Source organism: Phoxinus phoxinus (genome assembly GCF_949152265.1).
Source record: "Phoxinus phoxinus genome assembly, chromosome: 25".
In the NCBI taxonomy this organism is placed as follows: Eukaryota; Metazoa; Chordata; class Actinopteri; order Cypriniformes; family Leuciscidae; genus Phoxinus; species Phoxinus phoxinus.
This window is the reverse complement of record NC_136900.1, coordinates 9,181,789-9,470,146: the sequence shown is the minus strand read 5'-3', so window position 1 is coordinate 9,470,146 and position 288,358 is coordinate 9,181,789. Positions and strand designations below refer to the sequence as shown.

The 288,358-nt window shown below is 38.1% G+C and overlaps 17 protein-coding genes, 2 long non-coding RNA genes and 1 pseudogene across 36 annotated transcripts in view; 8 read left to right on the top strand and 12 right to left on the bottom strand.

The window, feature by feature from the left end:
• The window catches only part of LOC306993880 (von Willebrand factor A domain-containing protein 5A-like), a 46,079-nt gene extending 43,106 nt beyond the window's left edge, over window positions 1-2,973 (bottom strand). For 2 of the 4 annotated variants that reach the window (XM_079604027.1, XM_079604029.1), the window contains exons 1-8: window positions 2,656-2,828; window positions 2,079-2,281; window positions 1,774-1,996; window positions 1,524-1,690; window positions 1,333-1,447; window positions 1,084-1,259; window positions 913-1,004; window positions 677-821 (exon numbers count right to left, since the gene is read on the bottom strand). In XM_079604027.1, the coding sequence (XP_079460153.1) occupies window positions 677-821; window positions 913-1,004; window positions 1,084-1,259; window positions 1,333-1,447; window positions 1,524-1,690; window positions 1,774-1,996; window positions 2,079-2,281; window positions 2,656-2,695 (1,161 nt within the window). In that variant the 5' untranslated portion in view covers window positions 2,696-2,828. Of the gene's footprint in view, window positions 1-676; window positions 822-912; window positions 1,005-1,083; window positions 1,260-1,332; window positions 1,448-1,523; window positions 1,691-1,773; window positions 1,997-2,078; window positions 2,282-2,655 lie in introns of all 4 variants that reach the window. The other 2 variants (XR_013796558.1, XM_079604030.1) reach the window with 2 other exon arrangements.
• Window positions 2,974-5,176: 2,203 nt separating this feature from the next.
• LOC306993741 (von Willebrand factor A domain-containing protein 5A-like) lies at window positions 5,177-20,505 on the bottom strand. Its single transcript, XM_079603739.1, is given in 21 exon segments — window positions 5,177-5,527; window positions 5,641-5,764; window positions 5,842-5,960; window positions 8,947-8,999; window positions 10,127-10,151; window positions 10,433-10,504; window positions 11,250-11,282; window positions 11,451-11,513; window positions 13,968-14,263; window positions 14,354-14,457; window positions 14,551-14,709; window positions 14,795-14,909; window positions 14,988-15,067; window positions 16,083-16,227; window positions 16,326-16,414; window positions 17,070-17,245; window positions 17,319-17,433; window positions 17,510-17,729; window positions 17,731-17,930; window positions 18,006-18,208; window positions 19,957-20,505. Coding segments are annotated over 21 exon segments (2,511 nt in total). The 5' UTR covers window positions 19,997-20,505; the 3' UTR covers window positions 5,177-5,447.
• A 1,742-nt stretch (window positions 20,506-22,247) lies between these two features.
• Window positions 22,248-37,707, bottom strand: LOC306993740 (von Willebrand factor A domain-containing protein 5A-like). The gene is made up of 20 exons (XM_079603738.1): window positions 37,442-37,707; window positions 36,872-37,074; window positions 36,567-36,789; window positions 36,291-36,457; window positions 36,100-36,214; window positions 35,851-36,026; window positions 35,680-35,771; window positions 35,444-35,588; window positions 30,524-30,603; window positions 30,331-30,445; window positions 30,086-30,244; window positions 28,240-28,343; window positions 27,929-28,146; window positions 27,752-27,813; window positions 25,452-25,475; window positions 25,289-25,298; window positions 24,391-24,417; window positions 22,936-23,054; window positions 22,735-22,858; window positions 22,248-22,599 (listed from the first exon to the last, which is right to left on the bottom strand). Exons 1-20 carry the CDS (start codon window positions 37,479-37,481, stop codon window positions 22,520-22,522), a joined length of 2,283 nt encoding a protein of 760 aa, XP_079459864.1. The 5' UTR covers window positions 37,482-37,707; the 3' UTR covers window positions 22,248-22,519.
• Window positions 37,708-39,976: 2,269 nt separating this feature from the next.
• LOC306993739 (von Willebrand factor A domain-containing protein 5A-like) lies at window positions 39,977-51,050 on the bottom strand (annotated as a pseudogene). The gene is made up of 17 exons (XR_013800733.1): window positions 50,802-51,050; window positions 50,313-50,515; window positions 49,818-50,237; window positions 49,628-49,742; window positions 49,379-49,554; window positions 49,075-49,163; window positions 48,837-48,981; window positions 47,781-47,860; window positions 47,588-47,702; window positions 47,344-47,502; window positions 47,147-47,250; window positions 45,874-46,169; window positions 42,377-42,401; window positions 42,208-42,260; window positions 40,609-40,727; window positions 40,408-40,531; window positions 39,977-40,294 (listed from the first exon to the last, which is right to left on the bottom strand). The product of XR_013800733.1 is annotated as a von Willebrand factor A domain-containing protein 5A-like (transcript).
• A 1,889-nt stretch (window positions 51,051-52,939) lies between these two features.
• On the top strand, window positions 52,940-55,357 carry LOC306994101 (serine/threonine-protein kinase pim-1-like). Of its 3 annotated transcripts, none has more exons than XR_013796615.1 (7): window positions 52,979-53,098; window positions 53,382-53,476; window positions 53,598-53,648; window positions 53,778-54,156; window positions 54,236-54,412; window positions 54,495-55,042; window positions 55,123-55,357. XR_013796615.1 is itself a non-coding variant. In XM_079604421.1 (7 exons), exons 1-7 carry the CDS (start codon window positions 52,990-52,992, stop codon window positions 54,682-54,684), a joined length of 912 nt encoding a protein of 303 aa, XP_079460547.1. In that variant the 5' UTR covers window positions 52,979-52,989; the 3' UTR covers window positions 54,685-55,355. The 3 variants fall into 3 exon arrangements, 2 of the variants coding, with proteins under 2 accessions (XP_079460548.1, XP_079460547.1); XM_079604421.1 differs by having other exon boundaries at window positions 54,495-54,583; window positions 54,673-55,355; XM_079604422.1 differs by having other exon boundaries at window positions 52,940-53,004; window positions 53,382-53,648; window positions 54,495-55,357.
• Window positions 53,292-58,013, bottom strand: LOC306994103. The gene is made up of 3 exons (XR_013796616.1): window positions 57,845-58,013; window positions 56,339-56,484; window positions 53,292-55,365 (listed from the first exon to the last, which is right to left on the bottom strand). It is a non-coding gene; the product is annotated as an uncharacterized lncRNA (long non-coding RNA).
• Window positions 58,014-59,954: 1,941 nt separating this feature from the next.
• On the top strand, window positions 59,955-82,159 carry myo5c (myosin VC). 2 transcript variants are annotated; one of them, XM_079604026.1, is made up of 41 exons: window positions 59,955-59,997; window positions 60,429-60,539; window positions 61,008-61,176; window positions 61,259-61,403; window positions 61,559-61,715; window positions 61,805-61,948; window positions 62,054-62,135; window positions 62,761-62,868; window positions 62,992-63,098; window positions 63,191-63,456; window positions 63,659-63,740; window positions 63,833-63,973; window positions 64,349-64,471; window positions 64,553-64,636; window positions 64,725-64,853; window positions 65,384-65,481; window positions 65,648-65,734; window positions 68,465-68,576; window positions 68,660-68,871; window positions 70,034-70,199; window positions 70,291-70,437; window positions 70,934-71,098; window positions 71,182-71,275; window positions 71,352-71,415; window positions 71,707-71,887; window positions 72,639-72,732; window positions 72,817-72,880; window positions 72,958-73,029; window positions 73,204-73,384; window positions 73,470-73,563; window positions 75,812-75,875; window positions 75,963-76,131; window positions 76,458-76,545; window positions 76,622-76,720; window positions 76,796-76,950; window positions 77,219-77,308; window positions 78,551-78,701; window positions 78,784-79,087; window positions 80,069-80,243; window positions 80,359-80,439; window positions 81,470-82,159. In XM_079604026.1, the coding sequence occupies exons 4-41, from the start codon at window positions 61,342-61,344 to the stop codon at window positions 81,620-81,622; spliced, it is 4,845 nt and encodes a 1,614-aa protein (XP_079460152.1). In that variant the 5' UTR covers window positions 59,955-59,997; window positions 60,429-60,539; window positions 61,008-61,176; window positions 61,259-61,341; the 3' UTR covers window positions 81,623-82,159. The 2 variants fall into 2 exon arrangements, with proteins under 2 accessions (XP_079460152.1, XP_079460151.1); XM_079604025.1 differs by having other exon boundaries at window positions 59,964-60,172.
• Window positions 82,160-82,799: 640 nt separating this feature from the next.
• On the top strand, window positions 82,800-89,238 carry gnb5a (guanine nucleotide binding protein (G protein), beta 5a). The gene is made up of 11 exons (XM_079603267.1): window positions 82,800-83,094; window positions 84,181-84,317; window positions 84,418-84,459; window positions 84,611-84,687; window positions 85,252-85,384; window positions 85,464-85,607; window positions 86,595-86,686; window positions 86,931-86,979; window positions 87,073-87,169; window positions 88,340-88,506; window positions 88,594-89,238. Exons 1-11 carry the CDS (start codon window positions 82,977-82,979, stop codon window positions 88,603-88,605), a joined length of 1,068 nt encoding a protein of 355 aa, XP_079459393.1. The 5' UTR covers window positions 82,800-82,976; the 3' UTR covers window positions 88,606-89,238.
• A 549-nt stretch (window positions 89,239-89,787) lies between these two features.
• On the top strand, window positions 89,788-104,122 carry ap4e1 (adaptor related protein complex 4 subunit epsilon 1). Of its 2 annotated transcripts, none has more exons than XM_079602808.1 (21): window positions 89,788-90,095; window positions 90,579-90,650; window positions 90,752-90,912; window positions 92,458-92,531; window positions 92,613-92,734; window positions 93,636-93,795; window positions 94,655-94,821; window positions 94,918-94,991; window positions 95,072-95,194; window positions 95,274-95,383; window positions 95,461-95,600; window positions 96,009-96,121; window positions 96,216-96,334; window positions 97,221-97,517; window positions 99,633-99,744; window positions 99,905-100,043; window positions 100,473-100,719; window positions 100,857-101,378; window positions 101,710-101,900; window positions 103,035-103,198; window positions 103,779-104,122. In XM_079602808.1, exons 3-21 carry the CDS (start codon window positions 90,828-90,830, stop codon window positions 103,937-103,939), a joined length of 3,120 nt encoding a protein of 1,039 aa, XP_079458934.1. In that variant the 5' UTR covers window positions 89,788-90,095; window positions 90,579-90,650; window positions 90,752-90,827; the 3' UTR covers window positions 103,940-104,122. The 2 variants fall into 2 exon arrangements, with proteins under 2 accessions (XP_079458934.1, XP_079458933.1); XM_079602807.1 differs by having other exon boundaries at window positions 89,797-90,095; window positions 90,752-90,875.
• A 1,086-nt stretch (window positions 104,123-105,208) lies between these two features.
• On the bottom strand, window positions 105,209-113,096 carry cyp19a1b (cytochrome P450, family 19, subfamily A, polypeptide 1b). Its single transcript, XM_079602806.1, has 10 exons — window positions 113,085-113,096; window positions 108,993-109,157; window positions 108,762-108,912; window positions 108,480-108,634; window positions 108,227-108,403; window positions 107,672-107,786; window positions 106,786-106,897; window positions 106,543-106,705; window positions 106,052-106,293; window positions 105,209-105,609 (listed from the first exon to the last, which is right to left on the bottom strand). Exons 2-10 carry the CDS (start codon window positions 109,135-109,137, stop codon window positions 105,343-105,345), a joined length of 1,527 nt encoding a protein of 508 aa, XP_079458932.1. The 5' UTR covers window positions 109,138-109,157; window positions 113,085-113,096; the 3' UTR covers window positions 105,209-105,342.
• Window positions 112,877-124,462, bottom strand: cdhr5b (cadherin-related family member 5b). 2 transcript variants are annotated; one of them, XM_079602782.1, is made up of 15 exons: window positions 124,281-124,462; window positions 122,965-123,140; window positions 121,247-121,309; window positions 121,058-121,147; window positions 120,814-120,903; window positions 120,471-120,572; window positions 120,206-120,388; window positions 119,905-119,995; window positions 119,714-119,811; window positions 119,193-119,399; window positions 118,474-118,587; window positions 118,318-118,384; window positions 117,904-118,041; window positions 115,476-115,651; window positions 112,877-114,223 (listed from the first exon to the last, which is right to left on the bottom strand). In XM_079602782.1, the coding sequence occupies exons 1-15, from the start codon at window positions 124,360-124,362 to the stop codon at window positions 113,759-113,761; spliced, it is 2,142 nt and encodes a 713-aa protein (XP_079458908.1). In that variant the 5' UTR covers window positions 124,363-124,462; the 3' UTR covers window positions 112,877-113,758. The 2 variants fall into 2 exon arrangements, with proteins under 2 accessions (XP_079458908.1, XP_079458909.1); XM_079602783.1 differs by lacking the exon at window positions 117,904-118,041 and having other exon boundaries at window positions 113,225-114,223.
• A 1,195-nt stretch (window positions 124,463-125,657) lies between these two features.
• On the bottom strand, window positions 125,658-129,848 carry LOC306993186 (uncharacterized protein). Its single transcript, XM_079602803.1, has 5 exons — window positions 128,915-129,848; window positions 126,893-127,976; window positions 126,472-126,576; window positions 126,152-126,283; window positions 125,658-125,933 (listed from the first exon to the last, which is right to left on the bottom strand). Exons 2-5 carry the CDS (start codon window positions 126,976-126,978, stop codon window positions 125,864-125,866), a joined length of 393 nt encoding a protein of 130 aa, XP_079458929.1. The 5' UTR covers window positions 126,979-127,976; window positions 128,915-129,848; the 3' UTR covers window positions 125,658-125,863.
• Window positions 129,849-136,080: 6,232 nt separating this feature from the next.
• LOC306993951 lies at window positions 136,081-141,581 on the top strand. Of its 2 annotated transcripts, none has more exons than XR_013796578.1 (4): window positions 136,081-136,501; window positions 137,540-137,867; window positions 138,180-138,280; window positions 141,209-141,581. It is a non-coding gene; the product is annotated as an uncharacterized lncRNA (long non-coding RNA). The 2 variants fall into 2 exon arrangements; XR_013796579.1 differs by having other exon boundaries at window positions 136,131-136,501; window positions 137,758-137,867.
• Window positions 141,582-144,545: 2,964 nt separating this feature from the next.
• drd4a (dopamine receptor D4a) lies at window positions 144,546-157,306 on the top strand. The gene is made up of 4 exons (XM_079602796.1): window positions 144,546-145,262; window positions 146,678-146,790; window positions 149,630-150,192; window positions 155,567-157,306. Exons 1-4 carry the CDS (start codon window positions 145,035-145,037, stop codon window positions 155,776-155,778), a joined length of 1,116 nt encoding a protein of 371 aa, XP_079458922.1. The 5' UTR covers window positions 144,546-145,034; the 3' UTR covers window positions 155,779-157,306.
• Window positions 157,307-160,617: 3,311 nt separating this feature from the next.
• On the bottom strand, window positions 160,618-180,058 carry deaf1 (DEAF1 transcription factor). 4 transcript variants are annotated; one of them, XM_079602790.1, is made up of 14 exons: window positions 179,609-180,022; window positions 178,659-178,756; window positions 176,382-176,511; window positions 176,139-176,285; window positions 175,086-175,225; window positions 174,860-174,937; window positions 174,135-174,176; window positions 173,933-174,056; window positions 173,378-173,506; window positions 169,120-169,361; window positions 168,568-168,633; window positions 165,584-165,673; window positions 165,361-165,508; window positions 160,618-160,696 (listed from the first exon to the last, which is right to left on the bottom strand). In XM_079602790.1, the coding sequence occupies exons 1-13, from the start codon at window positions 179,799-179,801 to the stop codon at window positions 165,401-165,403; spliced, it is 1,587 nt and encodes a 528-aa protein (XP_079458916.1). In that variant the 5' UTR covers window positions 179,802-180,022; the 3' UTR covers window positions 160,618-160,696; window positions 165,361-165,400. The 4 variants fall into 4 exon arrangements, with proteins under 4 accessions (XP_079458916.1, XP_079458915.1, XP_079458918.1 ...); XM_079602789.1 differs by lacking the exon at window positions 160,618-160,696 and having other exon boundaries at window positions 164,736-165,508; window positions 179,609-180,058; XM_079602792.1 differs by lacking the exon at window positions 160,618-160,696 and having other exon boundaries at window positions 164,741-165,508; window positions 174,872-174,937.
• A 494-nt stretch (window positions 180,059-180,552) lies between these two features.
• pgghg (protein-glucosylgalactosylhydroxylysine glucosidase) lies at window positions 180,553-192,201 on the bottom strand. Of its 3 annotated transcripts, XM_079604312.1 has the most exons (15): window positions 191,005-192,200; window positions 189,353-189,475; window positions 188,583-188,841; window positions 188,290-188,500; window positions 187,717-188,161; window positions 186,644-186,763; window positions 186,427-186,558; window positions 186,239-186,353; window positions 185,380-185,452; window positions 184,308-184,444; window positions 182,851-182,984; window positions 182,586-182,681; window positions 181,336-181,433; window positions 181,030-181,238; window positions 180,553-180,931 (listed from the first exon to the last, which is right to left on the bottom strand). In XM_079604312.1, exons 2-15 carry the CDS (start codon window positions 189,365-189,367, stop codon window positions 180,855-180,857), a joined length of 2,121 nt encoding a protein of 706 aa, XP_079460438.1. In that variant the 5' UTR covers window positions 189,368-189,475; window positions 191,005-192,200; the 3' UTR covers window positions 180,553-180,854. The 3 variants fall into 3 exon arrangements, with proteins under 3 accessions (XP_079460438.1, XP_079460437.1, XP_079460439.1); XM_079604311.1 differs by lacking the exon at window positions 189,353-189,475 and having other exon boundaries at window positions 191,005-192,201; XM_079604313.1 differs by lacking the exon at window positions 191,005-192,200 and having other exon boundaries at window positions 189,353-189,486.
• A 456-nt stretch (window positions 192,202-192,657) lies between these two features.
• On the bottom strand, window positions 192,658-215,333 carry LOC306993173 (protein phosphatase 1 regulatory subunit 12A). 2 transcript variants are annotated; one of them, XM_079602780.1, is made up of 24 exons: window positions 214,975-215,333; window positions 209,084-209,214; window positions 208,759-208,877; window positions 206,614-206,770; window positions 205,137-205,281; window positions 204,266-204,340; window positions 203,836-203,918; window positions 202,425-202,618; window positions 202,240-202,343; window positions 201,266-201,463; window positions 200,540-200,634; window positions 200,262-200,447; window positions 200,085-200,180; window positions 199,641-199,731; window positions 198,565-198,681; window positions 197,762-197,855; window positions 197,567-197,655; window positions 197,422-197,478; window positions 196,939-196,961; window positions 196,785-196,848; window positions 196,584-196,688; window positions 195,573-195,623; window positions 195,399-195,449; window positions 192,658-193,587 (listed from the first exon to the last, which is right to left on the bottom strand). In XM_079602780.1, the coding sequence occupies exons 1-24, from the start codon at window positions 215,248-215,250 to the stop codon at window positions 193,501-193,503; spliced, it is 2,688 nt and encodes an 895-aa protein (XP_079458906.1). In that variant the 5' UTR covers window positions 215,251-215,333; the 3' UTR covers window positions 192,658-193,500. The 2 variants fall into 2 exon arrangements, with proteins under 2 accessions (XP_079458906.1, XP_079458907.1); XM_079602781.1 differs by having other exon boundaries at window positions 197,567-197,649; window positions 214,975-215,314.
• A 1,418-nt stretch (window positions 215,334-216,751) lies between these two features.
• pnpla2 (patatin-like phospholipase domain containing 2) lies at window positions 216,752-228,837 on the bottom strand. The gene is made up of 9 exons (XM_079602793.1): window positions 228,329-228,837; window positions 227,306-227,538; window positions 227,007-227,072; window positions 223,216-223,428; window positions 223,010-223,070; window positions 221,678-221,860; window positions 219,931-220,063; window positions 218,635-218,757; window positions 216,752-217,903 (listed from the first exon to the last, which is right to left on the bottom strand). The coding sequence occupies exons 1-9, from the start codon at window positions 228,513-228,515 to the stop codon at window positions 217,603-217,605; spliced, it is 1,500 nt and encodes a 499-aa protein (XP_079458919.1). The 5' UTR covers window positions 228,516-228,837; the 3' UTR covers window positions 216,752-217,602.
• A 3,425-nt stretch (window positions 228,838-232,262) lies between these two features.
• Window positions 232,263-253,053, top strand: pidd1 (p53-induced death domain protein 1). Of its 2 annotated transcripts, XM_079602779.1 has the most exons (16): window positions 232,263-232,330; window positions 235,510-236,163; window positions 236,835-237,248; window positions 238,865-239,023; window positions 239,654-239,705; window positions 240,606-240,807; window positions 241,829-241,978; window positions 243,982-244,155; window positions 244,775-244,922; window positions 245,860-245,995; window positions 246,735-246,885; window positions 247,189-247,312; window positions 247,777-247,892; window positions 249,574-249,681; window positions 249,860-250,038; window positions 252,312-253,053. In XM_079602779.1, the coding sequence occupies exons 2-16, from the start codon at window positions 235,665-235,667 to the stop codon at window positions 252,544-252,546; spliced, it is 2,847 nt and encodes a 948-aa protein (XP_079458905.1). In that variant the 5' UTR covers window positions 232,263-232,330; window positions 235,510-235,664; the 3' UTR covers window positions 252,547-253,053. The 2 variants fall into 2 exon arrangements, with proteins under 2 accessions (XP_079458905.1, XP_079458904.1); XM_079602778.1 differs by lacking the exon at window positions 232,263-232,330 and having other exon boundaries at window positions 240,606-240,810.
• Window positions 253,054-253,785: 732 nt separating this feature from the next.
• slc25a22a (solute carrier family 25 member 22a) lies at window positions 253,786-275,732 on the top strand. The gene is made up of 11 exons (XM_079602798.1): window positions 253,786-253,995; window positions 262,989-263,141; window positions 263,867-263,992; window positions 264,078-264,133; window positions 265,097-265,187; window positions 265,689-265,746; window positions 268,790-268,850; window positions 270,254-270,401; window positions 270,485-270,639; window positions 271,727-271,802; window positions 271,890-275,732. The coding sequence occupies exons 2-11, from the start codon at window positions 263,122-263,124 to the stop codon at window positions 272,041-272,043; spliced, it is 945 nt and encodes a 314-aa protein (XP_079458924.1). The 5' UTR covers window positions 253,786-253,995; window positions 262,989-263,121; the 3' UTR covers window positions 272,044-275,732.
• Window positions 275,733-288,358: the final 12,626 nt, after the last annotated feature.

The window sequence follows — 288,358 nt, the reverse complement described above, 5'->3', positions numbered from 1 at the left end:
TTCCATGCTACTACTTTCTTCAAATCTCACCGAAGATTTAAAGAAATTGATATCTGGAGACTGCGCAGGCCACTCAAAAACATTCACCGCACTGAAATGTTTTTTCCTCCAATCATCAGGCCATTTAGCAAGTCTTTGGCACTAAATTGATGTTTTTTCTCAGCTGCTCTGATCAAAAATCTTATAACATTTATTTAAATATATTCTAACTGTCTGAGCCGATACCCTTGTATAGGAAGGCTTTTGAGGTGTAATGCGGTTGTGCTTCGAGCGACCTGAGTTCGAGTCCCAGCTTGAGGACCTTTTGTGATTAAAAAGTTAAACAGCAAAACAGTAAAAATAGATGTTCAAAAAGTTGAAAGAAAAAAGAAAAAGAAAAAAAACGTATTATACAAATGCAATGCAAATATAAACAAATTAAAAGAATAAACCTGCATAAATGCCATCTCCGAGAGGGAGTGAGACTATGTAGCCTATCATATCACACAAAGTTTAAAATATTTAAATAGACATCAATTAGTAGATGTATGCATCTTAGTTGATTATTAGGCTAATCTTACAGAGCTGGTTTGGTTTCTGAGAGACGGAAATTGCAGGATAGTGTAAAACATAGATTCACACAATGTCACATCACGTACTTGAAGCGCTTCTGATGCATGCTGAGGTGTTGTTGTACCTGTCTGGGGTGGTTGGGCTTACAGCGCTGACTATAGATGTATTTTAGAGGCTCTAAAATCTCTGTGCCGCACAGGTCTGCTTGCATTCTCTTCACACTCTTCAGAGCCTCATCCAATGTGTCCTGATTGTACTCGACACTCTCACTGCAGTGAAACACACAAACACATCTCCTCATCTCCTCTCACAGATTTAAAAATCGAATATCTGAATATATATGAATGGAGATATAGTTACTAGGAAGAGAAGGCCTCAAAACGAGAGCCAAATCCAAAGATATTGAAGTAGCATCCCATGGGCAGACTCTTCAACAGTAACAGCAGAGTGTCCTGTAGAGAGACATGAAAAGGTATAGCACGTCTCATCTGAATATGTGATAACAGACCCAAATGCACATTTAAATCGTACCTTTGCACTTTCTATGCGCGTCTGTGCCCCTATCCCATGATGCATCACTTCACCCATACTGCCCGATCTGTCCATCAAGAAAATAAACTCTCCTTGTGTTGCCAGTGATGACATCACTTCCTCTGGGAATTCTGGGTACAAACTTATCATGACCACTGGGTCCCTCATCAGAGAGCCTGAAATAGAGAGAGAGAGTCAGTGAAACCTTGATCACTCAATCCCATAATGCCAGTGATCTGCAGGTCCGACCTGATGGGGCAGTGGCCACTCCTGCCTCCACTATAGCAGAGGGCTGATGGGGATCCTGATAGTACAGAAACAGCTCGACGTCCTTATCAAACATGTGACCAGGACTCAGATTCACCTACACACATAAAAACACATGCATAACACTGCTGTCCTCACACATCCAGATAAACACATGAAGACACACACAGTACCGTAGCCTGAGTGTGATCCGAGTGCAGGAACACTAGAGGATCCAGAGTGCAGTTGGACTCTAGTTTGGAGATGGGCTTTGGAGAGCTCACATGGACACTGAGAGTCAGCGTGTAGGGAACAGCTCCACATACTGATGAAATCTCTGAGACTATACCAGCTCCTGAACCTGACACACACACACACACACAGAGAAAGTGTGTTAGAATCAGCTTCTCTCCGCTAATAAAGTGTGTGTAGCAGCTGCTGTACCTGCTGGTGTGTATCGGGGGTTGAGTACAGCCGGCAGACAGAAGCGCAGCGAGTGGTCGGCCTGCACATCGAGCTCGGTGACGTAGATGATGGTGACGGCAGCGTTCTGACCCGGCGACAGACACCCGACACTTAGTCCGAACACATCAGGACTCTCTGCGCTCTCTTCCAGCAGAAACGCCTGCTGACCCGAACTCACAGCGTCATCATACCGATCCCTCGCCTGCAAGACACAATTATATTACGTGGTGCAAAGTAAAAATTATATGCAAATACGCTTCCTACAGACTTATATTTGGACTCACGGTTTCTCTGTTTTGCAGCTCAGCCACAATCTCCTGCTCTCCGATCTTGGCACTGAAGTGGCAGACAGCAGCATCAGCGGGCAGAGGGAACACGAACAAGGCCTCCAGGGGGCGCTCTTCCTCATTCACATACAGCAGAGTGGAGGAGACTGTGGAGACATGATCCTGAACACGAACCTCCACTGAGATGCTCTTCAGAGGCACTGAGTCACACAAACCAACATCACAAATACACATTATATATAGCTCTTTGATAGATAAATAAAGGGTTTTATTTAATCTATTCAACATTAATACGTAGTTGAATAAATTAGAACGTAACATGTGACAACAGGCCGCAGTTACCATTTTGAAAATGTGACAACCTGTCCCAATTGACCTATGAAAAATAAAAAATATCATCCTTTGAGAACAATCTGTCGGTTAAAATCTACATTCATCCAATATTATAGTAATAATTAAAATAAAACCCTCGCGACAAACGTCCCTGTGTGGAAAAACACCTCAGCTGTCGAACATATCAAAAACTAAAGTTTAAATACAGGTAACGTTAACAGTAAACAGTAAAAATTCATACCTGGCACATTTTTCTGAGTCACAAGACCGCGGTTCACCATTTTGACGCTCCGTTAAACGAAATTACGATTTTACTTCAAATCGAAAGAGAAGCTCAAACACCGAAACTACCTTTAAATGTGCCTCAAATCTTCAAAGATGTACTCATTTAATGAGTAAATCTGTGATTCTGAACGTTTCTAAAGCGGAAAAACGTCTGGGGAAGGTGAATTGATTTCACCGAGTAACCGCCGCTTTGCTCATGAATATTAATTACGCTAACGTTACGTCTTAGGCAGGCAGAAGTGACATCACGTGCCCGTTCAACTCTCCTCGGGTCATTTTGACCCGGCCAAAACTCATCTTTTATTTTATCTTTAAAATGAGTTAATCGGAGTACTTAACACTTTTGGCGCACTTGAACTTGAAATTCACAAAAGGAAATTGACTGGATTCGAGGAGTTTATGTTTTTGTTCTTTTTTAAAGTCAGTCAGTTACAAACAATGCAGACCACACAGATATGAAATGGTTAGACTTGAACACATCTACAATCCAGAACAACCACCCCCACCGCCCACATAAATGCTAAATAAATGGTGAAGTCATAACAGCATTTTTTTATTCTGAATTAAAATCAGCATTTTCAAATAAATATTATTCAAGGCTGTTTTGTTTTTGTTGTTGTTTTGTTTGGGTAACTTGAATTGTTACAATATCTGTATACGCTTCATTATAAGCAGAAAAAAAAACTAAAAATTGCTCAAAATTAAAACTAAAAATGCTAAAACTTTTCCCAAAAAATATTTTAGAATGTCTAAATATAGAAATACTGAAGAGAACAACTCTTTAAAGTCAGTTAAAGTAACTGACTTTAGGCCCCAAAGGAACAGTTAATTATGTTGCTCCATATAGAGCTACTGTATAAGGCCATCTAGTGGCAAGAGTCATGAAATATCATGTTATATATTGTTTTTTCCATAAGAGGTCAGCAGAGATTAGATAAGATATTTTGAGCTGATATAACAGTGGAATGCATGTATTGGGGACTTAAGAAAGAATGTGAACAATTTGCTTAAATTGTATTATTTAAAATTTAGTAAATTTTAAGGTAAACAAAATAAAAAAAATAAAAAATTGCATTAAAATATAAAAAAATAATATCAAAATGAAATAAGCTTTCTGGACAAAAAAAGAAGTATAATTTCAGGGCTTCAGGTCATTTTGATTCGTACGGGAGGAGAAGATGAGGTTTAAACTAAGTCATAAGTTTGGCTCATGAATATTATTTAGGTTATATTAAAAAAGTGAAAATTCCAGGCAACTTCAATACGGGTGATTTATCAGTTATTTGTACCTTACAAACAGAATTCGTCCTTTAGAGACTTTTTTTAATTGTAGCTCTTTCATTTTTCATAATTTTAAGGGTGTTGAAATTGTATATACACATACTTTTGGTTATAGAATGCAATTTGTGACTATTTGTCTTACCAATTTGTGTTTAAACATAATAAGAACTCAAAACATTAGTCTGCTGCTGTGTGAAAGTAGTCTTAGTGATTGAGGTCCGGTCTAACAGCTTTAGTAAATCACTGACAGACAATGTCCATTTAAATGATTATATCTTGGAAACAAACTTATATTATTAAAAACCTGAGGCTTTATGTTGCATTAACTCAAAATGTGTTTCTAAGGTCAAAATGAATCAAAAATATAGCACAGGTCACATGATCAGTTTGTTTAGTAAGCGTGCAGGGCAACCACCCAGTAGAGCATTACAATAATCTAGCTTTGAGCTCATGAACGGATGAAATAACTTTTCTGCATTTGTCATTGAGAGCTTGTCGTAGTTTAGATATGTTTTTAAGATGGAAAAATGGGGTAAGCACAGGTGAGGCATACCTGGCTAATTTATCTCAGACACAAGATCAACATTCTCAAGCTCTTTTAGAGGAAATTACATTTTACTGTGAGGGTTTGTGCTGCTTAATGATTTTAATCTGTTTATTAAAAACAAAGATTTAAGTTCTATCAGTGTATACAAGGCAACAACACTAGCCTAAATAAATTGACCGTTCTGATGTCAGAGCTCCATTTGTTTCATTCTGTGTCCATCCAGCCAGTGAAAGCAAATCGGAATAAAAAAAAAGTAATTTATCAGATGCTTTAATCCAAAGCTAGAGGTGAAAATGCAGGTGTTTTGATAGAATTGATTTACAGGAAGTGCCTTGTGACTTTGTACATTATTGTGAAGAAACCACCAGATGCTGCTCGCTCATGAAGCATTGAGGAATGGAGAGAACATGATATCATATTTGTACTCAACAAGTTGTGAAATGAAATGTATGTTGAAATGAAGGCTTCCTGTGTGTGAAATTCAAACATAGTAAGGTATTAAATGGCTTCAATGTACTGTATGGACTATTTTATGGTGTGTGTTTTTTACTTTCATTGCATGTAAAAGAATGACAAAGATTATTTAAATATTTTTATTACTTTAATAGTAGTCTTTGCTGCCATAATTCAACATTAACATGTTTGTGTGAACATAATCATTTTAGCATCTAAACTGGATTCTGTTGCTGTGTAAAAGTATCCTCAGTGATTGAGGACTCGTCCAATGAATCTGATTAAAATTATTTTCAATTTCAAAACAGCAAAAACATTATCATGATTCTTAAAATATTTAATATAAAAATATGGTGTTGATTTAAGATAAGAACTAAATTCTAATGAAACACTAACATATACAGTAAATGAAACTGTAACAGTTCTTTTGTCTTCTGACGGCACAGGAAGTAGAAACACTGACGTCTTCAGATTCCCAGAGTCTCTTTGGTCACCTGACATCCGAGCAGGACATTACCTACACACACACACTCGGACAGATCGCCCACTGAAACACACACACACTCAAATCATCAGTGTGTGTCAGAACTGAAGAGATTTGCTGAAGCGTCTCTTGATGTACGCTGAGTGAGTGAATGTTGTCTGGAATGGAGATCTCACCTTTCTGAGAGCGGATCCATGACGCTGCCTTCATGGCCACAAACTGCCACTCGACCCGCTGGTCTATTTTACAGCCGTATAACCAGATCAGAGCCAGGAGAGTGGCCCATACTGACCCCTCCACCTGTGTACAGACCATCATACACTGCATTAGTTACTGGACACAATCATCACTGTCTTATTATTCATCACATCTCTCACCTGTGCTGGTTTCTGATTGGTCAGCTCATCCTCTGTCTTCCCAAACGCATCAGCCAATGTGACGTCCAGATCCCAGCAGCCCGACGCCTTTTGGAGAGAAACCAGCTGGAGTAACGGGTCTGCAGTTGAACACACATATAGAGTTATTTGTGCATTCATGGAAAAAAAATCCAGAAATGTCTTGCCTCTTTGTCCTTGTTGGTTATTTTGACTTTAATATTGAACTATGTTAGGAATGACACAATAGCATAACATTCTTGATCGGTTCTTTGACTCATTTAATCGTACTATCAAAAGTTGAGGCAATTATAGACAAATTTGAAGAAGAAGAGAAAAAAAGAGGAGATAAAATTGTATTTTCAAGATAATAAAAAGACTCATCTCTTGTTTCATCTATATGCATTGAAATCTTCATTTCAATGCTATATTTTCTAAATGTCATATTTTGTTAAAGGAGAACTCCGGTCAATTTTAACATTGAGCTCAATTTTTTGTAAATTTGGAGTGCTGTCAATACAGAGAACAACGACAAAAATCGGTGTTGCCTACACCCAGAGCCATAGAGAGAAAGAGTTGCGACACTCCCATAGACCTCCGTTGTAAAAAATGGCGGCGCTTTTAACCGCCTACTTCCGGGATGTGGAGATCGGATTAGTTCCAAAACACTGTCATTTGAGCGTTGAACCCCATTCACTTACATTGCAGCGCGTCGAGTTGTTCCAGAGGTAACTTGCTGAAATATCGCCCTCTTTTGAATTGTCAACTGTGAACTGTCTATATTGTTTCAGAGGCCCTTTGCGATGCTTATACTGGTCTTCATTTGTATATGCACTGCGTAATTATTTATATTTTATCTTGGTTATTTCAACCAATTTTCTAGCATTTGCCAGCGTGACTTCGCCAGCTGTGAAGGTAGCATATCTGATTAGTTCGGTAATTCATCGCTACCACCTTTATAGCAACTTTTATTTAATTGATTTTTTGGGATATACTAACTTTTCATTTATTGTCTTTCTTGAGTGAAGCGGCGTGTGAACAATGCTGGACCTCTAGGATTGTTATGGCCATCACCAATCCTGTCTGTTTCATGGATCACCAGCCCCTGGTTTTTGTTTTTCTTGTTCACACAAGCACACATTTTTGTTGTCTGTCATTGTTTAATAAAAATATATTTTATTTGAAAACCTTCATTTGTATCAGCCATGCGAATTCTGAACGGACCGCCACGGCAGACCTCTGCGTGATCACGAAGGTAACGTTAGGCTAATGGCTGAATCAGAATTTATAAGCAAAATCACGGGAATCAATAGCCTAATACAGCCCAGTTGTGCTAAAATAAATATCATGAGACGTCCATCATCAGATGAATGATATGGAAAAGTTAAGTTAGAGCCGCTAAAGCCAGTGCTACTACCCATGCGACCATGAACACTAAGCTTTTCCCTCCAAAAATATAGCCTAAAACTTATCTAAGTAATATACAGTACCTCGTTGCCCCTCCAAATGCAAAACTGATATTAACAAAATGCAATAACAGCTGAAAAAGTACTTGGGTATGTGTTTTATTTTATATTTACCGTTCAATAATGCAATCGCTGCTGTCTGTCCCATAGAATAACATGACAGCCAGCGTATGTTTTGGAACTATTAGGGCGTACATGAACCACGTGACAGCCACAGCGGCGACATCAAAGAGTGTCGCAACTCTTTCTCTCTATGGCTCTGCCTACACCGTGTTATCCTATCCTATAGTCGATTGTCGAGTTCACACGCGTGATCATAGGTAACTAAACCTATGCGGGTGAACTCGACAATCGACTACTTTGGACTTCGACCGAAAACAGGAAGTAAATACAGGTATGTGCGCTGGCTGATATAACATCATTTTTATTAATATCTTTCACATCTACTGCAGTCAGATTCACTCGTGTTCACTCTGAAGGAATCACTCAACATGGCTGGGCACTTGTATGACACATCAAGGATGATAAGAGAAATAAAAGCAGGTTTAAAATTTGCCCCATTCAAGTCAATAGGGTGCCAATTTTAAAAAGAGGATAACACGCTGTAGGCAACACCGATTTTTGTCGTTGTTCTCTGTATTGACAGCACTCCAAATGTACCAAAAATTGAGCTCAATGTTAAAATTGACCGGAGTTCTCCTTTAACAAACAAGTATTCATTACTTCAATGAGCACATTGTTTCTGCATTAAATTATTACATTGTTTAAATTAATACATTTTTCGCTAACTTATACCGGTATGTACATTTCTGAAATACTTAACTTAGTTACCTCTGATAACAGATCACTCTAAATTGTAATGTGGACTCGTGCACTTTCTGTAAAGCTGCTTTGAAATGATGTGTATTGTGAAAAGGGCTGTACAAATAAACGGTTAGTTTATAATAAAGCAGTTAGTGTGTGGTAAACCCGTAAAGGGGACTAAATGTCCCAGTAATAACCTTTTCTTTTCTTTTTTTATAGACATTTTTAGGTCCCCATGAGGAAAAGAGCTTATAAATCATTGTAAATTAAGTTTTAGAAAATGTAAAATTGCAGAATTTTTTCTGTTATGGTTGCGATTAGGGGATAGAATATACCGTCTTTTACAGTATAAACATCATTATGTCTATGGAAAGTCCCCATAAAAGTCCCTGTGTGTGTGTGTGTGTGTGTGTGTGTGTGTGTGTGTGTGTGTGTGTGTGTGTGTGTGTGTGTGTGTGTGTGTGTGTGTGTGTGTGTGTGTGTGTGTGTGTGTGTGTGGCTTGGTTTATTATGCATTGTGGGAACCGAATGTCCCCACAAGGATAGTAAAACCTGAGATTCACCTCCATTGTGGGGACCAGCCAGCGGTCCCCATGAGGGGAATGGGTTAATAAACATACTAAATTATATATTTTTGAAAATGTAAAAATGCAGAATGTCTCCTGTGATGGGTAGGTTTAGGGATAGGGGCAGTGTAAGGGGATAGAATATACAGTTTGTACAGTATAAAAACCATTACGCCTATGGAATGTCCCCACAAGGATAGAAATGAAAAACTGTGTGTGTGTGTGTGTGTGTGTGTGTGTGTGTGTGTGTGTGTGTGTGTGTGTGTTTATACCCCTTTGTTCGCCTAGAGATTTTGCTTGATGAGACTCTCTAGAATCTCTGCAACTGACAACAACAATCATTAAGGTGACTTAGAGGTTCACATAGAGTTTGAAAGGTAACACTTTAAAATACGGATCCTTCGTTAATGAATAACTACACATGAACAAATGAGTAACACAATGTTAACAATCTAGTAACTACAGTTAACTAACAAGAAACTCTGATTAACGAATTAGTCATTAATAGCACACAGATTTAAGTGGTAGTTTATTAACTAATCAATAACTACAATTTTTTTAATACTTCCCAGAGAACTACTGAATTTTTTACAGATTTAAGTGGTAGTTCACTAATAACTAATCAATAACTACTATTTTTCAATACTTCCCATGATTCCATGCTGTAGTTACTAATGAAGAGCCAACCCGAAAGGGTAGAATCATCTAATCATTCACAGGATATATATACACACACATATATATATATATATATATATATATATATATATATATACATATGAGCAAAGAGACATACATAAAACACTTTTGAGAAGTAGGTTAAATAATAAAATAACTGGTATTTGGATGGCTGATGACTCAGTATGTTCCAGTACTCACCATGATGAGTCTAGTTATTCAAAGCCAGTCCAGAGGAATGCCGGAAAATCGGCCACAGGGTAAGTGTTCCAGACAAGTGCATTTATAAAAACAATTCTTAAAAATTATTTAGTTTATGAATAGTTCTCTAAAAGACAGCAGTGCATAGGCTAATTATTGACAGCTTTCCCAAATCATAATTCTGCTACACTATTACATATTTATAATTAGTGTACAGTATCTAGCAGTAATGTTAATCTAGTGCTAGTGATTTTTCCTGCATTAGTTATTAAGTTTTGCATGAATTGTGAATTTTTTTCATTATTTCTCTGGGAAGTATTGAAAAATAGTAGTTATTGATTAGTTAATAGTGAACTACCACTTACATATGTGTGCTATTAATTACTAATTCGTTAATCAGAGTTACTTGTTAGTTAACTGTAGTTACTAGATTGTTAACATTGTGTTACTCATTTGTTCCTGTGTAGTTATTCATTAACGAAGGATCCGTATTTTAAAGTGTTACCGTTTGAAATAAAACTCACACACACACATCACAAAAACATGTCAATCACTTTGGATTCATTGTCTTACTTTCCAATAGGCCAAGGTTTTCTCCCTGAAAAGACAGAAAACAAGAGAATTCATGTCTTTAGTAAATTTGAAGAAATATATTTTCACTAACAATCAACGAGTTCTCTAAAATGAATGTACGTTTCTCTTGTTTCAGTAGAAAAATTCAAAGTAACAGAAAAAAATGAGGCATGAACACATTTATGATCAGCACAAATGAAACACATTTGTTTAGTAATCTCTGAATGATAAATGATGATGTGCATCACAATGTCAGAGCCCTGACAGAAGTTTGTGAAATGGCCTTCGGTGTGTATGTTCACTTACTCTCCATAGAAAGTGTTGAATAACAAAAGCCCATCCTTTGCTGTTGAATCTGGTGGGAATATGCTTCAACTGCTAATATGCCAGCACATTCAGATGAGAAATAAAAGTGAACAATATATAAACGTTTATTTTTCTTGCAGAACCACATTAGGATCTTGCCATCTCTAAAGTAAAATAAACATGCACAAACACCTTATGTGAAGCTTTATATTTGAATGAATGCAAAACTAATTTCTTGGTCTAACACACATGCACCACAACAACTCAAAAAACTTTTTTTTTTTTTAATTAAATTAAATATTATTGCTGATTATTGAATCAGCAATAATACAAAATCTTTCCTCAGATGCAGTCTTATGTACAAACATTTGGCCTCTAACTGTGTTTGCATTAACAAATGTTAAACAGTTAAATCACATGCATTAATAGGTTTAATTTGATAGCACAAATATTTATTTACTACTAGTCAAGTTTGAACATCTCCTCATTCTTTATTATGACTATTTTACACAATTGAGTGTTTTAAACGCACTGGTGTCGTATCTCTCACGGAGGAGCGGAAGCATAAAAGGAGGAGTGACGAAAGTGAAGGACAACAGAGAAATAAGTATAAAAATATGTTATAAATGTTATAAATGTATAAAATGTTGAAGTGTGTATGTGTGTTTGTGTGTGTGTGTCTTATATAGCACCATTCTTACCATAAAACATACATATGATATATATTTATTTTAAATGTTCACATGCAAAGCTGCATAACAAATACAAATAAACACCTAAACCACAAGAGAAGATTAGTCAATATGATTTATCTTACCATGTTTTTTAAACGGGGCTTGAAATAGTCTCCCTGGAAAACAAATACATTTTTACATGTTGTTAATTGTTATGTGACAGGGAATAATTTAGTGCTGTGGTTTGGTGAGGCTTATAAACCAATAATTGAATGCAACAGTTTCTTCAAACATTGCATACTCCACTCTTTCATTAAAATAATATTACATTGAAGTGTATTTACCCAGCAGTGACTTAGACTTAGTAGCCCTACGTTCAAAGTTCAGTGACTGAGCAGGTTGTTGACCTACAGGCAGAGAAATCAAAGGTCAGAACAGATTCAGATCTGGAGAAACATCTAAGAACAGAAGAACAGACGCATCCAAAATAACTAACAAACAAGAAAAGCTTTTTGAATAGGGATGGATTGATATGGACATTTCTGGCCCAAAACAATCTTGCAATGACCCTTTGTATTGTTTTGTTTGTCAATGAACCCATAAAAACAGGTACAAGAGCCATTTTTAGCACTCTGTCATTTCCAGTGAACGTGAATTGTTCTAAATTGATGTTATGTTGGGAAGTTTGTACCACAAACACATTCTTGTAAACTCAAGAAACCCACACAGATTAAAAAGAACCACTGACCACATCCTCCCTAAACCTGAATATTTTATATCTTAATGAGGTCAACTCAACTGCTCAAATGTATTGAACTGTGAAGGGACAAGAAAAGCATATGCAATCCTTGCTGTCAGGGAAACACAACACACACACACACACACACATCCATACAGAAAAAATCAGAGCTTTTAAAGGGAAACTTCACCCATTTGCATTAAGCTTTGTGTCGTTAGAAACCCAGTCATATTTTTGAATGGTCGTGCATTATTCCCTCATTTTCCCCTGAGACGGGAGAAATACGGATTTCAGTGTTGCAGTTCCTGCTTATAATGATGTGAAAATCGTCATTTTGTGTCATTCTAAGTAGGAAGTCCCATATCTTTGTAGAGGGGTTGAGACTACAAACACTCGTTCCTCATTTTTCCAGGGCGTGGGACCCACTCATGCTACAGACCTATTACAGATCAGTGGGTGGGACTTCACTAGCAGAAACTAAAAACAATATCCGCCATCTTGTTTGGAAGCTAAGCTAACAGGCGCTGTGGAGCCAGATGTGAAGTTACGACAATGGCGGAAGGTACTCAATATAATATGGAAGAAGAGGATATCGAAAGTCTGATGCTCGAATCAGATGTTCGTGGCTACCTTTACGAGCTGCAATATAGCGAAGAGCAGCTGAGGCTGAAGGAGGGACAGGAGGCGAGAAGACCTGTGGCGAACGAGGAGCCCGGACTGGCTCGAGCTGGTAGTGCCTGTGCTCTCACTGTGCGCCTACGGACACTTGTTCGTTCTTTGTGTGACATTTCGACTACATATATGACCCACTTTTTTTTAAATAAAGATTAATGTTCCCACGGGTGAAATGCTCCTTTAAACAGCACTGATATGAGACTGAAAAGAAGAGTCAATATATTATCTTACCAGTCAAGGCTCCAAAAGATTTAGGGCCCTATTTTAACGATCTGAAACGCAAGTGTCAAAGCGCAAAGCGCAAGTAACTTTGTGAGCGGGTCTTGGGCACTGTTGCTATTTTCCCGGCAGGATAAATGACTCTTGCGCCCGGCGCAAATCTAAAAGGGGTTGGTCTGAAGTAGCTTCATTATTCATAGGTGTGGTTTGGGCGTAACGTGAAATAAACCAATCAGAGCGTCCTCTTACATTCCCTTTAAAAGCAAACGCGCTATTCCATGGCGAATTGCTATTATAACGGCGGATTTGCCACCGCGCGCCAGGAGCGATTCACAGCCGAGGAGTTCTCGTTCTCGTCAGGGCCGTGAAAGACAGAGAAGTGACATTGTATGGGGATGGGAGAAACCCACCCAAATTAGCTTCGGTTAAACAGGCGTATAATAATTTGGGTAAATGTGTAAGCTAGATTTATGCCTATTTTTTCACATCTTCATGGACACAACATTTCCCTCGTGTGTTAATATTTTTCCTTGTAATAATGTATGATTTGCAAAAATGAAAACTGCTGCGTCCGTTTAGATTAGAGAATCAAGGTGTATGCGCGTTTTTCACACGCTACATAATGGCCAAGCATGCGCCCTTAAAATAGCATATGACTATTGCGCAATGCGCCACTGTCTTTAGACACGTTTTTTTCTGGTCAGTGGCGGAATTGTTTTTTTATACTCCAAAATAGCACCAGTGAGCGTTTGCGCCAGAACACGCCTCCTCTTTGCGCTAAACCGCCCCCGCGAGCGCAAGTTCATTCCCTAATTTACAGACGTGTGTCTGTGGAGGGAAAAGTCCGCTGTGCGCGGGTGCAAAATAGGAATGGTACATGTGTCGGTGTACAAAGTCAATTGCGCTGGGTGCAAGATAGGGCCCTTAGACTTGCCTAAAACACAAATTAATTTCACATTAAAATGAGTTGCACTCACCACATGTCTGTTAAGTGACAAAGAACTATAGCATGTTGAAATCATAATTTTAACTTGAAAAATGTGAGTGGACCTTGTCATTTAAAAAGCTGCGATTTTCGATATCTGTTCTTTGACTAATTCATTCGTACTGTCAAAGGATGAGACATTTTTACATTAAAAAGCCAAACTAATGTTTTTGTTTCCGATATGGTAACTAGACGGCCTTCACATGCAACATGATGAGGTCATATGGACAGGGCCGTACTCACCATTGAGGACTGAAGAAAATATGATTGGTGCTTGCCATGCAGAAGCCAATGGCAGACACTGTCCTAACATTCTGCGACCGTGTGTCGGCACTCTTCTGTGCAGCAGGGGTCCTTTCACAGTCTGTCTGCTGTCTTTATTAATGGCAATGAAGGCTGTATGAACACTGCTCACTCCTGCCTGAACACTGAGCTCCACAATCTTGCTCCTGATGCTCTCAACATCTGCACCACATGACCTCTCCTCCTGCTCCAGAGAACGGATCCGGGTCCGAGCCGCCAGCCGGTGGACGGACAACCTGCAAAAACATAAAGGAAATTTGTTGGATTTGAAAAGCAAAGAGTTGATGTCATCCAATTCAATGTGTTTCTGCGTGTTTGTCTGTTACCCAGTTTCCTCAGTTGGTTTGAGGCAGAAGTGGAGCTGGTTTGTTACCGGTTTATCTTTAAGCCTGTATTTGACCGTCACTTTTCCCTCAAAACCTCCTGAACTCTATAAGAGAGGGGCAGATTTTTTATCATCTAAACAAATGAGAGACACTGGTCTCTTATTCTCATTAAAGATACACATGCTAAATCATCCCACCTCTCCTTTAAGTCGGCCGTAAATGAGTTCCCTTTGACCCTGGAAGAGCACATTGATGGGTTGAGAAAGTGTGTCAACAGTAACGCCATCTGGAAGGGTCCAATCCACAGAGATATTAAACACAGGAGGCTGCAGCGCAAACCTGAGGGACTGCATCACCTGATATAGTTTAAGAGAAAGAGAAACCATTGAGACATTTGACTAGGAAACATTTGAGCCTGTGAAATCCAGTGGAGAGCTTTACTTTGGGCTGCATGCGGTCGGTGCCTGTGATGAACTGAGCGTGACCAGATCCTTCCCTGGCCATTCCTGTGATGAGGGCGGTACTTGCACCCTCACCAATCCCGAATGAGAAACACCTGAACACACAATAAACTCTGTTACTGTAAGTGACGAAGAGATGAATGATGGGAAGATCAAACCCAGCAGACCTTTACCTGTGAGAGTGAACATGATGTTTCACCAGATCCAGCACCTCTTTAGTGTTTCCCACCTCTCCATCAGTGAAGATGAACAGCTGAAGAGAGAAAAGCATCTTAGTCTTAAAGGGATAGTTCACCCAAAAATGAAAATTCTGTAATTTCATTCCAAATCTGTAATCCTTTTGTTTATCTTTGATGGACAAATGAAAATATTTTTTATGAAACCTGAGATTTCTGTCCCGGCATTGAAATTAGATTTACCCAAAACTTTGACACTTAAAAAAGTTCATTAAACATAAGTATAAGTAATCCATATGAATCGAGCAGTTTAATCCAAGTCTTCTGAGGAGACACGATTGCTGTATATTATAAACAGATTCAATTTAGGCTTTTATTCACATCTAAACTTGGTAAACACAGAGATTCAAAGGTGTGTGCTTAATACACGAGAACCAATGAGGTTTGTTCTGGCGCGTCATGCATGAACATCATTAGACATCAACTACAGATCCACTGCCCAGGGCTGCATTTATCATCGTGAGCCTAAGTAGATCGTAAACACTTAGACATTAAGTGTTATTCAGTAAAGGAAAAGATGACATTTAGAGGAGTTTCTGTTATTGAATGTTGTGGTTACCATTGTGGCGAAGAGTAGCACACACAAAAAATGCAACAAGTTAAAGCAACAACTGCACATGTTCACTTTTAGAGTGTATGTTTGTGTGTTTATCAGTGTTTATAAGTGAATAAAAGCCTAAATGAAATATGTTCATCTTTTGAAGACTTGGATTAAACTGCTTGATTCATATGGTTTACGTTCACTTGCGTTTTATAAACTTTATGAAGCATCAAAGAAAGTATTGGGTGAATGGACTTTAAATGGAGGAACAGAAACCTCTCAGATTTCATAAAAAATATCTTCAGTTGTGTTTTGAAGATGAACAAAAGTCTTATGGTTTTGGAACGACATGAGGGTGAGAAAATAATGGCAGAATTTATATTTTTTGGTGAACAAACTCTTTTAGCCTAGTTGATACTTTCACATGAATGTCAGTGTGTTGTCATGAATGTCAGTGTGTCGTTCAGATGCATGCTGAGGTGTTGTTGTACCTGTCTGGGATGGTCAGGCTTACAGGGCTGACTGTAGATGTGTTTTAGAGGCTGTAAAATCTCTGTGCCGCCCAGGTCTGCACGCATTTCCTTCACTCTCTTCAGAGCCTTATCCATTGTCTTCTGTTTGTACTCGACACTCTCACTGCAGTGAAACACACAAACACATCTCCTCATCTCCTGCTCTGACAGATTTAAAAACTGAATATCTGATCATCTATGAATGAAGATCTAGTTACTAACGGGAAGAAGGACTCAAAACGAGAGCCAAATCCAAAGATATTGAAGTAGCATCCCATGGGCAGACTCTTCAACAGTAACAGCAGAGTGTCCTGTAGAGAGACATGGCCAGGTATTTAAACTCAACATGACATCAAAACTGACTCTATTTGTGATGCGCTCCATCAGAATGAGCATAAATCACAATGAGCAGTTTTTGGAAAAATATGAATTTTGGTCAAAAAATTTAAGTTTTCCATTTTTTGTTGTTTTTGATGTTTTCAAAATTCCAACAAAAAATTCGGCCAAAAAAAGTCCGGAAATTCAACAAATCAATGTTTTTTGAACAAATCGTTCTTGTTCACTTTCATACACTGACTGTTATTTCTTGTACACTGAAGTCTACAATTTTTTCAAAATAGTGAACTATATTTTTAACCGTATAGCCTATAGCATTCGAGTGGGTTGTGAAGGAGCATTCGACCTACTGAACGAAAAACCCCTTTACTGGACGAGAGTCAGTGATTTGAGTCTGAACAAGAGACAATCTGTTCATTAATCTAATTCATGAACAAAATGAGCGATCGTTCATCTCAATGAGGATCGACTGAAGAGCTTATAAGGCAAGTTATTCTTTCAGTTCAACAAGGAGAGAAAGTGGCTGCAATGAAAAATAAGTTTTATAAATATACACAAAATGTATGAATGTGTAAAAATCAATGTGTTTAACCTCCACTTAAAAAGCATGTTTTGAATCTTAAATCTTGCCTTTGCACTTTCAATGCGCATCTGTACTCCTTTCCCATGATGCTTCACTTCACCCATACTGCCCGATCTGTCCATCACGAAAATAAACTCTCCTTGTGTTGCCAGTGATGACATCACTTCCTCTGGGAATTCTGGGTACAAACTTATCATGACCACTGGGTCCCTCATCAGAGAGCCTGAAATAGAGAGAGAGAGTCAGTGAAACCTTGATCACTCAATCCCATAATGCCAGTGATCTGCAGGTCCGACCTGATGGGGCAGTGGCCACTCCTGCCTCCACTATAGCAGAGGGCTGATGGGGATCCTGATAGTACAGAAACAGCTCAACGTCCTTATCAAACATGTGACCAGGACTCAGATTCACCTACACACAAAAAAACACATGCATAACACTGCTGTGCTCACACATCCAGATAAACACATGAAGACACACACAGTACCGTAGCCTGAGTGTGATCCGAGTGCAGGAACACTAGAGGATCCAGAGTGCAGTTGGACTCTAGTTTGGAGATGGGCTTTGGAGAGCTCACATGGACACTGAGAGTCAGCGTGTAGGGAACAGCTCCACATACTGATGAAATCTCTGATGAGACTATACCAGCTCCTGAACCTGACACACACACACACAGAGAAAGTGTGTTAGAATCAGCTTCTCTCTGCTAATACAGCCGGCAGACAGAAGCGCAGCGAGTGGTCGGCCTGCACATCGAGCTCGGTGACGTAGATGATGGTGACGGCAGCGTTCTGACCCGGCGACAGACACCCGACACTTAGTCTGAACACATCAGGACTCTCTGCGCTCTCTTCCAGCAGAAACGCCTGCTGACCCGAACTCACAGCGTCATCATACCGATCCCTCGCCTGCAAGACACAATTTTGTTATGTGGTGCAAAAAATATGCAAATGAATGTCCAGCAGACTTATATTTGGACTCACGGTTTCTCTGTCTTGCACCTCTGCCACAATCTCCTGCTCTCCGATCTTGGCACTGAAGTGGCAGACAGCAGCATCAGCGGGCAGAGGGAACACGAACAAGGCCTCCAGGGGGCGCTCTTCCTCATTCACATACAGCAGAGTGGAGGAGACTGTGGAGACATGATCCTGAACACGAACCTCCACTGAGATGCTCTTCAGAGGCACTGAGTCACACAAACCAGCAGAACAACATCACAAATAAACCTTTACAGCAGAACATAAACCTCAAATAAAACAGAGCATCTTAAATACACCTAAAATACAGCAGAACAACATCACATCTCTCTGAGAGATAAATAAAGGGTTTAATAGACTCCATCCCCATAAATAACAGAATAAAAATACTTGATAAAATAGAAATACCTAAATTCGGTTAAAATCGACGGTTATTCACTGTAAAGATAGTTTGCCGTTTCAAATTCAGATTTCTATTGGCAACAAATCCGCAGTGCGCTGTTGTAGACATGTATGCACATAATTCTTCATTATTTGTGAATTCTGGTGACGCGGTTGCCTGGTCACTAGTTAGATTAGAAGACTGAAACCAGTGTCATCTTGACCTGTACAGTGTGATTTGTGGTTGTTTTTTCCCACAGCTTTTGTCCGTCAACGCCTTAAATCCACTAGTCAGGATTCAGGAATGTGAAAAAGGCGTTATTCATTTTTATAATTTCCAATAAACACACAAAAACAATCAGAGCAACATATAAGTGTTAAGTTAGGAAACGGGTAACTTAACCCGTTTAATCCCAAATTTTTTCTTGCAATTTGAATACATGCATTTTACTCCTTAGACCTCCCTAACACACAAACTTTATGCCCTTATTGATTTTATTTTGGTTAAGTTAGTGAAATATTAGGTTTTATACTCGGTCACAATAGTGACCGGTGGGAAACACCATAGTCAGAATTCATACAAATTCTTCAATTAGGCCTATTTACGCAACACATTCCAAGACATCCATAACCTCGCTTTGTCATTTCACGAAGGAGGTTTAGTGAGATGAAAAGGTTTTCAGGGACAAAGTTACACCCTGGATGAACTTCCGCTTGTTCGGCTAAACCTCTATGGGCTAGCGTAGACCAAGGACTACACTTGGGCCCTGCCTATAGGCCAGTTTCAGGGAGATGTGTGTGCACTCATTCAGTGCACTAAAGATGGGCTGTACATTGTAGAAAGGGTTGTTTGTGGTGATGTGTGGCGCACACCAATTGGTTCTCATGAACATCTGCCTCATCCTCCAGATGTTTCACCTCTGCATCGCCATTCAATAATCTACCTGGCAAATAGGCCGTTTCACCCTGGTACTCCCTATCTGATCCATCACTATCAAGCACTTTTAAATGCCTCTGTTTGCTGCACACAGCACTTGGGGGGGTCACGTACGTCTAGAAGGTCCAACACATCTGATAGTTTTAAACTGTGTAATAATAAACAATTGATAACTAGGATTAACAGCCAAAACCTGTGTTTTCAACTGAAACACTGTGTTATACTACCGGTCACAATTGTGACCGTTAACAAATTTTAACGGTCACAATAAAGTCTTACGAGCAAAATATATATGCAGGAGTATAATTCTCAAAATATATCAGTAGTAGACCCTTTAAAGAATATATGTACAAAATTTGATAGTTCTATCTGTTAATTAAGATATATACTACTTTTTGTAGTAGTGTGAGGAAGACATCTTCTTCTAGATGTGCAAGCAGGAAATAAACTGATCTAGTCATGTGACCTTTCACACCAGTCACATGACATTTATAAATTTTAATCAAAACAATCAATTTTTTCTTTTAAACGTTGAATTTCTTGCCCAAAGCCAATAACAACACTTTAAGAGCTTCCAGAAATAAGAAAAAATATGCGGTCACGCGGGTTAACAGTCAAAGTAAACAGGTGAATTCATACCTAGCTCGTTTTTCTCAGTCACAAGACCGCAGTTCATCATTCTCACGCTGCGTTAGAGGAAATGACGGTTTTACTTCCAATCGAAAGTGAAACAAACAACGAACCTAAATCTTCACAGACCGACTTATTTATGCGAGTAAATCTTACGTTTTTTAACGTTTCTAATTTTCGGCAAGTATACGTCTCTGCGGAACAACAAGAAGGTGTTTCCCAATTATTGGGCGTTTTCAAACCGGTCTAGGCATTTTCCAACCATCCAATCAAAACCGTACGTATTCGGAAGCCCTTTCAGAAGCGGAAATGCGTTATTATTTCTCGTTTTTTCTTGATTTTTACTATTAGCCTGTCGCGACAACATTTATGTCAAAATATGTGTATAAAATACAGGCTACAGTACCTATTTTCTTAAAAAAGGAATTCTTTCATAAACCAAATTTCCCGTTCGTATGTCAGATATAGCCGATGACCGATCTTGATAAATTTATGACATAAAAACACATTAATAATACAGTATATCAAGTTTCATTGCATGAAGATATGACAACTAAAAGTCACACTAACTGTGAAAGAAAGAAAGAAAGAAAGAAAGAAAGAAAGAAAGAAAGAAAGAAAGAAAGAAAGAAAGAAAGAAAGAAAGAAAGAAAGAAAGAAAGAAAGAAAGAAAGAAAGAACACCTTGGTGGGAATTTCTCCAGCAAAAGGACAGGCCACCATCTTCTTATACTTGGGTATGTCTGACTATAGTTGGAAAAAGCACAAGTTTATCAAAACAATTCTTAAACGTACAGAATGTTTTTTAATGAGCTTGGAAAACCCACCTCTGAAAAGTCAAATGTTCCCCCCAAGATGACAGAGTATTACTGCAACATGAATTATGTATTAATAGCTGCACATGGGTTTAATTCTGACATGGCACCTGCAGAATCAATAGTAGCCATTGATCATTAGAATGAAGACTCCACAGCTGCAAGACATCTCTTGTCGAGTTATATCCTAGATAGAAGTAAATTACATATGATATCATTTTTAACTAGTACCACTAAATTCCTAATCCATTAAATTTTTCAATCACATTTGGTGTAAAATGAAACATACCCCAAGGTCCTCAGAATATAATTCTGTCCATGTCTGCAAGGTAGCGCTGTGGTTGAGGCTCTTGTCCTCTCCATTGAATTGTGATGTGCTGAATAGACAACAAATTCATCCATTTTAATTTTTAAAAAGTTTCCTCCTCTGTACATAATCATTTTACATTTTATCATTCATCCATTATGTTAGTCTATAGGTTTGACTACACATGTGAGGTATTAATGCCTGCACTGATATAATGAAGAGTGTTGAACATTGACTAGTGAGCTGATCTCACTGCTAAAAAAGGTCAAATCATGTTTCTATTTAAATCTAGTGGTCTGCAGAGGTTTCTGGAGTTTCGTGTTAAAGCGCCACTGAAAATATTAGTGCACGCTCCTCGGATCACAGAAACTGTTTTCGGTAATGTAATTGTGTTTCAGCGTCGAATGAAGTTGAGCTTCTTCTCTGGTTTATGTATGCTCAATAGTGTCGTAATTTAACGATTACAGCCACTGATTTGTCAGTGGCCTCGCTAGTAAATGAGCCAACAGCCATAGAGTTTGTTTTAATTATTCTTCTGTTTTGCTTTGATCTTTTAAAATTTAATTTTATCGTTTTCTTGAATGTTTCTGTGGTGGTTCTCATTTGGTAGCCGGAGTATCTTCAACCAGACATTAGTATTAAATCCCAATGAGAAATGTTTGTCTTTGACATGCATCAATTAATGCATGTAAACCTTCATCTTTTTCCACAAAACACACAATTCTCTATATGGGGATTTGATGAAATTAGCAACCCTGCAGCACCTTCACACGCTTACCACAACACCTCAAATGTTAAAATTGAAATTACAAGTGGTTAAATTGAACAACATGCAAACGAGTAAAACTGAAAATATTAGTGCCTGCTCCTCAAATCACAACTGTTTAATGGATTATTTTGAAATGGTAATAAAAGTGTCAATGTTTAAGCATAAACTGCAACCGTTTACATGTTTAAAACAATGCATAGTTTGTGTTATATGATAAATTGTCTCTTTTCTGATACCAGGCATTCAGATAAATAAATAACGGCAGACCAAACATGAGCAAATAACCTATGCTATTACTACTATTACTTGGCTAATACACTAAGAGTGTTGAAATGTTGAAAATAATACAGAACCAACAGGACTCGTCTTTTTAAAACACTTTTTTTTTTTATCTCAAAACCGCAAAAACAGAACAGAACAGTTTTTATGTGTGACCTGATCCAGTTAAATGAGTATATCTTGGGGGAGAATTATATAAGAAGAAAGCCAAAACTATTTTTACTTTGGTACATAAAACTCAAATGATCTTGCAGGTCACTCACATATATTTTTACAAATTGGTGTTGATTTGAACAAATTAAATGGATTAAACCTTAAGGAAACAAGTAACGGAAAAACAGTGAATGAAACTGTATCAGTTCTTTTGTCTTCTGACGCACAGGAAGTAGAAACACTGACGTCTTCAGATTCCCAGAGTGTCTTTGGTCACCTGACATCCGTGCAGGACGTTACCCACACACACACACTCGGACAGATCGCCCACTGAAACACACACACACACACACACACATCATCACACACACACATCATCAGTGTGTGTCAGAACTGAAGAGATTTGCTGAAGCGTCTCTTGATGAACGCTGAGTGAGTGAATGTTGTCTGGAATGGAGATCTCACCTTTCTGAGAGCGGATCCATGACGCTGCCTTCATGGCCACAAACTGCCACTCGACCCGCTGGTCTATTTTACAGCCGTATAACCAGATCAGAGCCAGGAGAGTGGCCCATACTGACCCCTCCACCTGTGTACAGACCATCACACACTGCATTAGTTACTGGACACAATCATCACTGTCTTATTATTCATCACATCTCTCACCTGTGCTGGTTTCTGATTGGTCAGCTCATCCTCCGTCTTCCCGAACGCATCAGCCAGTGTGACGTCCAGATCCCAGCAGCCCGACGCCTTTTGGAGAGAAACCAGCTGGAGTAACGGGTCTGCAGTTGAACACACATATAGAGAAAGATAAGTTATATGTGCATTCAGTAACAAGTCCTTCTGGGGATCAGGTTCTAATATATTAAAGGGCACCTATTATGGAATTTTGAAATTTACCTTTCATGTAGTGTGTAACATAGATCCTGTAAAAAACATCCTGCAAAGTTTGAAATATGAAAGTGCACCGTATATAAAGTTATTGTGTTTCAAAAGTAAGAGTCGACTCGGAGTCATTTTTATGAATCGTTAGAAGACCGAAGCTTTTTCTCTGACTAGATGACGTCAACTTGTCAAGTTATTTGAATACGATACGCGCACTTATTGAGCTCCAAGGCCAGGGAAAATATCATGGCGACGAGACGCTGTGTTCTGAAGTGCGACTCAAAAGCCAACTTTTTTCATCTGCCCAAGGAGGAGCATTTGAAGACTAAGTGGCTACAATTCATATAACTATACCACAGAAGTATAGTCCGAGCCGTGTGCTTTGTTCGCGCCATTTTGAAGACGATTGCTTTACCAACTTAAATGCAATCAAACTTGGATTCGCGAGCCGACTGATATTGAAGGAAGGTTCATGTGTATTTGCATCAGCTTCCTCCTCCGTATCACAACCTGTAAGTGTTATTAATAATTGTTGCTTTTATGTTTTATGTAGCATGCTTAATAATTATTTTGTTTGTTTGGTAAGCACTGTTTAGCTTCTCTTCAATGACAATTGTATTGAGATATGTGAAGTGTTTGTCGTTGTTTTCGGAGTTGTCTTAAAGAATAGAGTAATACCTCGTAGTAACGTAACTGCATTTTTTTTGTATTTTTTTTTGTAAAAACGTTATGTTTATGCATCGGGCTAACGCAAACAAAGACTGATTGTGCTTTTACAATATGAACTCTGGGCTATGCTCGCTAACATAACATTAAATTCTTCATCTAATTTTTAGTTTTTTACTACAAACTAAAGCAGTGGACTATAATCATTATTATAACAAAATTAAATTGATAAAAGCATCATTGTACTCCGTGTTAAACAATAAGTATTATCTCTGTAAACACTGCTGGGTCATCTGACCAATCAACGCAGATTAGCGTCACGCAAAGGAGGGGTTTGGAAAAATGAGTCGTTGAACGAATCATTTGGGAGTCGGTGAGCAAATCAGGTAAAAATAAATGCATATTCTACGACAACAAAAGTGTTTTTTGACATTGCATGCATGTAAAACTGTTGTTGGGGACTCCCAAAACAACATTAGGAACATTTTAAATGTCATAATAGGTGCCCTTTAATATAATAAATATAAAAAAATTATACAAATATATTTTACACACACACGTTCTTACCCAAGTTGTGAGACCAACGTCGCTTACCTAAAAGACAAACTCATTTCAAGATGCATATACTGAATATATACCGTTATGCGATGGAAACATTCTAACAATATAATTTTATACGTTCTGAACAAATGTAATTGCTGCTTGGCATGAAAGTGTGTAGCGACAATGCTAACATACTGTGGGTGGTTTCTTACCAGCTCCCAGACGAACACCCTACATCTGATAGCTTAGAAAATAACAGCACACCTCACCTCAACAAGCCACATGAGTTTAAGGGATTTGTTCATGTCTGTGGCACAAATGGTTCGACACAAGCATTCTGTGCTCTTGCTGAGTGTGGTGTGGTTCTGTAGTAGCAGCTGGACTGCGCTTCAATCTCGTTCTTCTATTCACTGTGTCTCATTAGGTATTTTTTTTATAAATAAACACATTAAATGTACAGTCTTGATAATATGAAGAACTAAATTAAATAAAGCAATAATTAAATGTACAAATTTCACAAAACTAATACTACATTGGGGTGCCATTTACCCAGCCGTGACGTAGACTTGACCCGTGACTGTGCGTCTACAGGAAGAGAAACCAAAGGTCAGGACAGATTCAGATCTGGAGAAACATCTAAGAACAGACACATCCAAAAGAACTAACAAACAAGAAAAGCTTTGCAATAGGGATGGATTGATATGGTCATTTTTGACTAAAATGTTTTTTAGTATAATCCTAAATGCAGAGGCCAGTATTTGTTTTTCAAATGTCAATGAATCCATAAAAAAAGCTGTTTTCACCATTCCATCATTTCCAGTCAATGTTACAGAATGGACGCAAGTAGAAAGTTGTGACTTGTTTTAGCAAACAACACAAATACATTCTCACAGGCACAAAGAGATTGAAGAGAATCACTTACCACATCCATCCTAAAACAGAAAAAAAAAAAAAAAAAAAATTACATTGCAAACTGAGAATTGATATGAAAAGCCTTTAAAATCCTTGCTGTCATTTAAACACAAAAAAACACTGATCCATACACATTCAGAGCACAAAAACACATGAGATATGATTTCTCTTACCCCGGAAGGCTCCTCATCACTTTCCTAAAAAACACATTTATTTCACATGTTAAAGGCAACATGGAACTTTCTAAACACATTTCCAAAACTTAATTTGAAATGTATAAGGAGAAAACATCACATGTCCTGTAGTAAATAGTCAACAGGCAGTCAAAATTATTCATACTCACAAGGGCTGCAACAACGAATCGATAAAAATCGAATCGAATTTCATTATCGATTCGTTGTGTCGTGCGAAGTGGAGATATTTGAGTATATAAAAAAAAAATGTAGTTGAGCGCGGAGCAGAGCTATGAGGCGCCGGACTGGACAAAAGCGAAGCAACTCTGCGAGCGAGCCACACACTGCGCGAGAGAGGCCAAGTGTGTTTGCGAGCGACAGTGCACGCAGAGAGGCCGAGTGTGTCCGCGCGCGAGAGGGGGGCCGAGTGTGTCCGCGCGCGAGAGGGGGGCCGAGTGTGTCCGCGCGCGAGAGGGGGGCCGAGTGTGTCCGCGCGCGAGAGGGGGGCCGAGTGTGTCCGCGCGCGAGAGGGGGGCCGAGTGTGTCCGCGCGCGAGAGGGGGGCCGAGTGTGTCCGCGCGCGAGAGGGGGGCCGAGTGTGTCCGCGCGCGAGAGGGGGGCCGAGTGTGTCCGCGCGCGAGAGGGGGGCCGAGTGTGTCCGCGCGCGAGAGGGGGGCCGAGTGTGTCCGCGCGCGAGAGGGGGGCCGAGTGTGTCCGCGCGCGAGAGGGGGGCCGAGTGTGTCCGCGCGCGAGAGGGGGGCCGAGTGTGTCCGCGCGCGAGAGGGGGGCCGAGTGTGTCCGCGCGCGAGAGGGGGGCCGAGTGTGTCCGCGCGCGAGAGGGGGGCCGAGTGTGTCCGCGCGCGAGAGGGGGGCCGAGTGTGTCCGCGCGCGAGAGGGGGGCCGAGTGTGTCCGCGCGCGAGAGGGGGGCCGAGTGTGTCCGCGCGCGAGAGGGGGGCCGAGTGTGTCCGCGCGCGAGAGGGGGGCCGAGTGTGTCCGCGCGCGAGAGGGGGGCCGAGTGTGTCCGCGCGCGAGAGGGGGGCCGAGTGTGTCCGCGCGCGAGAGGGGGGCCGAGTGTGTCCGCGCGCGAGAGGGGGGCCGAGTGTGTCCGCGCGCGAGAGGGGGGCCGAGTGTGTCCGCGCGCGAGAGGGGGGCCGAGTGTGTCCGCGCGCGAGAGGGGGGCCGAGTGTGTCCGCGCGCGAGAGGGGGGCCGAGTGTGTCCGCGCGCGAGAGGGGGGCCGAGTGTGTCCGCGCGCGAGAGGGGGGCCGAGTGTGTCCGCGCGCGAGAGGGGGGCCGAGTGTGTCCGCGCGCGAGAGGGGGGCCGAGTGTGTCCGCGCGCGAGAGGGGGGCCGAGTGTGTCCGCGCGCGAGAGGGGGGCCGAGTGTGTCCGCGCGCGAGAGGGGGGCCGAGTGTGTCCGCGCGCGAGAGGGGGGCCGAGTGTGTCCGCGCGCGAGAGGGGGGCCGAGTGTGTCCGCGCGCGAGAGGGGGGCCGAGTGTGTCCGCGCGCGAGAGAGAGGCCGAGTGTAAATTGGTACATAGTAATATATAATTACTATATAAGAGACATGGAAGTTTGATAAATGGACAACAATATAAAAAAATATATAAAAAATCCTACCACTAAATTAGCAGACTGATTTGAATCAGATAGACAGAAGATGCAAACACTTTCTTGTCTGTCCCAAGTACCATTACAAGGGGAATATTTTTTCCACAATTTGCAGCACTGAATTTTTCATTCTTTACTCTAAATGACTCAGAGAAACTTCACTATATGCTCGGAAAGGATGAGCTGCAAAATACACACCATACGGGGGTGGTCAATCCATTGTATTTTTTTGTGAATGTGTGCGTCTATGAGTGTAGTGTAGAGAACAACGTTCTGACGTTTAAACAAATCCTGTTAAGTTTTAGGATTTGTATTTTTCTTTATTTTTTAAAAATGATTTATTGTTCTGATAGCTCAGGTCCCTTAAACAAAAATATACATCTTTTTGTGCACTTAAAAAAAAAAAAAACCTATATATTTGGCAGATGTAAAGCATACATGTGTATGTTTTTTGTGTTAGTCAATTTAAAAAAAATATATATTACTTTAACAGCTCAGGGATGTTCAAGGCCTGTTTGTGCACTTTCTGAAGATTTTTTTGCACTGTGAATTTGCACTGTCAGTTCTGTTTTTGAATAAAGGGTTGGAAATTAATGCTTTTTTAAATGTATTTTTTTATCCGATTAATCGGAAAAATAATCAACAGATTAATCGATTATTAAAATAATCGTTAGTTGCAGCCCTAATACTCACACAATCAGAGCTCCACCGCCCACCGCCTCTTAACATTGGCCTGTTTGGAAAATGTCGAAACCCTAAAACAGAAATAGATTGCGATTATTGTATGAAATGTATAAGGGAACATTGGTTTTGAATTTATAATATGAACAGACACAGACATCCTCACAAGTTCACAATCGTCCCACTAACCGCGTGTCGGCACTCTTCTCTGCAGCAGGGGTCCTTCCACAGTCTGTCTGCTGTCTTTATTAATGGCAATGAAGGCTGTATGAACACTGCTCACTCCTGCCTGAACACTGAGCTCCACTATCTTTCTCCTGACGCTCTTCAGCCTCGCACTACTAGCCCTTTCTTTCTGCTCCAGAAAACGGATCCGGGTCCGAGCCGCCAGCCGGTGGACGGCCAACCTGCAAAAACATGGAGGAAAATTGTTGGATTTGAAAAGCAAACAGTGAATGTCAGTCCAATTGAATGTCTTTCTATGTATGTTTGTGTGTTACCCAGTTTCCTCAGTTGGTTTGAGGCAGAAGTGGAGCTGGTTTTTAACCAGTTGATCTTTAAGCCTGTATTTGACTGTCACCGTTCCCTCAGAGCCTCCTGAACTCTATGAGACAGTAAAAGATGACAGAATGAGGATTAATAGCAAATAAAAAGCTAAAATATATGAGCTACAAGGAGTTTTCTGGCCTCTTTTCTAAGCATTTAAATATAATAGGTTGTTAAATCCGATTCTGCTTATGGATTTTCCTCATTTCGATTCCAAAAAGGTAAAAAATATTTTAAAAACTTGGATGTCATTCATATTAATTCTAAGTCTTATTGCAAAACATTTAATTGTAGCTGAATAACATGAACAAAAATGAACAGGCTAACACTAACACAAGTAACTATTGCCTATAGTTTAAAAATACCACAGCAAAAACAACTGGAACAACTGTTGACACTTGTTGACAAGAAAGGAGGAAAGAGCCGTTCACATAGTGCGTTTTTTGCACGTGCAACTTCGTTTTCCAGGCGCGCCTCTGTTCATGGTTGCATAGCAACGGCAGACGCAACGGGAGAGCACGCGCTTGTTGAGAGGAGAAAGCGGTGCAAACTGCGCTCTCCATGATGACGAGGAAGTATCATCAAATAATTAATTGATTTCTAGCCCTTGCATTAGCTTTACTACTAGATATATTCATTGAGATGAGGAATAAAAAGCCGCGCTGTACAGCTATGATCAGCTGTTCGGCCGAGCTTTCCATGTTGTTACGGAAAGGCCGCTGGTTTTTGTCACATCATGACCTGTTGAGATGCTTCTATTATAAGCCGCGCGCCTACATTTGAAGTAAAGAATTTGCACGCGCATAAAACGCGATATGTGAATGGCCCCTAAAGTGGTATCGTGTGCGGTTGTATCTAGTTTAAAAGGCCTTTTAAAATTAAATATGAACGCATTTTGGATAAAATAAAAGGTCAGTCAAGTCAAATAAAACACGTTTTATCTCCCGTTTAGTTGGTAACACTACAATAAGACACCATTCATTAACATTACTTAAATGCCTTATCTAACATCAACACATTGAGTGAACAATATATTTTTACAACATTAATGTATGTTTGTGAATGTTATTTAATACAAACACTTGATTGTTCATGAACAGATACAACTTTTGATTTTAAAAATGTATTAGGCTACATTTTTAAATTACCCCAAGGAGAATAATTGCTTCAGTGTATATAACTATTGTTAGGTCATTTGATCTAATGTTATCTAACAAATTGATATACACTTCCTATGCAAATTTTATCTAAATTAGCTTTGGTACCGAAATTGGTACCGAGAACCGTGGATATTCACAGGTATCGGTACCGAATACTGAAATTTTGGTACCGTGCGTGACAACACTAATATACTGATACACGTTTAACTTACGAGGATATATTTAAATATTGTATGTATTTGTCCATTCAAATTCAAAAAGACGTGGATGAGTACTCGTGCAACATTCAGTAAGAGAGGCGGCTTCTGTGCGCACACTTTGGATAAACAGTGTCTTCTTGCACTTCTTCAATCACATTAAAATGCGCACAGAGGAGCGGATAAGCGAAATCGAAATGCGTTTCTTATCGAATCACCGGTTCTTGGAAATTTAAAATGGTTCTCGATACCCATCCCTGTAGTCTCCTCATGACAAAAAATAGCTTTGTGTGTGAAAAAGACAAAAATTTAAGTTCTTATTCTTGTTAATCCACCACAACGCCAATTAATCAGTTTTAAAAAAAAGCATATGATTAATTCAGAAATTATTCTAATTCATGCATCTAATTAACACATGAAAAATACATGCTATATCATCCTACCTCTCCTTTAAGTCGGCCGTAAATGAGTGCCCTTTGACCCTGGAAGAGCACTTTGATGGGTTGAGATAGTTTTTCTACCCTAATGCCACCTGGAAGGGTCCAGCGCATAGAGATATTAAACACAGGAGGCTGCAGCGCAAACCTGAGGGACTGCATCACCTGATATAGTTTGAAGAGAAAGAGAAACCATTGAGACATTTGACTAGGAAACATTTGAGCCTGTGAAATCCAGTGGAGAGCTTTACTTTGGGCTGCATGCGGTCGGTGCCTGTGATGAACTGAGCGTGACCAGATCCTTCCCTGGCCATTCCTGTGATGAGGGCGGTACTTGCACCCTCACCAATCCCGAATGAGAAACACCTGAACACACAATAAACTCTGTTACTGTAAGTGACGAAGAGATGAATGATGGGAACATCAAACCCAGCAGACCTTTACCTGTGAGAGTGAACATGATGTTTCACCAGATCCAGCACCTCTTTAGTGTTTCCCACCTCTCCATCAGTGAAGATGAACAGCTGAAGAGAGAACAATTTATATCAGACATGGGAAATCCTTTGGCAGCACGTTTAGACAAAATTGGAAAATCTGAAAAAACTGTAACCAATATCTTGCAATGGCAGCTCATCAGGCGAGGTAAGGAAGGCACAGCTTAAATAAAATTTAGGGCAAAAATCAAACAATTGACTTAATAAAATTCACAGTAATTAATTTCATGACTTCAGAACTCCATTATATTTTCACCATTGTACTCAAATAAATACTACAGAAGTCAGAACGCAGTTCATCCGTGTATGCGTGCCGAATGTGTAATGTATATGTGTAATGTCATCTAATTTTCAGTCTAAAAGTGACCAGACAACTGTTCCTCCCCTAATTTAAAACCCATGAACCATAGAACTTGTGTACAAGAGTAACTGCTGCATTTCTGCTGTTCCATAAGCGCCACCTACTGTCCAACCTACCATTATACTGTAACATATTACAAAATTCCAGAATGTCTAGAGACCAAAAGGCATCAAATTAGCTCTAAACACCCATGTGCAAAATTCAACCCCCCCCAAGTCAAATTTTGTTGCTAATCCTTTATTGTTTATGACTTTAAATAAATGTTGACTAAGTTCTTACAAGCTTCCGAAACTCTCTACTGGGATTCCTTGTGTGCAAAAGCTTGTAGTTCACTGATATTCTTTGTTTCCATGCTACTACTTTCTTCAAATCTCACCGAAGATTTAAAGAAATTTATATCTGGAGACTGCGCAGGCCACTCAAGAACATTCACTGCACTGAAATGTTTTTTCCTCCAATCATCAGGGGCCTCATTTATAAGAGTGTGCGTAGGATCCTTACTAAAAGTGTACGTGCGCCCGAAAGCCATAAATGGCGTGCGCAAAAAAATATTGAGACTTATAAAAGCTTGCGTACGCCAGAACCTGCGCAGGATTCACTTTATAAATCCCAGTCAGCGGAAGATTGTGCGCACATGCGTCTCCTCCCCGAAATAACCATATATGGAGCTTACAACGCCTAGTTTTACTATGCATATCCTCATCTGCATATTATTTGCATATGATTATTCATCCACGTGATAACATGTTTAACGGTACAAGACATTTGGAAAATATGAAATATGGATGTGCCGTCACATTATATTAATTAAAACCATTTAGTAGCCTATCATTGCCTTGTTTTTGAATAAATAAATCAAATAGTAAAATACATTTCAGAGAAAGTTTTTCTCAATCTTTTCCACTGACCAAATAGTATTTTAATTGATTTATATTTTTAATGGAAACAGGTAGACCTTGTTGTGCATTATATTTGCACAATCTGATATTATCATAAGCAATTATCTCTGATGTTAAAACATTAAAACACAGCATGCCAAAGGAAAAGTGTTCAAAAGCATTGCATCCACAACAAATATTTATAGGCTATTTATTGAATATACCAGAAAATATATATTTTTTTTTTACTTTTCAGTAGCCTAAATGTAATGTAGGTTAGGCTAAGTGTTTAACTCCATTAATGAAAATGGCATATTTAATCTAAATGTTTATATCAGAAATAAAACATAGTTTAAAAAAATCATTATTTTATTTAAACTAACATGCACTGTAGCCTATTTATGATTCGGACTCATAATGAAAATTTACAGTTTCATCTGCCGTTACGCGTCAGTTTCACTAACGGCCCGACGCGCTCGCTGGCGCGGACATTTAAGGTGTGGATTTTTGCTTCAAGTGATAGGCTAGGCTTGGTGAGTGAAATTATATTTGTATTATCTTTCTGTATATGTATAATTTTATTTCGATTTTCTGTCTAAAAGTAACCAAAAAGACATTAACTCCAGCTCACCATCGGGGTCGCCAAACTGCTCTATCTCCAAAACTTTCGTACGCATGGGTCAGAGTTTGCGTGCAGGTGCGCACATTTTCCCGTCAAGTTTGTTTTTATAAATCACATCTTATGCGTCGGAAGTGGCGTACGCCTCTTTCAGTGCCTGTTTTGTGCGTACGCAACGGTTATAAATGAGGCCCCAGGCCATTTAGCAAGTCTTTGGCACTAAATTGATGTTTTTTCTCAGCTGCTCTGATCAAAAATCTTATAACATTTATTTAAATCAGGGCTCTACGCTAACTTTTTTCCCAAGGAGTACATGTGCTCCTAAATGAAAAAATTTAGGAGCACACAAAGAAATTTAGGAGCACAGTACAAAAAAGTTTTGTTTTTTTAATTCATTTATTAAACAAATGAACAAATTTCATGCATATACTGTGTGTGCAAAATTGGTATATCAGATGCAATATATCTTCTCCTCCTCAGATAGCAGCACTTGCCTTTTCAAGCCTGCTATCTCCGTGCTCGATGGTTTCTCCTGTCTCAACAGGTACAGGTCTCTACACTGAATATGCCGCCGCAAGATGTTATGTTTCGTTACGCCATCTTTTTTCAAATGTGGATTTCCTGACACGAACGACGAGTTGCCAGCCTGTTTCTGCCCTCTACAATATTTACAGAACATGAGGTTGTTCTCGAAATCCAGCCATGGGAAAATGTTAAACCAATTGACATTAAATGTATATGATCTCTCTCTGCCGGCTCCAGTGGACGCTGAAGTGACAGCGCTAGTCACCGTAGGTTTCGCTAAAGTTGTTCTCAGCTTCAGGTAAATCTGGTGAAGAAACCTCGTTAAAGTTAGTTGAACCTTCCATATCCCCCTCACCAGATTCCTCTTTCTCCTTATCTCTTTTTCGCTTAAAATAAAAACTTATGTTCTTCATTTTTAACTATTGTACCCAAGGGCGTAGGTTTGGTCTCAGCTTTGGTGGGGACATCCCACCCCCACACCACCCCCTTATTTTTTCAGCCAATCTAATGACGCCGTTCCTTCGTCCTGGCCGTCGGAATCGATCCAATAGCTGCAGCAGGGTTTTTTCCTGGCTCAAAACTAGGCGGAGTTGGTAAAATTCTGATGATGTATTTTATTAAAAAGAAAATGTAACTTGTATTTTTCATATACCAACATATAGCCTACTGTGTTTTCCACAGTACTTTTGTGGGTGGACCTCGGTACCTGGGTCTGGGTGCATGTCCACCCGTAAGAAAATGTACACTTTAAAAGATTACATTTTAAAGATAAATTCATTAATCTGGTGCACTTTGAGTCACCAGAATCCGCTGTTAAAAATAAATAATCCACCCGCCCAAACCTATGATATTCTGATTTAGATATCTGATCATCACATTACAATTATTCAAATGATCAGTGTCAAGCATGATAATATGGTAAAATGTCACACTGTAGTAGGGTGATTTAAAAATAACATTTATTTAAAATAAAAGTTTTTCTTTTGGCAAAATTACATTTCTTTAATAGCCTACGAGGCTTTACTCTCTTCAAACTTAAATTGTCAATGTTTCATTACGTCACTGTTGGAAAACAATCTTATCAGAATAAAAATGTTTTACCTTTATGAAGGGCATTTTCCCCCTAATTTTATTAAATGTATGCTCAGCGCCACCGCTCCCATCACACGCATCACACGCTGTGCGTAGGGCACCAAGAGCTGAGGGGGCACCAAAAAAATTGCCTAATGAAAATCAATAATTATAATGCCGATATTATTTCAGTATAGAAATACAGACATCCCGGGAGTCTCCCGCATTTTGATAGCGGCTCACTGATGCCCGCGAATTAGTTAAAATCTCACGGAATCTAGAGCGAGCGCGCCCGCGAGACAGAGACTCTGCTCCAAACCACGTAGCGCGTGCACGGCAGAGAGGGAGAGAGAGCAAGATACCGCGCGCGTGTGCCTCAGCCCTCAGGAAGCGCATGTAATATCACAGCGGCTGCCTCGTAATTCTCTATGCAGGAAAAAGGAGTAAATATTGGTGGGGACAATTTTGTCATTATGAAATATTGATTGGGACTAGTACCTAGCGTCCCCCCCTAAACCTACGCCCATGATTGTACCAATATTTTCTTTCCAGTTTTTACCTCACTTGACTCTCTCACTTAAAATCCAGCAGTTCCCACACATTCCCACACTATTTCAGTGATTGGCTCATTGGTTGCGAATCGTCGCTCTCATTTGCATAAAGTTAAGCGCGTCATCATGCTATTTTCACACATACTGTCTATGTGTTCACATCGCGCAGTCGCGACGCTGTCACGTCCTCTTGCTCTTTTATATACTGTCTATGTTGCTCAGTTCCATGTGAAATCAATGGGATGCTTTGCTTCATCACGCTGTTGTTCAGTGTATTGAGAACAGCCCGTCACTCGCACACTGTGCTCGTAAATTATTTTTCAAGTTCGCACATAACTATTTTTAGGCGCAAATGCGAGTGAAACACTCGCACTGTAGAGCTCTGTAAATATATTCTAACTGTCTGAGCCGATACCCTTGTATAGGAAGGCTTTTGAGGTGTAATGCGGTTGTGCTTCGAGCGACCTGAGTTCAAGTCCCAGCTTGAGGACCTTTTGTGATTAAAAAGTTAAACAGCAAAACAGTAAAAATAGATGTTCAAAAAGTTGAAAGAAAAAAGAAAAAGAGAAAAAACGTATTATACAAATGCAATGCAAATATAAACAAATTAAAAGAATAAACCTGCATAAATGCCATCTCCGAGAGGGAGTGAGACTATGTAGCCTATCATATCACACAAAGTTAAAAATATTTAAATAGACATCAATTAGTAGATGTATGCATCTTAGTTGATTATTAGGCTAATCTTGCAGAGCTGGTTTGGTTTCTGAGAGACGGAAATTGCAGGATAGTGTAAAACATAGATTCACACAATGTCACATCCCTACTTGAAGCGCTTCTGATGCATGCTGAGGTGTTGTTGTACCTGTCTGGGGTGGTTGGGCTTACAGCGCTGACTATAGATGTATTTTAGAGGCTCTAAAATCTCTGTGCCGCACAGGTCTGCTTGCATTCTCTTCACACTCTTCAGAGCCTCATCCAATGTGTCCTGATTGTACTCGACACTCTCACTGCAGTGAAACACACAAACACATCTCCTCATCTCCTCTCACAGATTTAAAAATCGAATATCTGAATATATATGAATGGAGATATAGTTACTAGAAAGAGAAGGCCTCAAAACGAGAGCCAAATCCAAAGATATTGAAGTAGCATCCCATGGGCAGACTCTTCAACAGTAACAGCAGAGTGTCCTGTAGAGGGACATGGAAAGGTATAGCACGTCTCATCTGAATATGTGATAACAGAACCAAATGCACATTTAAATCGTACCTTTGCACTTTCTATGCGCGTCTGTGCCCCTATCCCATGATGCATCACTTCACCCATACTGCCCGATCTGTCCATCAAGAAAATAAACTCTCCTTGTGTTGCCAGTGATGACATCACTTCCTCTAGGAATTCTGGGTACAAACTTATCATGACCACTGGGTCCCTCATCAGAGAGCCTGAAATAGAGAGAGAGAGTCAGTGAAACCTTGATCACTCAATCCCATAATGCCAGTGATCTGCAGGTCCGACCTGATGGGGCAGTGGCCACTCCTGCCTCCACTATAGCAGAGGGCTGATGGGGATCCTGATAGTACAGAAACAGCTCAACGTCCTTATCAAACATGTGACCAGGACTCAGATTCACCTACACACATAAAAACACATGCATAACACTGCTGTGCTCACACATCCAGAAAAACACATGAAGACACACACAGTACCGTAGCCTGAGTGTGATCCGAGTGCAGGAACACTAGAGGATCCAGAGTGCAGTTGGACTCTAGTTTGGAGATGGGCTTTGGAGAGCTCACATGGACACTGAGAGTCAGCGTGTAGGGAACAGCTCCACATACTGATGAAATCTCTGAGACTATACCAGCTCCTGAACCTGACACACACACACACACACACACACACACACACACACACACACACACACAGAGTGTGTTAGAATCAGCTTCTCTCCGCTAATAAAGTGTGTGTAGCAGCTGCTGTACCTGCTGGTGTGTATCGGGGGTTGAGTACAGCCGGCAGACAGAAGCGCAGCGAGTGGTCGGCCTGCACATCGAGCTCGGTGACGTAGATGATGGTGACGGCAGCGTTCTGACCCGGCGACAGACACCCGACACTTAGTCCGAACACATCAGGACTCTCTGCGCTCTCTTCCAGCAGAAACGCCTGCTGACCCGAACTCACAGCGTCATCATACCGATCCCTCGCCTGCAAGACACAATTATATTACGTGGTGCAAAGAAAAAATTATATGCAAATACGCTTCCTACGGACTTATATTTGGACTCACGGTTTCTCTGTTTTGCAACTCAGCCACAATCTCCTGCTCTCCGATCTTGGCACTGAAGTGGCAGACAGCAGCATCAGCGGGCAGAGGGAACACAAACAAGGCCTCCAGGGGGCGCTCTTCCTCATTCACATACAGCAGAGTGGAGGAGACTGTGGAGACATGATCCTGAACACGAACCTCCACTGAGATGCTCTTCAGAGGCACTGAGTCACACAAACCAACATCACAAATACACATTATATATAGCTCTTTGATAGATAAATAAAGGGTTTTATTTAATCTATTCAACATTAATACGTAGTTGAATAAATTAGAACGTAACATGTGACAACAGGCCGCAGTTACCATTTTGAAAATGTGACAACCTGTCCCAATTGACCTTTGAAAAATAAAAAATATCATCCTTTGAGAACAATCTGTCGGTTAAAATCTACATTCATCCAATATTATAGTAATAATTAAAATAAAACCCTCGCGACAAACGTCCCTGTGTGGAAAAACACCTCAGCTGTCGAACATATCAAAAACTAAAGTTTAAATACAGGTAACGTTAACAGTAAAAATTCATACCTGGCACATTTTTCTGAGTCACAAGACCGCAGTTCACCATTTTGACGCTCCGTTAAACGAAATTACGATTTTACTTCAAATCGAAAGAGAAGCTCAAACACCGAAACTACCTTTAAATGTGCCTCAAATCTTCAAAGATGTACTCATTTAATGAGTAAATCTGTGATTCTGAACGTTTCTAAAGCGGACAAACGTTTGGGGAAAGTGAATTGATTTCACCGAGTAACCGCCGCTTTGCTCATGAATATTAATTACGCTACGTCCTAGGCCATGCAGGCACAAGTGACATCACGTGCCCGTTCAACTCTCCTCGGGTCATTTTGACCCGGCCGAAACTCATCTTTTATTTTATCTTTAAAATGAGTTAATCGGAGTACTTAGCACTTTTGGCGCACTTGAACTTGAAATTCACAAAAGGAAATTGACTGGATTCGAGGAGTTTATGTTTTTGTTCTTTTTTAAAGTCAGTCAGTTACAAACAATGCAGACCACACAGATATGAAATGGTTAGACTTGAACACATCTACAATCCAGAACAACCACCCCCACCCCCCACATAAATGCTAAATAAATGGTGAAGTCATAACAGCATTTTTTGATTCTGAATTAAAATCAGCATTTTCAAATAAATATTATTCAAGGCTGTTTTGTTTTTGTTGTTGTTTTGTTTGGGTAACTTGAATTGTTACAATATCTGTATAAGACACTTCATTATAAGCAGAAAAAAAACCTAAAAATTGCTCAAAATTAAAACTAAAAATGCTAAAACTTTACCCAAAAAATATTTTAGAATGTCTAAATATAGAAATACTGAAGAGAACAACTGAAGAAACTGACTTTAGGCCCCAAAGGAACAGTTAATTATGTTGCTCCATATAGAGCTACTGTATAAGGCCATCTAGTGGCAAGAGTCATGAAATATCATGTTATATATTGTTTTTTCCATAAGAGGTCAGCAGAGATTAGATAAGATATTTTGAGCTGATATAACAGTGGAATGCATGTATTGGGGACTTAAGAAAGAATGTGAACAATTTGCTTAAATTGTATTATTTAAAATTTAGTACATTTTAAGGTAAACAAAATAAAACAAAAAAAAATTGCATTAAAATATAAAAAAATAATATCAAAATGAAATAAGCTTTCTGGACAAAAAAAGAAGTATAATTTCAGGGCTTCAGGTCATTTTGATTCGTACGGGAGGAGAAGATGAGGTTTAAACCAAGTCATAAGTTTGGCTCATGAATATTATTTAGGTTATATTAAAAAAGTGAAAATTCCAGGCAACTTCAATACGGGTGATTTATCAGTTATTTGTACCTTACAAACAGAATTCGTCCTTTTTTTAATTGTAGCTCTTTCATTTTTCATAATTTTAAGGGTGTTGAAATTGTATATACACATACTTTTGGTTATAGAATGCAATTTGTGACTATTTGTCTTACCAATTTGTGTTTAAACATAATAAGAACTCAAAACATTAGTCTGCTGCTGTGTGAAAGTAGTCTTAGTGATTGAGGTCCGGTCTAACAGCTTTAGTAAATCACTGACAGACAATGTCCATTTAAATGATTATATCTTGGAAACATACTTATATTATTAAAAACCTGAGGCTTTATGTTGCATTAACTCAAAATGTGTTTCTAAGGTCAAAATGAATCAAAAATATAGCACAGGTCACATGATCAGTTTGTTTATTAAGCGTGCAGGGCAACCACCCAGTAGAGCATTACAATAATCTAGCTTTGAGCTCATGAACGCATGAAATAACTTTTCTGCATTTGTCATTGAGAGCTTGTCGTAGTTTAGATATGTTTTTAAGATGGAAAAATGGGGTAAGCACAGGTGAGGCATACCTGGCTAATTTATCTCAGACACAAGATCAACATTCTCAAGCTCTTTTAGAGGAAATTACATTTTACTGTGAGGGTTTGTGCTGCTTAATGATTTTAATCTGTTTATTAAAAACAAAGATTTAAGTTCTATCAGTGTATACAAGGCAACAACACTAGCCTAAATAAATTGACCGTTCTGATGTCAGAGCTCCATTTGTTTCATTCTGTGTCCATCCAGCCAGTGAAAGCAAATCGGAATTAAAAAAAAGTAATTTATCAGATGCTTTGATCCAAAGCTAGAGGTGAAAATGCAGGTGTTTTGATAGAATTGATTTACAGGAAGTGCCTTGTGACTTTGTACATTATTGTGAAGAAACCACCAGATGCTGCTCGCTCATGAAGCATTGAGGAATGGAGAGAACATGATATCATATTTGTACTCAACAAGTTGTGAAATGAAATGTATGTTGAAATGAAGGCTTCCTGTGTGTGAAATTCAAACATAGTAAGGTATTAAATGGCTTCAATGTACTGTATGGACTATTTTATGGTGTGTGTTTTTTTTTTACTTTCATTGCATGTAAAAGAATCACAAAGATTATTTAAATATTTTATCACTTTAATAGTAGTCTTTGCTGCCATAATTCAACATTAACATGTTTGTGTGAACATAATCATTTTAGCATCTAAACAGGATTCTGTTGCTGTGTAAAAGTATCCTCAGTGATTGAGGACTCGTCCAATGAATCTGATTAAAATTATTTTCAATTTCAAAACAGCAAAAACATTATCATGAGTCTTAAAATATTTAATATAAAAATATGGTGTTGATTTAAGATAAGAACTAAATTCTAATGAAACACTAACATATACAGTAAATGAAACTGTAACAGTTCTTTTGTCTTCTGACGGCACAGGAAGTAGAAACACTGACGTCTTCAGATTCCCAGAGTGTCTTTGGTCACCTGACATCCGAGCAGGACATTACCTACACACACACACTCGGACAGATCGCCCACTGAAACACACACACACTCAAATCATCAGTGTGTGTCAGAACTGAAGAGATTTGCTGAAGCGTCTCTTGATGAACGCTGAGTGAGTGAATGTTGTCTAGAATGGAGATCTCACCTTTCTGAGAGCGGATCCATGACGCTGCCTTCATGGCCACAAACTGCCACTCGACCCGCTGGTCTATTTTACAGCCGTATAACCAGATCAGAGCCAGGAGAGTGGCCCATACTGACCCCTCCACCTGTGTACAGACCATCACACACTGCATTAGTTACTGGACACAATCATCACTGTCTTATTATTCATCACATCTCTCACCTGTGCTGGTTTCTGATTGGTCAGCTCATCCTCCGTCTTCCCAAACGCATCAGCCAGTGTGACGTCCAGATCCCAGCAGCCCGACGCCTTTTGGAGAGAAACCAGCTGGAGTAACGGGTCTGCAGTTAAACACACATATAGAGTTATTTGTGCATTCATGGAAAAAAAATCCAGAAATGTCTTGCCTCTTTGTCCTTGTTGGTTATTTTGACCTTAATATTGAACTATGTTAGGAATGACACAATAGCATAACATTCTTGATCGGTTCTTTGACTCATTTAATCGTACTATCAAAAGTTGAGGCAATTATAGACAAATTTGAAAAAGAAGAAAAAAAAAGAAGAGATAAAATTGTATTTTCAAGATAATAAAAAGACTCATCTCTTGTTTCGTCTATATGCATTGAAATCTTCATTTCAATGCTATATTTTCTAAATGTCATATTTTGTTAAAGGAGAACTCCGGTCAATTTTAACATTGAGCTCAATTTTTTGTAAATTTGGAGTGCTGTCAATACAGAGAACAACGACAAAAATCGGTGTTGCCTACACCGTGTTATCCTATCCTATAGTCGATTGTCGAGTTCACACGCGTGATCATAGGTAACTAAACCTATGCGGGTGAACTCGACAATCGACTACTTTGGACTTCCACCGAAAACAGGAACTAAATACAGGTATTTGCGCTGGCTGATATAACATCATTTTTATTCATATCTTTCACATCTACTGCAGTCAGATTCACTCGTGTTCACTCTGAAGGAATCACTCAACATGGCTGGGCACTTGTATGACACATCAAGGATGATAAGAGAAATAAAAGCAGGTTTAAAACTTGCCCCATTCAAGTCAACAGGGTGCAAATTTTAAAAAGAGGATAACACGCTGTAGGCAACACCGATTTTTGTCGTTGTTCTCTGTATTGACAGCACTCCAAATGTACAAAAAATTGAACTCAATGTTAAAATTGACCGGAGTTCTCCTTTAACAAACAAGTATTCATTACTTCAATGAGCACATTGTTTCTGCATTAAATTATTACATTGTTTAAATTAATAAATTTTTCTCTAACTTATACCGGTATGTACATTTCTGAAATACTTAACTTAGTTACCTCTGATGATAACAGATCACTCTAAATTGTAATGTGGACTCGCGCACTTTCTGTAAAGCTGCTTTGAAATGATGTGTATTGTGAAAAGTGCTGTACAAATAAACGTGAATTGAATTGTTTAGCAGTTAGTGTGTGGTAAACCCGTAAAGGGGACCAAATGTCCCAGTAATAACCTTCTTTTCTTTTCTTTTCTTTTTTTATAGACATTTTTAGGTCCCCATGAGGAAAAGAGCTTATAAATCATGGTAAATTAAGTTTTAGAAAATGTAAAGTTGCAGATTTTTTTCTGTTATGGTTGCATTCAGGGGATAGAATATACCGTTTTTACAGTATAAATATCATTATGTCTATGGAAAGTCCCCATAAAACCCAGTCTGTGTGTGTGTGTGTGTGTGTGTGTGTGTGTGTGTGTGTGTGTGTGTGTGTGTGTGTGTGTGTGTGTGTGTGTGTGTGTGTGTGTGTGTGTGTGTGTGTGTGTTAGTATACCCCTTTGTTCGCCTAGAGATTTTGCTTGATGAGACTCTCTAGAATCTCTGCAACTGACAACAACAATCATTAACTACATAAGGTGACTTAGAGGTTCACAGAGTTTGAAATAAAACTCACACACACACATCACAAAAACAGGTCAATCACTTTGGATTCATTGTCTTACTTTCCAATAGGCCAAGGTTTTCTCCCTGAAAAGACAGAAAACAAGAGAATTCATGTCTTTAGTAAATCTGAAGAAATATATTTTCACTAACAATCAACGAGTTCTCTAAAATGAATGTACGTTTCTCTTGTTTCAGTAGAAAAATTCAAAGTAACAGAAAAAAATGAGGCATGAACACATTTATGATCAGCACAAATGAAACACATTTGTTTAGTAATCTCTGAATGATAAATGATGATGTGCATCACAATGTCAGAGCCCTGACAGAAGTTTGTGAAATGGCCTTCGGTGTGTAAACATTTATTTTTCTTGCAGAACCACATTAGGATCTTGCCATCTCTAAAGAAAAATAAACATGCACAAACACCTTATGTGAAGCTTTATATTTGAATGAATGCAAAACTAATTTCTTGGTCTTCACCGCCATGGCCGCCCGAAGGGTCTTCACCGCCATGGCCGCCCGAAGGGTCCTCACCGCCATGGCCGCCCGAAGGGTCCTCACCGCCATGGCCGCCCGAAGGGTCCTCACCGCCATGGCCGCCCGAAGGGTCCTCACCGCCATGGCCGCCCGAAGGGTCCTCACCGTCATGGCCGCCCGAAGGGTCCTCACCGCCATGGCCGCCCGAGGGTCCGTCTGCTCCGCCATGGCCACGCCCTCATCCTGCTCCGCCCTGGCCACCTGAACGTCCTGCTCCGCCCTGGAGGCTTCCTGCTCCAGATCGGCCACCTGTTCATCAGCCTCCAGGGCGCCCACCCTCCCACCCCTTTGGATGTTTTACGGCGCGAGGACGCGCCTGGGGGGAGGGGGGGGTTCTGTCACATTGTTAATGTGTTTTCTGTTGTTTATCATGGACTTTTAGTTTGTTTTCCATCTTCAGTGTTTTCATCATCTCTGTCGTCATTTTCATTAGTTCATTTTCGTCACCTGTTTAGTTAATCAGTTAATCACCCTTCATTGTCTTCACCTGTTGTACCCTCGTCATCCTCTGTATTTAAGTTACTGTCTTTCTCCCTTCAGTTGTCGGTCAATATTTGCTTATGCTTATGTTTGTGTTTGATTATGTTACAGTGTATCGTGAGTGTTTCCGTTTTGTGTAAGCTTTATTATAGTAAAAGTTTGAATTGGAGCTTTGTGCCTTTGCCTTTGTCTTCATCCGCACCATACCCGTGACACCCAGTCATATTTTTGAATGGTCGTGCATTATTCCCTCATTTTCCCCTGAGACGGGAGAAATACGGATTTCAGTGTTGCAGTTCCTGCTTATACACGGGTTTCTGTGCAACGTCATCACGTAGATGCGCGCGCATCTAAGAGGCAGAAAGCAACAGTCTTTACGGCTATATCTAGCAGAAGCAGAGATGACGCGGAGCTGTTGTGCTGTAAACTAACCTAAATGCATAGGGTATGTCATGTTTTTATGATTCGCAAACTTAGTTGGACAATTTCATACTAGTCAACTAACTAACTTTTTACATAATGTTATATTAATATGCAAATGAAACACAAGCAAACAGATTCAACTCTGAAATTGCAGTTTATTATTGAGTCAACAAGAATTTACAAACAATGCGAAATCTACGTTAATTACAATGTTCTTTTACAGAACTCGGCATAACATATAGCGGTCTTGCCTCTTGGATGCGCGCGCATCCGGTATTGTTTGTATACAAGAAACCTGTGTATAATGATGTGAAAATCGTCATTTTGTGTCATTCTAAGTAGGAAGTCCCATATCTTTGTAGAGGGGTTGAGACTACAAACACTCGTTCCTCATTTTTCCAGGGGGTGGGAACCACTCATGCTACAGACCTATTACAGATCAGTGGGTGTGGGACTTCACTAGCAGAAACTAAAAGCAATATCCGCCATCTTGTTTGGAAGCTAAGCTAACAGGCGCTGTGGAGCCAGATGTGAAGTTACGACATTGGCGGAAGGTACTCAATATGATATGGAAGAAGAAGATTTCGAAAGTCTGATGCTCGAATCAGATGTTCGTGGCTACCTTTACAAGCTGCAATATAGCGAAGAGCAGCTGAGGCTGAAGGAGGGACAGGAGGCGAGAAGACCTGTGGCGAACGAGGAGCCCGGACTGGCTCGAGCTGGTAGTGCCTGTGCTCTCACTGTGCGCCTACGGACACTTGTTCGTTCTTTGTGTGACATTTCGACTACATATATGACCCACTTTTTTTTAAATAAAGATTAATGTTCCCACGGGTGAAATGCTCCTTTAAACAGCACTGATATGAGACTGAAAAGAAGAGTCAATATATTATCTTACCAGTCAAGGCTCCAAAAGATTTAGGGCCCTATTTTAACGATCTGAAACGCAAGTGTCAAAGCGCAAAGCGCAAAGCGCAAGTAACTTTGTGAGCGGGTCTTGGGCACTGTTGCTATTTTCCTGGCGGGATAAATGACTCTTGCGCCCGGCGCAAATCTAAAAGGGGTTGGTCTGAAGTAGCTTCATTATTCATAGGTGTGGTTTGGGCATAACGTGAAATAAACCAATCAGAGCGCCATCTCACATTCCCTTTAAAAGCAAACGCGCTATTCCATGGCGTATTGCTATTATAACGGCGGATTTGCCAGCGCGCGCCAGGAGCGATTCACAGCCGAGGAGTTCTCGTTCTCGTCAGGGCCGTGAAAGACAGAGAAGTGACATTGTATGGGGATGGGAGAAACCCACCCAAATTAGCTTCGGTTAAACAGGCGTATAATAATTTGGGTAAATGTGTAAGCTAGATTTATGCCTATTTTTTCACATCTTCATGGACACAACAATGATTTCCCTCGTGTGTTAATATTTTTCCATGTAATAATGTATGATTTGCAAAAATGAAAACTGCTGCGTCCGTTTAGATTAGATAATCAAAGTGTATGCGCGTTTTTCACACGCTACATAATGGCCAAGCATGCGCCCTTAAAATAGCATATGATTATTGCGCAACGCGCCACTGTCTTCAGACACGTTTTTTTCTGGTCAGTGTTTTTTTATACTCCAAAATAGCACCAGTGAGCATTTGCGCCAGAACACGCCTCCTCTTTGCGCTAAACCGCCCCCGCGAGCGCAAGTTAATTCCCTAATTTACAGACGTGTGTCTGTGGAGGGAAAAGTCCGCTGTGCGCGGGTGCAAAATAGGAATGGTACATGTGTCGGTGTACAAAGTCAATTGCGCTGGGTGCAAGATAGGGCCCTTAGACTTGCCTAAAACACAAATTAATTTCACATTAAAATGAGTTGCACTCACCACATGTCTGTTAAGTGACAAAGAACTATAGCATGTTGAAATTATAATTTTAACTTGAAAAATGTGAGTGGACCTTGTCATTTAAAAAGCTGCGATTTTCGATATCTGTTCTTTGACTAATTCATTCGTACTGTCAAAGGATGAGACATTTTTACATTAAAAAGTCAAACTAATGTTTTTGTTTCCGATATGGTAACTAGACGGCCTTCACATGCAACATGATGAGGTCATATGGACAGGGCCGTACTCACCATTGAGGACTGAAGAAAATATGATTGGTGCTTGCCATGCAGAAGCCAATGGCAGACACTGTCCTAACATTCTGCGACCGTGTGTCGGCACTCTTCTGTGCAGCAGGGGTCCTTTCACAGTCTGTCTGCTGTCTTTATTAATGGCAATGAAGGCTGTATGAACACTGCTCACTCCTGCCTGAACACTGAGCTCCACTATCCTGGTCCTGATGCTCTCAACATCTGCACCACATGACCTCTCCTCCTGCTCCAGAGAACGGATCCGGGTCCGAGCCGCCAGCCGGTGGACGGACAACCTGCAAAAACATGAAGGAAATTTGTTGGATTTGAAAAGCAAAGGGCCCTATTTTAACGACCTGAAACGCAAGTGCTTTGTGGGCGGATCCCGGCGCTGTTGCTATTTTCCCGGCGGATAAACGACTCTTGCGCCTGGTGCAAATCTAACAGGGGTTGGTCTGAAGTCGCTTCATTATTCATAGGTGTGGTTTTGGCGTAACGTGAAATAAACCAATCAGAGCGTCCTCTCACATTCCCTTTAAGAGCCGGCGCGCTTGTTCCACGGCGGATTGCTATTATAACGGCGGATTTGCCAGTGCACGCCAGGAGCAGTTCACAGCCGAGGAGACCGACGTTCTCGTCAGGGCCGTAAAACACAGAGAAGTGACATTGGGGATGATGGGAGAAACACACACATTAGCTTCGGTTAAACAGGCGTATAATTTGGGTAAATGTGTAGCCTAATCTAGATTTTTTTTTTTTTATCTAGATAGATCTTTTTCACATCTTCACGGACACAAAAAAATTATTTCCCTCGTGTGTTAATATTTTTCCTTGTAATAATGTATGATTTGCAAAGATGAAAACTGCTGCGTCTGTTTATATTAGAGAATCAAAGTGGATGCGCGTTAACACGTTACATTATGGCCAAGCACGCGCCCTTAAAATACCACATCACTAACGCGCAACGCGCCACTGTCTTTAGACTGTTTTTTTCTTGGTCAGTGGCGCAATTGCTTTCTAAAACTGGAAAATAGCACCATGGAAGTTTTGCGCCGGAACACGCCTCCTCTTTGCGCTGAACCGCCCCCGCGAGCGCAAGTTCATTTCCTAATTTACCGACGTGCGTCTGTGGAGGGAAAAGTCCGCTGTGCGCGGGTGCAGAATAGGAATGATACATGCGTCGGTGTTCAAAGTCAATTGCGCTGGGTGCAAGATAGGGCCCAAAGAGTTGATGTCATCCAATTCAATGTGTTTCTGCGTGTTTGTCTGTTACCCAGTTTCCTCAGTTGGTTTGAGGCAGAAGTGGAGCTGGTTTGTTACCGGTTTATCTTTAAGCCTGTATTTGACCGTCACTTTTCCCTCAAAACCTCCTGAACTCTATAAGAGAGGGGCAGATTTTTTATCATCTAAACAAATGAGAGACACTGGTCTCTTATTCTCATTAAAGATACACATGCTAAATCATCCCACCTCTCCTTTAAGTTGGCCGTAAATGAGTGCCCTTTGACCCTGGAAGAGCACATTGATGGGTTGAGACAGTGTGTCAACAGTAACGCCATCTGGAAGGGTCCAATCCACAGAGATATTAAACACAGGAGGCTGCAGCGCAAACCTGAGGGACTGCATCACCTGATATAGTTTAAGAGAAAGAGAAACCATTGAGACATTTGACTAGGAAACATTTGAGCCTGTGAAATCCAGTGGAGAGCTTTACTTTGGGCTGCATGCGGTCGGTGCCTGTGATGAACTGAGCGTGACCAGATCCTTCCCTGGCCATTCCTGTGATGAGGGCGGTACTTGCACCCTCACCAATCCCGAATGAGAAACACCTGAACACACAATAAACTCTGTTACTGTAAGTGATGAAGAGATGAATGATGGGAAGATCAAACCCAGCAGACCTTTACCTGTGAGAGTGAACATGATGTTTCACCAGATCCAGCACCTCTTTAGTGTTTCCCACCTCTCCATCAGTGAAGATGAACAGCTGAAGAGAGAAAGGCATCTTAGTCTTAAAGGGATAGTTCACCCAAAAAAGAAAATAATGTAATTTTGTTCCAAATCTGTAAACCTTTTGTTTATCTTAGATGGACAAATGAAAATATTTTTTAATGAAACCTGATATTTCTGTCCCGGCATTGAAATTAGATTTACCCAAAACTTTGACACTTAAAAAAAGTTCATAAAACATAAGTATAAGTAATCCATATGAATCGAGCAGTTTAATCCAAGTCTTCTGAAGAGACACGATTGCTGTATATTATAAACAGATTCAATTTAGGCTTTTATTCACATCTAAACTTGGTAAACACAGACAGAGATTCAAAGGTGTGTGCTTAATACACGAGAACCAATGAGGTTTCTTCTGGCGCGTCATGCATGAACATCATTGAACATCAACTACAGATCCATTGCCCAGGGCTGCATTTAACATTGTGAGCCTAAGTAGACCATAGAGCCTTTGCTTTGTTTTTCAGTAACGGGAAAGATGACATTTAGAGGAGTTTCTATCATTGAATGTTGTGGTTACCATTGTGGCGAAGAGTAGTAGCACACACAAAAAACCGACAAGTTAAAACACCAACTGCACATGTTCACACATTTAGAGTGTATGTATGTGTGTTTATCAGTGTTTATAAGTTCATCTTTTGAAGACTTGGATTAAACTGCTTGATTCATATGGTTTACGCTCACTTGAGTTTTATAAACTTTATGAAGCATCAAAGAAAGTATTAATTGAATGGACTTTAAATGGAGGAACAGAAACCTCTCAGATTTCATAAAAAATATCTTCAGTTGTGTTTTGAAGTTGAACAAAAGTCTTATGGTTTTGGAACAACATGAGGGTGAGAAAATAATGGCTAAAATTTATATTTTTTGGTGAACAAACTCTTTTAGCCTAGTTGATACTTTCACATGAATGTCAGTGTGTCGTTCAGATGCATGCTGAGGTGTTGTTATACCTGTCTGGGATGGTCAGGCTTACAGGGCTGACTGTAGATGTGTTTTAGAGGCTCTAAAATCTCTGTGCCGCCCAGGTCTGCTCGTATATCCTTCACTCTCTTCAGAGCCTCATCCATTGTGTCCTGATTGTACACGACACTCTCACTGCAGTGAAACACACAAACATCTCCTCATCTCCTATGACAGATTTAAAAACTGAATATCTGATCATCTATGAATGAAGATCTAGTTACTAACGGGAAGAAGGATTCAAAACGAGAGCCAAATCCATAGATATTGAAGTAGCATCCCATGGGCAGACTCTTCAACAGTAACAGCAGAGTGTCCTGTAGAGAGACATGGCCAGGTATTTAAACTCAACATGACATCAAAACTGACTCTATTTGTGATACAGTCCATCAAGTCCATTCTTTAAGATCAACAAGGAGAGAAAGTGTAGCAATGTTATAAATATGCACAACGTTTATGAATGTGTAAAAATCAAAATCAATGTGTTTAACCTCCACTTAAAAAGCATAATGTTTTGAATCTTAAATCGTACCTTTGCACTTTCTATGCGCATCTGTGCTCCTTTCCCATGATGCATCACTTCACCCATACTGCCCGATCTGTCCATCACGAAAATAAACTCGCCTTGTGTTGCCAGTGATGACATCACTTCCTCTGGGAATTCTGGGTACAAACTTATCATGACCACTGGGTCCCTCATCAGAGAGCCTGAAATAGAGAGAGAGAGTCAGTGAAACCTTGATCACTCAATCCCATAATGCCAGTGATCTGCAGGTCCGACCTGATGGGGCAGTGGCCACTCCTGCCTCCACTATAGCAGAGGGCTGATGGGGATCCTGATAGTACAGAAACAGCTCGACGTCCTTATCAAACATGTGACCAGGACTCAGATTCACCTACACACAAAAAACACATGCATAACACTGCTGTGCTCACACATCCAGATAAACACATGAAGACACACACAGTACCGTAGCCTGAGTGTGATCCGAGTGCAGGAACACTAGAGGATCCAGAGTGCAGTTGGACTCTAGTTTGGAGATGGGCTTTGGAGAGCTCACATGGACGCTGAGAGTCAGCGTGTAGGGAACAGCTCCACATACTGATGAAATCTCTGAGACTATACCAGCTCCTGAACCTGACACACACACACACACACACAGAGTGTGTTAGAATCAGCTTCTCTCCGCTAATACAGCCGGCAGACAGAAGCGCAGCGAGTGGTCGGCCTGCACATCGAGCTCGGTGACGTAGATGATGGTGACGGCAGCGTTCTGACCCGGCGACAGACACCCGACACTTAGTCCGAACACATCAGGACTCTCTGCACTCTCTTCCAGCAGAAACGCCTGCTGACCCGAACTCACAGCGTCATCATACCGATCCCTCGCCTGCAAGACACAATTTTGTTATGTGGTGCAAAAAATATGCAAATGAATGTCCAGCAGACTTATATTTGGACTCACGGTTTCTCTGTCTTGCAGCTCTGCCACAATCTCCTGCTCTCCGATCTTGGCACTGAAGTGGCAGACAGCAGCATCAGCGGGCAGAGGGAACACGAACAAGGCCTCCAGGGGGCGCTCTTCCTCATTCACATACAGCAGAGTGGAGGAGACTGTGGAGACATGATCCTGAACACGAACCTCCACTGAGATGCTCTTCAGAGGCACTGAGTCACACAAACCAGCAGAACAAGAACAACATCACATCACAAAACGTCTATTTGACTCTCTATATTAGCATAAAAACAAGAACGTTTTGATAAATAATAAAAATGATAACATATGGTATTTGTGAAACAATATTTCTGTTAAAATCTACCTTCACTATAAAATAATACTGAGATAAAGCCCTCCTCGCGACAAACTTCACTGTTTGAACAACACTCAAGCTCTCCCACATATTAATAAATAAATACATTTAGAAACAGTAAAAGTGAACAGGTGAATTCATACCCGGATAATTGTTCTCAGTCACAAGACCGCAGTTCATCATTCTCACGCAGCGTTACTGACTATGACCTACTTTAAAAGTGAGCGAAAGAGAAAATCAAAAAACGAAAATACACCTTTAAAATGTGCCTTAAATCTTCATAGAAGACTCAATTAATGAGTAAATAAGTGTTTCTGAGAGTTTCTGGCGCGACCGAATGTTTGGAGAAAAGAAGAGATGATTTCTGGAAGTATTTGAAAGAAACGCTCCGCAGTTTCAGAGTCAGAAGAGCGTTAAACTCAAGATCACGGATCCTGCTATTTAAACTGAGGCGCAGGTTTGGCTCATGAATATTAATTAACTGCAGAAGGGACGTAACGCTGAGATTTTTCTTCCAAACTATTTTTTTATACAGCAGTTTATAAATATATGGCTGATTCTTACATCAGAAGTGATAATTCCAGATACTTAAAAAACGTTTAATTGTATATTTAATAACTTTTCCTAATTTAAGAGTTTCTTCCGCACGCGAAGTGGAGGTTTACGCCCTCTTCAACTTCCAAGAAACTGCCATCAAATCTGAACATATTACACGTTAATTAGACGTCATCTACGTTGACCAGAGATTTGGTAACAACCACATGTAGGAATATCACTGCAAACATATTTATTGAATTAGCCTATTAGTTTCAACATACAAAAACAACATCAATAATGAAAATGTCACATACAGCAATTCATGAAAAATAGTCTATATTAGGGAGATATTTAGAAAATGTAAAAATTTGCTTATGTTTTAAAATTATTGGAAAAAAAGTTTAAACATTGAGATAAATCAGATTATGTGTGTGTGTGTGTGTGTGTGTGTGTGTGTGTGTGTGTGTGTGTGTGTGTGTGTGTGTGTGTGACCCTGATGATGTCATAAAGAACGAATTGGAATCGAACGCGCGGGTTTACTGTATAAGCGCGTCACAGTCTTACAAACTTTGTGGGTTTGTTGTAGTGGTCGAGAGTAGCAGTGGTTTTTCAGCGATGGGACAGCGAGGTTGTAAAGTGAGTCCGATGATTGGCGAGGTGTGCGATCAACATCAAAGTGCACCCCCAAAACCCAGCATCAACACGGCGGTGCAACATCCTCATCCTCGCGATGAGACTGAGACCCCTGTTGATGCTGCTGGTGTGGGAAACAGCCAAGAGAGGAGGGTGATAGAGAGAGGAGGAGGAGGAGGAGATGAAGAAAGTGAGGAGGAGTTGAGGAGGTTGATGGAGAGAGGAGGAGGTGAGGAGAGGAGTGTGATGGAGCAAGGAGGAGAGGAAGAAAGTGAGGAGGAGTTGAGGAGGTTGATGGAGAGAGGAGGAGGCGAGGAGAGGAGTGTGATGGAGAGAGGAGAGGAGGAAGAAATTGATGAGGAGTTGAGGAGGTTGATGGAGAGAGGAGGAGGCGAGGAGAGGAGTGTGATGGAGAGAGGAGAGGAGGAAGAAATTGATGAGGAGTTGAGGAGGTTGATGGACAGAGTAGAAGAAAGTGGTGGAGGAGGAGAGGAGGAGGAGGAGAGGAAGGAGTCAGGGAGAGTGCAGAGGAGAAGAAAGAGGAAGAAGACGTGGTGGCGGAGGCTGGTCTCTTTCTTCAGGGCTGACAGAGAACAGGCTCCAGAGAGCAGCTCAGGTCAGGCAGAGGAGAAGCAGAAGGATAAGGGAGAGAAGAGGAAGGCAGCATGGGGAGGAAGAAGTAGTGATGGTAAATTACACCAGACCATCTAATGAGAATCTTGTTTATACTGTACATTTAAAGGTAATCAATCACCTATATATAAATATCCATTAATTAAAAATAATAATAAAAAAAGTCTCTGATGTCCTAGCCTATTATGTAAGCAATACGACGCGAAGCGGAGTGACTTATTCACGATACAGCACTAGCCTCGAGTAACGTTACCTTATTGCTTTTATAAAACGGTTAACGTTACCACACAATGCAAATATTAAAGCCGAAAAATATTTATCTATGCAACTTTCATGACGTAAAATCCCTAAAAGCCTTCCTTCCGCTGGGGAAAAAAAATAGTCCCTGACCGTAAACAGCAACAGAAGTGTTTACATTATTTCGCCAATAGATGGCGGCAAAGACTGTCTTTATGAGTGAGTCAGTCAGTAGAGAAGACTTTTACATTGAGACTCAAACCTGTGATCACGGAGAAGAAACTGACAGATATGACTGTTAAAAAGGCAAGATTTCGCAGCGGACATTCAAACGGATTTTTTTATTATTATGAATATAGGACTGACCTGAAGGAAAATGCTATGTCTTCTGTAAATGCAGGTACACTCGCTGACTCGATCTCTCACATGTGTTTAAGTTGCTAACGGTTGCTAGGGGTGTTGTGTAGTGATACATAAAACCGTTGAGTGAAGCGGGAGAATAAAACAGCTATTGACCAATCAGAATCAAAGATTGGAACTAACCGTTTTATAAAGTCTCTAAAACAAACTAAAGATTATATGAAAGTTAGTTTAAATGAGTTTTAGAATAAATACAGCATGTCACGTTACAAAAAACACTGCTGTCACAGTTTGAAACATCATGTTATTTTGTCTTTTAATAGACTACATCTTCAGTCACTATACTATTGGTGATCAGCTGGGGAAAGGTGGTTTTGGTGTGGTGTACGAAGGGAGACGTCTGGAGGATGATCTTAAAGTAAGTCAAAAATAAATTAAACATGATCTAGCTAATTATCTTCTGATATATCACTCACTATAAGCCTCTAGTGTAAATCATGGCTTCTACACACAAATTAATTGTTTGTTTGGTTCATCAGGTGGCCGTGAAATACGTCACAAAGACGAAAGACACTGAATGTATATTGATTGTAAGTACGCTGAACAATATAAAACATCTCATATTAACATTTATCACAGACAAATATTTGATTGTTTATTCAATTAACAAACTGGTCCAAGACTGAGCTAAATCTTTATTTGCAAACAAATTCTTCTAGCCTGATCATCCAAAGCCTCTTCCGAAAGAGATCGCCCTCACCATCCTGGCGACTAAAGGTCCCAGTGTGCCAGAGATCATCCGGCTGCTGGACTGGCAGGACCACCCTGACCACTTCGTAATGGTCCTCGAATGTCCCTCTCCCTGTGAGGATCTGGCCCAGTACATGAGCCGTCACGGTGGAAGACTCTGTGAGGAGAAGGTCCGGCACATCATGAGGCAGACGGCTCACGCTGCCAACGTGTGCTGCCATCGCAGAGTTCTCCACCGTGACATTAAACTGGAAAATCTCCTGATCAACGGCGAGACATCCGAAGTCAAGCTGATAGACTTCGGGTGTGGGGACATTCTGAGGAGTTCGGCGTACAGGTCATACTCCGGTATGTATCGTGACTCAAAGCTAAAGTTATGCGGTAATGCACTGCAAACTTACTCATCGGACAAAACCTCTTTCCTCAGGCACACCAGCGTACTGTCCTCCCGAGTACTACGTCAGGGGGAAGTACTACGGCGAGCAGGCGACGGCATGGTCACTAGGGATTCTGATGTTCGTGATGTTGTGTGGACATTTCCCTAGTGACCATGACCTGATGCTGCTGAAACAGAAGCTCTGGTCCAAACCCAACCTGTCAGCAGGTGAGATCTAGAATTAATAATTCACAATCATACAAAACATGATGTAAAGTTTAAGGTAATAACCAGACGTCTTCCTGCACAGAATGCTGTCGCCTCCTCAGGGCTCTGCTGAAGGAGAAGCCAAGCCGGCGACTTAGTCTGGGGCTGATCCTGTCTCACAACTGGTTTAAGGTGAATCCAAGTTCGGCTAAAAATCACTCTATTTTCTCATAGGAAGAATTTGCTAAGTCAAATCTGTTCTTTTTTCTGTTTTGTTTCAGGTTGTCACATAAGCCCACTCCAGTTTGTGTCGTCCATCATGGCCTCTGAATGCCAGAGCTTTCTGCCTCCACCTGTGCCTCTCCGATGATGACAGAGCTCCCTTTCACGGTCACAGTCGGTAACAACAAGGGTCCTGATATGACTGATATATGATATATGACTGCCCAGACCCGTCTGTCTCTGCCTCCTCAATACCAGTGCTCCCAGTCATGGCTGCCCCAGTGATTCCTGCCAAAGGCACACCAGAGATTCCTGTTCTTGCCACAAAGCCAGCACTCAAGACCATCTCAGCCACAACGGTATCCAAGCTCCTAGTTATTTCTGTCTGGTCCACCCTGTCCCAGAAGTTCCCATCATTACCGCCTCACAGTGAGTTAATAATTCTTGCCACTGCCGGCCCAGATGCTTATGTCTCTCTGTTTCTGTTTCAAGCTACCCTGTCTGTCCAGGACCAGGGGTTCCCGTCATGGCTGTTTGGTCCGAGAAGTTCTTGTCATGGACGCCTCAGAGGTTCAAATGCCAGAACTCATCCTCCGGTGCCTGAGATGCCCTGGACTGGTCTTCAGGCTTCCCGTCATGTCTCAGAGGTTCCTGCCACAGCTGTCCGGAAATCAGAGCTTCGTCTCGACCATCCTGATGTCAGAGCTCAATTTGTTTCATTATGGATGTCCATCCAGCTATTAAAAGCAATTCTGAAATAAATAAAAAAAAGTCTGAAATTAATATATGCATTTAGTCATTTATCAGATGCTTTAAACCAAAACAACTCACTGTACAAATTGGGAACATCACAAGCAATTTATCATACAACTCTCAACAATACTCTCCAAAAGTATCACACAATTTCAAACTTTCGATAATTAGAGTAGATCATCATCATCATTCATCATCATCATCAATATAATCATCATCATTAATCAGAAATCAGAATCTTTTTAAGGAAAGAAAACTACAATGGGCAAGTCAATGTCAAATTTTTGTAAGGATCAGCAATGTAATATGTGAAATAATGTCATCTCGTTTTTATTTAGTTTTTTACAATTTGTAATATTTGTTTGTTTGTACAGTTGTAATTAGTTTAGATTTACAAATATATTTACAAATCACCTTGTGGTGTGTAATCAACGTAATAATCATCCATCAAACTGAAAAAACAACAGACATTATATTTTTAAAACTGCACAGAAAATGTAAATAAAACAACTTTCCTCACACATTTGGACACATTATGTAAAGATGAAGTCCTCCGCTTGTGCTTGTATTAACATTTCTGTGAATATTTCTCCAGGTTACATCACTGGTTTCTGATCTTATTAAAGAAACACATGCTATATCATCCTACCTCACAATGGCTCAACAGGTCGACTAGACTGTTTGACATTTAAATGTAAGATTGATTCTTCTGATTCTGATAATTGTGCTTCAAATTTAGTTGTGAGAAAGTGGTAAAACACTTTAATGTACGGTAAGTTCTTAATTCATTCCCTTTAAAAACAAACACACTTTTAGACAGATTTCTTTGGCCATTATGTGGCATATCACTCTGTTTTGGGGCATCTCTCGTCAAGATGGTTGCATTTGATCAAGTTAAAAATACTTGAGGCTCCTGCTTCTTAACCAAAACATAAATACAACGCTTCATTGAGAATGATTCAGGCAACCCACTGTAATTCTGTACATCCCAGGCACTTAGACATCTAACCAGATGCATGTTGAGGTGTTGTACCAGTCTGGGATGGTCAGGGTAACAGGGCTGACTGTAGATGTAGACAATTTCTTCAAGCTCCTTCTCGGGAGGAGTTAAAGAGGACCTATAATTATAAAATAAATAAATAAAAAACAAAGAATGTGACTTCTGAAATCTATCTTCATTATATAGGCTAGTAATACTGAGATAAAGCCCACGCGACAAATTCCATGTGTGAAAAACACTACAGCTCTCCTACATTTGAAAAACGTTAAGTAAGGAAACAGTAAAGAGGTAAATTCATACCTGGCTCATTTTTCTCAGACACAAGACTGCAGTTCACCATTCTGTTAATGAGTTATTTTGATCAGTGGTTTCTAATGCGGCCAAATAGGGAAGTGGTGAGATGGTTTACCCGAGGGTGCTGTATCACCACTGCTAAAAGAGTCTGAGTGTTGAAGTTATGTCTCATGAATATTAATTACATTGTGTCCAGAAGCGCACTGCCCATTTAAACTGAGGCGCAACTTTGGCTTATGAATATTAATTCGATTAAATGCAGTGCCCCTTAGTATTATGAGCAAAAGGGAGTTTCCAAGCAGCTTCCATATTGGTGATTCTTCAGTTAGGGGATTTTCCTCCTGATGTTAAAACCAAAAATATTTTTTGTAGTCAATAATTTTATCCCTTAACTCATCTTTGATCACCAAAATGACACATTTAAACAGTTTTTTCCTGTGACTTTATTTATTTATTTATGCCTTAAAATAGCTTGAATGTTACTCTACGCTCTTGTTTCATTTAGTAGGCTATATGCGGAACGGATCCATAGCTTCAAGCAGCAAATAACGGGGTTGAAATAAGGCGCTTTATTTAGCAAGCCTGTAGGCCTACCACCTCCTAGATAATGATGGAAAAGACAACTGACAGCCAAAACATGCAATTTACTATGAAAATATATGTTTTAAAGGGGTGGTTGATTATAATTTATGATTTCTCTTTTCTAACTTAAGTTAGTGTGTAATGTTGCTGTTTGAGCATAAACAACATCTGCAAAGTTATGGCTTGAAGTTCAAAGCAAAGGGAATATATTTGAAATATTAAATATAAATAATGTTAAATAATATAAAAAGAAAATAAAAGTTTTTTAAGAACTACAACAAACGCTGGTTGGGACTACACGAGATTCCTCCCGGTAGTGACATCACTAACCCTAAAATTTACGTAAACCCCGCCCCGCCCCTGTGAACACGCAGTCCATGTTGAGAAGAGGAAGAGTTCTTAGAGCACATTTGAGTTTGCTCAAGCTGTCGCATCCATCTTTTCACATGCAATTCAGTACGTAACACAAATGCAATAGCATGTCACTCTGTGTGCATCTCACAACAGTTCCCACACGAGCGATTTTATAGATTATCATGACAGAATATGCTACTTGAAGATAGTTAACTCTCCACATCAACAACATTCATTCATCAACTAACCATTCTGAAACGTCCTGTTTCATTCTACATGTTGTCACTTCTTCGATCTCTGTCGTTGTCTGTCTCCAGTTTAAACATAAAAGGCAGAACAGTTTTCTGACATTGCAGTTTGCTCTGCCTGAGGTAATCGGAGCTGCTAACACACAATAGCTGTTGAAGCTCCGCCCTCTTTGCCGCAGATCATTTGCATTTAAAGGGCCACACACAAAACGACGCGTTTTTGCTCACCCTCAAAAAGGGACAATTTAAACATGCAGAAAAAAATTATATGTGGGATATTTTGAGCTAAAACTTCACATACACACTCTGGGGACATCAGAGACTTATTTAACATCTCGTAAAAAGGGCCATTATATCACCACTTTAAAGTTTTTTAACAGTTACTGTATCGAGGTTGAGCCAAAAAACGCTAGGACTAGTTCACAAAAGTTCACGAAAACCTAGGTCGAGAGGTTTTTGAAATATCTCCAATATTTAACGAACGATTGACAGCGGTGGTCCTAGAGGCAAAGGATTTCTAACATATGTTATGAATTTTGTGGTCATGTTAAAAAAATTGCCCGATGGCTGATTTCTTTTTGAATTTGTCACTGGCCTCTAGGGTCGAGAGTCAAATAGGGCCAGTGAGATTCGTTCAGATTCGGCCTCCATTAACCTTGTCTGACACAGCTGCTCGAATTTCATTGGCCTACGGCAGCTGTGTTTTTCGAGATACACAAAATGTCCTCGTAGACAATAGCGTCACATTGGACAAAGACACCGCATGCCAGTTTTCAAGTCAATTGGACTGACTGTCGCGTAGCTATAGGTGTTTTCGTGTTGTTGTTGTTGTTTTTTTTATAGCGCCACCAAGTGGCCGGTCGCTCCATTCTTTTTCACGCGCCCACAGACCGAGCCCATACATAGGTCATATTCATAAATTATCTCATTCCGTTCAAGAGTTATAGCTGTTTTAGTAAAAGTGGCCACACCCACTTCATAAATATTAGCATCCCATCTCAGGTATGAATCCAAATTTTGATAAAAAAACAAAACAAAACAAAACATTGACAATCAGACTCCACAGAATCTTTCTGCACTGGTTTGGTTCCGATCGGGCGAAAGACCTAGCACTAGTTTTTTCGAAAAATCCAAAATACTAAAAAAAACTTGCCAGGGTGAACCAAGGATTACAACGATATAAGACACTTCAGCCTGCTGCAAACAATTTAGGAGTTATGATGAGCCATTACATAGTTTTGATCTCTGTAGCGCCACCATCAGGTCGATTGGGGCGAGGCGAGCCTTGGTGACAGTGTAGACGTCATGAGTACTACCATCCCTCAAAGTTTCAAGTCTGCAAGAGACTTACAGTTTGGTCTGCCCGATCAATTTTAGGGGAGATTACTGATCCTTGGAAATTCTAATAGGTTTTCTACCACTTGAACCCCTGAATTTGGAGTCTCAGGGTAACTGCATTGTTATTGTTTGCAGATTTCCACTGGACAGTATTTTTCTAGCACTACAGAGTCTTGAACTGGTATTACCTGATCTTGCTCATACTACTGATCTCGATGATCTAGCATACGATTAATCTTCTTTGTGCTTCCACAAAAATGCAAAAAAATTATATTAAATAAACATGGATTAAGGATTTTAAAGGATTTTAAAATCCTGATCATTTAGTTTAGCTGTCTCGCTTTTATATATTTCAATCTGTCTGCACTAAGCCAAGAGAAAACTTGTCTTCGTGTCCAAACATCTGATCATATGTCTGCATACTTGTGCAGTCACTGAATGAGTAAGTGCAGTATCCTGTTCCTTTGGTGTCAAATCCTTGTTCAAATGAACACACCCCTACGGTAAGCAAAGCGTCACGAGACTCGCTCGCGCGCGATGGGAAGTTCGCGAAACCCGAACCGCACTATGGAGAAGGATTATCTCATGAATATTAAATAGGTCATATGTGGACCTTATTATAATTTGATATAATTTATTTTATATATATTATATTTACATGTTATATTAAGGGCCGTGCGCCACTGTGGTTTAACAACATTTCATTTCGAATGAACATTTATGAATATTATAATTGGTCCGTGAATCTCATGAATATTAAGCAGCAGCACAAGCCTTCGCTGTAGTAGGACTTGTAGTTTCGCCGGCGATCGCAGGTGAGCGAGGAAGTTCCCACCGTCATTTCCAAACTTTTAGCAGGTGTCATGACTAAAAAGTTATCCGTATGAATATTAGTTTCATTTTTAATTTTAATCATGAGATAGTGTTTTAATGTGAAATAAATCGGAAGAGACTCCTGTTACCATGGCTCTGTCGGAGTTGTATACAAAGGTATGAGGAACAAATCACTTTTCAGAAGTGTTTAGCAAGTTTAGTAACATGATATTTAAGTCTAGCATGTGTGCAATTGGGAATAAAATGATCTAGTCAAAGACTTTATTTACGAAATGATTGAGTAAAACTTTACAAGTTGTGACATATGGTCAGTTTTGTTATTGTTGAAAGCGCAGTGCAAGCACAAAAACACAAGCCAAACAAAATCTCTTCCAAAGCACAATCTTATAAAATCGCGAGTTTTCTGTTGTAGTATAACAGGGTGTGGATCCCCGACTCCGAACATGTTTGGAAATCTGCGGAGATTCTGGCAGATTTCAATCCTGGAGAAACTGAGCTGGAAATACAGCTGGAGGATGGGACGGTAAAACAAAACCTGTATTAAAGCTTTAAATCCGAAAACTGAATAAATTAGCACTCTCACGAATTATAGTTTGCACTACAAAGGTTCTTAATGGGTTATTTGCAGCACCTTTAATGTTCAAGAACCTTCTTATTGAGTTTTTGAGTTTTCCTTATGGTTTTATGGATTTTGTTTTTTATTATGCTAAAGAAAGGGTTAGTTCACCCCAAAAATTAAAATGATCCCATAATTTACTCACCCTCAAGCCATCTTAGATATGACTTTCTTCTTTCAGCCAAACACAATCAGAGTTATATTAAATAATATCCTGGTTCTTCCAAGCTTTATAATGGGAGTGATTGGTTCCTGAGGGTAAAAATTCTCATTGGTGTTCATAATGAAAGTCATTATAAATGTAACAGTTTAATCACCCTATTAGAAACTTTGACTTTAATAGAACCTGACGTGAGTTGTGAATCTCTCTCGCAGGAGTTACTGTATCCTCTGGAAGGGGGTGAGAAGTTGCCACCCCTCCGTAACCCAGATATCCTGGTGGGAGAGAATGACCTCACGGCCCTCAGCTACCTTCACGAGCCGGCCGTGCTACACAACCTCAAAGTCCGATTCGTCGAGTCCAAGATCATCTATACATACTGTGGTAGGTTGGCTGTAGAATGGCTTTCTTGATGTGAACCCCTTTCTTTAACGTGAGAACATCACCATGATTTTTACCATCTCAGGAATTATCCTGGTGGCAGTCAATCCATATAAACAGCTTCCCATCTATGGAGATGCAGTCATCCATGCGTACTCTGGTCAAAACATGGGCGACCTGGACCCTCATATATTTGCTGTGGCTGAAGAGGCCTACAAACAAATGGCCAGGTGAAGCACCATGTCCGACCTAAACTATCCCTTTAAACCGTGGTTGATTCAGGAAGACTTTGTGTTTTGGATTAACACAAACATATGCTGAATAACCAACTGTGCAGGTTTTACAGGCTGAGATCAAAATGAGATCTTTTATCTTCAAACTGCAGGAATAACAAGAATCAGTCCATCATTGTGAGCGGTGAGTCCGGGGCCGGAAAGACCGTATCTGCTCGGTACGCTATGAGATACTTTGCTATGGTCAGCAAATCTGGTAGTAAAACTCGGGTGGAGGACAAAGTTTTGGCATCCAACCCGATCACTGAGGTAAATCTGTGTTTTTTAACCAAACCAACACTTTTCTACGAGCAGGAATCAGATCTTCATCATGCAAAAATAATCTGATGTGTTTGCAGGCCATTGGAAATGCAAAAACAACCAGAAATGACAACAGCAGTCGATTCGGGAAGTACACTGAGATCAGCTTCGACAAAAGATACCAGATCATTGGTGCCAACATGAGGACGTACCTTCTGGAAAAGTCAAGGGTTGTGTTTCAGGTGAAAGGAGCTTTTCACTTTTTGTTGACTTTTTAGCAACAGATTAACTAAATGATAAAGGCGCCAAACTCATAAGTCATAATGTCTCATTTGTTCCCCCTGCAGTCAGAGAACGAGAGAAATTATCACATCTTCTACCAAATGTGTGCTTGTGCAAACCAGCCAGAGTTCAAAGGCTTGAGACTCTGTGAGTGTTTCTGTACATGTCGTATGATTTTATTACTACGTAGTACGCACAGAAATAGGAATAGCTACAAAAGATGAAATTATATTATAAGATAATTGTGTTGAGTCCAGGAAGCGATAAAGACTTTAATCATAATTGTACTATTTATAATTGCACTATTTTTGCAGTTTGTATACTTTACACAAATAGCATCTTATATACTCTAGACTTCAATGTCTGATTTTACTGCCAAAAAGTAAGATTTTTTTTTCCTGTTGAACACAAAAGAAGGTATTTTTTAAGAATATGTTAATAATATATCATATGTCTAGAATATATAATCTGTCATCAAACAGTTGACTTCCACACAAAAAAAATACTATGAAAGTCAATGGGGTCCATCAACTGTTTGGTTACCGACATTCTTCAAAATATCTTTTTTTGTGTTCAACAGAAGAAAGAAATGTACACAGGTTTGTAACTTGAGGGCGAGAATGACAGAATTTAAATTTTTGGGTGAACTATCCCTTTAAGTTAATATTTTACTCTTTAAAATATATAAAGGACAGCTTTCAGTTCATATAATTAATAATGTAGAGTGGAAATTGTGTCTGTGATGCTGGCATGTTCTTCGTCTGTTGATTAGTGTGTGCAGAGAAGTTTAATTACACTCGTTTGGGTGGTGAGACGGAGATCGAGGGTGTGGACGACCGGGCTGACATGGCAGAAACACTCAGAACCTTCAATCTACTGGGTATTTACTGAGACATCTAACATCTGATTCATTTTAGCAAGATTTAGAATAATTTATCAAGAACGTGGTTGTCAATCCATGTACTTCATCTGGTGTTCCTCTGGCTGCCTTGTTTCTCTCCAGGTCTTAAGGACAGTTTTCAGGCTGATGTGTTTAAGGTGCTCGCTGCAATTCTGCATTTAGGAAACGTAGTCATCAAGGCGAACAGCCCCGAGAGATCATCCATCGGTGTAAGAATTATTTTTTCTGAGTGGTTTTAGACCATCTTTGTTTTTTTCAATTGATAATTGCCATTTTGAAATACTTTCTGCTTTCTCTCCAGTCCAGAGACCCTCACTTGGCCATATTCTGTGACCTGATGAGCGTCAACATGGACAATATGAGCCGCTGGCTGTGTCACAGACGGATAGTCTTGTCAGCGGAGACGGTGGTGAAACCGCAGCCCAAGGAACGTGCCGTCAACGCCCGCGATGCCCTGGCCAAACACATCTACGCCCATCTTTTCGACTGGGTCATCCACAAGATCAACCAGGCCCTAATGGTCCCTGGGAAACAACATTCATTTATTGGGGTGTTGGATATTTATGGGTACGTTGAATTCACGATACCAGCTGCTCTTTCTCTCATCTCTCCGTCAGCGAGCGACACAAACCCGCCTTCTTTCACTCACTCGTTTCATTTCTCTTGATATTCTCTGGACGAATATCGTTGGTGTTACATGGCTTGAAAAATGAAGGGTCCATTAGTGTAGCTTTTTTCTAATGTTGTTCTGTCTTTCGGCCTCCTCTAGATTTGAGACCTTTGAAGTGAACAGTTTCGAGCAGTTCTGCATCAACTACGCCAACGAGAAGCTGCAACAGCAGTTCAACCTGGTGCGTTCCTTTTTATTTTATTTAGCAAGAAATCAATTAGATTTGAAGTGGAACTATTGATAAACACACATCTCTGATCATCGTCCCATCAGCACGTGTTTAAACTGGAGCAGGAGGAGTACATGAAAGAGGACATCCCGTGGACGCTGATTGATTTCTACGACAATCAGCCCGTTATTGATCTCATCGAGTCTAAGATGGGCATCCTGGACCTTTTGGATGAGGAGTGTCTGGTGAGAAGAACACGGATGTGGAAGTTTTCTGTCCTAACCAGCTTAAATCACGTCATACTACAAATTAGCCATTTATTTTTCTTATGCGACTTGCTGTGGAGCTCCGCCCACACTGAAATCTCATTGGTTGCACACAGCTGAATATTAAGCATGTGATGTGTTCTGATTGGCTGTTATTTTTTACAGTATCAAGAACAGAAAAATTAGCTGGTTAAGACTAAATTTGTTATACGTGTATGACTTCATAATGAAATTCCAATTCCAAACTCGATTTTGATCCGAAGTTTCCACTTGTTCTCTATTTAATGTCATTAATTTCTTGGAGAAGCATATGAAATGTTTTTTTCTCTCCACTAACTGAATGATCTCCCACAGTTCCCACAGGGCACTGATAAAAACTGGCTGCAAAAGCTGTACAATTTTCTAGGTTCAAAGCCGCTGTTTGAGAAACCTCGTATGTCTAATGACTCTTTTATGATCCAGCATTTTGCTGATAAGGTAAGAGACTATTACTTCTCTATATTGTCTTAAAAAATACAGTGAAAATTATACATAAAGAGCTGAAACTGTTTTCCTTAGGTAGAATACCAGTGTAAAGGTTTTTTGGAGAAGAACAGAGACACGCTTTATGAAGAGCTAGTCGACATCCTGCGCACTAGTCAGGTATCAACCTAATGTTTTCCTTTATGATTTTTGTGTCTGTGAGTTTAATGTCATTATAATGTTGTTTATCTCATTTCTATGCTGTTAGTTTGCTCTCTTGGCAGACTTTTTTAAAGAGGAGGAACCAAATTCTGGCCACAAAATGATCAAAGTTAAACCAGCACAACCCAGAGTTAAAGCTTCAAACAAGCAGCTGAGAACCACCGTAGGAGACAAGGTACAATACTAGTCTAGTGGTAATAATAAAGACCGCTTGGCTGATTAACTTGTTTTCAAAGATTTTAATTTATTGAAAAAGATATATATTTTTTTACATACACTTTACATTATTACACCAGTAGGTGGCGACAAGTGACTGTCTTTATGACTTTTATACTTTATTAGTGAGTATAAATTTCATAAAGACAGTTACTTGTCACCACCTACTGGTGTAATAATGTAACTTGCGCAAAGAGTCCTGTGCTCAGCCATGTTTGTTTACATTGAAATACAGCATGTGAAAGCAGCAAAGATCTTTCCAAAAAACCAGACCATCTGCTGTGTTTAGATCCAATCTATAAACTTTTATCCTATTGATTATTTGAATGCTTGTAACACACAAATAATGATATTGAGTGGTTTAAAAGGACTTTGTGGAGCTCTTTCATGCATATGACAACACCCCAAAACTCGGTGTGACAAAAAACAATGGCGTTCTCTACAGGATATGTATCATCTTTAACATCTTTATCTCCTGTCTGATCACAGTTTCGAAGTTCCTTGTCCCTGTTAATGGAGACGCTGAACGCTACTACACCTCATTATGTGCGCTGTATTAAACCCAATGAGGAGAAACTGCCATTTGAGTAAGTGACAAGCCTGAATTATTTTATTTGGGACTTTCTGTTGGTTGTATACAGTAAAGAAACTGTGTGTGTGTGTGTGTGTGTGTGTGTGTGTGTGTGTGTGTGTGTGTGTGTGTGTGTGTGTGTGTGTGTGTGTGTGTGTGTGTGTGTGTGTTTGCTTGCTCAGGTACGACTCAAAGCGTGTGGTGCAGCAGCTGAGGGCCTGTGGTGTGCTGGAGACCATCCGCATCAGTGCCCAGAGTTACCCATCCAGGTGACCAGCATTAACTTAAGTTCAGGCCAGTTCACACCGCGTCGACAGGCGGCAACAGACTCTTCGTCGGGTTTTGTCGGATCGGTGTGTTACTCCTGTGAGAAGTGACGTGCTGTAATCTGGTGACTGTCGGCGTTGGTCTGCGTCTGTCTGCCAGTGTGAATTGGCAGAACTTATATTTTAACTTCATTTTGAACGCTTCTGTGATCTTCATACTGTATGTGTATATATCACGTGAGTCGTGACTGAATGACACAAAACAGAAATATTTAGGAAGGCATATGTATAGTGATATATACAGTGCCTTGCGAAAGTATTCGCCCCCCTTAAACTTTTTGACCTTTTGCCACATTTCAGGCTTCAAACATAAAGATATAAAACTGTAATTTTTTGTGAAGAATCAACAAGTGGGACACAATCATGAAGTGGAACGAAATTTATTGGATATTTCAAAAAAATTTAACAAATAAAAAACTGAAAAATTGGGCGTGCAAAATTATTCAGCCTCTTTACTTTCAGTGCAGCAAACTCTCTCCAGAAGTTCAGTGAGGATCTTTGAATGATCAAATGTTGGTCTAAATAACTAATGATGATAAATAGAATCCACCTGTGTGTAATCAAGTCTCCGTATAAATGCACCTGCTCTGTGATAGTCTCAGAGGTCTGTTTAAAGCACAGAGAGCATCATGAAGAACAAGGAACACACCAGGCAGGTCTGAGATACTGTTGTGGAGAAGTTTAAAGCTGGATTTGGATGAGGAAAGATTTCCCAAGCCTTAAACATCCCAAGGAGCACTGTGCAAGCGATAATATTGAAATAGGAGTATCAGACCACTGCAAATCTACCAAGACCCGGCCGTCCCTCTAAACTTTCAGCTCATACAAGGAGAAGACTGATCAGAGATGCAGCCAAGAGGCCCATGATCTCTCTGGATGAACTGCAAGATATCCATAAAAAGTGTCGTTTAAAGTTTGCCACAAGCCACCTGGGAGACACACCAAACATGTGGAAGAAGGTGCTCTGGTCAGATGAAACCAAAATGGAACTTTTTGGCAATAATGCAAAACGTTATGTTTGGCGTAAAAGCAACACAGCTCATCACCCTGAACACACCATCCCCACTGTCAAACATGGTGGTGGCAGCATCATGGTTTGGGCCTGCTTTTCTTCAGCAGGGACAGGGAAGATGGTTAAAATTGATGGGAAGATGGATGGAGCCAAATACAGGACCATTCTGGAAGAAAACCTGATGGAGTCGCAAAAGACCTGAGACTGGGACGGAGATTTGTCTTCCAGCAAGACAATGATCCAAAACATAAAGCAAAATCTACAATGGAATGGTTCACAAATAAACATATCCAGGTGTTAGAATGGCCAAGTCAAAGTCCAGACCTGAATCCAATCGAGAATCTGTGGAAAGAACTGAAAACTGCTGTTCACAAACGCTCTCCATCCAACCTCACTGAGCTCGAGCTGCCTTGCAAGGAGGAATGGGCAAAAATTTCAGTCTCTCGATGTGCAAAACTGATAGAGACATACCCCAAGCGACTTACTGTAATCGCAGCAAAAGGTGGCGCTACAAAGTATTAACTTAAGGGGGCCGAATAATTTTGCACGCCCAATTTTTCCGTTTTTTATTTGTTAAAAAAGTTTTAAATATACAATAAATTGCGTTCCACTTCATGATTGTGTCCCACTTGTTGTTGATTCTTCACAAAAAATTACAGTTTTATATCTTTATGTTTGAAGCCTGAAATGGGGCAAAAGGTCGAAAAGTTCAAGGGGGCCGAATACTTTCGCAAGGCACTGTATTTAGGACAGAATATCAGTGTTTTCATTTTCATCATTTAGTAAAACTATAAAAGTATAAAAATGTAATTGTAAATAAAGCTAAAATTAAATAAAATGTTTCCTTGGCAGCTAACTAAAATTAAATAGTTTTAGGTTCAAGTACTAAAAATGACTCGAACTCAAGCTGAAATAAAATATTTTATATATATATATATATATATATATATATATATATATATATATATTTAGTTTTTTATATTTATATCTAAATATACCGGTAAATATGAAAAACTAATAAAAATGACGAGCACATAACAAAATGACTAAATTAAATCTAAATAGAAATTATACTTAAACTGAAATAAAAAATACATTAAAACTACATACAAATATAAAAAACTAATAATGACAAAAGGACATAACAAAATTACTAAAACTTGAACTAAAATTAAAATGAAAACAAAAATAAAATATAGATCAAAACAATAATAAATACTATAATATTTATTTGTTTGTTTATAAAAAAAATGTATCCTATAATTTAAAAAACAATTACTGTAATGTGAAAGAAATATTCATGTAGTATTTTTAAAATGTATATATTCTGAATATATATAATATGTGTTTATATATGTTTTTATAATTAAACAAATGTCATCATTAGAATAAGTTTCCTTAAAAACATTTTTTTTTCTTTTTCTTATGATCTTTGTGTGAAATGTGACCTGGATGTTTTTGTGAGAGTTGTGCATTTTTTAATACAAAAAAATGTAAAAGTGAAAAATCCAACTAAATCTCAAGACACACTAGAGTCATCAAAAACACATAGGAAGATCCAACCAAGCAAGGTTAAAACGCCACAGAGCAACATCTTGCTACAGATTAGCAATGTTTGACTGGTCTCTCTCTTTTCTGTAAACTCTCATCGTCTCTGTCAGGTGGACGTATATCGAGTTTTACAGCCGTTACAGTATCTTGATGAGCGAGTCTGAGCTGAAGCTGGGAGAGAAGAAGCAGACGTGCAGGACGGTTCTGCAGAAACTCATTCCTGTAAGAGAACCGCACTGTGGTAGACCTGAGAGCTCGTGATCTTCAACCATGTTCTGAAAAGTGTCATCTTTGGTGCATTACAGGATTCCAACCAGTACAAGTTTGGTCGGACGAAGATCTTCTTCCGGGCGGGACAGGTGGCGTACCTGGAGAAGCTGCGTTTGGATCATCTGCGTGCGGCTTGCGTGACCATTCAGAAGCACGTGAGGGGCTGGAGGCAGAGACACAGGTTCCTGCACATGAGACAAGCCGCCATCACTATACAACAGTACGTGCGTGGACAGAAACAGATCAGGTGAGTGTTTCCAGAGCACTTGCGATCCAAAACAGTGCTTTAAAGGGTAACTGTCGCCAAAATTGAACCTAGGCTCTTTTTGTTAATCTACCCGTGTCAAACATACGTGTAAAAGCATAATTAGAATGGAAACGCCACTTTTAAGATTGACCGTATTTTCGTTTTCGGTCAAAATGCCTTTTGAATGGGAGTGCTTGGGGCACTTCTATGATAGCATCAAAATCACTATTTTTAAAACACTAATGCGGCTCGACACAACATAAAAGTATCACCAGGGGCTCTACTCATGAACTCGAGCATTGACTACATTGTTTGTGTACACAAAGTTTACTAAAAAGAAAGGTTTTGTGCTACTCACTTTATCAGTTAAGTGTTTCCGGTGGCTGGAATTTTGTCAGTCAAAAGTAGTCGATCTCTGAATGCAACGTAATGAACTGACTCCATATGAGGAAATGTCAGGAACTTGTAATTCCACTGAAAAGCATGATAACTTAGACACTTAGAATTTATATGGAAACAAGCTTTAGGAGCTTTCCACCTCTCCTCTCCTCATGTTAAGTTGCATTCGGAGATCGACACCAACACCTTTAACCCCCTAAAGGTTTTCCAACACCCCTAACCCTAACCCCCTACGGCTCACTCTCTCTCCTCCCCCATCATGAGTAGACACGCCCCCTACAGCTGATTGGCTCACTCTCTCCTCCCCTATCATGAGTAGACACGCCCCCTAAAGCTGATTGGCTCACTCTCTCTCCTCCCCCATCATGAGTAGACACGCCCCCTACAGCTGATTGGCTCACTCTCTCCTCCCCCATCATGAGTAGACACGCCCCCTACTGCTGATTGGTCACAAGTGTGTTGTGCAGAGCGAATCACTTTCAACAGCATTTCTCAGAAATCACTTCCTGCTCCTTTAAACTGTTATTCACTTGTTCACACTTATTTTCAGTTCAAAAGGCGCTTCTAGACGTGTCAAGCTGATGAGATATATCGCTGATGTGACGCAACTGACATTGATCTGTTATATTGTTTAATTTTCTATACATAGACAACTAAAATATTGAACAGAACTTTCTGTTATATGCTACTTTTGTAGAACATTATATTTAGGATGATCACAGAAATGAATTTATCCTGAAAAACCTTGCTTTTTCTGTTGCAGACGCACGGTGACAGCTCTGGCGCTGAAGCAGGGCTGGGCCGCTGTGGTGATTCAGAGACACTGTCGTGGGTATCTGGTGCGGAAGATTTACCAGCTCGTCCTGAGGGCTGCAGTCATCATACAGGCCCACACCAGAGGATGGATGGCCCGCAAACGCTACAAAAAGGCAAAGCAACCAGTCTCAGCGTTTTTGACCATGCAGCTCACAAATTTGATCATGTCAATTCAATTCAATTCCTTTTGTGTCCTTATTATAGATGGTGGAGGAGCAAAAGGCTCTGGTTCTGCAGAAGTACACTCGAGCTTGGCTGGTGCGCCGGCGATTTCAAACAATGCGGCGGCTGGTCATCAACGTGCAGCTTTCCTACAGAGTCCAGCAGCTGCGCAAGAAAGTGGAAGAGCAGGTACGATCAGACAACCTGGAAAAGGTTATTGGTCAAGGATGCTTGTTCATCATATCTCAGGGAGAATTAATTAAGTATGAACTTTGTCTCAGATGTTTCTCATAAACTTATTTTTGTATGAATGAAAATAGATTGAAACGGGTCAGTAGTTAACGTACACAAAGTAATGTGGAGAGCAGCTCAGATCACTTGTTGAGAAGTGTTCATATTGAGATCTCCAACTTTGATATTTTGGCAAATCTGAGAAAAGATTTCTACACTGTTGAGATCTTTTTTTTAAACCTAGAAGAGACATGCGAGAACACTGGGCTCTTTTTTCTGGAGACTTAAACCAAAATTTCTATTTGATCTCCATTTAATCTTATTGCTATTTGTGTCACAGGCTCAGCTAGTTGTGTTTATTTGTATTTAGAGACTTGAAATTACCCGGAATCTTTAAATATGTCATTTTCTGCAGTGTCTCTGAAATACAAGCCCTTTCTCTCTTTTCCTCTAGAATAAAGAGAACCGTGGCCTCATGGAGAGAGTCGCCAGTTTGTCTAATGCACGAGCTCACGGACTAGAAAAGATTCATGCTCTGGAGGTGGAGCTTGGAAAGCTAACCAATGAGATGGCAGCTTTAGAGGAGAGGGCGAGGACACACTCAGAAGAGACCAATCAGGTAATAGACACACTGATTGTACAATATCTTTGTAGTATTGATACAGTGTTGAATATAATCATGAGTTTGTTCTCTTCTCTAAGGCAATCGCTCTGCTTCAGAATGATAAAGAGAAACTGGTTCAGGTGAATAAAGCTTTGGAGCAGAAACTGAAAGACACGATCCTGCAGATGAAAGGTGAGGAGTGAACTGATTTTAAAACCGTGATAATGAAGAGTATGTGACTGTAACTAATGAAATACTTGTTTTCCAGATCAATTTGAGGATGTAAAGAGAAAGCTGATGGAAGATCTGGAAAGAGAGGAGAGGTTTAGAAAGTAAGAGCGCTTTTTTAGGGGATAGTTCCCCCAAAATCATTTACTCACTCTCGTCTCGTTCAAAAACACGTTTGAGTTCATTTCCTCAGTGAATGTCAAAAGTTGCTCATGCTCAAGCTCAAAAAACACCATAAAAATTGTCCAGAAGTGGGCAGTCTGAAGCTACTTGATAACTTTGTGAGGAACAGACCCAACTTTGAGTCGTCGGACATTTCCCGTTTCCTTTTGTTTGGCTGTCAAGCAGACCTTTGTCTAAACGTGCTTGTCCAAATCCGTCCTCTGTTCTGTCAGGGTGGCGGAGCACAACGGTGAACTCCAGAAGGAAGACTCGGATAAAGAGATCGTAGCACTGAAAGAGGAAAGCCGTAGACTGAGAGAGGAGCGAATCAGACTCCAGACGCAAGTGGAGGACGACATGAAGGTCAACGCAGAACTGCAAGAACAGCTGCTGCAGCTCACCAAACACGTCAAGGTCAATCACAACTCCAACTCTGCCTTTCGCTTTTTTCTTACATTCCCCCCCCCCCCCCACTTTTTAAAGAACAGGTACAAATGGCTGTTTTATTACAGTGCTTCTCAAGGCATTTACAGTAAACCGGAGCCTAATGTTGTCGAATGAGGATGTAACCTGCAAAAATAAAACATGAGTGAATAATCAAATGTGCGTGGAAATATACAAATAATTGATTCAATGCCCATCAATGCTAAAATAATACAATATAAATGAAATTTTGGGGAAATGTTCATGTAAATGTTGCGAAAAATGTTAAAGGAAATTCAAAATTGAAAGCTTTAACTATGTTTTTTTTTTTTTTTTCAATAATTATCTTTGATTTTTAATCTGTTTTGTTTTTCATAGTAATTCTCCAATTTATTTTCTTATTTATTTATTTAATTAATTGTATATCTCCTTATATTTTTTTATCACAAATATTATTTATTATATATATAGTTTTATTATATACATTTATTATACAGTATACATTATTTACATTTGATTATTTATATATTTAAATATGTGCTTTATTCACATCTCAGCCAATCAGAATCCACCGATATCGATATAGTTTAAAGAGATAATATAGTTATAGTTATAATTGTCTTTATAGTTACTGTTCTTGTTGTAAACAGGCCTTTTTACATTGGTTATTAATATGGACCTTAATGTATAGGGTTTTTCTCTCTCAGTCACACACACAATTACTTTTTTGTGACATTTGAAGGTCATACCAGATTTACGGAAAGAGATCAACAGCCTGCAGATGCAACGAGCTGAAGCTGATAAAACCAAGAGAGCTCAAAGTCTTCAAGCCAGAGGTATAAAACATACTATAAAACAATGAGCAATACATGTAAAACTATAAACCGCTGATCTGTCTTCATCCATGTTTATGCCCTCAGCTAAGATGAGTTTAATCATGAGGCAGCTGCTCGGTAACACTGCAGAGGAAGATCTCATCCAGAGGTGCGTCAGAGTATTGAGGTTGTCAGTGCAGATTGTTATCTGGATTAGCTTGATTCAGATTGTCTCTTTTACTCCAGGCTGAATAAAGAAGATAATGATGATGGAGCTGATCTTCTCACTGCTTTTGACGGCGTGGAGAAAGCTGCAAAGTATGACCTCTAAATGTTGTCAGTTTAATCCATAAGCGTTTGTTTTCTCATCAAAAAATGTAATAAAAATATTTAGCTTAAAGAAAAGTAAACATGTTTTTTTTTACATTTTTACAACCATTTCATATATATAAAATACATCACACTAGTAAATTTACTGTCCTTCTTTCTCAGGGTGATGGAAACTCAGCAGCGGGAGCAGAAAGAGGCTTATGAGAGTCAACTGGAAGCTCTGTTCTTCAAAAACGAACATTTAAACCGAGAGAACGAGCAGCATAAAGCTCTCTTTCAGGAGAAAAGTAACGTCAACCAAAGCATCGGGCAGGAAGTGGCCCGCCTCGCTGCTGAGAACATGGTAGAGTGTGTTTATGTCGCTTCTATGTTTGTTTAGAGTCATAGTTTAAAGTCACCTGGTGATGATGGTGACTTCCTGTGTGCAGGTGATTCCAGAACTGAAGCAGCAGGTGTCGGAACTGAACCGTCACAAACACGAACTTGAGACCCAGTTACACGATCAGAGCGCTGAGATGAGCGGTGAGCCAACCACATTTTAAAGGAACACTCCGACTTTTTGGGACTTTAGCTTATTCACCGTATCCCCCAGAGTTAGATAAGTCCATACATACCTTTTTCATCTCCGTGCGTGCTATAAGTCTGTTTGACGCACCCACCGCTAGCCTAGCTTAGCACAAAGACTGGATGTGAATGGTTGCAGCTAGCATACTAATCCAAATAAGTGACAAAATAACGCAAACATTTTCCTATTTACATGTTGTGATTTGTATAGTCACAGAGTGTGCAAAAAACAAAGTCACATGAAACACAGACATATTTTAACCGTATAAATACTGGGAACTATATTCCCTGAATATAGGGCGGAGTGATAACCGCAGCGCACCTGAGACGCGCTCTGAACGAACTCTCTGCTCCTCACCACGTCGCGTCTCAGGTGCTGCGGTTATCACTCCGCCCAAGTAGCAGTGCTTCGCCTTCAGAGAATATAGTTCCCAGTATTTATACGGTTAAAATATGTCTGTGTCTCATTTGACTTTGTTTTTTGTACACTCTGTGACTATACAAATCACAACATGTAAATAGGAAAATGTTTGCGTTATTTTGTCACTTATTTGGATTAGTATGCTAGCTGCAACCATTTACATCCAGTCTTTGTGCTAAGCTAGGCTAGCGGTGGGTGCGTCAAACAGACTCATAGCACACACGGATATGAAAAAGGTATGTATGGATTTATCTAACTCTGGGGGATAAGTTGAATAGGATAAAGTCCCAAAAAGTCGGAGTGTTCCTTTAAATACACTAGGTTTTATGCATGCAAAAAAAATATTTTGAACAGATCTGGGCAGCAGGATATAATTTTTTTAAAGTGCCCCTATTATGCTTTTTCGGATAAAGCGGTTTGTGAATGTAAAAAGTCTGAAAAGTTCCAAAGATCAAAGTGCAGATAAATGGAGTTATTGTGTCCTCGAACAAAGAACCGATTCTGAACTGCCTGAAATGAGTCGTCAGTGGTTCCAGTCTTACTCCTGCACAAACCTAAGTAGCTTTTTAACAAATTTGCATAATGCCTGCGAACAACGTCTACTTTGACCCAGCCTCAAACACTGTAGTTGTAGATGAGGACTGGAAGAGTTTTTGTTGTGAGACCAATCACAACAGACAGGACCATCTGAACAATCAGAGCAGAGTAGACCAATCACAACAGACAGGACCATTTGACCAATCAGAGCAGAGTAGACCAATCAGAGCAGAGTAGACCAATCACAACAGACAGGACCATCTGACCAATCAGAGCAGAGTAGACCAATCACAACAGACAGGACCATCTGACCAATCAGAGCAGAGTAGACCAATCAGAGCAGAGTAGACCAATCACAACAGACAGGACCATCTGACCAATCAGAGCAGAGTAGACCAATCACAACAGACAGGACCATCTGACCAATCAGAGCAGAGTAGACCAATCACAACAGACAGGACCATCTGACCAATCAGAGCAGAGTAGACCAATCACAACAGACAGGACCATCTGACCAATCAGAGCAGAGTAAACCAATCACAACAGACAGGATTATCTGACCAATCAGAGCAGAGTAGACCAATCCCAAAAGACATGACCATCTGACCAATCAGAGCAGAGTAGACCAATCACAACAGACTGGGCCATCTGACCAATCAGAGCAGAGTAGACCAATCCCAAAAGACATGACCATCTGACCAATCAGAGCAGAGTAGACCAATCACAACAGACAGGACCATCTGACCAATCAGAGTAGAGTAAACCAATCACAACAGACTGGGACATCTGACCAATCAGAGCACAGTAGAGCAAATGTTGACTCAATAGCTACAACTGTTATTTTTCAATAAACTCTTTATTGTTCCATCACGTTCAACACAGCCGCTCTTCCTTTCATAGGACGCCAGACTGAACAACCAAAAAGAAAAATGCGCTAACCCATAAAAGGTGCTCTTCGCACATGCACAGTAAAAGAAACATAACTTAACACAATCACAAGCGACTGGGCCATCTGACCAATCAGAGCACAGTAGAGCAATCACAACAGACTGTACAGTAAATCTATTGTAGGAGACCTCCAAAACAGAATTTAACATTTAAAATAGCATAATTGGGGCACTGTAAATATATAAATAAATAATGTTACATTCAAAATGATATCGGTTTAGGTTTATTCATTTGTGGTAACCCCCAATATGAATGTTTCATCTGTTGGCACTTCTTTACAACTTAAATTTTATGTGGCAGCAAAAATAAAGGAGTTATCAAAAGAGATTCAGCACACTGTTGAAGAGGAGCAATCACAACGCAGGTGAGGCGTTTATTACCTCAAACTATATTTACACTACAGACTGTGGCACAAGGCTGAAGGAGCAGGTGTTGTTGGATATGTTCATAGGCACCTGGAGGAGAAGATTACAGAGAGCGAGAGAAGAAGAGAGGAGATGGAGGGACAGGTGGCTGACCTCCAGGAGGAGAACCAGCAGCTACAGAGAGCTCAGCTCTCAGAGAGCGAAGCCAAGAGCAAACTCAGACAGGAGACGTCACGCCTCACAGCTGAGAATATGGTGTGTGTGTGTGAAAGGTCACGCTCATGATTGCATTTGTGCTTACATGCATTCACTTAGCTTTTTTTCCCAAAGCATACATGCATAATAAATAAATGCACTCCCTCATAGCAAAAACAGTACAATAATACAATATACACTGTATATATTTTATTAATGCATGAATGTGTCGATTTATTGATTTATTTATGGATATATTTAAAAATTCAGACTCTTAGTGCCACAAAAATCTGTCTTCCTGAAGGACATTTAGGTATTTGGTGAACCAAAAAGTACATTTGTTAATCTTAATCTAATGTGTTAAAGTGATTGTCTTCTTGTTCCAGGACTTCGAGGAGCAGTCAGACATGAAGGACAGATTGATAAAACGACTTCAAGACCAAATCAAAGCTCTTCAAACACATGTCGTGACCGGTAAAACTCTTCATTTACCTGCTTTCACATTTAGTCAATCCGGTCTCATCCTCTGCATGTTTCATATTCTCATCAGCCAATCAGAGAGCAGTGCCGGCCGTGCCCAAAGAGTACTTGGGCATGTTGGAGTACAAGAAGGAGGATGAAAGCAGGCTGATCCGGACGCTCATACTCGGTAAATCTATATTGTTGAAGCCTGTGCATGTTCGAATCATAACTCATAACTTAATCAGTGGTTTGTAATCTGCAGAGCTGAAACCTCGCGGTGTGGGTGTGCAGATGATCCCTGGTCTGGCTGCACATCTCCTCTTCATGTGTGTGAGACACTCCGATTACCTCAACGATGGAAACAAGCTCAAGTCCCTCATGCACGGCATCATTACAGCCATAAAAGAGATCATCTCGGTAAGGGACTTTTTTTTTCTTTTTACTTGAAATATGAAATATGAACTACTTCTAACACACGCTGCATTATGTTTTAATTTCAAGCAAACTAATGCAATTCAAACAAAACTGGCATGACCTAAATAATGACTATATCATCAAACTAGCAGCTTGCATGTACTTGCTCTTTCAAACACACTCTTCAGAATCCTCTGACATGGGGCTTTGCTGATGCATGTCGCTAGAGTTTCCTTAATGATTATGATTATGATGATGACTATGATTTCAGGGCCACCAGGAGAATTTTGAAGTTCTGTCCTTCTGGCTCTCCAACACATATCACTTCCTCAACTGTCTCAAACAGTACAGCGGGGACGAGGTAAAGCCCCTTTCTGTGTCTTTCTCCTTCACTATTAAAGACCCAATCAAATGGGTCTAAAATACAAATTCATTACAAATAGATACAATACAAATAAAAATAAATTCAATAGATACATTTAACTCTTCAATAGAGTATTGAGTTGTTTAATTTCTGTTTCACTGCATTTATTGTATTGTATTATGTCTGTAGTTTCTGTATTTTACTTCCATTTCTTGTTTTGTAGCACTTTGGGTGTGAGAAAAGCACATTATAAATACAATCAGGGCTTCACATTAACACCCACCAACCCTCCAAACGTGTGTGTATTTCAGCAGTGGTGTGTAACGCAGTCACTCCTTCTAGCCACTTTGACGGGTTGAATTTTATATATAATATATAAGTTTTTTTAATTGTAGTCTTTTAAAAAGGCATCTGAAATAATTGTAAACTAGGTGCAATGTAGTTTTGTCAAAAATATAGTTTTTTCGATACATAGCGATACTGAAATATCTGAAACGCTTCCAATACTCATTTTCCTCAGAATAGATACAGGATACGAGCTGCTCTTTCTCTCTCTCTCATCTCTCGAGTGACACACAAACCCGCCTCTCCTCACTCACTCGTTTCATTTGCTCCGGATGAATATTGTTGCTGTTACAGGGCTTGAATTTCGATGTGGAATTGCGCGTATTGCAAATAATTTGACTCATTCCCGCAGATTCTGTGCTCCCACACCTAATGTCGCCTCTCAGCACTACATTTATTTATTTATTTCGCTGCTTATTGTGCTGAAACAATCAAATACACACAAAATAATGTCAGAAATGCTGGTCTTGGCGAGTATTCATGTAAACAGTCGGTTACTATATGTATGCATACTGTATGTTTTAAGTGAACATAAGCAGTTGAGAAAGAAAATGCATGTGTAACAGTATAATGGATCAGTGTGTCTGGTCTTAAAGTGACAGCAGCCTAATAAATCTGCTGGCAAATAATACGAGAATATTAAAAATATCTAAATGGCAGCTTTTCCCCATGGTATCAATGTCAAAATAGTGGCTAGTGAAAATGCTGAGTGGCTAGTAACTTTGGAAAACCACTAGCCACAGTGGCTGGTGAGCAAAAAAGTCCATGTCAAGCCCTAACTACAATGTATTATTATTAATACTTCAACACATAATTTCAAAGGGTCTAAGATATCTTATTCATATAATGCCTGAAACCAACCAATGAGATTCCTTGATTTCCCTCCATCAACAGGAGTTCATAAAGCACAACACGCCTCGCCAGAACAAGAACTGCCTGAAGAACTTCGACCTGTCGGAGCACCGGCAGATTCTCAGCGACCTCGCCATCAACATCTACCATCAGTTCATCAGCGTGATGGAGGACGCGCTCTTTCCCATGATCAGTATGGAAATGAAGTTGATACATTGGCGTTTACATGATGCATTTTGGTCCTTCTTATAAAACAATCCCCTCTCTCCATTCAGTCACCGGGATGCTGGAGCACGAAAGCCTCCAGGGAATCTCCAGCATGAAGCCCACCGGTGTCCGCAAGCGCTCGAATAGCGTGTACGAGGACGGCGGGGACCTCAGCGGGACGGAGGCGTTCAGCGTGAGCTCGATCCTGCAGCAGCTCGGCTCGTTCCACACCAGCATGGCTCAGCAGGGCATGGAGACGCAGCTGCAGGGTCAGGTCATAAGACAGCTCTTCTACCTCATCGGATCCACCTCGGTGAACAGCATTCTGCTCCGGAAGGACCTGTGCTCCTGCCGTAAGGGCATGCAGATCAGGTGCGTGTGTGCGCGCTACTTTTATTCAGCGAGGATGCATTCAATTGATCAAAAAGACATTTAGAATGTTCTAAAAGATTCATATTCAGAGTTTCAAATAAATGTTGTTCTTTTGAACTTTGTTCATCAAAGAATCCTGAAAAAAAATGTATCATGGTTTCCACAAACATGAAGCAGCACAACTTTTTTTTTTTAATAAGGAAAATAAGGATATTATTGTAGTTATCTAAAACAATAAAAAAAAACATAAAAAATAAATACATAAATGTAAAAAAAAAAAATCTAATTGTCAAGGTAACATTTCTCATTTTAATGTAGTTTAACTTGATGTACTAAAATAACTCAAACTAAAACTGAATAAACTGTATAAAAAAACAATATAAAAACATATTTATAAAAAACTTAACCATGACGAAAACACACAACAAGACTAAAATTTTAACTAAAATGAAAGTGGAAAATATGAAAAAACGAATTAAATTATATATATATATATATATATACTATATATATATACTAAAATATCACTGCTGAAAATGCAGCTTTGTTATTTTAAATTGTTTTTACTCTATTTTTTACAAAATAAATGCAGCCTCAGTCTTTTATTTTATCTTTTAAAAATCTTACCAACCCCAAATGTTTGAACAGTAGTGAATACCGTATATTGCATACTGCTTTTTTTAAACTGCACATGACCTCAATATGCTGCATGTTATTATTATTTTTAAAATTAGTTTCCAAGATGTTGCATGTTATTTTGTTTTTAATTTGGTCTGCAAAGTAAAAAAAAAAAATGTATGCAAAGTTAAAAAAAAATGTATGCAAACTCTATCAAACAGTGAGTAAAGAAAGATATCTTTTTCTGTTTGACTTTTCATCACACAGGAAATGAAGTTGAGATCTACTGCATAAATAATATGGTAGTTTGCCTTTCTGAGCGTCCTCAGAAACGGAGTTTAATGGAGCATCTTTCTTTTACAGGTGTAACATCAGTTACCTGGAGGAGTGGCTGCGAGAGAAGGGTCTGCAGAGCAGCTGTGCCATGGAAACGCTGGGGCCGCTGTCTCAGGTCGCCTGGCTTCTTCAGGTCAACAAGACCACCGATGAAGACGCGGCCGAGATCAAGCAGAGATGCTCCGAGCTCTCGTCCGTGCAGGTGCCGCTTCACATATGCCGTCTGGCCACTGATTAGTTTTAGCGGAACTTAAATTGTGCCGACATGTCTTGATTTATAAAAACCTTCAGAATCTGGTTGTTTTGTGCTTTTGTAGATTGTGAAAATCCTAAACTCCTACACACCCATTGATGATTTCGAAAAGCGAGTGGCTCCGTCCTTTGTCCGAAAAGTGCAGGTAAGATTTTTTTCTTTTTTTTTTCTTTACCTCTTCAAACTTTGGGATCTGTATAATTTTTTTAAAGGATTAAAAATAGTCAAAATTGCGCAATAATATTTCAGTTTTAAATAACTGTTTTCTATTTGAATATATGTTCAAATCTAATTTATTCCTGTGATGCAAAGCTGAATTTGCTCCAGTCTTCAGTGTCACATGATCCTTCAGAAATCATTCTAATCTGCTGATTGGCTAGAAACATTTCTAATTGTTATCAATGTTGAAAACAGTTGTGATGCTTCATATTTTTGTGGAAACTATGATGCATGCTTTCTTCGATGAATAGAAAGCTGCATTTATTTAAAATATAAATATTTTGTAACATTACGAATGTCTTTAGTGTCAATTTTAATCAATTTAATGCATCTTTGCTGAATAAAAGTATTAATTTCTTTTAAAAGACTTTTTGAACAGTAGTATAAAAGTAAATGATCACAAATCAATAGCAGTCAGGTTCAGGTAGTAAAAAAAACAAGCAAATTGATTTTGAAAGATGACTTATAAACTTATAAAATATACAGTATATAGGTGTGTATATATATATATATATATTGCAATAAACTTAAAGTATATTGTTTTTATATAGATAATCAACATTTGTGCATTATAAGTTTAATATTTCTCCATTGTTTTAAATTAGATAATGCTGTTTGCAATGCTTCATGGGATTGTAGTTCTTTCCCTCACTAAAGCCGTTAAGTACACAGTCTTTTCCTTTGTCATTTTGTCCGCTTTTTCAAATACGCTTTAGCTTCAAATCAAAGTTTGTAATGTTGTGATTCACCTCGTAGCTGATTGGCTTGGTTCATGGCTTATAACACTTTGATAGACTTTTTTATTTTATTTTTTTATTATCCCTATGGGGGAAAAATACTTCCGGAACCAGCGCTGCTGAAAAAGGGACGGGAACTAATGCACTCTATTGTAGAATTGAGCATCAAGCATCACCTAGACCTCTGATTGGCCTTTGTTTTTGTCTCCATGGCAACAGGCATTGCTTCAGGAGCGCGAGGGCTCGTCTCAGCTCATGATGGATTCACAGTATCGTTTCCAGGTCACCTTTCCCTTTTGCTCCTCGCCACAAGCACTGGAACTCCTACAGGTGCCCAGCAGCCTCCGTCTGGGCTTCGCCACTCGTATTTGACCTTTAACCTCTGACCTTAGTGATATCACAACCAGGGGCCAGTTGCATAAAATGTTCAGACATCTACATTTTTTTTAACTGTTAGACTAGTCATAACTTTAATGAAATAGTAAATTACATAAAAATGTAGATTGGTATCATTTGAACCTGAAAAGTAAGACTAATTACCGTTTGTCAAACTGCTAGTTGGTCAGACTAGATCTTAAGACTTTGTTTATGGAACTGACACCAGTACTTATGATCAGGATGTGTCTATGCTGACCTGAATGCACTATGAAATAACTGCTAACATTTGTATATTTTAGATTTATTTATAAATATTTTAATCACATGTTCTCTAAATAGTATATTTTAGAATAGTTTTTTTACAAGATCAACCATGAATAAACACTGTAACATAGATTTTAATAAGCCAAACCAACCTCAAATGTTCAGCTCCATTATGTAAATTTATCCTAAATAATTACGGTCACAAATTGCTCTTCCGTTGAATTTTTTATACACCAGAAATAAATCAATAAACACAACTGCCAAATGAGTCCTTCTTTCTTCTCTCTTCACCATCCACCATAGCTCTCACAATATGCAGTGGAAATGCAATATTTATGATGATTAACTCTTTGAGGACTAGAGAAGGAAACCCTAAGAACTTATCTAGCAATTAGTAAACCTCACAGGGTGCTTTTCACTAATAAATATATTACAAAACATTAAGACTCATCATATTTGTTATGGTGTGTGTGTGTGTATGCATATTTTCCATACTCTAATAAGGAAATAAAAATCATCAGGACACTTTTTTTTTTTTTAAATCAATGCATTAAAGAGTACAACATATACTACCACCAGGAATACATTTTTTTAAAATATATATTAGTGTTGTTTAATTGTCATAAAAAATGTCACAAAAATATGGCCCTACACATAGGTTTCACTATTGTAAACAAAAATGTTAAGAATATAATCAAATATTGAAATTATATAGCCTATAACTTAATGTAAAATTAGTTCATTTAAGTTTAACATTGTTTTTTTATGTTGAGGTAAATCCTGAGATTGCAAAAAATGAGGTAATGAATTGATAGAGAATATATTTTCCAGTGAGACAGTGATTTGAAGTTCTTCCAGATGTAGAAAGCGCAAATATTGATCATCATCATAAGGCACATCCGAGTGACTCTCTGGGGGTTCAGGCGGATGCGCGAGAGCGTGCGCGCGCGCCCCCCATGACGTCACGCCAGCTGCATCATCCGTCGTCCGTGCGCTCCGTCTCCAGGCTCTCCTCCGTGTCCCTGCTCTCCTCTCCCCGACAAAACACTCCTCACCTCCGCGAAACTTGTGTTTTCTCGTGGCAATGGCCGCGCAGGAGGTGGCAGAGCAGCCTAGCGACACTCTGTCGACGCTCAAAACCGAATCTGAGACGCTGAAGACGAAGCTGGAGGATGAGAGAGCCAAACTGCACGATGTCGAGCGTAAGGACCGTTAACGTTAAACCGCCGTATGTGTGTTTAATGAAGACGTATGTCAGGAGCTTAATGATCATAATAATAATCAGAGCTGCCGTTATGTGTCTGGATGTGTTCCGTGAATCAGACGTAAGAGGAAATCCGAGCAATCAGTCATTTAGATAAAGTGATTAGTGTTCAGAAAGGTGATGAGGATGATAATGGTGGAGGTGGCGAGGGAGCGCTTCATTTTCCGCTCAGCATCACATTAGGATGTTCTGAGAAAAACAGGGCAGTCATTACTAAGAAGCGTGTTATTTTAGTTATATACTAGTATTCATATTTTGAATTAGCTTTTATTTATATGGTTTTAGTTTAAGTTTGATTCATTTTATTATGTGCTTTTTTTCTGTTTTCTGTTTAAATATTCTAGCTTTAATTTTCAGTAGTATTATTTCGTATTGATTTAACACGTATAAAAACCCTAAATAGTAGCAACATTTCTAGTTCTTAGTTTAAGCTTTTCATTTAATATTTTCTTTTATTTCAGCTTCATTTCAATGGCCGCAAACGGTTTTTAATAGTTTGTTTGTTACACAATAACAACACTGCTAAGAATGACTTCATACTGAGATTTTTCATTCAGCTTTTAAAATGTATTTATTTGTTTGTTTTTATTTAGTTATTTTGTGTTTTATATTTATTATTTTTTCTTTTATTTATAATTTTTATTGATGTATTACTTTTAGTGCTGTCAAATCGATTAATCACAATTAATCACATCTAACATAAGTTTGTAAATATATACATATGTGTGTGTGTACACGCACACACACACATACACACATATTTATATAAAATATAAAATACACATATATAAACTTTTATGTTAGATTAATCGATTTGCCAGTACTAATTACTCTTTATTTGTTTGTTCATTTATTATTTATCTTCTTCTTTTTTTTTTTGAAAGGCTTGGTCACTAATGGTTTGATAAGAGGCAATTATTACTGCCAGCTAATTGTTGTGATGTCTGAATATGCAGGCATGTTCATTAATAACAAAAACAGGAAATAAACAAAATGGCTTTAATATTGTGACTTTTTCAATCAGTACATCAAGTGGCGGAGAAGATTGAGGCTTTGGGCCAGTTTGTCATGAAGACCAGACGAACGCTGAAAGGCCATGGAAATAAAGTCTTGTGCATGGACTGGTGTAAAGACAGGAGGAGAATCGTCAGCTCGTCTCAGGTCAGTCTATAAACATAACAAATACATCAAGGAGGGCTTTTTTTTACATGCAGTTATATTTTATTATATTATCATTATTTCATTTTCTCCTGCATTTTAGGACGGAAAGGTGATTGTATGGGATGCGTTTACAACAAATAAGGTGAAAAGAGACTGCTAATGAATGACTAATTTTGATTAAAAGGGTGGTTCAATTTTTTAATATAATATTATTCAACTTCGGTTATAAGCCTTATTGTTTTTTAATTATATATTTTACAGCTCCATTCTCATTATTTCAAATGTTTTGACAGGAGCATGCAGTGACTATGCCCTGTACGTGGGTCATGGCCTGCGCTTACGCCCCGTCTGGATGTGCAGTGGCTTGTGGGTGAGTCTCTGGCTCCTTTCTAAACCAAACAGTAGAGCCATTGCGCATCTCCGAGCAACACTTTTTCAGTTTTGTTACTGAATTAATCTGTGTTTTTGAACGAATCATTCTAATGAATGACTCACTCACTTCTGCTTTGTCCTTGAATGAATCAGCCGTTTTGAACAAATCGCTTGACTGTGAACGATTCACTGACTAACTCGATAAGACAATGATTTTCTGCCACTTACTGACGGTTTTGAGGTATCATTTTATTTTAGCTGGGGGGCGAGGATTGAATACTGTTTTTTGTTTTTTGCTGTGATCATAACAATAGTTCTGGTTACAGAGATAGAATGTGTTTATAAATTGACTATTCCAACATTGTAAATATGATAATACTAAATCATTTAATACTAAATTTAATACTAAAACAGTGGCAAAAGAGGCTTTTAGGAAACATGTTTGGAAACAATATTTTATGCAGTTCCATTCAGTGCCACTGTTTCACTGTTCAATTTGCTTGGTATCTTCAGCAGAAGAATGGTTGAGTATTTTTAGTAACTTATCTGGGTTTTTTTTCAGTGGGTTGGACAATAAGTGCTCTGTGTACCCTCTATCCCTGGACAAGAACGAAAACCTCGCCGCCAAGAAGAAATCAGTGGCCATGCACACCAACTACCTGTCTGCATGCTGCTTTACAAACTCAGATATGCAGGTATGCTTCAGTGAAGAAGGAAATAATGAAACGGTGTCTTGCGTTGTGTTGACTGCCGTGTGTTTTGTGTTTGCGGTAGATCCTGACGTCCAGCGGCGACGGCACGTGTGCTCTTTGGGACGTAGAGAGCGGTCAGATGCTGCAGAGTTTCCATGGACACGCGGCTGATGTGCTGTGTCTGGACCTTGCCCCCTCTGAGACCGGAAACACGTTCGTGTCAGGGGTGGGAACAGCTCTGCTCATGGCAAACACTGGCCCTCGCCATGAATGTCACACGTTACCTTACATAATCTTGAAGACATGAGATCAAGGCTTAAGTGCCTCACAAACCCGCCTCTCCTCACTCACTCACTCATTTCATTTGCTCCGGATGAATATTGTTGCTGTTACAGGGCTTGAATTTCAGTGAGGATTGCGTATATTGTGCATGATTTGACTCATTCCTTCAGATTTTGTGCTCACACCCAAAGTGCAAAACAGCTTCTCAGCACTAAATTGAGTTCTTTTTCACTGATTATTGCACTTAAACAGTCAAATACACACAAAATAATGTCAAAATGCCGGTCTTGGTGAGTATTCTCATAAACACAGTCAGCTATTTTTTAAGTGAACGTAAACAGTTGAGAAAGAAAACGCTTGTGTAACTGTATAATGGATCTGTGCGTCAGGTCTTAAAGTGACAGCAGCCTAGTAATTTACCTCCTGCCATATTATGAGATAATATTAAAAATATCTATATTGCTCAAAATTGTGGCCAGTGAAAATGCTGAGTGGCTAGTAACTTTGAAAAACCACTAGCCACTGTGGCTGGTGAGCTAGAAAGTCCATGTCAAGCCCTGTACACCAGTAATGTTTTTTCTAAGTCATGTTTATAAAAGTTACTTAAATGTCCTCATTGTAAAGGCCTAATCCTGGCTTAATCTAAGCCCTGTCTGTGAAATCAGGCATGTGTCTTTTAGATGATGAATTATTGGGCTAGATGATGGGTATTTTTAAACATGAACCAGAGCTAAATTTAGTCACTGTATTAACCTTTTTTCTGGTCATCCCCTCGAGAAGGTTTTGCTGTTCATCTGGGGACATTCTGGTACCCAGAAGAGTAGCAGAACAAGCCCACACACAGCATTCATTCACACACACACAGACACATGAGCACAATGGAGCTGTTAACATGCCTGTGCAGTGACCTGTATGTTCTCGCCTCTCTCAGGGCTGCGATAAGAAGGCTTGCGTGTGGGACTTGCGCACGGGACAGTGTGTCCAGTCTTTTGAGACTCATGAATCAGACATCAACAGTGTGCGGTAAGTGTCCTCAGGCCTGGTTTTCCCGCTTCAGGTTTTGTCATAGACCATAAAAAACAATGCAGACTCATGCCCTTACGATGCTGGTCAATATTTATAGTCTGTAAACGCTCAAAATGTTATGACCATGTAAAGGCAATGGCCGGCGACTGATCTGATTTGTCTTTGGCTGCACATTCGAGTATTGTTGAATGTTTACCGAGCGAGACAGTCACATGACAGCTCATATTTTATATCACTGCAGGTACTATCCGAGCGGAGATGCTTTCGCTTCAGGCTCAGATGACGCTACTGTGAGTCTGTTCTTTCCTTTTGTTTTTTCATACTTCCTGTGTTGAAATAATGAAAAATGCATTCAATCTTGTCTTTATTGTATGTGTTTATAGTGTCGTCTCTATGACTTGAGAGCAGACAGAGAGGTGGCCATTTATTCCAAAGAGAGCATCATATTTGGAGCTTCTAGTGTGGATTTCTCTCTCAGCGGTGAGCAGTGACACTGTTTAGAATATCATAAATCCATATCACTGGTAATATTTTATGTAACCTGTATACTCACAGAACCTATTGCTTTTGCAAAATGTGCAGTGCTTATCCAGAACACACTGTAATGTACTGTATCCCCCAATTCAGTGCACTTGACCTCCCTTTTTCAGTGTGATGTGATCAATGAAAGTAATATCAACCACAATTTATGATATCTCCTTCTCAACTCACTATTTGATTGGTCTGATAACAGTATTGATATATATATATATATATATAAAACATCTGCATTGTTAAAATATTCATTATTATTAATATTTATGATCTATTATATTGTATAGTATATTGGCCATATTTTTCTGCCATAGATTACTTTTAGATGTAATGTATAAACTTAAAGAGAAAAATATAACTATAAAATAATTGTAATTAATCTCATTATTCCTCAGAAAGAAAAATGTATTCGCTTCACTGAGTCTTTAGAAACCAGAATGAATGGAATGGAGTACTAGCATACATACACACACACACACACACACACACACACACATATATATATATATATTTATTCAATATAAATATTTTTTAATATAAAATATGTAAATGTGACATTTATAAATATATTAATATTATATATTTACTTTTACATATTTTTTTCTGACTTTCTTTTTGTAATATATATATATATATATGCACACACACACACATATATAAATTATGCATACATTGAATAAGTAAAAAAAATATGACAAATGTATATGTAAAAAGAAATATATTAATATTATATATAAAATTTGATATTTTTGAATGCCTTGTTATTCGATAAATTGTTTGTTTATTTATTTGCTCCAGTTTGAAAACCCCCAGCATGTTGCATGCTTGTTCAGATTACCGTATATATTTTTTAAAATTGTATGCAGAATAATTACTGTGAAGTGCAAATATGCTTTTTTTCCATTCCAAAAATGCCAAAATTCCATTTAGAAAAAAGTTTTCTTTCTTCACACATAGTTGATCTTCTGGAGCAGCGGTCCACAAAAATATCATATTGTAAAGCACATTGTATAAAGCAAACACATATATGTATTAATGTCTCCAGCAAAAATGACCAAGATTCATTTTCTTTTTGAAGGAGTTTGTTGTTTATGCTGTGCTAATATCTTTGTGCAGGGAGACTGCTGTTTGGTGGTTACAATGACTACACCATCAATGTATGGGACGTTTTAAAGGGCACCCGCGTGTCCATCCTGTTCGGACATGAAAACAGAGTTAGCACCCTCCGCGTCTCTCCGGACGGAACATCGTTCTGTTCGGGATCTTGGGATCACACATTACGGGTCAGTGGAAAACATTTCAGTCTAAGTGTATTAAGCATTGTGATGAAAGTCTCAGAGTTTGTCTTTCTTTCTTTCTTTCTTTTTTAGATCTGGGCCTGAATGTTGCCTGAACCTCAGACTGGTTGTGTTTTACGTTTCTCACTTTTATCAGGAATCAAGGATTACCGCAGACTCTAATAGTGTGTTGAGTGCAGTAGAGTAAATAACACAGACAGACTGTAGTGCATCCACGTCCAACTCTAATCAACACAGTTACTCCATTCACACCACGCTTGATATTATGGGATGGCCTTGGATGGTTTCTATGGCAGCAACTCCCCCTCTATAATGCTGTACTAGTTTGTGTGTATGAGCGTGTGTGAACACATTCCAACTTTGATCCGAGAAATAATTTATCTTAAACATTAATCCAAAAAATACAAATGTAATCCATGTTGTTTAGGTCTGTGCATGAGGTTGAGGCTCAACAAAGATAATTTACCAGATTGACGACTTGAATCATTGTTAATGAATGAAACGGGAAATATTGTTTAGCGGACACTATATCTGATATGCAAGATAACAGATTTAGTTATGATCTCTTACTCATAATGGTCTGATAGTCAATTAATTATTATGTCACTATAGTTGTTCTTTCTTACTGTAGCAAAGTGTATATACCATAATATATAGGTTGTCATATCGACACAGTTATCAATATACATAAACAAAATAAATGGATTTTAAACACTGAAAGCCGTGTGGTGTCTCTTTATTTCATGTGTAATGTTCGTTTAATGAAGTGCCTGTTCTTGATATTAGATTAGTTTTATAAAAAAAAAAATATATATATATATATATATATTGATATGGAATGTTAACATAACTGTTCAGTAAAACCTAATGGTTAAAACTTGTTGGTTTGTTATACTGAGTTTTGTAGAGTTAATAGAAAGAGGCATTTCTACAAATGAAAAGTCTGTCATCAAAACTCCATAATTTTTCCTTCCGTGGGACCCTAATTAGTTTGCTTATTCATTTTCCATTATTTAGCTTTAATAAATGAATATGAATTTTTTTACAATCACCAGATTTCATTATATTGCTATGTCATTCTGCTTAAAAAATCTGCATATAGTTTTGTAAAGCAAAACATTTAAGTTTATTAACAGTGAAAGTATTAAAAAAAATTAATTGCATTCATAATTTAATTTAAAAAGAACCACACGTTATTATTATTATGGTGAAATATCCCTTTAACAGTAAAATCACTCGTGGGACTTTTATTATGAAAACAGCAGCGCACTTCCTGTAGGCGGCGAGAAAGTCTAGTCATGATGGTTTGTGTTTTCATGCAGTGTGTTATGACTGTAGTATAGGTATTGTATGGGTATTTCTCCTGCTGTAGTGCACTTATCTTTATGTAGGGTCTCGGATGTGTGTTATAATCTGATTGTCTGTTTTGTCGTGCTGAAATGAGTGATGTTGTGGAGAAAACTCTCTCTGCTCTGCCGGGTTTATTTGATAACGTTACTCAAACTGGAGCCGCAAAAATCACCAGCGGATTAAAACAATTAATCAGGAGCATCACAGAACTGACATCTAAACATGTGAGTAAAATAAATACTTATAACAGACATGAGCATGAATATAGATACTGACATGTCATTTATGTCAGGGTATTTGACATGTTAAGCAGCGACTAGTGTCTTGCAGTGTGACGTTATTATATCTAAACAGTATAAACATTTTATAACTCTTTTACAATTATTTAATGATAAGGTTAATTGATTTTACGGAATATTTGTATTTTTACTGGCGCGTGTGTGTGTATGTAACATTTATTCATATTTTTGCTAGTTAAAAAATTATATACTAAATAATAATATTATAGTAAATAATGAATAGTTAAAAGAAATCAATAGTAAAATATTTACTTAACAAATATTGTAAAACGTATTTTTTTAAATTGCAGGTTCAAAAAGATGTAATACTACATACAATATAATATTATCAATGTTGTAGCAACCACATATTAAAATGCACTGCAGTGTTTATCCTTGTAAAGCGTGTTATTTGATGTACATTTGTAGGAGGAGGAGAAGCTCATGAAACAGGAGCTGTCTGCCATGAAAGAGCAGGTTTCGTCTCCCAACACCAGCATGGTGAGCCGTACAGACATCAGCGCCATCATCGCTGTCCCTCAGAAGCTGGTTATTCGAGCTGTGTGTGTGTGTGTGTGTGTGTGTGTGTGTGGTGTTTACAGAAGCAGATGAGAGAGGTCATGGTGCGAGCCATGTACTGTGAGATGCTGGGCTACGACGCCTCCTTCACGTACATTCATGCCATCAAGCTGGCCCAGCAGGGCAGCGTCCTGGAGAAGAGAGTGGGTACGTCCCCATCGCCTTCAGTTCAAGCACAGGACAGGTTATACTGGGTCCAGAATTTGTCTTTGTGGAGTATTTACCAATTATAACAAAATATAATAATAATATATGACCCTGGACCATAAAACCAGTCACAGGTCAATTATTTTTCATGGGTCAATTTAAAAAAAAAAAAAAAAGCTTTCCATTGATGTATGATTTTTTAGGATATGACAATATTTGGCCGAGATACGACTATTAGAAGATCTGGAATCTGAGGATGCAAAAAAATCTAAACAGAGAAAATCTCCTTTAAAGTTGTTCACGATTGTGCTGCATTCACTCACAAAAATACATGTTTAATAATTAATTTTGACCCATACAATGTATTGACGGCTATTGCCACAAATATACCCGTGCGACATGTGACTGGTTTTGTGATCCAAGTTCACATATTATATTATTAATAATATTATTAATAATAATAATATTTATGTATACAGTAATAATTCGTTACATTTTATATAGCGCTTTTTCTGAGACCTCAAATATTACATATATATACAGTATATAAAATACAATATATACAGTAAAAACAGTAATATTGTGAAATATTATTACAATTTAAAATAAAAACAACTGTTTTCTATTTGAATATATTTTAAATGTAATTTATATAGACTTTTCAGCATCATTACTCCAGTCTTCAGTGTCACATGATCCTTCAGAAATCACTCTAATATGATGATTTGCTGCTCAAAAAACATTTGTTATTATTAATGTTGAAAGCTGATGTTGCTGCTTCATATTTTTGTGGAAACCGTGATACACTAACATTCAAAAGTTTGCGGTAAGAAAGATCTTTTTTAAAATGAACACTTTTATTCAAGGATGCATTAAATTGAAGACATTTATAATATTACAAAAGATTAATATTTCAAATAATTTTTTTACTTTCTATGAATCAAAGGATCCTCAACAAAATGTATCAGCTTCCACAAAAACATTAAGCAGCACAACTGTTTTCAACATTGATAATAACAATAAGAACTATTATAGATAATTGAGCACCAATAATAATTGAGCAGCAAATAATCATCATATTAGAATGATTTCTGAAGGATCATGTGACACTGGAGTAATGATGCTGAAAATTCAACTTTGCATCAAAGGAATAAATTAAAATTTTAAAACATATTCAAATAGAAAAGTTATTTTAATTTGCAATAATATTTCACAATATTACTGTTTTTTATGATTAAATAAATTCAGCCTAAGTGAGCAGAAGAGACTTCTTTTAAAAACATTTAAGAATCTTAATTATTCTAAACTTTTGACTGGTAGTGTATTAGAATATATATATATATGTTTTGAATATTTATTTTTTAATATCTTATCTTTTTAACAGTTATTTCTTTCTATATTAAAACAAATAAAGTATACAAATCTACTACTACTATTATAATAATTCCAGATCTCCATGTGGAGATTCTTTATGGAATTATTTTTTTATTTTGGTCCCTGAATGTGTATGATTTGAACCCTATAATCATACTTTATAATCATGATTTGAATCTATATTTTGTTGTATCTTTTGTGGCCTCAGGGTACCTCGCGGTGTCTCTGTTCCTCACTGAGGGCCATGAGTTGCTGCTGCTGCTGGTAAACACAGTATTAAAGGTGAGCTTGTGTCTTATTACTTTTGATTGAACATATCACTTGAAGAAGTGTATGACTGAACGTGTCATGCATCTGCGGCAGGATCTTCAGAGCACTAACCTCATTGAAGTGTGCATGGTGTTGACTGTTGTAGCTCAGGTTTTCCCTAAAGACATGATCCCTGCCGTCCTTCCTCTGGTGGAAGACAAGCTGTCACATCCGAAGTAAGCCAGCGAGAGTCACTCCTCTCCGAAAATACATGCAAATCATACAGTTATTTCTTACTTGAACACTGGAAAATATCGAAAAGCCATCGATAAGACTTTTAGATTATAATATCAAATATGGCTGATGTGGTTAATTTAAAACTAGTGTAATTTTAGTATTTTTATACACTTAAAATAGTTATTAATGTTTTCAACTTGCTTTCATTTGATATTTTTTGTTTTGATTTTAATGTTAGTAATTGATGTGCTTTTTTGTCATTTAAAAACGAATATTTTTACATAGCTTTAATTTATTTTTATTTCTGTTTTAGTTTAACTTTTATTTTAATTGTTTAATTTTTCACTTTAATTGTAGTAAATTTATGTGCTGCTTTTTTGTCATCTTTGTTATTTTTTTAAATATATTTCTATGTAGCTTTAATTTAGTTTTATTTCAGTTTTAGGTTCGCTTTTATATTTTTAGGTTTCATTTTAATTTTAGTATTTTGTATGTCATGTTATTGTATTTTTTAATATTTCTATATAGCTTTAATTTATTTGTATTTCAGTTTTAGTTTAGCTTTTTAAAAATATATTTTTAGCTCTCATTTTAATTTTGGTTATTTTTTATGTGTTCCTTTTTTGTCATCTTTTTTTATTTTCGGCAAAATATATTTCTATGTAGCTTTATTTTTATTAAAATTTTAGTGTAGCTTTTATTTTTATATTTTTCATTTTAGTAATTTTTGACATTTTTATTGTCATCTGGGTTTTTTAATTTTTTTATATATTTTTTTATATATAGCTTTAATTTATTTTTATTTCAGTTTTAGTAATTTAGTACTTAAGCTTAAACTTGCCAAGGCAACATTACTAATTTAATAATAACTCATATTCTGGTCTTTCTTTCCTATCCAAGGGAGATCATTCGGAGGAAAGCCGTCCTGGCGTTGTACAAGTTTTATCTTATCGCTCCAAATCAAGTCCAGCACATTCACTCCAAGTTTCGTAAGGCCCTGTGCGACAAAGATCCGGGCGTCATGACATCATCACTACACATTTACCTACAGCTGATCAGGGTTGGTCTTTCAATTGCAGTATTTATGAAACCAAGCAAACATCTTTATCCATTATAATACTGTCAATTCAAAGTAACATCCAATTCATAGTTAAATATTATTTATTCCGTATTAATCGGAGGTTTTTCATAACCCAACCAGCTACAACCTCATATTTATGGAAGTTTGTTTCCGTCACAGAATAATTAAATAATAAAGTGATTGCAACTTTATATCTCACAGCTCTGACTTTTATATCTTAAAAATGGCAATTTTCGCTATTGCGAAGTCAGAATTGTGAGATATAAAACGTTGTTTTAACCGCGGAAAGACGTCAGTACACTCGGCTTTTCAACGTTAATCTACTAACTCTCCTGACTGCTTTGTCGGACAAAAATGGCGGATTCGTGATTGGTCAGATCGCCTGTCAATCAAACTCCCTGTGAAGGGTCAATTGCGAGATATAAATGTATATCTCGCAATTCTGACTATTTTTCGCAATTGTTTATATCTTGCAGTTCTCACTTTATTTCTTGCAATTCTGTCTATTTCTGGACAAATTGTGAATTTATATCTCACAATTCTCAATTTATTTCTCAATATTGTGAGGTTATATCTCGCAATTCTGACTTTATTTCTCGCAATTGTGAGTTATAAAATCCGGATTGTGAGATCAAATGTCACAATTACTTTTTTTTCTTCTTTTTTTTTATTCCATGATGGAAACAAGCTTCTGTATGTTTAATTGGCATGCAAATAGTATTTTGGGTTGTTACATCATTATATTAAACAATAAATAAGTTCAAATTGGCTGTATTTTTTGTCCCGTCATGCAGTATTCCGCTTGTCGCTCACATCTGATGTTTTTTCTCTTTATCAGGAGAGTCCAGACGGCTATAAAGATCTGACAGGCAGTTTCGTCGCCATCATGAAGCAGGTGGTGGGTGGGAAACTCCCGATGGACTTTTACTACCACAACGTTCCTGCGCCGTGGCTGCAGATCCAGCTGCTCAGGATCCTCTCGCTGCTCGGGAGAGAAGACCAAAGGTACTCGCGTTATGCACTAAAAGTGTGTATTAAACAGGGTAACGATAGCGCCGTATCTGAAATTCGAATGTAAAATGTGTACTATTAATTTTCCAGCACCAGTGAGCAGATGTATGAAGTTCTGGATGAGTCTCTGCGCAGAGCGGAAATGAACCACAACATCACTTACGGTAAAAATCATCTTTTCTAATGGACCGAACAGTAATTCGTCAGCAAAATGAATGCAACTAACACATAATGTGTGTTTCAGCAATCCTGTATGAGTGTGTGAAGGCCATCTACACCATACACCCCAAAGCTGAGCTGCTGGAAAAAGCAGCGAGATGCATCGGGAATTTTGTTCTGTCTCCAAAGATCAACCTCAAATATCTTGGTAAAATTCCTTCTCTTGATCTTCACTAGTTGGTTAACCTCTCCTCGCTTTAACCGCTCACATACTGGTGTCTTTTCAGGTTTGAAAGCCTTGACCTACGTCGTCCAGCATGATGCCAAACTGGCCCTGCAGCATCAGATGACCATTATTGAGTGTTTGGATCACTCTGATTTCACTATTAAGAGAGAGGTAACAAACAGACCATTCTCGGGACCCCAAAACATCAACCGTTTTGTTCATCTCTTCCACTCTCTGCTCTCTCTCAGACTCTTGAGTTGCTGTTCAGGATCACAAACGCTCAGAACGTGACCGTGATCGTTGAGAAGATGCTGGACTTCCTGCGCGGCTGCGGCGACGAGCACACCGTCATCCATCTGGTTGGAAAAGTTGCAGAGCTCGCTGAAAAATATCCTTTTAATCAAACCATGAAATCAAAATGAACAGTCATTGGTTCGTTTAATGGAATATTGCAGTATTTATTATAAATGATTTTTCCGTGCACATCGTTTTTTTTTTTCATGTGCCACATAATCTTTAATCAAACCTGAGTGGCCTTTAATCAAGCTGTCACTCACATGAAATTGACAAATAGCGAACCACAACCATCCAATCAATTCCAGATGGACCAAATCAAAGCCCGCCCCACATTAGTTCTAGTTTGAGAAGCCGTTTCACTCGGATATGCGTCACAATAGGGAAGAAAAGACTATTTAACTAGAGTTTATAAAAAGTATACTCGTTTCTATGAAATTGTCACACATTTGTTGCATGTCAGCTTTTATATCTCGTCTTATGTTCCTATAAAAGCCCTTACGTTTGCTCCGGATAACTCGTGGTTCATTCAGACTATGAGTGATGTTTTCTCCATCGGTGGAGATTCGCTGCAACAGGACGTCCCAAACAACTTCCTGCGACTGCTGGCGGAGGGTAAACGAGAAGTGTAGGCAATCTGAAGAGCTGAACTGTGGTAGAAGGTGTCTTGTTTTACACCCCTGCTGTTTTTTTTGTGTTTTTGCTTCAGGCTCAGAGTGTAAAGAGGAAGATGACGAGTTGCGGATGTTTGCTGTCGACTCGTATCTGACGGTGCTGAAGGGGGACGCTTCTCATCTGCCCCAACACTTCCTTCAGGTCATGAGCTGGGTGTGTACAAATTAAGATAGAAGGTTACTCTTTATTTTAAGGTGTCCATGTTATACATTGAAGTACTGAGTAACAATTAGTTGCATGTAATTATGCATAATTTATAGTTATTACTATAGTTACTACATGTTACATGTGTAACAAGCACACTGTAAAATAATAAGGCGTTACCAGAAAGAATATTCCAAAAATAAATTGACTTATTAAATCAATACATTTATGTATAAAATGTAAAAAAAGAATAATAATTAAATCCTCATATTTGGAGGATGAAAAAAGATTAGAATTAAACATCTGAAGGTGAAATTTCTGATGAAGTAAAAGACGTCCAAGTTACGACAGATAGATTATACAATATGCTGTTTTATTTACCCTCAAAATCCTGCTTGCACTATTATTTGGTGCTTAGTACCAGTAAGTGTTATTTGTGGACACTTTTCTCACTTATTTAATATTAAACAATTAGGACACATTTTTTATCAAGTCAAATCACATTTATTTTAGTGCTGTCAAATCGCATGTAGCATAACAGTTTGTGTTTATATAATATGTCATGTGATTAATTGATTTGACATCAGTAATTTATTTATATTGCACCTTATTAGGCAATTTAATTAATTTAGCTATTTAATTAATATTATTAAATAATTAAGAAAAAATTATAAATAATAAAGAAATTACTAAAATGTAACAATATGAATTGATACTAAATTGTAAAAATGTTAATAAATTCATTAACTAAATAATTTAATGTTGCAAACATAATATATAAGATAATTATTTTTATGCTATTATATATATATATAGGAACTTCAGATGTCAGTTTCCTTTGAAATGAATGTGTGTGTGTGTGTGTGTGTTTGTGTGCGTGCGTGTGTGTATTCAGGTTCTTGGAGAATACTCTCACCTCCAAGAGTGTGTGGACCAGCGCGAGGTCATCCGACTCCTGGTGAAGCTGCTGGATCAGAGAAGCGTGAGCTCAGAGACGCGGGTCTGGATTCTCTCGGCCCTGACCAAGATCTCCGAGGGCCAGACGGACCTGATCCTGGAGCTGGCCGAGAGCCTTTCGTCCTCGCAGGACACGGTTCTCCGTCAGCAGGCGCAGGAGCTGCGTCACCTCAGCCGGGACTCACAGCTCCAGGAGTGTGTACTTCCCCGAGGAGCGCCCTGGGACAGCATGGAGGTAACAGGCATGATGACAGGTTCCTCTTGTTAAGAGTGTTTTCACACTTAAAACCGCCAGATTTAGAGCACTCTAAGTTCAGTTCAATTCAAGTTTATTTGTATAGCGCTTTTCACAATACACATCATTTCAAAGCAGCTTTACAGAAAGTGCACGAGTCCACATTACAATTTAGAGTGATCTGTTATCAGAGGAAACTGTCTAAGTTTGTATTTCAGAAATGTACATATACAATATCACAGTTAGCGAAAAATGTATTTATTTAAACAATGTAGTAATGTAATGCAGAAACAATGAGCTCATTGAAGTAATGAATACTTGTTTGTTAAGAAATGACAAGTGAAGATTAAAGGGCATATTGCAGGTTTTTTTTTTTTCAGAATTAATATATAACCTTGTATGAAAATACCATATGAAGAGTAAATGCATGATTAAAAATTGTTTTGCCAGACATAAGGGCACAAATTCAGTGGAAAACGTGACCGTTTCCTTGACCGTGTTGAAAAAGCGCTTTTTTTTCACCACCGCGTCATATTACGTCAGAATGGGGAGTCGTTTGCCGGGCGCTGCGTTCGCTCAGTGCAGAATAGGCTGGTATTATGTTGAAGCGGTCGTGATTCAGTGTGTTTTCGGTGGTTATTGTATTTCAATTAATAATTATCGTGATAAATGACTGTGAATTATGGCCTGTCAGAACATCGAGTCCACAGGTTTCCGAACAAGAAAAAGGATGGTGCTTTCTTCCGTGTTTGTGTGCGTTTTGTGCAGGGTAAGAGATGGGACTTCGCTTCTGCGTCTGCTTTGAAAAACGCGGTAGTGTGTAGCGTTCACTATAGACTGCATGATTATAATCCCGGCGATATGATGAGTTAACGTTACGTTATATGATGACGGCGATATGTGCACACTGTCCCGGCTCCTTCATCGGGTGGCCCGGTCCGCCGTCAGCATGTGGGTCGGCCACCGGTGGGAAACATGACGGTCACGGATCCGTCAGAGATCACTTATTGTACATTTGTTTTACAAAATGTGCCTTGTCTTAATTTAATTCATTAACGTATCCTCCATAAACTTGTAATGTCTTGCAAGTCTGCAGCCGACACTTATTATTATTATAATATAATATAATGTTCATTTTCAATCTGTACTCCGAATTTTAATGTTTGTGTTGGCTGTTTCTACATATAAAAATTTTATACAGTAAGAAAGTTGTGATTGTGATTATTTTTTTATTCATTATCACCAAGTGGGGCCATTCAAAACCTTTATAATGTCCCTCTTTCTCTGGAAACTGTCTCCTAATGGCTGACATACACGTGCAGGTAAGGGTCTAAATACTAGCTTTGCTATTGCCTGACACATAATTACAATATTGTGATCTGAGCATAGTGTTATACATATCGTCGGCTAACGTGAATACATCTATAAGCTAACTGTTCTCTCATCGAGACCCGACTCCTGCCCTGTTCTCCTCACACCACAGCTCAATGCGTCTCCTCTGACCGTTGTTTTGTCTAATCCTGACCGGTCTACTCTCTTGGCTTCATATCAGGCTCATAATTATATGGCTGAGGTCTGTCATACGAGTAAACATTTAGGCTACAATTTCCTCAGCGTCCGAACTGTCATTGCGATCCATTGCTTTCCTATTGTTTACTTTGACCGCGCTCCCCCATGCTACGTCAGTTCCGGTTTGGCGGTTTTCAAATGCGGAAGTAAAATTTTCTCACAAAAACGACTCCAGAAGCCTAAATAGCGTTTTATAAGTATATGTTTATATTTAAATCTAGTTCCTACATTATTGTTCTATACATTGGCGCACTGGGTACTCTAACCTGCAATATGCCCTTTAAGTGAACATTAAGACACTAAACCAAGACCATTTCTAACTGCGTGTCCTTATTTTAAATTGATTGTACATAGCACTGTTGTTGTGGACATTTATTGGAAATAGAAATCTTTTGTAACATTATAAAATGTCTTTACTGTCACTTTTGATCAATTTAATGCATCCTTGTTAAATAAAAGTTTTAATAAAAAATGTCATACTGACCCCCAACTTTTGAAGCGCAGTTTTTCAGACGGCACGTTTTGAGCATTCACATTTCCACACAGGTCGACTCTTCTCTGTCATTTCTGGATGGGTTCGTGTCGGAGGCTTTGGCCGCAGGAGCCGCACCGTATAAACCTCCTCATCAGAGACAAGAAGAGCTTTCTGAGGAGAGAGGTACCGCCATTATTAACCCTTGTGGATATTCATACTATAGTAAACTCTGTAGTTTACCACATGTTTGTTTATCCTGCCCTTAAAGGGATATTCACCCAAGAATTCACCCTTTACTCATCCTTATGTCATCCCAAACTTGTATGACTGACCTTTTTTTCAGCACTGAATCTGGAGCCGTACAGTTTTTCTCTGCCTGTAAGTTTATCATCATGTAGCATCACTGATAGACAGTCTCCACCACTACTGTCCGTCAGTTCAGGACTTTCGGGCAACAGCACTGAACTCTCTCAGAAGGAAGGGTGGGTACCTGAGTGGCACGCGGTCTTTGGTTGTTCACAACTGCTAAAAAGCAATTGTTTTTTGTTGAAAGAGAAACTTTTATTCAGCAAGGATGCATGAAATAGATCAAAAGTGACAGTAAAGACATTTATAATATTGCTAAAGACTTCTATTTCAAATAAATGTTGTTCTTTTGAACTAACTATGCATCAAAGAATCCTGAAATATCAGTTTCCCACAAAAATATGAAGCAGGAACTGTTTTGATAATAATAGACATTCATCATATTAGAATGATTTCTGAAGGATCATGTGACACTGAAGACTGGAGTAATGATGCTGAAAATTCAGCTTTGATCACAGGAATAAATTACGTTTTACAATATATTCAAATAGAAAATGGTTATTTTAAATTGTAATAATATCTCATAATATTACGGTTTGATTCAGTTCCAGCACTCTGATTCTTGAGGGTGTGAGGAGAGTTTGGGGGAAAGATGGGTATCTTCCACAAAAAGAAACCGCAGCAACAGCACCTCCAGTGGACGAGCCCAGCATTGCAGTTCATCCCTCTGGCCAGCAGGAGGCGGCAGAGCGAATAGAGACGCAACCAGAGCCATCAACGCGAAACCAGGACAAACAACAGCTGGCTTCCTCTTTGTTTGTTGGTTTGGGAACCCAAAGCTCCATATCTCTGGTGAGAAAATGATTTTATGACAGATTTTATATTGTAATACAAGTACACAGATCTAATTCAACTCAAACCACATTCAGAAGTAGTCAGAAATGCTTTGCATTTGTAGTTTAAATGCTAATTGTTCCGTTTCCTCTCAGCTGGGAAAATCTGAAGCCCCGCCCCCTCGCTTTCGGAAAAAGCCCCGCCCACATGAGTCGTCATCTTCATCATCAGGCACCAGCGAGAGATCCTCAGACTCCTCCTCCCGCTCCTCGCGTACCACAACCGACAGCTTTCTGTATGGCAGTTTGCTGGAGGAGGAGCCTGTCACATCCACATCCACAACAACCAATGGCCTGAGTCAGAACAAACACACGGAAGGAGACCGGCGCGCAAACACGTCTCAGATACTGGGCAGCGATATGGTTATAGTGCGCCCCAACACGATACAGGACAGACATCCTCCGTCTGCGTCTTCAGATCTGACCGCGCTGTTACCCTCTGAAATCAAAGACCTACCTCACTCTGATGTCATCAGCCTGACCTCTGACCCCAGCCTGTCTCTGGCCTCCTGCCGTATGTTCAGAGATGAAGCTTTGCTGCTCGTCATCTTCATATGTAACTGCACGGACACTGTAATAAAAGATGTTGCAGTGCAGCTGACCTGTGAGGAGCTGGAGGTGTGTAGTGTGTGTGTGTGTGTATATGTATATATTAGGGCTGTGCAACGATTAATCGCATCCAAAATGAAAGTTTGTGTTTACATAATATATGTGTGTGCACCGTGTATACTTATTTTGTATATATAAGTAATACACACATATGCATCTATATATTTTAGAAATATTTGCACTGTGTGTATTTATATATACAAAATAATTATACACGGTACACACACATATATTATGTAAACACAAACTTTTATTTTGGATGTGTTTAATTATTGCACAGCCCTTATATATATATATATATATATATATAATGACAGCAAATGTCAATCTTCTGTCCTAGACGGCGAGTTTGCGAGGGAATGTCGTAGACTGTCTGGAGGGCAAGAGTACGTCTGTGTGTCATTACGCTCTGCTGATGGACGAGCCGCACACAAACGTGTCCTTTACCGGGACCGTCTCTTATCAAACACAGCCAGGACACACAAACACACTCCCTTTCTCTGGGACACTGTCCACTGTGGACTTTATCAGGTAACGTATGTCTGAAAATACAAACCTTACTGTAGTCTTCTCACTTATTTATTATTAAACAATTAAGACACATTGGTTATTTTTTTATTAAATCATTTAGAAATGATTACTAACGAAAAAATGGAGTAAGTGATTTGATTACCTTTTTAGAATTCAAGTGGCATAAATAAATGTAATTTAGGGCCAATACTAATACTAGATAATGATTAAGCCAAGAGCTAAAAATGACCTTTGTAGAATTGAATTTAGCTTATAAATATATTAAAAGCTTATAAATGTTATTTTTATTTTTTATTTTTATGGCATCCATGGTCTAAATGCTAAATGGCACTTAAATAAAAAATATGTAATTATAATTAAAAAAAATATATGTAATTATAATTAATACATTAATTAAAAAAAAAAATACTTAATGAATAAGGAACTATTATAATTTTTGTTAATACTTTGCATTAGTTACTTTTATTTTAAAATATATTTTACATATATAGACAAGAACACACAACAAAATTACTAAATCTTTATCTAATTTTTAATACCATCAGTTTTAGTAATTTTAGCACATCTAGTTAAACTAAATGAAAATAAGAAATGGTTTTAGTTATCTATAATAATCTTAATACCGGTATATACACAATTGTACCTGTCTGAAAAACATATCTATAGTGATTATCCCCTTATATGTTTGTTTGGTTGCTTCATGTAAAATGTAAAAGAAATATTTGTCAACCTTCATAAACTTCTGTAGGTGATGTTCTTTCTGTCAAAACTCTTTATCATTGAAGCATGTTTTATTAGATTGGTTTTATAAAATTTTACTCTGTTGAAGAAATTTCTAACCAAAGTTAAACCTAATATAGTTTGTGTTTTTTAGCGATCAATACATTTTAAAACCTGATATAGTTTTTCCATAAATTTTCCCCGCCATAAAAATAGCCACAGAAGCTGGCATGGCGTTGATAACAAAAAAAATAAACGTGCAAATTGCGACAGGTTGCCGTTTTTAATCGAAGTTTTTTTTTCTCCACTAAATATAAAATGAAAGTGAAACACAAATTACATCAAATCACCCCAGAGTATTTAGTTTTATTTAGAGCTTGTTTTAATGAACTCATTTCTATCTGCCACGCACAGGCCTTTGGTTGTAACCACAGAGGAATATGGGAAACTCTGGCTGTCTCTGTCTCATGACGTCAAACAGAATCTGAAACTGCTGACAGATGCTGGTGGAGACCCGCTCAAAACCACCCTGAACGCTCTCAAAGACGCCCTACAGCTGCATGTAGTGGACATCATCGGTAAACACAACAATAGCTTCCATTCTACAGTTATTTGATCACCTTTAACATGCACCACAATTGACTGTAATTTACACTCTCTTTAAAGGTACACTGTGTAGTTTAAGTATTTTATTAGCTAAAATCAATGTCTTTATTCATAAATATGTTGGTGTAAAACTACCTCTGCCAATGATCTGAGTTATCCTCGTAAGCGAAGAATTTCTTATCTTTATTTACATGGGACGGGTAAGTTCATGGAGGCTTCCATGTCGTTCCGCCATTTTGAAAAACTATAATAGCAGAGAGGGACAAAAAGCACTAGCCTACCTCAACGCGTTTTCACCCGTTTTCTACCTCAACGAACCTCATCACCCAAAAGAAAACTCTATGAAGTGCTATTGGAAGACATGTTGTCAGAGCTTCTTGGTACATCACGGCTACCTTAGTTGCAACACGCGTTTGAAAAAGCGAGGCGCTAGAGAGCACTATTCGTTTGAATGCAAAATACAATTTCAGCTCTAGATGGGAGAAACTCCTACACAGTGTACCTTTAAACACGCAGCCGATCAACCGTGTAATTGCGTGCGGTTCTTTTCAGGCTCCGAGGGCATCGTAGCGTGCCGTCTGCTCAGTGGCGCCCCCTGTCTCCTGCACTGCAGAGTGAACGGCTCGGCTCTGGCCATGTGGCTGCGCTCTCCTCATCCTTCTCTCCCAGACTGCATCTTGTACCACTGCCAGAGAGCTCTCGCAGAACACTAGCACAGAAACACCCGCCCAAACGTCCAGGACTAAATGTGTTCAGGTGTCGTGCAACGACTGTTTGAAAGCAATACCTGTGTATTGCGTGTCTTATGCTCTGACTAATCATTTTAATGATATATATATTTTTTGTACACACTTACAAGTACATATAGTAAAAAGTATTTATTGATTTTAAACGTTTCCTGCCTGTGGTTTCTTCATTCTTCAGTGTTTATTTGTTCGAGGGGGAAAAAAAGAAAGAAAAAATGGCTTTAAATTTGTTTTCAAAGTGTCATTTTTATTGACTTGACAATTTATTACAGCAGAAAAAGTAGCTTTGCATATTCTAAAAAAGCAGTGCATACATGGCCATCAAATACTTTTGTTATTATCTTTATAATAATGGAAATATTGCATGTCTATTAAATATTTATACTATTTGTTCTATTAAATATGTTCTTAATATTTAATAAAATCTCCTCAGAGATGCGTAATATAATCAACCTCAAACAATGATTACTGTAGGTTATTTTTATAAAACAGCATGAAATAAAAATGGACCTCATTTACTTTCTCAACTCATGACGCTTTTCGTATTTTAAATGGTTAATTGAACATTATTCGAAAGGAAAATGTTTGTCATCATAATCTTTCATAAAAATGTACATCCTTCATCTTTAGAGCAACTTCCTTTTTGATTGGCGTTACCAAGCCTTCATTTTCAGCCCCTTCCTCCGTTCTTTTATCTAACGTCCACTTTTCACCATCCAATCAATTGCTTTTCTCATTGAATCTACTATTTAACTCAGAAATACATCATATTATGGAAGTAAAATTGATGTGATTGCCATTTCATGTTGACCTTTTACATGGTTAGCTTGGATGCTGCACTACGGATGTATACAGACTAACTACAGTAAAAAATAAGGTACAAGAACTATTTCTATAATCACTTAACACATGTGTTAAAGTTCTGTACAGTAGATTAGTAGGCTACACTGTAAAGATCAGTACACATGATTAACCAGATCATTCAAATGGTTTTGTTGTCTTTACCATTGCCTGTCAACAAACTACTTTTCTTGTGTTTGCTTTTTTTAAACTAGCTAGAACACTTTAAAGGTGCACAAAGTCATTATGTCTATGTTGACACCCATATAATACCTGTGTGTGATGTTACCGCGTGTTTGCGACATTAAGTTTGAGGTAAGTTCAACTGTAGTTTGTGTTTATTAAGTCAAATTGCCTAAAAAAATAGTAACGTAATCTTAATGTGATGACCCAGTGTAAAGCTTTTAGGTAAAAGGACATTACTCCGTGCACCTATAAACGTTTATTCATGTGTTTTTTCTTCTGTATATCAAAATAGTATAAAAATAGTGGAAAAAATAACACCGGGATGTGATTTGCGTCTGTCGCTCTCAGGTTTGGCTGTCCGTCGTTTCTCCGCTGATGTTCAGAGCTCGCGGGATGAAGCGCATGGCCAGGCAGTCGGGATCCTCTTCTACGGGCTGCATGGAGAGGTTGTTGGTCTGTTTGATGGTGCTGATGGTGCAGCCGTGACGAGGACAAACCGTGAACCTCGACAACAGAGTCACCAGGATGGCCTTCGTCATAACCATGGCTATGTGCTTCCCAACGCAGGCCCGCGGGCCACAGCCGAACGGCTGGAAGTAACGACTGGGAACCTGAGAGAGAAGTAGAGAGTAATGAATTTACCATAGTAAAGTAATGCTATTATATGGTAATACCCATTTTCATATATAAAGCAACTTAAACTTGTTTTGTTTGAGCTAGTTCCCAAGACCAAAAAAAAAAAAAGATAGATAGATAGTCAAAAAAACATGTAATAGGCTACTTTTTTATTATACCATGGTACTTTTTTGAAGGATATTTGAGATTTCACTTATATTTTCACTTTCCCTCCAGAATATGCTTATTTTCTAGTTTCACAGATCAGTATTGTTCACTCTGTTATTGGAAAAATGTACAACTTATTTGGATATTTGTGAAAGAGTATGAATAATTGGTCTAAAGTCTAGAAATGCACCAATTTATGCAGAAAAAAACCTTTATATCCATGTTTGTATGATTGTTTAATCTTAAACATCTGATTCTCCCAGTACTTACGCTGTTCTCAAAGTTCTCCAAGTTGAATTCATTAGGGTTTTTGAAGAACTCGGACTTGTGCATGCGTCCGATGTTCAGGATGAGGTTTGTCCCCTTTGCCACCCGGTAGCCATCGATGTGGTCATCCTCCAGAGCCCGCCTCATGATGAAGTCCACCACCGGATGGAACCTCAGAGACTCCTTGATGAAGCGCTCTAGTACGTTCAGGTTCTGCAGGTCGGCCGACTGTACGTCCCGCTCACCTGAGAGGACAAGAAAGATGAGTGATAGTGATGTACATCTTTTAGCATACACAAAGTATCACTTCTTATGGAAAATTCAGTTAAAACCAGTTTCTGATGGCTTCTAGCTGGTCTAGATTGGACTACTAGCTGTTGAGGCCAAGACTGACCTGGTAGACCATCTTGGGCCTAGCTACCATGTTCCAATCACCATGTTGACCACCTTAAACCTGCATTAGATTGAATGGTCTTGTGAAAGGTTTACTGTACCTATCTGAGACCGTATCTCCTGTACTATCTGCTCTTCCACGGCGGAGTTCTGCTTCAGTAGCAGAAGCATGAAGAACAGACTGATGGAGAGCGTGTCTGGAGCGGCGATCACCATCTCCAGCACACACTGCCTCACGTCATCCGCACACAGCTCGCCGTGATTCTACAGACACAGTTAACACGTTCTGTTGCTTTAATGTTGGAGAGGGTACACAAATGAAGAGTACGTGTTTGTGAACACACCTGAGCAAATATAAGGTCCGTTGCGAAGTCCGTCTCATCCAGCTTCTCCGTGTTATTGATGGCCTGTCGCTTCTGCTCCACAAGCTTTTCCATTTCATCCTGCAGCTCTTTTCTGCAAGAAAATACTTCTTAAAGGGGATGCATGAAAAAAAAGAGATTAATCTAGATATTTTTTTTAAATAAAAGTACTACGTAAAGATTTCATGGTGCTTTTAGTGATTTCTGAATTTCTGCCACCAAATGAAACCACCCAATCCTTTCAACCACATGCCCTTTTTCAAAATGGCCTCCAAATCATGTTCAAATGTGCAAAATTCTTGATAAAATTACTTTTTTCTTTTTTTGCTGTTACCAGAATACATGCAAAAAATTGCTCACAGGGCCTTTAACTGTAAACATTCACTTGCCAAAAATGACCATTCCTTCAAACTACGATCTACATCATCAGGGGTTCTCGAATCTCCTGGTCCTCGAGGTCCAGAGTTTAGCACTAACTTTGATCAAACTCTTCTACCTGTAACTTTCTAGTAATCCTGAATACCTTGATTAGCTTGTTAAGGTATATGATTCGGGTTGGAGCAAAACTCGGCAGGAAAGTGGATCTCGAGGGCCAGAGTTGAGAACCCCTGATCTACAAAAATCTGAGCAGTGCCAATATGGCAACGGCAAACCCACAAGCTGTAAGTAATTGTTCTTGCTCATTTCACATAGAAAAATGTCCACCAATCAAAGTAGAGAACATTTGCATAATCCTTAAAGGTGCAGTAGCAAAAATTGCAAAAGGTCACTTCTACAGGTCAGAGAGTGTGTAAAATGGTTGTTTTGGTTAAACTTTTTTTTTTTCATATACAAAGGATAAATTCAGTTAAGTCTGAGGTGGACTCACGCTGCCAGGTGGTGTTTTTTGTACACAAAGTCCAGTCTGAAGAAAACATCTGGCTGTATGAGAACTGTCTGCCAGGTACTGAAATACCGATGGATCTTTATCAGCAAGTCTTTCTCTGCATTGAACACGTATAAAGAGAGAAGTTAGTGATCTTACATTCTATAAATAATGGTTCCAAAATTATAAAAAAAATCTTCAGTGATGCCATAAAATAACCATTTTTGTTTCCCCAAAGAACCTTTCAATGGACATTCTTAAAAGAACCATCTTTCCTTATTGTGAAGAACATTTTAATACTCTATTTTTTCCACTATAAAGAACCTTTTGAGGAATGGAAAGATTTGATGGTTGTTAAAGGTTGTTAATTGAACCATAGATGCTAATAAAGAACATTTATTTGAACATTTATCTATAACTTTCTAAGGTCATCCATATTGATCTTAAGTATCAAGGTTATATAATTTCACAGCATTCTCAAGGGTTTTACAGCCTTCTCCTTTGGTAACCAATATAATCAGACTGAAAGAATAATAATAATCAAATGCTTGTATTGACCATTCAGTGGGATTTTTAGGAAGAGTTTATTGGAAACGTCCACCACGATACAGCGCAGAAGATTGAGCACGTCCACGTGTCCTGAGCAGTCCGTGAACTCCTGCAGGACGTCAAGCTGTTTGTTGGTGGCGCTGACGCACACATCTACTGACTTCTGGAGACCTGGACCTGTAAGAGCTACACAAACACATAAACAATAGATTCTGCATGATTCTCTGTAGGAACTAATCTGAGACCAGTGAATAACACCCACCTTTGGTGAAATATGTTCTCACTTTCTTCCACAGTGTGATGTTGCTGTTGAAGATGATGCCTTGTTCAAACATGCCAATGCACTGCAGACCTTTTGTGCTGGCAAACCTCCCGATGTAATTATTGCTCTTCAGAACATGATACACGGCGGAGGACCTGAAACAGTTTTAGCTTTTTTACACTAAATTTTGACCCCATCCAAAATAGACTATATATTATATGAATATAAAGAGAGTCTAAATCTGCAATAATTTCTTAGACAGATGAGATTTTGAGAACTTGCTTGCTGAGTATAACGGTCTCTTCTCCGTTGATCCAAACCCGAGCAATGCTGCCATATTTTTCGTTGTAGTAGTTGCATGCAGTGCCAATCCCCATCCACAGGAACCTACTATAGCTCAGAACCGGGCCGAGACCCAACCACCAGCCGGGACCTGACAAACACCAAGCACATCACACCTAGTGGAACCAGTTGGTAGGTTGCTCCCAGTGAATCTGATTGGTTTTAACTCACCCGGGACTGCTGATTGGTTCTTCCAGTTGTTTTCTCTAAATATTCTGTGCAGCAGAATCAGCAGTAACGTTCCCGTCAGCACCAGTAGCGTTCCCTGCACCGCAGCGGCGATGTTTACCGTACCCTCAATGACCTGCTCCATCATCAAGTCATCTACAGATGCACCTAAATATATATTGAAGTATTTTAAAATATTGGAAACTGCACTGTATACACTGCAATAGTTTGCTTTTAGCATGTTGCTAAGCTGATGATGTAATAGTCTTAACTGTAAAAGTAAATGGCATGATTTTTGTGTAAAATATGCTTTTTTAACTATATTAATTTATACTTTGCATTGAAAAATATCAACATTCCTCTAAGTTTTATCCGCCCTCTTGGATATATTTTGTCCACAGAGCTTGTTGTGATGTATTCTGAAGATCTTCTCTCTACTAAGGATACATGCTACTCTAGAACTTTGCCAAAACAAGGTATTCTGGGTATTTTAGTTGTGAATCACTGACATGACGCTGACGTCATGTATGTGGGTCAGTGAAGTGTCTAGGCAGACGTCACTCGTCATTCAAGTGTTGCAATGGAGTGATTAGTGTTAGCACTATTCACTTAGCACTGAATAGACTTCCCCTTTGTTTTCTTTAAATGTTAAAGCTGTGGGTAAAATTGCAGACAGCATTTTTACAGGAAGAAGAGTCAGTGTTGTTCCACTCCATGTTAATGGCTTCAAACAGTTAATGAGTAGCTGAAGAATGTCTCCCCATTTGTTTGAGTTTAATGTGAGACCATTCTGTCTTTCTCTACCTTTCTCACACAGAACAACCTCCTGGACAAAAAGCGGCCACTCAACTGAGACTGCCATGTTCTCGGTTATTGAAGCTCTGAGACTGGCAAGAGCAGCTTTCAAATCCTCAGTACTTTTTTTTTTTTTTTTTTTTTTTTTTTTGACAGTTAACCACCAGATCCTCCTGTCAATCCTCATGACAAAGGGCATCTTCAAAACCACACTCAATTGGTTCAAGTCTTACCTCTCATGTCCTTTAGGGTATCGTGGAGGGGTGAGGTGTCTAAGTCGTAATATTTAGCTACTGGGGTGCCTCAGGGCTCAGTGCTTGGACCACTTCTCTTCTCCATCTGCATGTCATCACTAGGATCTTTCATTCTCAAACATGTTTTTTTTCCATCACTGTTATGCTGTCGACACACGACTCAACCTTTCATTCTAGCCAGAGGATCTGACAGTAGCTGCTCGCATCTAGGCCTGACTGACAGACATTTCTTGCTGGATGGAGGACCACCACCTTCAACTCAACCTTGCGAAAACAGAGTGGGTTGTGGTCTCGGCCAATCCAACACTTCATCACAACTTCTCCATTCAGCTAGGTTCATCACCCATAACTCCATCAAGGACAGTCAGAAACCTTAAATTTCACAGACCACATTGCTAGAGTTGCCCGGTTCTATTGCTTGAGTCTTGCATTGTCAATATCTTGACCAAAAAGATCTTGTATTGATAATGCAAGAGTCCAGCACTCTGTAGAGTCTCCTCCAGCACATCCCAAAGACTTTCAGTGAATTTAAGATCTGGACTCACAACCATTCTTTCACAGTTTGAGCCTGATTAATCTTGACATCCTGGAATATGGCCATGATGTGTCTTCCTACATGGTTGTTTAAGAAATTAAAAGCTACACACTCCATCAATTAGGGTTAGAACAACTGTTCCCAAACATATAACATCCTAGAAACATAATGATCCAATCTTAAGCATTTGCCTATTTAAATCCAAACAGCGACTTTTTTTTTTGGACGGGCAGAGAAGAAACATCAAAGTACACAATCAAATTTCATAAGCTGAAAAACCTCATAAAACATTATTCATGCCCTTGAATTGGTTTCAAAAGTCATTATGCCAGAGCTTTGATGTGTCCTGTACTTCAATAAACCATATGAAAACTTAATTTGATTTCAGAGAAACCATCAGTCCAGCAGAGAAATTCCAGCTCAACCTATTGAATTAGCATCATCTGAATAAATGGACTTCCATTGGAGTAATATTACAAACACACTCACCTCTTTAGATCTGCATCCGTTTCATTTCTAAATGTACCGTTCAGTATAACTCAGTCTTGCCGTTTGCATGCTCCCATCATGCCGAAGTTCAGTAGCTTTACCCCAATATATATTCTTTCCCCAAGTTTTAAAGCTGTTTAAAATCCCCAGTTGCCAGGATACACCCTTGATTTTGCTTGTAAAGTGCCATTGAAAGCCCAAAGCAGTCCACCGGACATGTCCAGACCGAACAATGAAACAATTACGGAGCCTTTCTTACTCTCCAGAATAAAACCGCATCAAATGGGCAATGTTAGGTCTTTCATGCCAAACACACATCTTTTCCCCCACTTGTTGTTTTTTTCAGAGGTTTATTGACCTTTTGTCTTGGTTCCAAATCCGCTGTCATTCATTCTCTGAAGGGCCTTTAATAAAAGCAGGTCAGATTGACCCAGAACTGCAGGAGTGAATGAGCTTTTATCTACCAAAGATGTGAGACAATGTTGCCTAAGATATGCGAGCGCTCATTGTAAGAATACATTTTATGCCGTGAACCTTACGAACTTGCTTCCATTTAAACTGGAATCTAATCAAGGTGTTTTTTGCAAGTGGAGTCCAAGATTGAGTTCACAATAAGACATGCTGTCTCACTTAAAGTGACATGTTCATTGAAATCTCTTATGTAATGATCGGAATAATTAAATGGCTCTCTGTTATACCAATTTTGATTGGTCACCATTATATTTTTGTTTATTTCACTGGTGTTTGTGGAAACACACATTCTCAGCAGTCTATTCTTGTAATTTGTGGCTTCTCACTTTTCATAGAAACACAAGAAAAACCTTCAGTGAGAAAAATTACCTCAGGAAGTTTTATCACAAACGAATACCAAAATCCTCTGTCACTCAGGAGTCCTTGCAACATTGATCCGGTAAGAGAATATATAAATTAAAATTGTTCATTGCATTTGACTGGATTTTTTTACACTGGATTCATGTGTAAATGACTTTTTCATAAGCAAAAAAACGAAATTATATATTCTCAAATCAATATTTATTATTTATTTATTTGATTCACTGCATCATAAGAAGCATATTTTATTAAGGATTGCACATTATCGGATCCACCACAGAAGAAAACTATGTTGTTTTGAAATAAATTTTACGTTTTTAATATTTGTTTTATTTCAGTTAACAAAACTATTTACGGTTTTACTTAACTATAATATGCGTATAGCCTACGTCCACGCCATGTCGGAATTACGAGATTCCGACTTGTTAAAAGCGTTCTCGTTGTAGGACTCGTAACTACAAATTGTAAACTCTGAATTTTCTGAGATCTCCGACTTGTACTACCTGACTGCAGTTAGTGTTGCCATAGAAATGCATAATTCAGCTCAGAAAAGAACGTTACGTGTTGTCATCTCGTTAATTAGGCTATGACATGCGGTCAACATAACCCTTTAATTAGTGGGCTATTAATTAAACCCTAGTGCATTCTTACTGTCAATGCAATTCAATTAGTGCACTTCGCTTCCAGAAGGATTTTCTTTGTCATCACTTTTTTTATTAGATGAGGTCTAGGCTATGTTTTGAGGCAGTTGTCCCTGAAGATGGATCTGTTCCTTGCAAATACGGACTTGAAACCATAGTACTTCAAACTATACTACTGTATCTGGTAGGCCTACATCCAAAACAAGGCTAATTTTGGGATATAACTGAGCCTCTTAAGATTAACTTTCATTGGTCTGAGATCTAATCAACCAGTGCAACACGAAAACTTGGACTTAATGGTTCCCCCAAAAAAGAACAAGATCTGTGTCGGTGTGTTTGTTTGACGTATAGATTATATAACGGCATGCAAACTAACAATACAGCATTTACATCACATGTGACAGTTCTCAGGTTAATCATTAAAGCTTATCTAAGTTATTATAAAATAATTTATGATCAGTGTTATGGTAAAGGGCAGAAGTCCACTGCAACGTCACAAACACACAAATAAACAGTTTACGTCAAAAGGTTGTTATAGCAAATGTCTCACCATACAGGCCAGAGATTTGATTATCAGTGTAGTGAATTCATAAATGCTTTCGCCTGTGTAGTCAACTAACGATAAACCATGATAACCAATCATTATTTGGCATTTGGTAATGCCCGTGGTGTAAAAATGACTCTAGCTATAAGTAAATATTGTAGAGTTTATTCTGTTTTTTTTTTCTCATGTTTTGCAGTTGATTGATTTCTACAAAGAACTAAAATCAAACAATTTACAGTGAAAGAAAAAAAAAACTAGTCCTGAAGTGGACTTTATATATATAAAGTAACCTTATTTTTTGTACATGGCACTAAGTCAACATGAAACGGTTCACAGCCCATTTTACTTCCATAATTCAATGTATTTCTGAGTGATATTAAGTTATTATATTCATAAAATACTCTCTCTTTTTTTTCTTCAGAATACTGTGCACTGATGAATCATTCACACAAAAACAAGAACATATAGTGCTGTCAAAGAGATTAATCGCATCTAACATAAACGTGTGTGTGTGTGTGTGTGTGTGTGTGTGTGTGTGTGTGTGTGTGTGTGTAAGAAAACAGGGTCTTTGATTTCATGTTGACTTCGTTTTGCTAGATACTGAAAATTAAGTTCATTTTGTGAAGCATTATTTACAGACTTATTAACAGAAAGGAATATGAAAAAGGAAATCATCCATGTCAAATTTCCTCATCTTCCGAATCCATGTCAGTTCTTAGGTTGTCCTCGTCCTCGCTGTCCTCATCCTCCTCCTGGTCTCCGTCCGCTTCCCCAGTGTCGGGAATGATGACCACGTCCTCTTTGGTGTTGGGGTCGATGTCTGTCTTAAACCACACCGCTTTGTAGCCCTCCTCAGCGCGCCGCTCTTTGGTCAGGATTGGTTTGACTTCCTTCTCGCCGTCGATGGTCTCTGAATCAGCCAGGCTGCTGGTGTCGGGTGGAGGACTGGTGCTGCTGGTGTGGGGAACGGGGGCGGCGCTGCGGGTCGTGTTCTCCTGCGGTGGCCCGCGTCTCATCCCAGACTCCAGTTTATTCTCCAGGTGTGCCGCTAACTTCGAGTTCACACTCCCAGAATCCTCATCATGCTGGAAGCCATCATTGCTGTACTGCATTCCCTCCTTAGGACCACCCGAACCCCCACCAAGCTGTGAAAACAAAACATACTATAATATTGTATATATAATATAGTACTATCATTAACTTTTAGACTCTAGAACAAATTACAAACATATTTACATTTGAATGTGCGGTTCGTATTGGAATTTAAGCCGGTTCAAACTGGTCTAAACCAGTTCTCATAAAAATTGTCTTTATTAAGTTTGATGTAGCGCAATTGCAGTTTTATGACCAATTGAATGTAACCAATTATGTTAGAATTTGATTCAGTTTGTATTTACATCAATACATTTATTTACTATTTTTGCAATTCAATATGAAAATTTAATTTAATTTGACAATTGACGTGAAAATGCTTCTACGAACTATTCAAATCTGCTTTTATAAGCTATTCAATTAAATTCAACAATTAACATGAGCGTTTTTATTAACATTTTAAATAACATTTTGTGTTAAAAGGGTTTTAAAACAGATTTGATTTGTAGCAATTTACGAAGAATACTTTTATGAACTATTCAACTCAATCAGAAAAGTAGTTTTAGAAACATTGAATGTGACAGTTTATGTGAGAATACCTTTAGGAACGGTTCAGATTTATCCAATATTTTACACAAGAATGGTTTTATGAACATTGAATGTAACCAATTATGTTAGAATTTGATTCAGTTTGTATTTACATCAATACATTAATGGACAACTTTTGCAATTCAATCTGAAAATTTAAGCATGGTTTTAAGAAATCAAACCGAATATTTACTTACAGTTCCTTGAGAGCAATTTTACGAACATTTGAAAATGTCAGTTTATGTTTAAAAGGGTTTTACAACTGATGTGATTCAGTTGTAAGACAAATGTGGCAGGAAAAAAAGTTGAATCTTGTATGACTTATCAAAATAAGTTGTTTAAAGATTTTTTTTTTTTTTTACGAGTTAAAGCAATGTAAAACATAACTTATTGATTATATTTTGTTTTACAGTGTAGAATGCTTTTATGACCTATTCAATTCGCTCAGAAAAATTCATGTTAGAATATATTTATGAATGTTTTGCTTGTTCCAGTGTGACAGTTCATGCTCTTACCAACTAACTAATCAGTACGACTTTTTACGTAAGATGGGTTTTACAGATGTTTCAATTGAATGCGAATACATTCAATTTTACTATTCAATGTGAAAATTTTAATTAATGGAATGACATTATTCAACGATCATTCTAAATGGAGCGTAACCAAGAACATTCCTAAACTGTCTCTGTGTTTTGATGAAAGAGAATGGAGACTCACTGAGCTACGGAAGATGCTAGCCTCGGAAAGCTTCTTCCAGTCTGCGTTATGGCCCTTGATGCGGCGCGCCATCACTCCAATGCCAATCAAGCAGAGAACGAGAAGCACAGCCAAACTCGCCCCTACAGCCGCCATTTCCCCAGCACTGTACTCTCCTGCTCTCCCCTGCAGTCCTCCTGAGCACACGAGCACAGAAACACTGCCTTTCCATGATTACGGTAAACATTCATTTGGTTTTCAAGAATGGTACACAAACTGCTCTGGCTTAATTTTGCTGGAATTTCACAATTTCAATCATTTTGAATTGCATGCTTTATGTGTGTGTGTGTTTTTTACAAGTATTATCGCACACCCTTAATAGCCAGCATCCAAAAAGTGTCCAACAGCATAAAACATGCAACCTTGATTCAGTAAATTTCATTCGGGATACATTCATGAATATTTTAAATCGGTTTTATTATACGCACCAGTGGATAAAATGCTTCTAGAATTCTTACAAGTTAGTCATCACATTTTTTTTTCTTTAATAAGATTGTAATTGTTCTTACTAAGAACAATAAGATTGTTCTTATTTAATATTTTTAAGTTAGTCACATAAAAAAAGTAAATAGCCTGGGTCTAATTTGAATTTGAAAAATAAGACTAGTTCGAACTAATGCTGCTTTCACGCCATGTCGTAATTACATCTACTGAGTAGATGACGTTCTCAGCGCTGTTCACATCCTCAGGCCCGGCTGTTTACAGCTGGTATTGAGGTGTGTTTTGGTCGATCGGATCACAAATAGACGAGGGAGACGCATTCCCATTTACACCTGATGTTTTAATCCGTCTCTTTTGTCCACTTTTAACCACTTCTGTCCTGATTTCTTCGAGGGCAGGGTCTATGTGTGAGTAAATGTATGGGCTTTTTCAGATCTTTCGATCTAATGGATAATAAGCTCGTGTAATTTACATATGAACATGACCGACGGAAACACACACAGAACATCAGCTTTATAGTTTCTGCTCTGACAGACACAAGACCAGCCGAACGCTGTGAGTGTGTCTAAGAAATCAGGAATGGAGAGAGAACATTGTGCTTGGTATGTTTTTAGTCTTCAAACCAAACTTGGGTTTTCAGCTGATAAAGTTTAAACACCGTCTGGCTCGAGCTCTTCCTATAATGTCACTCATTAGATCAGTAGACGGAGAGAAGACGGTCTTTTATGGCTGTTTAGAACTCCCTCAGGAAGTGTCGAAAGTGGACAAGCTCAAAACGTTTTATACCTCTTTTACTCCTGTATTTAGCGTCATCTACTTGTGATCTGATCGACCAAAACGCTTCTTCATACCAGGAGTAAACAGCAGTCATGTGGTACAAGTCGCAACTTTCAGAATGCAAACATTTTAATTTTAATAGTCCACTTTAGACATTCTACTAAGTAACTTTGCATCTACGACGTGTCAACTAGCAGTCATTAGAGTATTAGCAGACTCTGTTTAATATTTGCTAACACTTTATTTTGATGCTCCACCAGCAGACCTTCTACTGACTGTAAGTAACTTTCCAAGAACATATCAACTTATTACTACTAACCCTAAACCTAACCTAACCGTCTACTAATACTCTAATGAAAGTTAGTTGACAGGTACTGTATAGTGGAATGTCTAAAGTGGATTATCAAAATAAAGTGTAACTCTACAAGTTGCAATTACGAGTTGTAAGAGGACGTGAACGCTTGTATTTAAGGTAAGTCCGACATGGAGTGAATTCTCCTTAAAGGACAATTCAGGCGAAAAATTAACCTAGGGGTAATTAACACATGGTTACCGAGTAAATCGTTCTCTGGGATGTGTTTTCGAATGTAAAGAGTTTTATCTCTAAAATCTGATTAGCTTATAACGCTAGTACATGGGGCATCGAATACAAGTACAAATAAATCGCTAGTTAATACCACTAACAAGGCCAGTCGGGCCACGAACGCCATGCTACGTGAGCTGAACTGTGACTTAAACCTATCGACCAGCTCACTTAGCACGGCGTTCGTGGCTCGACTGGTCGAGTCTGTTTCCCAAGATGGCTCCTGCCTGTATACGCGACGTGTACTGTCTTTATAAAGTATCTTCTCAATGATTCGGTTTGCATGTAGGGACCCTCATTATGCTACCGTGTTAGAGTGAGGCTATTTTGAGCCTTGTTAGTGGTATTAACTAGCAATTTATTTTTACTTGTATTCTATGCCCCATATACTAGCGTTATAAGCTAATCAGTTTTTAGAGATAAAACTCTTTACATTCGATTATCATGAAAACACATTGAACGATTGACTCGGTAACCATGTGTTATTAACCCCTAGGTTCATTTTTCGCCGGAATTGTCCTTTAAGTTTATGCAACTGGCCATACAGTAGAAGATTTAGCAAAGCTAGTTAGATTAGCATAAGTGTACCTGTGCTGGGGGGTAAAGTTGTGAGGGCACCAGGGCGAGAGGTGGAGGTGCTGGCTGTTAGCTGTGTGTTAGTGGTCTGATCTGTTGTTATGATGGACGAAGTCATGATAGTAGTGACCGGTGTGGTAGTGGGAACCCCTGTAGAAAAAAGGGTGTCACTAGTTTTGCGGATTCAAATTTCTATTTAATTTATGGACCAAATCAATCGCATTGTACTATTTATGAATGTTTCTCTTCAATGGATTGAAATGAAAATGGATTGAGCTGAACTCTAGATAGAGACATCCACACATGCTTCAACACAATTGTTTGCTGAAAGCCAGGACCTCCAAGAAGCACCACGATTAGCCCACACCCTGCTAGAGTTATCCCTTATTATAATGAAGTTTTGTCTTGATAACATGCTGGTCTTACCTGGCGTGACCTCCACCGCAAGAGAAGCGGTGCTGGATTCATCATTGTTTGTGTCAAACACCCTCATCTGAGTCACATTGAATCATAGTCATAAATATTCCAAATCTCACACAAACGATTAGCAAATGTCAATTATATAAAATATTAAGTTCCTACTTGTAAATTCACAGTGCCAGGGGAAACCGTCTTCGCCATGAGTATGAAACCCTCTGGTGTAATTGAGAAATCAGTACCGTCTACAACCTCAAATTTGATGTCAGGATTATAGCCCTACAAAGACAGCGGTTTACACCAGAAATATGACGACACTGGGCATCGTTTATAAAGCCTGAGCAGAAAACATGTGGAAATCAATCGAAAACCATTCTTTTGTAAATTGTAACATCGAATTGAACGCAACAATTTAGCCTTAATTTTTTCAATTCAATTTCAATTCAATCAAGAGTTTATGTAAGAATTGTTTTACAAACATTTAAATGAATGCAACAGTAATGAGACATTTTTGCAAACAATGCAATAGTCAGTGCGACAATTTGTTAGAATTGTTTTAGAAACTATTCAGTTTATTCAGAATTTAGAACGGTTTTATGAAAACTGAACTGAATGAGACGATTCAATAAAATGCTTTTTTTCCTTCTTCTTTTTTTTTTTTACAGACAATTAAGGTCAACATGACAATGATTCAAGGAAATGTGTTTTTACAAACAATTCAATGCAATCCAAGAATTTTCGCATGTATGAATGATTTTCGAATGATTTACAAAAATTCATTATTCTCATGTTTTACTATTGATGCTCTATGTGTTTTCTATTATCTAGACTAACTTCCCAATCACATGCACAGAGCAGAATGCGGTTTGTTTTTGAGTTCTTACATTAGTAAAGTCTTCATCGGTAGCCTGGACTCGGAGGGGTCTGTTGGACGTTTTGCTCTCCAGCACGAGGCTGTCCACACCTGCGTCCTCTGAGATAAAGCCTTCGTAACTTGGGTTCACAAATTTCGGAGGGTGATTGCTGGATATCACCACCTTCAGGATGACTGTGGTGGTGGCAAGCTGATCAGCGTTCTCCTTCTGATATGCCTAAGGAAACCAGGGAAATTTGGTTTGGGACGCAACTGCAATCTTAAAAATGTTTTTTTTTTTTTCAGTGATTCAATAGAAGAACCATTTTTTTCCCCACAATTCACTGAACTTTGAATCTTTTTTCTCTCTCTCTCTCTCTTAGTGTGAAGAACATTTTATTAATCTAAAGAAACGTTTTCCACTATGGAAAAAGGTTAAAGGTTCTTAATGGAACCAATAAAGAGCTGAGTGTACAGAAGATATACTATGGTTCCCAAAAGAAGCTTTAGATTGCATGTAACATTTAAAACACCATTTTTTTTAAATCTCACCATGACCGTAAGAACAATCGGTTCTGCATTTCCAACTGGTTTCAGCATTGTGATGCTCCCGGTGTCAATGTTGATTTGAAATGTGGGATCTTCAGTTTCTGAACACGTAAAATTCACTAATTAAAAACCTGCCGACTCTTCTCGGAGGGACATCAATTCTTTATTTCAACCCATGAGGACTTTAAACTCACTTTCAAGAAATGTGTAACCAATGGCATCGTTCCTGCCTTTGTCTCCATCTATGGCCATGACTGGTCCTGGCTTCAAGGACAGAGGACCTGTCTGTGGTGTACAAAAACATTCATATGCTCATCTGACACTGTAACTCAAGATCAGTCCACCACTTTAGGCTAAATCACACTGCCCCAATGAATATTGACTTTTGGTGTTTCCTAATATTTCTAAATCCACAAGCCAACTTTATAATGTGTGAAGTGTTGGTGTTTGTTGGGGCAGTTTGAATTGGCCTTGGGGAAACTCACCGATACCCACCTCTTGCTCATTTAATTTGACCGTCCCTTCATAACCAGAGTTCAAGCACACTTTGCTTGTGGCAAACTCAATTTCTGTACAGGGCTGGAACCACGGTGGGCGGTTGTCAATGTCTACGATGTTGACCTCAATGGTGGTTGAGGCGGTGTGGGAGACTTCTGCTGTAGATCCAATCTGCGTGTCCTGAAATGTCATCAAATGAAAGTTGTTTGTATATACGAAAACAAGCATCTTTGGAAATGAAACCTAGGTCAAACCAACTCACCTGTGCATATAGCGTCATTGTGATTTTTTTAACTTTGTCGTAATCCAGAAGTTTTTTCACCACGATGCTAGCATTGAAATCAGCCAGGAGGCCGAATTCTCCCTGAGAGAGAACAGAGGCCTTGTTTCAGAGAGAATTGCTCGTTTTTGACTAGACAGATTTGACAATGAAAAGGATTCCTATGGAATTTCAATAATAATTTGTAACCAACATTAAAGGGAAATTTTCTAAGAGAATTTTTAAATGTAGATATTTCAGAACACATACAGTAGTTAGGGTTGATTACAATGAAATACAATCTATACAAACTCTATACACATTGTTTGGGATTTTTGTTGCGTACCTCAGGAGAATCCAGACGGTAGTAAAGTACATCACTTTTATCAGGATCAGTTGCTGTGATTAGGCCAACACTGGTTTCCAATTTTGTTAGCTACAAAAATCATTAAAAGCTTTCAGATTTTGAAAATGGTCATGAGATAAATTAAAGCAGATAAATAAACATGATTAAAGTAAATTGTACAACAAAGGCAGCATTAAAAGTTCATCAGCAAAGGATGTATAACAGCAGGATGTTGACATTGTACCTCATCGACGTTTAGTGTGTACTGACTCTTTGCAAACGCTGGTGGATTATCATTCACATCATCAACGATTATTCTCAGAGTCAGTGTAGTCTACAAGACACAGATTTGACATGCAGGAGTTTACCTCAAGAGCAAACATTTGAAAGAATTAATTTTCTAGGTTAATTTAAATAAAACACCATTACTTACGGAAAAAGAACCAACTTTTGTACACTCAACATGCACCTCATGTGGTTTCTCCTCGTCAAATGTCTACGAAAATCACATAACATAAGGTCTGTTAATTTGAGTATTTTAAGCAAATTGGTTCCTTAAAATGTTATACATAAATGAGGACACAGGTAGGGGTGTGAAAGTACTGAGAAATAATTAAGCTAAACTTTTTTGTACTATTTGGCGGTTGTCAATGTCTACATACATTTTCACATTTAAAAACGTCTATAGATATATAGGCTACTCTCGTTCTGCGGTATACCGTTGCTCTGGAACAGATTATAACATGTTTATGTGCCGTCAGATGAAATCCTGCAGGTGTCTGTGTTTCTCCGTCCATTCAATAAATGCACATCCTTGAATGAGCGCGGATTTCTAGCGCATTTACTTGAACTTCATAGGTAATATCTATGTTTTGACCCATTTGAGATGCGGCCAAAATCAGAATTTAAAATGGACTGAATAATAAATCTCTCTACGAACTTGACGAGCGATGCCGCGCTGACAGACCATAGACTGTAATAAAAGAGTGACTGACATGTATGCACATAGTCACGGTCACACACACACACTCAGAGTAATATTGTAAAGTTACTGCATAATACATTTTCAACTAGCAGAATAGCTGTACAGAATCACAATACACAGTCCCACTTGTAGCTATGTCTTTTAACTAAATAATATTTCGAAGGGCATAAACAGGACCTTTTAATTGGCTTTCTGATTTTAAATCATCAACTGTCACTAGCGCGAGGCCCTGTGCAGTCGCAGACTTGGTAAGTTACTGCTACTGTGAGTAGTATATAGCATTAGCTCCCAAGCCTGAGCTAACTCCATAACGTTGCGCTAGGTGGGCGTGGTTTCAGATAGCCAGGCTCCTCAGCTCCTCCTCTTTGCCCATATTCTGTTCTCTGGGAGTGACGAGCGATGACGCGAGGCCAAGATGGCGATGGCCGGCTCCGCCCACTTTAGGCTTCAAAAGTGAATGCTTCAAATGCTTTAAAGACGCTGTATGAAGCAGTACATAAAGTATTGAATGAAAATGTCTCTAATGCATCTGTGTATTTGGCAAATATTGCATTTATTTCACTTCAGCTGTGGTAAAGTATGCAAACACAGCACGAGTGTCACTACTACGGGAACCAGAAAGTGTTCTACTTCATGTCTCCATTTGCAGCTCCTCCCCGACTGCACGCGGCAACTCTCGCCGTTATAGTTCCTAGTCATTTTGGCCTAGAAAAGCGCAACTTTTCATTTTCTGTCAGTCTTAGTACACGATTGAACTACAGAAGTCAATTTTTAAATAGGAGAAATGTATGTCATTTTTTTGAGAGAGATGCTAAATCAGTCTAATCAGATTCAATGATCTATGCTAAGCTATGCTAAAAGTGCTACCGCCAGACCCGGAGATCGACTGAATGGATTCGAAAAGGGTAAAACTCAACTGTTTAACTCTAGGGGAGTTGGAAAATTTGCGTATTTCCAAAAAAGTGGAGTGTTCCTTTAGTACGAAGACATTTCATTATGAGAATTACGTACATTTTTCAATGAAAAGTGTTTTGTTAAAAAGGTATAAATGGTGATTTGAGAAGTAGCTTACGTACTTTTGTACTTTACACCCCTGAAAACAAGCATTGTAAATGATACATTTAGAGTGTAATGGTTGAACACAACAACAGACTCTTCATATTAACCTCATAGTCCAGCACAGTAACAGCAATGAGATTGTATCCGTCAAGGCTGAAGAGACCCTCTGGAACTTGACTAGTGATTCTGGCCGTAACACCGTCCTCAGCGCTGATTGTTGTAACTACGGCATTAATTGCGTTGTTTTCCTTAATAACACTTGCGAAAGTTGCAGAGCAAATGCCTGTCCCATTCAGAGAAAAGGAAATTCAGAATTAATAGTCATGAATACCCTAGTGAAAAATAAATAAACCAAAATGTTTTTGATACATTTACATTTACAGTACTTTGTGACGTATACTACAAATATATATTTATGTACTTAATATAAATAACGTACTACCTGCAGTTGTACTTTTGGTAAACTAAATTGGTATACTTATATTCTGCTAAATTGGAACAAATAATTTAGTACTTAATGCACTTTAGTTATCCAGAAATAGTCCTGAGGTCCAACTAAAGAGATACTTAAGTATATTTCATTTTGCTAAAATGGAACTAGTATACTTTAGGTTCACTTTAAATATCTTGCATTTAAAGACTAATATTATACAAAAATCATACTATCCTTAATAATAGTGATATTTAAAACACATTTTAGGCTTAATATTAAAATGTGCATTGTGCAATAAATAATCCAAATAAAGTTTAATTATAATATTTATAAGTCTCAAGCAATGAAAGTCTCAAGCAATGTCAGTAAATATGTTATTGGATTTGTAGTATATTAAATAAATGTGTTTTAAATACATTTTGGTATTTTTTTCACTATATAATTGCTACATTTAGTTAGCTTCGTGATACTGTTTGAATTAAGAACACAATTTTAGTTTAAGAATTTGCAAAGCATTTTTAAATGTATCCATAGTAAAACATATGCAGATAAAACATCATTAATATTATTAAAATGTGTAAAAGATTTATGATTGATGCTAGAATTGATAACTCATGATTGTAGAGTGTCGGTGTTATAATAAAATCGACAAATTTCCTGAATCAACTATTTCTTGTTCTTAAAAAAATAAATTACCTTGATGTTAAATTAGCCATAACTAGCACAGCTTGAAACTAATTCTTACAACTTGAAATATTAGCCTAACATTTTCAAGATTAATAAGATAAAAAAAATAAAAAAAAGATTGGTCTTCCTTCCTGTTTTGGAAATATATCTTCATATCTGATCCTAGGCCTTGCCTACATGTTTTTCCCCAGTGTAACGTGTCATCTCTCAAATCACTGCGGATTCTTATATTTCTAACTGTTTTATCCTATACAAAAGATCTGATTATGCCATATTTTTCAGTTAAAAAAGTTCATCACTTACTTTGCGCTTCACTAAACTTGCTGAGTGTGAAAATCACCAGGAGAAAGAAAACAGCAGAAGATTCTCTAGGCCTCAAATCCATTTTTTTTGTTAGATGATGGATCAATAAAGGAATATCGAAGACGACTCCCTTTGTTCTGACTGAATCAAATTCCCATCAGGCATTTGTGAGCGATAGCTAATGTGTGAGAATAGACTTCAATCTTAACCTTTGAGACGGACGCTTATCTCATGCAGTTTTATTGGCTATAAAGATGAGTACAGGTGGACTTTTGTCTCATAGAAATTCACACAGCTGCTTCATGAATGTTCTTAATAGATCATTCTATTCCACAGAATGACCACATTCTGCTCCATGACCACAATGAGGAATGATGTTTGTTTACAAAATAATATTTGTTAGTTGTAGGCCTACGTGCTGATGGTTAGCCTACCATCAGCGCTGTTTACAAAATGTTATACAATTTCAAATGTGAAGTTATCACATCCATTGTAAAATACAACTTAAATTAAAAGTATGAAGAATTGTATTGGACTTTTTTGGCGATAAATATAAATGTTGAAGATGTTTTTAACTCTAATGTAGCTTCTATGTTATTCAGGAACTACTCCTCAATGAAAAAGCGCCATAAATAATTGGAAACGTTGTCAACAGAGGGATGTTGATCATCCGCACTAGAAAACAAATTCAAGTGCGCATGAGCGAATAAGCTAGCTAGTTTCAGCTAGTTTCACTTACGTAACGGTAAACTTCAAGCAAGCAACTTATTGAAGCAATCTCGCTCTCACATTTACTGTAATACGTAGTCGTAGGCTATCTTGTTATATTATTGCGCTCGACAGACACGATAAGGAAGATAAATTATTTTCTTGACATACTTATATTTCTTCTTTCAAAAACACATGTCCACAGCACATTAGCATACTCTGTTCGTAGCAACTCTGTGCGTAGGCTAAACCATAAACAATAAGAAAAGTTTGAGGGTAATTAAACACAATATGCTTTGAAAGGTAGGTTTTCCCTCACAAATTTGCTTGCAATAATTGTGATTGTCTCAGATGATACCATGATACTTCACTTCGATAGCACCATATTCATAGGCTACCATTAACAGCTTATTGATATATAAGATTAAATGCTTTTTTTAAAACTACGAACAGTTAAATATCACCACACCTCATTCAATCTCCAGCCTGTGATTGGTGGTAGGCCTTTATTAAATTATGATCTTGTGAGTCACATTAGTGATGTGAAAGCTTCACATAAAGCTCTTATGAAGGGTCATTAAGTTATTGTCTAGTGTTAAATTCATAAACCAGCATGTGCCTATGAAAAGCTAAAGGTGTGGTTTAATAAACAAGACATGAAGCGGTTCTCAAATCCAGAGTTTAATTTGTAATCTGAAAAGTCATTGGGTTTAATGACTACATTTCAATCTGTAGTTTTTGTGACACATTTGGAGAGGGGAAAAGTTATTATTTATTCAAATATATACAAACAGTTTGTTTCAAACATTTGAAAACTAATTCAGACATGGTGAAGTTTTTGTCTTCAGGTTTCGTTGGACATGAAGCCAGAATCTTCACTGGTACACGTTTGGACATGAATACTGTCTCATCAGGAAAATCAATCTGTCTGAATCTCCACCGCCGCTGCAAAGACAGAGAACATGCAACATGAACACTATACGGTCAAGCTTGAAACGCTAGGATATTTCATTTGAGTGCATTCATAGCTTAATCTTAAAAGAAAAATATAGATGTTATGTATTGAATGTGTAAAGTGCATAGATATATCTATGAATTTTGCATCAACAGAAAAAATGAGTTTTGTTTGTTAAATGTTAAGAGAAAATTGTGCATATTTATACCTTTTCTTGCTGTTCTCCATGCGTTTCAGGAAGGCGCAGATGGATGTGATTTTAGCTTTAGATTTTAAGAGTTCAGCGTATCTGTTTGTGAACTCAATGTCGCCCAACTGCCTCGTCTGAAGCCCAGATCTCCTGGAGATACAGGCCAGATTCAATGCCAAAGTGTTGACAAATGACTTCATTTAAAATGTGTTTATCAATTGATACTCCATTTCTAAAGAAGCTGTCTGAGAAGAACTCCACTAGAGGGCGGTCTGCACTTACATGACAAGACCACAAAATTGACTTATTTATTAACAATCAAAGTTTATGACACCCACCCGCCTTGGAGTGCAACAAACATATCTGCATCATCCCTGGGAAACAACACCTTTCTGGGAGAAAAGATGTCTGCACTCGAGATGCTGTCCTCTTCTCCGAGATACCTGCGATGATAAAAGCCCAAACAGAAATGAGTCGATACATCACCTGAATCTCCAGCAGTTTTATCAACACACACACGTTTATTTGGTGTGTTTCGGGAAAGACACAAGGTAAGAAAATTGGAAATCTTATCATCTCCAGACAGAATTGGAGAGAGTGGGACGAAGAAGATCAAGCAAGGACAAAGAGATACACATCTAACAAGAGTTGACGGGTCTAAAAATACAGTTATGAACCTGGCTTTCATTTTTATTTCACAAGCACAAAAGATCAGATTTAGGTTGAATATTAAGTTTTTGAAGATGAATGTAACCCGACCTGCCCAGAACTGGAAGGCTGGTCGCGCACTGAAAGAGAAATATGGCAAGGATGGACACCTGCGTCAGACTTGCGAGAACAGACATTTCCACACCTTAAAAAGACAAAAATGAGGACTTTTAGGGTGAAAGACAAACCAGTTTTCCCAATCAAACACGGGCTAGAAATTTAAATGAGCCTAAATCTGGCACATTTACATGACGGATTTGAATCCTCATGTTAATTAATATGCATTCTCCCTATTAAAATCAAATAAAGAATAAAGTTCAGTCAAAAAGTTGACTCACCCTTGGTTTGAAGCTCTGGTGGCGGTCTAGTGGTTGTCCAACGGTTCTTGTCTGGTTTTTTTTATTCCCATCCTTTTTGTACCCCCAAAATCATTGATCATGAAACGTCACCACTCATAAAGTGAGTTTTATTGGCCTCACTATTTGCTTTTTCATTAGCTATTTGCCCAGGTTTCCTACACTTGATGTGACACATGTGCACTCATGCTAAAATAAATAAATATGATTAACAGTGTTGACTTCCTAAATTGGTGGTGAACCGGTTGATGAGGCAAAGGAATTGGTTTACTCACTTGTTTGATATTGTTGCGATTGCTAATAAATCAATGAGGAAGGAAAGACTGCGTGTTAAAAAGAAAGGAGATTATGGGTGGTCATACAAACACAAGCATTAGTGAATGAATGACAGTAGTAAATATCATGATTATGGTTTCAATGGACTATTCAGTAACTAAGAATCAGCCAGACACATTTCTAACACATGGCAAACATCGCTTTTGCTCACACTTATTAAGGATTTAAACAACCCCAGAATTAAACACTAGCACAAAACCAATCCAACCATTTGTGCTACAAATATGCTTTAAATCAAGAGGTCTACTAACTCAAAGCAAGTATAATTTTCGCCTGGCGGTTGATAAGAGTCATAAAGTAAAGTCATATAGAGACCAGAATATGAGAGACGTAGCTACCACATTGTACCACATTAAAAATAATGCTCAGAAAAGCAACAAACATCTGAAAAGTTAGTGTATAACTAGGTAAAGTTCACCCAAGAAATAAAGTTCTGGCATAATCTACTCAATCTTATATTGTTTCAAACATGTTATGTTACTTTGTCTGGAAAACAAAAGGATGAGGAAGTTAACTTGGCAAAGCTGATGTTTTATGCAATGAAAGTGGCACTGTCATGTAGTGTCGTGGTTTAAGTGTCATAAAAAGTGATCCATATAACTCTTGCAGCATTCAAAGTCTTCTGAAGTCGGTATAGCTTTTTGTGAGAAACCGACTATAACAGGAAAGTAGTTTCCCACTGAAAATCGTTGTTTTCCTCTTTAGCTCCAGCAGTGCTCATGCTTGTTCATCTGTCGTGTTCACAATACACACAAAATATTAACAAAAAAAGTCGAGAATATTTTCTACATATAATATTCTGGGGGGGGTCCAATTTTCTACATCCAGTATCTTTATTTCACCAGTAGCGGGCGCTGTGATGTCATATATTGAGGAAGTGCAGAACTTTGAATTGATCAAGAATCAAGAACCAAATCCTGTTTCTCTGCACTTGACAAAAGCATTGGTGAGCATCATGAAAACCCAAACGCTCGCAACTCATTTATAAGTTTGGATTTCGTACGTTTCCACATTAAGCCGGGTCCTGGTTCCTACGGGGGGTTTCAATCTTTTAGATGCCATGGACCCCCAAATATGATCGTCCTGGTGCAAGGGTGCTAAACTGTAAAAGGTAGCTATATATTTTCATGTAAAAAATAAAATAAAAAAATATCACATAGCCTATACTGTTAAAATTCATATTGTAGGCTAATATAGGCCTATATAAATATATATGGAAAATATTTAGTTGTTACATTATTAATTTTTTTATACTGACTGCTGTTCTGCATTATTTATTTAGATATACTAAAATGTTGTAATCTATTTATTATAATCAATGTATTATTCTTTATTTTATTTTATTTAGTTAGTTAGTTAGTTGGTTTAATCTTATTTAGGCCTATTTATTTATTATTATTTTTCTTTAGGCTTTTCCATGGACCCCTAGGACTCCCGCGGACACCAGTTTGAAAAACATTGCATATGTGACCCAATAAAACCTCTCAATAAAGCCTGTAATGCCAAAGTTTATGCCTAATAACACGTATGTATGCACGTTTAAAAAGTGTCTTTTTAATTGTCCTTCAGCAGTTTAACGTGAAGATGAGGACATTCGGGACAACAGATTATTCAAATCATGCTCTCGTTTCTCATTTACAGTGAACTGTGAATCACAGCCACATGCGTTCTTAAGCATCACTATTGATATTTGAGGGTTTATAAGTTTACTCTGTTTCTTTTATGAGGGCATAATGAGAGCTAAAGCTTTCTCAGAGGTTATTGAACACATTAGTTTCTGTTAAGAATGAGATGGTGAAGAGCAGAGACAGATCTTTAGACATATTTTATAATAATACACAATTAGGTGGAGATAAAATGCGGTCGGTGAACCGGGGAAGACTTCGGTAATTACAACACTGGCATGATTGAAATTGCCACGTAGGGCTACTGTATATCCGCGCGGGTTTAAATGACACGCGGGTTGATAATAACTGATGTGTTGATGATGAGTGGCATGAGAGATGGAAATGGAAAGGGCAGCTTGAAAGGACATATTTAGAGCCTATGTGATAGATAAGCAGAATCATTGTTTAATGTAATTTTGGGCTGGTGTCTTTTTGAAATAGTATTCCCTACCAGCTGAGCTCAGTTCAGATTAGTTTAGATTAAATGAAGATTTTGATGAAGTTACATAGAAAATGAAACTCATGAACCCTCATGTCGTTCCAAACTCGTAAGGCGTTCATCGTCAAAACAACAATGTACTTTATGCAGAGCTGCACTACTTCCTGAACTTTAGCCAGCTCGTTTCCTGTCTGCCATTATTGGACAAACTGATTCATCCAGGTGTGTCTGATTATTGTTGTTGGTCAGGCACACCTGGATTAATCAGTTTGTCCAATAATGGAAGACAGGAAACAAAGGAGCTGGCTAAAGTTCAGGAAGTAGTGCAGCTGTGCATAAAGTCCATTGATGATATTTTTGATGAAATATGAAAGGTTTCTGTCCCTCCATTGACAGCTACGCAACAATTAGGCTACCACTTTGACTCTTCAAAGTTCATAAATATATTTAAGTATAAGCCATAAGAATTGAGTGGTTTAGTCCAAACCACTTTATGATGGTCGCTTTATGATGAAGAGATTGAATTTAGGCTTTAATTCATATATAAACATTAATCATCTCTCTCATCAGTTGTGGTAAACAGAAGCTCGCTTGACATGTGAGAACCAATGAGGTTCAATATTGTGTTACGCAACAAACTTTTAATCGATTTGACAGAACTATGTAAATGACTTAAGAGTTATGATCAGTCTTAACTTGCATAATGTCTTAAAACCAGCCATAGATGTTTCTCCTGAGAAAAAGACCCCAGTTATCACACATGCGTCTCCTCTCCTGGAGATCTCAACAATGTCTCAAACTTTGCTCAGATTTGCCAAAATAGCGAGTAATACTTAACTATTTTCAGATCATATTTTTGTGTTCAGACTCAAAGAATCCCAAAATACTTTTCTTGATCATATTGTTAAAGCTGAAGACCTTCAAATCAAGTGCTGCCAATAGAGGGAGTCAAGTGCCTTTGAAACAATTACCCAGGAAAGTGTGAAAGTAGCCAAACTTTCCTTTTTATAATAAATAGCCTAAAATTAGGCAAAAAAATCTGTAATATTAAACTTTGCACTTTTCATAAAATTAAAAGTATTACAAATTATCAACGTTTCAATCAAAAAATGTATTGTGTAAATTAGAAATGACTCTGCTAGATCAACAGTTTTCAGTGAGTTTCAATGCTTCTGTGTGTGTGTGTGTGTGTGTCTGTGTGTGTGTGTGTGTGTGTGTGTGTGTGTGTGTGTGTGTGTGTGTGTGTGTGTGTGTGTGTACGTGTACGTGCGTGCGTGCGTGTGTGTGTGTGAACCTGTAATTAAAATCTACACCATGACACAGAGGTAAACAAACACCCTCACTGTGAAAGATGTTCATGTAACAGATCACACCACATGACCATTTACCCATAATGCCCTCCTGCTGTCGTATAACTGCCCCGGCTGAGCCAAAACCAATCTCCGTAAGAGTAGACATGGCAGACGCGCGCAGCAGCTGCACCGGTCCCGTCAGCCATCTGTGATCAAACACACAAAAACCCACTTCACAATGTATTGCTTATTCACAGCTGGAGGGTTTGATGTTATTTTCACAGTGTTTTCATCCATGGCATAACACTAACCTCAACAATACGCAAAACTGTCCGATATAATATCACAAAGGGGATTATGATCATTTTTTTAATGGATAAATGTCAGCAGAAGTTACAAGCCTAACACATCAAACTAACACTAAGCCTAATATTGTATTATTAGCAATATTAACAGTGACAGAAAAATATGCCTTTACGCTAACAAGAAAAAATATATAGGCCTATGGGAATCATTTTAGTTGAAATTTTTTATTTTCAGACCTTCAACCCACCACAGATTTAGGGAACCGGATCTGTTGCTTTTATATTCAGTTTTCCTCTGACTTTTAGATTTACTGTTACCGTCTCTTCACTTTAACCAAAGCTTACACATTAGAGTAAATTACTGTCTAACACTTCCACACAAATTGGATTTAATAACGTTTAATGGTGACAGTAAGTGTTTTTATTAGAATACTATTTAAGGTTTATTCTGACAATAATGACAAGGGAATGGGATGAGACACGCACAAGTGATAAAAATGGTTTTATATGTCACTTAATAACAACACAGCAATTTATGCTGCAGTTTCTTAAATTAAAAGCACAAATCAAAATGAAAACGCCAGGTGTTTACTTTTACTCTTCTGTCTAGCGAATGAAAGATAACTCAAAATATCAAAGGGTTTGTGTGTAACAGCAACTGAACTTTCTCAGATAAGGATACTTCCCTTTTTCCTCGAAAACTGACTAGATCGATACTTTAATCAGGACAAAATCACACAGAACTGTTTAACTTCCATAAACTGCAAATGATTGATCTATTCTCTATACCGGAGCTAAAATAGGTGCAGTATGTGCAAAAATATTTTAACTTAAGAAAAACACAAAACTGTCCATAGTACTGTAATTACAATCACTGTAAAAAAAATAAAAAATTGCTGCCTCAAATTTTTAAGTACAATCAACTTGAATGTTCAAGTCATTTCAACTTATATTACATTAAATTGAGTTAAATATTGTATAAATTAAGTTGAAAATTGCTTAAAGCAACACAAAGTAGTTTTTCAACCTTCATAATATATTTCCAAGACTCTTGTGATGGTACATCGACTTACAATAGGTTGAATCAACAAATGCACGTATGTCCCCTGGTGTAACCATGACAGATTTCGCGACAGTAGTAGAAGACAATACTGTTTCCCAACTGTAAAAAAACATTTTTTTAAATAAATAAATAAATATATATATTAGACCACTTTGCAGCACAAGCTAAAAAAATATTATAAACACCAAAATACAAATACAAGCTGCATTTCTGCGCTTCTAAATTTAAACCTTCCAGATAGACTTCCATTGTGAGCGCATTCAATTACCAAAACTGTTTTGTTTGTTCATACAAACTGGGTAGTGAGATCGAATCATTTTCTGTGGTAATAATCAACCGTCACTGATGCTGTCCATAGAAACTAACTTGTTTTTTTGTTTTGCTTTGTTGTTGTTTTTAATTCGGGACATTCCTGTTGGTCACAGTTGAAATAAAGTTGTTCACCTTACCAGTTTGATGTATAGCTGACTGAAAGTCCGGTCTCCTCCAACATATGCACCTCTAAAATTATTAATAATAAATCATTCAGAAAAGGTCATACATGTACCCAGCCAACACGTATATGTTGGCCCCACATGGTTTATGCTTGGGCTACTTGGGTACCAAGTGGGCATGGTCCCAAAATGGGCATCTTATCTGGGGCCCACTTGGGTCATCTAAGTAGGTCCCACATGGGCAAAAACAGGTGGGCTCCCTATATGGGTCCTAGTTGGGTCACTAATGGGAACTGAGTGCATGGGCTGAAAATGGGTAACACAAATGGGGCCCATTTGGGTTTATCAAATAGGTCAGACATTGGCAAACACAATCAATCCCATATAGGCTGCCCACATGGGCCCAAGGTAGTACCCACATAGGTAATCTCTGTATGGGTTATGAATGGGAAAAACATATAGGGCCAGCTTGACCAAACCACATGGGTCAGACATGGGCAAACACAACCAGTCCCATATAGGCTGCCAACATGAGCCCAAGGTAGTACCCACATAGGCAATCTCTATATGGGTTATGAATGGGAAAAACATATGGGGCCCGCTTGGCCAAACCATATGGGTCAGACATGGGCAAACACAATCAGTCCCATATAGGCTGCCAACCTGAGCCCAAGGTAGTACCCACATAGGTAATCTCTATATGGGTTATGAATGGGAAAAACATATGGGGCCCGCTTGGCCAAACCATATGGGTAAGACATGGGCAAACACAATCAGTCCCATATAGGCTGCCAACCTGAGCCCATGGTAGTACCCACATAGGCAATCTCTATATGGGTTATGAATGGGGAAAATATATGGGGCCCACTTGGCCAAACCATATGGGTCAGACATGGGCAAACACAATCAGTCCCATATAGGCTGCCAACCTGAGCCCATGGTAGTACCCACATAGGTAATCACTAAATGGGTTATGAATGGGAAAAACATATGGGGCCCGCTTGGCCAAACCACATGGGTCAGACATGGGCAAACACAATCAGTCCCATATAGGCTGCCAACCTGAGCCCAAGGTAGTAGCCACATAGGCAATCTCTATATGGGTTATGAATGGGAAAAACATATGGGGCCCGCTTGGCCAAACCATATGGGTCAGACATGGGCAAACACAATCAATCCCATATAGGCTGCCAACCTGAGCCCAAGGTAGTACCCGCATAGGTAATCTCTATATGGGTTATGAATGGGAAAAACATATGGGGCCCGCTTGGCCAAACCATATGGGTCAGACATGGGCAAACACAATCAATCCCATATAGGCTGCCAACCTGAGCCCAAGGTAGTACCCGCATAGGTAATCTCTATATGGGTTATGAATGGGAAAAACATATGGGGCCCGCTTGACCAAACCACATGGGTCAGACAGGGGCAAACACAATCAGTCCCATATAGGCTGCCAACCTGAGCCCAAGGTAGTAGCCACATAGGTAATCTCTATATGGATTATGAATGGGAAAAACATATGGGGCCCGCTTGACCAAACCATATGGGTCAGACATGGGCAAACACAATCAATCCCATATAGGCTGCCAACCTGAGCCCAAGGTAGTACCCGCATAGGTAATCTCTATATGGGTTATGAATGGGAAAAACATATGGGGCCCGCTTGGCCAAACCACATGGGTCAGACATGGGCAAACACAATCAATCCCATATAGGCTGACAACCTGAGCCCAAGGTAGTACCCACATAGGTAATCACTATATGGGTTATGAATGGGAAAAACATATGGGGCCCGCTTTGATAAACTATATGGGTCAGACATGGGCAAACACAATCAATCGCATATAGGCTGCCTACATGGGCCCATGGTAGTACCGACATAGGTAATCTCTATATGGGTTATGAATGGGGAAATACGAGTATAATTTTGAAATAATGAATTATATAATAAAAATAAATTGTGAATCTGTAAATTACATCATAATCTATATACTTGTAAATAACATATCTGTACAATCATTAAAACAATTATATACAGTATATTTATAATTTATAATCTTTGTTATAATGCCACTAACAGTTGACCGTGGAATATTTGGTAGTGAGGAAATTTCACAAATGGACTTACACGGGTGGAAACCTATCACGGTACCATGCTTGAATTCACTGAGCTCCTGAAAGCGACCTATTCTTTCACAAATGTGTGTAGATGTAGAAGCGTGTGTGTATACAGCTCAGCTGTGGCCATGGAAGTGATTGAAATACCCGAATTCAATTATTTAGAGGGGTGTCCCAACACTTTTGGCAATTGTGGGTACAGTACTATAGGCCATGGCTCTTCAAATCCAGTCCTGGAGTGTTGGTGTTCAGCAGACATTAGTTCCAACCCTAATCATTGACATTAAATTCAAAGTGTCAACTTTTAGTGGTCTGATTTTGTGAGTTACTGCAAAATGCTTATCTCCATAGTTATTTTAAAATGTATACAAATGGTTCAAAATATCCAGAAAATGGTCACTGTACAATATGAAGAACGGGTTACAGAAGCTATAATTATCTATCAAAATAATGTCTTAGAGATGGGTAAAAGAAATCAAACCCCTAGCACCAGCCATGTGCCCTCATTCAATGGAGATAGGCTACTCAGTGTTTTCTGGTCAGTCGGTTAGTGACAATATAATTCTAGAGATGTTTTAATATTGGGCTTAGGGTTAGGGTTTTGATTATTGAAAGGGGAACATCAGTTCAGATGATGAAATAGTCCAAGCAAAGAAAGATAGAATGGAAATTCATGGTTCGAAGGGAAAATATAAATTCAGAAATCATATTTGCAGCATATACAGGAGTACAGAATAAAGTGCAGTTTCATTAATTTAGCATATTGTGGTTTGTGTTCAGTTTTCTTTTGAGGCCAACAGTTCAGACTTTTATTTTCAGTCGTAGTTGGCACGACATGACTGACCCTCAAAGTTGAAATATAGGTGAAAAAGTTTTTTTTTTCTTTTTCAAAATCTGTATGTGAATCAATGTCATGTCTTCAAGAAATACTTAACCTTTGAATTATTATTATTTCTAATTATTATTTTAGCATTGTATATTTTGATCAAAACACCACTTCAAAAAGCTAAATTTATGTTAAAATATAATAATTTTATTATTAACAATAATAAAAATAATAATGGATATTTCAATCTCAAGAGAGAAGTGCAGCAGAAAATGTTTTGCTTTGTGTGATTTTGTTTGGATTTACAATTTTGTGTGTGTGTGCCTAAAATAGCTACCATGCAGGATTGCATTTTTATTCACACACTGTCATAAAAACACTATTTGACCAACTAATCAAATAATATAGTCTACAAATAAAACTAAACACACACATTTCTTTAAAAAAAGAAAGAATAGATGAAAAGTAATCTTTTCCATTACCAGGCTGAAACAATCGCTATTGGTTGTTTGTTTCACCTACTTTGATCATGATTGGTTAATCTGACTGTCATCTACGTAACTGGCCAATGACAACTGTGCGCGCCTTTTTACTGGTCATGTTTGAAAATACGTCAGTTTGAGTTGATGACTGCGTGTGTGTGTGTGTGCTGCTAGTGCTACTGCTCGGAAAGATTACTCAGTCTTTACTTATGGCAGTTAAATTCTTATTTTGAACTAATTTGCGTTGTGACATGTAAACGGAGGAGAACAGAAGCTGATATGTGAACACAGAGGAAGGTCGGACTGGATGAGGTCCTGCAAACATATTGGCGATATCAGGTAAGAGAACATTTTTCAGTCTCTGTTACGTAAAGTTATGTTTCGTGTTCATGTCCTATATATCCACTATAATTTTAGAAAAACAGATCTATTAATAAATATGTCATGTTTAGGTATTCCATTAAAATAAGGTGAGAGTGCTATATAGTTAATGGTAGAATAATGCAGATAAACAAATCTTGTGTTAATGGAGTTCATTAACTTCCCAGATGTTCTGTGTAAGTTACACACGAGAGTTTAATAAACGGATAACGGACGTAACGTACAACCTGCAGCTGTGTGTAACGTTACCATTGACTGTGAAGGTGTGCTTCATCAATCGCGATTAGCATGTGTTTAATATTGTAAGCCTCTGATGTCAATGTTGTCAGCTAGTTTAAAACTCAAACACAAGAAAACCCTAGTGAAGAACATATTTATGTACTTAATATTTACCCTGCAATTGTACTTTGGTATCCTAAATGATATACAAGAACAACACATTATGTACTTAATGCACTTTAGTTATCTGGAAGTGCTGAGGTTAAGTGTATTTGATTGTGGAACTATTGCAAACGTTAGGTACACTTTATTAATAGTGATGTATATATATATATATATATATATATATATATATATATATATATATATATATATAAAATTCAATTTTTGTTTTTTTTCCAAATTGTTGTAATATAAAAAAAGTTACATTGTGCACTATAGAAATGCTCCAAATATAGTTTTATTATATATTAAATATAAGTCTTAGGTGATTGTGTCAATAAATATGTTAATGGATTTGAAGGATAATAAGTAGGCCTATGTTTTTGTATAGGTTTTTTATTTATTTATTATTTACTAGGGAAGGAGCATCCAAATAAGTAAAGTGACTGATAAAACAGTCATTTACACTCTGAAACACTAGAATCTACTGAAGATTTGAGAAATATTATTGGTCTAAATCTCTTTTTCTAGATAGCCGTTTCGGAGTATTTTTACATCACCTCTTCAAAAACTGGTAACTGCTAATGATAAGAGATTTGTTTACTTCTATTCAAGCACTGGAAGAAGATTTTTTGGGGAGAACAGGCACCCAACAGAGAGACAACTCCACCACGATTATCAACTTCAGTAAATTTTAACCATTGCTTCTAAACCTTACATTTGGGATTAATATATTATATAGTAAAAGTATTAGTATCATCGTCAAAAGTCATTTCCTCTACCAGTGACAAATCTGAGTAACTTTTTATCCTTTTGTCTTTCTTCCTCTAAAGTGACAAAGAAAGGAGAACATGTCACCATCATCAGTCCTTTATTTAGTTCACTGAAGAACATCAAGGGAAAGACCCTCAGACGTGTCATAACAGGATAAATTTGGCTACAGGTAAAATTATTAGATTGTTTGATTTTGGTGTACCAATTTGCTTTTTTTAAGCTACAATTGTGTGATGTGACGTGACATGTAGCCAAGTATGGTGTCCCCATACTCGGAATTTGTGCTCTTCATTTCACCCATTCAAGTGCACACACAAACACACACACCCGGAGAAGTGGGCAGCCGTTTTTGCTGCGGCACCCAGGGAGCTATTTGTTCATGTTGTCTGAATGTTTTATAATGGCAAATGTTGGTACAATTTAAATACGTTTTGTTTAATATTGTTTAAAGGAATGGTAATGAAAATCTTTCTTTTTAAAGGACTTATCAGCCCACTACACCCCACCCAAGACTGAGCAAGGATCCAGATGAGTACTGGCAATTTGGTGGAGGATTGTTACTACACTGCACTGTCACTTCTGGTATGGATCCATTAACCTTTTGTTATGTGTGAGGTGCTTTGATTTTACTTAATTTAATAAAATTTACAAAATTAGATTTTACATACTTTACTTAGAGTAGTTCACTTTAAAATGAAAATTACCCCATGATTTACTCACCCTCAAGCCATCCTAAGTGTATATGACTTTCTTCTTTCAGACAAATACAATCTGAGTTATATTAATAAACACCCTGACGCTTCCAAGCTTCATAATGGCAGTGGATTGCAACCATCAGTTTGAAGCTCAAAAAAGTGCAGCTATCCATCATAAACAAACTCCACGCGGCTCTGGGGGGTTAATAAAGGCCCTCTAAAGCAAAATCATGAGTTTGTGTAAGAAAAATATCCATATTTAAAACTTTATAAAGTAAAATAACTAGCTTATGGCCATACGCAGTCTATTTGCGTATAAAGCACAACTTACGCAACTTGTGACGTCAGAAGTAGCGTAGTGCATAATGGCGTAGCGTAAATATCAGCAGTGCGTCGCATTACTCGCATAAGTTGCGCTTTACCCTTTAAGTGCAATCCGTATGTTCGTTTGGCCGGAAGCTAGTTATTTTGCTTTATAAAGTTTTAAATTTGAATATTTTTCTTACACAAACACATGGATTTGCTTCAGAAGGCCTTTATTAACCCCCCGGAGCCGCGTGGAGTTCTTATATAATGCATGGAAGCACTTTTTTGTGTTTCAATCTGATTGTTGCAATCCACTGCCATTATGAAGCTCGGAAGTGTCAGGGTGTTTATTAATATAACTTCGATCGTATTTGTCTGAAAGAAGAAAGTCATATACACCTAGGATGGCTTGAGGGTGAGTAAATCGTGGGCTAATTTTAATTTTAAAGTGAACTACTGCTTTAATACTATGTAGTTAGGATTCTGAATTAGGCTAAGTGTAATGTTTGCCTACTTATCAGAAATATACAGAGCCACATATATTATCAGAGATTAGAGCTGCAATTGTTGAATGATTTTGATCTCGATTCAAATACTACGCAATATTTTCCTAAATGACAACGATTTGTCTTAAACCTTTGTCAAGTAAGATCACAGTGAACATTTATATCTGCGTTGATGCTGTCAGTAGCCACATTAGACGTTTTTTGTTTCGGTCAGAATGAAATCATTCTGATTGATGAATCTGAACATTGTTTGAACATTGTTTTTACATGAATGCTAAGTCATCGGGTTGATGTGCATTTATAAGTCACAAGCATCAAATCTGATTTAATCTTTTGATGTGCACGCACTGCACGAATACCGGTATGCAGTTTCATGTTGTTGTCACAAACTTACCATCCTCCATTGTTTTAAAAAGCAGACTTATATTTACCTATTTCAGGTCCTTATTAGGAGACAAAGAGCACACAAAGCTTTGCCGTGCTGCTTATATTAATTAAGCAGTTTAAAAAACGATGTCCAGATGCCCAAAACAAGGCATCTGCAGATGAGAGTCCGAAACAAGCACTTGTTGGACAACGTTGTCCTGCACCACTTCAGGGAAGATTGAGTGGGAAGATAATTTTAGATTGACACAAAAGTAATTTATTATATTCTTATATAATATTACAACAACATCAGCTCGTAATTCAAATGATCACAGAAGTACTGAGATAAAAGTTTATAGTTCATAATCAGTTATAAACACTGTCTACAGTTACAATCAAAATAAATCAAAAAGTGACAAGTAAATCAACTTTTGCAAGACACTTAAAGATAAAGATTTCACATTGTTAACAAACAGGTGGTGACGAGACTGGTAAACAAATGTATTTGTCATTTTTTAATCATTAAATAAATGGGAATAGGAGCAGGCTTCACTCAATGATTAAACTTAAACTTTAAGAGTGCAGGCCTGAATACTTAGAATATATAGAACAGGAGAGTGGCCGCACTATGCATAAATAGTTTTATTTGCACAAACGCGTTTCGGCGCGTGCCTTCAGTGTGCTAAAGAAGGCTGAAGAAGGCACACTGAAGCACACTGAAGAAGGCACGCGTTGAAACGCGTTTGTGCAAATAAAACTATTTATGCATATTGCGGCCTCTCTCCTGTTCTATATCATTTTTTAAACATTCATTCTAGAGATTTGTTCAAAAACGCTGATTCATCCAGTAATGAAACAAGTATTTTAGTCATTAAATCATTCATTCAAACTTTTTATTTATTTAGATAAAACATTTTAAATCGACTGTAGAAATTAACATTTTGTCAGAACCTCTAGTAACTGACATGTTATGTTGTTAAGTTGTCTGTTCAGAATCGTGATCTCTGTTTGAAACGCTAAAATAATCGGGATTCTCATTTTAACTTAATTCTAACTTTAAGTTATTAAAACTGTGACTCTTAAGTCAAGCCATCCTGGAAATGTAAGAATAGTCCACACCTGTGATCACCTCAATTATTTTCCAAAGACAAAAATAATTATATTTTTACTTTAAAAGTTACAATTAAAATACTTTATTATGCATCATGTTGTCGGCCCATTCTATCATGGACTGAGAATCTGATTGTGAGAAACTACCTAATATTAAAATGACAAAAAATTCTTGAGACAAATTATTATTATTAATGTTTATAATTTTTTTTCAATGGCTAACTTGTATCAATGAATGAATTGATGCTTTCAAACACATCGCATATTCATACTTTATAAACTGGTTTTATTAATACAAAATATAATCAGAATAGTCTGAATAAATAAACAGTAATTCTCTATTCATTTCCCAAATGCCCTTCCATTGACATTCCAATACCATGACCATTCCAATTGAAGTTTTATGCTGTTTTTGTTTTTTATCCTGAGTAAAAGTTGTTCTTCTTTCATAATGTATTGTGACATGTGTAAGTAACATGATTTCTCTAAAATCATAATCTCTAAAAAAAAACAAATTTGTTTTGCAGAGGCTCTTAAGAAGACTGCACACAGATCAACTGGCAAGAAACTGAGAGGGAACTCTCAAAATAGTTTGGGACAAGAGATGGAGGAGGACAGTGTCTAGAATGCGCAAATGACTGTCTGCAGTATAAGCTGTACTGATAAATGTATAGTTGCTGCTTCTTCTAACTGTCCCCAATTTATTTCCTGTTCAAATGTTCAAAGCTTTCAGTAAAGACTGGGTCAAATACAGGTTAAAAATATGTATTTTAACTATTAGGTATATAACTTTAAAGAGATACTCTTTAATCTGACAAAAATCTGCTTCTTTAAATATTGTCTCTGGAATTTCAGAATATAGCATAATATGATGGGTAATTTCAATAAAGTTTAAATTTGAAAAGATTTCAATCTCACTGTGTGCTCTAATGTTTTAAAACTTGTTTGTGTGGTGTTGCTACTCATTTAGATGGAACCCAGATGATCCCTAGTTGGGCCACATGCCTATGATTCCTGGTTGGGCCCCACCTAAAGCCCTGTGAAATCCTGCATAAAACCTAAATGAGTAAGTTGCTGGGGCCAACATGGAACCCGTGGACAAACCCACTTACAGCCCGTATTTCAGCCCATGTAGTAACCTTGTACCCACAAAAAAACTAAAGCTGGGACCAAGATGGGTCTTGTGCATGTAGCCCAGTTGGGGCCCACCTGTTTATAATTGCCATCCTATATGCAATCCATGTGGGCAATGAACATGGGGCCATAATGTAACCCGCGGACAATCCCATACAGAGCCCATTTTTCAGCCCATTTCAAACCCACATGGGCCTCACATACAAATGTCGTGGGGTTAAGCTGGGACCGAGATGGGTCTTGTGCATGCTGCCCACTTGGGTCACACCTAGTACCGAGTGCAATCCTACATGAAATCCATCTGGGCAATTAACATGGGGCCATAATGTAACCCGCGGACAATCCCATACAGAGCCCATTTTTCTGCCCATATCAAACCCACATGGGCCTCACATACAAATGTCCGTTGGGTTAAGCTGGGACCGAGATGGGTCTTGTGCATGTTGCCCACTTGGGTCCCACCTAGTACCAAGTGCAATCCTACATGAAATTCATCTGGGCAATTAACATGGGGCCATAATGTAACCTGCGGACAATCCTACATGTGGCCCATTTTTTCAGCCCATTTCATACCCATATGGGCCCCACATACAAATGTTGGCTGGGTAGGTGCAGATATTTCTCTTTAAAAAGTAACTGACGGTTAGCAAAAATATATTTGAGACAAAATCTATGAAAGAGAAAACGAATTAATTCACCTTCAAATATTTCAATCAATATACATAAATATACACGTCATATTACATATACCGAATTAATGAGTTTTACTTACAATTTGGCGGAACAAATCAGCAGGCTTTTTCCATCTAAAAGGTCAACACTCCTGCATTCGTCTTTACAACCTGGAAAGGTCAAATCATTACTCATTATAATGCAGAGGAAACCTACACAGATAATCCATATAGCAAAACAGATTATGGCACACAGGCCGGTCACTCTCACTGGCCGCGGACTGGACGAATGTCGCTCACCATATGAGCTACAAACACTTTTTGAAAACAGCAAACTTGAATTAGCAAACATGACAACAAATGAACATCATTTAGTTGTTTGTGGGTGAGATTTGTCCAACAACAACCCACGTCTGAATCTGCAGATCAAAGCAGCTTAGACCCAATCAAACGTTTCTGCTCACCACGGTGTCATCAGTGACTAGCCTACTAAGGATTATAGAGGCATGCCAATCATAATAAAGAGGACTAGAAAAGTATTAATATTATTTTATTGACATGTATTATTATTATCACAAACTGTTATTTCATTATTTGTAAGCAAAGCATTGTTGATTTACTGTAGCTACCGTGAGGTGAGCCATGCACTGTGACTAATGAATGGATCTCGGACACAAAGAGACACCTGCGTGAACTTCTACACACAACAGCCCGAACGAAAGCAGCACTAATTTGTTTTGACAAATGCTTAACTGGCCATTTTGCAAACCACAAACACACAATCCATTGTTTAAACCCTGTTCTGCTGGCATACGATATGTATCCTGCAGTGCGACATGCAAAACTCTGTCAAAAATTATTTTAAACTACATATTTCCATATATTCTATTATTATTATTACGATTATGGCTATTATTATTTACGCACGAGAACTCATATTAAAGGGACCATTAAAGTGCCTTAAAATGCGCAGCATTATTCAATGTGTTGACGTAATTTCCACTGAAACAGGAAGACAGGGCGGGACATATCGAACAGCTCCTCCCCTTTTTAAAACAGCCAATAGCGTTTAGTTTATAGCACGGCTGGGCCAGAGCTGTTGAGCTCGATAAAGCCGCAGTTTCCTCCTAATCTCGATCGTTTCTCCTCCTAGTCACTTTAAAATACTGTATTCTGTGTAGAATTCAAATGGGTCCGATCTGGTCAGCGATGACTCGCACATGTGATCTGCTCTGTGCCGGAGCTGCGGCGGTTTGCGTGACACTAATGAAACCAGACTTCATTCGCATATTTACACTGTCTGAATCGTACCCTATATAGCGCACTATGTGCCATTCACCATGTAGAAAACAGTAAATGTGTGAACAAATGATTGATTTCAGCTGCAGCTTCAGCGTCTATTATAATGTAGGGGCGGAGATTCTAGAGAGCATTTAAAGAGCAGAGTGATGTCATCAAAATACTTGATCCATATTGGTGAAAGTGAGAGATTGTAAGTTTTAAACGCTTACATCTTCTAAATGAACATTTTGTCATTGTTTTGGAGCACACTAGCCTATAGATAACAATAACGTTACATATTCATAGGCTACTAAAAGCTAAAAAAACTTTCATTTTGATTTCATGGGGACTTTAACTTGTCCTCATACATACAACAATGATATAGCCTACTTAATTAAAATGTTGAAAAAAATAAGATAATACAAGGACAGAAAAAATATATACTGAAAACAAATTAGAACCAATGGACCCTTTTCACAGACTGTGATGATGACTATTTTTAACGGTCATCAGCATCGTAAATCCTGCAGTTTTTTTTTAAATTTTTATTTTTATTTTTTATGTATGTATGCATGTAAATTTATAACACTATAGGCTACTTAATATGATACTATCTTTGCATCAAATTACAAAAAAAAAACCTAAAAAGCAACGACAACTTAAGTTACGCTCGTCGAAAAAACATACTATCTAGCCTAGTCTAATATAAATTATGACTTAGACGCAAGATTTAGCCTAAACCTCCATCCTTAAGCCACTCGGGGGAAATGTCACACCCACCCGTCACAGATGACGAGATTATCACTCCCGTGGATCGTTACGGTCAAACTAAAGCGGAGGGACACCGGACGGTCAACCGGTGAAACGCTGAGAGGCTTTATTTACAACCCTATTCACTAACTTTAACAAGTGATGTTATTATAAAGATAAGCGTTTTCAATAACCTCGCGTCAAATATAACGAACCGCCTCAGATATTAACAACGCGACGCTAAGCCGCTTTAAGTCGCGCGCGCAGGTGGATGGAAATAGAAGCGCGAGCTCGGCTGTGTGAACCTGACAGAAAACTTTTGCGTCAAACAACGAAGAATGCACAGCGATGATCTTAGAGCTTACTGGGACTCTCAGCGTCTTTTTTCCTAGACACAAAATAATGGGACGAAGGTCGGAGTTTTCAGGAGCGCTCAAATAATGGCTAAAAAGAAACGGGTTTTAACGGTCAGTTTTATCAAAGGATTCCCAGATGACAGGTTATTATAGAGGCAGACATGCCAGCCAACCTCACCATCTCCAGCCACACCACGAACTACAACTTCCCAGCGCTCATATTCGGGTTATTATTGATCATTATCATCATATGTGGGAACGTGCTGGTGTGTATGAGCGTTTACACGGAGAAAGCGCTGAAAACCACAACTAACTACTTCATAGTCAGTTTGGCTGTTGCTGATTTGCTGTTGGCTGTTCTGGTATTACCGCTGTTCGTGTATACAGAGGTGAGTTAAGATACTTCATTACCTTGATATTGTAATCACAATATTGTGCATTTGCAAGGTGACCAGAAAACAAACAGGTTTGTAAAACCCCGCTAAGCTGGTTTACCATGGTGATCATCTTAAATGACCGGGTAAAACCCACTGTAAGTATTGGCCACTTTCATGCTGGTTTTATCATGTCTGTACTTGTAAACCAAGTTTATTTTAATGTAGAAATGTATATAAATAAAATGTGTAAAGAATTGCTTTATTAAAATAGGTTAAGTTAAATAAATGTCATGCTATATTTATACAATATATTATATTTTAATATTTAATATTGAGTGTGTGTGTGTGTATGTATATATGTGTGTGTGTGTGTGTGTACGTAAACTTAGTAGTTGATACGTGCTATTTTTATGCAATAATATTGTTTTTATATTTAATATTAATATATTTAATGTGTGTTTACAATGTAAAACTTATAGCTAAAACGGTTTTCTCTTAGCAACAGTAACTGTAGTAGCTTGCCGCTAACAATGGTAACAGTAACCTTTCATCTATTGACTATCAAGCACCTGTCACTTAATCAATCTGATCACCTGACACTGTTCCATAAAAGCGCAAGATGAACTTAGCATCAATGCTCAATTGTTACCCTTGCGTGAAAAACTTTGCAGACTTGCATTCATCCGTCCTGCAACGCCCCCCCGCTGTTGAGATTGTCTGTCTCTGCCAGAGCGGACATCATGAACACACATCACACAACACACATTGTCTGTCACCCCGGGATGCGGGCGCGAGGTCCGAGACGCTTCCACTAAAGAGGCCTCCAAAATAACTACCGGTCGGACATGCCATTCGGGGCCATGCTAGTTACCGTGTCCCCTAGACTGGATTCTGAGGAACCCAGACAGTGGAGACAAGGTCACCGGAGGGAGCGAAGCAAACGACTCTGTTTGGCTGGCTCTTCAGTACAAGGACACGGAGAAAATAAGCTCCAGTGAGTCAGCCGTGGCTTAATTACAATTTTACATGAGTCCCCTCACCACGATCTCATGGCTTCCACTTGTAGGGGGAACGGTGCTCGTTGGCATGGGAGAGAGGCCATTACCAAAAAGCAATTAGGAATCTGTCCTCATCTCCTGGCCAATAATTAAAATGCCATTAAATCCTCCTCTCTGTTGTTTTATCTTTTTTTTTTTTGAACACATGATGCACATCAGGTACTAAATTACCATCAGCCTGAGAGCATGTGGTGTGTGTGTGTGTGTGTGTTGTGACAACGCCAAGCGGATAATAGGGAAATGAAGGTTTCACAGTCGCTCCGCTGTGAACAGGAGGTCAGGGGAAGGTGAAAGAGGTCAGAGAGCATGTATGAGAGAAGCAACAAATTGGTTGAGTCAAAGACAGTGATGATTTTCTCTCTCTCTCAGTTCCAGGATGGAGTTTGGTCCCTTAATATGACCCTTTGTGATGGACTGATGACGATGGACGTGATGCTTTGCACCGCCTCCATATTTAACCTCTGTGCCATCAGCATAGACAGGTGGGTCTGACATCAAGCTGTGTCGCATGGTGCAACGCCTATTACGCCTATTTAATGATATTAACCGACACAGTTAATATCATTGAAGCTACACTGTGTAGGAATTACTCCCATCTAGCGGTGAATTGTATATGACTACCAACTGAATATTACTTTCTAGCCCCTCCCATTCCGAGGGCGTTTTAACTCCTACGGTGGCCGTATTATTTCAAATCTGCCGGCAGTCGCGAGTAATCTCCCCCTCGCATTCGTCACGGTGCCACTGAGTGTAAAAACGCGAAAGGCGAAGCTTGAATTTCCAGGTATGTCCCTCTTTGGCTAATGTATTTTCAAGATGGAGGCGCAACATGGCTTTTGCCATTCGAGCAGCTCACCCGTATGTATTATAAATGGCAGATTCTACGCTTACGAGAATACTTGATTAGTTGGTAGAAGTAGCCTAATTATACATTAATGAGCACATATAATTTTGAAAGAACAAAGTGTTTTTTGCTAAGAATCAACTTAAAAAATTACAGTGTAGCTTTAATTAAAATTAAAACTGAAACCATTAAAACAATTGACCCTTCGCAGGGAGTTTGATTGCCAGGCGATCTGACCAATCATAATCCGCCGAATCCGCCATTTTTCTGTCCGACAAAGCAGTCAGGAGAGTTAGTAGATTAGTGTACATTCCTTCTTATGTTCATTCATGTTTATTTGATGCTATAATGAACTAGAAGGAAGAGATGATCGGTTTACGAGCAGCTTTAACTGATGCTCTACAGCGATCTGTCAGACACATTAAAGAGCCACAAAACGGTATTTACTGTTTACATTTCTTTAAAAAATGACCAAATATGAAAGTTGAGACTTTGTTTCATATCAAAAGTAACCTGGTCTGTGTCTGTCAGTGTGTTGTCAGTGTCCTCTCTGCTCCACGATGTATTTTCCACTGCGTGAGAACATGGTGTGTGTGTGAGAGCGGCGTGGCTTGTCGGACATAGGGGGGCGGGTCTTTCCGAACGGTCAATTGTAATTCAGTTTGGACTGAATCTGGATGCTTTAAGTAGATAATAGCGACACTTTAGGCCCTGCTTACATCTGGTATTAAAATGCGTTTTGAGCTTGTCCACTTTCGACACCTCCAGAGGGAGTTGAAAACACATTTGACCGGATTGCTTTCGTAGTGTAAACGCTCATGTGATCGAATGTGTTCAAACCGCCACAAAAGACCGTCTTCTCTCCGTCTACTGATCTAATGAGTAACATTATAGGAAGAGCTCGAGCCAGACGGGGTTTAAACTTCATCGGCTGAAAACCTAAGTTAGGTTTGAAGATGAAAACGCACCAAACACAATGTTCTCTCTCCATTCCTGATTTCTAACACACACTCACAGAGTTCGGCTGGTCTTGTGTCTGTCAGAGCAGAAACTGAAGCTGATGCTCCATGTGTTTTTCCGTCGTCTTCGGTCGCGTTCATATGTAAACTGCGTGAGATTATTTCATTCATTAGATCGAAAGCCCATACATTTACTCACCCATAGACCCTCCCCTCAAAGAAATCAGGACAGAAGTGGTTGAAAGCGGACAAAAGAGACGGATTAAAACACCAGGTGTAAACGGGAATGTCTCCCTCGTCTACTTGTGATCCGATCGACCAAAACGCATCTTAATACCAGCTGTAAACAGAAACTTAGAGAAAATGTATTACCATTTGTATGCAAGCATGTTTTCCATCCTAATGCCATTAGATGTCATGCTGAAAAACTTTCAAAAAACATTTTTTTTATTTAGTCGTTATCAAAGGAAAAACTCACTGTGTAATCCAGAAGACACTTTATTTGGGGTATAGAGTTGTAGAAATGCTGTGTGAAAGCTTAAAGTATGTGCGGCAGACACGAAATGGGTAAAACATGCCTCTAAAGTCTGACGCCTGAACTAGGGCGAGGATCGATGAATCAAATTCATGCAGTGCACTGATTTTGCACAGCCAGTTTTATATTTTGGAGAGCGATAAGGGTCACAGCAGGTTACCTTCCTAATTGTGGTTCTGTTTGAAGACACGATGAAATAGCATTTATAATAAAAGTTCATAGCTTCCTGCTATGATTAAAAGAAGAGAGACTGGTAGAGATACAGGCAGAAAAAATGTGTTCAGAATAACTAAATGGCATTAAGTTGCCAAGTACTTTGAAATTACACCGGATTCATCATTAGACCGTCCCGCCGTCGCTGGCCTGGTGATTCGAGTCAACCGGAGGGTCATTATCGCCCCTCCTGCCATTCGCTGTGGCTCAGCAGACGGTGTTTTGAGAGATTAATGAGATATATACTCAGGGTTGCACTCTGGAGAGATACAACAGCATGAAACTTGTTATGCAAGGAAAGGCTGCAAACACACCACTTGGCAGAAGTCGCCGCAGAATCAGCGTGAAAAAGCAATGTGTTGAGAACAGATACGTTGGGTTTGTGTAACAGCCACATGCGTCCAGAGCCGTGAGATGCCTCAGGGTCCACACTCCTGTTTAGAAATGTACTCGCTCAATAATAGAGGCTCGTGGCTTCTTCTATCACTGATATGGAGATGCAGCTTTGAGATTCATAGAGAATAGTTATTCATGAATCTGAGACCACTACACCCCCCAATATATATATATATATTTTTTTTTAGCATAAAATACACATTATTAGAAAACGTTGGATATGAGTGATATTATCTGTAGCAGATGAGGGTTCAGGGAAATATCAGGTCAACACACAATTGGGTCAACTCAATTAGCCAATAAGAGATTCGACACATTTAATGATGAAAGGAAGGTGTTGATTGAATTATAATACCTCATATGGTTTGCAACAGGTTCATCGCAGTCTTTGTCCCTCTTAACTACAACCGCCAACATGTGGACCAGCGACAGATTGTCCTGCTTTCCGCCACATGGATCCTGGCCTTAGCCGTGGCCTCCCCCGTGATGTTCGGCATCAACAACGTCCCCAACCGGGACAACAGCGAATGCAAGCTGGAGGACAACAACTACGTGGTCTATTCCTCCGTCTGTTCGTTTTTCGTGCCGTGCCCCATCATGCTGTTGCTGTACTGCGGGATGTTCCGGGGCCTGAGGAATTGGGAAGAGGCGCGCAAGGCCCGGCTGAGGAACAGCATGCAGACCTGCCGAAAGCTTCAGGAGGCCGCCGCGTCTCTCCCGCCCCTGTCTGGCCTGCCCCCCCCTCTGCCGCCTGTGATCGAGAAAGACCTCACTGACACAGAGGAGCTGGACCACGATCACGACAGCCCAGATCCGGTGTCCATGCTCGCCTACCCTGCTGGGAACTACAAAGATCAAAACCAGAACCGGCAAAGGAAGGGGGCGAAAATAAACAGGAGGGAGAGGAAAGCAATGAGGGTGCTTCCCGTTGTAGTTGGTAAGTTAGTTGAAGTTGACACATCTTGCTATACTCTAGTTTTTATGACTCTGTATTATTTCAGAGACTACCGTATTTTCCGGACTATAAGTCGTTTCGGAGTATAAGTCACATCAGTAAAAAAATGCGTCATGAAGAGGAAAAAAACATATATAAGTCGCACTGGACTATAAGTCGCATTTATTTCTAAATTTATTTCACAAAATGCAAGACCAAGAACAGACATTTAATCTGGAAAGGTTATTCAACTCCACAATAGCACACAGAACAACAGGCTGAATAGGTGTCCGGTATGTTAACGTAACATATTAACAGTTATTCAGCTACACAATAGCATAAAGAACATATACCTGGGAGGCTGAATAGGCTAAATTAACATAAGCCAGCGAGTCCAACAAGTTACCGGTAAGCAAGTTCATCAAGCTTCCGCGATCTCATTCCACATCACTGTACTTTTCATCCTCGGTGTCGCTTCTGAACAACTCTGCTAACTAGAGCGCCCTCTCGCTGCTGTTGACAGTAATGTTTTCTCTTGGTTCATCTCAGTCAGTATGAATTCATTTCGATATAAAAGTCGCACCTGACTATAAGTCGCAGGACCAGCCAAACTATGAAAAAAAGAGTGACTTATATTCCAGAAAATACGGTAGTTGAAGTTGACACGTTTTGCTATACTCTAGTTTTTATGACACTGTATTATTTCAGAGACTACATTAATTAATTTATGAGCCTTAAAACGCATACCTCGGGTCTTTATCGATCAGGGACGTTATTCACTGCCTCCCACTCATTAATTTTTTTAAGTAAGACCCTAAAGGTCCTTGCACACTGTCCTAAATTCGCGTCCAAAATTTTCACACGTTAAAAAATAAATACGACCTCTTGTTTTGTCAATCACGCTTACAACACTGCTTCCGAAACTTTTGTCCGTCATAAAAAAATTTGGGTTCGATTTTCTGCGTTTTTCGCATCCGTAGCAAATATTTTGAATGGTGGTTTGACCATTCAGAGCCACCGAATCACGATTACGAAAAAATGCATACGAAAATTTCAGACAAAGACCTTAACCCTAAAAAATAATAATTGGCTGATCATTTATTATTATTAAACTAGCCATTATTTTTAAATACTGTTTACATTTTTAATTTCAGCAATTTTGAGCACTTCACAGTTATAATCAATAAATTAGGTGGAGCCGTTGCCTGGCAGTTAGCAAAAAAACAACGTTTCTGCCTAATTTATTTATTTAGGGAATTCAAAAATATATGTTTTCTTTATACGGAATGAGGAATGTCTTAGATTTCTTTTCAAATAGCTTTGATTCAACCATAAAATGCACCAAAATGCACCATAAGTTGCATCTCACTTTCAAAATGGGCATTGAGTGATTAAAAACACTGTCCACATTTGCTAAAACCAGAGGAACTCCTTTGGCCCTCATTGGCTAATCATTCCTCAGCAATCCTCCAATCCGATTATGATGTAAGCCTCACTTTAGTCCAGCAGGCAGAGTGGGGGCAGCCGTCGTCACATTAAGACATGCACTTATCCTCTTCACGGGTTCATGGGACGTGCCAGTGCTGTACCTGCGCCCTGCTCAGTACAGTACTGACAGTACTTGGCAATCCCTTTCGCTCCTTGTCAACCTGAGTACAGGCGAGAAAGAGGAGGTAAAAGAGTGAGAGAGAGACTGTTAGGTCAGGGTAGGGTCGCACCAGCTGTTCATAAGTCCACAGTAGAAGCTTAATAACTGCTAGCTAGTTTAGAACTGACTGTGCTTTATTTAGTTGCACCATTTGTTCTTAATGCAGAAAGTAGGTTGTGAGCTCTCTGTAAAGATCAAGAAAAACGTAGTTGAATAACATGACGTTTACCCCTCAATGATCCAATAGTTGTGAGCAGAAGTTGTTGGAATGCATGAATGTTAGTTATAAAAATGTTTCCACTGAAATACGTTACTTAATCATTAATAGCATAATAGGGATTTTTAAATTGCATTTATTTATTATGATTATTTTATTTGATATGTATAACACGTGCTGTTTAGCTCTGGGTTGAAAAGGCGCTAACAAAGTAATATAAAGTAACATTATCATACACTGTATGTCTAAAGGATTTAAGGTTATTGATGCAATTTTATTTCAACCGTTACTCTTGAATGGAGGCTTCCGTAAATATTTATTTTATATGTATGTATCAAATAAGTTTAATGGTTTTATTTGCAATGCAAAAATATGTAGTATTGTACTTCATTCCCGTTTACTTTAAAACTAGGCTAAGTTGTAAGTTGCACAATGTCAGAGGAGCCACAATGCACATGGCCAGTCATGTTCAAAAGATAATAAAAAATAAATAAAATAAAAACATGTAAAAAAACATAAAACGAAGCACTCCAGGGATAAACTTAACGTCCTTTACAGTGACTTTCAGCCATCCTACCTGTCCTCTCCGTCCTCTCACTTCTGACGGATGATAGATCTGTGGTTCCTAGTGGGAGCAGGAAAGACAGACCGGAAGGTCATATTTCATATCCCTCTGATGAGAGCGACCCTCTGTTAGTCCTGTGTTTCTGTCTGGAACCTCAGAGTAGAAGGGAATAAAATAACTTTGATTCTGATTTCTGCTCAGTTGAGAAATTAATTTGAGTGAAGTCTTCTTGCAGTGGTTCACTGCCTCCAAAGTGCAATTAAAAAGCATGGAAAATTAAGAGGACCGGGTTAGATGTTCAATGTGCTGCATCATCAAAGTGATTATGTAGATTTCTTTGGCTTTTTACATTTTTAATCCAGTTTATTATGAATATTATGGACTTTTTTGTATACGGTGTGCTGTTTGATTTTTATTTTCAAGTCTAATAAACGTATAAATCTTAGCGCCTGTTTACACTAAGAATGATAAATACAAAGTTCTGTAATGAAAATCTAGATGGCGCTGGCTGATTGGTTCTTAACTCAAACGTTCGCAATCACATCATTCTCTATAGGGCACAGCTGATTGGTTCCTGCTGGATCAGTAGCCAATGAGCTCGCTGCTCAACCTTCAAATACTTGGTTAGCATTTGCCTTAGCAGTGCAGCTTGCTTTCAAAAACCCTCCACCTTCCCCAGCTCCACCTGTATAGATCTGCTACGGGTAATTTGTGTATGCTATAACGTACAGCAGCAGCATGTCTTACTTGTGTATGTTGGCAAGAGCAGATTTATTCCGCCAAGACCAGACATATCAACCTTGTCATGTCCATTACCATGGCATACACTCAGAGAGTTGTCATGACAGAACTATAACTATATTAGTGCCCACACCAATTGATTTCATGCTTGTTTATTAGAAGCATGTGCTGTAATTTTTTCGTCTCTCACTTTAAATGCTCGAGTCTTTAACGTTGAGTGGACTCTGATTGGCTGTTAGTGTTTTTATCGTTCAGGGGAAAAAATCGTTCTGAAAGTGATTCCAACAATATTGTTCCTCTGTGTCGTAAACTTAATAGTTGTGATGTGAACTTTCCTATTCGCGTAGAATAAGAACAATTATTAAAGTTAAAGTTATCGTCCTTGGTTTGAACGGGCCTTAATCAGCAGTATTACGAACAATATGAGGAAAACTTGCAAATAAGTTAGCTAGAGCTCAAACAACTGTAATTATCCTAATAGTTGTGGTGAGGACAAACTTATTCTCACAGAATTAGAACGATTATGAAAACTTTAGTTATTGTCCATAGTGTGAATGGGCCTTATCACACTTAATCAGTAGGATTACAGCAAAAATAACAATATCATTCCTCTGTATTGTTATTAGTGGTGTCAACAATAATCGATTCAGCGATGCATCGCAATGCGGGATATGCACGATTCAGCATCGATGCGGCAAAGTGCCATAATCGATTATGTCACTGTTTATTTTCTGGCCTTGAGTTGGACAATAAAGTTACTTTCGTGGGCATAACAACAACAATAATCAAGATGGCTGAGGCAGAGGGAGATGACCGCGATAGACGGGTGATTAAAAACGCACCCATAGTTGGAAAAAAGAGACCATCTGGGCACATTTCGGATTCTACGAAGTTAATGAGAAACTAAACAAGACGAGGCTGAACACAGGAGCGCAGCTTCACGGCTGAGACACGAATAGACTAACATAAAGCGTTTAGGCCTACTCCTAAACACAAAAGGCACGTCCATTTGAATAAAAAAATTATATTTATCAAACAAACCAGATCAAGAGCAAAAACTAAATAAAGTGCATAACTGAAAAATAGCTCAAAACTAATACAAACAGTGGCACTGCGCATTGGGCTCCAATAATTTTTTTCCGTCTTCTAAAAAAAAAAAAATGCTGCCACACTGCCGTCCATGTTGACATGATAGAAGAGGACTGACTGTGAATTAAACGGCCTCTCAATTAAATAAATAATATTCAGCAAACCTTCTAGTAGCCGTCTCTCTTCTCCGGTGGGTTGGGCTAATCCAAAAGAAGTGAAAACAAGGGTGGTGTTCTGAAGACAGACTGTTACCTGTGACACAGAGGTGCTCTGAAAACACCCCCATTAGCAATTAGTGCTTTCCACCTGATGAAATGAACGCGCAAAACTGATGAAATGAACGCGCAAAACTGATGAAATGAACGCGCAAAACGAATTAAATGAACGCGGCATAGTCATAGTTGTGGTGTGGACTTGTGGCATTTCTTTCCAGTGTTAAAGGAACATGCCGACTTTTTGGGACTTTATTCACCGTATCCCCCAGAGTTAGATAAGTCCATACATACCCTTTACATCTCTGTGCGTGCCGTAATTCTGTCTATCCGCTAGCCTAGCTTAGCACAAAGACTGGAGGTAAACGGCTCCAGCTAGCATACTGCTCCCAATAAGTGACAAAATAACGCCAACATTTTCCTGTTTACATGTTGTGTTTTGTATAGTCACAGCGTGTACAAATAACAAGGTCACATGACACAGCCATCTTCTAACCGTATACATACTGGGAACTATATTCTCAGAAGGCGAAGCACGGCTACTTGCGCGGAGTGATTTGCTCGCTGCGCCTGAGAAGCCCCGTGTTGAGGAGCAGAGAGTTCGCTCAGAGTGTTGCTCTAATCACTCCGCCCAAGTAGCAGTGCTTCGCCTTATTGGGAGCAGTAGCCTATGCTAGCTGGAGCCGTTTACCTCCAGTCTTTGTGCTAAGCTAGGCTAGCGGTGGGTGCGTCAGACAGAGTTACGGCACGCACGGAGATGAGAAGGGTATGTATGGACTTATCTAACTCTGGGGGATACGGTGAATAAGCTAAAGTCCCAAAAAGTCGGCGTGTTCCTTTAAAGGACAACAACATGTTTATTTGTCCATAGAATAATTTTTCACCTGACATTCGTCCATCCACAGGTGCCTTCCTGTTCTGCTGGACGCCGTTCTTCGTAGTGCACACGATGAGGGCTCTTTGCGAGGAGTGTGAAATCCCTGGCTTTGTCATTAGTATCGTGACCTGGTTGGGCTACGTCAACAGCGCCCTCAACCCCATCATCTACACCGTCTTCAACACAGAGTTCAGGAAGTTCTTCCGGAAGTTCCTGCCGACTCTTCCCAACTGCTGCTAGCCTGGACATGCTCTCTGCTAACGGTTTACGAACAAAACATACCCAGAAGTATAAATAAACCAGACAAATAATGCTTGCATGTAAATACAGCATGTTGTATGACACAAATACGAAAGTATGGTTATAATGCACTACAATGTTTGCTGCCATTAAATTTTTACTTTTCATTTTTATTTTGTATGTTTACATTTTGAAAGCTGACATCAAAGGGCCACATTCATGAAATGCAAGCCGAATGAATTTGTTTGTAAAATCATTTTATATAAACTGTCATTTTTTTATGCTGTCATGTTTATGCAAGCACGAAGAATGTCTGTGTAACACAGAACGCATTTGTCCATTCCACTTCGCTATTTTTCCATAGTTTTTCCATGTAAACACGCGCGAGATGGACGTGTTTGACCGCTGTGCTCGTGTCTTGCATCTTTCGTAGCATGACAAGTTAAAATATGTCTTTTAAAAGACACATTTCGAGAACTTGCTGTGTGAACCAGCCCTTCTAATGGAACTTGCATTTTATTTATTTCTCTGTAAATTGTTCGTAAAACATTTCTAATGTAAATTTTGGTTGCTGTAATACATGACTTCCATGTAAATATTACATAAAACGTGAGTTACATAAATTGTTGCAATCACAAAATACATGCACGAAACTCTTATATAAATTACTCATATAATCAAGTAATGAAACATTACCTAGAGAGCGGGACAAATCAGGAAGAACTTGTTTATTGGGTGTTGTTATTGAAGCGAATATGACAAATTATGCAAAAATGGCTTTACGAACAAATGAAAGATTTCGTTCTGCTTGTGTTTGATGGACCAGGCCCAGTTTATGCTTTGAAGCTTCTATGACAGGAATGTCTGTGGAACGGTCTGCCATCTACGATGACCTCTCTTTGCTTTACAGTTCTCATGTGACGTGTGAAGGAGCTCGTCCCGGGCCCGTAAGTTAGGGGCGTTCATTTTGTATCTGATTGCACTGACTTTCATCTGAAAAATAAATGTTTTTCACAGACAACTTCTTTGTGCTGATTGATGTGCAGAAGAGGAGTTAAAGACATTGAGGTTGTACAGTAGACACCTTTTTTTGTGTGAGGCTCGTATCCAAAAATCTGTTTATTTCATGCATTCACCAAGCGAAAAACATTTATTGGAGAAGATTGTGGCCAAAAGTTTTACTAAGGCGACATTGATGTGATTATAAATATAACAGTTAACATCACAAAGGTTATTTATGCTGTGGTTGACAGTTTTAGAATTGAATGATCTAATGTCAGGCATTAGTGGAGCGCATGAATTCAGTGTGGAAACCGAATTAAAAGTGGTGGATCTGTGAACAAAAACAGTTTTGGGCCTGTACTGATGACATTTTTGTGTGCTTTTAAAAGGAATTCACTGTCAACCTGTTTGAATGCTGAGGCAGATGTAAGTTAGATGTTCATTGTGGATTGTTTTCATGCCTTTCACGTTATTTGTACTCTTCAAGTCACGCAGTGTTCATTAAAAGCTGAGTGACATCGTGTGTAAACACTGGAAGTGATGCGGTTTGATTCCAGTGCATACATGCTAGAATCTTAAAGCAATATTTTTAGATTATTTTTGAGTTATCAATTTCACCGCCGAGCCCACGTTATAAATTGTATGCTTGCTGCTTTTGATTAATTATAACATTAATTTTGAGAGTTAATCATAGAAGGAGGAGCCATCAATATTTTCCCGGATATAACGGGGGACTGTAGGCTTTTTTAAAGGGATAGTTCACCCTGAAATGAAAATTAGGTCATAAATTACTTACCCTGTTGTTGTTTTAAAGCTGCATGTCCTTTCTTTTATGGACCATAAAAGGATTTTTTTTTTTTAAATGTCCCGCTCGCCCATATAATGGCAGTGAATAGCGACCAGCATCAAGCTTTTTAAAAAATGACGCAAAAGTATCACAGAATGATCCCATGAGACATTTCATATTTTCTAAGTGTTCAGGGAGAATGACATAAAATGTATATATTATTTAAAGGATAATTCCGGTATTTAACACCTTGAGTCTATACTGTAGTTTGTTTTGGATGAACAAGAGTGGTGGACAACATTTTTTTGACAATGGTTCCTCTCTCGAGTTTTGACTATAAAAGAATTGGCCATGGACCCATTTAACATTGGAGTCAATGTGCATGTCCGAAAATGTCATTAAAACAGCCAATAATGTTCGTTTACAAAACTGTTAAACTCACCGAGTGATTAGTGATGTTAGTTGATGTTCCAGAAACAAAAAGTGTTGCGAAATACAGTTTCTGTCGTGTTTTATTCGTCATTTTGTAAAATCCCATTGAATTCTGTTGAAGGACTGAGTGCTCGTTATAAATGCGCTACCGGAAACGGAAAGGGGGCTGTTTACATTTGGTCGATGTAGTCTTTTTGCTCGCTTCCGTTTCTCATAAGGCTAGCGAGCAGAGCAACTGTGCCCCGGGAGAGTAAGCGAAATAACCAAACAAAACCTTCATTAATTGTTACTTGTAACATGGATTATCAAAAGTGGATAGTGTCCCGCGAGACATAAACATCGGTTATCGCCATCAAGTGGTCGGGAGTGTGCTAACGCTTCAGATTCAAATATTGAGCGGAAGTTACACGGTTGTGAAGTGTCTGAAAAAATAGTTCCACTTTAGCAAAATAAACGGATTGGAATCATATTTGCGAAGATATATTGTTTATAATCATCAACGAACACCACTAACCACTCGGTGAGTTTAACAGTTTTGTAAACGAACATTATTGGCTGTTTTAATTACATTTTCGGACATGCCCATTGACTCCAATGTTAAATGGGTCCATGGCCAATTCTATTATAGTCAAAAACTCGAGAGAGGAACCATTGTCAAAAAAAATTTGTCCACCACTCTCGTTCATCCAAAACAAACTACAATATAGACTCAAGGTGTTAAATACCGGAATTATCCTTTAACAAAAATCCTGACTTGGCCGTTGGTCTTCTGTGCACATTAGTGTGACTTAGCGCCACGGTTCATCGACTCGCCCAGAAAAAGCACAAAAGTTGAGAGAAATCTAGATTGAAAAAATTCATATTTCTCTAGATTTGAAAAGAAATTGAGTGAAGAGAATATCTCAGAGTGAATACGGCGCTAATAGAGTCACACGAACATGCACAGAACAACGGCCAAAGTCAAGATTTTCGTTATACAATATTCAATTAATATCATACACTGGAATACAACATGTTTCACATGGGATCATTATGTGATACTTTTGCTTTAAAAATTACGGTATTAAATACGATATTAAAACAAATAATACTTGACTTAATTATTTTAGGGTGAACTGTCCCTAAGTTTCGGAACCTCTGACCTAAAAAGAAAAACAAGACCGCAAGCGATTAGGACGTGTATTATTAAAGCAGAATATTCCCTCACTATTCATTATTTAGAGTCTGTCAGGTTTACATAATACAGGTTTTTCCCACATGCTGATGAAGGTATTCGTTTTGATAAAATGTTATCAACCTCTTGTCATCCGTCTGTTTCCTCCATTCTTTATGCGATTGCGAGGACGTTTTTTTTATTTATTCTAAAAACATTAAAATCCAATTACCTTAAAGCCAAGAGTGATATCAAGGTCAAACAGAGATGGTGACGCATGTCCTGTGGCGCAGGGGGCGATGTGTCCTGATGCTTTTAAAATGAGACACGTCGACATTTATTATGCTCAGGAAACTCCAGCGGCAGCTTGTCCGGGTTCATTCCGCCCACTCTCTCCTCCTCATGCCAAAAGACGGAGACCTGTCAAACAACACCTGGGACAGCTGAAAGACATCACGTGCAAGAATGACCACAACATGGGCGCAAATGCAGCATATTGAGCCGTGCCTCTCTTGATGCCCTTTCAAAGTTCACGAGGTCTCAATTGACTATTTACTTTAGCTATAAAATAAATATGCACAGCACCTCAGATTATTTGATGGGAATATTTGACTTGATCTAACAGCAGACTTGGGGATCTTGGTAGAACGGAGCAGTTTGAACACATGAGATAATCACTGAAGAGAAATATCTGAGAAACAGGAAACTTCAGGTCTCCATTTGATCAAATTTTACTGTCTAGGTAGGAGACACAATTGTGCAACATGCAGTTACTGAGGTGTTCTGACTGATTGTTTGTGTTGCTAGGCAGGCAGTTCCCCGGGTATTCTGGGTGGTTGCCAGGGCGTTGCTATGCAGTTACTGAAGTGTTCTGACTGGTTGTTTGTGTTGCAATGCAGTTACTGGGGTAATCTGGGTGGTTGCCAGGGAGTTGCTATGTGGTTTTTGAGGTGTTCTAATTTTGGTTGTTTAAGTTGCTTTTACTGGGGTGTTCTGTATGGTTGCCAGGGTGTTGCTAGGCAGTTACTGGGGTGTTCTGGGTGGTTGCCAGGGAGTTGCTATTTGGTTACTGAGGTATTCTGATTGGTTGTTTAAGTTGCTTTTACTGGGGTGTTCTGTGTGGTTGTCAGGGTGCTGCTAGGCAGTTACTGGGGTGTTTTGGGTGGTTGCCAGGGCATTGCTATGCAATTACTAAAGTGTTTTGAAGAGAAGAGCCTGAGCGCTTTCAAAATGACTTTTATTCAATGAAAAAGTTCAAATATTACCCGTTTCACTGAAGAATGAATGGCTCTTCCTCATATTAAGTTCCATTAGGATCACCACAGCTTTCCAAAAATAAACTCTACTCACTGGAATCTCCTTTCGAAAAAAAAACAATTGAGCGGCATCTTTTCAGCAAAACCCGTAGTACAGCCCTCATTATTAACATACGTGAAATGTCAGGTAAAAAAGATAATCTTTTAATGTAAATTACACATCTCAACAGGATCCAGGCAGGAACCATTTTGACGGTGTACATCTTTTTAGACGCTGAAGTTCTCCCGCTGGGGTGTAACGTAGAAAAAAAAGATACACACTCAGGAAGGGACGTATATTAGTGAAGGTGTTTACTAGTTTACTTACAAGGAGATAAAAGAGAATGTATGAGTAATATATTTTTTACGCAACATAAACAATATTTCTACGTAACAAAAATGACGTGAACAAGTTAACATGAACTAAGCTACATGCTAGTCTGATTGTGTCGCGTTGCGGATTGCACTCGTACAACGAGTTACAAAATAATTCTGTTAAGTTTAATTTTGTACTTTATAGTCAACTAAAATGTTCTTTCCGATTAAATTAGATGTAATTTTATTCAGAATGAACTTTACTAATATTAACGAACGAGACGAAGTAGCCTATTATATGAGAATTAACAAGAAGGTGAGTAAATTATGACATATTTTCGCTTCTTGGCCAGAATATGCGATTTGAAACACCGCCAAAGACGAAGTAACTCCTGCAATATTGTACAATTTCTCCTAGACGGTCATAAATTCTCACGAGGGTATTTTTGGTTACCAGGTTTTTAAGAGAGCAATATAACAGATCTGACCTTGATATGAGAACACATATAAAGAAATGATGAGAGGCAGATGGAAAGAGAGAGAGAGAGAGAGAGTGAAAGGAGGAATATTTGACATGAAAACCCTGGAGAATCTCCCTTCATCCAGGACTTCTGCTGAAGACAGCTGTTCCGGCTTTAATGCAGGTTAAGCTCTACTGACAGCATTTGTCCATTACCACAGAAGCTGAATTATAATGATAACTGTGATTATTTGGCTCTATTTCAACATTAAACTTTTAAGCCATAGAATGGCTTTTTTTTTATTTTTTTATACAGTGCTCAAACTCACAGTAAATTGAGGTCAGAGGGTTAGAAACAAACCCTATCTTGAGGTAAAAAGCCATCTAAATGTCTATAAACCTGTTTAATTTGGAGCAAATTATAAGCCGACACGAAAAAAATCTAATTCCATCCGAATGTTTGTGATTACAGTAGTCACAAAGCTTTCAACCACACTGAAAAAAAATTGTTTTCTTTGGCAAGTTTTTGCACGAATATTTTTTAAGTAAATTTCACATATGGAATTAAGTAAACTCTACTTAACTGAGTTAAGTAAAAGTAACAAAGAAAATAAGTAATTTTAACTTGGCTAGTATAAGGTTGAGTGATATCTATTTAGTTGAAGTTTCCTTTGCATTACATTTCACTCAGAAAATATAACATTAAATTAAAGCACACTTTTATAGTACATGCTTTACTTAGAAACATCAAAGTAATTAATCCAATAGATATTGCGTGAAACACCAAATCTACATTAGAGAAAATAATCTGTGTGAACGCAGAGACCTCAATACTTGGTAGACAATACACAATGACGATAACAATACTTGGTAGACAATGCACAATGACGGGAACATTTGATGGACCGTTTTTGTGTTTGAATGTGTCATTTTGAGTAGAAAATTAACTCCAAATGTAACAAAATGGCAAGTTACTAATCCTACCAGCAAAAGCAATGATAAACCAGTGGAAATAACGCTGGAAAACAGTGAAAAATCAACCTCATTAATTATTCAAGTCCCAGTGCATGATGGGAACACCAGAATCAGAAAAGTTGAGTAATTTTACTTAATTTTATAACGTTTGTATTTACGCTTTCATTTCTACATGATTGAATTGAGTACTAATATAGAATTGACTTAGTGTTTTTTTTTTTATTCTTGCCTGAACTCACTTTTTCATGTAAATTACATTGTTTTTTTTCCTGTAGTATTTACTTCACCACAAAATAATTTTTATCAGCGGCAGCGCATGACTATAATTACAGTGTTTATCATATACCTTATTGCTTTTAGAAATTTGTAAATGCATTTTAAAAGAAAAATAATAATAAAGCAAAGCATCCATTATGACTCGATTCCAGTTCTTCTGCTAAAACACAACCAACTTTCCAGGGCAAATTTCCACAAGAAGTCCTTAGACGGTATCAGCTGTTAAAACACACACGCGGGTGTGTCATAAAACTCAGTGTGGTATTTGTTCTGTGTAGCATCCATTGCTTCACTGCCCTGCGTAATGGAAAACTGTCGTTGGGTTTGGATGTGGCTCTTTAGATGATTCTGGCGTCACTGACTGGCAATACTTTGGCGGAAACCCTTGAGCGCCCTTCCCATAATTCCCCCAACAATTTTCCATCCTCGTTGTATTGATTCACATTTGGGCACTTGAGGTACAAATGGGAGGTAATAAAAACACAGTCCTCCTGCAAACTATCAGCCAAGGGTGCTCATGGGAAATCTGAAGTGGAGGCTGAGTATTGTATTCAGATGTACTCCAAAATTGAGGCAGAAACCTCTAAAGAAACTCACTCAATATTGGCACAAGCAATAAAGTATCTGAACCCTTTTAGTGCCACAGATTAGGATCAGACACTTTAAAATGGGTCATCATAAAATGCCAATCGAAGGAAGTAAAAGGAAACCTTACTTTTAAAGTTGCTGTGTGTACTAAAGCATAAAAATACCATATGTTTACATATATTTAGGAAAAATGCTAAGTTCACATATTTGTTTCCCCAAAAAGCCAGTTATTCTACGTTAAAATGTGCGATCCATGTCAAAATGTCTGTTTTTGTTTTGGTCTGTGTGATCCCGCCCACTGCCAATTCACCCAATAGTATTTCGACACCCGGGTTAGCAGTTGGAGGAAGACAATATATTGCAGCAATGGAAGCCAAAAAACAAACTAGGCCAAAGATTTTACAAAAACAACTGCAATATTTTTATATTTAAACTGCAGTACCCATTTCAACCACTAGCTGTAAATATTACATACTGCACCTTTAAGATTGTAGTAAAAAAATGCATATATTGAAACTAAGCTACACATTTTTTTGCAGCTTTTTGGCATCAGCCACATGACAATATTAACACATGACCATCCACGTTTACATATCAACAATCCAATCACAGTGAGGTAGTAAAAAGGACATACTGTATACATACTGCCACTGAATAGAGTGGATAAAGTTTATTTTTACCAAGACGTCTGGTAATTTCAGTCTGATTTTAACAGTTTGTGTGCAAAATATGAAGCAGCTTTGGTTTAGAGTCTGTTGTTGGTCTGTAAATACTTATTTCACAGGCAAAGAGACTGGCCATTCAAAGCAAAGGTCATTTGCATATAGATGTTGTACAACTACACTAGCAAAAAAAATGGCATGTTTAATTCTAACAGCCAGAAATAGGGTGCGAAAATTGTCATGAAAAGATAAATTATGATTGTTTTTGGGCCAAAAAAAACGAAATTATGCGGCAAGTATATGGTATGACTTCTTTAGGTGAACAAATGTGACCCTGGATCACAAAACCAGTCACATGTCACACGGGTATATTTGTGGCAATAGCCAACAATACACTGTATGGGTCAAAATTATTGATTTTACTTTTATGCCAAAAATCATGAGGATATGAAGTAAAGATCATGATCCATGAAGATATTTTGTAAGTATATAAATATATAAAACATGTATTTTTGTGAGTGAATGCAGCACAATCGTGAACATAAATACACAACTTTAAAGGAGATTTTCTCAATGTTTCCATTTTTTTGCACCCTCAGATTCCAGATCTTCTAATAGCTGTAATCCAAATATTGTTCTATCCTAACAAGCCATACATCAATGGAAAGCTTATTTATTCAGCTTTCAGACAATGTATAAATCTCAATTGAAAAAAATTTACCCATGTGGCTGGTTTTGAGGTCCGGAGTCACAAATTTGAGAAAAACATGGAACATGATGAATGTGAATGTTGCTTTCCTTTCACTCATGTGTGTTCAGGTTAGCTTTGCGCAGCTTTATGTCCGGATTATTTCCGACGGGTCAGTTGTGTGTCAGTTCTCAGCGCTCACAGAGAAAAGCTCAGCTAATCTCTGCAATGTGCCATATCTATTAAAAAAGGTTATCATGATAATGCACTTTACATGCGTGTACTCGCCTCGAATCCAAAATCCCGTGAATAAAGAGGCGTAAAAAAACTCAGATTTTCCCATTTATTTCAGTTTTGTTTTGAAAACACTGTAAAAATGCAATCCTTCATTAGATTTAGATTCTGAAATTATATTATTGTCTTAATTAAATGAACAATTCACCTAAAATAACAGTTCTGTCATCATTTACTCACCCTAGTGTTGTTCCAAACCCGTTTGACTGACTTTCTTCAGAACGACGCAAAGTAATACGTTTTGAAGAATGTCCGAGCTGCTCTTTTTCATAGTGAAATTGGACGAGGACAAGGGCTGTCTACCTAAAAAAGTGCAATAAAAATATCATAATTTTGACTTCGTTCTGCTCTCCGTATACAATATACGCACAAAACAACACACGAGTGTGTACAAATGAGATTCAGGAGTTAAACAGAGTTGAGCTTCATTGTATGAAAATAATTTTGTGTATATAAAACAAAGTCACACAGGTTTGGAACGACATGAGCGTGAGTAAATCATGTTTGGTGAACTATCCCTCTAAAGATTATTTTCACATACAAAATCCATAGTGAGAGGGCGAACCCGTTCACATGGTACAGAAAGCACCGACGCCATCCGCGCATGATTAATATTTCACAGTGTGTAAGAGAGCTGCTAAACTAAAGCACGAACGGAAGCGATCACCCATCTGAACGTCCTGCGGTGAGGGGCGCTAGGCCTTCCCTTTCTCCAGCTCCACACCGCCACACATGTGTGTGTCCTCCTGAAGGCCCACGACTGTGCTCGGCTGACAGCAGATCAGCTGATGCTCTTTCCAGTCCTGCAGAAAGACGGATGTGAAGATAAAGAGGCTCGGGCTGGTGTGATAAACCATGAGCGCTCGTGTTGGACTCACCTTCCTCTGGCAGAAGCCGGAGCAGTAATGGACTTTATGGCAGCCGGCACACTCACTGGACGCCTCTCGACCACAGTTCACACACGTGTGCTGAAACACAGAAGAAAACACACTAGTGTTACTAGAGTAGATCTGTCTGCCTATCTATCTATCCATCCATTCGTCTGTCTGTACCGGTGAAACTCGAAAAATTAGAATATGGTGCAAAAGTTCATTTATTTCAGTAATTCAACTTAAAAGGTGAAACTAATATATTATATAGACTCATTACATGCAAAGTGAGATATTTCAAGCCTTTATTTGTTATAATTTTGATGATTATGGCTTACAGCTTATGAAAACCCCCAAATTCAAAATTATAATATTGTGAAAAGGTTTTCATAAGCTGTCAGCCATAATCATCACAATTATAACAAATAAAGGCTTGAAATATCTCACTTTGCATGTAATGAGTCTATATAATATATTAGTTTCACCTTTTAAGTTGAATTACTGAAATAAATGAACTTTTGCACCATATTCTAATTTTTCGAGTTTCACCTTTGTGTGTGTGTCTGTCTGTGTATCTTTGTTATTTAAAGAGCACATTAGGAATATACTGTATGAGCCTATAGGCGGGTCCACAATGCGCATACACTCAGGTTATTACACACAGGGATGCACAGCAGCACACAAACTAGCCAAATATTAAAAATAAAAGGATTAAATTGTAAAAGATTAATATTGTGTACATAAAGATATTGTGAATCCGGCTTGTCCCGTAGATGGTCTGCTAGCGCTATAACCTCGCGCACGAGTAGATCCGGTTCCTCGCTAGAGACGCGTTCCGTTTAAACGCTTGCAAATCCGCCATGTAAATAGCGAATCCGCCGCCATGGCGTGAGCGCAACTGGCTTTTAAAGGGAATGGGAAATTACACTCTGAATTTTACGTCTAAAACACACCCATTACTCACTAAGAGAATAGAGACGACCCTTTTAGAGCATGCACTGGGACGCCGACCATTTTTTTCGTCACTAAACTAGCAAAATTGGATTCGGACTAGCCAAAAAATAGGGCCCTATGAATATTAAAGCACATTTTCCATCCGAGCGAATGAAGAACAGTCTGGACATACTGCAAAATATCCTCTTTTGTATTCCATTAAAAGATACAAGGATGAGTAAATAATGCCAGAATGTTGTTTTTTTAGCCTCGACACACATTTTAAACAAGGAAAAGACAGTTCTTCATTCTCTGGGATCTATTGGCCTTTTCCAGCGGGGCATCTGTGTGTTTCCAGCCTTCCTGCAGATTCTGATAGTCCTGCTTCAGTCTCTCTATCACATCTGAACCAAACACAGCAGGCGACCGTGTGTGACCATCACGAGTGTGTTTCTACACCCGGCCCTTCGATACACACATCTGAGAACGCCGACTACATCAGCAGAGCATGACATGAGTCACATTATAAAACTCAAAGTTTTGGTCTGTCAACTCTGATGAGCCACATTCAATGCCGTGGAAAAATATCCAATGTACTTTTGACTGCATATCTGAGGCTAAGGCTGCCTGGCAAGAGTAAACATATACCGTAACTAAATGCAATAAACCACCAAGATGCCCAGCCAGCCTCAGCCTTAGGTCAGTAAGTAACCTTAACCCATGTAACCCTACCCCTATTGGCTGAATGAAGACAAACCTGGACTCAGTATCTGGCGGCACGGTGAATACGGCCACGACTGCCAAACCGTAAATGCTTGTTGCGATGGAATGATAGGTTTGTCGGCATGAATTTGCACGTTTACAAAAAATGCAGACAGAAACTGAACTACGGGAGAAAACGCAGAAAATAACTCCAGCTTTTAGCCAGGGTTATTATTTTTGAGATGTTTAACTTTAAAGAGGACCTATTATGCAAAATTCACTTTTGTATGGTGTTTGGACATAAAATCTCCATAAATCATAAGCAGTGTCTCCCAACGACCTGTTTGCAGAATGCGGCTTTAGTGACGTCACTACAGCACAGGCCCCGCCCACGAGTGTTGACAGACACTGCCGTTTTAACTTAGACCCGCCCTGATCGAGGTCACAGCGAGTTGTACACAGCCGCCATTGCTGCACTGATGAGAATGTCTCCCAAGCGTTAGCGGTGTTGTGGCTCGATGTATTCATTCACATAGCTCTCTCTATTTAACTTACTCCTGAAATCTGAGCCAGCCGCTGAAGACGAGGTGGGTTCATTTTGTTTTTGAAGAAAATGCTACCGAAATTTGTTTATGTACTTACGCACTTTTTATTCTGTGTTTACTCCGCTCTTACAGTGAAAGAGCTGAATAAAACTGACGCTTCATCTTTTGTGACATACAATAAACTTTATTAAGCTCATCTGTATATTTTGTGTCATCATTCAGACGTGGTCCTACAGCAGGCTTGTATTAATAGTGGCTAGAATCAATGACACTAGTTGTAACCGTAATTAAACTAAACTATATCCGTTCCAACTCCATACAGCATTCTCTGACTCTAGGGATTATTGTCCGAATCGAAATGAACACCGTTACTGTGAGTTTCTGTTTTGATATTATCATCTTTCCGTGAGTTGAGATTGTTGACTGAGCGCGAGCTGGTTAGGCTCCGCCCCCTGTGCCGTGAACCAGCAGCTCATTAGCATTTAAAGGAGACACACTAAAACGGTGCGTTTTTCTGAGCCCCAAAAAGTGACGATTTAAACATGCTGTAAAAAATTATCTGTGGGGTATTTTGAGCTAAAACTTCACATACACACTCTGGGGACCCTTTAAGTTCTAAAATAAGTACTAAAAAATATATAAAAATAAAATGTAATTTAAAATATTATCATAAAATATAATAGTATATCTATGATACTAAAATAACACTGGTTTTAAAACTTGAAATGATAAAAGAGAGAGAGAGAGAGAGAGAGAGAGAGAGAGAGAGAGAGAGAGAGAGAGAGAGAGAGAGAGAGAGAGAGATTAACTTACCTTAATGATAATTTCAGTGATTTTCCCCTCAGGTTCTTCACTGAGTGACAACTGACTCTGAAAGGACTGAGAGAGAAAAACATGAATATATGATCTTTCTTCAGAGGATTAATAAGATTAACTTTTCCCCACAGATCCAATTGTAATGTTTGTAATTGTTTCTTAGACCTTTATCTAAATTACACAGCCATACTTTCGTTTTTCATGATCATTTTTCACACTTTTGTGGCCATTTTGCTACTGCACATGTATAACGGCTCACAGGGAACGTTATCAGAACGTTCTGGCAAGGTTCTCTCAAAGTTATTGTTTGTATAACGGTGTATAAAGTTACAACGTTACAAACGTTCTTACAGAAACGTTAATAGAACATCTATTCAAAGCCATCTGGTCTTTAATAGTGTTCTTTAAAACATGAACATAAATGCATCGTTCACTTGATTAAAATCATTTAATGCACAACTTATCACATACGTAGCTGGTTATAAGATGTTTGGAGTTTGTTAACCTCATGAACACTGATCTGAGAGCAGTTTTGTGTTTGGATATCACCTCTTTTCTGACGCTGTTGTTCTTCTCTGGGCTCATGCTCTGGCTGGCTTGTTTGGCTTGTGCAATGAGGACTTTGAGTTGCTGGACGTTGCTGAGCAGTGTGTTGGCCATCTCTTCCAGGTAAAGCCAGGTGCGCTGCTCGCCCGTCTCCAGCCCGTTCATCAGCGCCCCGGCCGGAGGGGGTTTAGCCTGAACCAGCGCCTGCTGAGGGACCACTGTCAGCGCAGGAAGGGTGGTCAACACTGAGGAGAAACACACATTTGAGCTGGAGCTGATGCTAGAAGCCTAACCTACGCGTGATGAGCGGTTAAAACGCTCCTCTGGGACGGCTGGTTTTGTAGAGGTGAACCAGCGTTCTTACAGGTACGACCTTGACGAGTCCGTCCTCATCCGATCTCACTTTAACCCTGACCCAGATTTCATTTTATAAGCTTGTTGTTCTAAAAATGGCCACGCGAGTTTTAAATGTGGGCCGGACAGTCAGGAGAGGACATGCTCTGCGTCCAAGTGTGTTTTTGTAACGTCCTGGACTCGACCGAGACAAACCCATTTCATGTCGACTACACTTGCTCTCAATGCGGTCTAGGAGGAATAAAGAGAAAAAGAGAACTTATTTGTGACTTTTATGAAACATACTTACAAGTTTACACATACAAATAATTGGCTAAAGTAAGAGACTATGCATATTTGGCGTATGTCAGCCAGGAAATCCAAACGTTTCATCCATCGGCCTCAAATATGGTTTATCATTTGAAACATGCAAGTAGAAGCAACGTTACATGGCCACTCGCTCCAACGTTAACCTAGATAAATGTGTGCTATTATTAGGCGCATATCCAAGTGTTTGTGCGGAGTGAGGAAACTAAAGTATAGCGCACTTCATGAAATGATCACTTGCATTTTTTCCTGACAACAGCGGGAAAAACTTCACATTTTTGGGCAAACAGACAGGAGTAAATATCATTTGAAAGGGTTGTAAAGGATCCAGATGCTTTATGCTTTAAATTTTTTGCCTTTTTGGGACTTTTATTAGAGTCTGCGATCCAGGGTTATTATAGTAAAACTAAAACCATAAAACATTTTTTACTTGAAATAACATAAATGTTAACTGATGTTTAACTTTATGTACTGAAATATAAAACAAAAAATCAATTAAAAAATAGATTTTTTTTTTAAATGACAAATTGAACTACATGTTTTATTAAATGAATAACTTGAACAATTGTTTGTTTTAAATAAACAATTTCGGAAATAAAATAAAAATATATAAAAAAAAATATTTATGAAAAAAAAAATTTTTCCTGCAAAAGGAATCCTGCAAGGTGGATTTGATCTGACGCTGGCCACATGAGCACCACAGCTCAATGTGTCTGAGGTTGTTCACTAACCACTGGGCCACGGCCTCTACATCAATACTTCGTAGTAGATGTGGGAATATTTATATAACACCATTTTCCTGTGGCAGAAGTGAATTTTTCTGTAATATCACGGTCCAGGGCTGTGGACACACTTATTTTACGGTTATTTTCTTGAATCTGTCTGAGCGGGTCGAGGTCAGGATGCTTTAAAAGGAAAGTGCTGAAGCATTTCAAGTCTATTCCGGCACACAGAAGCTGACAGAGATAAAAAAGAAGGAGAGAAGGATCATTTCCTGAGACACTGATCACAGTGGTCCATCAGTGACACTGAGCCGCTTTGAATCGGAGGTCACACTCCCTGGAGCGAAACATCTACACTGGACGACTGCCCTCCACTTCAGAAATAAACCCTCAGAAGGAATTCAAACCATGATCCTTTCACTTGAAAGGAGAGAACGAGAATCTAAAGATGTTGACGGATGGAAGCAAAAATGTATTGTAAATATTACAGGTGAAAAATTAATTGTAAATATTACAGGTGAAAAATTTATTGTAAATATATTTTTGGGGGTCATTCTGTGTCAACTTAACCAGAGCTAAAAATGGCACAAAATTTGGTGAAAAATACATTAATGAGGAAGAAAGCTAAAATATGAAATGTCATAGATGAATATCTGTCGAATAATCCACTATTTTGTCTAATATCTATCGATTAATCCACTATAATTTTCACCAGAGATTTGGAGCCAAATTTCAGCGGGGAAATAATGACTTTAGAAAAATGGCAGCATCATTATTATATTTTTACACAAAGATTGGTAGATCTTTATGGTAGAACTTTAGCAATCTTTGTTGCATTACAGGTGAAACTCTGAAAATTAGAATATGGTGCAAAAGTTCATTTATTTCAGTAATTCAACTTAAAAGGTGAAACTAATATATTATATAGACTGATTACATGCAAAGTGAGATATTTCCAGCCTTTATTTGTTATAATTTTGATGATTATGGCTTACAGCTTATGAAAACCCCAAATTCAAAATTATAATATTAATAAAAATAATTCATTACATTTATATAGCTTTTCTGGACACTCAAAGCGCTATACATAGAAGGGGGAATCTCCTCAACCACCACCAATGTGCAGCATCCACCTGGATGATGCGACGGCAGCCATATTGCACCAGAACGCCCACCACACACCACCTTACTGGTGGAGAGGAGACAGTGATGAAGCCAATCAGTATATGGGGATGATTAGGAAGCCATGATGGACAGAGGCCACTGGGCAAATTTGGCCAGGATGCCGGGGTTACACCTCTACTATTTCGAAGGACATACTGGGATTTTTTGTGACCACAGAGAGTCAGGACCTCGGTTTAACGTCTCATCCGAAGGACGGCGCTCTTTGTCAGAATAGTCACTACACTGGGGCGTTAGGACCCACACAGACCCCAGGGTGAGCGCCCCCTGCTGGCCACACTAACACCTCTTCCAGCAGCAACCTGGTTTTCTCAGGAGGTCTCCCATCCAAGTACTAACCAGGCTCAGCCCCGCTTAGCTTCAGTGGGAAACCAGTCTTGGGCTACAGGGTGATATGGCTGCTGGATATTGTGAAAAGGTTTTCATAAGCTGTAAGCCATAATCATCAAAATTATTACAAATAAAGGCTTGAAATATCTCACTTTGCATGTAATGAGTCTATATAATATATTAGTTTCACCTTTTAAGTTGAATTACTGAAATAAATTAACTTTTGCACCATATTCTAATTTTTCACGTTTCACCTGTAATATGCCAACAGTGACAGTTGGGAAATGGGAAAAAGCATTGTGTTTTCTTGCCTGAAGTTTGCATTGTTCCGCGAGATGACTGGTGCGCCGGCTGTTAGTTGTTGCCTTGCACAGCGTGTTTGTTATTTTGGAGGCGGTGAAATTAATGGAGGGTTGTGTTTGTTTGGGTGCCGATTTCAATTTTTAACACTGTTTCTCAGAAATTGCTTACTGCACCTTTAAAAAAGATTTTAAAATAGAACTTCACAGAATGAAATGGTCTTAATGTCAAATTAGCTGCATGTGCTAACACCATTAAGTGCTTTTAAGAGCAATAACCATTTAATTAATCTAACATTAATCTAACATCTAAATATGAATTAAAATGCACAAATCTTGGTACAGATCATATCAGGACTGACCCGATTTACACCCTGTACTACAAATGTGCCATTTAACAGAAGTCACCCCAACTGGACAGGTTACAAAAATGCACAACAACTCATTATCCGAGACTCACAATGGGGTCAAAACTTCCTACATCTCGCACAAAGAGGCCTAAAAATAACAGCCCCTTTGTTTCCAGCTAAAAAAGGATCAGGAAGAGGGCAATCCTGAGCTTCAGAGTCTCAACCTCAGATCACACACGATCACAGGCCGCCGACCGACCAGTCACTGACCCTCTCATGCAAATTACACACACAAAAGAACTCTGGCAGAGCTTCAATCTGATTGGCTGTCTTTACTCAGCCAGTATACAAGTGGAATCCAGTTATCATTTCAAGAAATAAAAACACTTATTTTGTATATTTATTTTAAATTACAAAACCTGCCAATTTATTTCTGTGCATCTGACTAAAAAAAAAAAAAAGAAATTAATGATATAAAAAAAAAAGTTTAGTCAGATGCAGAAAATAATTATTTAATTATGTTAAATATGTCATTATTTAATTATTAATACTTTAATTATTAATATTATTAATTAATTATAAAAAAAAATACAAATAAATCTGCATACTGTGCACAGAACCCATAGTGCATATTGTTTTCACAATAGTAGTATGCAAGTATGTGGTTTTTGGTTCTACAACACACTTTGACTGTAGTATTTGTGTGTGCAGCGCTCACCAGTTGTGTTGGTGAAGACGTCAGCGGGCGCAGGGCTGTCGGAGATGATGGCCGCCGTCTCTCCTGTCGCCGTTCGGTCAAAGGTCAGCGTGCCTGAAGTGGTGATCTGTCCTGATGGAGTCACTGTAACTGAGAGCAGGCAGACAGTCGTGAGCCACTTCCAGTGTCTCCTGGGGGAATAACTCCCTTTCCCGATCTTTAGGAGAGACGTCAGACGGTTCAGTATCAGAAACACCTGAGAGTAATCTTTGGATACTGGAACTGATAATAAGAAATCGATTTATCAATTATATAAATTCTATACAATACTGATATGGTCACTAACCAACTGGAAATGAAAGGACACTTTATTTTCTTCATCTGACTGAAATAATATATGCAATTAATAATATTGGCAAAAAAAAAAAAAAAGATATTTCAGTCATATACAAAAAAAATAATACATTTTTGTGTTTGGCTCGAGTTCATGGTGCAAAGGACTCTTGGTTGGAATTACTCCGAACCATCCCTTTAATATTGGGTGTAAGTGAACAGAGACAGGGGAACGAGGCTTACATGTTGCTCCTGGAGCCAGGGTGATGTTCTTTGTAGACTGAACTTCCTTCTTCTCAGGAGAAGCCGACCGCTCATTGTCCTTCTTCCTTCGTTTATACGGGACGAACAGTCTGACGGGGCCCGTCTGCGGGGCACCAGAACACAGGATGAGTCTCTAGAGCGGTATAACATCCCGACTGAGACTGCAGACATTACTAATTACCATCGTGATGTTCTCCCCTCCGAACGGCCCGTCTTTAGCACACTGGAGAACGGCAGGCAAATGAAGGAGAGATTTGAGTTATATACGATAAAACAAATAAGCAACACTTTTGAATTTAAGATCGTCAAAAACTCTAACTTTTTTTTGCACAGATTCAATGCAATATCTATATGCTGTTTTTCATATTCTTAGTATATATATATTGAATCAACTTTATTAAATTTTATACTATTATTATTATATTATTAATATAATTTAAATATATACAGTATATAATATATATACACATTACATTTATATATATATATGTATATATATAAATGTATACATATAAAACTACTATTATATAAATATAATTAATATCACATAATAATATATCAAATCTAAAAAAGATTATGAGATTGACTCACTCACTGTAGACAGATCATATCATTTATTAGTATTACATTTTAAATATTATTTTAATATTAAACAAATATATGCTTTTCTATTATATATATATACCCATACATATAAATATATTTATTGTTAAAAATAAATATCTTTATACAATTTTTATATTATTATTATTAATATTATTTGATGTTACTAGTTTATATATATACGGTATATATAAACTAGTATTATAACATCAAATAATATTAATAATATAAACAATTTATAAAGATATGTATTATTTATAATAATTCATTACATTTATATAAAGATTTATGAGATTGAATCACCATGTCACTCACTGAAGACAGATCGTCACAACAGGCTGCACACGTACAGGACGCTGCATGAGGGTTCAGGATACGCTCCTGTCAAAACACACACACACACACACACACACACACACGTCAGGCTGTTCTGCTGAACCAGACACTAGGGGATTTTTTGGAAAGGGTACGTACTGTGAGCCGCGTGTGTGTTTGTGTGTGTGTGTGTGTCTCCAAAGGCTGGTCTGACCTGAATGAGACACTGTAGAGGTCGGCCAGCGTAGCGGATGCTTCTCTTCCAGTCTTTGCTGCTCGCTCGACCCGACATACTCTCAAACTCCGTCGGGGTGAACCAGTTATTATTGTGTCTGATACAGCGCCCTTTGCCCCCTGCCATCACAGGTTAAAAGTCAGTCATGCTAAAACATTTTGGCTGCATTCCAATTCTTATATTATTCATCCTAAATAGTAATTAGTGTGTATTAAATCATGGTACATAGAAAATAGCTTCTAGATGAGTGGATTCCTAAAGTGGGCATCCGCGCATTACTTTTTGGGATTATATTACCCATAACCCCTTGTCTCCTTGAAAATGTCTCATTCTCATTTGACTTTTTGAGCTGTAGAAAAACAAATTAAATATGATGATACCCTGGCTGTGTCCGAAATTGCCCCCTTTACCCTTAAATAGGGCAGTATTTTAAAGTGCCATTTAAAGAGCCTTTTGTAGTGGTGTCTGAAACCATAGTGGACGTTATCTAGTGCACTCATTCAATCCCACAATTCACCGCAATAACGAGTGTACAACCGATGTCCGCTCAACGGCTAGAGAATACCCATAATGCACTGTGATGGTCGCGCCGAATGAGTTCCCGCGTCTGACCAGAAGATGCAGCCGCATCTGAATCATCCATCCATGCGTTTTCCAAACCGCTGGTCCAATGTGGGTACAGCGTAATATCATACAGGTATAAATTCCTATTTATTGATTATTAAACAGTTTAATTAAGGTTTACACTGCTAGATTCCACGACAGAGTTCAAGATAAATCTTTTCATTACTACTGGAGCTGCCAGTCTGCTAAACCTCAAATGATTATTAAACAGCAGAAACTATGCAAAAGCGGCAGTCCTTCTGACGCACTCAGTGTTTTGAATTCACTCACTCGTTTTCAATCACTCCTTTAAATGAACTATATTAGTGGAGTAATGCAGGGAACAGTGAACGAGTGTATAGGGGGTGATTTCGGACACAGCTGTATGTGTGTGTTTCAGCAGTCGTGTGACGCCCTCGTGTGGCGTACCTGATCCCAGTCTGTTTTTGTACAGAATCCCACTGGTGTTCCTGCAGCGCACAGGAAGCTCGTTGTCGTAAACCGACGGATCCCAGTTGTACTTCGAGCCGTCTTTATCGTGTCCAGATGTCAGAGGGGTGTTCGGGGTTTGGGGACCTGAACGGAAACACACACACACACACACACACACACATAAAGAAATACTGTATGTAGTTTAAGATTTACAATTTAGCTCCTAAAACTCAAACGTACCAGGTGTCATTGGTGTCGCGGTGCCTTTCAGCTCCGTGGCGTCGACGATGCTCCCATCCGTGTGCACCACGATCAGTGTGGCCTTCTGGGTACTCAGACTGTCTCCAATCTGAAGTGTGGTTCTGCCTGTCTGCATGGATCCGTTGGGAAATATTACATTTGACGTTATTATCTTGATCCAAAACAAATCTGTTCTTACGTTTACCTCACACATTAACGTACTATGGTATTACCATGATTTTTTTAGGATATGTAATATGGTTTTATCATATATGAATAAATGAATACAGGAATCATACAGAATACAGGTTTGGTTTATCTGAAGAGGTTCAATAAAGGTAAAAAACAAAACAAGCTTTAAATAGTGAAAAAGCTAAATAATTTCAGCCAGAAGAAAACTACAAAAATATAGTAAATTGCATCATTTTGATATGTACTGTATACATTTTCAGACATTACAATAAGGTTATCAAGGTTATAAAATTTGGTTTATATGAAGAGATTCAATAGAGGTTAAAACGTCAAATGGTATTTTAAAGCCAGATAACTACAAAAATATAGAAAAATGCATCGTTTTGATACGTGTATATTATTCATGGCATATGAATGTAGTAATTACACAGTACTGTGGATTTGGACACAGTGTTTATTGGATTTGAAGAGGTTCAATAAAAGAAGAAAAAAATCTTCAAATTGTTGAAAAGCAATAAATAAATAAAAAGTAGCCATTAGAGAACTACAAAAATATAGTAAAATGCGTCATTTTGATACGTGTATATTTTATGATTAATAAAACATTAGGGTTATCAATATTATTAAATACCTTATTTATTTATTTATTATAAAAGTGTTTGGTGATTATTATTAAAGCGAAACATTTCTGGACATTTCTGGACAAGGATATATAATATATAGTAATCATACAGTACCACGGTTTTGGTTTACATCAAAGTACCACAGTATTATCATCAGACGCCATCACTGTAACATGGCACTGCCATTAATTTGGAAGAATATGAATTTATACACAAATAAAATCTGGGTTTTCTTCTATTTTAGTATTTTACAGAATTTAATGTATTCTGCAATTTTTGTCAATTTCCTGACCTTTTAACTTGAAATCAGTCAATCAATTCAATGAAAGTTTAGGGCACGATTACACGACAACGATGTACTAAAACCGATGTACTAATAACAAATACGTTTTTCTTTTGCCTTTTTCGTGTACAGACGACAATGATGTCAAAACGATCTTCATTCACACGCATCTGCGAAAACGATTACGTTTCTCCTGGCAGGCCAGCAGGTGGCGATGTCACTCGCTCACAAACACACACATGCACACACACACTGACACACACACACACACACACACACAACGCTTCTATAGACTGAACATGTTATTTGCATGACGTCACCGTTTTCACAAATTCACGGTTTGTAGTTTACACAGAGACAATAACGGTATCATTTAAAAAGCCTTGCACTTTGAAACCCGTTTTCAATATTTTTTTTAGGCCCCTAAAATGCCATTGTCATGTAAATGAATGACCAAAATGGAAATCTGCATGCATATGGTGACGCAAAAGTGTGTGAAATTCGTAGTGTGCACTCCAGACGGCTAGGTGGCGATGTGAAGCACTGAAAGTGAAAGAGACGCTGACAGTTTTTCAATTTCATGTTTAATAAGGTAAAGCTGCTGCTTTAACCCTCGGTGCTCTTCGCGTGTCGCTCAAAAATGACAGTTTTTTTTTTGTCAATGAAATTAATGCTACATTTTAGTTTGATAATGTTTTGTTATTTTCCTGTACTGGCGCATGCCTATGACGTAAACGCGTACGCGACGCCTTCACTGTCTAGCAGACTTTTGCGTTTTTACCCTTTAGACGGGAACAGATGGTGGAGCGTTTTTAAGATTTCCACTCTGGAGGGTGGTATCACTTTTTTTGCGTTTTTAAGCCCCCAAAAACGCAAGTTTTTGAAACCGATACAGTTATCATCTCCGTGTAAACAACAAAAACCTGAATTAGTGAAAACAGTGACGTTGTGCGCATGCGTATTAAGTGTTCAGTTTATAGGCGCTTTACAAAGTGACATCGCCACCTGCTGGCCTGACGCGAATAATAGGCTACAGCGTTTTTATTCGGTTTCGTGGATCCGTGTGAACAAGGATTCATTTAGACTACGCTTTCGTCAGTACGCAAAAAACAAAGGAAAAACGTTTCTGTTTTCAGTACATCTTTGTCATGTAAATGTGCTCTGAAATGAGACTCTTACGAGCATGTGTTCGGGGATGGACGCCGCTGTGGAGACGGTGGATGTGTAAACGGTTTCATCTGAACTCTGGACGTCCCCGACAGTGACGGCTGTGACCTCTGCAGAAAAAACACAAGCCGTTTCAAACTTTATATGACAATACCACATACACACACTACACAAAGGATTTTTTTATATTTTTCTAAAGGAAGTCTCTTCTGCTCATCAAGGCTGCATTTATTTGATCAAAAATACAGTAAAAACAGTTAAATATTAGTGAAATATTATTACAATATGAAATAACTGTGTTTTCTGTTTGAATGTATTTTAAAATGTAATTATTCCTGTGATGTAAAGGTGAATTTTCAGCATCATTACTCCAGTCTTCAGTGTCACATTGTAATATGATGATTTGCTGCTCAATTATTATTGGTACACTTATTACAAAAACTATTAATAATGGTCCTTATTATGATCAATGTTGAAAACAGTTTTTGCTGCTTAATATTTTTGTTGGAAACCGTGATACAGAAAGTTTTAAAGACCAGCATTTATTTGAAATAGACATATTTTGTAACATTACAAATGTCTTTACTGTCATTTATTTTTATAATAATTAATTTAATGCGTCCTTGCTGAATTAAAGTATTAATTTCTTGTGATTTCATGTGACACTGAAGACAGGAGTAACGATGCTGAAAATTCGTGCACCCTGTTATTTACATGGTACTCCAAGGTATTTCAAATAAATAATCAATAAATGCTGTTGCATTCTGATTACTCTAAGAGTTTTCAAGTTTCCCCAACAGTTATTTATAATAATAATAATAACGCTGGTTAAACAAGTCTTATGCTGATCATCAGAGAATAGATGTAATTAAATGTATGGTGGGTTAAAAAAACGTATAATCTGCACTAAAATGGATTTTCATTGTAACCGATAATCAGCTAATGCGCATGCGCACACTGACCCGCAAAAGCCGCTTCGGCATCGTCTGGGTTCGGCAGTGAATCGTCGATGTCGATGTTTCCCGCTTCTCCCATCACAGTCATCGTGGCGACTTCGCCCTCCGATTCGGTATCCGAACCCACAGCCTCTCCCGCAGACGCGCTGTCGGACGCGTCGCGCAACGCGAGCTTCGCCGCCGGTTCATTCGCGTCCATTTCAAAACAGCGGCGCACGAAAGCAGCCGAAATTATCCGAATGATTGTCGAGAGGCGCACGTCCCTCGCGATTTGCAAATGCTCAGGTATCCAAGAAGCGCTTAGTCAACTTGTACGAATAGATTATTGATTTATTAAAACGTTATTATCTTCGGGTATAAAAGAAAAGAAAATGGTTGCAGGATAATGGCTTCCGAGTGCCTTTACTGGGGACGGGGATCAACACAGGAAGGAGAGCAAGCGGAAATTACCGAATCAAAACGGAAATTACCGAAAGAACACGACATAGCACGAAACGACTATTGACAACAACGTGATTTGCAGTGACACAAATGTAGTTCTTAAAGTTGCTCTAAGTTTTCTGTATTTAAAAACAATAATTTAAAAATGTTATTTCAAATCCTTAAAACCTTTGAAAAAAAGATTTCCTTAATTTCTAAATGACTTGCAAATTGCAATATCAAAGCTGCTTGGATTTGTGTTTGTGTTATTTCAAGATATATATATATATATATATATATAAACTTCAAATGCTGCACCCAAAAGTAAAAATATATAGTAAAATCAATCATTATTATAGGAATAAAAACAATTTAATGAATCAGTATATTACTGAATACAATAGATTACCTTATATATATATATATTTATATATATATATGTATATATAAGTTTTTGGTGGAAATCACCTAAATAAAACTACAAACTATGAGATTGTACTTGTCAACAAAACAAAGGAAGACTTGATTTTCAATCCAAATTTGGGTCAAAATATATATTTATTTTTTTACAAAAAACATATCAACAATTTTATTGTAAACAGATTTGTCAGTATTTCCAGAGTATACTGTGATTCATGTAAAAATAATAATATAATTCAAAAATTTGGCATTATCACGCAACGTTATTAAAGTAAAATGTGGTATTTTTGGAATATACCATACAAGTGTACAAATGTTTTATTCAAGTCTAGGTAAAGTGTTTATAAAAAAGTATTAACTCTTCCAAAACTTGAAAACCCAAACACCAGACAGCTGTTTGCGACGTGGATAATCAGACCGGCCAGCAGGAAAAACCGGGATTCACTTTACGGATCTGACCGGGTTGCCGTAGAAACGTCACTGACTCTCCTGTGGACAACAGTCAATTAAAACTATTAATTTATTCGAAATAGCAAACACCATTCATCATATGTTGTTGGTCAGTTTACTTCTGTTTGTTTTATTACCTGGAATAAGTGGGATTGTAGTTCCAGTATTCAGGACAAGTTCAAGAGCGAACGGCTCCTTATTCCCAGACTTCCTCACCGAAACACTCACTTCCGCACTCTTTACCAACCAGTCCATCTTGTTGCCGAGATAACTCACTCCTCTCACGCTGAGGGCATCGATGTCCCGTGGGAGCAGCGGAGCGAAGGCGAGATGCTCCTTCTGCACTCTGTGCAACACAGGACAGGAACAGCGCACAGCGTCAAGTCCAGATGTGTGTGATAAAGACACTTTCTCTCTCGTCAAGCTTGTTGTGATTTTGTCACCTGAAGCCAGTGTAGCCAAACAGCAGCGCCTGCAGAAAGCCGCCCATCCCGGTGAGGAAGTTCACACACCCCGAGCCATCCGCCGACTCACTCCACACCTGCACACAGAGAGACAGACTGTACTGTGCTTCATAAGCCGCGTTTCCATTACCCTTCAAATTGCGCAAACTGAAATTGAAAATACGCCCAACGGAAACACGTCAATTTCGCAAAAACTCCCATTTATCGCTAAAAAGTTTTTACGCTCGCATGAGGCGGTTTTTCAGGCAATTCGGAAAATAAATATTTCGCAAAACTGCAATGGAAACAGTTTTTGTGCATTTACAGGTCACCTGACATAGATGACGTAGTGTGTTTGGACAGAATACGATAATTCAATTCATAAAAGACAAAAGAATTACAGGAATACTGGATTCTAATCCTCAAAGAAATGCCACAATCAAGACCTCGAAGCAGAAATGAGGGAGAAACACCCAGAAACACTCTCTCTCTCTCTAAATATATATATATATATACAATATATATATAAGGGTCTTTCCTTGCCATTAATGCTTGGATAACACAGACATGTCTCCTTCGATTAATAATAATGGCCAGTGGAAAGAGAGGAAAAAATTAAGTTTTAGCTGCATAATATCGGTTGATGGAAACGGCGTCATTTTTTTGTCGACATGTCAAGTTTTTTGTCTACATTTAGGAGAAATCTGTAATGGAAACGCGCGATATTGTGCACGATGTAAAGCATACTGCCTATTATTTTGTTTAAATATTGCTGTATGTAACAATAAATGTTTTATTGTTGTCACATAAACTCATTATACTATATTGCATATTTATAAACATCTATAAATGGTTGTTTCTGCCACAGAATAAAAAAAATAAAAAGGTAATTGTATTAAAACAGTTTGTATTAAAATTGCGATATTGAGATGAAAGTTTTTTTTTTTTTGTTATTCTGGGGCAGAAACAACCATCTCTCAAAATTACTAGTCATCCAATTTTTTATATCAGCCATGCATTCCGTTAATTTTGTGAATTTGTAGGTTTCGTTAGGTTTTGAAGAAATATACAGCTGAGTATCGTCGGCATAACTGTGAAAGCTAATTCCATGTTTCCTAATGAAAACCGTTGGGCTGCTTCATATTTTGTGGAATTGTGATACACTACCAATCAAGTAATGAATTTAAATTTGTAGAGTTTTTATTTATTTAAAAAAATCATGTTTGATAAGGTTTCAAAGGGGGGCGTACCTGAAAGGGCTTCTGGATATTTTTGAAGCATTTCTGCAGAAGCTTTTGGGCTTTTTCAGCCTCTCCAAGTTCAAGCCAACCTAAAGCAAACATGCCCTACAAACAGACACACACACACACACACACACACACACACAAATGAAAACTCTGAAATAAACGGTTCTATATTTAACGAAGCACATACAAAAGACCTTTTACAGAATAACCCCCATGCAAACACGCATCCCACACAAAGCATGATGGGTAAAGCATAGCCCTGACTTGCCCATGTCATGGCCGGTCCGAGCGGATCTGTGACGGCCTCGTATGTTTCCAGATCATTGCGTCTGACCTCGGGGGTCATGGGGAGGGTCAGCGGGTATCCGAGCAACACCGCGTCCGCCTGCTTGACTCGACTTCCTGTGGAGAATGTCAAATGGAAACTTTTGCAAGAAATAATATTCAGAAATGGTGTTACATGTATAGAGTGCTGCAGTGATGATGCATTTTGTGATATTTTTTCTTTGGCTATTGTATTATTGCAGAAAATAAGCTCTGTGCCCAACAAAAGTTGTTGATTCTTACACGTTTTGTTCATTGTGATAATATTCACAACTTTTATGCATTTTGAAGCTTATATACAATCAGCAGAACTAAAAAGCTTAAGTTAAGCTATAAAGGAAGGAACTACAGTACACCACAGTTGCAAGACTTCAACGTCACCACCATTTTACAGTCTATTACAAAACAGTTTCCTTGAAAGTTTGAATTATAATAGTTTGCAAGAGCGCGATTAAGGCTGTGAAAGCGGAGTAGTGTGTAGATGAGTTTCCCTGTTCGTCCGGTGACGTTTAATGTCCCTGGCAGCCTCTGTAGTCTCATTTAGCCACTTGTTAGCTTGTAAGTATTACCATGTATTTTATATTGTATGAAACATGAAAATGTCTAGAGCTTGTGTTGACCACAGACCTTATTTCAAGCATTTACCACAAAAAAAAATGTATCATTCAAAAACCCAGTGACTTTGAGAAAAGGAAACAGGAAGTAAAAAAATTACTTTTTTTTTTTTTTACCCATTTCTGGGTTTCAAAAGGATTCTTCACCGATTAGCATTAAGCTTTGTATCAGTAGAAAGTATTTTCAAGTTCTGTATTTTCATAAATGACGCAAACATCGTCATTTAGCATCATCATCGGAGGCTATTTTAGCCAGAGGCTATAGACTACAGCCAGTAGTAGGAGCGAGTGCCGCATGTTTTCAACCCGCTCATTGGGAGTTTTCGCAAAACGGATATAAATCCGATCAGTATTTAAATTATTTTATCAACTAAATCGTCATGTAGACTCACGATAAAACGGCGTCTTTCCGGTTTCGAGTCAGCTAGTAGCCTAGTTGTATCATTTCTTCCGATACTGGCCTCTGTAACCAGTAGGCGTGGCCTCATTGGGCAGCGAAGCAAGTGCATTCTGGGAGTTGTTGTCTTTCATCCACATGAACCAAAAATACATTTTCTGGGTTTTCTCAGTCTAGAAGGCCAACTTCTAAAATAACTTCACATTTCTACTACATACATGACCCAATTTAAATACACATTAATCTTTCCAGCGGTGAAATATCCCTTTAAGACTCATTCCCGCAGCACTTAATTTCTGAGGTGTCCGTGTTAGGAAAGGTGAATCTGGCGTATGGTTATAATGATTACTACCGTACAACATGAACATGACGCTGATGAGGGCGTCTCACCCTGCGTGTAGCCGTCAAACTCTGGGTGATACTTCAGTTCTGGGTCAAAGGGAATCTTGATCTTCTCAGCAACGTCCTGCCAAGCGGGAGGAGCCGTCTGCGCTAACAGGACACACAACTCCACGGCAAACTGGAGACTAAAGATTGGAGAAAAATATCTCATATCTGCTCATTCTGAAAAATACCCTCAATATTCAGTGCAAGTCCACTGTACACAAGTACACTGGCTGAAAATCGTACGTTTGATTGCCTAAAAAAGTAACAGCTCATCTATCACAGGATTCGAGGCATCATTGATGTGTGTAGCATTGCAGCCAGTGCGCTGAAGTTTAGCATTGCAGGTGCACTGAAGTTCAGCATTGCAGGTACGCTGAAGTTTGTGATTATTAGGGGTGGTTAATCTGTCTGATTTCCCGATTCGATTCGATTACGATTATTGAAGTCCCGATTCGATTACAGTCGATTTTCGATTATTAACGATTCTCGATTCTCGATTATTGATTTTCCATTTCACAACAGTAAATTCACTACAGTAAAAATCACAACAATAACAAATTATAACAAACTTCAACATATTCTGAATCTCTATTAACATAAAATACGGATGTCCACGCATCACATGTTACAGCTATCCTACCCGCTTTCTTCAGTGATTCCATGACTTCGGTTTTGGTCTTGTTGTAGAGTGTGGGGATCGCTGTGTCTGTAAAATATCTCCGAGATGGGACGTTGTATCTCGGCTCCAAAGTGTGCAACACAGCGCGAAAGCCCTGGTTCTCAACGACTGGACGCAAATCCTTGGCAATAAAAGTTGCGATTGATTGTGTAATGCGCTTTGCCCTTTCCGAGCCGGGTGGAAGCTTTGACAATATTGTTTCCACGCTTCAGAGTTCCGTCTTTTGCGTTCCGTCAATATTACGTTATTATCGATTCCCCCCCCCCCCCCCCCCCAAAAAAAAAATAGATTTTTGCCATTTGTGAATCGATTCAGAATCGTCCACGTCCGCATCGCGATGCATCTAAGAATCGATTTTTCCCCCCACCCCTAGTGATTATGTACACAAACACACACCTGCGTTGGGCGACAGCATTGGTGAACACTGAGTTGTCAACAGTAAAGTAGTATTCATCAGGAGGAATCACACCTAATGTACAAACAACACAAAACCCCATAAAGAAGCTTTCATAAACATATAAAAACAAGACTTGATTTGGCAAGTTTACACTGGTTCTAATGTGAAAGTTCACTTTGTTCATATTTATTAATTCATTAATTAGTATTTATTTTATGCATTATACTAATATATATATATATCTCAAAGTAGAATAAAAAAGTTCATATAATTAAATCATATTTATATTATATATATTAAATTAAATAAATACTAATATAATTGAATACTATTAATTTTATTTATTATATATTTATAATTAATAAAACAATTAAAACCCTGAATGTACCATAAACAAATTATACATCATAAAAAACTGTAACATGGTGTAATATGATATAAATACAAAACATTCAGTTATTATTATATTTCAAGTATCTGAATACATGCATGGCCAATGATGTTATGACCAGTATTGTTTTAGTATTATTTATTTACTATTATGTACTATACTGTATAATATACTATTATATACACTATGTGATCATTTTTTTTAATTAATATTTTGAATTCATAGATATCAGTTTTCATTGGAATTTTTGTTCATTTTAGTAATTTTAAATGAGTAATTTTTTTGCCAAGTTTTGCTCTTTATAAATATTATTGTTAAGGTTTAATTTATTTGCATTTCAGTTTTAGTTTTTATTTATTTCCATTTATTTAATTCCAATGCTTCTACTTACACTTATTTCAGTTTTATATATTAGTTTAGTTTTAGTTCGAGATAATAACCCAGGTCATCATGACTGATGATGTCACCTCTGATATGGTACTGCTGGTCAGTAGCGTCCCATGTGACCCGTGAGACCCAGTAGTCCGCCACGCCCCACACCACCTCACTGCCCCCCCGCCCTTCTTTGAACATCTCCAGGTCCTGTGATGGATGACAAGCGGAAGATGCGTTTCTGGTACAGGTGTGGGAGTGTTTACGAGTGTGTCCTCTTTACCTGTGTGAGATAGAAGTACTGCTGGAAAGCCAGAACCACGTCTCCATTGATGTGGACCTCCTGCTGTGCATAAATCTCCTCTGGACAAACGTCCCGGCCCGTTCCCGCACTCTCCCACGCAAACTTCAATCCCTGATTAAATGGGGAGGACAACTGTATATAAAGAGTACATAAAGCTACAGATACTTCAAAAACAACACCCGATCACCAACTGCACCTTGTAGCCCATCTGCTGGGCGTTTGCTTGAGCGCCTTCTACTGTTCCCACACGGTACTCCAGTACAGCCCTGGCCAGACTGGGAGAAAACAGAGCAACACTGGGGAACATCCATGTGTCCTGCAGGGGGAGCCAGAGAGACAAAGTCAAAATCTTCATAAACTTTTCAAACTGGACGGGACCCAGTTGGCTCTGGCTGGGGGTCACATTTAACAAATGTGTTAACAATATTTGATATTAATAATTTAATATGACTACCAATTCACTTTCTTTCTAAAGAATGGTCAGAAATCATGAGATTAATATATATATATTATAAATCATGAGATATAAAAATATATTTGAAATGCAATGATATTTCACAATGTTACTGATTTCACTGTTTTTTATGAAATAGAATAGAATATTTTAAATATTTGGTTTAATAATTATGTTTTAGTATTGTAAACAACATGCTGTCTTTACAATAAACCTGTAATGTTTTTCCCACACAGTAAATGCATTTTCATGCACAAATATATTTAGTTGTCTTTATATTTTAGGAAGGGGATCATCATTTTTCAAGGGGTTCCATAGAAGTTCAGTTCTGCTGACAGCATTTGTATCATATTATCAATTATCATAAAAATAATTATAACTTGTTTCATTTTTTTAAATTACTAATTTTATGAGTAAGATCATAATGTAATGTAAAGTGACATTCCCAATGCTGTAACTGATGAATTGTATTAAAGTCATCCTGAAATCAAAATTGACAATTCATATTTTTTATGGCATATTGCAGTATTTATTATAAACGATTAATCCATGCACATCTTTTTATATTTTTAATTCAGGTTCCCTGATAATCTTAAATCAAAATAACTTCCCATTCATCTTCATATCTCCTCTTCTGATGAGTCACTCACATGAGATCCACCAATAGCAAACCACAACCATCCAATCAATTCCCTATGAACAAAATCAAGCCCCGCCCTACATTTGTTCTTGTTCGAGAAGCCGTTTCACTTATACGTCACAATACAGAAGAAAAGTCTATCTCAACTTCAATCTCATGCTGACTTTAAACTCACCTGGTCCCAGAACACATGCCCGTGGTAATCCTCATCTTTGCTCCCGTTCGACAAACCCCCCGGACTGAGCCCTCCAAACACAAGCGGTCCGTTTGACCCCTCAATTGAAGATGGGAATGAACTGAGAAGATAAAACATGCAGCCAATCAGAGCCCGGTTCAGGGTCTCATCTCCCATCACCTCGACGCTGCTCCCCTTCCAAAGCTCCGCCCAACTCCTCTGGTGGGAGGGGCGTAAGTCATCCGTATCAATAAGCCCCAAACCAGTATCAAAACATGATTTGGCGCTCCTGTCGCTCCCAGCAAGGGCAACCAGGAAAACCCAGCTGGACTGGCTCTGGTCGGGCGGGAGGGTAAGAGTAAATGCGATGGGCGTCCAGATCAGGTGCACAAATGGACGGATTCCTCCAGGAATCTCTGAAGAGACGGTCTGTCCAAAAATATGCCTGAAGAGAAGAAAGTGTGTTTATGTGTGTTTGACTTCATGCGGCGCTTGCAATTAAGCATGCAAATAAATACATAAAAAAGAAGTCCAATTGCAATTCAGGATGCAAATATTATAAAGCGGATGTACCTCGCACCCTTGTAGTCGGGTGCATTCTGGAAATCAATGTCATCACTTTGGGGTTTGAAAGAACTCTCTAGCTGAATCGTGATTGGTTCAGCACTGGTTTCAATGCGCTTAAGGAGAACTTCCATGACCAGGAGGTTTGATTGCTGTCGGTGAGCGTACAAAACCTGAGTGGCCTCGAAACGAGGAGTGACCACGGTATGAGAGAAAATACCTGATACAGAGAGAGAGAGACTTGTAGTATATGTTTAAATGCAGTATTACATGTGTGTGTGTGTGTTTGTGTGTGTTCTAACCTGTGTGCATGTCTAACTTGTACGTGTGTCGTCCCACTTCTGCCGTCTTCACTTGAATTGCTAGTGGACATGGAATGTTGCCGCGGTGACAAGTCCCGCCTTCACCATTATAAACCCCGCCCATATGCATAATTGATTCAAACACTGTCCATCCCAGCAGCCCGTTGACCAGCGGTGGCATGAAGCGAGGGTCAGAGGGCAGAGAGTCGGAGGTGAAGATGTACGGGTCCACAGGGTCAGAGGTCATTGTGGGGCAATTCTGCCGTTTGTCGAAAGACAAACATACGGAAAAGATGGAATGTGTAACTTAGCAGGAAGCCATTTGACAGCATGTGACAAAAAACATAAAATAACAGTAAAACTTAAAATTATATCACAAACAGAACCTCACTATATCAAGTTCAGCAAATCTCTTAAAATATTGATTATTATGGTAATTTTCCACTCAACATATAGTCATTGTTATTAAAATGATGCACAAACATCTATGCAAAAGGCATTCATATTCTTTCAGAATTATTTGGGGGTTTTTTTTCTTCTTTTTTAACATAATTATGTGAGTTTACCCCTTTTACCCCTATACTTTTACTGTTTTGAACCCGTGACAACTGCACTTTGATCAACGTGAACAAAATAAAAGTTTTACCAATGGAAATAGACAGCTGGGATCGCGCTCTATCCTTTCAAATTACTCACTTTAACTAACCATCAAAAGAATGATGTTACTCATTTAACAGAAACCAGTTTTATGATAAAACTTTAGTACTTACGGATGTATCAAACATTAGATGTGCGTCTCAAATCTCATTCATCGAAGCGGACGTTCAAAAAAGAAGAGGCGGAGCAACGACACGTCACTGGAAAGGGCGGAGCATTGCGCGCGACCAGCGTCTCTGAATACAAAAAGGTGAATATTATTTATATTTTAGAAATGGCTTTCTAGAGATCAACTGTCTCCAAAGAATCCTGCGATATAATACAAAGGCCGCTTATTAAGGCGATTTGCTTTTAAATGGGTCATATCATAGTTTTATGTTAAGTTGTTTTTCATTATTTTCTTTTAACGTAGGCTATTACTAGTCACGCTGTCTTGTACTAAAACCAGTCGTATAGTTCTGCATGACTATAGAGCTGTTTAATTTGCTGTCTGAAACTTGCTTCTGGAGTGAAAAGCAGTTTTCAAGTAAAATAAGGTCAGTGGTTAAAACACAATATCCTGATTTTCAATCTTTTAAATTTCACAGACCCCCAAATATGATAAAATTGAAAAGGCATCTAACACTCAATTTATACACAGACAATTTTATATTATAATTCTAATATTAGTTTCTATTAAGTTACAATATTATATATTTTTCTACTCACTTTAGTAAATCACTGTTAAATGTGTTATTTATTTAATTTTCATCTAATTATATATATATATATATTCCAATTGTGTAATTTTTTTCATCTAATTTAATATATATATATATATATTAATATTAATATATACATATTTATTTTAATCTAATTTTTATTCATTTATTTACGGTTTCTCGCGTTTCTCTCTAGACTTTCATGGACCCCCATCACTCCCTTTCCAGTTAAAAAAAAACAAAACACTGATTTAAAGATCACAACGGTTAAAAAAATTATAAGGTATGAGCATTATTTATGTTGTAAAAACAAAACATGAGAGTGCTTCAAGTAAATGATGGAATGGAACTCTTGCAACGGACATTTTAGAAACAGACCGTGATGACGCGTTTTAACGGTCACCAGCATCCTTAATCCTTTTAAGTTTAAAAGGTTTTTTTATATTTTTTCATTAAAAAAATGTGTGTACATTAATTTATAACACTATACTTTGTATTATATTACCATTGCATCAAAAACAACAACAACAAAAAAAAACTAGTTGACGCTGTTGATCGAGTGACGGTAAAATTGTCATCTTTCTCTATTCTGACTGCCGTTATCAATTTCTCTCTATTTTTCTCCTCGTTGGCAAGTTGTTAAAACGAAAAATATATTTATTGTAGTCTTCAATTCGCCACTATAGACATTTACCCAACTATGACGACTTCCGCTTCTGAGAAAAAAAAATGTGAAAAGGGTAAATTTATGTTGCAGAAACAAAACGCAAGAAGTTACTTCTTGTAACTTTCGAAATGTTGATATGACGAATGGAACTCTTGCAACTCTCGGTCATGACGTCATGACACTATTCGGGCTCTAGATGGCGCCAAACCCTGTTCAGTTTCCCTTTGGCAGCTTGCCGGAGTTTGGGGCTCCAGACCCTGGGAAAAGAGCAGCTTTACCCTTATAAGGCCTCAATCCATCCGCTCCAGACTTTTCCTCCCCGCCCTCCCTTCCTCTTTCTCTCCCTCTCTCTCCCTCAGGCCGCGGGGATATTTACAGCAAGACTGGCTCTGCGTACCTTATTAGGAGCTGTCCTTGTTGTCAGTGTATATGTAGATGAGACAAACAGATGAGAGGATGGCATTCATTCTCAAGGGTCATTCAGTGTTTTGCCAAAGGTAACGGAGAGGCAAATGTCTGATCCGTGCAGCACGTGTCTGAACCTCCCTGGAGTTCATTTTAACGTTCTAGTGTTTCTCCGTCATCCTCTTATTGTTCTCCGACTTTCTGAACAGTGAAGAAGTAGAGGCCGAATGAATAATTTTGCCTTTCGCTCTCACACGGTCCAGTGTTACTGTAACTTCCTGTCCTTCTCTCTGTGGGAATGTTAGATCTATTATTCCAGCTGTTCTTCTTCTCTCTCTCTCTGATGATGATGATGAGGGCCATCTGGTAGACAGGCACACAGGCATTCGGGAGAACTGGTGAGGGATGAGAAGGACAGAAAGACTGACAACTTAAAGGCAGGGAGGGTGATTTGTTCCAGAAACATTTTTTGTTATGCTATTGAAAGTCTCTTCACATCCTGATATAGCAATCACTAAGTGGTCCAGATGCATTTATATGTTTATATCGTCTGTGGAAGGCGTAGGACCAAAAATTGTTCGGTCTCTGTATGCATTTTCATACCTCCACACACCTGTTCGGTTTCATGCTATGCCGAGTTAGACAGACGTCAGTCCCTGAACACCGCAAACAAACAGCAGCGCCTTTTACAGTTCCTCCTGAACACAATGAGCTTGTGCTGCGTTCACGCCATAACTACTGTAATTTATGAAGAGATGGAAACCTGTGACGTTATTCTCTGAGCAGTTCGTGACTCGAATTTATGCGTTTCAATGGCAACACTATCAACGGCGAAATTAATCTGCAGCAGTCAGGTTAGCGCTCTTTAAGTTATGTTCATTATTATTGTAATGTTATGTGCTGTGAGACATGAGGTGGTTTACCGCTTTTGTTTGCTCCCTGCTGAACGTGTTCATGTGTTTTGAAGGAGGCGTGGGTTTGGAGACGCTCTGAAGGAAGGATGGGATCCTATACTTTTAAAGCTAACTCGCTATCGCTAGCCTCTCCGAAAATGACATACCCTACCTTTAATAACTACTGCTAAAAATTTACTTTTGAATGACGGGCTGAATTGATTCTTCTAATCAAACTTTCGAATGTGGACATTTGACACACAAAAATGCTGAATTAGACCTTCAAATAAAACTTTTGAATGTCCACATATGACACTGAACTGGAAGTTCGAATGAACCATATGCAGGCTAGTCAAATAATGCAATAAAGTAATTAAAAAAAAAAGTACAAATAATACCCAAACATTTTTGAATTGAAAGTTTGAATGAAAACTTCTTATGCAGATATGGTCAAAAATGTCAGATCAAATGATCAAATGCTATTTTGAATGTATAAATGTGTGTATTAGGTCCATAAATGTATGAACATTTTATAGGCAAAAATCTAAAGTTCAAATCAATCAAATGAACTAACAAAACCAAAAAATGCCGAACTGAACATTTGCCCGATGCCTAAAAACGTTAAATGTTTGCAAACACCTACATTACGATGCCCAAAAATGCCGTTCAAGAAGATTTAGAAACGATTGTTTCGAAGCAATCTCTCAGAACAAATAAACCAACCGTAAAACTTCAATAAACAGGCACTAGGCTACAAACACAGATATTTTATTAAGTGCCAACAGTCATTTAATATATTAGAAAAACAACACGTGGAGAAAATAGAGCTGATACCAAGTTACAGTTTATAGCGTTATGAGTTCAAATGCGTAATATTTGTACATTTACACAATAAACAAAAGCCGTCGCCCTCGACGACAGGAGCAAGGATGGATCAAACGAGGGTAAAAAAATACGAAAATAGACATTTCCGCATTGCTCGCCATACGTGACGCTTTAAAAAAAGATGCATAGCATAACTAGCTGCGAAACAACAGCCTGGCGTGTTTTCGGCAAGCATGAAAATCTGCACCGATGTCAACGAATGATTGTCGAGCTGGTTTGAGTGACATATTCAGACCACCTTCAGTGGAGTTTAGTCTCAATCGTGTGTGTGTGTGTGTTTGTGCAAAGATGCAAAAATACTGCAGACTTCAGCTGCCTGAGACTCGTGGAATGTGTGTGGAGTGTGTGCGCTCACGCTTATGGGAATGTGCATGGTGCACGAGTGCGAGTGTGTGTGTGTGTGTGTGTGTGTGTGTATGTGTGTGAGAGAGAGAAGTCTGAAGCTCGGTTGCATCTCCTCCTCGCTTGTTGGCCTCCTGAGAACATGGATGAAGTTGAAACACCACACACACACACACACACACACAGTCCTGCAGGAAGGTAAAAGATCCCGTCATGAAACCGTGACATTCCTCTCTGTCGTTCCTCTCCTCCTCTCTCGGGAAGGATGTTGGTGTGTGTGTGTGTGTGTGTGTGTGGGGGGGCGGGGGGGGGGGGGGGGGTGAGTTTCTCTCTCTCTCTCTCGGTCTTCTGCTCGTCCTTCTCTCGCTCTATTTGGAGAGTTTGCTGATGACTCTGATGAGCGCGCCGTTCTCGTCCTTCAGCCTCTGGTTGTCCGCTCTCAGATCTCCTAAAACCTGCGGACGCACACAAGATCTTTACCTCCAGCAGACCACTCGCTCATTTAAAGGAGCAGCTCACACACTGAAATGTCAATTCTGATCATTTACTCACACACTCATGTCGATCCAAACCCATATGACTTTTATCCCTCCAGGGAATAAAAAAAAAAGGAGATGTTTTGAATAAAGTTTTCCAAATAATGCAAGTATACTGTGACCAGGGGCTGTCAAACTCCAAAGGGTTGTCCATACAACTCGTTAATATTATTACATATACAGGTGAATGGAGCAAAAGTTCATTTATTTCAGTAATTCAACTTAAAAGGTGAAACTAATATATTGTATAGACTCATTACATGCAAAGTGAGATATTTCAAGCCTTTATTTGTTATAATTTTGATGATTATGGCTGACAGCTTATGAAAACCTTTTCATAATATTCTAATTTTGAATTTGGGGTTTTCATAAGCAGTAAGCCATAATCATCAAAATTATAACAAATAAAGGCTTGAAATATCTCACTTTGCATGTAATGAGTCTATACAATATATTAGTTTCACCTTTTAAGTTGAATTACTGAAATAAATGAACTTTTGCACCATATTCAATTTTTTTTTTATTTCACCTGTAATATATATACTGTATCTTTTTGTATTAATATATTATTTTTGTTTAACATTTTAGTTTGATTGGATAATGACCAGGGACTGTCAATTATATATTTTTAATAGTTAATACAACTTTTAAAAAATAATTAAAATAAACAATAATAATGAATAACACAATTGATTTTTTTTAAGTATAGAAATAATGAAATATAATATATTTTAACACCGTAATATGCATATTTTTTAAATAAACACATTTGTATTTATAATATTGTAATATAATGAGACAATTATATGTCAATTAAAAAGTATAAATTTATTTTTATATAGACACATACATTAATAATAATTTACATTTACATTACATTTATATTTATAATGTAGTAATACTACTACATTATATATTAGTATATTACTTTTGTTTGGCCACTGACCACAGACAATTAATGATATATTATTAATAGTTAAGAAGATGAATATTAATAACAATAATTCATAAGATGAATATTAACATACTTTTGTTTGGCCACTGATCAGAGACTCAACTATGTCAGTTATATTAATATATTTTCTTTCATTGGCCACTAAGCAAGGACAATCGTCATGTATATATTAATAAAAATGTATACAAATAATTATTAAACAATTAATAAAATCTATTTTTGTTTTAGACTTTTTTGTTTGCACACTCCGTCAGTTTCAAACTCAGCTTTTATTATTATATTAAATACATTTTTAAATCTCAGCTTTTGTAATTATATTATATTATGATAATATGACCACTCTGTCAGTTTCAAACTCAGCTTTTGAGATTTTGATATTATATCACGCTGCAAACTCAAAGCCAGAGCATACAGTAATTGATGTTCATTATGCAGTTATATAAAGCAGGACCAATCATACTTAACCGTGCAACCATCACAGCTAGTTCACAGAAACTCACATTAACAGTGCAGAGGTATGATTTCATAACAGTGCAGAAGTATGATTTATTACTTGTGACTTTGTATCATGCCAATTGAGTGTGCAAGGCAAACGCCTCGTTAAACTGGTTTTACTTGAGTTGGCTGTATTGCTCTCAGCGATACAGTATTAAAAGATGCATTCACAATATTTCAGTGGATAGAAACGCTTCAGGCGCCGCCTCTAAGCCAATCAGCATCAGAGCTGACTGGAAGAGCCAATCAGAACAAGCCTTCCGTGATCATGTGCCCTCACCTTTAACTCCTCTTCCAACTCAGCGGCTCGCCTCTCTAACATCTTTTTCTCCTGAGACCGAAAGAAAACAAGCATGTGGAATGACATCATAAGATTGAAAACTTCCATACAGGGAAACGTCCATATGTTCTTCATTACTTCAGTAAGTTGATGTTCTGTAAACCGTAAACTCACCTTCTTTTCCTTTTCCAACAGAGCCGTGCAGTCCGTGAATCTCTCCTGCCTCTGTAACACACACACACACACACACACACACACACACACACACACACACGTCAAATATAGTGGTGTTTGGTGTCACACTGATAGTAGAAGAAAAATATACCAATATCAGTCTTTCTACAGGCCTTGAGTGCAACCACTCAAATATGAAAATGTGTGTGTGGTCTACTATGAACATTACTGTAGTCTTCAGGAATTCAGCTGTATATTCTTCCTTTACGACATGTATACTTGCAAGTAACACACAACCAACAAAAGGTCGAATGATAGAATTATTCAGAAAAAAAAATCTGACTAAACTAAAACTAACATAAAATAATGTAAAATAAAACAAATGATGTGTATATATATATATATATATATATATATATATACATACACACACATATAATTAAATATATACATTTATATTAATACAAATAATATATAATAAATATACTTGAAATATACAAAAAATCTAAATGTAAAAACATATATACACATTTAAGTAGTTTAAATGGTATTATTTTAGAATATAATATAGTTTAATAGTTATATTATATTAATATAAATATATATATATTAATACAATTACATTAAATGGTACTAAAAGACATTGAAAACAAACATAATTTATAGTTTTATTATTTTTATCAGTTTTATTTGACATTTGATTACCTTTGTACTTTTCCAACTTTTTCAATATTTACTTTAATATGTGATTCTGTTAGGTACCTTTTAAAAATTCCCTTTCACGAATTCTTCTATTTATTGATTTATTGAAGTGATGTTAAAAATAGACAAATGGATATCAGGTTATGTTTTTTATACTTTAATAAATGTATTATAATAATAGTTGTCCTATTATTAATTTTTTGTTATTAAAAGTTATTTTACAAAAAGTGAATTTCTGCCACTGTCATCATGATGATAATCCAGCTGATCAATGTTTGTGTGTGTGTGTGTGTGTGTGTGTGTGTGTACCTGTGTGGCCTTTTCCAGCTCCACGCGGGTCAGTGAAATGGTTCTCTGTGTGTCTGATAACTGTGACTGCAGACGGCGGTTCTCTCTGGACATCTCCTCAAACAACTGAAAGACACAGATACAGACATTTAACACACACACACACACACACACACACACCTCCTGCTAACACAACCAGTTTAACCACAAACCCCTCCAGACCTTCTTAAAGTCCCGGGACTCCGATCCTCTCGTGAGGATACAGTCATTCAAGACCGAATCAAACCTGAGAGGAAGGAAAGACCGACAGACAGAATGAGGACGACACACGCTGACATCATCAAACAAAGTGAAAGGTCAAAGGTCAGACTCGTACCTGCTGCTCAGGTGTCTGTCTGTCTGCATGAGGGAGAGCAAAACATTTTTAAAATCCATAGAATTAAAAAAAATATGACACTTAAATAATTAATTAATATACATTAAGATACATTAACACATTAAAATTATATTTTTAAATAAAAATGATATTTCGAATATATGAATAATAATACTAATCAGTCTAAAGTATATACATATAATAAAATGCATTTATAGATTTTAAATCAGTAATATACATATTTAAAATAAATATTTACAATCATAATATATTGTAATATCATGAATATCTTAAAATATATTTTCCCTCATGAAGTGCTATTACTTTTAATCAATTAAAAACATGCATTAATTATATTAAAATATATTTTATACATATTATATATTAAAAAAACATGCATTAAATAGTATATATATATATATATATATATATATATTCCCCATCACTGTCAATCAATTATAAGTGCATGCTGATTGGTCAGACCTGTGGGTCCCGCCCAACACTACTCTCCTCCTCTCCACTGGGATCACAGTCATCGCCCTGAGAATGAGAATACACAAGTAAACATTTCAATCCAGAATCTATTTCTTAATCTCCAGTTTTGATCACATGTCCTCATCTTCCTCACCTCTCCAGTTTTTCCTCTCCTCCTCGCTCTGGCTCTCCTGCGCTCCCTCGCTCGCTCGACCTCACTGTCTGCGGCTGCGCTGTCTGCATCTGACACACACACACACAATGAAGAAGTGTTACAGAGAGAGATACCTAAACATATCAGTGTTGTGTAATGAAATCCAGTGATGCGGGGTTAAAGGTGAAAGGTCACCTTGTCTGTCAGGACGTGGAGCACCAGGGGGGTGTGTGAGTCCCAGCAAATCCGACTTCTGCAGGTTAGCGATACGAGAGCGCCAGCTCACCTCCTGCACACACACACGTTGTGTTTTATGGGGACTTTCCATAGACATAATGATTTTTATACTAAACAAACTGTATATTCTCTCCTCTTACACTAACTCTACCCATCAAACAAAACTCGATTTTTACATTTTCAAAAAACTTAACTTAAGATTTATAAGCTGTTTTCCTCATGGGGACCAAAAAATGTCCCCACAAGGACAAGGATTTCAGATATTGCCATCTTTATTGGGACATTTTGTCCTCATAATGTAGGGTTAACAGGCCAAACACACACACACACAAAATCTGCTTCGATTAAAACATACATGTGGGTAAGATCACCAAATTCAAATATTCTTAATAACTGCTAAACAATTTGTGCAGCAAAAAGAAAATGTACAATATATATATAAATACAAATTAAAAGTTATTAATAAATACTACATACTAACATAAATATATGTACATTTACTTACACACACACACTCATATATATACATATATTACCTATCAACCACTGCTAATTATTGTTTCCAAACAGGTTTCTCAAACATCTGTACATGTACTGTACTGTACACACATCAAGTACGTTATTGTCCAGCTTGAGAGTGACATAACATCCAAAAATATGCCACATTTGACCTTTAACCTTTAATATTTCTGGCTGGTTCATCAGTGAGTTCTCCGAGTGCAGAACAAACAGATATTTGGATAAAACTCAACCTTTCTCACCCCTTCCTCTGCCTTCTTTTGCTTCCCTTCTTTCTCCTCCTCTTCTTTCTTCTCCTTTCCCTTGTTTTCCGTCTTCATTGTCTTCTCCGCTTCCTGCAGGTCTGTGAGGGTGACTCCCTGAAGAGCAAACACAACGGTCACATGGAGATGTCTGGACTCCAGCTGCGTGTAAACGCAACTGCTCCACACAAATGTTTTCCCTGTGTCAAGGTCAAAGTTCAGGGTCAAAGGTCACACAGCCTTAGACACACCGCCTACTGACTGTTTAATACATATTCCACATGACATTTCCCAGGCTGCTACTATGAGCACTTCTGAGGAAGCATCGCTAGGTAGATCTATCATTATGATTTCAGATTTATCTGTTGCTAAATATTACGTAAAAACAAACCAAACTGTGGTTGGTTGCTTGCTTTACATGTCAAATAGACCAATCCAAGGCAACATTTCTAATTTTCTTTAACACTTTTCATCGAATATGCATATTTAATTTCAGGTTATTTTAATTAAAGGTGCACTGTGTAATATTTAGGAGGATCTGTTGACAGAAATGCAATATCATATACATAACTATATTTTCAGTGGTGTATAAAGACCTTACATAATTAACTATTATATTTGTATTACTTTAGAATGAGCATTTCTATCTACACACACCGCGGGTCCCCTTACATTGAAATGTGCCGACATGTTTCTACGGTGGCCCTGAACGGACAAACGCGTTTCGTCACTATGTTGTTCTTCGTGCAAAGAAGCGAGCTAGAGTCAGCGAATAAAACACTGACACAATGATGAACAAGTAACAATAATATTCACAATAGCATATCGCTTTACTGAATAATTAAGTAAACCGAATTTCTTAATTTATCTTTGTAAAGAAACCTCATTGCTGAACTGGCTACCCTCTGCTGTCTCAGACGACGACATCATTTCCTGTCGGCCACCGTAACTTCTGTTGGTTGCAATTCGCGACCTCACCACTAGATGATGCTAAAAATTACACACTGCACCTTTAACCAAAACCATTTTAGAGAACAAAAACAACACTGGACTGGAGGTCACAAGGCCACACTGACCTGTGTGGAGCGTCTGGACTGACGGGCATGTCTGGAACGGGCTTTTCTTTGAGCTTCCGCTTCCTCGTCGCGCACTGGAGTCAGATAGGACCTACACACACATACAAACTCAAGCTTCAGCCAATGAAAACAATGAAAATGTAGCTAAAACTAGCTTGCAGCTGGCCCAAACCGGTCTAATGCTGCCTTCACAGGCTATCGAAAATTTCAAACTTCCCACTTCTCAATTGTGATTACAAGCTTGTTGCATTCAAGTGGTGTGTTGTCGGAAAGAACAGGAATCAGGGACAACACCAGGTTTATTCTTGCCTATTTATTTGGAAAATCTAATTAAAGCCAAATTGATATTTCGTATCCCATTTATTGACAAGTAAAAACGTGATTTTTCCAGCAGGATAAAAGGTTTATTATCTCTCTGTGGTGTATAAATCACCACACACTCACTTGCGTCTCTGTTTGGTCTCTGGCTCTCCTGATGTGGTTGTCGCGGGCACAGAATTGGAGACAGGCTCCTTCTTTTCAGCCTCTTCCTGAGCCGACCTATGAGAGAGAGAGAGAGACGGCAGATCAGACCAATGCAAGAGACACGATCACATCACGCACGCTCAGAGACACACGAACCTCTGAGCCAGAAGACTATTGAGGCGACTGAGTCCAGAGGTTCCCGTGGTTACAGAGGTCACCGAAGGGTCGTCAAGTTTCCTTCCATAAGATGAGCTGCGAGGTAACGAGGGGTTTTGACCCGACACTTCTCCAGTGGATTGGCTGTTCAATCGGCGTGTGTACGAAGAGCTCCGGCTCAACAAGCTACACACACACACAGGATGATGGATGAGCTTGGATAAGCGTAAGGACAGGAGATTTTCTGTGTGTGTGTGTGTGTGTGTTGTGTGGCTCACCTGCTGGAGGTGTCGGGGTTGGTGCTGGTGCTGGTGTCGCTGATGCTGAAAAGGCGTCTGGACGGGGTGGGCTGCACACGGGCCAACCTGGGCTCCTGAACATCGCAAATAACATCAGTTTGAGGCGACAAAACATAAAATATTTACAAAATACATTCATACACAGATTTAAACAGGCACATGCTTAAGACTCTGTGATTGGATCATTATTGCAGTGATTATTAAGTTTCCAGCATGTTATATGTTTGGCAACAGTTCTTCTAACCCTAATTGATGGAGTGTGTAGCTTTTCATTTCTTAAACAGCCATGTAGGAAGACACATCATGAATATATTCCAGGATGACAATGTCAAGATTAATCAGGCTCAAACTGTGAAGGAATGGTTGTGAGGAGCATGAAGAATCATTTTCACACATGAATCGTCTCCTCTGAGTCCAGATCTTACATTCACTGAAAGTCTTTGGGAAGTGCTGGAGGACACTTTACAGAGTGCTGGACTCTTGCATTATCAATACAAGATCTTGAGCAAAAATGTATGGAAATAACATCACAACATTTATTTCCATCAAGAGGTGCATACATTTTTGGTCAAGATATATTGACAATGCAAGAGTCCAGCGCATCACATTTTTTGTATTGAATTCCCAGCAAAAGTGATTGGATTTTGATATCATTACAGTGACATTACTGTGGTTTGATGCATACAGTATATGTGTGAGTGTGACCTTATTTTCAGTTTCAGAGCTCAGTCTGGGACTGGATGCAGAGCGTGTCATTCCCAGTTTCGTCTCGGGGTCCTTGAGGGCCTCAGTGGTCGGATCAGAGGCCCCGGCCGAGCCCAGCGTCACAGAACTTCCCGCTTTACGCAGAGACGTTCTCCAGGAACCCGGAGCCTCGGCCACCGGGGCCCGAACGGGTTCAGCCTAAAAGCACAGAACTCTTTATTATATTACAATATTACATTGTTATTACATGGTTATTATTATATATCATTAAGTATTAATGGATTTAAAACATTTTCATAATTTGAAATAAAATAAATGTTAACTGAAATTATTAATTATTATTATTATTATTTTATTTTAGCCGGTTGCCAAAGATTTCTATTTTTTTCATTTAGTTAAACTTAATGTACTAAAATTACTAAAACTAAAATAAAAAGAATAAAAACTATATACACATTTAAAAAAAATGAAAATTACAAAAACAAAAAACAATTATTACTAAAACTTTAGTTAGATTTCAAATTAAATCTATTCAAAAACTAAAAACTTATTAAAAATATTTATAAAAACTATATAGTATCTTAATGAAAACTAAAATAATACTGATTATATTATATATTTTTCACTGGTTAAATACAGCCAAAACAATTATTGGGTTTTATTACTGATAATTTTATCATCATCAGTTATTCAGATGATCATTTTTGGCTGCTGAATTGCCTATCGGTTTATTTGTCAGTATATATTAGCACTAATATTTTAGTACATATTAGCACAGAAAATATGACCTGCGTTCAGAAAATCAACATTAATGATCATTAATGATTAATGAATCTGTAAACCCCAACATTGGTCAAATTGTTTGGGACATTCAAACTCTAAATTATGTATATCAAATTTAGTGCATATCGGCTGAAAGAAAAAGAAGACTTTTGGGAAAACTCAATGCTTTGGCGCAGTTCTGATCGGGTCACCTTTTTAACCTGGTTGAGGGCAGTGCTGGTCACAGAGCTCGCAACGGTCGCTGCATTGCGTTTGTTGTTCAAGTTGTTGATCAGTTCTCGAGTTTTTGCTTTTTCTGAAAAGACACGCACAAACATCATCAGTTAGCTAATGTAATTTTTGATTTAGAGAATAAAAATGGGCGGGGTCTGGTCACCTGACTCTGCGTCGCTCTCTGATTCGCTCTCTTCCTCTGAACTGGAGCTGCTGGAGGGTTTGGATTGGCCAGCTGTGCGCGTCGACTCGTCTTCCTCCTCTTCTGTGGGCGGAGTCTGAAGAGTGGGCGGAGCATGCTTCTCTCGCTCATGCAGGGTGATCTTCTCTCTGCTGCTCATACGAGAGATGGACGTCCTGTGGGAGACAAGCAGATCAGTCAGAGATCACACTGAAATAACAATTCAGACATATTAAAAAAAGAAATTACTAAAACAAATGGAAAATATAAAAATAAAAACTAATACAAAATATTATTAGAAACTATAATACTATCTCAATATTACTATAATAATACTAATTATTATATTCTATCATTTTCTAAATATATTTTTTTACTTCAAAATTCTAATTAAATCAAGACATTTTTTTTAAATAGCGACAGATAATAAGCCAATCAGTTAGAGCTAAAAACCTAAATAAAAATGAATGTATATATATATATATATATATATATATATAGTTTTCATAACTAAATAAAAAATATATATATATATTTTCACAATATATATATATATATATATATATATATATATATATATATTATACTTTAAATTGCAAATATATCATTAAAAATGTCCAATATAACCACAGCAAACCAGCCAATCAATGAGAGCTAAAACTTAATAAAAATATGGACAGATATGGACATAATTATATATTTTTTAAAAACTATATAAACTCAATAAAAAGACTAAAACTTTTAACTAAAATGGAAAATATAGAAATTATAATATCTCAATATTACTAAAATAATACTGATTAATATATTATATCACATTATATTATATATATTTTTTTTAACTTCAAAATTTAAATAAAATCAATAAAAAAATCTAAATAAAAATAATAACTAAGGACATGTTAAAAAATAGCAAAAATATATAATTAAAAATAGCAACATCAACAAAACAAAAAACAAAACAAAACTTCAACAAATAGTTAAGAGATGAAAATATAAAAATAACAACTATTTCCAAATATTAATAGAAACTATAACAGTATCTCAACGTCACTAAAATAATACTGATTAAGTTATATTTTTTCACTTCAAATTTCAAATAACAACATCACAAATTTCCAATATAGCCACAGCCAATCCGCGAGAGCTGAGAATATGTCATGTAAAATATTGTGAGCCTGGATGAAGTACTGAACATTCACAATATATGTGTGATGATGGATAAATGGACGAATCAGCGGACGACTCAAATCTCTGATTCAATGATTCACTTGCTTTATCACTCAAAAAAATCACTTTGATAGAAACGATGGAGAATGACCCTGGGTTTCAGCACACAGGAAGTGACGTGTCCCCCACGCAGACACGTGATTGGACAGTACGTGATGTTTACCTGCGAGGGCGAGCCGGCGCCATGGAAACGGGCGGGCTGGTCTCAATGACTTTTGCCTTGATCTTCTGTAGCTCTGAACGCATCTTTAGGAGTGAAAAACATCAACAACAACTCTTACTAATACAGTCACAACACAATTCATATTCTAGACCTGATTCTCACACTGTCCCCAATCATTTTATTTGAGCATGAATGCTGATAATCACAAACAAAGTCCAACGTTTATGCTACGAAATATCTCCTTCCTTGAAAAATCCTCATACTGAATATAGTTGTGTGAAGTACGCGCGCACGCACACACACACACAAACACAGTTGTTTTTGGATGTTCATGCGACGGATATCTGCTCATTTGCTTGAATTGAAAGCGGACTTTGAACATAAACCAGACAGCTGATAAGATATCATACATATAAACATGCAAACTTACAGCGTTTTGCTTCTTCTGCAGTTCCTCCAAGTTATCCACGATGTTCTCATCGGCTACGTCGAGTGCAGTTTGGCCCTATGGTGCGCAAATACACAGCGCTTTGAAAATATATACATTTAATTGGCTCTCTGGAATCATGATATTTTATATCAATGTATTTACTTAGAACAGGGTTCCCACATCTTGGTTAACTTCCAATTCAAGGACCTTTCAAGGACTTTCCAGTTCCAATACCCTCAAATTCAAGGACTTAATGTGGGGACACATTTCTTGAGTCCAACAACAAACGTTGAGGTACCATCGTAGTAGTTTCGTGCGCGCGTGAACGTCATGGCAACGTACAACACAAATTACCTCACAATGCTAGTGTGCATAGTGTTGGCGAAATTACATATTAGCGGACCGGAGGGAATAAATAATATGGATTTTTTTCCCAGAAAACTTCTTGTACAAATAAATTCAAGCACTTTCAAGGACCTGTATCTACAGGTGAAACTGGACAAATTTGAATATGGTGCAAAAGTTATTTATTTCAGTAATTCAACTTAAAAGGTGAAACTAATATATTATATAGACTCATTACATGCAAAGTGAGATATTTCAAGCTTTTATTTCTTATAATTCTGATGATTATGGCTTACAGTTTATGAAAACCTTTTCACAATATTCTAATTTTTCAAATTTCACCTGTAATATATATACGGTACATGTTTATTTTCAAAAACTTTCCAGGGCCTTGAATTTCTTTTTTCAGATTCACAAACTTTCAAGGATTTCAAGGACCCGTGGGAACCCTGATAGAAGTATAATGTACACTCAGCCTGGCATTTTGGCACAATAAAGCCGTTTAGGATGATGAAAGAGCCTGTACCACGTTATTGACGGCGCTCATGTCACACATGTGTTCAGACAATAGACTGCAAGCCTCTTCCTGACCCCAGTGAGCCGCCGCGTGGAAAGCCGTCCAGCCATCACTGTCCCGACTGTCCACGTCTATCGCACACTTCAACAGCACCCTGGATGCACAGAGAAACGGGAAGATTTAAAGGCTCTGGAAGGACGGCTAGGAAAACATCAGATACTTGAATATGCTTTCTCAAACGATTCGGAATTTATATTTAAAAAGTCATCATCATTTCACTAACTTCTGGGACACAAAACCTCATAATATGCTCACAAATTGATTCACAGGAAAATAGTCTTTTTGATTTGCTAGTTGTATGAAAAAAAACTAAGACAGTGAAGATATTCATAATGTTACAAATAAACTTTCAAATAAATGCTGTTCTCTTTTGAACTTTCTGCTCATCAAAGAATCCTGGAAAAATCCCAGCTTCCATAAAAAACGACATTCAACATTTCCGCAGAAAATCATGTGACACTGAAGACTGGAGTAATGATGTTGAAAACTCAGTTTTGATCACAGGAATAAGTAACATTTTACAATATTCAAATGTAATTTTTTTTTTTCATTTGTAATAATATTTTGCAATATTACTGTTTTTACTGTATTTTTGATCAAATAAATGCTGCTTTCGTGAACATAAAATACTTCTTTTAAAAAATTTTTTTCAAAATCTTACAGACGACAAACATTTGAACAGCAGTGTATTTAGACAGACACACAATTTATTAAAAAAAAAAAAAAATTTGCACATTCCCAACAATCTGTTTGTGTTGCTGTAAGTTCCATATACAGTAGAAAGTATCAAAGTATCAGCAAACTTTGGAGAGGGTGAGGCAAATCACTAGATATTTAATGTTTTATCTTCAACAATATCGGTTTTAAAAACGGCCGCACTTGACCCTTCGCAGGGAGTTTGATTGACAGATGATCTGACCAATCATAATCCACCATTTTTGTCCGACAAAGCAGTCAGGAGAGTTAGTAGATTAACGTTGGAGGATTTGAACTTGAAAAACTGTCCTGACGTCTTTCTGTGGTTAAAACAACATTCCTTCTTATGTTCATTCATGTGTGTTTGATGCTATAATGAACTAGAAGGAAGAGATGATCGGTTCACGAGCAGCTTTAACTGATGCGATCTGTCCGACACATTAAAGAGCCACAAAACGGTATTTACAGTTTTAATTTCTTTTAAAAATGACCAAATTTGAAAGTTGAGACTTTGTTTCATATCAAAAGTAAGCTGGTCTGTGTCTGTCCTGTCTGTCAGTGTGTTGTCAGTCTCCTCTCTGCTCCACGATGTATTTTTCACTGCGTGAGAACATGGTGTGGCGTGAGAGCGGCGTGGCTTGTCGGACATAGCGACAGTAACTAAAGGGGGGCGGGTCTTTGCGAACGGTCAGTTACACTTTTGAAGTGTCTTTGTGAAACTTTGACTCACTTTAACACCTCGATGTATCCTTTAGCAGCAGCGACGTGCAGCGCGGTGGCCTGGGTGTTCAGATGCGGGAGCAGAGAGCCGCTGCCTGCCAACACGGCCATGGCGTCCTGGAGCATCACTCGCTCCTCCTCTCTCCTGGCCTGGTCCACATCAATACCTGAAAAATCATTCAAACCAGGATTATCATCTTTCTCAGACAGCACAGGCCATTTTCTAAAGATTCAGTATATGATATTGATATATATTACAGGAGGAATTGTAATAAAGGTCTCGTTTGGTTCAAGATCAATTTGGTCTTAAAGTCACCATGAAATCAAAACGGACAATTCTTGTTTTTTAATGGAATATTGCAGTGTCTATTCTAAATTATTTATCAGTGCACATCATTTTTTAATTCAGGTGCCTCATAATCTTTAATCAAAATAACTTATCTGGCGGGGGCGGGGCAACCTGTCACTCACATGAGATCCACCAATAGCAAACCACAACCATCCAATCAATTCCCCATGAACAAAACCAAGCCCCGCCCCTAGAGAAGCGTCTCACTCAGATATACAGTACGTCAATACGTTTCATGTCGACTTTAAGGACCCAAGGACACATTTACACACAGAAGGAAGTTTATAAAATCTCTGCACAGCTCCAGCATTTATAATGGAGTTTTTGATGTGGGAAATTCACATGCTGTTACTGTTAAAACCAAACATCCTATAAACACACACACACACATCTATAATGAGCTTCTGTGAGAGTTTGTGTGTCGACTAAGGTTTTAATGGGATCAGGCACAGCAGGTCAAGATCAGACAGATGGAGTGTTTTAGACGGATAATGTGCACCTATATTTGTTCAAATGGAAACCTACTAACCTCACAAAGAAATATTGCATTGCTTTATCTAAAAAAAAAAAAAAATCGAAAGAAAAAACTAGAAATTATATTTATCATATCTAAATCTATTTTCAGGATTAATGCTTAACACAGCAAATGTGCAGTCGCTTATGTCTTACGTGAACGTTAACAACTGAGAAAGAAAACGGATGTGTATCATTGTATTGGATCCGTGCATTAACTCTTAAAGTCCACATGAAATCAAAATTGAAGTTTACACTATAAATAGATGCGGCACATTTACTGTTTTCTACATGGTGAATGACACAGTGCACTATATAGGGGATAGGGAACGATTCAGACTGTGTAAATATGCGAATAAAGTCTGGTTTTACGTTAGTGTCACGCGAACCGCCGCAGCTCCGGTCCAGAGACACGATATCACAGAGCGGATCATGTGATCGAGTCGTTGCAGACCACAAAACATATCGGACCCAATTGGATTCTACACAGAATACAGTATTTTAAAGCGATATGGAGGAGATTAGGAGGAAACTGCGGCTTTATCGAGCTCAACAGCTCTGACTGAGATATAAATGAAACAATATTGGCCATTAAAAAAAAGGGGAGGAGCTGTTCGATATGCCCCGCCCTCTCTTCCTGTTTCAGTGGAAATGATGTCAACATATTGAATAATGCTGCGCGTTTTAAAGTGACAGTAGCCTAATATACCTGCTGCTGTCTGCCATTAGTGTTAATCAAACAACAAGATGCATAGAAAATCCCTTGTGTAGCTTTAAGAAAGATAAATAATATTGAATTTATACAGTGAAGACTATGCAGTGTTATTTTACAATTGATTTATTCAATTTCTCTACCTGAATACTGTTAGACTTACCTGAAAAACAAACCACTTTTTATTTCATTTGTATCTTTTTTCTATTGTATTATTTTCTATGCAGATTCACTCCCCAACAAAATCACCCCAATCGTTCTAGAATGATTCATTCTTACCAAATAGAGCTAATAATCTGAAACTGTTTTCATATCGCAATACATATCAGAAAAAAAAACATCGCATATTTTTACCAATATCTTGCAGCCCTAGTTTTAAGTTTAATATTAATTATTAGGAATATTTATTAATTTAATATATAGTATTTCATCTTATTTCCGCTTCATTTTCATTACCGAAAATGATTTTTGGTAGATTTAGTTAACAATAACAGCACTGGTGAAAGCGTTTCTTTGTTGCTCTACAATCTCACACTCCCTCGTTTACTCCATCTCTCTTTTCTAGGCTTTGTATCTCTCACCCTGCTTTTTAATCTCTGCTTTCAGCAGTCTCGCCATGACGTCCTCCGTGGCGACGTCGAGAGGAAGTTCTCCCTCGCTGTTCACCGCTCCCACGTGTGCGCCGTGCTCGATCAGGTACCTGGAAAACAGAAACGCAGAAGAAAAACCCGGTAAACTTTAAACTGTCAAGACTCAACTCACAGTTTTGACTCCACTAGATGTGACGCATTAGGTGCCTTTTCAATTAGATGTATCTACTTTTATCAATACTTTGGATGAAATATGAACATGAGGTACAAGGCAGCATCATGTCGTCATAGTAGGTTGTTGAGAAGTGTCACTGACTTTGTGATCTGGATGAAACCGCAGGAGGCCGCAGCGTGGAGGGGCGTCCAGCCTTCGTTGTCTCCTCTGTTCACGTCACTGCCGCTCTCCACCAGAAACTGAACCATGTCTGCGTTTTCATCAATACAGGCCTGAGGAGGAAAACAGAGAATCGATTTCATCTCTATATACAGGGCTTGACATTAACACACGCCCACCAGACAAACGTGTGTGTATTTCAGCAGTGGTGTGTAACGCTGTCACTCCTACTAGCCACTTTGGTGGGTTGAATTTTATATATAATACATTTGTCAATTGTAGCTCCGGATGAATATAGTTGCCGTTACAGGGCTTTGAATTTCAGCGTGGGATTGTGTGTATCTAAAATAATAATAATGACAAAATTACTAAAACTTTTATTACAGAAAATAAATATATATATATAATTTAATACCAAAATATTAACAAAAACTATAATAGTATATAAATAAATGAATAACACTGGCTAAGACTATCCTAAAACATAATATTGAACATACCGTATTTGTAAAGATTCAAGCATCATGCTAATCAGTTTCATTAATGCTAATACTGATATGTTGTGCATCACTACTAATAAATGATTCACGTCTGTTCATGTATTCCTCAAACAGAAAACCTTGACCTTTGACCTTAGATGACACACACACACACACGTAATGTAAAAGTATGAACACAATGTGATGTTGTCACCCTTATCTGAGCGCACCGTCTGAATAACTCTATTGACACTCATCACGACATCAACTTTACAACACGGCTGGAGCCAGTGTCATATTGCATGATGGGAAATCTATGTTTCATGTCCCCAGAGTTTCAGTGAGACACAGCTGCAGGCAAAACAATAATTATTCAGCGAAGCGTTCACACGATAGAAGGGTTACTGTACACATACTGTAAACAATGCTGTAGAGAAACGTACTAACAACAGAAGCATTACGAACTCAACTACACTTTTTAACAGTAGCTCTTGTGTTTTCAGCTCCACATCACCACTTCAAACGTCAAACTGTATTAAGCAAGCTGAGATAAGGCCAGTTCACACCAAGAGCGTTAACTATATTAGCGCACACGATATCGTTCTGTTTATTATTAGCGCGCTGCGGTTTTATCGTCTGTCTCTTTAAATGTTCAAGCTCTTCTGGATTCTGATTGGCCGTCAATGTTTTTGTGGTTCAACAGCTGAAAAACATCGTTCTGAAAGTCACTGATATTGTTTCTCTGTGCCGTCATCGTTATAGTTGCGGTGTGTGAACTCTCATATTCTTTCGGATATAATCTAACATAGGCCTACTTTGTTTTATTGTGTTTGACCTGTTTGTCATTTTCCTTTTTGTACTTATTTTTCATAACAAAGATAAAATAAAATCACCCCTAGTTTCAGGTGTGTTTGTGTACCCGCATGTTCCTGATTGTTAAGTTTTCAGGTTGATATATTACCCAGTTGAGCAATAGATTGTTGGTATTTAACACACTTAAAGCATTATCGTATTGGATATAAAATTGAACATCACATTATTTAACGAGTTATTGCATATCGCATTTTTCATCAATATCGTGCAGCCCTAGTAAGTTACAGTGCCGCTGTTTAAAAGTAGCTTCTCTAACATGTCTAAGATTCTGCAACCAATATGCTACTGCAAAAACCAGCCAGGCCACATGTTAACAGAGATTTAACACTGATAAAACGTGTGTTTTCAGGCCAAGTAATGGGGAAAGAGGCCTGAGAGCCCGAGTGAGCGGCTCCCAGAGGACCCGGCGCTGCCTATAGAGACATCCACGTACACTTGAGCAGAACAGAAGCCCGCTCTGTTCTCATTGTGTGTGTTTGTGTGCGAGGAACAGTGGGAACCTTCTGTATGGAGAAGGTGTGAAGTTCTCCACGGGGTCACTGGATGTGTGTGTGTGTGTGTGTGTGACTCAGAGAGCGACTGGCCTTTGCCTATGACAACAGCCGCTTGTACTGCATGAAGAATGTTTTCCATGCGCTCACTGGAGAACGGCAGAGAGAGAGAGAAAGAGAAAGAGAGAGAGAGAGAGAGAGAGAGAGAGAGAGAGAGAGAGAGAGAGAGAGAGAGAGAGAGAGAGAGAGAGAGGCTTTGGATGGAAGGGATGGAAAAACTTAAAGAGCACCGACTATATTTAATCCCCGTTGCCGAGCAACAACAGGACAACAGGACCGAGATCGGGATGAGCAGCGAAAGAGCATCATCACACACACACACACGTTACTTAAATCATATATAGAAGTAAAACAATTAGACGTACTAGAAATATGAGTATGGATGTACAATACATAAATAAAACACAAACAAAAAATGAATGCAAATATGACTACAAATATAAAAATTAAGACAAAAATATTGAACCATATTGCTTATCAAATATTCGAGATATTAGAGATTAGAGATTTAATCTGCTGATATTGTATATATTTATATTGTGGAATCTTGTTTATCTTTTTTTTTTTTGCCATAAACTAGCACTAACTTAAGAAGTTGTAGCATCATTTATTTTTTTAAAGAAAAAAAGTATAGGTCTTGAATATAGGCACTTTATTAGTGATTAGTAGCCATAACATGAAAATAATTATCAGCCCATCAAGCAAAATTGTTAAATTGGAGCATCTATACAAACAGAAAATATACAATAAAACTACTATTAATAATAATAAATAAATAAAACAATGAATATTATTGAACAGGAACAGTGTATTATCCAATCAGCGTTTAGGATGAGCAACAGAGTAAAGTTAATAAAGCTTTTTGCACAAAAAACTAAAAACATACACACTTTATGATATATATATATATATATATATACACACACACACACATTTGTTTGTTTTTGTGCAAAAAACGTCATTAACACAAGTGAACCTCAAGGAAGGCTCAAAAAATCCATGTAACGACCCCTTTAAACATTTGAGGTTTGACTCATGATGTTCTTTCTTCTGAGGAACCTTTAAAAGAGAAGATTTGCTCAATCCTCCGTCCATCTGTGTACGGGACGTCTGTTTACTTTAGCACCATTAGAAGGTAAACCATCGCTGTAACTCTATCTGTGACGTGTGTGTGTGTGTGTGTGTGTGTGTGTGTGTGTGTATATAGAGGCCAAAACAGTGTCTTTGACAGGATGTGACACTGATTCTGTCCAGAGCCCCACACACACACACACACACACACACACACACACACACACGGCTGTGTGTTCCCAGAATAATATCAGTCTGAGTAACAGTTAGCAATCAAGAAACTCTGGATTCATTTGGTATTATATGCACTCATACAATTATGCATATTTATGTCATGGCAACACAGAGTAAACACTAAGATACGCTGACAGAAAGACTCACAAATCTGACATGTACACTCAGTATTTCCTGTAGTTCATTTAGAAATGTTACAAAACTAAACATGAATTTAAATAGCAAACAACAAAACCTCGTCACATTTCAACACTCCCACAATCTCAGGGAACATGTCCGGGTTATACATTCACGTCAAGTGGATATTTCTTTTTCATTATCTTCTTACTGTGTGTGTGTGTGTGTGTGTGTGTGTGTGTGTGTGTGTGTGTGTGTGTGTGTGTGTGTGTGTGTGTGTGTGTGTGTGTGTGTACTATGTATCCAGTAGATTTCACATTAAGTTAAATATTAAATGACATATTACAAATTAAAATAAAAAATATTTACAATTTATTGTAATAATAATTGTAATTTATTTGCAATGATTTTTGTATAATATAAAGAAATAAATGAAATACAGTAGAATATATACTAGTATAATTCACAATTTAAATAATATACAATATTTTTTTGCATTATAGAAATTAAAATTTGAGGGGGAAAATAGACTTCTTAAATATTAAAAGTCCTTCAATTAAGCTACATTTTTATTTAAGCAATATATAATGTATTATTTCTTTTAGTATAACGTATTATTTCCTTCTGCTTCGGGGTGAAATGTGGCCTGAACATGTTGCTGGCACAAACACAGCCCAACAAAAAAATAGTTTCTGTGTCACATTCGAGAATGCATGCAAGCACAAGATAAGGTGACACTTAAAAGAGCTCGCGTGAGCATCAAAGCTGATGTTCCACAGAACTTCAGAATACCAGTGAAGCTGTGACATCAGCAGAGCCGTCAGCCAATAGCTGTGCTCGCACACGGGCCACCTGTCCGGATCAGGAAAGCGTGCGTTTCATATTTTCAAGCGAGTGTATTTGAGCAAAACCTTCTGAGTGGCTCTCTTCAACAGGAGCTTCTCAAACTAGCATGAAGAACATTGGATATCATCTAAAGAATGCTTCACCGCTATAAAGAACCTTCTGTGGAACGGAAAGATTCCATGGATGTTAAAGGTTCTAAATGGAACCATCGATGGCAATAAAGAACTTTTGTTTTTTACGAGTGAAGACAAAGATCCACAAAACAATGACCTCAAGCACACTATGATTCTTTGCTGACTATGAAGAATAGTCTCATTTAAAGCTCAGGATTAGCTGGTTTCGATGTAAACTTTACTGTTGAAGCAAAAGGCTGAAGCAACAAAAGTCGAAAATAACCCCTCCTAAACATATAATAAAAAAAAAAAACATCCACAGCTGAGAGGAAGAAAGAAAGAAAAAAAAAAAGAACAAAACAAACACCAAATGAAAAGGGCCGACAGTATTTCCACCCAGCCGTGAAGAAGCTCAGAAGATATGAGGAAAGTCTTGCTATGCCAGTTCAGCCTGGAGTCAGGAGAAGCCACATTAAACATGACAGCCACGGGACGGGCCCGAGACACTCCCTGGACGTCCTTACAACCACAACAGCTGCCCTGCTACTGTAGGAACCGCTTGCGAACAACAGGCAATCGTCAATATAGAAAAGTCCAGATCATCAACAACAATTCTGCTCCAAAACCATAACAACACCGCTACAACTACATCTGTGCTACACAGTTTGTTTATGCGCTATTGTAATAACATTTTGACATTCAGACCCCAAAAAAGCCTGTGGACAATACGTAAAGAAAAGACTATCACAACTTCGGCTTCATGCTGACTTTAAGAGTTTGTACAGTTTGCGAAAGTTTGCGATAGTTTCAGTCACTTCAGATTTTAATCAAAAATATCTAGGTGGTATAACTGCCAGAGGAAAAATGGATTATTAAAACACCCAATAATCAATAGTTGATTATTAAAACTTTGATTTTCTTGAAAACAAAACATGTCTTTAGTAGTTTATAATATTTTTTTATATTAAATCTAAAAAAAAACTGTTCAAAATATGAATAATATAAAAATATTTATATAAATATACAAATATTAATAACCAAATATTAATGCCAAATCAAAGTCAGTGTGGTGGAAGCCATTTTATAAATCATGTGACAAGAAGCCCTCAAAACAAAGATGACCCCTTTAGACCCTCAATTTTTTAAATAACATCCTGCCTTCTTTATTAAAGGTTTTTTGGGGGTCAAATTGAGTACACTAAAATCTATTTAAATCATGACACAAATATGTTTAAAAACAATAATTCAATTTCGCACACACCCATGTAGGCTATTTCAATATTTGAGTACTTTTTACTTGACCATCACTTTGACATTTTTCGATTTTGTTGTTGTATAAAATGGTAGCCTATAGGCTATACGTTAGGCCTAAATGTTTTTGTCAAAAATGTATGAAATATGAATATATAAAAAACGGTTGGCAGGTATATTTTATACTAGATTTTTCAAGTTCATCATCTCAAGACATCCTTGCTTGTCATCATCGACCTATGAGTTGAGAAAGGCGGAGAGAAAAGTTTGTGAACTTTCTCAAAAGTTTCCAAACCGTGTCAAACGTCAGTGTAAACAATCAAACATGATCCGGATACCTGATGCAGTGCCGTCAGCCCGTCTATATTGGCGTGATTGATATCAGCTCCCTGTCGCAGGAGCTCCGCCACCTCCTCCCGGTCTCCGGCGGAGCAAGCGGCCATGAACACAGCGCCTTGGGCGAAGCGAACTCGGGCCCGCCGGTTTCCGGGAGCCGAGGACTGGCTCTTCGCCTCCACCCCGGTCCGGTCCGTCTCCGAGCCCTGCCACCGCTGCAGCTGATCCTGCCGCCGCTGCTTCGCCGCTTCGGACCGGGAACGGTCAGTGGCCGCCATCTTCCTCCCTCGGTATCTCCCGGGGAGTTTCAGTTCATCAGACAAGTGATGTCCGATTCCCGTACGATTCGTTCGTTTGAACCGACTCTAATGATTCGTTCGAACCGATACGGTTGTGAATCAATCGAGAGTACAGTACAGTACAGTTCAGTACAGCGACAAACCATTTAAATACTCTAGTCTGTATTATCAATTTATATATATAAATAAATAAATAAATAAATATATATATATATATTATCACAACACAACTACAGGCGTATAAAAAAACTGTTGTTGTTTTTGTTTTTTTTCAGTTGAGACCTCATTTGATTGCACTTTAAAATTAGTTCAATAAATCCATATAAAATTCGCCCCTTAATATTATAGAGCTAACAACATAATAATAAATCAATAATCGAAAACAGCAATTTTTCAACAACAACAAAAACTAGATAAAAAAACTTTGCTGAGAAACTTTGAAGTTGGCTTAAAAAAAGCCTTGCCAGAAAGTTTTACGAAGTTTTAACAGCTTTGAGGGTTTGAAGGTTTTTCAGTTTGTAATAGTTTTATTTTAGTGCTTTTAAAAGCTAGCTAAGACATGCAGACAGATATATAGATAGATAGATAGATAGATAGATAGATAGATAGATAGATAGATAGATAGATAGATAGATAGATAGATAGATAGATAGATAGATAGATAGATAGATAGATAGATAGATAGATAGATAGATAGATAGATAGACAGTTGGAGTTTGAACAGTCTTGATCATTTGAACATTTCCGTAGCTAGCCCACAAGTCAAAACAGCTGAAGGTCTAGTAGTCTCTAGTCTGAGTTTGGTGGATGTCGCTTGTAAAGTCTAGGAGTAGGATTTATACATTTTAGTCTAAGAAGAATAAGAATAAGCTTCAAGTAGTTGATCAGTAAATTGTCTTTTTCATCCTAACCTAACAATAAAATGCCCATAGAACTGGAGTGTTCATTGAAACGAATTATCCGAATGAACCGATTCACTCAAATGAATCGGACCCCCCAATAGTATATCAGACCGGAGAGAGGGAGGAGGAGAGGCGCAACAGGAGGAACAAAACGCGCCCTCTGCCGGTCACGAAGAGAGTTGTGCGCAAGTTCATCAGCCAATAGAAACGCAAGGCCATGATGACGCAGTAAACTCCCACGCACTTAAACTTGACCGTCTGTCGGAGATGCAGGCGTAGCGGATAGCTATTATTTACCTATAAAAGTCAGAAGATTTTTGCAAACGCTCCCCAGACACGTACAGTTTGGAAAAGCAATGAAAAATATATGACAAAATGAAACAAACTCCTAAAAATAAATGTCCGATGGGCCGATGGCAAAGGAGAACCTTGCTTTTGTGCCATAGACGGCAGAACCTTTTTTTTTTCAAGTTGAAAAAAAGAGACAAGATTATTCTTTGCTGAACCTAATATCCTGGGGGAAAATTAACAATCATTATTTTAAAAGTGTACATCTGAAATAAAGCAGAAATACAGTTGAATTTTATGTCAAAAACTTTATTAGGTCTGTTAAACACATACACTAGAATACTAATGACTTGATATGTGAGCACAAGTGCAGATTAGGAGGTGTACTTTACTGTCTGGCTCACACTAAGAGCCAAATCCCAGATTTTGAAGCATTTACAAAAGATTAACAGATTAGTTCAGTCCAGCACTAACCTTAATCTGTGTTTGGCAACCATTTACAAAAACCGACAATCAATAAGGCACAAACCATTAAAAAAAAATGTCAAGAAACATGCTTTTTAACACTCAAACACATGATAGTAGAGTACAGTACGGTAGCAGCATTGATAGTTGCATTGCCAGGGCATATGGTCACATGTTTGCTTTTAATCAGTCTACATGCATAAACCTTCAGACATAGAGTAGATCACCTTCAATACAGATCGCTTTACTTTTTCAGATTCGCTGAGATTCACACACCCGCGCCGAACCTCCTTCAAAACATAAATACTGATGAACCAGGACACGCTACACCCATCCAAGGACATTCTGAGAGGAATCTGAACAATATATAATAATGTCAAAAAAAGCTTCAATTGTACCAGGAACATTGATGAAGTTGCACTCTGAAATGCAGCATTTCTTCCAGATACATTTCTCAGGCTGTGAATAAATATAAAGTTCTCAATTTGCTTTTCTTTTTTTTTAATCCTCATAATTGTCTGGATTCAGAATGTGCTCTTCACATCAACAGAATCACGCTTCTCACAGATAAAAATGTGCTTTCTTTTTGCTGATGCATTCTGAAACGCTTGACTCATAAGTTCCTAGGCATCATCACAGTGCATTGTGGGATATAATGGTCTTTCAGGCGCAGAGGTTAAAGCAGCAGGCTGGTGTTCGGGGCTCCGAGAGCACGCATGGTAAGGCCCTCCATTGCTTCTTGGTGGCTCTGGGCGTTTGAGGCACTGGGGTGGGCCGAACTGGTGGTGAAAGACCCTCGGAAGTCCAGGTTGACGCAGAAAAGGCCTGGCAGGAGTTGGCGCTGGTACTGGTCCAATCGCAGCATGGCGTCCAGGACTGTCGAGCTGCCCCCGTAGACCCAGCCTGGCAGCAGACGAGCCGCACTAAAGCTGGCCGGGGCCGACTGGGAATGTTTCAATTCCAGCTGATATGAAAAGCTGAGAGAGAGAGAGAGAGAGAGAGAGAAAGAGAGAGAGAGAGAGAGAGGAGAGAGAGAGAGAGAGAGAGAGAGAGAGAGAGAGACAGAGAGAGAGAGAGAGAGAGAGAGAGAGAGAGAGAGAGAGAGAGAGAGAGAGAGAGAGAGAGAGACAGAGAGAGAGAGAGAGACAGAGAGAGAGAGAGAGAGAGAAAGAGAGAGAGAGAGAGAGACAGAGAGAGAGAGAGAGAGAGAGAGAGAGAGAGAGAGAGAGAGAGAGAGAAATAACATTTTTAGGTCAGTATTTTTGAGAATGTTGAGAAATTTGCAATTGGAATTCCGAGAAGTTTCATTATTCAAACGGTAGTGAACATGTCTGACAATATCTAGTCAAAAACCTTATAATACCATTTGAACGTGATTTTGATCAAATGTTAATAATGTGTCTGACCCTATATAAAAAGCCATAATATCAACTTTACCAACACAGTGTTTAGGTAAACATACAAATGTATGCTTTTCAAGTTACTAGACTGTCGTAAATATACATCACTACATGGTTACGCAATGTACAAAGCTTTTTGATGTTTCCAGAAAGAATAACTATTGTGATATACCTTTCCATTAGCATGATCTAATCTGTGTTTGACATCTTCAGGTGTTGCTGCCCTCTGTGAGTCTGTGCATGTATTTTCATGTGTGTGTGTGTGTGTGTGTGTGTGTGTGTGTGTGTGTGTGTGTGTGTTCTCTCACCGAGCCGACACCTGCTGTGACATGCTCCTCCCTGCATGTGATAAAACACCCTGCAGCAGCTTCACTGTCTGATCCTTCATCCAGCCCACATCCTCCTGAATATCTGGCAACCACTCCAACAGTCTGAGAGAGAGATATCAATAACATATATTTCATATCAAACTGATAATCACCAGTGTAGATGGATATAATGTAATAGTATACAATTTCATGGTATAAGTAAGGGATAATGTACATCCAGCCGGTTGTTATCTCAGAATAAACCCCGGCAGGGTGAGGTTGCGTCAGCCTGAAGGGGTTTATTCTGCGATAACGATACATTATCCCGCTTATTACACGGCTACTTGCCACATAAGTAAATAATTAGACACGAAATATTGATCTGAGTTGAAATATTTTATTAGCTCTTTAAACGCAAAGCTTCCGCGGAGAGAGCGGTTGCTAGAGCGGCAAGTTCAAACTAGACGGACATTTAAACGATACGGCATAGTCATAACACTTATTACACAGCATTTCGCCACATAAATAATTATGGAGATAAGAGAAATAGATTTTTAGATTAAACTGTTTTAAAATCGGACCTGTTTGTATCTAATAATCCAACAGTGTACAAAACAATAGTCACAAAATGGCAGCAGCTGCGTGTGTATGAAACAAGAGAGAGAGTCCATGATAGCTACCGGATGATTAAATAACTGAACACAAAATATTGATTACACAGTATATTGAAATACACAATATATTGATACTTAAATAGTTTCTCAGTCGCTGGGTTACCAATGTTTATCAGATCCTCTACCTCTGTAAAATATGTTTAAAAATCGTCTTAAGACATTTTTATGAGGCCTTTGCTACTTTGTAAGGACCGTTAGACTTTGATTTGATGATTATATTAGTATTATTATTATTTTATTTTTATATTTTATTATTTCTCTCCTCTGTATCTTACTGTGTTTTATCTAATCCGTTTGAAATTGTACAGCACTTTGGTACACAGTTTTGTAAATTATATATAAATAAACTTTGATTTGATTTGACTGAGTTTTAATATTTTATTAGCTCACCAAATGCAAAACTTGCACAAAGAAAACACGTTCCTAGCAAGCTTATAGCGCTGCTGACTTCAGTAACCCGGATGAGCCTGTGTTTCTGTTTTCAGCGGTTGTTATGTGGGAATAACATACAGCTGGATGGCGCGATTAACCAATCAGAATCAAGTATTCCACAGAGCCGTGTAATACATTGAAATAATCTAAATTAAACGAGCACTAGCTCGAGTGTTCATGAAGTGTTTACCTGATGCTCATTGACAGAGCTGATTCCAGGGGAAGTGTGTATGGTAACAGGATGGCAGATGCCATTCTGACAGGCAACATGTTGCTTAGCGACTGCAACAGGCTCCGCCTCTCCCGACAGGCCTCCACTAGCGCTGAAGAGCAAACACAAAGACAGTGAACACAGAGCTCCACACCTAATGTTTGGTTCAGATTACACGATTTTAGCCCGTTTTTGGCACGATCCGTTTGACGTAGGGTGTCGTGGGGATTCGTAAACGACAACGGGCGTCAGGACGCAAGATTCGATCGTTTCATCTCGTACAGTGTCTGCGATACTTCACGACATTGCGATAAAAAGACTAGTCACCACGACGGGTTCCGTCAAGAGTGTGTGAGTGAGTGAGCGAGAGTGAATGAGTGCGTGTGTGTGTGTGTGAGTGAGTGAGCGAGAGTGAGTGAGAGTGAATGAGTGAGTGCATGTGTGTGTGTGTGTGTGAGTGAGTGAGCGATCGAGAGTGAGTGAGTGAGAGAGTGAGCGGGAGTGAATGAGTGAGAGCTTGTGTGTGTGTGTGAGTGAGTGAGTGAGTGAGTGAGTGAGCGTGTGTGTTTGTGTGTGAGTGAGTGAGCGAACGAGCGTGTGTGTGTGTGTGAGTGAGCGATCGAGAGTGAGTGAGTGAGAGAGTGAGCGAGAGTGAATGAGTGAGTGCATGTGTGTGTGTGTGTGAGTGAGCGAGCGTGTGTGTGTGTGTGTGTGTGTGTGAGTGAGTGAGCGATCGAGAGTGAGTGAGTGAGAGAGTGAGCGAGAGTGAGTGAGTGAGTGCTTGTGTGTGTGTGTGTGAGTGAGTGAGTGAGTGAGTGAGTGAGTTTGTGTGTGAGTGAGTGAGCGAGCGAGCGTGTGTGTGTGTGTGTGTGAGTGAGCGATCGAGAGTGAGTGAGTGAGTGAGAGAGTGAGCGAGAGTGAATGAGTGAGTGCATGTGTGTGTGTGTGTGAGTGAGTGAGTGAGTGAGTGAGCGTGTGTGTTTGTGTGAGTGAGCGAGCGTGTGTGTGTGTGTGTGTGTGTGTGTGTGTGAGTGAGCGATCGAGAGTGAGTGAGTGAGAGAGTGAGCGAGAGTGAATGAGTGAGTGCTTGTGTGTGTGTGTATGAGTGAGTGAGTGAGCGTGTGTGTTTGTGTGTGAGCGACCGAGAGTGAGTGAGTGAGAGAGTGAGCGAGAGTGAATGAGTGAGTGCTTGTGTGTGTGTGAGTGAGTGAGCGTGTGTGTTTGTGTGTGAGTGAGTGAGCGAGCGAGAGTGAGTGAGCGAGAGTGAATGAGTGAGTGCGTGTGTGTGAGTGAGTGAGCGTGTGTGTGTGAGTGAGCGAGAGTGAGTATGCGTGAGTTTGAGGGAGTGTGTGCGTGCGTGCGTTTGACTGGGTGTGTGCGTGTGTGTGAGTGAGTGAGCGAGAGTGAGTGAGTGTGTGCGTGCGTGTGTGTGTGTGAGTGAGTGCGTGTGTAAGTGTGTGTGCGCGTGAGACAACACGCGATGACTGGTCGGGAAGCGACGTGTAGTCTGACATGTTTCTTGTCCACGACACGACAAGTAAAAAAAAAAAAAAAATCAGCAAAATCGAGTAATCGGACACAGAGACTATCGTAACAGACACAAAATGTGTGTAATCGAACCAGGCATAACTCATTACAAAGACATGAAGAGGTACTTCAAAGAATACAATCGCAGTTCCATGTTTTTTTATTTAATCCATAATCAAGTCCTGTTATCTGCCAGTACCTTTATGTAATCTAGGAGGCAAGTGTTCATAGATGTGTTCCTCGATGCTGGAGAGATCTTGGGCCTCTGTTTCTCTGTCATCTCTGCTCTCTGACTCTTCATCATCCTCACCATCAGAGTCTTCCTCGGCCCCAGCTCCAGCTAAGGCTAGCATGTGGTGTGGACCTCGATACTGTAACAGACCTGAAGCACACACATACACAATGAGGGAAAGATTTGAGATGAATCTTAAATGCACGGCTCACCCAAAAATGAGCTCTAATTGCACGTGGAATACAGCAGACATGTTGTATGGACTTTGATGGAGTGTCTATGGCACTTTACGTCCTTTAGTTTAATGAGCTTGACAGTTGTGAAAGACAGTAGTTTGTCAAAAATATTTGCATAATGTTATTTGGAAAATTAATCCAATTGAATAGGGATATATATATATATATATATATATATATATATACACTTTTTAATTTACATATTTTAGATTTTAATATTTATATATTTAAAATGTATATTAATTTAAAGCATATATAACTCTTCATATGTATATATATACATAATGTAAATACATAATGTGATATAATTATAGAACTTAATTTCTATAAAATTACAATTATTATAATTTATATAAATAAATGTTTTTAAATTTAAATATAAATATATATAAATTAAATTGAACTATATATATATAAATATGAAAAAATATATATCCTGTATATATATATATATATATATATATATAAATGTAATTTATATATATTAAATGTAATTATATATATATAAAATTTCATTTGAAAAAATATATGTATAAATTAAATTAATAAATAAATATTTTTTCAAATGTAATTATATAACTTTATTTATAATATAAAATAATTATAAATATAACCAATGTTTAATTTTTTTTATATATATGTGTGTGTGTGTGTGTGTGTGTATGTGTGTGTGTGTGTATTTGTGTGTGTATAAAAAGCTACATAATTACATTAAAATATGAATAGAAGTGTATATATATATACACTTTTTTTTTCTTATACACGGAAAGCATCAGTCTCATGAACGGATCTGTTATGTCAGTATTGGTCACTAGAGGTCTCTCTAACACCAGTGCAGCTCTCAGCATCTGTTCGGCTATCCGGTTCATTACAGAGAGGATAAAAAATAATCTTCCCCAGCACAGCTGTGAGCCAGCGGACAGATAATAATGCCATTTCATAACCATCATAACTGTAATACCTGCCCATATCAGGACTGAATAACCGTTCTGCTTCATTTAGTCCTGGATATGCTGACATAAAAAACAAATCTGATTAACTGAAACCTTTAGAAATGACTCACCGTTCTTCTTAAGGAAGTGTAAAGCATCTTTGTACCCCTGCTTGCACATATGCTTCATCACCTGACGAAAAGGAAAGCACTTACGTGAGCAAGCACAAGATTTATATAACTTTGTGACAGTCAGTGTGTATTTTTAGGCCATTTCAAAAGGGAACATCCAACAGAGAGTGTTAAATGAACACCTGAGGTGTGTGTGTGTGTGTTACCATCGGGTCAGGTGGGAAGAGTGCTCTGGAGACCCTGTACAGGTTGGCCAGCGTGAACTGAATGGATGTGTTGGTGAAGCGGAGCTCGTGCATGTTGGTTGAGCTGATGTCTCGAGGGCAGATGTCACTCTCTCCTGAGAACGGAGACACCGTGATGGTGTTTTTCAGCTCGTACTGGGGCAAATTATCACTGATGCCACCGTCCACATACCGCTGAAAGACAAAGAGAGACACCTTTGTTTTCATCTTTATTCTTTTAAATGTCTATTTAATTCATTCTATTTTCCTAATGTTAGTCTTTTTGTTAAACGTGTTGCTTACCTAGCAATCTCCTAGCAACGCTCTAGTAAACACCCAGAACACCATAACAACCACGTAACAATGCTCTAAAACATTGTTTAATTTAATTTAATTTAATTACAGAGTATATCTAACTAAACTAAACCATCTATTTACCAAAAATAAGTAAAGAGGGTAACTACACTGTAAAAAAAAAAAAAAAAAAAAAGTTGCTGCCTCAAATTTTTTAAGTACAATCAACATGGATGTTCAAGTCATTTCAACTTATATTACATTAAACTGACTTAAATTGAGTTCAATCTTGTATAAATTAAGTTGAATATTGCTTAACTTATTTTGATGAGTTAAAGCAATGTAAAAACATATGTTGTCATAGCTTATTGATCATTTAATTTTTACAGTGCTATTAATTAAATTAGTCTCATTACAGTAATACTCATTTGTGAGAAAATAGTGCTTGCTTGTCTTCAATTTATTTTATTTTATTTTTATTTATTTATTTTAATTAATTGCAGAATGCATCTAACTAAACTAAACAATCAATTTAACAAAAATAAATAAATTAAGCCGGTAACTTGATGTTATTAATTTAATAAAAAAAATTCTCATTACAATAATATTAATTTATGAGGAAATAGTGCTTACTTGAATTGAATTTAATTTAATTGCAGAGTGCATCTAACTAAAATAAATCTATTTAACAAAAATAAGTAATTAAGACGTAACTTCATGTTATTCATTTAATAAAAAAATTATCATAACAATAATATTAATTTATGATGAAATAGTTCTGATACATTTTCAATAAACTGAAATGGAAAAACTGAGAGAAAACACTGAATATTAAACCATTCAGATGTGCTGCAAACAGCAGAACAGTCAAAAGAACAGCAGCTTTCAGAGCGCGGGCAGTCTTGTTATATTTGGCACAACACAACACATTATTTAGGATTCTTGTTGGCTTGCACACACAGCCAACACACATATGCAAACATCCCGGCCTACACACACACACACACACACACTGACTCATTCACTGGCACGGCACGCAGGGAAGACGTGCCAACTGCACAAACACTGACTTATGGACACCAGCTCACTGATCTTACTGATCTGACATCAGCTTGAACTTTTACCTTTCAGTGACTAATTACAGACTGCCATTCAAACACACGCACTTCTTCCACTGTGGGAAACATTTCATCTATTTCAGATGCGGAGCACTGCCAGCTTTTTCAGGAGTGTCAGATGAGAGTTTGTTTCATAAAACAGCAAAATAACAACCCTTAATAAACATACAAATGAGTGGAAAGAGGAGTATATCTCAAAAAAAAAAAAAATTGCATTGTGACATTATTTTCATAATAATTAACTATATATACCCTTCAAATGCGAGAAAAAAAAATCATGACCGATTTTTTTTTAAATTAAATTAGTGTACTATGTTTTAGTTCAATATTGTTTTTTTTTTATTTAATATTTAGACTTTTTAGGGGATTTTATGGTACTAAATTATATTTATGGAATAGTTATGATCCATTTATTACCTATTAATAACTTTTTGAGCATAGACCTGAAAATGAAAGTTCTAACTTAAACTGTTATAAATCTGAAATGCTTTAGAGCACAGACTTAAGTTTGATCTCTTTTTTTAAAGACCACACTTGGCGGATTATTGATGAGAGAGAAAGTAAAAAAAAATTATTGAAGTTTAGAAACTATATATTTTCCAAAACTTGTTTTGCTCTAAAACTGTGAGGAAAATCAAAGCCATAAATGTAAAATTTAAATTAAAAAAAACATTAGCTTTCAGCAAGACTTTGTTTGTGCGCAGTACCAAATGTTTCCACTAGATACAATTCGCTTCCCATCCGTTTCAAGCACAAGTGTGACAATTATTTTTCAGGACCATTTAACCTTTTCAAATCTTGTCCATGATTTATTTTTGTGTTCACATAACAAGTGCCAAAACCTTTAGCAAGTCTCGTGCCATTCCGATGAAGTCATTTTTATTTATTTTTTTAATTTTCTGTCAAAAATGACCAAAGAACACCAAAGGGTTAAAAGGTTAAATATTTCATTGCAATGATAATAATTTCACAATGCAAAAATATTAATGGTTCTAAATAAAACACACTTAATTTTTCTAAAGCAAAATATATTTTTTTTGTGTGTGAGATGCGCTCAAAAGTGGAAAAACACACTTAAGAAAAAGAGAAAGCACAGCTCAGAAACACAAACAATACAAAACTCAAGGAAAACAAGAGAACTAGAGCAAAGATCAGAAAACTGGCAAAGGTCACCGATCCGACTAGAGGGGAAATGAAAGAAAGTAAACCCTCCAAAAAACAAACAAAACAACAACACTATTTATCCTGGCACAACATCTGCATCCAGATGAAAACAACACCACTCTTTACACAACCATCACTGATTATAGAAGTTCTCCGTTTCCCAATGACACACAACTTTTCAAAAACAGAAGTAATAGTTACGCAAGCTTTTAAATATTTTAGCAACATTTCAGAGAGATTTCAGTGGTGTTTATTATGTCAAACATCACTATTGCTCATATTAAGTGAGTGATTTAAACCATCAGTAATAAACATCAGCATGTAAATTGTCCTGCACCATGTATTCAATGAATAAAAAATTAATAAGTAACAGTAAATAACCTCTGAATTCTACATACACTACTGTTCAAAAGTGTATGGTCGGTAAGATTTTCTTAAAAGCTTTTAAAAGAAGTCTCTTTCTCACCCAGGCTGCATTTATTTGATCAATAATACAGTAAAAACAGTAATATTGTTTAAAAAAATTACATTTTTAAATAACTGTTTTCTATTGGAATATATTATTGTAAAATATAAGTGATCAAAGCTGAATTTTCAGCATCATTACTCCAGTCTTCAGTGTCACATGATCCTTCAGAAATCATAATAATAATATGATGATTTGCTGCTCAAGAAACATTTCTGATTATTATCAGCCGTGCTTCTTCATATTTTTGTAGAAACCGTGATAATTTTTTTCAAGGTTTCATTGATGAATAAAAAGTTGAAAAGAACAGAAAACGTAATTATTATGCAACATAAATGTCTTTACTTTCCCCTTTAAACCATTAAAGCTTCCTTGCTGAATAAAAGTATTTATTTCTTTAAAAAATAAAAAATAAATCTGTAATCACTTATTCTAAATAAGTAAACTACGACTTAAATTGACAGTGTGGTGTTGCTCTGAGAAGATTAACATTGTAACTGAATTATGACTTTCATTCAAATTTGATCTTGATGTGTTTATGTTTATCTTTTTAATAATGCAAGAAACAAAATCCGCTGCGTTTTTGTTTAGTCGACCAGCAGTAGGACTGCAAATTTAGTGATATATGTAACAAGCACACGATGACACATGCTGAGTGAGCACAGAAAGGCTAATCATATTGCAGTTGTAAATAAATATTATGGGTAATTATGTAATGACTGGACACTCACCACTCCCTGCAGGGTCGGCGGAATCAGGCCACAGTACACGGGAATGTAAGTACTGCATATGCACGCCTGTAGATATAAAAACAAGGGATTTGGACATGAATCCACAATACAGTGTAATCTAATTCAAAACCATGTGCATTTACTGTAAATATCATGAATTCGTGATTGTTTACAGCTGGGTGTTAGAAGGTCATGTGAGCCGATTATCACTAAACCTACTGCAGTGTGTTGATTATGGTTGTAAACAAGTGCTAATGAAGATGTGTTGGTGTTTGAGTGTGTGTGAGCACAGTACGCACTTGCACGAGTTCCTCATTGCTGTTGAAGTGTGACACCAGCACGTTTTCTCCGTCCGTCACGCGGGTGAGAGAGATGCCCAGGCGGCCGCTGGCCCTGACGTAGCTGTCGGGGGGGAGCGTGTGGTGAAGCATGTTTCGGATGATCTTCACCAGGTTAAAGGACGGGTGCATGGGCCCTAGGAAGCGCTTTCGGGCTTCTTTAGCCACGTCAATGATGTTGGCTCCGGCCTCTCCTGTCACAGGACCAGAAAGAGAGCAGTCAATGATCACAGCGACAGGTGGATGTTGTGTCACGACACGCTTTGACACAGATACCACAGATGGTGCTCTAACAAAAAAGTACCCTAGTATTGTATTTTTGCATAAAGACGATGAAACTTTTGCATTGTGACATTATTTTTATGACAATTCACCACATTTTCCAATCAATTTCTCATTACTGTAATGTGAGAGAAAAAAAAGGATTTATTATTTAATTGGGAAAATATTAAGTTTAAATGAAAATAATGTTCTGATATATTTTTCATGATAATTAACCACATTTTCCAATCACATTCTCAGTGCTGTAATGTGGAGAAAAATTATACATTGTTTTAATAGTAAAAACGTTAATATTTATTTTGGTGTCATGGTGATACCATGGTATGTTAAACATCAACGTAATTTTGAAAGTGCTTTCCAGAACCATAAAATGTCATGGTACAATGGTAAATCTAAAAATACCATGGTATTACCATCTGGTTCCGTCAAAGTAAGTTTTATGATATTTAAATGGTGTCCCAATCAAATAATACAATGTGTTTACTATACAAAATGTCTATAAACATGCCCATGAAACAAAAAAAAAAGCAATGTATCATGGTACAGTGATAGTATTACTGTAACATGGTGATGCTATGGTTGGTATTTTGAAATATACATGAGGTACTTGCAGGGTAAATGTCCAAAAAACACTGAATTACCATGACACTACTTTTTTTTTTTTTTTATTTTATGAGGTGAAACATATAAATCTGTGTTTACCCAAACAGGCCCCGCCGACCAGCGCAGAGGCCGTGAGCGCGCCTGCGCTCGCTCCGTAAATGTGACGCGCATTCTCCACCAGAAACGGCGCGTGCTCCTGGAGAGAGCTGGCCACTCCGATGTGATAAATACCCAGAAAACCACAGCCAGCGAAAGAAATATTCCACGGAGAGTCGAGAGGGAACATGATTTTTCCTCTTCAGGAAAAAAAAAAATCTTCAAATAAAGTTAGTAAATCCCTCTGGTTACTTTCGTTTACAGTCTTTCACGCGCTTGACGCATCGCGGACCATCCACACATGACATTAGAGTCAAAGCTTCTAACGTTTGGCTTATAATAACTACTAAACACTAACGTCTTGCGGTTAAAAAGTTTCTAAAGTGATGAACAATCCCTGACACACACCCCTTGAATGAACTTCTGCTTTCTCCGCTAGCTTGTTAAATAACTTTGCGTTATAGTGACCGGTGTTTTGACTTGCTCCTCCGTCACCGTCACAATTATAAAACAGGTCACAAACATCACTAGGGAGGGTGTATTGACATTGGGCGTGGCTGAGGAGATATTAGCCAATCAGAGGCTGCGCTTTTGGACCCCATACCCTTGTCCTTAGCTGTCATTTGAAATGTTTCCTCGAATGTGTCCCAGTTGTCACGCGCCCTTATCAGTTGTGTTGTTGTTGTTGTTGCATTGATTTTTTTTGTTCTTGCATTATGACGTAATTCTGTGAAGCTTAATGACCAGGTAATTTTGCTTTTTAAATTGTCAAAATAGTTTAAACATATTTTTCATGATAATTAACCACATTTCCCCCACAAATTCACAGTGCTGTAATGAGGAGAACAATTATACACTGCAAATAATACCATGTTTTTACCATGCAGAATATCTATAAACATGTGAAGACATCAGATGCAAAAGCCTCTAAGTGCCATCTGAAATTTTCTTCTAAAATGAGCTTTTTTATCAAGCTTGTATATATTTAAGTTCAGTAATTTCACTTTCATGACAAATAGTAGGTAATTTTCATTGGCATTAACATGAAATAACTGAACATAAACATACAAGCTTGATAAAAATGATCATTCTAGAAGAAAATTTCAGATGGCACTTTTTGCACTTTTGCATCTGAAGTCTTTATCCTTATACAAACAAAAAAAATCAATGGAGAGATATCATGGTACAGGTATGGTACATGTTATGGTGATACTATGGTATTTTGAAATTCACCATGGTACTAAAGTTCCTGCATTCAAATGGTGTTGCTAGGTACTTGCACTACATTCTGTGAAGCTTGTAATGACTGGTCAATTTGCTTTTTTAATGTCAAAATAGTTTAAACATAAAATATTTAAATATCCATGTTTGCATGATCTTTATACAGTTTGAATTTTGCTGAAAAATCCATTAAATAGCCTATAACACATTAAGTACACACACACACACACACACACACACACACACACACACACACACACACACACACACACACACACACACCAATACCAATAGCATTTAATATAGGCCTATCAAAAATGTATATTCTTATGAAATCAGTGTCCATAAACAGCAGCTAGTCCATACTGTATGTTATTTTAATGGTGTTTTCCACCTTTGTACAGTGTTTTACAACATATCTTACCAGGGATCCTCCCAAATGACATGGCTTTAAAAATATGCCCTCTCTGGGGATTTAGAGAGGACAGAATACTCTGCGGTGAACTGTTTTGTTTGCCATGTTTTTCTGATATATTTAGCCTCAGATTCCTTGTGCATGCACTCGTGGGACACGGGAACGTTCCCTATAAATATGTGTTTTGAGCTTTGGGATGTCAGAGAGTTCAAGGTTCACAGGGACGACACACTACAAATTGCCTAAAATGAACCACCACGATTCCACAAAATTCTGGGCATCTTTCCTGAAATTATTGTCATGCCTGGAACATTACAGCTTGTCCAAAAACACTCATCATTTTCATAACATTTATATATTTATATAAGCTGTTATAAAGTCACTTTAAAAATGGCCTGAAGGTTGTAGCTAAATATCAGTATTTTGAACTTCAACTTGTATTAAAAATAACTGAATAAATGGTTTATCATGCAAAACATATGTCAATACATATGTCAATAACTGATATGAACTTTATGTTTAAATTCAGCATTCAAATTTTAAGTTAAAATGCACATATATCTTACGTCCATTAAACGGTCAGCATTTCTTTTACGTTTTTCACAATTTATTATTTTTGCCTCCACTAGATCCTGTGTGGAAGAAAAGTGCAAATATTCCATGTATTTCAATTAAAATTAACTCATAAAAACTGCATGTATAATAAGTAGAACTGGACAATTTTTATTTTTTGCTTAAAATCAAAATCAGAATGCACTTTATTATAAATATAAAAAATATTATAATAATATAATTTTAAACACTGTATCCAAACTTAGGCTCACTCTGGAGAAGCGAAGTCTTTGGGTTTGTTGCTGGGGACATTTTTAGATCTCAATGAATGTTCCTATAAAGTGTGTTGTGAAATGACCAGCAAAACTGTCTCCTTTGGCCCACTTTTGAACACATGTTCCTGGGTACTTTTGTGCTGGTCAGTCATGGGCATTTCCTCTGAAGACATGTGTAAGAATCAATAATTTGATTGTTGATATTATGCCTTCCATCCTCCTGACCTTTCACCTCTGTGCTGAACATGTTCTGTTAAAAAACAAATGCATTTATATCTTTCTCAGACAGACCCAGTTCATTATTTTCCATCAAAATAAAATTCTTCGGATGCTTAGATGCTCATCTCATCCCCCCACTTTCATTCCCTCATGAGAAGGAAATGTATCCTGGATTTATCCTGGAGTCTCGGTGGGTTAAAGTAACCAATCCCACACAATCCCACACCTCAGCTGGTGGTAAAGCTGGACATGTTGAGACATGCATAAAAACACAAGCAGCAGCAGCAAAGGTTGATGATGCTTCATTTCATTCTCTCATCCAAACCACTGTTAAGATGTGAGATTTATATTATATTATATTATATTATATTATATTATATTATATTATATTATATTATATTATATTATATTATATTATATTATATTATATTACATGACCCGGGAACACAAAACCAGTCACATGGGTCAATTTTTGGAGATTGAGATGTATACATCATATGAAAGTTGAATAAATAAGCGCATTGATGTATGGTTTGTTAGGATATGACAATATTTAGCCGAGATACAACTATTTGAAAATCTGAGGGTGCAAAAAAATCAAAACATTGAGAAAATCTCCTTTAAAGTTGTGCATTTATGTTCACGATTGTGCTGCATTCACTCACAAAAATACATATTTTATATATTTACGGTAGGAAATTTACTAAATATCTTCACGGAACATGATCTTTACTTAATATCCTCATGATTTTTGGCATAAAAGATAATTTTGACCCATACAATGTATTGTTGGCTATTGCCACAAATATACCTGTGCGACATGTGACTGGTTTTGTGATCCAGGGTCACATATTATATTATATTTATTATATTATATTATAGGCTATTATACATTAAAGGGATAGTTTACACAAAAATCTAAATTCTATCATTATTTATTCACCCAAATCATTCTAATCTAAACTTGCATGGAGTTCTTTCTTAACATAAAGGAAGATATTTTGAAGAATGTTGGTACCAACAGTTGCTGGTCCCCCCATTGACTTCCATTTAGAATCACTTGGTTGCCAACATTCTTAAAAACCTTTTCTGTTGTGTTCAGCACAAGAAATTAATACAGTTAACTTGAGGATGAGCAAATTATGACTTCATTTTCATTTTAGGGTTATTTATCCCCAGCTTTATTTTTTTTATTTTTTTTACTGTCTCTTTAAGAGATCTCCTCCCGCCCTTTGCTCAAAGTTCCGCTGTGTGTGTGTGAGTGTGTGTCAACACGAAACATGTGCATGAAACACGGAAGTAAACTTATTGTATCCCACAGATGTAAGTGTATCAACTGAATATTACATTTCGGTTATATACGCGTTAGTTTCATAAAATGCGAGAGACCGTATTGTTTAAACGTCACAGACACGTCACGTCCATCAAGAAATACGCGCCTAAAATCCTGCATTGTAAGTGTTTATCGCTCAGTTTAACGAGTTAAGTGATCATTCAGTCAGACTGTTACTAGTTAACATGATATATTACTTATTATACAGTATAAAGGTTCAGTTAAGTGCTTTGTCAGCACTCGTAAATGTTGTTATTACACACTGTAATGTCGCTGCCTGTGATTTAGTTTTAGTCACATGTGAATGAATGACATGGTGCCTTTACAGTAATTTACAATGGTATATGTCATTATAAAGAAATACAATTTTGGCAAAACTGCACTTACTAAAGTTTGTGAAGATGGTGGTCGATACAAATGGGTTTTCAGGGGCCAGTACACATATACAGAAAGTATAATGCTATATACAGTTCAGGGGCCTGTTTCAATAAGGAGGTTCAACCAACTCTGAGTTAAAACTTGAACTCTGAGTTGACTTACCCTGAGATGGGAAACTCTGAGTTTTCAGTTACAGATCAGCTGAAATTAGTTAGTTCAATCAACTCTAAGTTGACTGACTCTGAGTTGAGCGCGTGCACCACAACTATAAAAAGCCATTATCAATGGAGCGCAGATATCATGAGTCACCATGGCAACAGCGCCAGACAAAAAGAGGAATTACTGTTATACAGTGTTGGGTGTAATTAATTACCAAGTAATCTAAATATTGTAATTTAATTAAAGGGATTACTCTTAATTCTTCTGTAATTTAAAATAAAATCTGATGTATTATAATTACATTAAACAGGCTACTGCATAGACTATAGAACAATTCTGTATAAAACAATAGTGTATTTAACATACATTTTTAAAAGGTATATTTTGAATGTAACCTTCTCCCTCTACACACTTTGGTCAATTCAAGAATAATTCATGCATTTGTATATTGCTAATTTATGCTAATTAAGAAAGCTTTAGAAGTGCAGTTTCATGTCTCTCCTCGTTGTATTGTTCAAGTGGTTGAGGTTGATATGGGATTTAGTAATTAGTAATAAGTAGACCAATACTTTCTAAAGATATTAATTATAACATTAATCTAATTATACTGTTGAAGATGTCATTTGTAGTAGTAATTAATAACTATTTTAGAGTAACTTACCCAACTGTTATAATATCAGAGGTGAAACTGGAAGAACAGTTATTCTACCTAATTTTAATTTACATGTAGGCTAGGTGCAATCCTGCAGGCATTAAAAGAACGTGGCAGCAGCTGAAAATGAAATATAAAAACATAATTCAATCAGGTAAGGCTTGAGCATATCATGGGTGTAGGCTACCGGACTTTACAAACATTTGACATGTTATTTTTTATATGGGGTATTTTTGATATTTTCATTTATTTTACTTTGGGTTGGGTTTTACGTTGGTCCCAACAGATTCTGATAATAATATCTAATATCTGTCTTTTGGAGCCTCCTGTCCCAACAGAACCCCAGGCAGTTGTAAGTAGCCGACTCAACACACCAGAAATTATGACAAATAGTAGGCCTATTATAAAGTGCTCTCAACCAAATGCTCATCTTCACAGGATGATGGGGATGAAGAAACAGTTTCTGCTGCCACAGAGAGGCCAGAGGTAATGTTAAATATTAATATAATATTATTAATATAATGTTTATTAATATAACATTATTAATAATAACATTATTAATATAATATATTTATAATATATAATATATACCCCCCAGGGTCCATCAACTTCTGGTGCACAGATGAACACACTGCAGTGATTTTCAGTAAATTCCACAGTTTAATTCTGTAGAATTTGTTTAGAACTACATGATGTAACTCTAATCTACTGTATTTTCAGTTGCCAGTTAAGGAGTTATATTCATCTTATAAAAAATTTGTGAAAAAACAACAGTAAAAACAGCAATGAATAAATGTACAGAAAGAATGGATGAGGTGTTTAAACACCGCTTCCTCTTTAAAAAAAGGGAGGAGACCGCAAGAAACTCTGGGTTTACCGAAGAAAACCTGCTCCCCACCAGGTTAGGTTCACAGAGTAAGTTACCATGGTAACTGACTCTGAGTATAAGTTACCTCTCTTTCAGAAACGGGCTTGACTTACTCTGCTTTCTCGGGTTTGATATACCTCCCATTCTGAAACGGAAAACCCAGAGTTTCCCTCATTTCAGGGTTAACATACTCAGAGTTTTCACTTAACCTCCTTTCTGAAACAGGCCCCAGGTCAAAAGTTTGTAAACATTACTATTTTTAATGTTTTTGAAAGAAGTCTCTTATGTTCATCATGGTTGCATTTATTTGATTAAAAAAATCAAATCGTTCAAAAGTTTGGGGTCAGTAATATTTTTTTCTTTCTTTTTTTTAAAAGAAATTAATACTTTTATTCAGCAAGGAAGTGATATTAAAGATTTATATGGTTAGAAAATATGTCTATTTTGAATAAATGCTGTTCTTTTTAAGTTTTTATTCATCATTGAATCCTGAAACAACTATGACAGGTTGCAAAAAAAATATTAAGCAGCACAACTGTTTCCAACATTGATAATAACTGATTATCAAATCATCATGTTAGAATGATTTCTGAAGGATCATGTGACACCGAAGACTGGAGTAATGATGCTGAAAATTCAGCTTTAATCACAGGAATAAATTGTATTTTAAAGTATATTAAAACAGAAAACCATTATTTAAAAATGTAATAATATTTCTCAATATTACTGTTTTTTTAATTAAATAAATGCAGGCTTGATGAGCATAAGATAATACTAATAAATAAAAAAACATCTAAAAAATAGTAATGTATCCAAACTTTTGGTACTGGTAAAAGCAGTAACTGCAGATTAAATGCTTATTTGATTTCAGAAAATTGTGTCCATTTATTTTACACTATATTTAGAAATATTACATTTCATATTAATTAGCACATTAAAAAAAATGCATTGACTAAACTGATTTATGTATTATTTATCAGTAGTGGTGGTGCTCAGGTGCGGATCCTGAATTTTACTCACTGCAGTTCATTGTTAAATTTGTATTGATTCTGAACATTTCCAATTAACACCTTTCTTACTTTCTTTCTCTCTCTTTTTTTCTGGCGCTCCAGTGCAGGGGCTTGTCTGGACATGACACTGGTTTAGAGATGTGATCCCACCACGGCGATGGAAAGATGAAGACGGCGCTGCCAGATTCATCTCTCTGTCAATGTTCTCACTATATGTGTTTTGTAGGAGGGGCTGACGGAAAGAAAAAAGAGAATAGATGGAGCGGGAGGAGAATAAACAGGAGGGGGAGAAAGTGAAGCTGGCCACAAGTGATGGAGGAGGAGAAGAAGGCCATATTGATGGTTTTTCAGATGAAAGGAGGATGATGATGATGGAGACGAAAGTGCGTCTGGCCTGTCCAGATTTCAGTGGGAAGCCGCAGTTAGAGGAAAGTCCACCATTAGGACTCTCTGTTTCCTCTGACCGTACGGACACCTGGGCTCCGTCCATCTTGTCGTCCTCTTCCTCCTCTTTTCCCTGCCTCTCTCCTCCTCTTCCTCCGTCGGTGGGTCTGGATGGCGTGCTGGCTGAGGGGCGGCTGGTTCTGGATGTGTATCGGGCCGGAGGAGAGGTTCTGCCCGTGTTCTGGGAGTGTGTTCAGGAGCAGATGAGAGGCCTGCAGTACCTCAGACTGGGCTCAGAGGACGAGGGGGCGCTAGAGAGTTCACTGCGTGTTCTGCCCCGACTCTCACAGCTGCGCTCGCTGGCCATCAGAGGTAAATACACACAAGATTAAACTTATTTTCACACACATATATACACACACACTATCTATCTATCTATCTATCTATCTATCTATCTATCTATCTATCTATCTATCTATCTATCTATCTATCTATCTATCTATCTATCTGTCTGTCTGTCTGTCTGTCTGTCTATCATAATGAATGTCTGTCTATCCATCCATCCATCCATCCATCCATCCATCCATCTATCTATCTATCTATCTATCTATCTATCTATCTATCTATCTATCTATCTATCTATCTATCTATCTATCTGTCTGTCTGTCTGTCTGTCTGTCTATCATAATGAATGTCTGTCTATCCATCCATCCATCCATCCATCCATCCATCCATCCATCCATCCATCCATCCATCCATCCATCCATCTATCTATCTATCTATCTATCTATCTATCTATCTATCTATCTATCTATCTATCTATCTATCTATCTATCTATCTATCTATCTGTCTGTCTGTCTGTCTGTCTGTCTATCATAATGAATGTCTATCTATCTATCTATCTATCCATCCATCCATCCATCCATCCATCCATCCATCCATCCATCCATCCATCCATCCATCCATCCATCCATCCATCTCTATCCATCCATCCATTTCCATGTGTTAATATTCTCTCTCTTTGTTCTGTTTCTGTTTGCAGGACACCGTTTCCATGACCCTCAGGCTGACCCTCTCCCAGGCCTCCTCTCCTCTCTCCCCGACTCCCTCTCCTCTCTCTCTCTCCTCGTTCACCTGGATCTCTCCTTCAACCGGCTCTCCTCTCTTCCTCCCTGCATTCTGTCTCTCTCTCATCTCTCCGAGCTGCTGCTGTGTCACAATCAGCTGTCGGGTCTGCCGGAGGGTGTGGGAGCGCTGGCGTCCCTGCGGCGAGTGAGTCTGCTGGGGAACCGGCTGGTGGATCTTCCCCCGGGTCTGGGTCTCCTCTGCAGGCTGGAGGAGCTCGATGTGTCCTTCAACCTGCTGGAGACACTTCCAGAAGAACTGGGACAACTGCAGGACCTACAAACACTGGAGCTGTCAAATAACAGACTCAGAGCGCTGCCGGAGACGCTGGGTGATGAAACATCTAGCTAAATGAGAACAAAAGATAGACTTGAATTGTTTTTATATGAAGTGATTAAGTGAATTATGAATAATACAGACTAACCATTAGAATCATTTATCTAGTTTTTTTATGCCATGTTAGGCTATTTTCATGGCAAGAACAAGGTCAAATAAGGTAAACAAATTAATTAATAATTTTGGTAATTATTTAAACTCTTTCCCGCCATTGATGGAATTTTCCAGTTTGCCGTGTTTTCACTGTTATATGGTAGGGGGCGCTATTACACATCTTCTGAAAGAGTACCGAGGCTACGTTTACACGTGGACGGCTATTTTCATAAACAGACATTTGATTTCACCCCTCTCCGTTTTCAAAAATCACACCTGTCAGTTTTCAGAAAAGTGTTTGTTTACACCACTCTCTCCTGCAGAGTTTAGTTCTAACGCTAATCAAGCACGCCTGAACAAGCTAGTCAATGTCTTCAGGATCACTAATGCTACAATCAGGTGAGTTTTTTTTTTCGGAGTTGGAGCTAAACTCTGCAGGACTGGCCCTCCTGGACCAACGTTCCCCACCCGTGGTTTACACGGACCCGTGTATATGCCGTCAAGAGCATGCCAGACCTGTAGGTGGCAGTGTAACGAGAAGCTCAAGCCCACGTTACCCAATCAGAATCCCGAAAATAGTCACATACTGTGACGTCGGCTGCCTAAAAATCAGTTTTTTTCAGTTTACATGCAAACAAAGTTTTCCTAAATGTCCACTCTGGCTGGAGTTTTTATAAAGAATAGTTTTCAGAGGCGAATCCTCCGTTTGCGTGTAAACGAAGGGCACAAACGAAGGGAAATGTTTCCGTTTTTTTAAACGGGGCCTGAGTCTCCTGATCAAAACACAGGAGAAGAAGAAGCAGAAACAAGCGATATCATATGTAAACAGATGCATATGTAAAATAACACGATCGTCAACATTAAACAGCATATAAATCAAAACTGTCTAATGCTACTGAATGAAATGTCGACCCAGGACGAGCTACAGGACTGAGGTTTGGGGGTGTTGATGAACTCGATTTACGTCATCTGTGTTTTGATCATAGTTCTGAATGCCATCCAGACGTATCTTTGACAAAAATGTGTTTTTTCTCTGCTTTTTGCTGAAAATGTTGCTTTGTAATGAAAATTTTGTGAAAATGCTGGTGGTCGCTGGCAACTTTTTTTTTCAAAAACACTGGCTGGAAAAGAGTTAAAATAAAATAATATATATTTAACTTTATTAAATAATAAAATATAGTAGACAAAATGATAAATAATTGCCATTCTAAAAGATAAAATCTATATAAGATTTTTAGGTCTTTTTAATAAAACTAAATATTATTTATTATTATTATTTTTTCGAATGAGGATGTCCCTAGCTAAAAAAACCACACAAACCACTCAAAACGCTTTAACATTTGTAGTCTAAACGATAATGTGTCCTTATGACTCTTTAACGAATTGTTAATTTTTTTAAAACTATGCTAGCTACAGCAGAAACAACTATTTTTGAGTGAGATTTGGAGCTTTTAAGGGGAAGAATCGAGTGTTTGTGTCCCTGTGACAGCTGACTGACGGGCTAATTCTGTGTCTCAGGATCTCTCCGCTCTCTGAGGCAGCTGCTAATCCAGAGTAATGATCTGAGGACTGTTCCCGCATGTTTGCAATCCCTCCCGCTGCTCGACAAACTGGACGTGAGGAACAACCCGCTGGGCCGCCCCCCGACGCCCCCCCCGCTCGCCCACGTCACCCCAGGTCTCTCTCCACTCGCACCGCGACTGCTTTAGTTCACCATCAATTATTGTAATCAAGTGTTTATCATACAGACATGTGACCCTGGACCACAAAACCAGTCACATGGGTCAATTTCTTGAAATTGAGATTTATACATCATCTGAAAGCTGAATAATTTATCTTTCCATTGATGTGTGCTTTGTTAGGATAGGACAATATGTGTCCGAGATACAACTATTGAAAATCTGGAATCTGAGGATGCAAAAAAATCGAAACATTGAGAAAATCTCCTTTAAAGTTGTGCATTTATGTTCGCGATTGTGCTGCATTCACTCACAAAAATACATGTTTTATATATTTACAGTAGAAATCTAGAAAATTTACAAAATATCTTCATGGAACATGATCTTTACTTAATATCCTAATGATTTTTGGCATAAAAGAAAAATGTATCATTTTGACCCATACAATGTATTGTTGGCTAATTGCCACAAATATACCCGTGCGACATGTGACTGGTTTTGTGATCCAGGGTCACATATGATCTGTTAGGATTACATCATGTATTCTGGATGTTTTTGTCATTGATGAATGAAACCGGAACAAACTAAGCCTGTTTGATTTCATCGAGACACTGTGTGTGTTTTCTAGATCTGGAATGTTCTGCGACGCCAGAGCTGCACCTCGGACTGGAGCAGCACAGGTGAATTGAGCCCCACCTTCATTTAACAAACACACTCAGATTTACCACACACTGTGGGTATGTTCAGAATGGCATACTACTATTAGGGATTATGCACCGATATTAACATTTTGTCCGATACGCAAAATAACCGACAATTCTTTATATTTGAAAGCTGATAACCGATATATTGGCCGATAAATCTAAATCCAAACTTTAATAACATTTTTGAGAGCCTGATTACAAAAACAAAAAGTCTCACCATTAAAAGCCATGAGCCAAGCACACACTTATAATTATGTTCTCATTATAATTTTATGTAGATTATATGACAGACTTGTTACTGTACATGTTGCATCCAATCATATTTCAAACAATCCAAAACCATCATGGCGAACAATGCGCTTCTGAAGTGTCTCAGCTGAAGGAAATAATCCATTATTTATCAGTTTTAATATATCGCCCACATTTTCTTATCGGGCAGATAACAATAACATTAAAATGAACATATTTGTAATAATGAACATCGGCCGATACCGATATGGTCCTGTTTGTACACTACTGTTCAAAGGTTTTGGGTCCGTATGTTTTTTATAATGTTTATGAAAGAAGTCTCTTTTGTTCACCATTTATTTGATCAAAAATACAATAAAAACAGTAATATTGTGAAATATCACTACAATTTAAAATTAGGGATGTCCCGATCAAGTTTTTTGTGCCCTTGATCCTATCCGAGTCATTGAATATTGAGATACTTGTATTTTCCTAGTGCTTTGTGTGTATTCAGGGATGTGCAGAGAGTTTATCAGGGGCTCAGGGTAATTATATTTATAGGCCTACATCGTATATATATATACTACTTAAATATTATGCAGTATATATTCTATAATGTGCTGAATGTAAGTCTTCTCTGCTCATCAGTTTTCAAGTATCACCTGCTGGCTGTCACGTGTTCCTTCCTGGAGGGGCGGAGCTCTTGTTTCCACGGAGATGCGTAAACACAGTGACACAACTCCAGTGGGCGGAGAGGAGGCCAGACAGGAAGTGGGTGTGGCTAGAGGAGCATGACATCCTGTTGAGTCGACAGCTGGAGCTCCGCCCACATGGAGCCACATTTGACAAGGTTGTAAGTTTTTGCTTGTATTTATATAAATATACATACTTGCTCCTGTTTTATGATGTAAAAATAATACAGTTAATAACTATAAATTAATAAAATACAGTATTATTATAATTAATCAATATGAAAAATGTGCGAAAAAATATATGAATTATTATTAGTAAATAGTGCTGTCAAATTGATTAATCGCCATTAATCGCATCTAACATAAAAGTATTTACAAACGTTTATGTTAGATGATTACCGGTAATCAAGATTAATCAAGTTGCCAGCAATATAAATATGAATATTAATCAAATATAATAATTATAATAATTGTTAAAGTGAAAGAAATCTTGTTTTATAAGTAATAACTAATACAGTTAAAACTATAAATTAATAAAATACAGTATTATTTTAATTAATAACATATGAACTATTATAAATAGAATGTAATAAATGAAATATTATCATTAATAAATATATGAATATTATTAAATTATACGTTTTATAGTGAAAGAAAGCTTCTGAACTAATACAGTTAAAAATATAAATTAATAAAATACAGTATTATTATAATTAATAACATTAAATATTATGAATAAAACAATAAATGAAATTTTATCATTAATACATATATTTAATATGTTTAAAATATAATAATTATAATAATTTTTATAATGAAAGAAAGCTGGGTTACAAGTAATAACTAATACAGTTAAAAATATAAATTAATAAAATACAGTATTATTAAAATGAATAATATATAAACTATTATAAATAACCTAAAAATGTATTATAATTTATAAATATATTAAATTTTTTAATATATAATCAATTTTATAAACTGGTTTACAAGTAATAACTAATACAGTTAAAACTATAAATTAATAAAATACAGTATTATTATAACTAATAATATATTAACTATTATAAACAAAATATAATAAATTAAATATTATAATAAATAAATATGTGAATATGATTAAAATATAATAATTATAATACTTTTTACGGTGTCTCTGTCACCCTGTAATTCTTTTAGCCAGTGGAGGTGTGCGTCCCATATCGTAAAACACGGAAAGGTGACGTTGCGGTTCGCAGGTTTGATGGCCAGTCCTGGACGACACTGCAGACTCTGAGCAGGAGAGGAAGTGAGAAACACAGTTGCAGGCCCGGGGGCCGCCCGGCACGGGTGAGCCAATCAGATCGCTCTCCTCAAACGCTACGCTTCATATTGTTGCAACACCGTACACCATCATGAGAGCGTTACTGCACACACATGTGACCCTGGACCACAAAACCAGTCACATGGGTCAATTTCTTGAAATTGAGATTTATACATCATCTGAAAGCTGAATAAATAAGCTTTCCGTTTGTTATGGTTTGTTAGGATAGGACAATATGTGTCCGAGATACGACTATTAGAAAATCTGGAATCTGAGGATGCAAAAAAATCGAAACATTGAGAAAATCTCCTTTAAAGTTGTTCATTTATGTTCGCGATTGTGCTGCATTCACTCACAAAAATAATGTTTTTTATATTTACGGTAGGAAATTTAATAAATATCTTCATGGAATATGATCTTTACTTAATATCCTCATGATTTTTGGCATAAAAGAGAAATCTATAATTTTGACCCACACAATGTATTGTTGGCTATTGCCACACAGATATACCCGTGCGACTCGAGACTGGTTTTGTGATCCAGGGTCACATATACAGTCAAGCCAAAATTTATTCAGACACCTTCAACATTTCTCACATTATAACAGTTTATTCGCTATAGTTTAGAAAATGGTATTAAATATGACAAGAACTATTTTACTGGTTTTGTCCGTCCTTCTGTTAGACTGTCTCACAAATGAATGATGTTGAATATCTGTCAGATTTTACATTTAACTACACAATCAGATAATACCAGTTTAGCTCAACCAATCACCAAGCAATGCTTCATTTTGTTCAGTCTGTGGTGTGAAAAGGTCACATTAGCAATTAAAGAAAAAACACTTGGTTGTGACAAAGTGTCTGAATACATTTTAGTCCCAATTTTTGTATATATTTTTACTGGTACTGTATGAAGAATTTATGGTATATTATGCCACAGATTACTTTATTTTGCTATCCTCACTTACATAAATGAACTATAGTGTCCGTCCTGCACCCACTAGTAAAAATATGAAGACTTCAGATGCAAAAGCCTCTAAGTCCGTCTAAAAACTTTAGTTTAATATTAACATTTTTATCAGGCTCCAGTTTACAGGTGAAACTCGAAAAATTTGAATATGGTGCAAAAGTTCATTTATTTCAGTAATTCAACTTAAAAGGTGGAACTAATATATTTTATAGACTCATTACGTGCAAAGTGAGATATTTCAAGCCTTTATTTGTTATAATTTTGATGATTATGGCTTACAGCTTATGAAAACCCCAAATTCAAAATTAGAATATTGTCAAGTCAAGTCATCTTCATTTATATAGCGCTTTTAACAATGTAGATTGTTTCAAAGCGGTTTTACAGTGATAAATGGATAATTTAAGGTAACAGATTGTTTTGGCTTCATAGCGGTTCTTGAAGTTAGTTTTGATTGATTCACTTCCGTCGGCACGATCATTAGTTATTAAATTAGGGGCCGCTAAGACGACATCGTTCTCTCTACACAGACTTTAAACGCGAACCTGTGAGAAACGCTAATGGCGCTCACGTGCGCATCAAGAATTAATTCTATAGTTATGTGCGTTTGAATATATGTGCGCATGTTTGTAATTCCCTACAAACCAAGCCTTAGCAAACTACTTGTCTGGCCTTAAAATTTTTTAGACAGAATTTTATCACTTCGGGGTAGATACGCGAAACCAAAATTATCCCGACAACACTTTATCTGTAGAGTGGTTAAGGGATCCTCCATAGGGAGAGACTAGTTACTGTTGTGAAAAGGTTTTCATAAGCTGTAAGCCATAATCATCAAAATTATAACAAATAAAGGCTTGAAATATCTCACTTTGCATGTAATGAGTCTATATAATATATTAGTTTCACCTTTTAAGTTGAATTACTGAAATAAATGAACTTTTGCACCATATTCTTTTTGACAGAGGTTCATAAATCAAAAATGATATCTGGTGTCTGAATAATTTTTGGTTTGACTATATACTTGTGTGTGTGTGTGTGTGTGTGTGTGTGTGTGTGTGTGTAGTTGGCCTGCTGCAGTGTGTCGCAGTTCTCGTGGTTCGTGGCCGTCTCTCGTCCGTTCCTGGACAGTTGCTCCGTGTCCCCAGAGGGGGCGCTGCTGGTTTCTCAATACGACCCGGGGATCAAACTTACGTTCCCTCCAGAATGCACAACAGAGACACGTACGGTCACCCTGCAGGTCTGTTCAAGAATATACTATAATAACATAACCACTGCTTCTAATAATGAGCTAATCGGACTGATGCTAATCATTTAAAGGTGCAGTGTGTCATTTTTAGCGTCATCTAGTGGTGATGTTGCGAATTGCAACCAACAGAAGTTACGGTGGCGGACAGGAAATTATGTCGTCGTCTGAGACAGACAGCAGAGAGTAGCCAGTTATGCAATGAGGTTTCTTTACAAAGATAAATTAAGAAATTAGGTTTACTTAATTATTCAGTAAAACTATATGTTATTGTGAATATTATTGTTACTTGTTCATCATTGTGTCAGTGTTTTATTCAAACAACATAGTGACGAAACGGGTTTGTCCGTTCAGGGCCACTATAGAAACATGTCGGCACATTATGTAAGGGGACTCGCGGTGTGTGTAGATAGAAATGCTCATTCTAAGGTAATAAAAACATAACGGTTCATTATGCAAGGTCTTTATACACCACTGAAAACATAGTTATGTATATGATATTGCAGTTCTGTCAACAGATCCTCCTAAATATTACATAATGCACCTTTAACGGTTTGTGTTATGATCACATATTGCTCAATTCTGTGTTGATATATGAGTTTTTTCCCCTTAGGTCCTGCAGGTGGCGCAGTCTGAGGTGAGACACCTGACCGGAGACCCTCACGCCAGTGCAAGCCCACTGCTATGCCTCTCTCAAACTCCCAGCATGCACTTCCTTCAGCCAATCACAGTCCAGGTTCCTCTCCCACCTGGAGTGACTGGTATTGCATCACGTTCACTTCTTTCTAGGAAACGTTTTAATTGTTAAACTGAGCAGATCTTAATCTTATTAGAGACTCATTCCTGCCTGAGATTGAATTTTACAGACATCAGCGGTTTAACTTATGCTAGACATTAATGCTGCTTAACAAACGAGGAATGTGTACAATGTGCTTTTTATATATTCATTTTCACTTTCAACACTAGATCTATTGTTTTAGCATTTCAGACTCAGGTTTTATTTTGTCAAATGTTGAAAAGTGTGCTTGTGTTGTCTTTCTTTCTTTATTTCTTTTTTGTTAATGACACGCTTTGATTATTTTTATTTAATTCAGAGGTTCCCAAACTTTTTTTTGTCAGCCGAACCCCTTAGACATAAAATATTTGAGTTAATATTGCAATAATTTAACAATACTTTCGCATCTTCAAAGTTCTCTGCTGTCAGTTCAAGGTCATATGATATGCAAGAAAATAGAAAATATTAAAAACATTTAAAGTAGGTGTTTTATTTTAGTAAGTGTTTTACATATAATATATATGCAAATTAAATTATATAAAAAAAAGATAATAATAAAAATATAAATTCTGTATGTATACCCTAGTGACAAATAAATATACAAAAATGTATTTGTCATTTATTTTATACTAAGTATACTACAGATACATGCATATATATATATATAAATAGTTTGTGTATAAAAATGCTAATGTTGTTGTCACATGACCTCACTACATCACATGCAAGTGGTATCCAATTTAAGAAAATCACGGTTGATATTGTTTGTCATCATTTATTGTATGGAAATGGAAGGTCAACAGTGTTGTTTGGTGCTGAACTGTTCACAGTTTACACACTGCACAACTGGTATGAGTAGTATTGTGCTCTGAACAAAGCCATGTGTACTGATGATGGATGTTTTCATATGTGTGTGTGTTCAGGACACATGGTGGACATGTCCCGTTTGCACCTGATGCACGGCGACCCCACGGCCCACACCTGGACTGACATCACCACTCAGGTGTCCCTCTACGTCACACACATCTACGCCGTCTTCTCAATCACACACTTCTCATGGTGAGCAGCAAAGAAGTTCACCAAGGCTGCATTTATTTGATCAAAAATACAGAAAATACCGGTAACTGTTTTCTATTTAAAAATATGTTAAAATGTAATTTATTCCTGTGATCAAAGCTGAATTTTCAGCATCATTACTCCAGTCTTCAGTGTCACATGATCCTTCAGAAATCATTCTAATATGATGATTATTATCAATTATTATTGGTACTCAATTATTAATGGTTCTTGTTATTATCAATGCTAAAAACAGTTTTTGCCTCTTCATATTTTTGTGAAAGCCGTGATAAATTTTTTCCAGAATTATTTGATGAATAAAATTTTTAAAAGAACAGCATATATTTGAAATATACTTTTTTTGTACCATTACAAATGTCTTACTGTCACTGTTGATCAATTTAATGCTTCCTTGCTGAATAAAAGAAGTATTATTTAATTTTTTTATCTTACTGACCCCAAACTTTTGAATGTTAGTGTATCACAGGTTCCACAAAAATATGAAGCAGCATAGCAGTTTTGATAATTTTTTGTCAACATTGATAATAATCATAAAGCTTTGCTCACAGGAATAAATTACATTTAAAAATATTCAAATAGAAAATCTTTATTTTAATTTGAAATAATAAAATAAATGCAGCCTTGGTGAGCAGAAGAGACTTCTTTCAAAAATGAATTATTCCAGACTTGTGACCGGTAGTAAACGCATACAGTCTGTCATATAGAGTGTGTGTGTGTTCAGGTACTGGTTGTGGTACACCACTCACAGGTGTGTTAGTGGTGTTGTCAGGAAGATGTATCAGCGCTTGAAACAGTTCCGGGTTCGATTCCTGGCGCTACAGAGAAAAAACGACCCAGAGCAGGTTCTGCTGCAGTGCCTGCCGTCTGACAAGGTGAGTGTGTGTGTGTGTGGTTGCTATGTGGTTTCTAGGGTGTTCTGGGTAGGCCGTGGTCACACTAGAGTTTTAAGCATGAGAAATTTTTTCGGACACTGGAACGCAAATCTCCTGCATTCACAACATGCATTGCGTATTAATAGTCAATGTAATGAAAAGTGCAATTAAAGAATCCACAATCAAGTCTGTGATATTAATTTTCCAGGAAGTCAATCTATGAACTTCTTAATAATTATAGGCTCTAATTTCATTAAAATGATACGCTACCGTTTAGCAGTCGTTGTTGGTGTCTCTCTTCAGGCTGAAAGCAGGCTGTCGTCTCTGTCGGAGCAGTATGAAGGTCCTCAGCCGTCGGAGTTGTGTATCCTGCTGGAGGGAGAGCAGTTCTTCGCTGGCTTTGAGAGAGGCATTGACATCAGCGCAGGTGCTGGACACACACGTTTACAACAATAAACACACCTCAACCTATGCAGCATGAATAGATGCAAACTATTAAACATACAAGTGAAACTCAAAAATGTTTAATATGGTGCAAAAGTTCATTTATTTCAGTAATTCACCTTAAAAGGTGAAACTAATATATAATATAGACTCATTACATGCAAAGTGAGATATTTCTAGCCCTTATTTTTTATAATTTTGATGATTATGGCTTACAGCTTATGAAAACCTTTTCACAATGAATTTGGGGTTTTCATAAGCTGTAAGCTTCAAATTATCATCAAAATTATACCAAATAAAGGCTTGAAATATCTCACTTTGCATGTAATGAGTCTATATAATATATTAGTTTCACCTTTTAAGTTGAATTACTGAAATAAATTATCTTTTGCACCATATTCTAATTATTAAACATATTAAAGTTAACCCGAATGGTTGTGTCCTCAGACCGTCCTGACTGTAAAGAGGGCAGACTCTCATTCACCTTTTACTCTCACCTGAAGAACATTAAAGAGGTCCATGTGTGCCCGATCATCCCCCAGCAGGGTCCCGTGAGAGGACAGGTGAGACAGGGTCGATCGTTGTTAGATCAGTCCAGTATTTCAGCTGTGCAACTCACTTGTCTTCCACGGCTGTGTCTGAAATCGCCCACTATACCCCTAAATATGGCACTATTTGAGGAGACAGCCTTTTGTGGTGGTGTCTGAAACCATTGTGGACGTTATCTAGTGCAGTGGTTCCCAACCTTTTTTTGTCTGAGACCCCCTTTTTACCAAGAAAATATTTTAGGGCCCCCTACACATTTAATGATATTATCGCTCTTGTAAGCTTGCAACAAGGATGACAAAATATGTTGTTTTCAAACAAACGGTATGTATGTTTACTATAAGCAGGTATGTTTATGCACAAATAATAGCCTATAATATTGAAAATACAATAACAAAAACATCAGTAGGCCCCTTGTAATTAAAAAACGTACGTCTAGGAGTAGCCTATAAATTGGCCCTATGAAATGCAATAACAAAAATATTCACACTGGTGTGTAGGTAATAAAAAAGAAAGAATATAGGCTATTACTAAATGACTGCTGTCTGGGACCTTGATACTTGCATGTTATTTGTGAGGCTTTATTTTTTACGCTTTTGGCGCTAAAGCGAGAGATAATAAACTTGCGTTTATTAACCGAATAATGCGTCTTTCGGAAGAACATTGTAGCCGGAACTACTTCTCTCTGTGTACGTCTATGACGAGTCACGCAGGCACTGGGCTACTCCTTAGCAGCAGCGACCCGGACCAGTGTGAAATAGTCCCAATGTAAACACTTATTATAGGAGTACCATAGTGGTTCAGGATAAGACAAAAACACGGATTGGAAAATGGATTCATGATGAACTCGCACATTATATAAATTGTGTACATTTTGAACAGAAAAAAATTAAGGACTTTTATTTAATGCTCATTGCTCATAACTTTTCAAAATATAATGAGACCCCCCACAGAGCTCGCTGAGGCCCCCTAGTGGGCCGTGACCCACCTGTTGGGAACCGATAATCCAGTGCACTCATTCAATCCCACAATTCACCGCAATAACGAGTATACAACAGATGTACAGTACGCTCAACGACTAGAGAATACCCATAATGCACTGTGATGGTCGCGCCGAATGAGTTCCCGCGTCTGACCAGAAGATGCCGCCGCATCTGAATCATCCATCCATGCGTTTCCCAAACCGCTGGTCCAATGTGGGTACAGCGTAATATCATACAGGTATAAATTCCTATTTATTGATTATTAAACTGTTTAATTAAGGTTTACACTGCTAGATTCCACGACAGAGTTCAAGATAAATCTTTTCATTACTACTGGAGCTGCCAGTCTGCTAAACCTCAAATGATTATTAAACAGCAGAAACTATGCAAAAGCGGCAGTCCTTCTGACGCACTCAGTGTTTTGAATTCACTCACTCGTTTTCAATCACTCCTTTAAATGAACTATATTAGTGGAGTAATGCAGGGAACAGTGAACGAGTGTATAGGGGGTGATTTTGAACACAGCTCATGATCTTCTCAATTGCAAAGCGTTTGGTTAGCTCCTCCCACTTTGGAATCTCATTGGTCGAACATACAGCTTTGCATATTGACCTCATATGTGATCTGATCAGATGTGATGATGATGCTGTTGTGATGATCATCACTTTCAGCTTTATCACTTTTACCTCTCTTGTAATAAGACGTTTCCCTCCAGGTTTCATTTTACAGGGGAGAAGTGCCTGTTGATCTTCCAGAGGAAGTAGCAAGTAAAAGAAAAGGTCACGACAACCAGTGGATGGCGACGCTCCCTCTGCGGATTCCTGTGAGCGATCTCGAAATCAGTCACTTATTAGTTTCCCTTTTTTGGTTAGGAAGCTGCTTATGTAGACACTAGTGTTTGGAACAGAGCTCATGAGCAAAATCTCAAGTCTCTTGAACTCTTGTAGAATTCAAACTATGATAGATAAATACAAATGGTTAGATCATATTTTCACACACAGAACGCTGACTGTGATGGGAACATCTCCGGCGAGCTGAACCTGGGCGACCCGGAGAGCGGCTACCTGACCCAGACCAACCTGCTGTCCATCTCCTTACGCATCAACCAGGAGTGGCAGAATATCGGCATCAGCCTGGGCATCGGCTACGACCAGCTGGAGCGAATCCGAAACCAACACAGGTGAGGAGTGTGTGAAGGAGCCTGCCAGCAGATGGCGCTGTAAATCACACTGAGGTCCACTTAAAGTCCGCGTGAACCGGAAGTTGCAAACGACTTTTCTCAAGTGTTGTGACGCATTTCCGAGTGAAACGGAATATTGAACAGAGGGCAGGGTTTTACTTTAGCGCTCCTCCTCTCCATCTCTGCTCATAGCAGAGTAACGGTTTGAGGGGAGTGGTTAAGCGATTAACCAACCCAAGTAGTCAAGCCTATGTCATCAGAAAAGAACGCCATTCCAGACCCGGAAGTAACTTTTCAGACTTTGATTAAAGATAACTTCGGCAAACAATTTTTTTCCGTGTATTAACTTGCACGGATTAATTGTTCACCACAAGATTAGTAATATCCGCTAACAAAGTAAATAGGGTCAATTTTGATTTCATGCCGACTTTAACAATTCTGCTGATCAGTGAGTCCGAGGTAGAATGAATGCACGGTATTTGGGAAAATATTGTTTGGCATTCACTGTTGTCAAATGATGCACTTTCAAAAGGACAGCGATAACAGATTATTCATAAATTGTGTTGTATTAACCTATCCGCCATAGGTTGTTTATTGCAGCATTAGATATCCGTGAACAGTGATGACTCATTGAATATTAATTACATTTATGGCTGGACAGTGCAGGAATTATTACCAAGCCAGATCAGTTTGACTTCATTAATATGCATGAGCGCTGTTTTGGCCTTTCTTTGCTTTTATTGAGATAGGATAGTAGAGAACTGACAGGAAGAGAAGAGGGGGAGAGGATCGGGAAAAGTTGCGAGCCGGGACTCGAACTCGGGTCGCCTGAAGAGCAACAGTGCTACATGTACACGTCGGGGCATTGACCACGAGGCTATCGGCTCCATCGGGAGCTTTTTAGGACCGTTTTCAGAACCAAATATCAGAAGTTCTGGTTTTTTGTTTTTTGAGATTGGTTTGCTCTTCCACAGACATGTTTGCGCTGGTATAAAATCACTATGGGAAATGCATTACAGAGAAAGAGAGAGGCAGTGTGAAAAATGAGTGATGAAGGAAAGAAATGAAGACAACAATGATGAATTTTGAGTGTTTGGTTTTGATTAGTCAGCCATCTGGGACACGGTAGGAGACGGGACACATTCACACGCATGCATGCACACTCATCTTCTCAAGCCCTCTATGTTATAGCCCTCTTTTCTGTAGTCTGTTCGCTTTTCTGTCTTTACACCCCAGTATCTCTCAAGTCAACTTCAAATTCAAGGTTACACTTTATTTTAAGGTGTCCTTGTTACACTGTCATTTTACATTTGAGTAACATTAATTAACAACATGTACTTACTATAGAGTTAGGATTAGGGTTTGGTTAGTTGCATGTAAGTATGCCTAATTTACTGTTGTTACTATAGTGAGTATATGTAATGTGTAACAAGCCAAGACAATGTAAAACAAAGTGTTACCAATATCAATAAATGTGTTATAGCAGACAAAATGATATAAATTATGAATAATTAAATTAATTCTGAACTGTTACGAAAAAGAAAAGTGCAAAGAAATGTCAGCATAAATGAGGCACAAAATACATTTATTTATTTCAAGGCATTTATATGAATAATTGTATGCCTTATTTATTTAGGCTCATATATATATTTATATAATTATGAGATTGCCGTTTTAAATGTTTGATTACGTTAATGAAATTTGGGGTTTAAAAGTGCTTAACTGTTATCAGTGCAAAATTGCCTCATTTATTTATGCTCACTTTTCTTTTTTTTTCTTTTTTTTATCACATTTCATTGTATATTTTATTATTTACTTAATTTCAAAAAATATTATTGATTTAGATACAGTATATAATTATTTAATTTGGTTTGTTATATCCATCCATGCTTTAATTGACATGACAAAAATTGTTTGTGTTTGTATGTGTGTGTCTGTGTATATATACAAATACAAATATTTAGCTTGTTTACAAAAATCAATGATAATTTGGGGGTAAAAATGGCTTATATGTCATGATATTATTGCAAAAATGCACAGTGCAAAAATCTTCATTGTCAAAATAAAATGGGTTTACAATAACAGTACTGTTTTATATATATATTTTTTTTAATTAAAATCATACAATAAAAACAGCATATAAAATACCGCCATGATGATGTACACACATTGACATGACAAACATTGTGTACAGTATAACAGGAAACATAATTTTAACAAACAAATTAAGAATGGCACAAAAAAATGGCATCTCCATGTGTTTGTTTTGTCAGGGACAACTTTGGGGCCCAGGTATTGGCGATGCTCTTTCATTGGGCGAGAGGGCAGCAGGGGGCGGGGCCTTGGGCGGTGCAGCGGCTGGTGAAAGCACTGGTGGACAGTGGCAGGAGAGACCTGGCGGAAGAAGTAGAGGACGTAGTGACTCTGGGAAAGAGGAAGTATGAAGAATCACTAAAGCGAGTCGGGCTGGAGACACCAGCTACCTCTGCAGACCCTCAGTCCAGCTGACACACACACACACACACACATGATCGTGCTGAGAGCGGATGCCAGGAACATGACAAACAGCAGCACTGGAGACAGTAATGACACACATGGACTCTTCTCACAGGTCTCAGATCAGCAGTCTGTCTGAATGATGTCTCAAGAACTCTCAGTGTCCAGCTTTACAGTGTTGCACTCGACTGGACCTTATTTCTGTTACAGGTTCAAGAAACAATCAAAACATCTCATGCTTGTGGGTGAATCTCACGTAGCCTCCCAAAAAGGGTCATATTTCACCTCAAAATCAATTAAAAATGAAAATTGAAAAAATGAAATTAAACTAACTTATTAGGAAACAGGCAGGAAATATGTTTTGCACAAGGAAAATGAAGCCATTTGTTATTGTGGCATTTTCAGTACAAGCCCATTTGATCTCCAAATTGTCATTACTGTAATGCTTCCAGATTTTACTCATTTCTAATAGTTTCAGTGGCGGTCCTCGTCGCTATAATACAGTATTTTTTTATGTATAACAATAACAATGTGTGTGTCTGTGTGTATATATATAAATACAGTATATATATATATAATTTTTAGCATTTAATCAAACTGCTTATTTGTCATGAAATAATTGCAAAAATGCACAGAAGAATATGCAAAAAGTTTTATAGTCAAAAGGGGATTTATACAATAATAGTTTTACAATTTTTTAAAAATTAAAATAAATACAACACATATCACAAATGTGCACATATTAAGGCATTTAATAGTAGTAATAATAATAATAATGGAGATGATAATAGTGCAAATAAAACCGTGTGTGTGAATGGCGTTTTATTTTTTTTGCTTTACGTAAATGACAATTTAGGGTAAAAAGTGCTTATTTGTCATGAAATTAATGCAAAAATAAAAATAGGCTGTCTTTTCTTTATGCAAAATCTAATGTATGTTGTAGAGCAGTATGACCAGCACGTGTTCTTGACAGGCCTCGTGACATTCATCCTCGCACAGCATTATGCACATCTGGACAATCCAAACTACATGATTCAATTATTAAATCGGTGATGTTCATTCTTCTGTTTTTGTTTTGTTTTTGGTAACAAGTGGGGTTTATTCCTCAATCCAAACGGCACTCCAATACTTTGATGTAGGATCCTTCTCTATGCTCTATATTTAACTCAAGGTCACCGTTGCGTCACGGCGATGACGTCAGAAAGCGCGTTTCGCCGCTGCGTTAACAGCAGAAGATCCGAGGGCCTCGTAACCCACCAGTAGGAGGCGTCACTCTCTCCCGTCCTCTCCTCCTCCTCCTCCCGTTGACTCGTGTCGTGCTTCTACTCCCTCCCTTTCCTCCAAACACACACGAACGCGAGTAACACCGGCAGCTTTAACTATTATCACCCCGTCACCGGAGGAGGAACATCACATGAAGCCATAATAATCCGGAATAACGGGACAAAACAGCAGGATCCGGTATGTAGCGCTGTTACACTCTTCTATAAGACTAGCATTTGTATCACAATCATAATAATATTCGTGTTGCATAAGGAAACGTGGCTCAAATAGAACAGTTATTCATGATTAAATATGATTTATGTCAGCAGAAGAAACAGAAATAACGGTAAAGCGGTCATATAGCCTACGATGTGATGCGGCGGATCGTTTTCCGTTATTTGTCAAAACACGATTCCCTCATTCCTCCTCGCGAATGTGATCAACCTAACCGTCAAACGAGAACGCGCTTCTTTGACAGCTTCGTTAATTCTAACGGTGTTCTAGTTTGGGTTCCGCGCGCACGAACATCTGTTTTTCATCATACAGCGGTGCGCGTTTGCACGTTTTTGTTCTGCTCGTAACGTTACGTTAGTCGGGTCTGATCCCCGCGGGATTAACCGGCTCCACGGACGCGGGTGTGTGATATCTGATCAGAAGCATTAAGTGTGTCTAGATCTGCAGCGGATCATCATCATCACCAACATCAGGGCGCTGCGGCGCGCGCGCTCTCGATGCGCCGTACGTGCGCGCTCTGGAATCTCAGATTTGAACCGGATTCTCTGCAGCAGAATTATGTCATCAGAGACTAGTATCAGCGACCTCGTTCAGTTACTGCAAATATTTCTTCACTCGTTTTTTTCTTCTGTATATTTTGGCAATATGTTTTCCAGTGATGAAAGAATTGAGTCCTTGGCCTAAAAGCAAACGGCCTTTAGAAAAAGTGCTATAGTATCACGATATTTTAGACATGATGATGTACAATGGTATTAAACTGGAAATACCATGTAAATGCCATAATATGCAATGGATTTCAGTACCATGGTGTGTTTTTAAAGTACCATAGCATTACCATGGTATTCCTACTCTGGAGTACAGTGTGATATGGTGTCCCTCGTTACAATACACATATACCATGAGATTTAAATGGTAATATTGTGCTTTCAATAATGCTATGGTACTTTCAGATAAAAGCATGATATTTAAAAAACATGGTACGTTTGTGTTGTTTAATCTGGCTTGAAATAATTGGGATATTTGCTGTCTTTGTCTGTTTCTCACATTGACTAATCTTTACCTTTACAATGTGTGTCTTTCAAACGCAATCTGGTCTCAGGTGACCTTTAGTGTAAACTCAACGACTGCTCACAGGGCAAAGGTCACTAGTTAAGAGAGCAGAACACCTTGCAGATAACAGATTTCTTGTAAGTTGTCCTGCAGTCACTGCCGTATGCAGATCTTCCCACGGTATCTCACTTTCAAAATATTAGGCTATGTTATTTTGCTTATTTTGGTATTGTATTTTAATATTGTTTAATTTTTGTGTCGACATAATTAGATACAAATATGTTTTTAAACCCTTCTTTAAATTTTTACCGACTCAATAGTGAGAGAAAGCGAGAGTGAAACAGCATAGTCTGAACACACACACACACACGCACACACACACACACACACTCACTCACACACACACACACTCACTCACTCACACACACACACACTCACTCACTCACTCACTCACACACACACTCACTCACTCACTCACTCACTCACTCACTCACTCACTCACACACACACACACACTCGATCGAGAGAGTACTGTACATCAGCTAATTAGCCAGCCGACAGTGAGAGCTGATGCGCTGACGGCTCTGAGCGTCTGATATTAATCTCTCTCATCTTATCACTCTTGACACTCAGTAAAATCTGTCTTTGCTCTTCAGTCAGTCAGTCACTCACTCATCACTGTCGGCTCTTTTCTGCACACACTGATTCACTTCTACACACTGTAAACGCTGAGTCAGTCTCTTTCATTCTTTCTTTTTTATATATTTTTCAAAATGAACAAGTAAAAAAATAAACAAAAAATAAATTACACTATATATACACACACATACAATTTGTTCTTATTTAAATGTAATCATTGCACACACCTTTATCCAAAGCGACTTACAAGCAATTGTGTGTACATCTCATTGCCTGCCAACTTTTTTCTTATGAAACTGATGCATTTTAGCAATTAATTCATTTGGACAGTTAATTTTTATAAACTTGCTTAAGACAATCCAGCAGAACCTCTCTAGATCAGACATAGATGAGGAGGAGAGAGAGAGGAGAGGGCCGAGAGATTGAAATACTGTAAATGAGCCATTTCAAGAGATCCAGGTTCAACTGAACTTCAGACGCTGAACACACACACACACACACGCACGCACGCGCGCGCGCGCACACACACACACACACACACACACACAGCATCTGTTATCAGAGATGAATGACGGGTGTGGTTTGGTCAAAGGTGCACAGATTTCTCCTGGATTCAGGAATGGTCAACAGCTGTTCCCTGCTGGAAGAACAGATCATAGCAGCGTAAAGAACAGTCAGCTCAATCCTTTTGTTGAGCAAGGACGCATTCAGTTGATCAAGAGTGACAGTAAAGATCTATAATGTTTGATACAATTGATAATGTAATGATGTATATAATGCATTATAAAAGTATTTAAGATAAAAGCAAATGCATTATAAAAGCACCTTATAATGCATTGAATGACCTCATAAATAATAACATTTATCTATTCAATGTTACACCTGTTAAAATGTTAGAAAAGTAGCCTACTTACTAAAACTTTGGATTTATTAACTTTCAAATTTTGATGTAACTGATTACCTCAAAAGTTTTGCCAACTTATAACTTATTATTTGGGTTTACTTTACACTAGTGAGTCTACAGTAAGAAACTGTGGCATGTTCGGAAGGAATGATTGTGATGTTAAACACAAACACACACACAGCACACACACACACACACACACTCCTCCTCTCCCTCCCTCCCTCCCTCCGTCTTCTCTCCTCCCACCAGCTGTCTCTCATTAGCTCCCTCTTCACTCTCTTTACACTCCTCCATCCTCCTCCTTTCTCTCTGCATCCCTCCATTCCGCAGAAACGCAACACGTTCATGGGTGTATTTTATATATGACATTGTTTTTAGACATAGCACAATGGCATTAAAAAAAGAAGAAGATGGAAATGCCATAGATAACGGGGGAGGTACAGAGATAGCATCAGATGGTGATGCCATGGTGCTAAAATTCATGTACCATGGTATTTATTTGGTACTCTACAGTACTTTAAAGAATACCATGGTGGATGTGTTATCAAAGGGTATTTTTATACACACTATCGTTCAAAAGATTGGGGTTAGTAAGATTTGTTTAGGTTTATGAAAGAAGGCTGCATTTATTTGATAAAAATACAGTAAAAACAGTGAAACATTATTACAAATTAAAATATCTGTTTTCTATGTGAATATGTTAAAATGTCATTATTTTCTGAGATGCAAAGCTGGATTTTCAGCATCAATACTCCAGTCTTCAGTGTCACATGATCCTTCAGAAATCATTCTATGCTGTTTTGCTGCTCAAGAAACATTTATTATTATTATTATCAATGTTTACAACAGTTGTGCTGCTTCATATTTTTGATGATTAATAGTAAGCTCAAAAGAACAGTAACATTATAAATGTCTTTACTGTCACTTGATTAATTTAACGCATCCTTGCTGAATAATAGTATTAATTTCTTTATAAAAAATCATACTGAGCCCAATGTTTTGAATGAAAGTGCATGTAAAACAAAATATAAGTGATTGATTATTGTTTTAATGTTGACTGTTAGTCAGCACAGACGTGTCTATGAACATATTAACTAGCTATATATGTTCATTAGTCATCAGTGAATTACATTCTTAAAACACACACACACACACACACACACACACACAATCGACAGAAATCTGCTGTAAGACGTGTGGAAATCTCTGGCGCTCATTCACAGGATTATGAATGCCATCTTCAGTCCGTTTCCATGGCAACTATCTCAGTTTTGTTGTGTAGAAATATAGTGTTTAGAGTGACTGAGAGCATGAAGATCCGAGCAGCATCAGGAGCTCGTAGTTGTTCTTGTGGATAGTGTTTTCTGTTCCTCTCCGATGGTCTCAGGAGTTGGAATAGGGGTCAGAGTGGCTTTATGGTGGTTTTAAAGTGGACACACACACTGGTGCATGCTGGGTAACAGCTCAGGGTTTGCTCAAAGTGCCCATTCATTGACATTATTTTCCACTCAGTGGGATTAAAAATAACTAAACAAAATTTGTTTCGCACTTTTCACAATACACATAGCAGGCAAAATCATGATGTTAATGTGTATGATGTTTATGATATCTTAAGTTGTTATCTTTGTAGCAAGGTAAAGATAACAACCATGCTATCATTAAAAATCACCATGAATATTGGCAATTTATGGAATATTGCAGTATTTATTATAAATTATTTATCTAATCTGTGCACATGATTATTATTTTTTGTATATAATCACATAATCAAAATAACTTCCCCACCCTCTTGCAGCGACTTCTCTCCTCTGATGATGCGTTTACTGGTGTGAGGGCGGGGCAACCTGTCACTCACATGAGATCCACCAATAGCAAACACTGGGTGGCCTCAGTCCGCTTCCGAACGAACTCTGGTGCAGTTCGACTGAAATATGAACGCAACACAGACCAAAAACAGGATGTGATGTCACAAGATGCGACCCTAAAAAGGACAGAATCCTCAATCATACGTTTTTTCTCATCATAGTCGCGATGTTGCCCATCACAGTTCAGTACAGGCGTCAGAACCGCGTCTCCTCACAGCAGATCTGTGTTAGTCTGTGTGACGGAGGCATTCCTGGCGCTGTTTTGACACATTTTATAGGCTAAGCTTTTTCACAAATTCTCAACCGGTCAAAATATCATGTAGCTACGCACAGACAGTGAGCGGATTTATCCCAGAACACAGCATTGTTTTGGATGTTTGGTAACTTACGTCAAGAAATTACGTAATAAAAAAAAAAAGCTGACCAATCAGGTTGTGAATATAACCCTATGGGCCCTATTTTAACGATCTGAAACGCAAGTGTCAAAGCGCAAGTAACTTTGTGGGCGGATCCCGGCGCTGTTGCTATTTTCCCGGCGGGATAAATGACTATTGCGCCTGGCGCAAATGTAAAAGGAGTTGGTCTGAAGTAGCTTCTTTATTCATAGTTGTGGTTTGGGCGTAACGTGAAATAAACCAATCAGAGCATCCTCTCACATTCCCTTTAAGAGCAGGCGCTTGTTCCACGGCGGATCGCTATTATAACGGCGGATTTGCCAGTGCACGCCAGGAGCAGTTCACAGCCGAGGAGGCCGACGTTCTCGCCAGGGCCGTAAAACACAGAGAAGTGACACTGGGGATGATGGGAGAAACCCACCCAAATTAGCTTCGGTTAAACAGGCGTATAATTTGGGTAAATGTGTAGCCTAATCTAGATTTTTTTTTTTTTTAAATCTAGATAGATCTTTTTCACATCTTCACGGACACAACAATGATTTCCCTCGTGTGTTAATATTTTTCCTTGTAATAATGTATGATTTGCAAAAATGAAAACTGCTGCGTCCGTTTATATTAGAGAATCAAAGTGGATGCGCGTTAACACACTACATTATGGCCAAGCACGCGCCCTTAAAATACCATATCACTAACGCGCAACGCGCCACTGTCTTTAGACTGTTTTTTTCCTGGTCAATGGCGCAATTGCTTTCTAAAACTGGAAAATAGCACCATGGAAGTTTTGCGCCGGAACACGCCTCCTCTTTGCGCTGAACCGCCCCCGCGAGCGCAAGTTCATTCCCTAATTTACCGTCGTGCGTCTGTGGAGGGAAAAGTCCGCTGTGCGCGGGTGCAAAATAGGAATGATACATGCGTCGGTGTTCAAAGTCAATTGCGCTGGGTGCAAGATAGGGCCCTATGTCTTTACCATCCAATCAATTCCCCATGAACAAAATCAAGCTCCGCCCTACAGAAGCCGTTTCACTCAGATATACGTCACAATAGGGAAGAAAGCACTATCACAACTTCCGTTTTTTTATTATTTTGCAATAATTATTTGAGTTAAACATGTTAAATCTTGATTAGTTGTGTTGCTCATCCGTTGATCAGTGATGTTGTTTAGCTAGAGTTCTGGGTACGTGAGAATAGTTTGAGCCTGTCTGGGGTCTGAAGAACACTTGATTGGTTTCTGCTGATTATAAGACACACAGACCGACAGATATCTCGTCATCAGACTTGTCACAAGACCAAACCACTACTTACACAAAAACATAATTCTTCTCTTCCTCTATTGATTGAAACCGAAAGCTAAACATTCATGAAGTAAACTTTGTTCAGATATTACTCTTTAATACAGGAGTCTTAATGGACCATTTCTTTGAAGTATCCACTTTATCTCAGATGTAAAAAAAAATTAAAAAAATTAAAATAAAAGTTAATGACAGGCTCAAAGAGTATGTGTTATTTTAGTATTATTTATATACTTTTGTAGCATTGATTAATATTTTGAAATCGCTTTTATTTTTATATTTTCAGTTTTAATTTGAGTCATTTTATGGGCCTTTGTCATTTCTTTTTAGCTTTTTATTTCAGTTTTACTTAGTTAGTTGGCAGTTCAACATTTCTTCTTTTTCAAGTTTTTCATCTACCGCCTTTTTCAAGACACGTAACAGCTTTTAAAAATCACGAGTGGGGCAATACTAATTAATTTTATGTCGTTGAATAAAACGTGAAAGTGTCTTGAGCTTGTGAGTCTGTGTATCACAGACCTTATTTCAGCTATTTAACCAGAATCCCATTTAAAAAAATTGACTTCAGGACGATGGAACCGGAAGTGCTAAAATGCTAAGTTTTGGACTACAAAGTGATGTCATATCTCCACGCTCTTTTGGCACTTTTTGTCGTGTTCGCAACACAGGAACTGGGAGTGATTTTAGTTTAAAGGGGACTAAATGAGTTCCTACTTCAGATTTGGGTCTAATCGAGCACAATAGGAACTACAGTGACGTAAATGTGTGCTGATTGGCCGAACGCACGCCATAAGAAACACCGGCACCCGCCATTTATAAAAAGACGTGAAAACACAGTTTACATACTTATTACTCTACGAACATGGAAAACAGCAATATATAATTTACTTGTCGTTGTGTTCTTTTCTCAGCCTCGATTATATGTAGCACTGCAAATTGTCGAAGGAGGTTTCGTCTCTTAGCCCTTCTTTTGGCTCTTTCAATCGCATAACTTAGTGTGTGTTCACACGTGGCATGTTTGTTTGGATTAAAACGAACCCTGGTGTGATTGCTCTGTTAGTGCGGTTCATTTCAATAAGTGTGAACGCTGCCATCCGAACCCTTGTGCATCAAACAAGCGCTGTAAAGACGGGTCTCAGTCGGCTTCCAAACGCACTCTGGTGCGGTGCGACTGAAATATGAACGCAACATGAACCAAAGGCATCTAAACAAACCAAAAACACACATAGCTATACACACACACACACACAACAAGCGCATTTATCCCAGAACACAGCATTGTTTTGGATGTTCGGATCAGGTTGTGAACATATTCTCTATGCCTTTAGGTTCGGTGTTAAAAATGCGCACGCTAAGCGTATCAGGTTTGTGTTTTTTTTGGGTCCGGACAAAACGAACCAAATTACAAGTGTGAACACACTTTGCATCTCCATCATCACAAAACCTATGACACACAATAAAAACACAGTTCTGATCACAGCGTCCAGTTCTTGACGTTGTTGAATGCCGAGCTTAAATGACGTCGCTGTCGGCCGGCTTACGTCACATCAGCGTTCCTATTGCTCTAGTCTCTATTGCTTTCTAGCAGAAGTGACTTAAGTGAAATAAATAAAAAAGAGGTTTATTCTTTTATCATTGTTGCTGGTCCTTCATGTGCCTGAGACCTTGTGGGAGACATTAAATATCTGCGATTTAGTGTTCACTGAGAGTAGGAACATTGTGCCAGTCAAAACAGACCTGATATTCTCTTGAATCACGAGGAAGATACTGAGAGCAGTTAAAAACAGCAGGATGGAAAAATAACAGTCCTGCTGAAAGGAACAGAAGGTTTCCAAACTGGTTTGAGTTGGTTGGTGCTGATCTAACATATAATAATGTTTATGGTAAATCTCACGAGTGCATCCACTCTCTATGAGGGAAGAAAAAGAGGAAGCCAGACAGAGAAAATGCAGAATTGAAGGTAGAAGAGTCCAGTCCAGTCAGCAAAAAATCAGGAAACGCATCAGTGGAGAGCAGAAGGAAGAGAGGGAGGAGAAAGGGGTGGAGACAGAGCGAAAGAGACGAGCTGATTGGCTGAAGGGAGGGGAGGAACGAGGGCAGAGACGGACTGTCTTCAAGTTGTTCAAATTCCACATATGATTAGCAGGAAACACACACTTAGATGTTCCTCTCAAACACTATCTGATTCATGACATATACACACTGAGCTCCCCGCCTAAAATTTCAATTCAATTTCAATTCAATTTAGATATAAAGCACATTTAAAGCAACCTTAGTTGGCCTGAGTGCTACTACAGAGCTCCTAAAGGGACATGCTGGCGGGATGAAAAATAATAAGTCAATGCTTTTGAGTTCTCTCAAGACACTTTGCATTAGCTTGCAAAGACCTCAAAAGGTTTTGCGGGGGAACACAAAGTTTCTCGCGAGAACGCAAAAGCATTGACTTATTATTTTTCATCCCATCTCATATTTTTTCCCCGCCAGCATGTCCCTTTAGGAGCTTTGTAGTAGCACTCAGGCCAACTAGGGTTGTTTTAAATGTGCTTTATATCTAAATTGAATTGAAATGTTAGGCAGGGAGCTTGGTGTGTGTATGTCATGAATCAGAGAGTGTGAGGTATTTTAAACTTCCTGTGCAACCGACAGAAAGTAATACGAATAAAAATAATACAACTGTTCCTGAGATGAGAAGAACAGATCGAGAAGGAAAGGAAAGAGTCCAGTGTGAAGAATTCGTGGAGTCAAACAGAGAGAGATGACACCTGTATCATAACCACACTGACTCAATCATTCTCTCTATTCCCGTGTCTTTCAGATATCTGGCACAGGAAGGCGAATGGACTGAGATCCCAAAAGTCTCTGAGAAATCTGCAAAGACGTGCCGACTGAGGCCTTAAACACACACACACGCACGCACACACACTGAAGAAGTACAGGGACCCAGATAAATGGCTGACAAACAGATCAGGTGAGTTTCAAAAAGTCAAACATCACTGGAGTTAGACTTTTTGAACCGCACAACACCCTAGCAACCATATAACATCATAATGTGCAACCACCCACAACACCCTAACAACTGCAAAGTAATGCCCTGGTAACCACCCGCAACACCCTAACAACTGCATAGTAATGACCTGGCAACCACCCACAACACCCTAACAACTGCATAGTAATGCTCTGGTAACCACCCGCAACGACCTAACAACGGCATAGTAATGCCCTGGTAACCACCCGCAACGACCCAACAACTGCATTGTAATGCCCTGGCAACCAGCCACAACACCCTAACAACTGCATAGTAATGCCCTGGTAACCACCCGCAACAACCTAACAACTGCATAGTAATGCCCTAACAACTGCATAGTAATGCCCTGGTAACCACACGCAACGACCTAACAACTGCATAGTAATGCCCTGGTAACCACCCGCAATGACCTAACAACTGCATAGTAATGCCCTGGTAACCACCCGCAACGACCTAACAACTGCATAGTAATGCCCTGGCAACCACCCACAACACCCTAACAACTGCATAGTAATGCCCTGGCAACCACCCGCAACACCCTAACAACTGCATAGTAATACCCTGGTAACCACCCGCAACGACCTAACAACTGCATAGTAATGCCCTGGCAACAACTTTAAATGAATGATTTTTTGCCTATGTCTGATCTCCTCTCATCTTTGCTCCAGTTTGCCTGCCAAGCTAATAAATGGCGGTGTGGCGGGACTGATCGGCGTTACCTGCGTGTTTCCCATCGATCTGGCCAAGACTCGCCTTCAGAACCAGCAGAATGGATGCCGTCTCTATACCAGCATGTGAGTGTCCAAACGGACGAATCGAATCATATAGAGGATTCAGTTGGTCAGGTTTCACATGTGAATGATATGTTGTGTCCTGCAGGTCAGACTGCCTTATCAAGACCATCCGGTCGGAGGGATACTTCGGCATGTACAGGGGTAAGTGCAAGTTTACATGTTAGTGTTTCAACTAGTGCTGTCAAATCGATTAATCGCATATAACATAAACTGTTAGTGGTATTATAACAAAGTGGAAGCAAATGGGAACAACAGCAACTCAGCCACGAACTGGTAGGCCACGTAAAATCACAGAGCGGGGTCATTGGGGATGGATCCTTCCTTCTCCAGCATGACTGCGCACCAGTGGACAAAGCAAGGTCCATAAAGACATGGGTGAGCGAGTTTGGTGCGGAGGAACTTGACAGTCCTGACCTCAACCCCATGAACACCTTCGAATCAGAGCGGAGACTGTGATCCAGGCCTTCGCGTCCAACATCAGTGCCTGACCCCACAAATGCGCTTCCAGAGGAATGGTCGAAAACTCCCATAAACGCACTCCTAAACCTTGTGGAAAGCCTTCCCAGAAAATAATAAGCTGTTATTGCTGCAAAGGGTGGGCCAACTCCATATTAAACCCTATACACACACACACACACACACACACACACACACACACACACACACACACACACACACACACACACACACACACACACACACACACACACACACACACACACACACACACACACACACACACACACACACACACACACACACACACACACACACACACACACACACACACTTGCTTTATCTAATACAGTGACATTCAGTTACTCGTTTTGTCCCAATTTTTTATGGGGCCACTGCATGCCTGGGCACACACACACACACACACACACACACACACGCGCGCGCACACACACGCGCGCGCACACACACACACACACACAATATAGTATATATATATATATATATATATATATATACATACACACTTATGTATTTACAAACTTTTATGTTAGATGCGATTAATTGATTTGACAAGCACTACTTTCAAGTAAAGGATTATTTTGAGAGTGAAGGTGTAACTGAATACGTGTGTGTGTTCTCTCCCAGGTGCTGCGGTGAACTTAACTCTTGTCACTCCAGAAAAAGCCATCAAGCTTGCAGCAAATGATTTCTTCAGATTTCACCTCTCTAAGGACGGGTGAGACATGAACACACACACACACACACACCAATATATATATACGATGACTAGCATTTTGAGCTGACTGTGCCCATTCACACACTCTGACACATCATCTGGTCTGACACACTGGTTGGTTCCCTTCCCGACCTTGAACACATTCACAAACACGGCTCACCATTCTCTCTTCTCAATATGCTATTTAAACAGCAACCGATGTACACATCAACGTACTGTGGTATTACCATCTAACAAGCCACAGTAGGCACATACCGACACTGCCAGACATCTCAATCGATTCTGCACACAGGATTACATTACCAGAGCGACATTAATATTAAATAGGGGTTGAAGCACACAGACAATACCCACAATGCCCTGTTCGGCTGCGTCTCCATGGTGACCGAAAACGGCACCGGTGAATTATTGACCGCCGCCGTCGAGTTAAAGTGTGAATTATTAACGACCCTCAGTGTGTGTGTGTGTGCTGATAATGTGTGTGCCGTGTCGTTCCCACAGGCAGAAACTCACTCTCCTGCGAGAGATGCTGGCCGGCTGCGGGGCGGGAACATGTCAGGTCAGTGTGAACACACACACACACACACACACACATCTCAGTAATCTATCTGATGCTTCAGCCTCCTCCATTAATAGATGTTCCACTGTTATTTTATTCACGTCTGCACACAGATGATTCAGCAGCAGACAGATCACTGAGACAAAACACAGATGCATTAAGGGTACAAACACACTCCCTTTAAGCGTTCACATTACACACGCGTGCGCTCGTCTGCCCGACAGCCTTTGTTGAGCACATTCACCTGGAGCAGGTGCTTATCAGAACCAGGTCTGCTTGTTACACTGAACGCTTGGCTAATGTGTGTATTCTTCCACGATACGATGCTAAAAACACCCCTTTTATACCAAAAGCATCTGCAGAACTGGGCGCTGGTTCTTCTGACTTGTGAGGCGGGTTTCCATTCATATATTTGATATTGCATAAAAAAAGGCTGTATGGAAACCTAAACATAAAATACGCATAATATTTATAGTAGTATTTTATCTTAATATTTTAGAATTATTTATACACACACACACACATTTATATATATATATACATATGCGCTATGTATATATATATATATAAAAAGATGTGATTAATCGCTATTAGATTTGACAGCACTAGTATGTTTATACATTTATTTTCGAAGTAGTTTTTTCTTTTATATTTTAATTTATTTTATTTTTATAAAAAATATTTCTATTTAGCTTTCATTTATTTTTATTTCAGTGGTATTCATTTTAGTACTTCAACTTCAATTAATTAATTTTATTTTTAAAGGGACACTAAGTAGGAATTACTCCCATCTAGTGGTGAATTCGTATTTTGCATCCAAACTAATTTTGCTCTCCAGCGCCTCGCTTTTTCAAATGCGCATTGCATCTACGGTAGGCGATATGTACCAAAAAGCTTTGACAGGATGTCTTCTAATAGCACTTCGTCGAGGGGGGGTGTTTTGAAACATTGTTATTCATAAAAATAAATCATGAGAACATGAACTTCATCACTGCATGTGCAGGAATTGTAAAATCTTTTTTCTTATTAACTGAAGTAGCCTAACGCAATGTTTTTACTCTAATAGCTTATCTTTCCCCACACATGAACTGTGATCATGCAATAACGTTAACTTTACATCGCGATGCTGAGCTACAGTGCATTGATAGAAAAGACATTATCTGTGATAGCAATTCGCGCAAACTGGAGTAGAATGAGGCTCGCGTCTACCGCGCCGCACTAAACACCGCGCCGCAGGACCTCTAGACGCGCATAAACGCGTCTTTACATTGAAATCACTCGCGCCAGACGCTCAAGAGTTAGTGAGTAATCATTTTAAAATAAAATTGACTTTAATCAAACCACGGATCCGTGATAAGTTTTGTGATCCGTCTGTTAGCATTATGATCACTTTGAGGGGAGGATAAATTTATCCACAAAGGGGATAAAAATAATTAAGCAGATACATTGACCAGAAAGGGGGAAATCCCACGCATGTTACGTTCTATTTTTGACTTTTTTGGCGACGATGTTTTCTTCTCCTGTGGCTTGGCATATATGGTCCATAATAACAATGCAATCCAGACTTTTAAACTTGCCGGTGCAGTTTCAAGCGCCTCTCACTGCTCTGCACCTGCGTTTCTGCTGGTTTCGGCTGGCTCTGAACGAAAACGCGTTGGCTTAGTACTTTTTGTCCCTCTCTGCTATTATAGTTTTGCAAGATGGCGGAACTACATGGAAGCCTCCGTGGACCTACCCGTCCCATGTATATAAAGATAATTAATTCTTCATTTCTAAGGATAAGTCAGATCATTGGCCGAGGTATTTGTACACCATTGAGGACATATTTATGATTAAAAATATTGATTTTAGATAATAAAATACCTAAAAAGATACTTAGTGTCCCTTTAAGGGTTTTTTTTATATTTAAATTATTCATCTAATATTTTTATTTCATTTTTTCACATTTCTCTCTCCCCCTATATATATTTTAGAATGTTTTTAATCATATATATATAAATAACATAAATTCTTGTTATATAACAAATTCATACTAAGCAAATATCTATCTATCTATCTATCTATATATATATATATATATATATATATTAAATACATTATATTAAAATACATATTATTAAAAAAAAACAAATTAAAAACCTCAGCTCGGATGCAAATGTTACGAATATATATTGATTACTGATAATAAAATCAATACCAATCAGTTCATTTATAAATAAAATCATTTTATTTCAGAAAATAGTTACATGCACTAAGCGTTGCGTTCCACTATTGACATCTTTCTGGACTGACTTACACACAACATAGTGATCCCGTCATGTGACAGAGGTGACCGGCTTCCTGTTGTCAACGAACAGGTGTATGACCATGTCGGATTAAATGATGGGATTACAGCAGACTCTGGATTAAGATTGACAGGTGATATACACACAAATAATCCCATCAACTAGTGCCGAGTCAGGTTTGTGGATGAACACTGCAAGCAGACAGTATAACCCACTTACTGTCCTCCTGCAAACCCCTTCAGATTTGATTAAACGTGTAATTGTGTCTCCAGTGACAGCTACGCTAGCACACACAAACCCGTCCCCCGTGGCGTGTGTTTTGCTGATGTCGCAACCTCTTTCGACTTCCAGCCAGTTTTGCACAGGAAGAAAATATTTCTTCAGAAAATATAAAAATAAGTCACATTACGGAAGTTAAATGGGTTGCAGATACCATTTTATGAACCCATTTGAACCTCAGCATGTAGGAGGATATGCTAATTGTATGTTTTTGTGTATGTGGTTGTTCCTTTCTGAGATAGTAGTAGCATAAAGTACAGGCTTCCAGACTGTCTGACAAGCTAAAGGTGTAAAATTACCCCAAAAAGTGTCTTTTAAAAGCAGTTTAACCATTTGCAACTGGCTTTAGGTGTCACGTGTGTGACTTCTCCCAACTCCTCGTAGTTGGTTTGAATGCGTGTGCGTGGCCCTTTAAATGCGCGTGTCCTCATTTTCATTGGCTGTGAGGTTTCCTCTAACCTTGTTGTGTTGTGTTGCAGGTCATCGTTACGACACCGATGGAGATGCTAAAGATTCAGCTGCAAGATGCCGGAAGAATCGGTAAGAATCTACACTATAAAGAGGAAGGAATGAAGGGGTGAAGTGAGAAATAAAGACGCAGGACAGAGGAGAGAGATGAAGCACTGCCACCTTGTGGACACGTTGTAGCACTTCTCCTGTACATTAGGCCTACTAGTGTCAGATTTGGCATCATTTTGTCATTTTATAAACAATAAGCAATACATGTGGTATTTATTTGTATTTCGCTTTTATAAAAGCGTCTGCTAAATTAATCATTTAATTTCTTACAGAGCAGAGGTTTTTAGTGAAGTACCGCTAAATGTGTCTGATAAAAAGTAATTGTCAGCAATAGTTTACTTATATTATAATTTTTTATTCAGTGTATTAAATTATATATCGATTTTTTTTAAATATCTGTTTTTTTATATTTTTTGCAAATACTAATTATTAAATATTGAATATTTTTCAATATTAGTTTTTTCATTTTTAAAATACTGAATACCAAGTCATTGTCAGCAGTACTTAATATTTTTAAAATGCTGGATCTTTTATTCAATTATATATCATTTTCAGTATTGTTTTTTCTATTTTTTAAATATTTAATAAAAAATAAATATTCAAATAAATATACACATTTTCTATATTAAATTTTCAAATGTTAAATAATAAAAAAAAATTCAAAATAATTTTTTTCTTTTTTTAAATACTGAATATTATCATTGTCTATCAGTGCTGAATCATATTTATATTTGATCATATAATATTTTAAAACAGTGAATATTATTTATTTTGTATATTAAAATTATATCAAATTTTTTCAGTGTTGATTTTTTTAATAAATATTATTATTTATATGTTTTAAATAGTGAATATTAAGTCATTGTCATCAGTAATGAACCTTAAAGTAGTGAATATTATCTTCAGCATATGAAAAATTCTATAGATTTTTTTCACTGTTTAATTTTTCAAATACTGAATATAAAATATTTGATCAATATTAATTATTTCAATTTTTTAGCTGAATATGAATAAATTGTCATCAGTAATGAATCTTATTTAAAATAGTGCATATTATTTATTTAGTATATCAAAAATGATATAGATTTTTTTCAATATTTATTTTTTCCTTTTGAAAATACTGAATTTTGAATATTTAAATCAATATTAGTTACATCTATTTTCTAATATACTGAATATTAAGTCATTGTCAGTGGTACTGCATATATAAGCAAAAAAGTTGTTATTCTACACAAGGAACATTTCGACAATGCCTTCAAACTACTTTTTGTAACTCAAAGTTTGAGATCTGCCAAATAGAAGAAGTTAGCAAGAGTTAGCGCTCAACTGTTCCATCCGTTAGGCTTTCTTCCTATCAATATAGTTTGACATGTGTTTCATATTTTAAAAAAAAGTGTATTATGTGTGTGTGTGTGTGTGTGCAGCGGCCCAGAGGAAGCTCATGCCTGAGACTGTGGCCCCCGGGGGCCCCGTAGAGCTGAAGTCCCCCACTGCTATGCAACTCACCAGAGAGTTACTGAAGGAAAAGGGCATCGCGGGACTTTACAAGGGCCTGGGAGCCACGCTGCTCAGGTCAGGAAGAACACACTCAAACATCATTTACACTGACAGAATGCAGCGCGACTACTTCAGGCTTGTGTTCCTCTTCTCTTCAGGGACGTCCCGTTTTCTGTCATATATTTCCCTCTGTTCGCTAATCTGAATAACCTGGGTAAGAAAGGAGGCGAGGGTCCCGCGCCGTTCTACGTGTCGTTCCTCTCGGGCTGCGCTGCGGGGAGCACGGCTGCGGTCGCCGTCAACCCCGTGGACGGTACGCTTCTCCGATCTCACGGATTCCTGCGATCCACAGAGACACCAACATAGGAGAATTTTAGAAAGCATCTTAGAAAGGTTTATTCCTTCTTAACTCGTGTCAGGATAATGTAGCAGTAAAGGGAATATACTCTCAAGATCAGGTGCAAGGCCAAATGTCTCATATATTTCATTCAGTACTGAAAATATCAATAGAATTGTTCTAAATAATACTAATAAAATATCAAATACTCAAAAAAAATAAAATAATATTGAATATTCAGTATTTTTCTAATTATTACAATTTTATTATATCTTTTTAATATTTGTTAATTTTTTTTTTAATCTGAACATTAAATATTGAATATTATTTTTTTCTGTTTTTATTTATACTTAAAAAATGTAAGTACTTAAATACTTAAAATATTGTATTTTTTTTCAATATTAGTTTTGTCTATTTTAAATGAATATTAAATATTCTATATTATTTCAATATTTTTAATTTATTTAAATACCGAATATTACATATTTTCATATTAATTTTTTGAATCATATTTAATATTCAGTATTTTAAAAAAAATAATAATAATATGGAAACATTTTGATTTAATATTCAGTAATAAAAACAGACAAAAATAATATAATATAATAATATTAAATCAAAATGTTTCAATATTAGTTTTTTTCTATTTTTAAATATTGAATATTTTTCAGTATTTGTTTTGTCTATTTTTAAATAGTGAATATTAAATATGGAATATTATTCAATAATATATATATATATATATATATATATATATATATATATAAAATGTAATATTGAAAAAATTGTATATAAGCTTTGTCTGTTTTTATAACTAAATATTAAATATTTGTTTAGTCTATATTTTTTATATTGAATGTTTTTCAAAATTACCTATTTCAAGTCAATTCTCCCTTGAACTGAGTTGCATCTTACCTAGAGATCATTATGATAAGTTAGCTAGCAGCTTTAGACACAGAACATGTGTGTGTGTGTGTGTGTGTGTGTGTGTGTGTGTGTGTGTGTGTGTTAGCAACACCTGTGCGGTTTCACACCTGACCGTTGAGCGGCTCCTGTGTTTCAGTGATAAAGACCAGACTGCAGTCGCTAACACGAGGAAGTCAAGAGGACACGTACAGCGGGGTGACGGACTGCATCAGGTGAGGCCAGGTGACCGTATCAGTGAGTACAGCAATCTGGGTGCAGTTTTTGGGGTAAAATGATTCCCTTTCCCCATGTGACCACAGGAAGATATTACGCAACGAAGGCCCGACTGCTTTCCTGAAGGGGGCGTACTGTCGCGCTCTGGTCATCGCGCCGCTCTTCGGCATCGCTCAGGTCATCTACTTCCTCGGCGTGGGCGAATACATCTTGAGCTGTCTGCCCAAACAGAACAACTAACCAATCACTCCCGACCCACAATGCCCCGCACCGGTCCGTTTCCCGCCCTTTCTCACAGCTCGTCATCATCCAAGGATCAAAAGCGTAACGAGAACCAGTCTGACTGATGTGAATAGTTGTCGTCGTGCCGTTTATGTCGAAAGCGCCGTGTGTTTTTATCTGAATGTGGTGGTTTTAATACTTGAGTATAAAGTGAGGTTGTGTTTGCCAAGCTGCCTCTTTCTGTCTCGAAACCATATCCTTTTATGAGCGTCTCATCTGGGAAGTCGTCGCTTATCTCGAGACATTTCAAGCGTGAAATCAGCGATCAATCGTGACACTTTGAATCGTAGAGCTCTTGTTAATGACGTGGTCAAATATCAGCTCTTCTTAATTGTTCATTTCCTGGAACGAGAGGGCACGTAATGTCGATTCGTTTGTGACCAACTCTGAATGGCTTTCCTCTGGGCTTGAGGAGAAGTGTGGAAGTGTTTGTGTGCGATATTCTCGGCTGACCGCGAGCGTACTGAAGAGTGACACATCTTTCTGCATATCAAGGCTTGATGCGGCGCATGTTTTGAAATGACATGTCGGCTCCGGAGGTTCATTCGGTTAGCTTTTCTCTGAAAACGTATCAGTGAATTCGACTTGAAAAGCATCTCTCAAATTAGCCCGATCGAAATGGAAATGCCCCCGCCTTGGGGCGTCGCGACTGTTAACAGTTCCCGAGAGTTCCCACACTTTGGGAGATGATCATTATAGATTCAGAGATTCGTTGTGCATGGCCTCAACACAGGAACAATTATCCGTCGCAAATCTGTTTCGTTATTTGTAGTCAGAACAGCGAAATAGCATTAAAAACCGTCTAAAAACTCATTTAAACCACCTTTGTAGGTAGTTTGAGGTTTAATTAAAACATTTTGGGTATGCAAATTCGTTTTTTTATTAATATTTAGGGATGGGACACATGAAATGTCATACAAAGTTTACAGTAGTTATCACACCCAAAACCAGTGCTGGTTTAGATATTATTATAGTTTTTATTATTATTTTGAATTCGATTTTTTTTGTGTAGGCCTATTTTATTCCCATTTTAATTTCAGTTTTAGTAATTGTATTTTTTTTATTTTAATATGTCTATATAGCCTTTATTAATTTATATTTCAGGCTTAATTGTTTTGTTTTTTTACTAAATTAAAATTGGGGAATTTTGCCTTGGCAACTAGCTGAAAAATAAGTGTAAGTTTTTGTATATTTTATTTTATTTTATTTCCGTTAATGTTTATTTTAATTCAAATAATAAAAAATAAAAAATGTTTTTAGTTGCAATACTTATAATAATTATTTTAATTGCTATTTTAATTACAATAATTATTTTACAATAATAGCCCTGACTAAAACATTGAAAACGTTTTTGTTAATTGGAATCAATCTGAAAAAAACATAATTTATACAAAAAATATTAGATGGTGAACTTAAACTTAATGAAAATTAGACATGTTGCCGTGGAAAAGTACTGAGCGAAAACGCTTTCAAAATATTAAAATAACAAAAACTACAAATGACAAAAACTCAGCAAAATGACAGAAAATTAATGAATTTAAAAAAGCTAATTCAAAGTATTAATAAAAACTATAATAGTATATAAATAGCATGCTTATGTACCAAATCAAATGTCAGGTCACCCAATTAATATTCATGAGCAAAGATGTGTCCCACCCACTGCAAACCAAGTTATAGATATAGATTTTGATGTTCATATCTGTCGGATCAGATTTGAGAAAGAATAACAACATGCTAGGTTGAAATTCTCAGACGCCAAAGTAACGTGCGTGATTGATTGTAAGGTGAATCTATGATGGGGGCGGGGCTAATAATTATGAATATCAATGCATTTGTCTGCCTGGATCGTGAAATTTCAATAGTCATTCCAGTTTTGAGGAGAATCCGATAAGCACACACTCACGGAGTGACGTTCCAGACTTTGGATCCAAGTCATATTTATTAATAATCCTGATGATTATATAGATGTAAACACACTTATAGTATATCTCACTATATATTTGTATGGATGGTTTTCTCGGTGTCTGATCATTGTTGATTGCTGTGTACTGCGCACATGCAGATGATATTATTATTATGATTATTGTTTTGTATACGATGGCTTATTTGCACACCTCCCCGATCCTTCGGTTTATGTTTTTGGCATCTGGAAGAGTTATTAATATGCCAGTTTACACCGTTTGAGCCGGTCCTGCAATGTATCAGTGTTGGAGTCGTGAGCTTTTATGTTCATGCGTGCACTATCGAATCAACCAAACGAAAACCCAAACGGTTTCAGGTTGTAGTTTAATGTTTGCTTTTATTGAGTCGGAAACAATGTTCTCGCTCACGATCCACGCCGTCGGCTAGCGCCTGTGTGTGCGTGTGTGTGCCGCGAAGAGCGTTTCTTTGGTTTCGTACTGCCAAACGACCCCTGATCAAATCCCTGCCGATAATACCTCTGTCTAGCATTAGCACACTGATTTCCTAAACTCGTCTGCTCATATCGTCCTGCTACTGAATGTACACTAGCGTTCAAAAGTTCGGGGTCGGTACGAGTTCTTATTTTGAAAGAAATTAATACTTTTATTCAGCGATGGATGCTTTCAAAAGTGACACTAAAGACATTTATAATGTCGCAACTTTCTATTCATCAAAGAATCCTGACAGTTTCACCAAAAAAGGGGGAAATTTTATGCATTACAATATCGCGTTACACCATAAAAAGTAACTAATTACGTTACTTAGTTACTTTTTATGGAAAGTAATCCGTTACGTTACTCATCTGGCTTAATACTAACCCTCTTTCGATGTTAAAAACGTCTGTTAGGATTCACGAAAGACACGCAGTGATAAATTAGCGTGAACGGTTATTTTTGTGGCTGATATTATTGCGTTATGCATTTGTAGGTGTTTCCCTTTCAGGCGCAAGATTTATTTCCTTATGAGTAATGATGCTGAAAATTCAGCTTTGATCACAGGAATAAATTACATTTTAAAACATATTCAAAAATATGCAATAATATATCACTGTTTTTACTGTATTTTTTGATCAAATAAATGCAGCCTCGGTGAGCATACGAGACTTCTTTCAAAAATCGTACCGACCCCGAACAAACTTTCGAACTCTCTAGAATATCACGAATTAATATGACGCTAAGTAATCATTGGCTTGAGGTCCAGAGGGTTTTATGGTGCTGTCTAACAAGTAAACATCTCTAGTCTCGGTGACGATGAGCTTTATGCCATTTTAAACTGTTCAGATGCCCTTATTTATTGTTTAAAGGCCTTTTGCAAGGTCAACACACGCAGAACCCTTTTGACCGGTTACCTCACATATCGTTAATTGTTCAAATGAATGCAAATGAAAGGAAGTTGTATGCCTAATTTGATGACCTTAATGACCTTGTTTTGCCTTGTATTCCTTTTTTTCCCCTGAACATTCCAAAACGTATCTTAAGATCTGTGATTATTTTCATTATCGTGATGATTATTTGCTTTGATTTTTATTTTTGTGTCATGGTGATGATGATTTAGTCTTATTTTTTTTACCGTACCTCTGATTTCCGTCATGTTTCATCAGCTGTGAACTTGAACTCGTTGTGTTTGTGAACGGTCGTGTGTCGTGTGAGGGTCAACGGTGCGTTTCTTTATCGTCGTTTTTGTATCACTGAAGTGTGTTATTCACTCTCTCTCTCCCTCGTTTTCACCATCTGTCCTTCTTCCTTGCGTTGTTCTTGAAGGAATTAGACAGCAGGTGTGCAAACAAACACCAAATATAGCACTGATGATTTTACAAATGATTGCACAAAAACTGATCCGGCACAAGCGCAATACTCACACGGCCCTTAGATATCGTACAATATTCAATATATTATAAACAACGGATCGCCTGTTTGTTTCGGCGAACCAGAGAATGTATCTTTGAATCATATAATCGATGTAAATTGATAATATTCAATCTTATTTAGTAGTAAATTAGATGTTAGATATTTGTAATTTCGGTCTTCATATAATGAAGATATTGAAGGACCAGCACATATTTATGCAATAATTAAGAAATAATCAAAATACACAACAATGGCTGAATCTCATGAAAACATGTCTGGGTCATATTTCATTTCTAAAATAAATAAATAAATATGATATATTAAGGAACCTAAAAATGGTATAAATAATAATAGTAATATTAATTAAGTAAACATTTTAATTTTGGGGGTATTTTTACATTATTTTAATGCAAATGAAGCAAAAAAAATTGCTGGATTACAGTAACTTTCATTTAATTAATGACACAAAAAGTGTTCATTTTTGAATGAAAATTATAATAATAAAACAACAAAATACTGTATTACAGTCACTTTCATGAAAACAATGTCACAATGCAAAAAAATATTAAAGGTTCCTAAAAAGTCTTAATTTTCTTAATGTAAAATAATAATAATAAATATATAAAACTGTATTACAGTAACTTTCATGAAAATAAAGTCATGATGCAAAAGAAAATAAAGCTTTTTTTAGGTTACTGCAATACAGTCTTTGTTGAATTATTTTAATGAAAATAATGTACAAATTAAACATTTTTGGGGTGAAATATGACATTTTTCATGAGTTTCACCCGTATTCTCCTCGTGGTTCAATCATGCTGCTGTTGACCTGTAGTTATAGATAGATCCTCCTTCCTCCACAAAGCCTTTGCTTTCCTCCTCTGCGAGGAAAAGTGCAATAACGCACTTTAACTACATATACAAAATGCACAATGTGGCCCTTCTGAAAGAGCGTCAATCTGTATGTCGAGGTCGAGTGAGTGTTGTGAGTGATACACAAACAGTCACATGTGTGAGACTGAAATATGCCTGTTGTTTTAGTCATTGTTGCAGAAACACGCTGATCATGTTGAATTCCTTGTCACAGATTGTTGTTCAATAAAATGAATTTGTTCATAACCGTATTTTGTGTCTGTATTGGTTCTGTCTGAACGATGCCATCAATTTTATAGAGTTATAAAAGCTGAAAAGTTTTGCAGTTAAAAAAAACGTATGAATGTCTAACTAATTTAGTCCATTAAGTAGTCATACAATAAAACATTTTACACTGTGAAAACATGAACTGATAATAAATGTTTACTTATATAAATGGCCGAGACAAGTGTTACTTGTTTACCAAAAAGTAAAATTATACATATTAAAGGCGTATGTCTTTTAAGAATTGGTTTTAGTATTTTTTGTTGTTGTTTTATTTCAGTGTTAGAAAGAATAATGTTTTCTCAAGGTCGTTTAGTTTGTGCAGTACTCATCATGGCCGCTGGGTGTCGCTGTGGTGCAGCGGATCTAAATCATTTTATTTCTGTGGAAACGCCACAGTTTATGAAAATATGAGTGACGTGATTCTGTAAGACACGAGCGCTGCAACTCTTAATGATACATTCACCCATTATAAAGCAACAGGACTGAGGGTTACTCGTCCAAAACACTCAATTTTTTTCACAAAAACTCCCCCGAGTTTGCTTCTCTACTCGTCCAATAGTGGTGACCACTGGGGAAAAACAGCTTTAATGCGATTTATACGAGAGTTCGATTTTCTTTTCCGTCTTTAGTTTTCCAGGGGAAACCAGACGGGAAATTTAATCGGACGCGCAGGACACACACGCGGGACACACAAACAAACACAAAAGACAGTCTGTGTGTGTCCATAGTGAAATTCAATGTAGTTAGAGGGTTAGGTTTCTTATCGACCGCGCCATTGTTTACTACAGATCTCATTCACTGCTGTTCACTCTGCAGGGTCACTTTATGCGTGACCTCAGACAGTGAGTCACTGCACATTTACTATAAGTGCACTCTAGGTAAACACAAAGAGAACATCACTGCTAAGTTTAGATGAATGCTTTAGGGTGAGCGGCTTTGATACCAGAGGGAGTCTGAAGTATGAAATAATATTACACAACCCGCGAGTACGAACTCTTAAGGGGAAAGCTTACCTAAAAAACAAAGTGTCTGTAATTATTTTATTTTATTTGACTAAAGTTGAACGTACTAAACTCGTAAGCTACTATGTGTGAAACACGAAAAGATGATGAGCACTTTCCAGAAATTACACTTCATTGGCTTATTTTTAAAGGTGCAGTAAGCGATTTCTGAGAAACTTGATATTTGAAATCACCAAAACAAACACCACCCCAAATTACCACGCCCCTATCTTGATAGCTCCACCCCCAAATTCACAACACCCTATAGCCCCTTTCACACAGCGCGTTGATCCTGGGAAATTTGCTAGTGCCTTCTGTGTGAACGCAAACACGTCCCGGGAATGATGCCGGGATGGGGAGCTATAGTAACATTGCCGGGATCAGTCCCAGAACGCGCCCCGTGTGAACAAAAGCCAGGACCAATGCCGTAAGGGGTGTGTCGTTGTGTCGTAGGGGTGATGACGCACCTGCCATCGCAATGACGTAGGCTAGTTATTGTGCGACTCTGTTGCTCTTAGAAGAAAGTTTGTGTTAGTCATCAACAAAGAAAGAACGAAAAAATGTCTGTAAACTGGAATGAAGCAGAGACCAGGAGCTCCTCACTATCCGCGCTGAAGCTGAGATCGTTCGCCAGCTCTGTGGAACGGCACGCGATGCGTTAGTGTACGACCGAATCCGGAAATCATTTCGACACGTACGTTACCCGTCACACCCTGACGTCACGTGTCTTTACGGGATGTGTGTGAAAGCACTCACAGATTCCGTAAACTGGCAGTGTGGCAATCAAACGATCCCGGGACAAATTCTGGGGCACATTATCCATGTATTTTCCAGAATCTCTGTGTGAAATGGGCTTATGCAACACAGGCTCCTCCCCTTACTGCTGATTGGCTACAAGTATTGTTTTAGTGCTTGGTCCGATCCACTTCCGACAGCGTTTCTAAGAAATCGCTTACTTCACCTTTAACAGATTAAATAAAAATATATACAGTTACATTCATATTTATTGTGACCACATTTTTACTTTGTTCCTTTAAGCATCAAGAACGTGAGAGACTCTGCGCTTATATTCAACATAAACATATATATTCTCTAAGGATTTACCCTGATGATATATTATTAGCCCATCTCCAACTCACACACACAGAGAGAGAGAGAGAGAGAGAGAGAGAGAGAGAGAGAGAGAGAGAGAGAGAGAGAGAGAGAGAGAGCGAGAGAGAGAGAGAGAGAGAGAGCGAGAGAAAGAGCAGTTAGCAGAAGTGAAGGCAGAAGAGAAATAAGCTATAAAGAGAGAGACAGAAGGATGACCACTGGAGCGAATGGAGGATGTGGAAGAGAGACAGAGAGACTGGTAATGTGTATATAGGTCACTAAATCAATGGGAATCAGGTTTTCTGAGAGGAGAAGACAGGGATATTTAGAGAGAGAGAGAGAGAGAGAGAGAGAGAGAGAGAGAGAGAGAGAGAGAGAGAGAGAGAGAGAGAGAGAGAGAGAGAGAGAGAGAGAGACCTGAAGCAGATGCAACTGTGATGGACTGACTGAATAGATCACTGGAAAACCTAATACACAAACACGTTTTGGACCCTTACTAACAATGTATGAAATGTAGAGCCTATTTATACAATTTTATATACAGTATATATATATATATACACGGACGGAGAGACAGACAGACAGTCTGTTTTGTTTTTTATTAATAATGTATTTATGTATTTTTATTGTATAGTGTTAGTAATGCTTTGGCAATGAAAATATTTCTTTCACCATGCCAATAAAGTTATTTAAATCTTGGATCTAGATAGATGATGGATGGATATAAACGGGTGGGTAGATAAAAGGATAGATGGATAGACATATTGATTGATAGATAGAACGATAGAACGAATGATAGAACGATAGATAGATAGACAGACAGACAGACAGACAGACAGACAGACAGACAGACAGACAGATAGATAGATAGATAGATAGATAGATAGATAGATAGATAGATAGATAGATAGATAGACAGATAGACAGATAGATAGATAGATAGATAGATAGATAGATAGATAGATAGATAGATAGATAGATATAAAGCAGCAGCAGCATGTGAGATTACAGTAATGAGTCTCATTCATCACCTTCAGAGTCATTAACAGCTCGTGAAGCATCACATACATGTGAAATTCTGGCATTTCCCATTATTCAAAAAGGTTATGGAAAATAACTCAAATATCACAGCGCAGACAGCTTTGTCAGTTTGAGCAAACACACTCTCATTGTGTGCAATAAACCATTCATCTTCATATGCTGCTGTTTCTGACTTGAGAGCAGGGTTCGAAATGAGGGGGGTCTGGGGGGGTCCCGGACCCTCCATAAGTCATTAGGGACCCCCCATAATAATTTATTTTTGGATTTTGGGGGGTCCCCGACAAGTATATTTTAACATTAAAAATGATTGTGAAAATTATAGGTCTTCAGTGACGTTTTATATTTATAACAGTAATTTATTTATTTTCTAGCGTGAGGCAGCAATCAGGGCAGTTATTAGCGTCACAGACGAGACGCGAAGATGCGTGTCCATCTTTTTTTTTACAGTCACAGATTGTTGTTGTGGTGCTCCCGCTGCTGAACGCGGCAAAAGAGTGAAATCCAGAATGAAAATCCTGTAAGTGCTTTGATTATGTTTATATCTCTGTAATTGCTTATAGTAAACTATTAGGAGTTCGAGTTGCATTAACTAGATACCCAGTGTAATGATGATTAGAAGAGTAGGCTATGTTTGTTTATTGCTAGCTGTAACGTTATGTGTATTAGGGGTGGAGCCGAACCCAAATACATACGGTAGCTATTCGGAAAGGCACAAATAACGTGTTTTTTACAAATACTTATTTCGAACAAATACTTAAAAAAATATTTGTATTCGGGAATAGGAAAAACTTTATATCAAAAAGCTGCGTTTCCTCATGAGACCGCAGTGCACGCCCGGATGAGTGAGTGAGTGACGGACACAGGCTACTCCACGGCTCGGCTGAGCGAAAAAACACTTAACTCCATCACTATTTTTGTTGAATAGATTTTTGTACCTTAACTGGGTTCCTGAGGCAGTTTATAACTTTCGAGAAGCGGAGTTTGATCGGGAGATTATTCCATTACGCTGCATTATTGACGTCTGCAGTCGGGTGCTCTCATGCTCGCTCGGTTTACGTAACGTCAGCTGTTTAGCGCGGTAATTTAGACAATAGGCTGTTGTAAGAGTAACGTTAACGTTCGGTTAACCCTTATGTGCTGTTGTGGCTGTTTTCAGCCACTATGGGTATTTTTGAGTCTTATTTTGGCCATAACTTTTTCCGTGTTTCAGCAAATGGAATGATTTTTGGTGACAAAGCTTATTTTTACACATATTTTAGGAAAATGCTTTGAAAATTTTCAAAAACTCAACAGTACACTCTGGGCAAATTCACTACCCTTTCGTTATGTTCGTGGCTGAAAACAGCCACTACTTTAAACTGCTGTAAAAATTGATCAGATAAATATTTTTTTGCCATTTTTTTTGCATAAATCTATTAATCAACCTCAGTCCTGTTCAAAACTACTAAATGTTTTTTAAAAAATCAAGATTTTAACTCTTTAATTGACAAATTCATAAATTTTGTAACTGATTTGGGAGGGGAAAAAACACAAAATTACTTATTTTCAATATAAAATGTGATTGTGGACTGGATTTTTTTTTACCTTTTATCACAGTCTTGGACATGTCAAAGATTAGAAACAACATTGGTTTTGATGCATTGTTAGTTTTTGTGCAGCATCAGATTTTAACTTTTTCTCCCTCATTTACTGTTCGTGGCTGTTTTTGCCCCATTGACTTCCATTATAACCACATTTTTTGATTGCAAAGCCATGACACCATAAAATCATGCATTTTTGATTGTTGGTGGTTTTCCCTGTTGGGAAGAGGAAAAAATTTAAATTTTTACTGTTGATAACCAGGTGGCACCATTAACCCTTTATATAGGCCTGTGCAAAAAAAAGCTTAGTTTCTGGCTTTTACATGGAGTTATATGAAGTATAATAGCATAATAAAGTGTGTGTGTGTGTGTGTGTGTGTGTGTGTGTGTGTGTGTGTGTGTGTGTGTGAGTGAGAGAGAACTCACCTTGATGCGTCTGAGAAAATCAAAATATGCACCTCAGCTCTCAGAACTACATGGAGTAAACAAAAACAAAGTAAGTGTATTTATGCATCTGCCTTTTGATGGTGAGAAATGCAGACTAAACAACAAACTAAGCAAGTGGATTTGAACACTTGCATGCAAGCCTGCTGGTCATTTGATGGTGAGAAGAGCAGCAAGCAACATGAGAAAGGGCTTGACTTGCAGTGAAGTTCTAGAGATGATCATGCAGCCTGACCCCTCCAGCGAGCGGCAGGATGTATTGTCTTCTCCCTCTGACACCACAGACTCAGGAGAGTCAGACCATTATTTGGATGTGGCACCCTCATCATCCTCTCTAGCTTCCACTGAAGGCGAGGGGGATTCGGAAGATCCTGGGTCTGGGTGGATTGGGAGAAACGGCGAAGTGTGGTTTTCCACCAACGCGGAGACAACTCCCTTTCTTCAGCCTGCCAGAGGCGTGACTCCAGGGCCGACGAGATGATTGACCTCATTGTCAGCATGACCAACCTCCAAAACGTAGAGCTCTGGTGATTTCTTGAATCTTGAGAGGGACATGGTGGCTCTAAAAATCGCACGACCACTGTGATCATCCCACAGGCAACGTGTGGACTCCCCTCTGGACCTGTAGACGCCGGCCAAAATCAGTAGCCCCATGTAGGCACGGAGATCTGTGGAGTCCACCCCGGTCCAGTTTCTCATTGTGCGGCGCCCGTAAAAAACAGATTGAACACAGAATCAATGTTCTGGACCCTTGCGATGGCATAGCGCGTCGGCCATGAAGTCACGCCTCTGGCAGGCTGAAGAAAGGGAGTTGTCTCCGCGTTGGTGGAAAACCAAACTTCACCGTTTCTCACAATCCACCCAGACCCAGGATCTTCCGAATCCTCCTCGCCTTCAGTGGAAGCTAGAGAGGATGATGAGGGTGCCACATCCAAATAATGGTCTGACTCTCCTGAGTCTGTGGTGTCAGAGGGAGAAGACAATACATCCTGCAGCTCGCTGGAGGGGTCGGGCTGCATGATCATCTCTAAAACTTCACTACAAGTCAAGCCCTTTCTCATGTTGCTTGCTGCTCTTCTCACCATCAAATGACCAGCAGGCTTGCATGCAAGTGTTCAAATCCACTTGCTTAGTTTTTGTTTAGTCTGCATTTCTCATTATCAAAAGGCAGCAGATGCATAAATACACTTACTTTGTTTTTGTTTACTCCATGTAGTTCTGAGAGCTGAGGTGCATATTTTGATTTTCTCAGACGCATCAAGTTCTCTCTCACACACACACACACACACACACACACACACACACACACACACACACACACACACACACACACACACACACACACACACACACACACACACACTTTATTATGCTATTATACTTCATATAACTCCATGTAAAAGCCAGAAACTAAGCTTTTTTTTGCACAGGCCTATATAAAGGGTTAATGGTGCCACCTGGTTATCAACAGTAAAATTTTTAATTTTTACCTCTTCCCAACAGGGAAAACCACCAACAATCAAAAATGCATGATTTTATGGTGTCATGGCTTTGCAATCAAAAAATTTGGTTATAATGGAAGTCAATGGGGCAAAAACAGCCACGAACAGTAAATGAGGGAGAAAAAGTTAAAATCTGATGCTGCACAAAAACTAACAATGCATCAAAACCAATGTTGTTTCTAATCTTTGACATGTCCAAGACTGTGATAAAAGGTAAAAAAAAATCCAGTCCACAATCACATTTTATATTGAAAATAAGTAATTTTGTGTTTTTTCCCCTCCCTAATCAGTTACATAATTTATGAATTTGGCAATTAAAGAGTTAAAATCTTGATTTTTTTTAAAACATTTAGTAGTTTTGAACAGGACTGAGGTTGATTAATAGATTTATGCAAAAAAAATGGCAAAAAAATATTTATCTGATCAATTTTTACAGCAGTTTAAAGTAGTGGCTGTTTTCAGCCACGAACATAACGAAAGGATGGGAATTTGAACAATGCACAAGGGTTAAAAATGCTTGTGTAGTTGTGTCGAATTGTTTCTGAAAAACAGTTTCTGGTCTCATTGACTTCCATAGTAGGAAAAAAAAATACTATGGAAGTCAATGGGACCAGTTAACTGTTTGGTTACTGACGTTCTTCTAAATATCTTCCTTTCTGTTCAGCAGAAGAAAGAAATTCATACAGGTTTAAACCCACATGAGGGTTAGTATATGATGACAGAATTTTCATTTTAAAGTATCCCTTTAACACTCATATTATAATATTAAATTTTATTTTTCTTCATTTTAATTTTGAGAACTAGTTAAGACAAATAAATAAAATGTGCCTGGACATGTTGATTTTGAATAATGTGGTTACTATTGGATTATTGTCATGTTAGAATATTTTACTTTTTTTTTTTTTTTTTACGTGTCCCTAAATATTTTAGATCAGGTTATGGATTGACTACTTTGAAACAAAGTAAACCTTCTAATGTAGGTACAGTCTTTTCAGACATCATTATTTTTCAATCCAGCGGCCAGTTGTTTTACAAATTACATTTAATGTAACATAAGGGATGAGAAATGCCATTTGTATTTGATCAAACCCCTTGAAGGTGCATGGTGCTGCCATAATGAGTACACCTGGTGTATTTAGAGTTAACTTCCTTGCTCAAGGACAGAATGACCTGTTATTCACTTTGTCATGTCAGGGATTTGGATTTATTTAAGGTGCTGTAACTTTGTTGCTCCAGAGTTAGAGGTTTACCTGTTAGATTATAGCCACTTCTCCAGACACCACTACAATACTGGGCCTAGCCCAAACCATGAAAAACATCCAAGACCATTATCCCACCTTCAACATTGGTCCATATAATTTTGCCTACAGTAGTGAAGCAAGGTATTCTTCAGAATTTTTTTTTAATTTAATAATTCAATTTTAGGGGACCCCCCAAGAGTCCTAAGTCATTTCGAACCCTGCTTGAGAGAGAGAGAGAGAGAGAGAGAGAGAGAGAGAGAGAGAGAGAGAGAGTGAGAGAGAGAGAGAGAGAGAGTGTGTGTGTGTGTGTGTGTGTGTGTGTGTGTGTGTGTGTGGCATTTTTAATTGACCTCATGTAAATGCTGATTTTTGCATGAGATGACCAGAATGAATTGTGGGTAATTACTTGGATGAGGTTTGCCATGTCCTTTCTTCTTGGATCAACACACACACACACACACACTGCTGGAAGATGCTGCGTTGACATTATATCTCATGTACTGTATCTGCACTACTGTACTTCTTAAATAGCAAACTTTACGTAGCATACAAGACAAATTACAAGAATGTCAGGGAGTCAACTGCATAAAAACATACAGGAAATTGCCTCATGGCAGCCATATTTGTTTAAAACAAAAACAATTTGTAGAAATCTAATAATTCAAAATACATTTTATAAATGTTTCAAAATTCTAAATACACTCGAAAAATGCATAACCACAACATTCAAACCTCCAGCATAGCAACATTTCGGTCAATCAACCTTCCTCAGGCTTACAAAACACACAAAGCATATCATATGCAACGTGTACTTTTTTTGTAAAATAAGAATAAAAGCAAGAGTTTTTCAGCAGGTCACACACACACACACACACACACACACACACACGCGCTGAAGTGACACAAGGTGGCCGTAAGGGCAGCACATGCCATCGGACACACTTCATTGAGCATCAAGTCATCCTTCCGGCAGTTTTATTAAAGGTTATATAATAAGAGCATTATTATCAGTGCTCTGTTCACTGAGGGTCCCGAGGGTGAATGTGCTGGATTTATTCCTCATCCCGTGCAGTTAAATAACTGTTAATGTTTCTAAATCGAAACTCATAGATCACGTGAGCCAAACAAAAGCGTTTTAATCAGCGTTCCTCACTTTAGCGGCGCGCGCTCGCCTCAATCACTGACCTTTGCTCCGTCTCTCCGGTACATTATCCGTCTCAACAGCCGCCAAACTGCGCTCTGAATTAACCGGGCCGGTAGGGGGGCAGTTCTCAAAATCATTAAGGTGAACAAAATGAACTAACCAGCGTTAAAGATGAATGATTCGCAGCGGGAGGTTCTGCTCCTGTGAGAGGACGCCATCAGGCCTGGGTTGTGTGGAATTGAGTAGAAATTCATTTCTACGGCCAGAGATGATGTTCTCAGAAGGACGCCTGCTGTTTTTCTCCACTGCATAAATGATCCTCCTCATACTCCACACTGAGAGAAAGGCAGGGAGAGAGAGAGAGAGAGATCAGGGCCATCTCTATTTCAAAAGTCACTCGTTTTGAAGGACAGGACTTTTAGAGCATTAGTACAGATCTCTGCGGGGTGTCATTACACTGATGCTAACAAATCAGACCCTGTTTACAGCTGTATTAAGATGCCAGTAGCCTACTGTAAGTTTTGGTCGATCGGATCACAAATAGACGAGGGAGACACATTCCCGTTTACACCTGGTGTTTTAATCCGTTTTGTCCACTTTTATCCACTTCTGTCCTGATTTCTTCGAGGGGAGGGTCTATGGGTTTTTCGTCTTCAAACCAAACTTGGGTCTTCAGCCGATAAAGTTTAAACCCCGTCTGGCTCGAGCTCTTCCTATAATGTCACTCATTAGATCAGTAGACGGAGAGATCACGGTCTTGTGGCGGTTTGAACACATTCGATCACATGAGCGTTTACACTACGAAAGCAATCCGGCTGAATGTGTTTTCAACTCCCTCTGGAAGTGTGGAAAGTGGACAAGCTCAAACTTTTTAGACCTGTTTACTCCTGTATTTAGTGTCGTCCACTTGTGATCCGATAGACCAAAACACTTCTTAACACCAGGTGTAAACACGGGCCAAGATTTACCCGCTCATGTAGAAGCGGCTGCGGCAGTATTGACATTTCAGAAATTAACATTTAAGCAATATTTGGAATAAGCATGTGGAAATATGAATACAAATACATGTGATGAGAATGAGTGTGATTATGCACAATCTTTCACCAATTATGTTTAATAACCTTTTTTTTCTCTCTCTCTCTTTGCCAGGGAAAGGTTAAAACTGCATGTAAACACTTATTTAAACTAACTATTTAAAATCGTATGCAAACATTTTGTGTTATGCAATGTGCAGATTGTTAATAAAAATTTTAAATTGATGTTGCATAATGTGTAGCATAACCATGCAAGCTCACTAATATTAGCCTACAGCAAAAAAATAAAAAAATAAATAAACATTGATAATAATCAGAAATGTTTCTTGAGTATCAAACCAGTATGTTAGAATGATTTCTGAAGGATCATGTGACACTGAAGACTGCACTCTAAAAAAATGCTGGGTTGTTTCAACCCAATTTTGGGTCAAATATGGACAAACCCAGCCGTTGGGTTACATTTTTTAATTACATTTTTAACCCAACGTTTGGGTTTGTCCATATTTGACCCAAAATTGGGTTGAAACAACCCAGCATTTTTTAGAGTGTAATGATGCTGAAAATTCAGCTTTGATCACAGGAATAAATTACAGTTTAAAATGTAGCTATTCAAATAGAAAACAGGTATTTTAAATCGAAATAATATTTGACTGTTTTTATTGATTTTTGATTTAAATACACCCTTGGTGAGCAGAAGAGACTTCTTTCTCAAAGTTCATACTTTTAAATTATATATAGCCTATATTTTACAATATAATCTACCTCACCTTCCCCCATTCACTTTCACTGAAAAACAGCTTCCCCCATTCACTTTTATGAAAAACAGCTCTCCTTTTGAATTCCAGCGAAGAAACAACACAATAAATGTTTGATGGTGAGCAAATGCTGACATTTTTTGTATTTTTGTATGTGAGTTCTGCTTGTAATGGCACAGTCCCACCGCTAGACGTCGCCACTTTGACGCGCACCTCCAACAACTGTGTGTGTGAGGCGTGAATGGCGTGCGAAATGAGTGAACGCGCAGGGGTTTAGCGGTTTACTGCGGGATAGGAGGATCGGTTGCATTTACTCTGTCGTCCTGCTCCTCTTCACGGGCCCGTAGAGGCCGTGTCTGTGCGTGCGAGCAGGGATGATTAGGCGAGGCGGGTGGAAGCCTCTGGGACACGGGCTCCTTCTCCATCGGGATGGTGGCCGAGCAGCTCCACCTGCGGAGCATCATCTGCGCCACCAGTACATCAATTGGATGTT

Excerpts from the sequence above, each read along its gene's own strand:
- LOC306993740 (XM_079603738.1), bottom strand. The coding sequence starts at position 37,481 with ATGGTGAACTGCGGTCTTGTGACTCAGAAAAATGTGCCAG. Across the intron at positions 37,075-37,441 it reads GACTCAGAAAAATGTGCCAG|TGCCTCTGAAGAGCATCTCA; the intron begins GTATGAATTTTT and ends TGTGTGACTCAG. Across the intron at positions 36,790-36,871 it reads AGTTGCAAAACAGAGAAACC|GCGAGGGATCGGTATGATGA; the intron begins GTGAGTCCAAAT and ends TGTGTCTTGCAG.
- LOC306994101 (XM_079604421.1), top strand. The coding sequence starts at position 52,990 with ATGACTGTTAAAAAGGCAAGATTTCGCAGCGGACATTCAAACGGATTT. Across the intron at positions 53,477-53,597 it reads GTCTGGAGGATGATCTTAAA|GTGGCCGTGAAATACGTCAC; the intron begins GTAAGTCAAAAA and ends TTGGTTCATCAG. Across the intron at positions 53,649-53,777 it reads ACACTGAATGTATATTGATT|CCTGATCATCCAAAGCCTCT; the intron begins GTAAGTACGCTG and ends AAATTCTTCTAG.
- myo5c (XM_079604025.1), top strand. The coding sequence starts at position 60,146 with ATGGCTCTGTCGGAGTTGTATACAAAG. Across the intron at positions 70,200-70,290 it reads CCCGCAAACGCTACAAAAAG|ATGGTGGAGGAGCAAAAGGC; the intron begins GCAAAGCAACCA and ends TCCTTATTATAG. Across the intron at positions 73,030-73,203 it reads GGCGTGGAGAAAGCTGCAAA|GGTGATGGAAACTCAGCAGC; the intron begins GTATGACCTCTA and ends CTTCTTTCTCAG.
- gnb5a (XM_079603267.1), top strand. The coding sequence starts at position 82,977 with ATGGCCGCGCAGGAGGTGGCAGAGCAGCCTAGCGACACTCTGTCGACG. Across the intron at positions 84,688-85,251 it reads GGATGTGCAGTGGCTTGTGG|TGGGTTGGACAATAAGTGCT; the intron begins GTGAGTCTCTGG and ends GTTTTTTTTCAG. Across the intron at positions 85,608-86,594 it reads GAAACACGTTCGTGTCAGGG|GGCTGCGATAAGAAGGCTTG; the intron begins GTGGGAACAGCT and ends CGCCTCTCTCAG.
- ap4e1 (XM_079602807.1), top strand. The coding sequence starts at position 89,961 with ATGAGTGATGTTGTGGAGAAAACTCTCTCTGCTCTGCCGGGTTTATTT. Across the intron at positions 96,122-96,215 it reads CCTGCGACTGCTGGCGGAGG|GCTCAGAGTGTAAAGAGGAA; the intron begins GTAAACGAGAAG and ends TTTTTGCTTCAG. Across the intron at positions 96,335-97,220 it reads TCCTTCAGGTCATGAGCTGG|GTTCTTGGAGAATACTCTCA; the intron begins GTGTGTACAAAT and ends GTGTGTATTCAG.
- cyp19a1b (XM_079602806.1), bottom strand. The coding sequence starts at position 109,137 with ATGATGGAGCAGGTCATTGAGGGTACGGTAAACATCGCCGCTGCGGTG. Across the intron at positions 108,404-108,479 it reads GAGAACATATTTCACCAAAG|CTCTTACAGGTCCAGGTCTC; the intron begins GTGGGTGTTATT and ends GTGTTTGTGTAG. Across the intron at positions 106,898-107,671 it reads AAAAAACACCACCTGGCAGC|AAAAGAGCTGCAGGATGAAA; the intron begins GTGAGTCCACCT and ends ATTTTCTTGCAG.
- cdhr5b (XM_079602782.1), bottom strand. The coding sequence starts at position 124,362 with ATGGATTTGAGGCCTAGAGAATCTTCTGCTGTTTTCTTTCTCCTGGTG. Across the intron at positions 121,310-122,964 it reads TTACTGTGCTGGACTATGAG|ACATTTGACGAGGAGAAACC; the intron begins GTTAATATGAAG and ends TGATTTTCGTAG. Across the intron at positions 120,389-120,470 it reads CAATGACGCTATATGCACAG|GACACGCAGATTGGATCTAC; the intron begins GTGAGTTGGTTT and ends ATGACATTTCAG.
- LOC306993186 (XM_079602803.1), bottom strand. The coding sequence starts at position 126,978 with ATGTCTGTTCTCGCAAGTCTGACGCAGGTGTCCATCCTTGCCATATTT. Across the intron at positions 126,577-126,892 it reads AGCCTTCCAGTTCTGGGCAG|GTATCTCGGAGAAGAGGACA; the intron begins GTCGGGTTACAT and ends TTATCATCGCAG. Across the intron at positions 125,934-126,151 it reads ATGGAGAACAGCAAGAAAAG|CGGCGGTGGAGATTCAGACA; the intron begins GTATAAATATGC and ends CTGTCTTTGCAG.
- drd4a (XM_079602796.1), top strand. The coding sequence starts at position 145,035 with ATGCCAGCCAACCTCACCATCTCCAGCCACACCACGAACTACAACTTC. Across the intron at positions 146,791-149,629 it reads TGTGCCATCAGCATAGACAG|GTTCATCGCAGTCTTTGTCC; the intron begins GTGGGTCTGACA and ends GGTTTGCAACAG. Across the intron at positions 150,193-155,566 it reads GGTGCTTCCCGTTGTAGTTG|GTGCCTTCCTGTTCTGCTGG; the intron begins GTAAGTTAGTTG and ends GTCCATCCACAG.
- deaf1 (XM_079602789.1), bottom strand. The coding sequence starts at position 179,801 with ATGGACGCGAATGAACCGGCGGCGAAGCTCGCGTTGCGCGACGCGTCC. Across the intron at positions 175,226-176,138 it reads CAAAAACAGACTGGGATCAG|GGGGCAAAGGGCGCTGTATC; the intron begins GTACGCCACACG and ends CTGTGATGGCAG. Across the intron at positions 165,509-165,583 it reads CCGGCTTCTGCCAGAGGAAG|GACTGGAAAGAGCATCAGCT; the intron begins GTGAGTCCAACA and ends GTCTTTCTGCAG.
- pgghg (XM_079604311.1), bottom strand. The coding sequence starts at position 191,070 with ATGCCATCCTCTCATCTGTTTGTCTCATCTACATATACACTGACAACA. Across the intron at positions 182,985-184,307 it reads GTTTGACGGCTACACGCAGG|GAAGTCGAGTCAAGCAGGCG; the intron begins GTGAGACGCCCT and ends CATTCTCCACAG. Across the intron at positions 181,434-182,585 it reads ATATCCAGAAGCCCTTTCAG|GTGTGGAGTGAGTCGGCGGA; the intron begins GTACGCCCCCCT and ends CTCTGTGTGCAG.
- LOC306993173 (XM_079602780.1), bottom strand. The coding sequence starts at position 215,250 with ATGGCGGCCACTGACCGTTCCCGGTCCGAAGCGGCGAAGCAGCGGCGG. Across the intron at positions 205,282-206,613 it reads GGATACATCGAGGTGTTAAA|GGTGCTGTTGAAGTGTGCGA; the intron begins GTGAGTCAAAGT and ends CTGTGCATCCAG. Across the intron at positions 195,624-196,583 it reads AGCTGGAAAAGGCCACACAG|AGGCAGGAGAGATTCACGGA; the intron begins GTACACACACAC and ends TGTGTGTTACAG.
- pnpla2 (XM_079602793.1), bottom strand. The coding sequence starts at position 228,515 with ATGTTCCCTCTCGACTCTCCGTGGAATATTTCTTTCGCTGGCTGTGGT. Across the intron at positions 221,861-223,009 it reads ACACTTCCTTAAGAAGAACG|GTCTGTTACAGTATCGAGGT; the intron begins GTGAGTCATTTC and ends TGTGTGCTTCAG. Across the intron at positions 218,758-219,930 it reads GCTCTGTCAATGAGCATCAG|ACTGTTGGAGTGGTTGCCAG; the intron begins GTAAACACTTCA and ends TCTCTCTCTCAG.
- pidd1 (XM_079602778.1), top strand. The coding sequence starts at position 235,665 with ATGGAGCGGGAGGAGAATAAACAGGAGGGGGAGAAAGTGAAGCTGGCC. Across the intron at positions 237,249-238,864 it reads AGCGCTGCCGGAGACGCTGG|GATCTCTCCGCTCTCTGAGG; the intron begins GTGATGAAACAT and ends TCTGTGTCTCAG. Across the intron at positions 241,979-243,981 it reads CCGGGGGCCGCCCGGCACGG|TTGGCCTGCTGCAGTGTGTC; the intron begins GTGAGCCAATCA and ends GTGTGTGTGTAG.
- slc25a22a (XM_079602798.1), top strand. The coding sequence starts at position 263,122 with ATGGCTGACAAACAGATCAG. Across the intron at positions 265,188-265,688 it reads TTTCACCTCTCTAAGGACGG|GCAGAAACTCACTCTCCTGC; the intron begins GTGAGACATGAA and ends TCGTTCCCACAG. Across the intron at positions 268,851-270,253 it reads GCAAGATGCCGGAAGAATCG|CGGCCCAGAGGAAGCTCATG; the intron begins GTAAGAATCTAC and ends GTGTGTGTGCAG.